The sequence below is a fragment of the Syngnathus typhle genome, unplaced genomic scaffold (assembly GCF_033458585.1).
Source record: "Syngnathus typhle isolate RoL2023-S1 ecotype Sweden unplaced genomic scaffold, RoL_Styp_1.0 HiC_scaffold_47, whole genome shotgun sequence".
Taxonomy (NCBI): domain Eukaryota; kingdom Metazoa; phylum Chordata; class Actinopteri; order Syngnathiformes; family Syngnathidae; genus Syngnathus; species Syngnathus typhle.
The window spans coordinates 354574-642931 of NW_026871953.1; the positions used below are offsets into that span (position 1 = coordinate 354574).

The window sequence follows — 288358 nt, forward strand, 5'->3', positions numbered from 1 at the left end:
TTATAAGCATTTTTAATTTTATTGCTTAAATCGCATTTTCTCGGCGAGCTGAGCACTTTTTCTGAATTGTGCCGCTCCCGTCACTCTGGTTAGGTTGGCATCGAAAAAAACGCTCTCGGGTGCTTTAGAGTGCCGAGTTTATTACTGCGCATTAAGAAATGACCACCTGCAACGTTTGGTTTATGTTTTATAAGCATTTTTAATTTTATTGCTTAAATCGCATTTTCTCGGCGAGCTGAGCACTTTTTCTGAATTGTGCCGCTCCCGTCACTCTGGTTAGGTTGGCATCGAAAAAAACGCTCACGGGTGCTTTAGAGTGCCGAGTTTATCACTGCGCATGAAGAAATGACCACCTCCAACGTTTGGTTTATGTTTAATAAGCATTTTTAATTTTATTGCTTAAATCGCATTTTCTCGGCGAGCTGAGCACTTTTTCTGAATTGTGCCGCTCCCGTCACTCTGGTTAGGTTGGCATCGAAAAAAACGCTCTCGGGTGCTTTAGAGTGCCGACTTTATCACTGCGCATGAAGAAAAGACCACCTCCAACGTTTGGTTTATGTTTTATAAGCATTTTTAATTTTATTGCTTAAATCGCATTTTCTCGGCGAGCTGAGCACTTTTTCTGAATTGTGCCGCTCCCGTCACTCTGGTTAGGTTGGCATCGAAAAAAACGCTCACGGGTGCTTTAGAGTGCCGAGTTTATTACTGCGCATTAAGAAATGACCACCTCCAACGTTTGGTTTATGTTTTATAAGCATTTTTAATTTTATTGCTTAAATCGCATTTTCTCGGCGAGCTGAGCACTTTTTCTGAATTGTGCCGCTCCCGTCACTCTGGTTAGGTTGGCATCGAAAAAAACGCTCTCGGGTGCTTTAGAGTGCCGAGTTATTCACTGCGCATGAAGAAATGACCACCTCCAACGTTTGGTTTATGTTTTATAAGCATTTTTAATTTTATTGCTTAAATCGCATTTTCTCGGCGAGCTGAGCGCTTTTTCTGAATTGTGCCGCTCCCGTAACTCTGGTTAGGTTGGCATCGAAAAAAACGCTCTCGGGTGCTTTAGAGTGCCGAGTTTATTACTGCGCATTAAGAAATGACCACCTCCAACGTTTGGTTTATGTTTTATAAGCATTTTTAATTTTATTGCTTAAATCGCATTTTCTCGGCGAGCTGAGCACTTTTTCTGAATTGTGCCGCTCCCGTCACTCTGGTTAGGTTGGCATCGAAAAAAACGCTCTCGGGTGCTTTAGAGTGCCGAGTTTATTACTGCGCATTAAGAAATGACCACCTCCAACGTTTGGTTTATGTTTTATAAGCATTTTTAATTTTATTGCTTAAATCGCATTTTCTCGGCGAGCTGAGCACTTTTTCTGAATTGTGCCGCTCCCGTCACTCTGGTTAGGTTGGCATCGAAAAAAACGCTCACGGGTGCTTTAGAGTGCCGAGTTTATTACTGCGCATTAAGAAATGACCACCTCCAACGTTTGGTTTATGTTTTATAAGCATTTTTAATTTTATTGCTTAAATCGCATTTTCTCGGCGAGCTGAGCACTTTTTCTGAATTGTGCCGCTCCCGTCACTCTGGTTAGGTTGGCATCGAAAAAAACGCTCTCGGGTGCTTTAGAGTGCCGAGTTATTCACTGCGCATGGAGAAATGACCACCTCCAACGTTTGGTTTATGTTTTATAAGCATTTTTAATTTTATTGCTTAAATCGCATTTTCTCGGCGAGCTGAGCACTTTTTCTGAATTGTGCCGCTCCCGTCACTCTGGTTAGGTTGGCATCGAAAAAAACGCTCTCGGGTGCTTTAGAGTGCCGAGTTTATCACTGCGCATGAAGAAATGACCACCTCCAACGTTTGGTTTATGTTTTATAAGCATTTTTAATTTTATTGCTTAAATCGCATTTTCTCGGCGAGCTGAGCGCTTTTTCTGAATTGTGCCGCTCCCGTCACTCTGGTTAGGTTGGCATCGAAAAAAACGCTCTCGGGTGCTTTAGAGTGCCGAGTTTATCACTGCGCATGAAGAAATGACCACCTCCAACGTTTGGTTTATGTTTTATAAGCATTTTTAATTTTATTGCTTAAATCGCATTTTCTCGGCGAGCTGAGCGCTTTTTCTGAATTGTGCCGCTCCCGTAACTCTGGTTAGGTTGGCATCGAAAAAAACGCTCTCGGGTGCTTTAGAGTGCCGAGTTTATCACTGCGCATGAAGAAATGACCACTTCCAACGTTTGGTTTATGTTTTATAAGCATTTTTAATTTTATTGCTTAAATCGCATTTTCTCGGCGAGCTGAGCACTTTTTCTGAATTGTGCCGCTCCCGTCACTCTGGTTAGGTTGGCATCGAAAAAAACGCTCTCGGGTGCTCTAGAGTGCCGAGTTTATTACTGCGCATTAAGAAATGACCACCTCCAACGTTTGGTTTATGTTTTATAAGCATTTTTAATTTTATTGCTTAAATCGCATTTTCTCGGCGAGCTGAGCACTTTTTCTGAATTGTGCCGCTCCCGTCACTCTGGTTAGGTTGGCATCGAAAAAAACGCTCTCGGGTGCTTTAGAGTGCCGAGTTTATTACTGCGCATTAAGAAATGACCACCTGCAACGTTTGGTTTATGTTTTATAAGCATTTTTAATTTTATTGCTTAAATCGCATTTTCTCGGCGAGCTGAGCACTTTTTCTGAATTGTGCCGCTCCCGTCACTCTGGTTAGGTTGGCATCGAAAAAAACGCTCACGGGTGCTTTAGAGTGCCGAGTTTATTACTGCGCATTAAGAAATGACCACCTCCAACGTTTGGTTTATGTTTTATAAGCATTTTTAATTTTATTGCTTAAATCGCATTTTCTCGGCGAGCTGAGCACTTTTTCTGAATTGTGCCGCTCCCGTCACTCTGGTTAGGTTGGCATCGAAAAAAACGCTCTCGGGTGCTTTAGAGTGCCGAGTTTATCACTGCGCATGAAGAAATGACCACCTCCAACGTTTGGTTTATGTTTTATAAGCATTTTTAATTTTATTGCTTAAATCGCATTTTCTCGGCGAGCTGAGCGCTTTTTCTGAATTGTGCCGCTCCCGTCACTCTGGTTAGGTTGGCATCGAAAAAAACGCTCTCGGGTGCTTTAGAGTGCCGAGTTATTCACTGCGCATGAAGAAATGACCACCTCCAATGTTTGGTTTATGTTTAATAAGCATTTTTAATTTTATTGCTTAAATCGCATTTTCTCGGCGAGCTGAGCGCTTTTTCTGAATTGTGCCGCTCCCGTCACTCTGGTTAGGTTGGCATCGAAAAAAAACGCTCTCGGGTGCTTTAGAGTGCCGAGTTATTCACTGCGCATGAAGAAATGACCACCTCCAACGTTTGGTTTATGTTTAATAAGCATTTTTAATTTTATTGCTTAAATCGCATTTTCTCGGCGAGCTGAGCACTTTTTCTGAATTGTGCCGCTCCCGTCACTCTGGTTAGGTTGGCATCGAAAAAAACGCTCTCGGGTGCTTTAGAGTGCCGAGTTTATCACTGCGCATGAAGAAATGACCACCTCCAACGTTTGGTTTATGTTTTATAAGCATTTTTAATTTTATTGCTTAAATCGCATTTTCTCGGCGAGCTGAGCGCTTTTTCTGAATTGTGCCGCTCCCGTCACTCTGGTTAGGTTGGCATCGAAAAAAACGCTCTCGGGTGCTTTAGAGTGCCGAGTTTATCACTGCGCATGAAGAAATGACCACCTCCAACGTTTGGTTTATGTTTTATAAGCATTTTTAATTTTATTGCTTAAATCGCATTTTCTCGGCGAGCTGAGCGCTTTTTCTGAATTGTGCCGCTCCCGTAACTCTGGTTAGGTTGGCATCGAAAAAAACGCTCTCGGGTGCTTTAGAGTGCCGAGTTTATCACTGCGCATGAAGAAATGACCACTTCCAACGTTTGGTTTATGTTTTATAAGCATTTTTAATTTTATTGCTTAAATCGCATTTTCTCGGCGAGCTGAGCACTTTTTCTGAATTGTGCCGCTCCCGTCACTCTGGTTAGGTTGGCATCGAAAAAAACGCTCTCGGGTGCTCTAGAGTGCCGAGTTTATTACTGCGCATTAAGAAATGACCACCTCCAACGTTTGGTTTATGTTTTATAAGCATTTTTAATTTTATTGCTTAAATCGCATTTTCTCGGCGAGCTGAGCACTTTTTCTGAATTGTGCCGCTCCCGTCACTCTGGTTAGGTTGGCATCGAAAAAAACGCTCTCGGGTGCTTTAGAGTGCCGAGTTTATTACTGCGCATTAAGAAATGACCACCTGCAACGTTTGGTTTATGTTTTATAAGCATTTTTAATTTTATTGCTTAAATCGCATTTTCTCGGCGAGCTGAGCACTTTTTCTGAATTGTGCCGCTCCCGTCACTCTGGTTAGGTTGGCATCGAAAAAAACGCTCACGGGTGCTTTAGAGTGCCGAGTTTATTACTGCGCATTAAGAAATGACCACCTCCAACGTTTGGTTTATGTTTTATAAGCATTTTTAATTTTATTGCTTAAATCGCATTTTCTCGGCGAGCTGAGCACTTTTTCTGAATTGTGCCGCTCCCGTCACTCTGGTTAGGTTGGCATCGAAAAAAACGCTCTCGGGTGCTTTAGAGTGCCGAGTTTATCACTGCGCATGAAGAAATGACCACCTCCAACGTTTGGTTTATGTTTTATAAGCATTTTTAATTTTATTGCTTAAATCGCATTTTCTCGGCGAGCTGAGCGCTTTTTCTGAATTGTGCCGCTCCCGTCACTCTGGTTAGGTTGGCATCGAAAAAAACGCTCTCGGGTGCTTTAGAGTGCCGAGTTATTCACTGCGCATGAAGAAATGACCACCTCCAATGTTTGGTTTATGTTTAATAAGCATTTTTAATTTTATTGCTTAAATCGCATTTTCTCGGCGAGCTGAGCGCTTTTTCTGAATTGTGCCGCTCCCGTCACTCTGGTTAGGTTGGCATCGAAAAAAAACGCTCTCGGGTGCTTTAGAGTGCCGAGTTATTCACTGCGCATGAAGAAATGACCACCTCCAACGTTTGGTTTATGTTTAATAAGCATTTTTAATTTTATTGCTTAAATCGCATTTTCTCGGCGAGCTGAGCACTTTTTCTGAATTGTGCCGCTCCCGTCACTCTGGTTAGGTTGGCATCGAAAAAAACGCTCTCGGGTGCTTTAGAGTGCCGAGTTTATTACTGCGCATTGAGAAATGACCATCTCCAACGTTTGGTTTATGTTTTATAAGCATTTTTAATTTTATTGCTTAAATCGCATTTTCTCGGCGAGCTGAGCACTTTTTCTGAATTGTGCCGCTCCCGTCACTCTGGTTAGGTTGGCATCGAAAAAAACGCTCTCGGGTGCTTTAGAGTGCCGAGTTTATTACTGCGCATTAAGAAATGACCACCTCCAACGTTTGGTTTATGTTTTATAAGCATTTTTAATTTTATTGCTTAACTCGCATTTTCTCGGCGAGCTGAGCGCTTTTTCTGAATTGTGCCGCTCCCGTCACTCTGGTTAGGTTGGCATCGAAAAAAACGCTCTCGGGTGCTTTAGAGTGCCGAGTTTATCACTGCGCATGAAGAAATGACCACCTCCAACGTTTGGTTTATGTTTTATAAGCATTTTTAATTTTATTGCTTAAATCGCATTTTCTCGGCGAGCTGAGCGCTTTTTCTGAATTGTGCCGCTCCCGTAACTCTGGTTAGGTTGGCATCGAAAAAAACGCTCTCGGGTGCTTTAGAGTGCCGAGTTTATCACTGCGCATGAAGAAATGACCACTTCCAACGTTTGGTTTATGTTTTATAAGCATTTTTAATTTTATTGCTTAAATCGCATTTTCTCGGCGAGCTGAGCACTTTTTCTGAATTGTGCCGCTCCCGTCACTCTGGTTAGGTTGGCATCGAAAAAAACGCTCTCGGGTGCTCTAGAGTGCCGAGTTTATTACTGCGCATTAAGAAATGACCACCTCCAACGTTTGGTTTATGTTTTATAAGCATTTTTAATTTTATTGCTTAAATCGCATTTTCTCGGCGAGCTGAGCACTTTTTCTGAATTGCGCCGCTCCCGTCACTCTGGTTAGGTTGGCATCGAAAAAAACGCTCTCGGGTGCTTTAGAGTGCCGAGTTTATTACTGCGCATTAAGAAATGACCACCTCCAACGTTTGGTTTATGTTTTATAAGCATTTTTAATTTTATTGCTTAAATCGCATTTTCTCGGCGAGCTGAGCACTTTTTCTGAATTGTGCCGCTCCCGTCACTCTGGTTAGGTTGGCATCGAAAAAAACGCTCTCGGGTGCTTTAGAGTGCCGAGTTATTCACTGCGCATGAAGAAATGACCACCTCCAACGTTTGGTTTATGTTTTATAAGCATTTTTAATTTTATTGCTTAAATCGCATTTTCTCGGCGAGCTGAGCACTTTTTCTGAATTGTGCCGCTCCCGTCACTCTGGTTAGGTTGGCATCGAAAAAAACGCTCTCGGGTGCTTTAGAGTGCCGAGTTTATCACTGCGCATGAAGAAATGACCACCTCCAACGTTTGGTTTATGTTTTATAAGCATTTTTAATTTTATTGCTTAAATCGCATTTTCTCGGCGAGCTGAGCGCTTTTTCTGAATTGTGCCGCTCCCGTCACTCTGGTTAGGTTGGCATCGAAAAAAACGCTCTCGGGTGCTTTAGAGTGCCGAGTTTATCACTGCGCATGAAGAAATGACCACCTCCAACGTTTGGTTTATGTTTTATAAGCATTTTTAATTTTATTGCTTAAATCGCATTTTCTCGGCGAGCTGAGCGCTTTTTCTGAATTGTGCCGCTCCCGTCACTCTGGTTAGGTTGGCATCGAAAAAAACGCTCTCGGGTGCTTTAGAGTGCCGAGTTTATTACTGCGCATTAAGAAATGACCACCTCCAACGTTTGGTTTATGTTTTATAAGCATTTTTAATTGTATTGCTTAAATCGCATTTTCTCGGCGAGCTGAGCACTTTTTCTGAATTGTGCCGCTCCCGTCACTCTGGTTAGGTTGGCATCGAAAAAAACGCTCTCGGGTGCTTTAGAGTGCCGAGTTTATTACTGCGCATTAAGAAATGACCACCTCCAACGTTTGGTTTATGTTTTATAAGCATTTTTAATTTTATTGCTTAAATCGCATTTTCTCGGCGAGCTGAGCACTTTTTCTGAATTGTGCCGCTCCCGTCACTCTGGTTAGGTTGGCATCGAAAAAAACGCTCACGGGTGCTTTAGAGTGCCGAGTTTATTACTGCGCATTAAGAAATGACCACCTCCAACGTTTGGTTTATGTTTTATAAGCATTTTTAATTTTATTGCTTAAATCGCATTTTCTCGGCGAGCTGAGCACTTTTTCTGAATTGTGCCGCTCCCGTCACTCTGGTTAGGTTGGCATCGAAAAAAACGCTCTCGGGTGCTTTAGAGTGCCGAGTTATTCACTGCGCATGGAGAAATGACCACCTCCAACGTTTGGTTTATGTTTTATAAGCATTTTTAATTTTATTGCTTAAATCGCATTTTCTCGGCGAGCTGAGCACTTTTTCTGAATTGTGCCGCTCCCGTCACTCTGGTTAGGTTGGCATCGAAAAAAACGCTCTCGGGTGCTTTAGAGTGCCGAGTTTATCACTGCGCATGAAGAAATGACCACCTCCAACGTTTGGTTTATGTTTTATAAGCATTTTTAATTTTATTGCTTAAATCGCATTTTCTCGGCGAGCTGAGCGCTTTTTCTGAATTGTGCCGCTCCCGTCACTCTGGTTAGGTTGGCATCGAAAAAAACGCTCTCGGGTGCTTTAGAGTGCCGAGTTTATCACTGCGCATGAAGAAATGACCACCTCCAACGTTTGGTTTATGTTTTATAAGCATTTTTAATTTTATTGCTTAAATCGCATTTTCTCGGCGAGCTGAGCGCTTTTTCTGAATTGTGCCGCTCCCGTAACTCTGGTTAGGTTGGCATCGAAAAAAACGCTCTCGGGTGCTTTAGAGTGCCGAGTTTATCACTGCGCATGAAGAAATGACCACTTCCAACGTTTGGTTTATGTTTTATAAGCATTTTTAATTTTATTGCTTAAATCGCATTTTCTCGGCGAGCTGAGCACTTTTTCTGAATTGTGCCGCTCCCGTCACTCTGGTTAGGTTGGCATCGAAAAAAACGCTCTCGGGTGCTCTAGAGTGCCGAGTTTATTACTGCGCATTAAGAAATGACCACCTCCAACGTTTGGTTTATGTTTTATAAGCATTTTTAATTTTATTGCTTAAATCGCATTTTCTCGGCGAGCTGAGCACTTTTTCTGAATTGTGCCGCTCCCGTCACTCTGGTTAGGTTGGCATCGAAAAAAACGCTCTCGGGTGCTTTAGAGTGCCGAGTTTATTACTGCGCATTAAGAAATGACCACCTGCAACGTTTGGTTTATGTTTTATAAGCATTTTTAATTTTATTGCTTAAATCGCATTTTCTCGGCGAGCTGAGCACTTTTTCTGAATTGTGCCGCTCCCGTCACTCTGGTTAGGTTGGCATCGAAAAAAACGCTCACGGGTGCTTTAGAGTGCCGAGTTTATTACTGCGCATTAAGAAATGACCACCTCCAACGTTTGGTTTATGTTTTATAAGCATTTTTAATTTTATTGCTTAAATCGCATTTTCTCGGCGAGCTGAGCACTTTTTCTGAATTGTGCCGCTCCCGTCACTCTGGTTAGGTTGGCATCGAAAAAAACGCTCTCGGGTGCTTTAGAGTGCCGAGTTTATCACTGCGCATGAAGAAATGACCACCTCCAACGTTTGGTTTATGTTTTATAAGCATTTTTAATTTTATTGCTTAAATCGCATTTTCTCGGCGAGCTGAGCGCTTTTTCTGAATTGTGCCGCTCCCGTCACTCTGGTTAGGTTGGCATCGAAAAAAACGCTCTCGGGTGCTTTAGAGTGCCGAGTTATTCACTGCGCATGAAGAAATGACCACCTCCAATGTTTGGTTTATGTTTAATAAGCATTTTTAATTTTATTGCTTAAATCGCATTTTCTCGGCGAGCTGAGCGCTTTTTCTGAATCGTGCCGCTCCCGTCACTCTGGTTAGGTTGGCATCGAAAAAAAACGCTCTCGGGTGCTTTAGAGTGCCGAGTTATTCACTGCGCATGAAGAAATGACCACCTCCAACGTTTGGTTTATGTTTAATAAGCATTTTTAATTTTATTGCTTAAATCGCATTTTCTCGGCGAGCTGAGCACTTTTTCTGAATTGTGCCGCTCCCGTCACTCTGGTTAGGTTGGCATCGAAAAAAACGCTCTCGGGTGCTTTAGAGTGCCGAGTTTATCACTGCGCATGAAGAAATGACCACCTCCAACGTTTGGTTTATGTTTTATAAGCATTTTTAATTTTATTGCTTAAATCGCATTTTCTCGGCGAGCTGAGCGCTTTTTCTGAATTGTGCCGCTCCCGTCACTCTGGTTAGGTTGGCATCGAAAAAAACGCTCACGGGTGCTTTAGAGTGCCGAGTTTATTACTGCGCATTAAGAAATGACCACCTCCAACGTTTGGTTTATGTTTTATAAGCATTTTTAATTTTATTGCTTAAATCGCATTTTCTCGGCGAGCTGAGCACTTTTTCTGAATTGTGCCGCTCCCGTCACTCTGGTTAGGTTGGCATCGAAAAAAACGCTCTCGGGTGCTTTAGAGTGCCGAGTTATTCACTGCGCATGAAGAAATGACCACCTCCAATGTTTGGTTTATGTTTAATAAGCATTTTTAATTTTATTGCTTAAATCGCATTTTCTCGGCGAGCTGAGCGCTTTTTCTGAATTGTGCCGCTCCCGTCACTCTGGTTAGGTTGGCATCGAAAAAAACGCTCTCGGGTGCTTTATAGTGCCGAGTTTATTACTGCGCATTAAGAAATGACCACCTCCAACGTTTGGTTTATGTTTTATAAGCATTTTTAATTTTATTGCTTAAATCGCATTTTCTCGGCGAGCTGAGCACTTTTTCTGAATTGTGCCGCTCCCGTCACTCTGGTTAGGTTGGCATCGAAAAAAACGCTCTCGGGTGCTTTAGAGTGCCGAGTTTATTACTGCGCATTGAGAAATGACCACCTCCAACGTTTGGTTTATGTTTTATAAGCATTTTTAATTTTATTGCTTAAATCGCATTTTCTCGGCGAGCTGAGCGCTTTTTCTGAATTGTGCCGCTCCCGTCACTCTGGTTAGGTTGGCATCGAAAAAAACGCTCTCGGGTGCTTTAGAGTGCCGAGTTTATCACTGCGCATGAAGAAATGACCACCTCCAACGTTTGGTTTATGTTTTATAAGCATTTTTAATTTTATTGCTTAAATCGCATTTTCTCGGCGAGCTGAGCGCTTTTTCTGAATTGTGCCGCTCCCGTAACTCTGGTTAGGTTGGCATCGAAAAAAACGCTCTCGGGTGCTTTAGAGTGCCGAGTTTATCACTGCGCATGAAGAAATGACCACTTCCAACGTTTGGTTTATGTTTTATAAGCATTTTTAATTTTATTGCTTAAATCGCATTTTCTCGGCGAGCTGAGCACTTTTTCTGAATTGTGCCGCTCCCGTCACTCTGGTTAGGTTGGCATCGAAAAAAACGCTCTCGGGTGCTCTAGAGTGCCGAGTTTATTACTGCGCATTAAGAAATGACCACCTCCAACGTTTGGTTTATGTTTTATAAGCATTTTTAATTTTATTGCTTAAATCGCATTTTCTCGGCGAGCTGAGCACTTTTTCTGAATTGTGCCGCTCCCGTCACTCTGGTTAGGTTGGCATCGAAAAAAACGCTCTCGGGTGCTTTAGAGTGCCGAGTTTATTACTGCGCATTAAGAAATGACCACCTCCAACGTTTGGTTTATGTTTTATAAGCATTTTTAATTTTATTGCTTAAATCGCATTTTCTCGGCGAGCTGAGCACTTTTTCTGAATTGTGCCGCTCCCGTCACTCTGGTTAGGTTGGCATCGAAAAAAACGCTCTCGGGTGCTTTAGAGTGCCGAGTTATTCACTGCGCATGAAGAAATGACCACCTCCAACGTTTGGTTTATGTTTTATAAGCATTTTTAATTTTATTGCTTAAATCGCATTTTCTCGGCGAGCTGAGCACTTTTTCTGAATTGTGCCGCTCCCGTCACTCTGGTTAGGTTGGCATCGAAAAAAACGCTCTCGGGTGCTTTAGAGTGCCGAGTTTATCACTGCGCATGAAGAAATGACCACCTCCAACGTTTGGTTTATGTTTTATAAGCATTTTTAATTTTATTGCTTAAATCGCATTTTCTCGGCGAGCTGAGCGCTTTTTCTGAATTGTGCCGCTCCCGTCACTCTGGTTAGGTTGGCATCGAAAAAAACGCTCTCGGGTGCTTTAGAGTGCCGAGTTATTCACTGCGCATGAAGAAATGACCACCTCCAATGTTTGGTTTATGTTTAATAAGCATTTTTAATTTTATTGCTTGAATCGCATTTTCTCGGCGAGCTGAGCACTTTTTCTGAATTGTGCCGCTCCCGTCACTCTGGTTAGGTTGGCATCGAAAAAAACGCTCTCGGGTGCTTTAGAGTGCCGAGTTTATCACTGCGCATGAAGAAATGACCACCTCCAACGTTTGGTTTATGTTTTATAAGCATTTTTAATTTTATTGCTTAAATCGCATTTTCTCGGCGAGCTGAGCACTTTTTCTGAATTGTGCCGCTCCCGTCACTCTGGTTAGGTTGGCATCGAAAAAAACGCTCTCGGGTGCTTTAGAGTGCCGAGTTTATCACTGCGCATGAAGAAATGACCACCTCCATTGTTTGGTTTATGTTTTATAAGCATTTTTAATTTTATTGCTTAAATCGCATTTTCTCGGCGAGCTGAGCGCTTTTTCTGAATTGTGCCGCTCCCGTCACTCTGGTTAGGTTGGCATCGAAAAAAACGCTCTCGGGTGCTTTAGAGTGCCGAGTTTATTACTGCGCATTAAGAAATGACCACCTCCAACGTTTGGTTTATGTTTTATAAGCATTTTTAATTTTATTGCTTGAATCGCATTTTCTCGGCGAGCTGAGCACTTTTTCTGAATTGTGCCGCTCCCGTCACTCTGGTTAGGTTGGCATCGAAAAAAACGCTCTCGGGTGCTTTAGAGTGCCGAGTTTATTACTGCGCATTAAGAAATGACCACCTCCAACGTTTGGTTTATGTTTTATAAGCATTTTTAATTTTATTGCTTAAATCGCATTTTCTCGGCGAGCTGAGCGCTTTTTCTGAATTGTGCCGCTCCCGTCACTCTGGTTAGGTTGGCATCGAAAAAAACGCTCTCGGGTGCTTTAGAGTGCCGAGTTATTCACTGCGCATGAAGAAATGACCACCTCCAACGTTTGGTTTATGTTTTATAAGCATTTTTAATTTTATTGCTTAAATCGCATTTTCTCGGCGAGCTGAGCACTTTTTCTGAATTGTGCCGCTCCCGTCACTCTGGTTAGGTTGGCATCGAAAAAAACGCTCTCGGGTGCTTTAGAGTGCCGAGTTTATTACTGCGCATTAAGAAATGACCACCTCCAACGTTTGGTTTATGTTTTATAAGCATTTTTAATTTTATTGCTTAAATCGCATTTTCTCGGCGAGCTGAGCGCTTTTTCTGAATTGTGCCGCTCCCGTCACTCTGGTTAGGTTGGCATCGAAAAAAACGCTTTCGGGTGCTTTAGAGTGCCGAGTTATTCACTGCGCATGAAGAAATGACCACCTCCAACGTTTGGTTTATGTTTAATAAGCATTTTTAATTTTATTGCTTAAATCGCATTTTCTCGGCGAGCTGAGCACTTTTTCTGAATTGTGCCGCTCCCGTCACTCTGGTTAGGTTGGCATCGAAAAAAACGCTCTCGGGTGCTTTAGAGTGCCGAGTTTATTACTGCGCATTAAGAAATGACCACCTCCAACGTTTGGTTTATGTTTTATAAGCATTTTTAATTTTATTGCTTAAATCGCATTTTCTCGGCGAGCTGAGCACTTTTTCTGAATTGTGCCGCTCCCGTCACTCTGGTTAGGTTGGCATCTAAAAAAACGCTCTCGGGTGCTTTAGAGTGCCGAGTTTATCACTGCGCATGAAGAAATGACCACCTCCAACGTTTGGTTTATGTTTAATAAGCATTTTTAATTTTATTGCTTAAATCGCATTTTCTCGGCGAGCTGAGCACTTTTTCTGAATTGTGCCGCTCCCGTCACTCTGGTTAGGTTGGCATCGAAAAAAACGCTCTCGGGTGCTTTAGAGTGCCGAGTTATTCACTGCGCATGAAGAAATGACCACCTCCAACGTTTGGTTTATGTTTTATAAGCATTTTTAATTTTATTGCTTAAATCGCATTTTCTCGGCGAGCTGAGCACTTTTTCTGAATTGTGCCGCTCCCGTCACTCTGGTTAGGTTGGCATCGAAAAAAACGCTCTCGGGTGCTTTAGAGTGCCGAGTTTATCACTGCGCATGAAGAAATGACCACCTCCAACGTTTGGTTTATGTTTTATAAGCATTTTTAATTTTATTGCTTAAATCGCATTTTCTCGGCGAGCTGAGCGCTTTTTCTGAATTGTGCCGCTCCCGTCACTCTGGTTAGGTTGGCATCGAAAAAAACGCTCTCGGGTGCTTTAGAGTGCCGAGTTTATCACTGCGCATGAAGAAATGACCACCTCCAACGTTTGGTTTATGTTTTATAAGCATTTTTAATTTTATTGCTTAAATCGCATTTTCTCGGCGAGCTGAGCGCTTTTTCTGAATTGTGCCGCTCCCGTAACTCTGGTTAGGTTGGCATCGAAAAAAACGCTCTCGGGAGCTTTAGAGTGCCGAGTTTATCACTGCGCATGAAGAAATGACCACTTCCAACGTTTGGTTTATGTTTTATAAGCATTTTTAATTTTATTGCTTAAATCGCATTTTGTCGGCGAGCTGAGCACTTTTTCTGAATTGTGCCGCTCCCGTCACTCTGGTTAGGTTGGCATCGAAAAAAACGCTCTCGGGTGCTCTAGAGTGCCGAGTTTATTACTGCGCATTAAGAAATGACCACCTCCAACGTTTGGTTTATGTTTTATAAGCATTTTTAATTTTATTGCTTAAATCGCATTTTCTCGGCGAGCTGAGCGCTTTTTCTGAATTGTGCCGCTCCCGTAACTCTGGTTAGGTTGGCATCGAAAAAAACGCTCTCGGGAGCTTTAGAGTGCCGAGTTTATCACTGCGCATGAAGAAATGACCACTTCCAACGTTTGGTTTATGTTTTATAAGCATTTTTAATTTTATTGCTTAAATCGCATTTTCTCGGCGAGCTGAGCACTTTTTCTGAATTGTGCCGCTCCCGTCACTCTGGTTAGGTTGGCATCGAAAAAAACGCTCTCGGGTGCTCTAGAGTGCCGAGTTTATTACTGCGCATTAAGAAATGACCACCTCCAACGTTTGGTTTATGTTTTATAAGCATTTTTAATTTTATTGCTTAAATCGCATTTTCTCGGCGAGCTGAGCACTTTTTCTGAATTGTGCCGCTCCCGTCACTCTGGTTAGGTTGGCATCGAAAAAAACGCTCTCGGGTGCTTTAGAGTGCCGAGTTTATTACTGCGCATTAAGAAATGACCACCTCCAACGTTTGGTTTATGTTTTATAAGCATTTTTAATTTTATTGCTTAAATCGCATTTTCTCGGCGAGCTGAGCACTTTTTCTGAATTGTGCCGCTCCCGTCACTCTGGTTAGGTTGGCATCGAAAAAAACGCTCTCGGGTGCTTTAGAGTGCCGAGTTTATTACTGCGCATTGAGAAATGACCACCTCCAACGTTTGGTTTATGTTTTATAAGCATTTTTAATTTTATTGCTTAAATCGCATTTTCTCGGCGAGCTGAGCACTTTTTCTGAATTGTGCCGCTCCCGTCACTCTGGTTAGGTTGGCATCGAAAGAAAACGCTCTCGGGTGCTTTAGAGTGCCGACTTTATTACTGCGCATTAAGAAATGACCACCTCCAACGTTTGGTTTATGTTTTATAAGCATTTTTAATTTTATTGCTTAAATCGCATTTTCTCGGCGAGCTGAGCGCTTTTTCTGAATTGTGCCGCTCCCGTCACTCTGGTTAGGTTGGCATCGAAAAAAACGCTCTCGGGTGCTTTAGAGTGCCGAGTTTATCACTGCGCATGAAGAAATGACCACCTCCAACGTTTGGTTTATGTTTTATAAGCATTTTTAATTTTATTGCTTAAATCGCATTTTCTCGGCGAGCTGAGCACTTTTTCTGAATTGTGCCGCTCCCGTCACTCTGGTTAGGTTGGCATCGAAAAAAACGCTCTCGGGTGCTCTAGAGTGCCGAGTTTATTACTGCGCATTAAGAAATGACCACCTCCAACGTTTGGTTTATGTTTTATAAGGATTTTTAATTTTATTGCTTAAATCGCATTTTCTCGGCGAGCTGAGCACTTTTTCTGAATTGTGCCGCTCCCGTCACTCTGGTTAGGTTGGCATCGAAAAAAACGCTCTCGGGTGCTTTAGAGTGCCGAGTTTATTACTGCGCATTAAGAAATGACCACCTCCAACGTTTGGTTTATGTTTAATAAGCATTTTTAATTTTATTGCTTAAATCGCATTTTCTCGGCGAGCTGAGCACTTTTTCTGAATTGTGCCGCTCCCGTCACTCTGGTTAGGTTGGCATCGAAAAAAACGCTCTCGGGTGCTTTAGAGTGCCGAGTTTATTACTGCGCATTAAGAAATGACCACCTCCAACGTTTGGTTTATGTTTTATAAGCATTTTTAATTTTATTGCTTAAATCGCATTTTCTCGGCGAGCTGAGCGCTTTTTCTGAATTGTGCCGCTCCCGTCACTCTGGTTAGGTTGGCATCGAAAAAAACGCTCTCGGGTGCTTTAGAGTGCCGAGTTTATTACTGCGCATTAAGAAATGACCACCTCCAACGTTTGGTTTATGTTTTATAAGCATTTTTAATTTTATTGCTTAAATCGCATTTTCTCGGCGAGCTGAGCACTTTTTCTGAATTGTGCCGTCCCGTCACTCTGGTTAGGTTGGCATCGAAAAAAACGCTCACGGGTGCTTTAGAGTGCCGAGTTTATTACTGCGCATTAAGAAATGACCACCTCCAACGTTTGGTTTATGTTTTATAAGCATTTTTAATTTTATTGCTTAAATCGCATTTTCTCGGCGAGCTGAGCACTTTTTCTGAATTGTGCCGCTCCCGTCACTCTGGTTAGGTTGGCATCGAAAAAAACGCTCTCGGGTGCTTTAGAGTGCCGAGTTATTCACTGCGCATGGAGAAATGACCACCTCCAACGTTTGGTTTATGTTTTATAAGCATTTTTAATTTTATTGCTTAAATCGCATTTTCTCGGCGAGCTGAGCACTTTTTCTGAATTGTGCCGCTCCCGTCACTCTGGTTAGGTTGGCATCGAAAAAAACGCTCTCGGGTGCTTTAGAGTGCCGAGTTTATCACTGCGCATGAAGAAATGACCACCTCCAACGTTTGGTTTATGTTTTATAAGCATTTTTAATTTTATTGCTTAAATCGCATTTTCTCGGCGAGCTGAGCGCTTTTTCTGAATTGTGCCGCTCCCGTCACTCTGGTTAGGTTGGCATCGAAAAAAACGCTCTCGGGTGCTTTAGAGTGCCGAGTTTATCACTGCGCATGAAGAAATGACCACCTCCAACTTTTGGTTTATGTTTTATAAGCATTTTTAATTTTATTGCTTAAATCGCATTTTCTCGGCGAGCTGAGCGCTTTTTCTGAATTGTGCCGCTCCCGTAACTCTGGTTAGGTTGGCATCGAAAAAAACGCTCTCGGGTGCTTTAGAGTGCCGAGTTTATCACTGCGCATGAAGAAATGACCACTTCCAACGTTTGGTTTATGTTTTATAAGCATTTTTAATTTTATTGCTTAAATCGCATTTTCTCGGCGAGCTGAGCGCTTTTTCTGAATTGTGCCGCTCCCGTAACTCTGGTTAGGTTGGCATCGAAAAAAACGCTCTCGGGTGCTTTAGAGTGCCGAGTTTATCACTGCGCATGAAGAAATGACCACTTCCAACGTTTGGTTTATGTTTTATAAGCATTTTTAATTTTATTGCTTAAATCGCATTTTCTCGGCGAGCTGAGCACTTTTTCTGAATTGTGCCGCTCCCGTCACTCTGGTTAGGTTGGCATCGAAAAAAACGCTCTCGGGTGCTCTAGAGTGCCGAGTTTATTACTGCGCATGAAGAAATGACCACCTCCAACGTTTGGTTTATGTTTTATAAGCATTTTTAATTTTATTGCTTAAATCGCATTTTCTCTGCGAGCTGAGCACTTTTTCTGAATTGTGCCGCTCCCGTCACTCTGGTTAGGTTGGCATCGAAAAAAACGCTCTCGGGTGCTTTAGAGTGCCGAGTTTATCACTGCGCATGAAGAAATGACCACCTCCAACGTTTGGTTTATGTTTTATAAGCATTTTTAATTTTATTGCTTAAATCGCATTTTCTCGGCGAGCTGAGCGCTTTTTCTGAATTGTGCCGCTCCCGTCACTCTGGTTAGGTTGGCATCGAAAAAAACGCTCTCGGGTGCTTTAGAGTGCCGAGTTTATCACTGCGCATGAAGAAATGACCACCTCCAACGTTTGGTTTATGTTTTATAAGCATTTTTAATTTTATTGCTTAAATCGCATTTTCTCGGCGAGCTGAGCGCTTTTTCTGAATTGTGCCGCTCCCGTAACTCTGGTTAGGTTGGCATCGAAAAAAACGCTCTCGGGTGCTTTAGAGTGCCGAGTTTATCACTGCGCATGAAGAAATGACCACTTCCAACGTTTGGTTTATGTTTTATAAGCATTTTTAATTTTATTGCTTAAATCGCATTTTCTCGGCGAGCTGAGCGCTTTTTCTGAATTGTGCCGCTCCCGTAACTCTGGTTAGGTTGGCATCGAAAAAAACGCTCTCGGGTGCTTTAGAGTGCCGAGTTTATCACTGCGCATGAAGAAATGACCACTTCCAACGTTTGGTTTATGTTTTATAAGCATTTTTAATTTTATTGCTTAAATCGCATTTTCTCGGCGAGCTGAGCACTTTTTCTGAATTGTGCCGCTCCCGTCACTCTGGTTAGGTTGGCATCGAAAAAAACGCTCTCGGGTGCTCTAGAGTGCCGAGTTTATTACTGCGCATTAAGAAATGACCACCTCCAACGTTTGGTTTATGTTTTATAAGCATTTTTAATTTTATTGCTTAAATCGCATTTTCTCGGCGAGCTGAGCACTTTTTCTGAATTGTGCCGCTCCCGTCACTCTGGTTAGGTTGGCATCGAAAAAAACGCTCTCGGGTGCTTTAGAGTGCCGAGTTATTCACTGCGCATGAAGAAATGACCACCTCCAACGTTTGGTTTATGTTTTATAAGCATTTTTAATTTTATTGCTTAAATCGCATTTTCTCGGCGAGCTGAGCACTTTTTCTGAATTGTGCCGCTCCCGTCACTCTGGTTAGGTTGGCATCGAAAAAAACGCTCTCGGGTGCTTTAGAGTGCCGAGTTTATCACTGCGCATGAAGAAATGACCACCTCCAACGTTTGGTTTATGTTTTATAAGCATTTTTAATTTTATTGCTTAAATCGCATTTTCTCGGCGAGCTGAGCGCTTTTTCTGAATTGTGCCGCTCCCGTAACTCTGGTTAGGTTGGCATCGAAAAAAACGCTCTCGGGTGCTTTAGAGTGCCGAGTTTATTACTGCGCATTAAGAAATGACCACCTCCAACGTTTGGTTTATGTTTTATAAGCATTTTTAATTTTATTGCTTAAATCGCATTTTCTCGGCGAGCTGAGCGCTTTTTCTGAATTGTGCCGCTCCCGTAACTCTGGTTAGGTTGGCATCGAAAAAAACGCTCTCGGGTGCTTTAGAGTGCCGAGTTTATCACTGCGCATGAAGAAATGACCACTTCCAACGTTTGGTTTATGTTTTATAAGCATTTTTAATTTTATTGCTTAAATCGTGCATTTTCTCGGCGAGCTGAGCACTTTTTCTGAATTGTGCCGCTCCCGTCACTCTGGTTAGGTTGGCATCGAAAAAAACGCTCTCGGGTGCTCTAGAGTGCCGAGTTTATTACTGCGCATGAAGAAATGACCACCTCCAACGTTTGGTTTATGTTTTATAAGCATTTTTAATTTTATTGCTTAAATCGCATTTTCTCGGCGAGCTGAGCACTTTTTCTGAATTGTGCCGCTCCCGTCACTCTGGTTAGGTTGGCATCGAAAAAAACGCTCTCGGGTGCTTTAGAGTGCCGAGTTTATCACTGCGCATGAAGAAATGACCACCTCCAACGTTTGGTTTATGTTTTATAAGCATTTTTAATTTTATTGCTTAAATCGCATTTTCTCGGCGAGCTGAGCGCTTTTTCTGAATTGTGCCGCTCCCGTCACTCTGGTTAGGTTGGCATCGAAAAAAACGCTCTCGGGTGCTTTAGAGTGCCGAGTTTATCACTGCGCATGAAGAAATGACCACCTCCAACGTTTGGTTTATGTTTTATAAGCATTTTTAATTTTATTGCTTAAATCGCATTTTCTCGGCGAGCTGAGCGCTTTTTCTGAATTGTGCCGCTCCCGTAACTCTGGTTAGGTTGGCATCGAAAAAAACGCTCTCGGGTGCTTTAGAGTGCCGAGTTTATCACTGCGCATGAAGAAATGACCACTTCCAACGTTTGGTTTATGTTTTATAAGCATTTTTAATTTTATTGCTTAAATCGCATTTTCTCGGCGAGCTGAGCGCTTTTTCTGAATTGTGCCGCTCCCGTAACTCTGGTTAGGTTGGCATCGAAAAAAACGCTCTCGGGTGCTTTAGAGTGCCGAGTTTATCACTGCGCATGAAGAAATGACCACTTCCAACGTTTGGTTTATGTTTTATAAGCATTTTTAATTTTATTGCTTAAATCGCATTTTCTCGGCGAGCTGAGCACTTTTTCTGAATTGTGCCGCTCCCGTCACTCTGGTTAGGTTGGCATCGAAAAAAACGCTCTCGGGTGCTCTAGAGTGCCGAGTTTATTACTGCGCATTAAGAAATGACCACCTGCAACGTTTGGTTTATGTTTTATAAGCATTTTTAATTTTATTGCTTAAATCGCATTTTCTCGGCGAGCTGAGCACTTTTTCTGAATTGTGCCGCTCCCGTCACTCTGGTTAGGTTGGCATCGAAAAAAACGCTCTCGGGTGCTTTAGAGTGCCGAGTTATTCACTGCGCATGAAGAAATGACCACCTCCAACGTTTGGTTTATGTTTTATAAGCATTTTTAATTTTATTGCTTAAATCGCATTTTCTCGGCGAGCTGAGCACTTTTTCTGAATTGTGCCGCTCCCGTCACTCTGGTTAGGTTGGCATCGAAAAAAACGCTCTCGGGTGCTTTAGAGTGCCGAGTTTATCACTGCGCATGAAGAAATGACCACCTCCAACGTTTGGTTTATGTTTTATAAGCATTTTTAATTTTATTGCTTAAATCGCATTTTCTCGGCGAGCTGAGCGCTTTTTCTGAATTGTGCCGCTCCCGTCACTCTGGTTAGGTTGGCATCGAAAAAAACGCTCTCGGGTGCTTTAGAGTGCCGAGTTATTCACTGCACATGAAGAAATGACCACCTCCAACGTTTGGTTTATGTTTAATAAGCATTTTTAATTTTATTGCTTAAATCGCATTTTCTCGGCGAGCTGAGCGCTTTTTCTGAATTGTGCCGCTCCCGTAACTCTGGTTAGGTTGGCATCGAAAAAAACGCTCTCGGGTGCTTTAGAGTGCCGAGTTTATCACTGCGCATGAAGAAATGACCACTTCCAACGTTTGGTTTATGTTTTATAAGCATTTTTAAATTTATTGCTTAAATCGCATTTTCTCGGCGAGCTGAGCGCTTTTTCTGAATTGTGCCGCTCCCGTCACTCTGGTTAGGTTGGCATCGAAAAAAACGCTCTCGGGTGCTTTAGAGTGCTGAGTTTATTACTGCGCATTAAGAAATGACCACCTCCAACGTTTGGTTTATGTTTTATAAGCATTTTTAATTTTATTGCTTACATCGCATTTTCTCGGCGAGCTGAGCACTTTTTCTGAATTGTGCCGCTCCCGTCACTTGGCATCGAAAAAAACGCTCTCGGGTGCTTTAGAGTGCCGAGTTATTCACTGCGCATGAAGAAATGACCACCTCCAACGTTTGGTTTATGTTTTATAAGCATTTTTAATTTTATTGCTTAAATCGCATTTTCTCGGCGAGCTGAGCGCTTTTTCTGAATTGTGCCGCTCCCGTCACTCTGGTTAGGTTGGCATCGAAAAAAACGCTCTCGGGTGCTTTAGAGTGCCGAGTTTATTACTGCGCATTAAGAAATGACCACCTCCAACGTTTGGTTTATGTTTTATAAGCATTTTTAATTTTATTGCCTAAATCGCATTTTCTCGGCGAGCTGAGCACTTTTTCTGAAATGTGCCGCTCCCGTCACTCTGGTTAGGTTGGCATCGAAAAAAACGCTCTCGGGTGCTTTAGAGTGCCGAGTTTATTACTGCGCATTAAGAAATGACCACCTCCAACGTTTGGTTTATGTTTTATAAGCATTTTTAATTTTATTGCTTAAATCGCATTTTCTCGGCGAGCTGAGCACTTTTTCTGAATTGTGCCGCTCCCGTCACTCTGGTTAGGTTGGCATCGAAAAAAACGCTCTCGGGTGCTTTAGAGTGCCGAGTTATTCACTGCGCACGAAGAAATGACCACCTCCAACGTTTGGTTTATGTTTTATAAGCATTTTTAATTTTATTGCTTAAATCGCATTTTCTCGGCGAGCTGAGCGCTTTTTCTGAATTGTGCCACTCCCGTCACTCTGGTTAGGTTGGCATCGAAAAAAACGCTCTCGGGTGCTTTAGAGAGCCGAGTTTATTACTGCGCATTAAGAAATGACCACCTCCAACGTTTGGTTTATGTTTTATAAGCATTTTTAATTTTATTGCTTAAATCGCATTTTCTCGGCGAGCTGAGCACTTTTTCTGAATTGTGCCGCTCCCGTCACTCTGGTTAGGTTGGCATCGAAAAAAACGCTCTCGGGTGCTTTAGAGTGCCGAGTTTATTACTGCGCATTAAGAAATGACCACCTCCAACGTTTGGTTTATGTTTTATAAGCATTTTTAATTTTATTGCTTAAATCGCATTTTCTCGGCGAGCTGAGCACTTTTTCTGAATTGTGCCGCTCCCGTCACTCTGGTTAGGTTGGCATCGAAAAAAACGCTATCGGGTGCTTTAGAGTGCCGAGTTATTCACTGCGCATGAAGAAATGACCACCTCCAACGTTTGGTTTATGTTTAATAAGCATTTTTAATTTTATTGCTTAAATCGCATTTTCTCGGCGAGCTGAGCACTCTTTCTGAATTGTGCCGCTCCCGTCACTCTGGTTAGGTTGGCATCGAAAAAAACGCTCTCGGGTGCTTTAGAGTGCCGAGTTTATTACTGCGCATTAAGAAATGACCACCTCCAACGTTTGGTTTATGTTTTATAAGCATTTTTAATTTTATTGCTTAAATCGCATTTTCTCGGCGAGCTGAGCACTTTTTCTGAATTGTGCCGCTCCCGTCACTCTGGTTAGGTTGGCATCGAAAAAAACGCTCTCGGGTGCTTTAGAGTGCCGAGTTTATTACTGCGCATTAAGAAATGACCACCTCCAACGTTTGGTTTATGTTTTATAAGCATTTTTAATTTTATTGCTTAAATCGCATTTTCTCGGCGAGCTGAGCGCTTTTTCTGAATTGTGCCGCTCCCGTCACTCTGGTTAGGTTGGCATCGAAAAAAACGCTCTCGGGTGCTTTAGAGTGCCGAGTTGTTCACTGCGCATGAAGAAATGACCACCTCCAACGTTTGGTTTATGTTTAATAAGCATTTTTAATTTTATTGCTTAAATCGCATTTTCTCGGCGAGCTGAGCGCTTTTTCTGAATTGTGCCGCTCCCGTCACTCTGGTTAGGTTGGCATCGAAAAAAACGCTCTCGGGTGCTTTAGAGTGCCGAGTTATTCACTGCACATGAAGAAATGACCACCTCCAACGTTTGGTTTATGTTTTATAAGCATTTTTAATTTTATTGCTTAAATCGCATTTTCTCGGCGAGCTGAGCACTTTTTCTGAATTGTGCCGCTCCCGTCACTCTGGTTAGGTTGGCATCGAAAAAAACGCTCTCGGGTGCTTTAGAGTGCCGAGTTTATTACTGCGCATTAAGAAATAACCACCTCCAACGTTTGGTTTATGTTTTATAAGCATTTTTAATTTTATTGCTTAAATCGCATTTTCTCGGCGAGCTGAGCACTTTTTCTGAATTGTGCCGCTCCCGTCACTCTGGTTAGGTTGGCATCGAAAAAAACGCTCTCGGGTGCTTTAGAGTGCCGAGTTTATCACTGCGCATGAAGAAATGACCACCTCCAACGTTTGGTTTATGTTCTATAAGCATTTTTAATTTTATTGCTTAAATCGCATTTTCTCGGCGAGCTGAGCACTTTTTCTGAATTGTGCCGCTCCCGTCACTCTGGTTAGGTTGGCATCGAAAAAAACGCTCTCGGGTGCTTTAGAGTGCCGAGTTTATCACTGCGCATGAAGAAATGATCACCTCCAACGTTTGGTTTATGTTTTATAAGCATTTTTAAATTTATTGCTTAAATCGCATTTTCTCGGCGAGCTGAGCGCTTTTTCTGAATTGTGCCGCTCCCGTCACTCTGGTTAGGTTGGCATCGAAAAAAACGCTCTCGGGTGCTTTAGAGTGCCGAGTTATTCACTGCGCATGAAGAAATGACCACCTCCAACGTTTGGTTTATGTTTTATAAGCATTTTTAGTTTTATTGCTTAAATCGCATTTTCTCGGCGAGCTGAGCACTTTTTCTGAATTGTGCCGCTCCCGTCACTCTGGTTAGGTTGGCATCGAAAAAAACGCTCTCGTGTGCTTTAGAGTGCCGAGTTTATCACTGCGCATGAAGAAATGACCACCTCCAACGTTTGGTTTATGTTTAATAAGCATTTTTAATTTTATTGCTTAAATCGCATTTTCTCGGCCAGCTGAGCACTTTTTCTGAATTGTGCCGCTCCCGTCACTCTGGTTAGGTTGGCATCGAAAAAAACGCTCTCGGGTGCTTTAGAGTGCCGACTTTATCACTGCGCATGAAGAAATGACCACCTCCAACGTTTGGTTTATGTTTTATAAGCATTTTTAATTTTATTGCTTAAATCGCATTTTCTCGGCGAGCTGAGCGCTTTTTCTGAATTGTGCCGCTCCCGTCACTCTGGTTAGGTTGGCATCGAAAAAAACGCTCTCGGGTGCTTTAGAGTGCCGAGTTTATTACTGCGCATTAAGAAATGACCACCTCCAACGTTTGGTTTATGTTTTATAAGCATTTTTAATTTTATTGCTTAAATCGCATTTTCTCGGCGAGCTGAGCACTTTTTCTGAATTGTGCCGCTCCCGTCACTCTGGTTAGGTTGGCATCGAAAAAAACGCTCTCGGGTGCTTTAGAGTGCCGAGTTTATTACTGCGCATTAAGAAATGACCACCTCCAACGTTTGGTTTATGTTTTATAAGCATTTTTAATTTTATTGCTTAAATCGCATTTTCTCGGCGAGCTGAGCACTTTTTCTGAATTGTGCCGCTCCCGTCACTCTGGTTAGGTTGGCATCGAAAAAAACGCTATCGGGTGCTTTAGAGTCCCGAGTTATTCACTGCGCATGAAGAAATGACCACCTCCAACGTTTGGTTTATGTTTAATAAGCATTTTTAATTTTATTGCTTAAATCGCATTTTCTCGGCGAGCTGAGCGCTTTTTCTGAATTGTGCCGCTCCCGTCACTCTGGTTAGGTTGGCATCGAAAAAAACGCTCTCGGGTGCTTTAGAGTGCCGAGTTTATCACTGCGCATGAAGAAATGACCACCTCCAACGTTTGGTTTATGTTTTATAAGCATTTTTAATTTTATTGCTTAAATCGCATTTTCTCGGCGAGCTGAGCGCTTTTTCTGAATTGTGCCGCTCCCGTCACTCTGGTTAGGTTGGCATCGAAAAAAACGCTCTCGGGTGCTTTAGACTGCCGAGTTATTCACTGCGCATGAAGAAATGACCACCTCCAACGTTTGGTTTATGTTTAATAAGCATTTTTAATTTTATTGCTTAAATCGCATTTTCTCGGCGAGCTGAGCGCTTTTTCTGAATTGTGCCGCTCCCGTCACTCTGGTTAGGTTGGCATCGAAAAAAACGCTCTCGGGTGCTTTAGAGTGCCGAGTTATTCACTGCGCATGAAGAAATGACCACCTCCAACGTTTGGTTTATGTTTAATAAGCATTTTTAATTTTATTGCTTAAATCGCATTTTCTCGGCGAGCTGAGCGCTTTTTCTGAATTGTGCCGCTCCCGTCACTCTGGTTAGGTTGGCATCGAAAAAAACGCTCTCGGGTGCTTTAGAGTGCCGAGTTTATTACTGCGCATTAAGAAATGACCACCTCCAACGTTTGGTTTATGTTTTATAAGCATTTTTAATTTTATTGCTTAAATCGCATTTTCTCGGCGAGCTGAGCACTTTTTCTGAATTGTGCCGCTCCCGTCACTCTGGTTAGGTTGGCATCGAAAAAAACGGGTGCTTTAGAGTGCCGAGTTTATCACTGCGCATGAAGAAATGACCACCTCCAACGTTTGGTTTATGTCTAATAAGCATTTTTAATTTTATTGCTTAAATCGCATTTTCTCGGCCAGCTGAGCACTTTTTCTGAATTGTGCCGCTCCCGTCACTCTGGTTAGGTTGGCATCGAAAAAAACGCTCTCGGGTGCTTTAGAGTGCCGACTTTATCACTGCGCATGAAGAAATGACCACCTCCAACGTTTGGTTTATGTTTTATAAGCATTTTTAATTTTATTGCTTAAATCGCATTTTCTCGGCGAGCTGAGCGCTTTTTCTGAATTGTGCCGCTCCCGTCACTCTGGTTAGGTTGGCATCGAAAAAAACGCTCTCGGGTGCTTTAGAGTGCCGAGTTTATTACTGCGCATTAAGAAATGACCACCTCCAACGTTTGGTTTATGTTTTATAAGCATTTTTAATTTTATTGCTTAAATCGCATTTTCTCGGCGAGCTGAGCACTTTTTCTGAATTGTGCCGCTCCCGTCACTCTGGTTAGGTTGGCATCGAAAAAAAACGCTCTCGGGTGCTTTAGAGTGCCGAGTTTATTACTGCGCATTAAGAAATGACCACCTCCAACGTTTGGTTTATGTTTTATAAGCATTTTTAATTTTATTGCTTAACTCGCATTTTCTCGGCGAGCTGAGCACTTTTTCTGAATTGTGCCGCTCCCGTCACTCTGGTTAGGTGTGCATCGAAAAAAACGCTCTCGGGTGCTTTAGAGTGCCGAGTTATTCACTGCGCACGAAGAAATGACCACCTCCAACGTTTGGTTTATGTTTTATAAGCATTTTTAATTTTATTGCTTAAATCGCATTTTCTCGGCGAGCTGAGCGCTTTTTCTGAATTGTGCCGCTCCCGTCACTCTGGTTAGGTTGGCATCGAAAAAAACGCTCTCGGGTGCTTTAGAGTGCCGAGTTTATCACTGCGCATGAAGAAATGACCACTTCCAACGTTTGGTTTATGTTTTATAAGCATTTTTAATTTTATTGCTTAAATCGCATTTTCTCGGCGAGCTGAGCACTTTTTCTGAATTGTGCCGCTCCCGTCACTCTGGTTAGGTTGGCATCGAAGAAAACGCTCTCGGGTGCTTTAGAGTGCCGAGTTTATTACTGCGCATTAAGAAATGACCACCTCCAACGTTTGGTTTATGTTTTATAAGCATTTTTAATTTTATTGCTTAAATCGCATTTTCTCGGCGAGCTGAGCACTTTTTCTGAATTGTGCCGCTCCCGTCACTCTGGTTGGGTTGGCATCGAAAAAAACGCTCTCGGGTGCTTTAGAGTGCCGAGTTATTCACTGCGCATGAAGAAATGACCACCTCCAACGTTTGGTTTATGTTTTATAAGCATTTTTAATTTTATTGCTTAAATCGCATTTTCTCGGCGAGCTGAGCACTTTTTCTGAATTGTGCCGCTCCCGTCACTCTGGTTAGGTTGGCATCGAAAAAAACGCTCTCGGGTGCTTTAGAGTGCCGAGTTTATCACTGCGCATGAAGAAATGACCACCTCCAACGTTTGGTTTATGTTTTATAAGCATTTTTAATTTTATTGCTTAAATCGCATTTTCTCGGCGAGCTGAGCGCTTTTTCTGAATTGTGCCGCTCCCGTCACTCTGGTTAGGTTGGCATCGAAAAAAACGCTCTCGGCTGCTTTAGAGTGCCGAGTTTATTACTGCGCATTAAGAAATGACCACCTCCAACGTTTGGTTTATGTTTTATAAGCATTTTTAATTTTATTGCTTAAATCGCATTTTCTCGGCGAGCTGAGCGCTTTTTCTGAATTGTGCCGCTCCCGTCACTCTGGTTAGGTTGGCATCGAAAAAAACGCTCTCGGGTGCTTTAGAGTGCCGAGTTATTCACTGCGCATGAAGAAATGACCACCTCCAACGTTTGGTTTATGTTTAATAAGCATTTTTAATTTTATTGCTTAAATCGCATTTTCTCGGCGAGCTGAGCACTTTTTCTGAATTGTGCCGCTCCCGTCACTCTGGTTAGGTTGGCATCGAAAAAAACGCTCTCGGGTGCTTTAGAGTGCCGAGTTTATTACTGCGCATTAAGAAATGACCACCTCCAACGTTTGGTTTATGTTTTATAAGCATTTTTAATTTTATTGCTTAAATCGCATTTTCTCGGCGAGCTGAGCACTTTTTCTGAATTGTGCCGCTCCCGTCACTCTGGTTAGGTTGGCATCGAAAAAAACGCTCTCGGGTGCTTTAGAGTGCCGACTTTATCACTGCGCATGAAGAAATGACCACCTCCAACGTTTGGTTTATGTTTAATAAGCATTTTTAATTTTATTGCTTAAATCGCATTTTCTCGGCGAGCTGAGCACTTTTTCTGAATTGTGCCGCTCCCGTCACTCTGGTTAGGTTGGCATCGAAAAAAACGCTCACGGGTGCTTTAGAGTGCCGAGTTTATTACTGCGCATTAAGAAATGACCACCTCCAACGTTTGGTTTATGTTTTATAAGCATTTTTAATTTTATTGCTTAAATCGCATTTTCTCGGCGAGCTGAGCACTTTTTCTGAATTGTGCCGCTCCCGTCACTCTGGTTAGGTTGGCATCGAAAAAAACGCTCTCGGGTGCTTTAGAGTGCCGAGTTATTCACTGCGCATGAAGAAATGACCACCTCCAACGTTTGGTTTATGTTTTATAAGCATTTTTAATTTTATTGCTTAAATCGCATTTTCTCGGCGAGCTGAGCACTTTTTCTGAATTGTGCCGCTCCCGTCACTCTGGTTAGGTTGGCATCGAAAAAAACGCTCTCGGGTGCTTTAGAGTGCCGAGTTTATCACTGCGCATGAAGAAATGACCACCTCCAACGTTTGGTTTATGTTTTATAAGCATTTTTAATTTTATTGCTTAAATCGCATTTTCTCGGCGAGCTGAGCGCTTTTTTCCTGAATTGTGCCGCTCCCGTCACTCTGGTTAGGTTGGCATCGAAAAAAACGCTCTCGGGTGCTTTAGAGTGCCGAGTTATTCACTGCGCATGAAGAAATGACCACCTCCAACGTTTGGTTTATGTTTAATAAGCATTTTTAATTTTATTGCTTAAATCGCATTTTCTCGGCGAGCTGAGCGCTTTTTCTGAATTGTGCCGCTCCTGTCACTCTGGTTAGGTTGGCATCGAAAAAAACGCTCTCGGGTGCTTTAGAGTGCCGAGTTATTCACTGCGCATGAAGAAATGACCACCTCCAACGTTTGGTTTATGTTTAATAAGCATTTTTAATTTTATTGCTTAAATCGCATTTTCTCGGCGAGCTGAGCACTTTTTCTGAATTGGACCGCTCCCGTCACTCTGGTTAGGTTGGCATCGAAAAAAACGCTCTCGGGTGCTTTAGAGTGCCGAGTTTATTACTGCGCATTAAGAAATGACCACCTCCAACGTTTGGTTTATGTTTTATAAGCATTTTTAATTTTATTGCTTAAATCACATTTTCTCGGCGAGCTGAGCACTTTTTCTGAATTGTGCCGCTCCCGTCACTCTGGTTAGGTTGGCATCGAAAAAAACGCTCTCGGGTGCTTTAGAGTGCCGAGTTATTCACTGCGCACGAAGAAATGACCACCTCCAACGTTTGGTTTATGTTTTATAAGCATTTTTAATTTTATTGCTTAAATCGCATTTTCTCGGCGAGCTGAGCGCTTTTTCTGAATTGTGCCGCTCCCGTCACTCTGGTTAGGTTGGCATCGAAAAAAACGCTCTCGGGTGCTTTAGAGTGCCGAGTTTATTACTGCGCATTAAGAAATGACCACCTCCAACGTTTGGTTTATGTTTTATAAGCATTTTTAATTTTATTGCTTAAATCGCATTTTCTCGGCGAGCTGAGCACTTTTTCTGAATTGTGCCGCTCCCGTCACTCTGGTTAGGTTGGCATCGAAAAAAACGCTCTCGGGTGCTTTAGAGTGCCGAGTTTATTACTGCGCATTAAGAAATGACCACCTCCAACGTTTGGTTTATGTTTTATAAGCATTTTTAATTTTATTGCTTAAATCGCATTTTCTCGGCGAGCTGAGCACTTTTTCTGAATTGTGCCGCTCCCGTCACTCTGGTTAGGTTGGCATCGAAAAAAACGCTCTCGGGTGCTTTAGAGTGCCGAGTTATTCACTGCGCATGAAGAAATGACCACCTCCAACGTTTGGTTTATGTTTTATAAGCATTTTTAATTTTATTGCTTAAATCGAATTTTCTCAGCGAGCTGAGCACTTTTTCTGAATTGTGCCGCTCCCGTCACTCTGGTTAGGTTGGCATCGAAAAAAACGCTCTCGGGTGCTTTAGAGTGCCGAGTTTATCACTGCGCATGAAGAAATGACCACCTCCAACGTTTGGTTTATGTTTTATAAGCATTTTTAATTTTATTGCTTAAATCGCATTTTCTCGGCGAGCTGAGCGCTTTTTTCTGAATTGTGCCGCTCCCGTCACTCTGGTTAGGTTGGCATCGAAAAAAACGCTCTCGGGTGCTTTAGAGTGCCGAGTTATTCACTGCGCATGAAGAAATGACCACCTCCAACGTTTGGTTTATGTTTAATAAGCATTTTTAATTTTATTGCTTAAATCGCATTTTCTCGGCGAGCTGAGCGCTTTTTCTGAATTGTGCCGCTCCTGTCACTCTGGTTAGGTTGGCATCGAAAAAAACGCTCTCGGGTGCTTTAGAGTGCCGAGTTATTCACTGCGCATGAAGAAATGACCACCTCCAACGTTTGGTTTATGTTTAATAAGCATTTTTAATTTTATTGCTTAAATCGCATTTTCTCGGCGAGCTGAGCACTTTTTCTGAATTGTGCCGCTCCCGTCACTCTGGTTAGGTTGGCATCGAAAAAAACGCTCTCGGGTGCTTTAGAGTGCCGAGTTTATTACTGCGCATTAAGAAATGACCACCTCCAACGTTTGGTTTATCTTTTATAAGCATTTTTAATTTTATTGCTTAAATCACATTTTCTCGGCGAGCTGAGCACTTTTTCTGAATTGTGCCGCTCCCGTCACTCTGGTTAGGTTGGCATCGAAAAAAACGCTCTCGGGTGCTTTAGAGTGCCGAGTTATTCACTGCGCACGAAGAAATGACCACCTCCAACGTTTGGTTTATGTTTTATAAGCATTTTTAATTTTATTGCTTAAATCGCATTTTCTCGGCGAGCTGAGCGCTTTTTCTGAATTGTGCCGCTCCCGTCACTCTGGTTAGGTTGGCATCGAAAAAAACGCTCTCGGGTGCTTTAGAGTGCCAAGTTTATTACTGCGCATTAAGAAATGACCACCTCCAACGTTTGGTTTATGTTTTATAAGCATTTTTAATTTTATTGCTTAAATCGCATTTTCTCGGCGAGCTGAGCACTTTTTCTGAATTGTGCCGCTCCCGTCACTCTGGTTAGGTTGGCATCGAAAAAAACGCTATCGGGTGCTTTAGAGTGCCGAGTTATTCACTGCGCATTAAGAAATGACCACCTCCAACGTTTGGTTTATGTTTAATAAGCATTTTTAATTTTATTGCTTAAATCGCATTTTCTCGGCGAGCTGAGCACTTTTTCTGAATTGTGCCGCTCCCGTCACTCTGGTTAGGTTGGCATCGAAAAAAACGCTCTCGGGTGCTTTAGAGTGCCGAGTTTATTACTGCGCATTAAGAAATGACCACCTCCAACGTTTGGTTTATGTTTTATAAGCATTTTTAATTTTATTGCTTAAATCGCATTTTCTCGGCGAGCTGAGCACTTTTTCTGAATTGTGCCGCTCCCGTCACTCTGGTTAGGTTGGCATCGAAAAAAACGCTCTCGGGTGCTTTAGAGTGCCGAGTTTATTACTGCGCATTAAGAAATGACCACCTCCAACGTTTGGTTTATGTTTTATAAGCATTTTTAATTTTATTGCTTAAATCGCATTTTCTCGGCGAGCTGAGCACTTTTTCTGAATTGTGCCGCTCCCGTCACTCTGGTTAGGTTGGCATCGAAAAAAACGCTCTCGGGTGCTTTAGAGTGCCGAGTTTATTACTGCGCATTAAGAAATGACCACCTCCAACGTTTGGTTTATGTTTTATAAGCATTTTTAATTTTATTGCTTAAATCGCATTTTCTCGGCGAGCTGAGCACTTTTTCTGAATTGTGCCGCTCCCGTCACTCTGGTTAGGTTGGCATCGAAAAAAACGCTCTCGGGTGCTTTAGAGTGCCGAGTTATTCACTGCGCATGAAGAAATGACCACCTCCAACGTTTGGTTTATGTTTTATAAGCATTTTTAATTTTATTGCTTAAATCGCATTTTCTCGGCGAGCTGAGCACTTTTTCTGAATTGTGCCGCTCCCGTCACTCTGGTTAGGTTGGCATCGAAAAAAACGCTCTCGGGTGCTTTAGAGTGCCGAGTTTATCACTGCGCATGAAGAAATGACCACCTCCAACGTTTGGTTTATGTTTTATAAGCATTTTTAATTTTATTGCTTAAATCGCATTTTCTCGGCGAGCTGAGCGCTTTTTCTGAATTGTGCCGCTCCCGTCACTCTGGTTAGGTTGGCATCGAAAAAAACGCTCTCGGGTGCTTTAGAGTGCCGAGTTTATCACTGCGCATGAAGAAATGACCACCTCCAACGTTTGGTTTATGTTTTATAAGCATTTTTAATTTTATTGCTTAAATCGCTCTCGGCGAGCTGAGCGCTTTTTCTGAATTGTGCCGCTCCCGTAACTCTGGTTAGGTTGGCATCGAAAAAAACGCTCTCGGGTGCTTTAGAGTGCCGAGTTTATCACTGCGCATGAAGAAATGACCACTTCCAACGTTTGGTTTATGTTTTATAAGCATTTTTAATTTTATTGCTTAAATCGCATTTTCTCGGCGAGCTGAGCGCTTTTTCTGAATTGTGCCGCTCCCGTCACTCTGGTTAGGTTGGCATCGAAAAAAACGCTCTCGGGTGCTTTAGAGTGCCGAGTTTATTACTGCGCATTAAGAAATGACCACCTCCAACGTTTGGTTTATGTTTTATAAGCATTTTTAATTTTATTGCTTAAATCGCATTTCCTCGGCGAGATGAGCGCTTTTTCTGAATTGTGCCGCTCCCGTCACTCTGGTTAGGTTGGCATCGAAAAAAACGCTCTCGGGTGCTTTAGAGTGCCGAGTTTATCACTGCGCATGAAGAAATGACCACCTCCAACGTTTGGTTTATGTTTTATAAGCATTTTTAATTTTATTGCTTAAATCGCTCTCGGCGAGCTGAGCGCTTTTTCTGAATTGTGCCGCTCCCGTAACTCTGGTTAGGTTGGCATCGAAAAAAACGCTCTCGGGTGCTTTAGAGTGCCGAGTTTATCACTGCGCATGAAGAAATGACCACTTCCAACGTTTGGTTTATGTTTTATAAGCATTTTTAATTTTATTGCTTAAATCGCATTTTCTCGGCGAGCTGAGCACTTTTTCTGAATTGTGCCGCTCCCGTCACTCTGGTTAGGTTGGCATCGAAAAAAACGCTCTCGGGTGCTCTAGAGTGCCGAGTTTATTACTGCGCATTAAGAAATGACCACCTCCAACGTTTGGTTTATGTTTTATAAGCATTTTTAATTTTATTGCTTAAATCGCATTTTCTCGGCGAGCTGAGCACTTTTTCTGAATTGTGCCGCTCCCGTCACTCTGGTTAGGTTGGCATCGAAAAAAACGCTCTCGGGTGCTTTAGAGTGCCGAGTTTATTACTGCGCATTAAGAAATGACCACCTCCAACGTTTGGTTTATGTTTTATAAGCATTTTTAATTTTATTGCTTAAATCGCATTTTCTCGGCGAGCTGAGCACTTTTTCTGAATTGTGCCGCTCCCGTCACTCTGGTTAGGTTGGCATCGAAAAAAACGCTCTCGGGTGCTTTAGAGTGCCGAGTTATTCACTGCGCATGAAGAAATGACCACCTCCAACGTTTGGTTTATGTTTTATAAGCATTTTTAATTTTATTGCTTAAATCGCATTTTCTCGGCGAGCTGAGCACTTTTTCTGAATTGTGCCGCTCCCGTCACTCTGGTTAGGTTGGCATCGAAAAAAACGCTCTCGGGTGCTTTAGAGTGCCGAGTTTATCACTGCGCATGAAGAAATGACCACCTCCAACGTTTGGTTTATGTTTTATAAGCATTTTTAATTTTATTGCTTAAATCGCATTTTCTCGGCGAGCTGAGCGCTTTTTCTGAATTGTGCCGCTCCCGTCACTCTGGTTAGGTTGGCATCGAAAAAAACGCTCTCGGGTGCTTTAGAGTGCCGAGTTTATCACTGCGCATGAAGAAATGACCACCTCCAACGTTTGGTTTATGTTTTATAAGCATTTTTAATTTTATTGCTTAAATCGCTCTCGGCGAGCTGAGCGCTTTTTCTGAATTGTGCCGCTCCCGTAACTCTGGTTAGGTTGGCATCGAAAAAAACGCTCTCGGGTGCTTTAGAGTGCCGAGTTTATCACTGCGCATGAAGAAATGACCACTTCCAACGTTTGGTTTATGTTTTATAAGCATTTTTAATTTTATTGCTTAAATCGCATTTTCTCGGCGAGCTGAGCACTTTTTCTGAATTGTGCCGCTCCCGTCACTCTGGTTAGGTTGGCATCGAAAAAAACGCTCTCGGGTGCTCTAGAGTGCCGACTTTATTACTGCGCATTAAGAAATGACCACCTCCAACGTTTGGTTTATGTTTTATAAGCATTTTTTATTTTATTGCTTAAATCGCATTTTCTCGGCGAGCTGAGCACTTTTTCTGAATTGTGCCGCTCCCGTCACTCTGGTTAGGTTGGCATCGAAAAAAACGCTCTCGGGTGCTTTAGAGTGCCGAGTTTATTACTGCGCATTAAGAAATGACCACCTCCAACGTTTGGTTTATGTTTTATAAGCATTTTTAATTTTATTGCTTAAATCGCATTTTCTCGGCGAGCTGAGCACTTTTTCTGAATTGTGCCGCTCCCGTCACTCTGGTTAGGTTGGCATCGAAAAAAACGCTCTCGGGTGCTTTAGAGTGCCGAGTTATTCACTGCGCATGAAGAAATGACCACCTCCAACGTTTGGTTTATGTTTTATAAGCATTTTTAATTTTATTGCTTAAATCGCATTTTCTCGGCGAGCTGAGCACTTTTTCTGAATTGTGCCGCTCCCGTCACTCTGGTTAGGTTGGCATCGAAAAAAACGCTCTCGGGTGCTCTAGAGTGCCGAGTTTATTACTGCGCATTAAGAAATGACCACCTCCAACGTTTGGTTTATGTTTTATAAGCATTTTTAATTTTATTGCTTAAATCGCATTTTCTCGGCGAGCTGAGCACTTTTTCTGAATTGTGCCGCTCCCGTCACTCTGGTTAGGTTGGCATCGAAAAAAACGCTCTCGGGTGCTTTAGAGTGCCGAGTTTATTACTGCGCATTAGGAAATGACCACCTCCAACGTTTGGTTTATGTTTTATAAGCATTTTTAATTTTATTGCTTAAATCGCATTTTCTCGGCGAGCTGAGCGCTTTTTCTGAATTGTGCCGCTCCCGTCACTCTGGTTAGGTTGGCATCGAAAAAAACGCTCTCGGGTGCTTTAGAGTGCCGAGTTTATTACTGCGCATTAAGAAATGACCACCTCCAACGTTTGGTTTATGTTTTATAAGCATTTTTAATTTTATTGCTTAAATCGCATTTTCTCGGCGAGCTGAGCACTTTTTCTGAATTGTGCCGCTCCCGTCACTCTGGTTAGGTTGGCATCGAAAAAAACGCTCTCGGGTGCTTTAGAGTGCCGAGTTATTCACTGCGCATGAAGAAATGACCACCTCCAACGTTTGGTTTATGTTTTATAAGCATTTTTAATTTTATTGCTTAAATCGCATTTTCTCGGCGAGCTGAGCACTTTTTCTGAATTGTGCCGCTCCCGTCACTCTGGTTAGGTTGGCATCGAAAAAAACGCTCTCGGGTGCTTTAGAGTGCCGAGTTTATCACTGCGCATGAAGAAATGACCACCTCCAACGTTTGGTTTATGTTTTATAAGCATTTTTAATTTTATTGCTTAAATCGCATTTTCTCGGCGAGCTGAGCGCTTTTTCTGAATTGTGCCGCTCCCGTCACTCTGGTTAGGTTGGCATCGAAAAAAACGCTCTCGGGTGCTTTAGAGTGCCGAGTTTATCACTGCGCATGAAGAAATGACCACCTCCAACGTTTGGTTTATGTTTTATAAGCATTTTTAATTTTATTGCTTAAATCGCTCTCGGCGAGCTGAGCGCTTTTTCTGAATTGTGCCGCTCCCGTAACTCTGGTTAGGTTGGCATCGAAAAAAACGCTCTCGGGTGCTTTATAGTGCCGAGTTTATCACTGCGCATGAAGAAATGACCACTTCCAACGTTTGGTTTATGTTTTATAAGCATTTTTAATTTTATTGCTTAAATCGCATTTTCTCGGCGAGCTGAGCACTTTTTCTGAATTGTGCCGCTCCCGTCACTCTGGTTAGGTTGGCATCGAAAAAAACGCTCTCGGGTGCTCTAGAGTGCCGACTTTATTACTGCGCATTAAGAAATGACCACCTCCAACGTTTGGTTTATGTTTTATAAGCATTTTTTATTTTATTGCTTAAATCGCATTTTCTCGGCGAGCTGAGCACTTTTTCTGAATTGTGCCGCTCCCGTCACTCTGGTTAGGTTGGCATCGAAAAAAACGCTCTCGGGTGCTTTAGAGTGCCGAGTTTATTACTGCGCATTAAGAAATGACCACCTCCAACGTTTGGTTTATGTTTTATAAGCATTTTTAATTTTATTGCTTAAATCGCATTTTCTCGGCGAGCTGAGCACTTTTTCTGAATTGTGCCGCTCCCGTCACTCTGGTTAGGTTGGCATCGAAAAAAACGCTCTCGGGTGCTTTAGAGTGCCGAGTTATTCACTGCGCATGAAGAAATGACCACCTCCAACGTTTGGTTTATGTTTTATAAGCATTTTTAATTTTATTGCTTAAATCGCATTTTCTCGGCGAGCTGAGCACTTTTTCTGAATTGTGCCGCTCCCGTCACTCTGGTTAGGTTGGCATCGAAAAAAACGCTCTCGGGTGCTTTAGAGTGCCGAGTTTATCACTGCGCATGAAGAAATGACCACCTCCAACGTTTGGTTTATGTTTTATAAGCATTTTTAATTTTATTGCTTAAATCGCATTTTCTCGGCGAGCTGAGCGCTTTTTCTGAATTGTGCCGCTCCCGTCACTCTGGTTAGGTTGGCATCGAAAAAAACGCTCTCGGGTGCTTTAGAGTGCCGAGTTATTCACTGCGCATGAAGAAATGACCACCTCCAATGTTTGGTTTATGTTTAATAAGCATTTTTAATTTTATTGCTTAAATCGCATTTTCTCGGCGAGCTGAGCGCTTTTTCTGAATTGTGCCGCTCCCGTCACTCTGGTTAGGTTGGCATCGAAAAAAACGCTCTCGGGTGCTTTAGAGTGCCGAGTTATTCACTGCGCATGAAGAAATGACCACCTCCAACGTTTGGTTTATGTTTAATAAGCATTTTTAATTTTATTGCTTAAATCGCATTTTCTCGGCGAGCTGAGATCTTTTTCTGAATTGTGCCGCTCCCGTCACTCTGGTTAGGTTGGCATCGAAAAAAACGCTCTCGGGTGCTTTAGAGTGCCGAGTTTATTACTGCGCATTAGGAAATGACCACCTCCAACGTTTGGTTTATGTTTTATAAGCATTTTTAATTTTATTGCTTAAATCGCATTTTCTCGGCGAGCTGAGCGCTTTTTCTGAATTGTGCCGCTCCCGTCACTCTGGATGGGTTGGCATCGAAAAAAACGCTCTCGGGTGCTTTAGAGTGCCGAGTTTATTACTGCGCATTAAGAAATGACCACCTCCAACGTTTGGTTTATGTTTTATAAGCATTTTTAATTTTATTGCTTAAATCGCATTTTCTCGGCGAGCTGAGCACTTTTTCTGAATTGTGCCGCTCCGGTCACTCTGGTTAGGTTGGCATCGAAAAAAACGCTCTCGCGTGCTTTAGAGTGCCGAGTTTATTACTGCGCATTAAGAAATGACCACCTCCAACGTTTGGTTTATGTTTTATAAGCATTTTTAATTTTATTGCTTAAATCGCATTTTCTCGGCGAGCTGAGCACCTTTTCTGAATTGTGCCGCTCCCGTCACTCTGGTTAGGTTGGCATCGAAAAAAACGCTCTCGGGTGCTTTAGAGTGCCGAGTTTATCACTGCGCACACTGTAAGAAAAGATCGTAAAATTGACAGTAAAGTGCTGTAAAATCGTGACAGCAAAAACATGTAAACAGGAAAACAACGAAACAATGTTCAATTGACTGAAATACTTTGTTAAATACAGAACTAAACATAACTGTTAATTTTAAAGTAAAAATATGTTCACATAATCACATTTCTTTGTAGAATCTACATATTGTTGTAACTTTAACTAAGAAAACCTGTAATACAAAAAAACAATACAGTACAGTTAAAACTACGGAATGTCACTGTTAAAATAATGGTCATTTTTTGTCAAGTTATTTAACAATACAGTACAGTTAAAACTACGTAATGTCAGTGTTAAAATAATGGTCATTTTTTGTCAAGTTAATTGATTTTTACAGAAAGAAACCATATAGCCTTATCATTTGTATAACGCACATTGCAAACTAATTTAAGAGAAAATAAATAGGTTACAACTGTAAAATTGAAGGATTACAAATGGAGATTGTCCAAACTTTTCACCAGGCCAAAACTTAAAAAGTAATTGGGGGCCATGGGTCAGTGTTGTGTTGCATTGTTTGTATGCAAAATGATAGCTACCAATTCCCTTTCACTTTTCCTTTTGCAAAGAACAACAACAAACAGCATACACCATGATTTCTTATTTTCATTACCTGATTTATTTATTTGGAAAACAGAACCTCATGGCAGGCCAGCTTTGACCATTCGTGATTCATAACTCTTAATATGTTTCATGAAATATGTTTCAGGAAATAAATTAAGAGGCTTGTAGTTTGTATATTTGAAAAACTAAACAATTCTATCCTTTAGTGACAAAAGATCTTATGTGTTTCAAACATCACCACAGTGTTAAACTAAAATATTACTGAAAAAAATGTAAAAGACTGTATTTAAATTAAGTGTAATGTTTTCATTAATGTTGTTTTCTCGAGGTAAGTGCACCATGGACGGTTATGTAATTATGGCTAATAACACTGTCATTGAATAACACCCACTGTGGAAAATCATTTATTTCATTGCACCACTGAACCATCGCGAGAGGTTTCAGTCCGCGCTTTTCAAAGTTTAACGGCTCGTGCGTGCCCAGCCCGCCATTTCAGGCAAGTGCAAGTCTACTACACTGACGCCCTCGGTTCGTGCTGCTACAACTTGGAGCTGCTAAAGAAAACACAACTTGGAGCTGCGATTACATGGTAAGGCAGAGGACCGTGACATGTAATACTGGTAAGCTTAAAATTGACGTTGTTTGAAATTGTTCTGCTCAACCACTGAAGTCACCTAAGATTAAAATATATATATATACACTAGCTCTGTTTATGACCGTTGTTATAACGCTGACTAGCGGGGCTAACTCGACTTTTGGCAGTTTTGGGGTATACTTAGCTTAGCTAATTAAAATATATTTATATACACTAGCTCTGTTTATGACCGCTGTTATATCGCTGACTAGCGTGGCTAACTCGACTTTTAGCAGTTTTGGGGTATACTTAGCTTAGCTAATTGTTTATCACCAAAACGCACGCACACGCACACACACACGCATACGTGCATGCGCCCGCACATACGTGTAAATTGGAGCTGACTCTTAGCTAGCATTTTCTTATTCAGCTTGTTTATTGCTAAAACAAACGTACCACTGAAATCTTTCTATGGTCAAAATCCTTATGTTCGGATTTTTCATTGGACTTTGCGATTGTGCAAAAGGCGTTTTTGTGTATGTACAGCCAAGCTAGCTAAAGACGTCGACGTTTTTTTTTTTCCCAAGTGTATTTCGCGCTTACAACAAGCGGGCATTTTGTGAGTTTTCATCGCGAACTTAACTATGCTTTTGTCCATTTTTTTTTCTCCATCTAAAATTAAAAAGGGAGGGAAAATGTGGCCTTTTCTCCAACATTAGTCCATGTTATTTGTCAGCTTAGTTTGCTCAAAATGATTACTTGCGGGTTTTGCAGCAAAGCAATAGAGACAACGAGGGGCTACGTGCTGCATTGTAGAGTTCATAGAAATGAACCCCACTGTTTTTTCAAATGCGTTGGTAGTGACTGCAAGCGGACATTTTGTACCTATGCAGCTTTTAAAGCTCATTTTTATCGGGTTCACAACGTGCCGCGTCCCTCTGTTACCAATAGTGCAGTTGTTACAGATCTCAAATGTGCCGTTTCTATGTGTGACCGCAACTTTCACACGGTGAATGAACTTGTCACCCACTTAAAGGAGCATATAGTGGAGGGGCGACCTGTGACATGTCCAGTAACTGGTTGTAAAAATACATTTACTGTGAAATCATCATTCACTGCTCATATGTCCAGGAAACATAGAGCATGCTCCATTGAAAGCATAAGTGGCATATTCAGAAAAAAACATTTCTCAGTATTCTTCTGATCGTTTTGATTCAAAATGATGCAGCTGTGTATTTTGTAGTGGATATACATAGGGCTGACTATCATTCTGAATATCATCTGTACTCGGTGACAAAACACAGTACAAGGTTGCAGTGTGTTAACATTGACAACTTAGCTGATTTTTATCCGTTGCCATCATACATTATTAACGGGCACCAAGTCATTCCACTAAAACATAGTGTGTTGTCAAAATAAGCATTGTCTTGACTTGTTTGGTGGGGAAACCACAATAAAATGCACATGTATGTTGAGATAAAATAACAATGGCTGGGGGGGAAAAAGTTAGCAGTTTGCTCGTTCTAAGAAGTTACTTTTTTGTATAGGTTATGTGTTACTTGACTCAATGATTAATTAATAGTCTTCTTTTACTTGCCATCTTGCAATGTGAAATAATTCTTTCTTGCCTGCAGAAATGATGGACTTGGAGCAAACCTTTATACGCAGCGCTATCAATGAGGTCTTACCTGACCTTCCAGAGATGACAAAAGACATTCTAGAGGAAACCTTACAATCCCTTGGTGTAGAGACTTATGATAATTTTCAGTTCATTGAGGAGGCAGATTTACTGTCTGCATTGAGGCCGATACAAGCCAGAAAAGTCCTTGCAACTTGGAAGCTGAGATGTAAGTCAAGTTTTGCACTACAGGAAGAAGCCCTTTCTAAAGTAGCCCACTTGAAACATAAACATTTGTATTGTGTAACAAATAACACTTTGTGTGTGGTTTTACAGGCCAGACTCCTGAAACAAGCAGCTCATCGGTTTGTGCCTCTCCGGGACCTCCCACATCTTTGCCTTCGGGTTCACCCCTAAGTTCAACCTCAACCTCTCCAAACAGCTGTCCAAGCCCCGACATAGACTGGGTAAATTACTTCATCATACCATGGGACAGGTTCTCAGAGGAACTGATGCAGTCACTAGAAAGAGGAAAACGACCAAGTCCACGACTAAGGAGGGAGATGGTCAGAATTGTGGTCCGTGAGATGATGCAAAAAAAGTCTTGCATAAGTAATAAGCACACTACTGCTCAAAGTTGCTCTCCTCCTTCAGTCTCTCACAAAGTTAAAAATGATGAGGGGAGAGCTAAATGGTTGCTCTGAAGATGTTAAGGAGATGGTGCTGCTTCTCCTGTCCTACTTTGATGAGAAGGAAGATGCAATGTTCTATCATGTGGAGGACACATGCCTGGCTGTGGAAGTACAGATGGATCAGATTCCCTTGACACCCACCATTGTTGTGTGTGGTAAGTTCACATTTCTTTCTTATAATTATCTCTTACATTTAATATTACACTTTTTATCTTTCTCTTTTGCTTAATCTATTTGAAGATAAATCAATTTTACACAGTGTTGTTGGTTGTGTAAGAATATTAGTCAAGTGGCCTTAAATTTTGTCTACTTACAGTAAGAAAATTAACCGTGACGGTTGAGAAGCATATATGTTCAATGTTTTCTTAAAGTGTTCAGTAATGCCAGCCTGGCTACATTTTGTTTGAACCTTTCTTTTTTTCCCCCTTTTTTTTCCTTCTTTTTTTTTGTATTTAGGACGATCCTGCTTTACTTCAAGACGGTTCATGTTGAGTGTGGATCAAAACATCGTATGTGACAACATCCCCTTCTTCATCTCTGCCCTGTGCATGCTGTTTGGAAGCTATTATTGCTTTAACATCCATTACCCTACAGCGCTGGCATCAACCCTGGAGTTTCTGCAGAGGTATGTCCTTTTTGATTGATGGATTTTACCAATGTGAACTGATATGAATCTTAGGGCGTTTTCACAAGGGACTCAAATCCGTATTTGGGTATGATATTTGCTCAAAATCCACTTGTTTCGTACCATGTGAACACAATCTGGACCGTGCCAGGATAGGGCCAGAGAAACCTTCCTTGGAGGTCGTATCGGAGTCCGGGTACGAGTGGATACGGATCATGTGAACACAAACCGGACTCTGGCCGTACTCCAGACCAGACGCAGGCTCCAGGCGGCGGTGACGTCACCGTCGCCACGCGACCATAAACAGACCAAAACAACGCAGCATCCTTGCTCTACGGGCTCAAATTTGTGACCGGATAACTCGCTGGATGAACAAGGCATCGTTTTCAACATCTTAATTCGAACGGGCCATCATGTTTAGTAACAACACTCTTCTTGCCTCTTGTTGCTAACAAGTTCTTCGTTTGTTGTCATTCTAGGCCGTCACTCGTTTTATTACGTCTGTACTTCTCACTCTCTTGTTTGTTGGATTGCTACAGAATGTTTGTATACCGCTGCCTGCTGTTTTGGTCCAGTCAGTCACTCAGGTCCAGTACGGACCTGGTAAGGACTAAGACACCATGTGAACAGAAAAAAAAATCATTTTTCTCTGGCTGGTTTCGGGCACGGCCACGCATGTGAAAACGCCCTTAAATTACTGCAAGCATGACTCAGGTTTAGATGACTTGTCAATTACTGTTTTGAGAGTAGCCAATCATTTTCTATTTGTCAGTGAAGCTATTTTATGAATACAATTGTCTGTTTTTCTCATATTTCCATAGATGTTTTTTCTCCATCAACCCAGAGAAGGGCACTAAAGTGGATAAGACAAGCACATCCCGTCTTCATGTGAACCCTCGAGTCATCACCTTGATTCAGGAGTTTTCGGATCATGAGTGGCGTGATGTCTGAACATGGACTTAAAAGAGGGAGATTTGTGGCACGTCATGTGCCCCCTAGTCATTTTAAAGGTTTGCCTCGGCTCTTTCTTGTTATCGAGTTTGTAGACTGTATTTGTAGACCAGTATTTTTTTTGTTTGTGTCATTTACAAGTATTTTGTTACTCGATGTGAGGGAACTAATACTCTATTTAAATGTCTTAGAGTTCATATTAAATAGCCTAAGGATTATTTGATCTGTTTTGACTGTAAAGAAACAGTTTAAGCTGAGCAATAATGGTAGCATGCATATTTATGTATGGCATTTCTGTTTATATTTGAGATGTTTCAGTCCTAAAACAAGATTTTATGCTTTATATTGGCTACAATTAAATTTACAAATATATATTTAAGAGTAAAAAAATGTCTCCATTATCCGTAAAACAATTGAGAAGGGTTCACTTAATTGTCATACTCTGTTCTAATGTTTATACGATGATACGAATGTGTCTTGAGTGAGGACAGATTATTTTCTTCACTTCTTTGAGTTTAATAAACTTCTGTAGACACCCGTAATTTTTGTTGTTGTTTTTTTTATCTCAGCAAGGTAACTCAGGGTATAACTTGTGGCTTTTCACTAAATTACATGTTATTGGTTAAACACTTACACATATGTTGAGGGCAGTGCATTTAAAATTAAATTTGACTTTTCAGTTTTAGATTGATATAAGATACACTTAACAGAACAGGATTTTATGCTTATTAAAATGTAATTGAGTAAATTCAGTGAGCCTATAAAGCTGTTGCTTTGACTGTAAAATATAGTTGTTAATACTAAAAAAATAATTATATTTGAATCAATATTTGAGTTAAACATGCAGAAAAATTCAGTCAAACTGCATTTTTAATCTACAATTATTACTGCAAATTTATGTTATGTACTTGGGGTTTTTCAGTAAAGTTGAATGAGATTGGATGTAGAATTGACATCAATTCATTGCAAACTTTACTAAAATTATTAGTTTTATAGCTGCATATTCATGCTTATTCAGCAGAACATAGCTGTTAAATCTACCAATGTAGATTGTACTTTTTGTACAGTTTAAAGCTGTATGATTTACAGGTTGCTCTGTAAAATCGTTTACATTTTGACTGTATTTTTTACAGAATTATTCTGGCAACCCCAGCTGCCAGATTTATTCTGTAAAAACAACGGAATTTTTTTTACAGTGCATGAAGAAATGACCACCTCCAACGTTTGGTTTATGTTTTATAAGCATTTTTAATTTTATTGCTTAAATCGCATTTTCTCGGCGAGCTGAGCACTTTTTCTGAATTGTGCCGCTCCCGTCACTCTGGTTAGGTTGGCATCGAAAAAAACGCTCTCGGGTGCTTTAGAGTGCCGAGTTTATTACTGCGCATTAAGAAATGACCACCTCCAACGTTTGGTTTATGTTTTATAAGCATTTTTAATTTTATTGCTTAAATCGCATTTTCTCGGCGAGCTGAGCACTTTTTCTGAATTGTGCCGCTCCCGTCACTTGGCATCGAAAAAAACGCTCTCGGGTGCTTTAGAGTGCCGAGTTATTCACTGCGCATGAAGAAATGACCACCTCCAACGTTTGGTTTATGTTTTATAAGCATTTTTAATTTTATTGCTTAAATCGCATTTTCTCGGCGAGCTGAGCGCTTTTTCTGAATTGTGCCGCTCCCGTCACTCTGGTTAGGTTGGCATCGAAAAAAACGCTCTCGGGTGCTTTAGAGTGCCGAGTTTATTACTGCGCATTAAGAAATGACCACCTCCAACGTTTGGTTTATGTTTTATAAGCATTTTTAATTTTATTGCCTAAATCGCATTTTCTCGGCGAGCTGAGCACTTTTTCTGAATTGTGCCGCTCCCGTCACTCTGGTTAGGTTGGCATCGAAAAAAACGCTCTCGGGTGCTTTAGAGTGCCGAGTTTATTACTGCGCATTAAGAAATGACCACCTCCAACGTTTGGTTTATGTTTTATAAGCATTTTTAATTTTATTGCTTAAATCGCATTTTCTCGGCGAGCTGAGCACTTTTTCTGAATTGTGCCGCTCCCGTCACTCTGGTTAGGTTGGCATCGAAAAAAACGCTCTCGGGTGCTTTAGAGTGCCGAGTTATTCACTGCGCACGAAGAAATGACCACCTCCAACGTTTGGTTTATGTTTTATAAGCATTTTTAATTTTATTGCTTAAATCGCATTTTCTCGGCGAGCTGAGCGCTTTTTCTGAATTGTGCCGCTCCCGTCACTCTGGTTAGGTTGGCATCGAAAAAAACGCTCTCGGGTGCTTTAGAGTGCCGAGTTTATTACTGCGCATTAAGAAATGACCACCTCCAACGTTTGGTTTATGTTTTATAAGCATTTTTAATTTTATTGCTTAAATCGCATTTTCTCGGCGAGCTGAGCACTTTTTCTGAATTGTGCCGCTCCCGTCACTCTGGTTAGGTTGGCATCGAAAAAAACGCTCTCGGGTGCTTTAGAGTGCCGAGTTTATCACTGCGCATGAAGAAATGACCACCTCCAACGTTTGGTTTATGTTTTATAAGCATTTTTAATTTTATTGCTTAAATCGCATTTTCTCGGCGAGCTGAGCACTTTTTATGAATTGTGCCGCTCCCGTCACTCTGGTTAGGTTGGCATCGAAAAAAACGCTTTTGGGTGCTTTAGAGTGCCGAGTTATTCACTGCGCATGAAGAAATGACCACCTCCAACGTTTGGTTTATGTTTAATAAGCATTTTTAATTTTATTGCTTAAATCGCATTTTCTCGGCGAGCTGAGCACTTTTTCTGAATTGTGCCGCTCCCGTCACTCTGGTTAGGTTGGCATCGAAAAAAACGCTCTCGGGTGCTTTAGAGTGCCGAGTTTATTACTGCGCATTAAGAAATGACCACCTCCAACGTTTGGTTTATGTTTTATAAGCATTTTTAATTGTATTGCTTAAATCGCATTTTCTCGGCGAGCTGAGCACTTTTTATGAATTGTGCCGCTCCCGTCACTCTGGTTAGGTTGGCATCGAAAAAAACGCTTTTGGGTGCTTTAGAGTGCCGAGTTATTCACTGCGCATGAAGAAATGACCACCTCCAACGTTTGGTTTATGTTTAATAAGCATTTTTAATTTTATTGCTTAAATCGCATTTTCTCGGCGAGCTGAGCACTTTTTCTGAATTGTGCCGCTCCCGTCACTCTGGTTAGGTTGGCATCGAAAAAAACGCTCTCGGGTGCTTTAGAGTGCCGAGTTTATTACTGCGCATTAAGAAATGACCACCTCCAACGTTTGGTTTATGTTTTATAAGCATTTTTAATTTTATTGCTTAAATCGCATTTTCTCGGCGAGCTGAGCACTTTTTCTGAATTGTGCCGCTCCCGTCACTCTGGTTAGGTTGGCATCGAAAAAAACGCTCTCGGGTGCTTTAGAGTGCCGAGTTTATTACTGCGCATTAAGAAATGACCACCTCCAACGTTTGGTTTATGTTTTATAAGCATTTTTAATTTTATTGCTTAAATCGCATTTTCTCGGCGAGCTGAGCGCTTTTTCTGAATTGTGCCGCTCCCGTCACTCTGGTTAGGTTGGCATCGAAAAAAACGCTCTCGGGTGCTTTAGAGTGCCGAGTTATTCACTGCGCATGAAGAAATGACCACCTCCAACGTTTGGTTTATGTTTAATAAGCATTTTTAATTTTATTGCTTAAATCGCATTTTCTCGGCGAGCCGAGCACTTTTTCTGAATTGTGCCGCTCCCGTCACTCTGGTTAGGTTGGCATCGAAAAAAACGCTCTCGGGTGCTTTAGAGTGCCGAGTTTATTACTGCGCATTAAGAAATGACCACCTCCAACGTTTGGTTTATGTTTTATAAGCATTTTTAATTTTATTGCTTAAATCGCATTTTCTCGGCGAGCTGAGCGCTTTTTCTGAATTGTGCCGCTCCCGTCACTCTGGTTAGGTTGGCATCGAAAAAAACGCTCTCGGGTGCTTTAGAGTGCCGAGTTATTCACTGCGCATTAAGAAATGACCACCTCCAACGTTTGGTTTATGTTTTATAAGCATTTTTAATTTTATTGCTTAAATCGCATTTTCTCGGCGAGCTGAGCACTTTTTCTGAATTGTGCCGCTCCCGTCACTCTGGTTAGGTTGGCATCGAAAAAAACGCTCTCGGGTGCTTTAGAGTGCCGAGTTTATCACTGCGCATGAAGAAATGACCACCTCCAACGTTTGGTTTATGTTTAATAAGCATTTTTAATTTTATTGCTTAAATCGCATTTTCTCGGCGAGCTGAGCACTTTTTCTGAATTGTGCCGCTCCCGTCACTCTGGTTAGGTTGGCATCGAAAAAAACGCTCTCGGGTGCTTTAGAGTGCCGACTTTATCACTGCGCATGAAGAAATGACCACCTCCAACGTTTGGTTTATGTTTTATAAGCATTTTTAATTTTATTGCTTAAATCGCATTTTCTCGGCGAGCTGAGCACTTTTTCTGAATTGTGCCGCTCCCGTCACTCTGGTTAGGTTGGCATCGAAAAAAACGCTCTCGGGTGCTTTAGAGTGCCGAGTTATTCACTGCGCATGAAGAAATGACCACCTCCAACGTTTGGTTTATGTTTTATAAGCATTTTTAATTTTATTGCTTAAATCGCATTTTCTCGGCGAGCTGAGCGCTTTTTCTGAATTGTGCCGCTCCCGTAACTCTGGTTAGGTTGGCATCGAAAAAAACGCTCTTGGGTGCTTTAGAGTGCCGAGTTTATTACTGCGCATTAAGAAATGACCACCTCCAACGTTTGGTTTATGTTTTATAAGCATTTTTAATTTTATTGCTTAAATCGCATTTTCTCGGCGAGCTGAGCACTTTTTCTGAATTGTGCCGCTCCCGTCACTCTGGTTAGGTTGGCATCGAAAAAAACGCTCTCGGGTGCTTTAGAGTGCCGAGTTTATTACTGCGCATTAAGAAATGACCACTTCCAACGATTGGTTTATGTTTTATAAGCATTTTTAATTTTATTGCTTAAATCGCATTTTCTCGGCGAGCTGAGCGCTTTTTCTGAATTGTGCCTCTCCCGTCACTCTGGTTAGGTTGGCATCGAAAAAAACGCTCTCGGGTGCTTTAGAGTGCCGAGTTTATTACTGCGCATTAAGAAATGACCACCTCCAACGTTTGGTTTATGTTTTATAAGCATTTTTAATTTTATTGCTTAAATCGCATTTTCTCGGCGAGCTGAGCACTTTTTCTGAATTGTGCCGCTCCCGTCACTCTGGTTAGGTTGGCATCGAAAAAAACGCTCTCGGGTGCTTTAGAGTGCCGAGTTTATTACTGCGCATTGAGAAATGACCACCTCCAACGTTTGGTTTATGTTTTATAAGCATTTTTAATTTTATTGCTTAAATCGCATTTTCTCGGCGAGCTGAGCACTTTTTCTGAATTGTGCCGCTCCCGTCACTCTGGTTAGGTTGGCATCGAAAAAAACGCTCTCGGGTGCTTTAGAGTGCCGAGTTTATTACTGCGCATTAAGAAATGACCACCTCCAACGTTTGGTTTATGTTTTATAAGCATTTTTAATTTTATTGCTTAAATCGCATTTTCTCGGCGAGCTGAGCGCTTTTTCTGAATTGTGCCGCTCCCGTCACTCTGGTTAGGTTGGCATCGAAAAAAACGCTCTCGGGTGCTTTAGAGTGCCGAGTTTATCACTGCGCATGAAGAAATGACCACCTCCAACGTTTGGTTTATGTTTTATAAGCATTTTTAATTTTATTGCTTAAATCGCATTTTCTCGGCGAGCTGAGCGCTTTTTCTGAATTGTGCCGCTCCCGTAACTCTGGTTAGGTTGGCATCGAAAAAAACGCTCTCGGGTGCTTTAGAGTGCCGAGTTTATCACTGCGCATGAAGAAATGACCACTTCCAACGTTTGGTTTATGTTTTATAAGCATTTTTAATTTTATTGCTTAAATCGCATTTTCTCGGCGAGCTGAGCACTTTTTCTGAATTGTGCCGCTCCCGTCACTCTGGTTAGGTTGGCATCGAAAAAAACGCTCTCGGGTGCTCTAGAGTGCCGAGTTTATTACTGCGCATTAAGAAATGACCACCTCCAACGTTTGGTTTATGTTTTATAAGCATTTTTAATTTTATTGCTTAAATCGCATTTTCTCGGCGAGCTGAGCACTTTTTCTGAATTGTGCCGCTCTCTGGTTAGGTTGGCATCGAAAAAAACGCTCTCGGGTGCTTTAGAGTGCCGAGTTTATTACTGCGCATTAAGAAATGACCACCTCCAACGTTTGGTTTATGTTTTATAAGCATTTTTAATTTTATTGCTTAAATCGCATTTTCTCGGCGAGCTGAGCACTTTTTCTGAATTGTGCCGCTCCCGTCACTCTGGTTAGGTTGGCATCGAAAAAAACGCTCTCGGGTGCTTTAGAGTGCCGAGTTATTCACTGCGCATGAAGAAATGACCACCTCCAACGTTTGGTTTATGTTTTATAAGCATTTTTAATTTTATTGCTTAAATCGCATTTTCTCGGCGAGCTGAGCACTTTTTCTGAATTGTGCCGATCCCGTCACTCTGGTTAGGTTGGCATCGAAAAAAACGCTCTCGGGTGCTTTAGAGTGCCGAGTTTATCAATGCGCATGAAGAAATGACCACCTCCAACGTTTGGTTTATGTTTTATAAGCATTTTTAATTTTATTGCTTAAATCGCATTTTCTCGGCGAGCTGAGCGCTTTTTCTGAATTGTGCCGCTCCCGTCACTCTGGTTAGGTTGGCATCGAAAAAAACGCTCTCGGGTGCTTTAGAGTGCCGAGTTATTCACTGCGCATGAAGAAATGACCACCTCCAATGTTTGGCATTTTTAATTTTATTGCTTAAATCGCATTTTCTCGGCGAGCTGAGCGCTTTTTCTGAATTGTGCCGCTCCCGTCACTCTGGTTAGGTTGGCATCGAAAAAAACGCTCTCGGGTGCTTTAGAGTGCCGAGTTATTCACTGCGCATGAAGAAATGACCACCTCCAACGTTTGGTTTATGTTTAATAAGCATTTTTAATTTTATTGCTTAAATCGCATTTTCTCGGCGAGCTGAGCACTTTTTCTGAATTGTGCCGCTCCCGTCACTCTGGTTAGGTTGGCATCGAAAAAAACGCTCTCGGGTGCTTTAGAGTGCCGAGTTTATTACTGCGCATTAAGAAATGACCACCTCCAACGTTTGGTTTATGTTTTATAAGCATTTTTAATTTTATTGCTTAAATCGCATTTTCTCGGCGAGCTGAGCACTTTTTCTGAATTGTGCCGCTCCCGTCACTCTGGTTAGGTTGGCATCGAAAAAAACGCTCTCGGGTGCTTTAGAGTGCCGAGTTTATTACTGCGCATTAAGAAATGACCACCTCCAACGTTTGGTTTATGTTTTATAGGCATTTTTAATTTTATTGCTTAAATCGCATTTTCTCGGCGAGCTGAGCACTTTTTCCGAATTGTGCCGCTCCCGTCACTCTGGTTAGGTTGGCATCGAAAAAAACGCTCTCGGGTGCTTTAGAGTGCCGAGTTTATTACTGCGCATTAAGAAATGACCACCTCCAACGTTTGGTTTATGTTTTATAAGCATTTTTAATTTTATTGCTTAAATCGCATTTTCTCGGCGAGCTGAGCACTTTTTCTGAATTGTGCCGCTCCCGTCACTTGGTATCGAAAAAAACGCTCTCGGGTGCTTTAGAGTGCCGAGTTATTCACTGCGCATGAAGAAATGACCACCTCCAACGTTTGGTTTATGTTTTATAAGCATTTTTAATTTTATTGCTTAAATCGCATTTTCTCGGCGAGCTGAGCGCTTTTTCTGAATTGTGCCGCTCCCGTCACTCTGGTTAGGTTGGCATCGAAAGAAACGCTCTCGGGTGCTTTAGAGTGCCGAGTTATTCACTGCGCATGAAGAAATGACCACCTCCAACGTTTGGTTTATGTTTAATAAGCATTTTTAATTTTATTGCTTAAATCGCATTTTCTCGGCGAGCTGAGCACTTTTTCTGAATTGTGCCGCTCCCGTCACTCTGGTTAGGTTGGCATCGAAAAAAACGCTCTCGGGTGCTTTAGAGTGCCGAGTTTATTACTGCGCATTAAGAAATGACCACCTCCAATGTTTGGTTTATGTTTTATAAGCATTTTTAATTTTATTGCTTAAATCGCATTTTCTCGGCGAGCTGAGCGCTTTTTCTGAATTGTGCCGCTCCCGTCACTCTGGTTAGGTTGGCATCGAAAAAAACGCTCTCGGGTGCTTTAGAGTGCCGAGTTATTCACTGCGCATGAAGAAATGACCACCTCCAACGTTTGGTTTATGTTTAATAAGCATTTTTAATTTTATTGCTTAAATCGCATTTTCTCGGCGAGCTGAGCACTTTTTCTGAATTGTGCCGCTCCCGTCACTCTGGTTAGGTTGGCATCGAAAAAAACGCTCTCGGGTGCTTTAGAGTGCCGAGTTTATTACTGCGCATTAAGAAATGACCACCTCCAACGTTTGGTTTATGTTTTATAAGCATTTTTAATTTTATTGCTTAAATCGCATTTTCTCGGCGAGCTGAGCACTTTTTCTGAATTGTGCCGCTCCCGTCACTCTGGTTAGGTTGGCATCGAAAAAAACGCTCTCGGGTGCTTTAGAGTGCCGAGTTTATCACTGCGCATGAAGAAATGACCACCTCCAACGTTTGGTTTATGTTTAATAAGCATTTTTAATTTTATTGCTTAAATCGCATTTTCTCGGCGAGCTGAGCACTTTTTCTGAATTGTGCCGCTCCCGTCACTCTGGTTAGGTTGGCATCGAAAAAAACGCTCTCGGGTGCTTTAGAGTGCCGACTTTATCACTGCGCATGAAGAAATGACCACCTCCAACGTTTGGTTTATGTTTTATAAGCATTTTTAATTTTATTGCTTAAATCGCATTTTCTCGGCGAGCTGAGCACTTTTTCTGAATTGTGCCGCTCCCGTCACTCTGGTTAGGTTGGCACCGAAAAAAACGCTCACGGGTGCTTTAGAGTGCCGAGTTTATTACTGCGCATTAAGAAATGACCACCTCCAACGTTTGGTTTATGTTTTATAAGCATTTTTAATTTTATTGCTTAAATCGCATTTTCTCGGCGAGCTGAGCACTTTTTCTGAATTGTGCCGCTCCCGTCACTCTGGTTAGGTTGGCATCGAAAAAAACGCTCTCGGGTGCTTTAGAGTGCCGAGTTATTCACTGCGCATGGAGAAATGACCACCTCCAACGTTTGGTTTATGTTTTATAAGCATTTTCAATTTTATTGCTTAAATCGCATTTTCTCGGCGAGCTGAGCACTTTTTCTGAATTGTGCCGCTCCCGTCACTCTGGTTAGGTTGGCATCGAAAAAAACGCTCTCGGGTGCTTTAGAGTGCCGAGTTTATCACTGCGCATGAAGAAATGACCACCTCCAACGTTTGGTTTATGTTTTATAAGCATTTTTAATTTTATTGTTTAAATCGCATTTTCTCGGCGAGCTGAGCGCTTTTTCTGAATTGTGCCGCTCCCGTCACTCTGGTTAGGTTGGCATCGAAAAAAACGCTCTCGGGTGCTTTAGAGTGCCGAGTTTATCACTGCGCATGAAGAAATGACCACCTCCAACGTTTGGTTTATGTTTTATAAGCATTTTTAATTTTATTGCTTAAATCGCATTTTCTCGGCGAGCTGAGCGCTTTTTCTGAATTGTGCCGCTCCCGTAACTCTGGTTAGGTTGGCATCGAAAAAAACGCTCTCGGGTGCTTTAGAGTGCCGAGTTTATCACTGCGCATGAAGAAATGACCACTTCCAACGTTTGGTTTATGTTTTATAAGCATTTTTAATTTTATTGCTTAAATCGCATTTTCTCGGCGAGCTGAGCACTTTTTCTGAATTGTGCCGCTCCCGTCACTCTGGTTAGGTTGGCATCGAAAAAAACGCTCTCGGGTGCTCTAGAGTGCCGAGTTTATTACTGCGCATTAAGAAATGACCACCTCCAACGTTTGGTTTATGTTTTATAAGCATTTTTAATTTTATTGCTTAAATCGCATTTTCTCGGCGAGCTGAGCACTTTTTCTGAATTGTGCCGCTCCCGTCACTCTGGTTAGGTTGGCATCGAAAAAAACGCTCTCGGGTGCTTTAGAGTGCCGAGTTTATTACTGCGCATTAAGAAATGACCACCTCCAACGTTTGGTTTATGTTTTATAAGCATTTTTAATTTTATTGCTTAAATCGCATTTTCTCGGCGAGCTGAGCACTTTTTCTGAATTGTGCCGCTCCCGTCACTCTGGTAGGTTGGCATCGAAAAAAACGCTCTCGGGTGCTTTAGAGTGCCGAATTATTCACTGCGCATGAAGAAATGACCACCTCCAACGTTTGGTTTATGTTTTATAAGCATTTTTAATTTTATTGCTTAAATCGCATTTTCTCGGCGAGCTGAGCGCTTTTTCTGAATTGTGCCGCTCCCGTCACTCTGGTTAGGTTGGCATCGAAAAAAACGCTCTTGGGTGCTTTAGAGTGCCGAGTTATTCACTGCGCATGAAGAAATGACCACCTCCAATGTTTGGTTTATGTTTAATAAGCATTTTTAATTTTATTGCTTAAATCGCATTTTCTCGGCGAGCTGAGCGCTTTTTCTGAATTGTGCCGCTCCCGTCACTCTGGTTAGGTTGGCATCGAAAAAAACGCTCTCGGGTGCTTTAGAGTGCCGAGTTATTCACTGCGCATGAAGAAATGACCACCTCCAACGTTTGGTTTATGTTTAATAAGCATTTTTAATTTTATTGCTTAAATCGCATTTTCTCGGCGAGCTGAGCACTTTTTCTGAATTGTGCCGCTCCCGTCACTCTGGTTAGGTTGGCATAGAAAAAAACGCTCTCGGGTGCTTTAGAGTGCCGAGTTTATTACTGCGCATTAGGAAATGACCACCTCCAACGTTTGGTTTATGTTTTATAAGCATTTTTAATTTTATTGCTTAAATCGCATTTTCTCGGCGAGCTGAGCGCTTTTTCTGAATTGTGCCGCTCCCGTCACTCTGGTTAGGTTGGCATCGAAAAAAACGCTCTCGGGTGCTTTAGAGTGCCGAGTTTATTACTGCGCATTAAGAAATGACCACCTCCAACGTTTGGTTTATGTTTTATAAGCATTTTTAATTTTATTGCTTAAATCGCATTTTCTCGGCGAGCTGAGCACTTTTTCTGAATTGTGCCGCTCCCGTCACTCTGGTTAGGTTGGCATCGAAAAAAACGCTCTCGGGTGCTTTAGAGTGCCGAGTTTATTACTGCGCATTGAGAAATGACCACCTCCAACGTTTGGTTTATGTTTTATAAGCATTTTTAATTTTATTGCTTAAATCGCATTTTCTCGGCGAGCTGAGCACTTTTTCTGAATTGTGCCGCTCCCGTCACTCTGGTTAGGTTGGCATCGAAAAAAACGCTCTCGGGTGCTTTAGAGTGCCGAGTTTATTAATGCGCATTAAGAAATGACCACCTCCAACGTTTGGTTTATGTTTTATAAGCATTTTTAATTTTATTGCTTAAATCGCATTTTCTCGGCGAGCTGAGCGCTTTTTCTGAATTGTGCCGCTCCCGTCACTCTGGTTAGGTTGGCATCGAAAAAAACGCTCTCGGGTGCTTTAGAGTGCCGAGTTTATCACTGCGCATGAAGAAATGACCACCTCCAACGTTTGGTTTATGTTTTATAAGCATTTTTAATTTTATTGCTTAAATCGCATTTTCTCGGCGAGCTGAGCGCTTTTTCTGAATTGTGCCGCTCCCGTCACTCTGGTTAGGTTGGCATCGAAAAAAACGCTCTCGGGTGCTTTAGAGTGCCGAGTTATTCACTGCGCATGAAGAAATGACCACTTCCAACGTTTGGTTTATGTTTTATAAGCATTTTTAATTTTATTGCTTAAATCGCATTTTCTCGGCGAGCTGAGCACTTTTTCTGAATTGTGCCGCTCCCGTCACTCTGGTTAGGTTGGCATCGAAAAAAACGCTCTCGGGTGCTTTAGAGTGCCGAGTTATTCACTGCGCATGAAGAAATGACCACCTCCAACGTTTGGTTTATGTTTAATAAGCATTTTTAATTTTATTGCTTAAATCGCATTTTCTCGGCGAGCTGAGCACTTTTTCTGAATTGTGCCGCTCCCGTCACTCTGGTTAGGTTGGCATCGAAAAAAACGCTCTCGGGTGCTTTAGAGTGCCGAGTTTATTACTGCGCATTAAGAAATGACCACCTCCAACGTTTGGTTTATGTTTTATAAGCATTTTTAATTTTATTGCTTAAATCGCATTTTCTCGGCGAGCTGAGCACTTTTTCTGAATTGTGCCGCTCCCGTCACTCTGGTTAGGTTGGCATCGAAAAAAACGCTCTCGGGTGCTTTAGAGTGCCGAGTTTATTACTGCGCATTAAGAAATGACCACCTCCAACGTTTGGTTTATGTTTTATAAGCATTTTTAATTTTATTGCTTAAATCGCATTTTCTCGGCGAGCTGAGCACTTTTTCTGAATTGTGCCGCTCCCGTCACTCTGGTTAGGTTGGCATCGAAAAAAACGCTCTCGGGTGCTTTAGAGTGCCGAGTTTATTACTGCGCATTAAGAAATGACCACCTCCAACGTTTGGTTTATGTTTTATAAGCATTTTTAATTTTATTGCTTAAATCGCATTTTCTCGGCGAGCTGAGCACTTTTTCTGAATTGTGCCGCTCCCGTCACTCTGGTTAGGTTGGCATCGAAAAAAACGCTCTCGGGTGCTTTAGAGTGCCGAGTTATTCACTGCGCATGAAGAAATGACCACCTCCAACGTTTGGTTTATGTTTAATAAGCATTTTTAATTTTATTGCTTGAATCGCATTTTCTCGGCGAGCTGAGCACTTTTTCTGAATTGTGCCGCTCCCGTCACTCTGGTTAGGTTGGCATCGAAAAAAACGCTCTCGGGTGCTTTAGAGTGCCGAGTTTATCACTGCGCATGAAGAAATGACCACCTCCAACGTTTGGTTTATGTTTTATAAGCATTTTTAATTTTATTGCTTAAATCGCATTTTCTCGGCGAGCTGAGCACTTTTTCTGAATTGTGCCGCTCCCGTCACTCTGGTTAGGTTGGCATCGAAAAAAACGCTCTCGGGTGCTTTAGAGTGCCGAGTTTATCACTGCGCATGAAGAAATGACCACCTCCAACGTTTGGTTTATGTTTTATAAGCATTTTTAATTTTATTGCTTAAATCGCATTTTCTCGGCGAGCTGAGCGCTTTTTCTGAATTGTGCCGCTCCCGTCACTCTGGTTAGGTTGGCATCGAAAAAAACGCTCTCGGGTGCTTTAGAGTGCCGAGTTTATTACTGCGCATTAAGAAATGACCACCTCCAACGTTTGGTTTATGTTTTATAAGCATTTTTAATTTTATTGCTTAAATCGCATTTTCTCGGCGAGCTGAGCACTTTTTCTGAATTGTGCCGCTCCCGTCACTCTGGTTAGGTTGGCATCGAAAAAAACGCTCTCGGGTGCTTTAGAGTGCCGAGTTTATTACTGCGCATTAAGAAATGACCACCTCCAACGTTTGGTTTATGTTTTATAAGCATTTTTAATTTTATTGCTTAAATCGCATTTTCTCGGCGAGCTGAGCACTTTTTCTGTATTGTGCCGCTCCCGTCACTCTGGTTAGGTTGGCATCGAAAAAAACGCTATCGGGTGCTTTAGAGTGCCGAGTTATTCACTGCGCATGAAGAAATGACCACCTCCAACGTTTGGTTTATGTTTAATAAGCATTTTTAATTTTATTGCTTAAATCGCATTTTCTCGGCGAGCTGAGCACTTTTTCTGAATTGTGCCGCTCCCGTCACTCTGGTTAGGTTGGCATCGAAAAAAACGCTCTCGGGTGCTTTAGAGTGCCGAGTTTATTACTGCGCATTAAGAAATGACCACCTCCAACGTTTGGTTTATGTTTTATAAGCATTTTTAATTTTATTGCTTAAATCGCATTTTCTCGGCGAGCTGAGCACTTTTTCTGAATTGTGCCGCTCCCGTCACTCTGGTTAGGTTGGCATCGAAAAAAACGCTCTCGGGTACTTTAGAGTGCCGAGTTTATTACTGCGCATTAAGAAATGACCACCTCCAACGTTTGGTTTATGTTTTATAAGCATTTTTAATTTTATTGCTTAAATCGCATTTTCTCGGCGAGCTGAGCGCTTTTTCTGAATTGTGCCGCTCCCGTCACTCTGGTTAGGTTGGCATCGAAAAAAACGCTCTCGGGTGCTTTAGAGTGCCGAGTTATTCACTGCGCATGAAGAAATGACCACCTCCAACGTTTGGTTTATGTTTAATAAGCATTTTTAATTTTATTGCTTAAATCGCATTTTCTCGGCGAGCTGAGCACTTTTTCTGAATTGTGCCGCTCCCGTCACTCTGGTTAGGTTGGCATCGAAAAAAACGCTCTCGGGTGCTTTAGAGTGCCGAGTTTATCACTGCGCATGAAGAAATGACCACCTCCAACGTTTGGTTTATGTTTTATAAGCATTTTTAATTTTATTGCTTAAATCGCATTTTCTCGGCGAGCTGAGCGCTTTTTCTGAATTGTGCCGCTCCCGTAACTCTGGTTAGGTTGGCATCGAAAAAAACGCTCTCGGGAGCTTTAGAGTGCCGAGTTTATCACTGCGCATGAAGAAATGACCACTTCCAACGTTTGGTTTATGTTTTATAAGCATTTTTAATTTTATTGCTTAAATCGCATTTTCTCGGCGAGCTGAGCACTTTTTCTAAATTGTGCCGCTCCCGTCACTCTGGTTAGGTTGGCATCGAAAAAAACGCTCTCGGGTGCTCTAGAGTGCCGAGTTTATTACTGCGCATTAAGAAATGACCACCTCCAACGTTTGGTTTATGTTTTATAAGCATTTTTAATTTTATTGCTTAAATCGCATTTTCTCGGCGAGCTGAGCACTTTTTCTGAATTGTGCCGCTCCCGTCACTCTGGTTAGGTTGGCATCGAAAAAAACGCTCTCGGGTGCTTTAGAGTGCTGAGTTTATTACTGCGCATGAAGAAATGACCACCTCCAATGTTTGGTTTATGTTTAATAAGCATTTTTAATTTTATTGCTTAAATCGCATTTTCTCGGCGAGCTGAGCGCTTTTTCTGAATTGTGCCGCTCCCGTCACTCTGGTTAGGTTGGCATCGAAAAAAACGCTCTCGGGTGCTTTAGAGTGCCGAGTTATTCACTGCGCATGAATAAATGACCACCTCCAACGTTTGGTTTATGTTTAATAAGCATTTTTAATTTTATTGCTTAAATCGCATTTTCTCGGCGAGCTGAGCACTTTTTCTGAATTGTGCCGCTCCCGTCACTCTGGTTAGGTTGGCATCGAAAAAAACGCTCTCGGGTGCTTTAGAGTGCCGAGTTTATTACTGCGCATTAGGAAATGACCACCTCCAACGTTTGGTTTATGTTTTATAAGCATTTTTAATTTTATTGCTTAAATCGCATTTTCTCGGCGAGCTGAGCGCTTTTTCTGAATTGTGCCGCTCCCGTCACTCTGGTTAGGTTGGCATCGAAAAAAACGCTCTCGGGTGCTTTAGAGTGCCGAGTTTATTACTGCGCATTAAGAAATGACCACCTCCAACGTTTGGTTTATGTTTTATAAGCATTTTTAATTTTATTGCTTAAATCGCATTTTCTCGGCGAGCTGAGCGCTTTTTCTGAATTGTGCCGCTCCCGTCACTCTGGTTAGGTTGGCATCGAAAAAAACGCTCTCCGGTGCTTTAGAGTGCCGAGTTTATCACTGCGCATGAAGAAATGACCACCTCCAACGTTTGGTTTATGTTTTATAAGCATTTTTAATTTTATTGCTTAAATCGCATTTTCTCGGCGAGCTGAGCGCTGTTTCTGAATTGTGCCGCTCCCGTAACTCTGGTTAGGTTGGCATCGAAAAAAACGCTCTCGGGTGCTTTAGAGTGCCGAGTTTATCACTGCGCATGAAGAAATGACCACTTCCAACGTTTGGTTTATGTTTTATAAGCATTTTTAATTTTATTGCTTAAATCGCATTTTCTCGGCGAGCTGAGCACTTTTTCTGAATTGTGCCGCTCCCGTCACTCTGGTTAGGTTGGCATCGAAAAAAACGCTCTCGGGTGCTCTAGAGTGCCGAGTTTATTACTGCGCATTAAGAAATGACCACCTCCAACGTTTGGTTTATGTTTTATAAGCATTTTTAATTTTATTGCTTAAATCGCATTTTCTCGGCGAGCTGAGCACTTTTTCTGAATTGTGCCGCTCCCGTCACTCTGGTTAGGTTGGCATCGAAAAATACGCTCTCGGGTGCTTTAGAGTGCCGAGTTTATTACTGCGCATTAAGAAATGACCACCTCCAACGTTTGGTTTATGTTTTATAAGCATTTTTAATTTTATTGCTTAAATCGCATTTTCTCGGCGAGCTGAGCACTTTTTCTGAATTGTGCCGCTCCCGTCACTCTGGTTAGGTTGGCATCGAAAAAAACGCTCTCGGGTGCTTTAGAGTGCCGAGTTATTCACTGCGCATGAAGAAATGACCACCTCCAACGTTTGGTTTATGTTTTATAAGCATTTTTAATTTTATTGCTTAAATCGCATTTTCTCGGCGAGCTGAGCACTTTTTCTGAATTGTGCCGCTCCCGTCACTCTGGTTAGGTTGGCATCGAAAAAAACGCTCTCGGGTGCTTTAGAGTGCCGAGTTTATCACTGCGCATGAAGAAATGACCACCTCCAACGTTTGGTTTATGTTTTATAAGCATTTTTAATTTTATTGCTTAAATCGCATTTTCTCGGCGAGCTGAGCGCTTTTTCTGAATTGTGCCGCTCCCGTCACTCTGGTTAGGTTGGCATCGAAAAAAACGCTCTCGGGTGCTTTAGAGTGCCGAGTTATTCACTGCGCATGAAGAAATGACCACCTCCAATGTTTGGTTTATCTTTAATAAGCATTTTTAATTGTATTGCTTAAATCGCATTTTCTCGGCGAGCTGAGCGCTTTTTCTGAATTGTGCCGCTCCCGTCACTCTGGTTAGGTTGGCATCGAAAAAAACGCTCTCGGGTGCTTTAGAGTGCCGAGTTATTCACTGCGCATGAAGTAATGACCACCTCCAACGTTTGGTTTATGTTTAATAAGCATTTTTAATTTTATTGCTTAAATCGCATTTTCTCGGCGAGCTGAGCACTTTTTCTGAATTGTGCCGCTCCCGTCACTCTGGTTAGGTTGGCATCGAAAAAAACGCTCTCGGGTGCTTTAGAGTGCCGAGTTTATTACTGCGCATTAGGAAATGACCACCTCCAACGTTTGGTTTATGTTTTATAAGCATTTTTAATTTTATTGCTTAAATCGCATTTTCTCGGCGAGCTGAGCGCTTTTTCTGAATTGTGCCGCTCCCGTCACTCTGGTTAGGTTGGCATCGAAAAAAACGCTCTCGGGTGCTTTAGAGTGCCGAGTTTATTACTGCGCATTAAGAAATGACCACCTCCAACGTTTGGTCTATGTTTTATAAGCATTTTTAATTTTATTGCTTAAATCGCATTTTCTCGGCGAGCTGAGCACTTTTTCTGAATTGTGCCGCTCCCGTCACTCTGGTTAGGTTGGCATCGAAAAAAACGCTCTCGGGTGCTTTAGAGTGTCGATTTTATTACTGCGCATTAAGAAATGACCACCTCCAACGTTTGGTTTATGTTTTATAAGCATTTTTAATTTTATTGCTTAAATCGCATTTTCTCGGCGAGCTGAGCACTTTTTCTGAATTGTGCCGCTCCCGTCACTCTGGTTAGGTTGGCATCGAAAAAAACGCTCTCGGGTGCTTTAGAGTGCCGAGTTTATTACTGCGCATTAAGAAATGACCACCTCCAACGTTAGGTTTATGTTTTATAAGCATTTTTAATTTTATTGCTTAAATCGCATTTTCTCGGCGAGCTGAGCACTTTTTCTGAATTGTGCCGCTCCCGTCACTCTGGTTAGGTTGGCATCGAAAAAAACGCTCTCGGGTGCTTTAGAGTGCCGAGTTATTCACTGCGCATGAAGAAATGACCACCTCCAACGTTTGGTTTATGTTTAATAAGCATTTTTAATTTTATTGCTTGAATCGCATTTTCTCGGCGAGCTGAGCACTTTTTCTGAATTGTGCCGCTCCCGTCACTCTGGTTAGGTTGGCATCGAAAAAAACGCTCTCGGGTGCTTTAGAGTGCCGAGTTTATCACTGCGCATGAAGAAATGACCACCTCCAACGTTTGGTTTATGTTTTATAAGCATTTTTAATTTTATTGCTTAAATCGCATTTTCTCGGCGAGCTGAGCGCTTTTTCTGAATTGTGCCGCTCCCGTCACTCTGGTTAGGTTGGCATCGAAAAAAACGCTCTCGGGTGCTTTAGAGTGCCGAGTTTATTACTGCGCATTAAGAAATGACCACCTCCAACGTTTGGTTTATGTTTTATAAGCATTTTTAATTTTATTGCTTAAATCGCATTTTCTCGGCGAGCTGAGCACTTTTTCTGAATTGTGCCGCTCCCGTCACTCTGGTTAGGTTGGCATCGAAAAAAACGCTCTCGGGTGCTTTAGAGTGCCGAGTTTATTACTGCGCATTAAGAAATGACCACCTCCAACGTTTGGTTTATGTTTTATAAGCATTTTTAATTTTATTGCTTAAATCGCATTTTCTCGGCGAGCTGAGCACTTTTTCTGTATTGTGCCGCTCCCGTCACTCTGGTTAGGTTGGCATCGAAAAAAACGCTATCGGGTGCTTTAGAGTGCCGAGTTATTCACTGCGCATGAAGAAATGACCACCTCCAACGTTTGGTTTATGTTTAATAAGCATTTTTAATTTTATTGCTCAAATCGCATTTTCTCGGCGAGCTGAGCACTTTTTCTGAATTGTGCCGCTCCCGTCACTCTGGTTAGGTTGGCATCGAAAAAAACGCTCTCGGGTGCTTTAGAGTGCCGAGTTTATTACTGCGCATTAAGAAATGACCACCTCCAACGTTTGGTTTATGTTTTATAAGCATTTTTAATTTTATTGCTTAAATCGCATTTTCTCGGCGAGCTGAGCACTTTTTCTGAATTGTGCCGCTCCCGTCACTCTGGTTAGGTTGGAATCGAAAAAAACGCTCTCGGGTGCTTTAGAGTGCCGAGTTTATTACTGCGCATTAAGAAATGACCACCTCCAACGTTTGGTTTATGTTTTATAAGCATTTTTAATTTTATTGCTTAAATCGCATTTTCTCGGCGAGCTGAGCGCTTTTTCTGAATTGTGCCGCTCCCGTCACTCTGGTTAGGTTGGCATCGAAAAAAACGCTCTCGGGTGCTTTAGAGTGCCGAGTTATTCACTGCGCATGAAGAAATGACCACCTCCAACGTTTGGTTTATGTTTAATAAGCATTTTTAATTTTATTGCTTAAATCGCATTTTCTCGGCGAGCTGAGCACTTTTTCTGAATTGTGCCGCTCCCGTCACTCTGGTTAGGTTGGCATCGAAAAAAACGCTCTCGGGTGCTTTAGAGTGCCGAGTTTATTACTGCGCATTAAGAAATGACCACCTCCAACGTTTGGTTTATGTTTTATAAGCATTTTTAATTTTATTGCTTAAATCGCATTTTCTCGGCGAGCTGAGCGCTTTTTCTGAATTGTGCCGCTCCCGTCACTCTGGTTAGGTTGGCATCAAAAAAAACGCTTTCGGGTGCTTTAGAGTGCCGAGTTATTCACTGCGCATGAAGAAATGACCACCTCCAACGTTTGGTTTATGTTTAATAAGCATTTTTAATTTTATTGCTTAAATCGCATTTTCACGGCGAGCTGAGCACTTTTTCTGAATTGTGCCGCTCCCGTCACTCTGGTTAGGTTGGCATCGAAAAAAACGCTCTCGGGTGCTTTAGAGTGCCGAGTTTATTACTGCGCATTAAGAAATGACCACCTCCAACGTTTGGTTTATGTTTTATAAGCATTTTTAATTTTATTGCTTAAATCGCATTTTCTCGGCGAGCTGAGCACTTTTTCTGAATTGTGCCGCTCCCGTCACTCTGGTTAGGTTGGCATCGAAAAAAACGCTCTCGGGTGCTTTAGAGTGCCGAGTTTATCACTGCGCATGAAGAAATGACCACCTCCAACGTTTGGTTTATGTTTAATAAGCATTTTTAATTTTATTGCTTAAATCGCATTTTCTCGGCGAGCTGAGCACTTTTTCTGAATTGTGCCGCTCCCGTCACTCTGGTTAGGTTGGCATCGAAAAAAACGCTCTCGGGTGCTTTAGAGTGCCGACTTTATCACTGCGCATGAAGAAATGACCACCTCCAACGTTTGGTTTATGTTTTATAAGCATTTTTAATTTTATTGCTTAAATCGCATTTTCTCGGCGAGCTGAGCACTTTTTCTGAATTGTGCCGCTCCCGTCACTCTGGTTAGGTTGGCATCGAAAAAAACGCTCACGGGTGCTTTAGAGTGCCGAGTTTATTACTGCGCATTAAGAAATGACCACCTCCAACGTTTGGTTTATGTTTTATAAGCATTTTTAATTTTATTGCTTAAATCGCATTTTCTCGGCGAGCTGAGCACTTTTTCTGAATTGTGCCGCTCCCGTCACTCTGGTTAGGTTGGCATCGAAAAAAACGCTCTCGGGTGCTTTAGAGTGCCGAGTTATTCACTGCGCATGAAGAAATGACCACCTCCAACGTTTGGTTTATGTTTTATAAGCATTTTTAATTTTATTGCTTAAATCGCATTTTCTCGGCGAGCTGAGCACTTTTTCTGAATTGTGCCGCTCCCGTCACTCTGGTTAGGTTGGCATCGAAAAAAACGCTCTCGGGTGCTTTAGAGTGCCGAGTTTATCACTGCGCATGAAGAAATGACCACCTCCAACGTTTGGTTTATGTTTTATAAGCATTTTTAATTTTATTGCTTAAATCGCATTTTCTCGGCGAGCTGAGCGCTTTTTCTGAATTGTGCCGCTCCCGTCACTCTGGTTAGGTTGGCATCGAAAAAAACGCTCTCGGGTGCTTTAGAGTGCCGAGTTTATCACTGCGCATGAAGAAATGACCACCTCCAACGTTTGGTTTATGTTTTATAAGCATTTTTAATTTTATTGCTTAAATCGCATTTTCTCGGCGAGCTGAGCGCTTTTTCTGAATTGTGCCGCTCCCGTAACTCTGGTTAGGTTGGCATCGAAAAAAACGCTCTCGGGAGCTTTAGAGTGCCGAGTTTATCACTGCGCATGAAGAAATGACCACTTCCAACGTTTGGTTTATGTTTTATAAGCATTTTTAATTTTATTGCTTAAATCGCATTTTCTCGGCGAGCTGAGCACTTTTTCTGAATTGTGCCCCTCCCGTCACTCTGGTTAGGTTGGCATCGAAAAAAACGCTCTCGGGTGCTCTAGAGTGCCGAGTTTATTACTGCGCATTAAGAAATGACCACCTCCAACGTTTGGTTTATGTTTTATAAGCATTTTTAATTTTATTGCTTAAATCGCATTTTCTCGGCGAGCTGAGCACTTTTTCTGAATTGTGCCGCTCCCGTCACTCTGGTTAGGTTGGCATCGAAAAAAACGCTCTCGGGTGCTTTAGAGTGCCGAGTTTATTACTGCGCATGAAGAAATGACCACCTCCAATGTTTGGTTTATGTTTAATAAGCATTTTTAATTTTATTGCTTAAATCGCATTTTCTCGGCGAGCTGAGCGCTTTTTCTGAATTGTGCCGCTCCCGTCACTCTGGTTAGGTTGGCATCGAAAAAAACGCTCTCGGGTGCTTTAGAGTGCCGAGTTATTCACTGCGCATGAAGAAATGACCACCTCCAACGTTTGGTTTATGTTTAATAAGCATTTTTAATTTTATTGCTTAAATCGCATTTTCTCGGCGAGCTGAGCACTTTTTCTGAATTGTGCCGCTCCCGTCACTCTGGTTAGGTTGGCATCGAAAAAAACGCTCTCGGGTGCTTTAGAGTGCCGAGTTTATTACTGCGCATTAGGAAATGACCACCTCCAACGTTTGGTTTATGTTTTATAAGCATTTTTAATTTTATTGCTTAAATCGCATTTTCTCGGCGAGCGGAGCGCTTTTTCTGAATTGTGCCGCTCCCGTCACTCTGGTTAGGTTGGCATCGAAAAAAACGCTCTCGGGTGCTTTAGAGTGCCGAGTTTATCACTGCGCATTAAGAAATGACCACCTCCAACGTTTGGTTTATGTTTTATAAGCATTTTTAATTTTATTGCTTTAATCGCATTTTCTCGGCGAGCTGAGCACTTTTTCTGAATTGTGCCGCTCCCGTCACTCTGGTTAGGTTGGCATCGAAAAAAAACGCTCTCGGGTGCTTTAGAGTGCCGAGTTTATTACTGCGCATTGAGAAATGACCACCTCCAACGTTTGGTTTATGTTTTATAAGCATTTTTAATTTTATTGCTTAAATCGCATTTTCTCGGCGAGGTGAGCACTTTTTCTGAATTGTGCCGCTCCCGTCACTCTGGTTAGGTTGGCATCGAAAAAAACGCTCTCGGGTGCTTTAGAGTGCCGAGTTTATTACTGCGCATTAAGAAATGACCACCTCCAACGTTTGGTTTATGTTTTATAAGCATTTTTAATTTTATTGCTTAAATCGCATTTTCTCGGCGAGCTGAGCGCTTTTTCTGAATTGTGCCGCTCCCGTCACTCTGGTTAGGTTGGCATCGAAAAAAACGCTCTCGGGTGCTTTAGAGTGCCGAGTTTATCACTGCGCATGAAGAAATGACCACCTCCAACGTTTGGTTTATGTTTTATAAGCATTTTTAATTTTATTGCTTAAATCGCATTTTCTCGGCGAGCTGAGCGCTTTTTCTGAATTGTGCCGCTCCCGTAACTCTGGTTAGGTTGGCATCGAAAAAAACGCTCTCGGGTGCTTTAGAGTGCCGAGTTTATCACTGCGCATGAAGAAATGACCACTTCCAACGTTTGGTTTATGTTTTATAAGCATTTTTAATTTTATTGCTTAAATCGCATTTTCTCGGCGAGCTGAGCACTTTTTCTGAATTGTGCCGCTCCCGTCACTCTGGTTAGGTTGGCATCGAAAAAAACGCTCTTGGGTGCTCTAGAGTGCCGAGTTTATTACTGCGCATTAAGAAATGACCACCTCCAACGTTTGGTTTATGTTTTATAAGCATTTTTAATTTTATTGCTTAAATCGCATTTTCTCGGCGAGCTGAGCACTTTTTCTGAATTGTGCCGCTCCCGTCACTCTGGTTAGGTTGGCATCGAAAAAAACGCTCTCGGGTGCTTTAGAGTGCCGAGTTTATTACTGCGCATGAAGAAATGACCACCTCCAATGTTTGGTTTATGTTTAATAAGCATTTTTAATTTTATTGCTTAAATCGCATTTTCTCGGCGAGCTGAGCGCTTTTTCTGAATTGTGCCGCTCCCGTCACTCTGGTTAGGTTGGCATCGAAAAAAACGCTCTCGGGTGCTTTAGAGTGCCGAGTTATTCACTGCGCATGAAGAAATGACCACCTCCAACGTTTGGTTTATGTTTAATAAGCATTTTTAATTTTATTGCTTAAATCGCATTTTCTCGGCGAGCTGAGCACTTTTTCTGAATTGTGCCGCTCCCGTCACTCTGGTTAGGTTGGCATCGAAAAAAACGCTCTCGGGTGCTTTAGAGTGCCGAGTTTATTACTGCGCATTAGGAAATGACCACCTCCAACGTTTGGTTTATGTTTTATAAGCATTTTTAATTTTATTGCTTAAATCGCATTTTCTCGGCGAGCGGAGCGCTTTTTCTGAATTGTGCCGCTCCCGTCACTCTGGTTAGGTTGGCATCGAAAAAAACGCTCTCGGGTGCTTTAGAGTGCCGAGTTTATCACTGCGCATGAAGAAATGACCACCTCCAACGTTTGGTTTATGTTTTATAAGCATTTTTAATTTTATTGCTTTAATCGCATTTTCTCGGCGAGCTGAGCACTTTTTCTGAATTGTGCCGCTCCCGTCACTCTGGTTAGGTTGGCATCGAAAAAAAACGCTCTCGGGTGCTTTAGAGTGCCGAGTTTATTACTGCGCATTGAGAAATGACCACCTCCAACGTTTGGTTTATGTTTTATAAGCATTTTTAATTTTATTGCTTAAATCGCATTTTCTCGGCGAGGTGAGCACTTTTTCTGAATTGTGCCGCTCCCGTCACTCTGGTTAGGTTGGCATCGAAAAAAACGCTCTCGGGTGCTTTAGAGTGCCGAGTTTATTACTGCGCATTAAGAAATGACCACCTCCAACGTTTGGTTTATGTTTTATAAGCATTTTTAATTTTATTGCTTAAATCGCATTTTCTCGGCGAGCTGAGCGCTTTTTCTGAATTGTGCCGCTCCCGTCACTCTGGTTAGGTTGGCATCGAAAAAAACGCTCTCGGGTGCTTTAGAGTGCCGAGTTTATCACTGCGCATGAAGAAATGACCACCTCCAACGTTTGGTTTATGTTTTATAAGCATTTTTAATTTTATTGCTTAAATCGCATTTTCTCGGCGAGCTGAGCGCTTTTTCTGAATTGTGCCGCTCCCGTAACTCTGGTTAGGTTGGCATCGAAAAAAACGCTCTCGGGTGCTTTAGAGTGCCGAGTTTATCACTGCGCATGAAGAAATGACCACTTCCAACGTTTGGTTTATGTTTTATAAGCATTTTTAATTTTATTGCTTAAATCGCATTTTCTCGGCGAGCTGAGCACTTTTTCTGAATTGTGCCGCTCCCGTCACTCTGGTTAGGTTGGCATCGAAAAAAACGCTCTCGGGTGCTCTAGAGTGCCGAGTTTATTACTGCGCATTAAGAAATGACCACCTCCAACGTTTGGTTTATGTTTTATAAGCATTTTTAATTTTATTGCTTAAATCGCATTTTCTCGGCGAGCTGAGCACTTTTTCTGAATTGTGCCGCTCCCGTCACTCTGGTTAGGTTGGCATCGAAAAAAACGCTCTCGGGTGCTTTAGAGTGCCGAGTTTATTACTGCGCATTAAGAAATGACCACCTCCAACGTTTGGTTTATGTTTTATAAGCATTTTTAATTTTATTGCTTAAATCGCATTTTCTCGGCGAGCTGAGCACTTTTTCTGAATTGTGCCGGTCCCGTCACTCTGGTTAGGTTGGCATCGAAAAAAACGCTCTCGGGTGCTTTAGAGTGCCGAGTTATTCACTGCGCATGAAGAAATGACCACCTCCAACGTTTGGTTTATGTTTTATAAGCATTTTTAATTTTATTGCTTAAATCGCATTTTCTCGGCGAGCTGAGCGCTTTTTCTGAATTGTGCCGCTCCCGTCACTCTGGTTAGGTTGGCATCGAAAAAAACGCTCTCGGGTGCTTTAGAGTGCCGAGTTATTCACTGCGCATGAAGAAATGACCACCTCCAATGTTTGGTTTATGTTTAATAAGCATTTTTAATTTTATTGCTTAAATCGCATTTTCTCGGCGAGCTGAGCGCTTTTTCTGAATTGTGCCGCTCCCGTCACTCTGGTTAGGTTGGCATCGAAAAAAACGCTCTCGGGTGCTTTAGAGTGCCGAGTTATTCACTGCGCATGAAGAAATGACCACCTCCAACGTTTGGTTTATGTTTAATAAGCATTTTTAATTTTATTGCTTAAATCGCATTTTCTCGGCGAGCTGAGCACTTTTTCTGAATTGTGCCGCTCCCGTCACTCTGGTTAGGTTGGCATCGAAAAAAACGCTCTCGGGTGCTTTAGAGTGCCGAGTTTATTACTGCGCATTAGGAAATGACCACCTCCAACGTTTGGTTTATGTTTTATAAGCATTTTTAATTTTATTGCTTAAATCGCATTTTCTCGGCGAGCTGAGCGCTTTTTCTGAATTGTGCCGCTCCCGTCACTCTGGTTAGGTTGGCATCGAAAAAAACGCTCTCGGGTGCTTTAGAGTGCCGAGTTTATTACTGCGCATTAAGAAATGACCACCTCCAACGTTTGGTTTATGTTTTATAAGCATTTTTAATTTTATTGCTTAAATCGCTTTTTCTCGGCGAGCTGAGCACTTTTTCTGAATTGTGCCGCTCCCGTCACTCTGGTTAGGTTGGCATCGAAAAAAACGCTCTCGGGTGCTTTAGAGTGCCGAGTTTATTACTGCGCATTGAGAAATGACCACCTCCAACGTTTGGTTTATGTTTTATAAGCATTTTTAATTTTATTGCTTAAATCGCATTTTCTCGGCGAGCTGAGCACTTTTTCTGAATTGTGCCGCTCCCGTCACTCTGGTTAGGTTGGCATCGAAAAAAAACGCTCTCGGGTGCTTTAGAGTGCCGAGTTTATTACTGCGCATTAAGAAATGACCACCTCCAACGTTTGGTTTATGTTTTATAAGCATTTTTAATTTTATTGCTTAAATCGCATTTTCTCGGCGAGCTGAGCGCTTTTTCTGAATTGTGCCGCTCCCGTCACTCTGGTTAGGTTGGCATCGAAAAAAACGCTCTCGGGTGCTTTAGAGTGCCGAGTTTATCACTGCGCATGAAGAAATGACCACCTCCAACGTTTGGTTTATGTTTTATAAGCATTTTTAATTTTATTGCTTAAATCGCATTTTCTCGGCGAGCTGAGCGCTTTTTCTGAATTGTGTCGCTCCCGTCACTCTGGTTAGGTTGGCATCGAAAAAAAAGCTCTCGGGTGCTTTAGAGTGCCGAGTTATTCACTGCGCATGAAGAAATGACCACTTCCAACGTTTGGTTTATGTTTTATAAGCATTTTTAATTTTATTGCTTAAATCGCATTTTCTCGGCGAGCTGAGCACTTTTTCTGAATTGTGCCGCTCCCGTCACTCTGGTTAGGTTGGCATCGAAAAAAACGCTCTCGGGTGCTTTAGAGTGCCGAGTTATTCACTGCGCATGAAGAAATGACCACCTCCAACGTTTGGTTTATGTTTAATAAGCATTTTTAATTTTATTGCTTAAATCGCATTTTCTCGGCGAGCTGAGCACTTTTTCTGAATTGTGCCGCTCCCGTCACTCTGGTTAGGTTGGCATCGAAAAAAACGCTCTCGGGTGCTTTAGAGTGCCGAGTTTATTACTGCGCATTAAGAAATGACCACCTCCAACGTTTGGTTTATGTTTTATAAGCATTTTTAATTTTATTGCTTAAATCGCATTTTCTCGGCGAGCTGAGCACTTTTTCTGAATTGTGCCGCTCCCGTCACTCTGGTTAGGTTGGCATCGAAAAAAACGCTCTCGGGTGCTTTAGAGTGCCGAGTTTATTACTGCGCATGAAGAAATGACCACCTCCAACGTTTGGTTTATGTTTTATAAGCATTTTTAATTTTATTGCTTAAATCGCATTTTCTCGGCGAGCTGAGCACTTTTTCTGAATTGTGCCGCTCCCGTCACTCTGGTTAGGTTGGCATCGAAAAAAACGCTCTCGGGTGCTTTAGAGTGCCGAGTTTATCACTGCGCATGAAGAAATGACCACCTCCAACGTTTGGTTTATGTTTTATAAGCATTTTTAATTTTATTGCTTAAATCGCATTTTCTCGGCGAGCTGAGCGCTTTTTCTGAATTGTGCCGCTCCCGTCACTCTGGTTAGGTTGGCATCGAAAAAAACGCTCTCGGGTGCTTTAGAGTGCCGAGTTTATTACTGCGCATTAAGAAATGACCACCTCCAACGTTTGGTTTATGTTTTATAAGCATTTTTAATTTTATTGCTTAAATCGCATTTTCTCGGCGAGCTGAGCACTTTTTCTGAATTGTGCCGCTCCCGTCACTCTGGTTAGGTTGGCATCGAAAAAAACGCTCTCGGGTGCTTTAGAGTGCCGAGTTTATTACTGCGCATTAAGAAATGACCACCTCCAACGTTTGGTTTATGTTTTATAAGCATTTTTAATTTTATTGCTTAAATCGCATTTTCTCGGCGAGCTGAGCACTTTTTCTGAATTGTGCCGCTCCCGTCACTCTGGTTAGGTTGGCATCGAAAAAAACGCTATCGGGTGCTTTAGAGTGCCGAGTTATTCACTGCGCATGAAGAAATGACCACCTCCAACGTTTGGTTTATGTTTAATAAGCATTTTTAATTTTATTGCTTAAATCGCATTTTCTCGGCGAGCTGAGCACTTTTTCTGAATTGTGCCGCTCCCGTCACTCTGGTTAGGTTGGCATCGAAAAAAACGCTCTCGGGTGCTTTAGAGTGCCGAGTTTATTACTGCGCATTAAGAAATGACCACCTCCAACGTTTGGTTTATGTTTTATAAGCATTTTTAATTTTATTGCTTAAATCGCATTTTCTCGGCGAGCTGAGCACTTTTTCTGAATTGTGCCGCTCCCGTCACTCTGGTTAGGTTGGCATCGAAAAAAACGCTCTCGGGTGCTTTAGAGTGCCGAGTTTATTACTGCGCATTAAGAAATGACCACCTCCAACGTTTGGTTTATATAAGCATTTTTAATTTTATTGCTTAAATCGCATTTTCTCGGCGAGCTGAGCGCTTTTTCTGAATTGTGCCGCTCCCGTCACTCTGGTTAGGTTGGCATCGAAAAAAACGCTCTCGGGTGCTTTAGAGTGCCGAGTTATTCACTGCGCATGAAGAAATGACCACCTCCAACGTTTGGTTTATGTTTAATAAGCATTTTTAATTTTATTGCTTAAATCGCATTTTCTCGGCGAGCTGAGCACTTTTTCTGAATTGTGCCGCTCCCGTCACTCTGGTTAGGTTGGCATCGAAAAAAACGCTCTCGGGTGCTTTAGAGTGCCGAGTTTATTACTGCGCATTAAGAAATGACCACCTCCAACGTTTGGTTTATGTTTTATAAGCATTTTTAATTTTATTGCTTAAATCGCATTTTCTCGGCGAGCTGAGCGCTTTTTCTGAATTGTGCCGCTCCCGTCACTCTGGTTAGGTTGGCATCGAAAAAAACGCTTTCGGGTGCTTTAGAGTGCCGAGTTATTCACTGCGCATGAAGAAATGACCACCTCCAACGTTTGGTTTATGTTTAATAAGCATTTTTAATTTTATTGCTTAAATCGCATTTTCTCGGCGAGCTGAGCACTTTTTCTGAATTGTGCCGCTCCCGTCACTCTGGTTAGGTTGGCATCGAAAAAAACGCTCTCGGGTGCTTTAGAGTGCCGAGTTTATTACTGCGCATTAAGAAATGACCACCTCCAACGTCTGGTTTATGTTTTATAAGCATTTTTAATTTTATTGCTTAAATCGCATTTTCTCGGCGAGCTGAGCACTTTTTCTGAATTGTGCCGCTCCCGTCACTCTGGTTAGGTTGGCATCGAAAAAAACGCTCTCGGGTGCTTTAGAGTGCCGAGTTTATCACTGCGCATGAAGAAATGACCACCTCCAACGTTTGGTTTATGTTTAATAAGCATTTTTAATTTTATTGCTTAAATCGCATTTTCTCGGCGAGCTGAGCACTTTTTCTGAATTGTGCCGCTCCCGTCACTCTGGTTAGGTTGGCATCGAAAAAAACGCTCTCGGGTGCTTTAGAGTGCCGACTTTATCACTGCGCATGAAGAAATGACCACCTCCAACGTTTGGTTTATGTTTTATAAGCATTTTTAATTTTATTGCTTAAATCGCATTTTCTCGGCGAGCTGAGCGCTTTTTCTGAATTGTGCCGCTCCCGTCACTCTGGTTAGGTTGGCATCGAAAAAAACGCTCTCGGGTGCTTTAGAGTGCCGAGTTATTCACTGCGCATGAAGAAATGACCACCTCCAACGTTTGGTTTATGTTTTATAAGCATTTTTAATTTTATTGCTTAAATCGCATTTTCTCGGCGAGCTGAGCGCTTTTTCTGAATTGTGCCGCTCCCGTCACTCTGGTTAGGTTGGCATCGAAAAAAACGCTCTCGGGTGCTTTAGAGTGCAGAGTTTATCACTGCGCATGAAGAAATGACCACCTCCAACGTTTGGTTTATGTTTTATAAGCATTTTTAATTTTATTGCTTAAATCGCATTTTCTCGGCGAGCTGAGCGCTTTTTCTGAATTGTGCCGCTCCCGTAACTCTGGTTAGGTTGGCATCGAAAAAAACGCTCTCGGGAGCTTTAGAGTGCCGAGTTTATCACTGCGCATGAAGAAATGACCACTTCCAACGTTTGGTTTATGTTTTATAAGCATTTTTAATTTTATTGCTTAAATCGCATTTTCTCGGCGAGCTGAGCACTTTTTCTGAATTGTGCCGCTCCCGTCACTCTGGTTAGGTTGGCATCGAAAAAAACGCTCTCGGGTGCTCTAGAGTGCCGAGTTTATTACTGCGCATTAAGAAATGACCACCTCCAACGTTTGGTTTATGTTTTATAAGCATTTTTAATTTTATTGCTTAAATCGCATTTTCTCGGCGAGCTGAGCACTTTTTCTGAATTGTGCCGCTCCCGTCACTCTGGTTAGGTTGGCATCGAAAAAAACGCTCTCGGGTGCTTTAGAGTGCTGAGTTTATTACTGCGCATGAAGAAATGACCACCTCCAATGTTTGGTTTATGTTTAATAAGCATTTTTAATTTTATTGCTTAAATCGCATTTTCTCGGCGAGCTGAGCGCTTTTTCTGAATTGTGCCGCTCCCGTCACTCTGGTTAGGTTGGCATCGAAAAAAACGCTCTCGGGTGCTTTAGAGTGCCGAGTTATTCACTGCGCATGAAGAAATGACCACCTCCAACGTTTGGTTTATGTTTAATAAGCATTTTTAATTTTATTGCTTAAATCGCATTTTCTCGGCGAGCTGAGCACTTTTTCTGAATTGTGCCGCTCCCGTCACTCTGGTTAGGTTGGCATCGAAAAAAACGCTCTCGGGTGCTTTAGAGTGCCGAGTTTATTACTGCGCATTAGGAAATGACCACCTCCAACGTTTGGTTTATGTTTTATAAGCATTTTTAATTTTATTGCTTAAATCACATTTTCTCGGCGAGCTGAGCGCTTTTTCTGAATTGTGCCGCTCCCGTCACTCTGGTTAGGTTGGCATCGAAAAAAACGCTCTCGGGTGCTTTAGAGTGCCGAGTTTATTACTGCGCATTAAGAAATGACCACCTCCAACGTTTGGTTTATGTTTTATAAGCATTTTTAATTTTATTGCTTAAATCGCATTTTCTCGGCGAGCTGAGCACTTTTTCTGAATTGTGCCGCTCCCGTCACTCTGGTTAGGTTGGCATCGAAAAAAACGCTCTCGGGTGCTTTAGAGTGCCGAGTTTATTACTGCGCATGAAGAAATGACCACCTCCAACGTTTGGTTTATGTTTTATAAGCATTTATAATTTTATTGCTTAAATCGCATTTTCTCGGCGAGGTGAGCACTTTTTCTGAATTGTGCCGCTCCCGTCACTCTGGTTAGGTTGGCATCGAAAAAAACGCTCTCGGGTGCTTTAGAGTGCCGAGTTTATTACTGCGCATTAAGAAATGACCACCTCCAACGTTTGGTTTATGTTTTATAAGCATTTTTAATTTTATTGCTTAAATCGCATTTTCTCGGCGAGCTGAGCGCTTTTTCTGAATTGTGCCGCTCCCGTCACTCTGGTTAGGTTGGCATCGAAAAAAACGCTCTCCGGTGCTTTAGAGTGCCGAGTTTATCACTGCGCATGAAGAAATGACCACCTCCAACGTTTGGTTTATGTTTTATAAGCATTTTTAATTTTATTGCTTAAATCGCATTTTCTCGGCGAGCTGAGCGCTTTTTCTGAATTGTGCCGCTCCCGTCACTCTGGTTAGGTTGGCATCGAAAAAAACGCTCTCGGGTGCTTTAGAGTGCCGAGTTTATCACTGCGCATGAAGAAATGACCACCTCCAACGTTTGGTTTATGTTTTATAAGCATTTTTAATTTTATTGCTTAAATCGCATTTTCTCGGCGAGCTGAGCGCTTTTTCTGAATTGTGCCGCTCCCGTAACTCTGGTTAGGTTGGCATCGAAAAAAACGCTCTCGGGAGCTTTAGAGTGCCGAGTTTATCACTGCGCATGAAGAAATGACCACTTCCAACGTTTGGTTTATGTTTTATAAGCATTTTTAATTTTATTGCTTAAATCGCATTTTCTCGGCGAGCTGAATTGTGCCGCTCCCGTCACTCTGGTTAGGTTGGCATCGAAAAAAACGCTCTCGGGTGCTCTAGAGTGCCGAGTTTATTACTGCGCATTAAGAAATGACCACCTCCAACGTTTGGTTTATGTTTTATAAGCATTTTTAATTTTATTGCTTAAATCGCATTTTCTCGGCGAGCTGAGCACTTTTTCTGAATTGTGCCGCTCCCGTCACTCTGGTTAGGTTGGCATCGAAAAAAACGCTCTCGGGTGCTTTAGAGTGCTGAGTTTATTACTGCGCATGAAGAAATGACCACCTCCAATGTTTGGTTTATGTTTAATAAGCATTTTTAATTTTATTGCTTAAATCGCATTTTCTCGGCGAGCTGAGCGCTTTTTCTGAATTGTGCCGCTCCCGTCACTCTGGTTAGGTTGGCATCGAAAAAAACGCTCTCGGGTGCTTTAGAGTGCCGAGTTATTCACTGCGCATGAAGAAATGACCACCTCCAACGTTTGGTTTATGTTTAATAAGCATTTTTAATTTTATTGCTTAAATCGCATTTTCTCGGCGAGCTGAGCACTTTTTCTGAATTGTGCCGCTCCCGTCACTCTGGTTAGGTTGGCATCGAAAAAAACGCTCTCGGGTGCTTTAGAGTGCCGAGTTTATTACTGCGCATTAGGAAATGACCACCTCCAACGTTTGGTTTATGTTTTATAAGCATTTTTAATTTTATTGCTTAAATCGCATTTTCTCGGCGAGCTGAGCGCTTTTTCTGAATTGTGCCGCTCCCGTCACTCTGGTTAGGTTGGCATCGAAAAAAACGCTCTCGGGTGCTTTAGAGTGCCGAGTTTATTACTGCGCATTAAGAAATGACCACCTCCAACGTTTGGTTTATGTTTTATAAGCATTTTTAATTTTATTGCTTAAATCGCATTTTCTCGGCGAGCTGAGCGCTTTTTCTGAATTGTGCCGCTCCCGTCACTCTGGTTAGGTTGGCATCGAAAAAAACGCTCTCCGGTGCTTTAGAGTGCCGAGTTTATCACTGCGCATGAAGAAATGACCACCTCCAACGTTTGGTTTATGTTTTATAAGCATTTTTAATTTTATTGCTTAAATCGCATTTTCTCGGCGAGCTGAGCGCTGTTTCTGAATTGTGCCGCTCCCGTAACTCTGGTTAGGTTTGTAAAGTTCTTATGCTCCTTAAATAAGGTATCAGTTGAACTTTATACTAGCTTCAGCTAGTTGTTTATTTTAATCACTCCCGTAGTCTCCCGCTAACATTCTTCTTCTACTCCCTGTACATACATTACGTCATACAGAGTTCCCTTGAGGCTATACAGCCCTCTGTGGGTGATCGTCTGCAATCACATATCATTACATCCCCCTTCCAAACAGGCAAACACAACATGAACATATCGTGCAACACAAAATGTCGTCTAACCCACATACTAGATATGATGACAACATACCATTAACTTTTCTGGATCAAATCCAATGAATATCAAACACTGAATTGTTCTTCACATTTACACAACTGTAAAAGTCAATAACACATTTAACATACCAAACACAGTTATACCAAATTGTTCTTCACATTTACACAACTGTAAAAGTCAATAACACATTTAACATACCAAATACAGCATAAGTATGAACCTTTTTTTTTTTTTTTTCTTAATGTAACAGTGCCTAGTGCCAACAACTTTCTTTCACTTTATATTAGTTGAACAGTTCACTCTTGTTCTATGAGCCTCCCAGGGGGCTTTCTAGGTCTAGTAGACCTTCTGAGTGTCACAGTCATTGAGGGAGGTGAAGGAGGATCACTGTGGTGCACATCTGGAGTAGCACCTTCTGGCTGTTCAGCTCCAACCTCCTCAGCTTGATTCTCAATGTCCCGAGTCTTTAACAGACTCCTCCTGTTTCTCCTTAATACCTGTCCATTCTCTGTCTCGACCACAAAAGACCTGGGACCTACTTCACTGAGGACTCTGGCTTTTCTGTCCCAGGACTCAGGACCCTCAATCCTCACAACATCCCTTTCCCGAAGAGGTTCCAGTTGTGTTGCGGTTTTATCATAGTTCATTTTCTGTCTGTACTTGAGTCTCATTCGTTTGTCAGTCAGTCCATCTGTGTTTTTGTTATCATTGTGTCTTGAAATGTGTGGAAGTGTTGTGCGCAGCTTGCGATGCATGAGTAGCTCAGCAGGTGATGCACCACACTCCAGAGCTGCAGACCTGTAGCTTAGCAAAGCCAGGTAAGGGTCAGCTTTACAGTCTTTTGCTTTTTTCAACAGTCTCTTTACAATCTGCACCCCTTTTTCAGCTTGTCCATTAGCCTGTGGATACAACGGGCTAGAGGTGACATGTTGAAATCCATATACCTGTGCAAACTCACTGAATTCCCCACAGTCATATTGTGGACCATTGTCACTGACAACACATCGCGGGATTCCATGTCTGGCAAAAAACCCTTTCATGTGTGTGATGACAGACTGTGCTGATGTACTGGATAATTGTGCAACTTCTGGATAGTTAGAATAATAGTCTATCACTAGAAGATAGTCCTTGCCATGCAGATGAAACAAATCTGTTCCCACTTTTTGCCATGGTGCAGTGGGTGGGTCTACGATTAGCATCGGCTCTTTTGTTTGTTTGTAATGATGTTTGAGACACGTTTCACACTGCTGTATCATCTCCTCAATGTCTTTGTTGATGCCCGGCCAATAAACTGCTCCTCTTGCTCTCCTTTTGCATTTCTCCACGCCCAGATGTCCCTCATGTATACGCCGAAGCATGTCCTGGCGCATGGATTGTGGGATGACAATCCTGTCTTGTCGCAGTAGCAGCCCATCCGCCACACACAAGTCCGCTCGCACAGGGTAAAACCCTGAGCAGACTCCTCTTGACCATCCATTCTGTAGATGGTGTGAAACTTTCTGCAGCAGAGGATCTTTCGCCGTCTCCTGGACAATTTTCTGTAGCATACCATCTGATGCTGGGAGAGAAGCAGTCACCATGTTTATGTGTGTTTCAGACTCATCAGTCACCGGGGTGACCAGCATGTCACTGTTTGGTGCTGGTGCACGAGATAAAGCATCTGCCAGTACAATATATTTTCCAGGTGTGTAAATAAGTTCAAAGTCGTAGCGCTGCAATGCCATCATCATGCGCTGAATTCTGGGTGACATGTCGTTAAGGTTCTTTTTCCTGATTGTGATGAGTGGTTTGTGGTCGGTCTCTGCTGTAAAGGTTGGCAGTCCATACACATAACTGTGAAACTTTCCACATCCAAACACTAACCCCAAAGTCTCTTTTTCTATTTGAGCATAGCGCTGCTCGGTCTCTGTCATTGACCTAGACGCATATGCTACAGGTTGCCATTTGTCCTCATTCATCTGTAGCAGTGCTGCTCCCAAACCATCTTTTGAGGCATCAGTGGAGATCTTTGTGGGTTTAGATGGGTCAAAGAATGTGAGGACTGGCTCCGTAGTTACAGTTTCCTTTAATTTTTTCCACTCCCTCTCATGTCGACAAGTCCATTCAAATACTGTGTTGTGCTGTAGTAACTCCCTGAGGCATGCCGTCTTAGAGGTAAGATTAGGGATGAACTTTCCCAGGAAGTTGATCATCCCCATGGCTCTCAGGACACCTTTTTTGTCAGTGGGGGCAGGCATATCCAATATGGCTTGCACTTTTGACTGGTCAGGTTCCACACCTTCACTTGTGACTTTGTCTCCCAAGAAAATCATCTCCTTGACACCAAAGAGACACTTGTCTCTGTTCAGTTTTAGTCCATGTTTTTTGACTCTCTGAAAGAGTTTCTCCAGTCTTTCATCATGTTGTTGTTGTGTTTTTCCCCAGACGACCAAGTCATCTATGTAGACTCTGGTGCCGTCCAGACCCTCTATCATGGACTCCATTGCTCTGTGGAAGATCTCTGGCGCTGATTTAATGCCAAATGGGAGTCTTAAGAAACAGTAACGTCCAAATGGTGTGTTAAAGGTGGTGTACTTGCTGCTTTCCGGGTCAAGCCTCAGTTGCCAGAATCCGTGAGAGGCATCTAGTTTACTAAAAAACTTAGCACCAGTCATTTCACTAATGATCTCTTCCCGTTTTGGGATTTGATAATGCTCTCTCTTTATGTTATCGTTCAAATCTTTGGGATCAAGGCAAACTCTTAAGGCACCTGTGTTCTTCTTTTGGACACACGTGATTGAGTTGACCCAATCTGTGGGTTCTTCCACTCGCTCAATGACCGCCATTTGAGTCATTCTTTCAAGTTCTTTTTTCAAGCCAGCTCTGAGCGGTGCTGGCACTCTCCTTGGGGCATGCACAACAGGCTTGGCATCATCTTTGAGTTGTATTTTGTAAGTGTAAGGTAAAGTCCCATGTCCTTTGAAGACAGAAGAAAACTTCTCCACTATGTTTGCACTTCCCTCACACTGTTTTTGTTCCTGTCCTTTGTCTTGCATGACTACTTTAATGTTGTCAGTATTAATCTGATAGATCCTCTTTACTAGACCTAGATCCTCAGAGGCTTTGTCTCCTAAAAGAGACTCGTGTCCATTTGGCACAATGGTGAATAACAGGTTATGCTGTTTGCCTTTTGCCATTATTTTAAGTCTGCATCCACCTTTTGTCTGTATTGGCTGATTATTATAAGCCTTCAGGGGTGTGACTCTTTCTGTGAATTTTTTAGGCTTCTCAGTCAGTGCATTTAAATCTTTCTCACTGATCAAATTAGCTCTAGCCCCAGTGTCAATTCTAAATGTTACAATTGTCCCATTAACTAACAGTGGAGCAGTCCATTTGTCATCTGTTACTGTATTTACAGCCTGATCTGAACCATTAATTCTGGAAGACACTGTCTTAACATCTTCATCGTGTGACACCATCTTTATGAAAAATGTGTCACTCAGATCATCACTGTCATCTGATTCTTCCTGCACTGTGTGCACACCCCGTCCCTTCTTAGAGAGACACATTCTGGCAAAATGGTTTTGTCCTTTGCACTTTACACATGTTTTTCCAAAGGCAGGACATTGTCTTGGTCTGTGTCGCTCACCACATCTCTTGCAAGTGAACATCTCCTTGTCCTTGTTTTTATTCCTGGTGTCACTGTTCTTAAATTTGCTCTGTGGCTTTCCTTTCACAAACACAGCGTTCACATCCTCGTTATCTTGGTGCGCAGCTCCGTGAGCAGGCTCCCTGAAAGTCAGTACTTGTTGTCGAGCAAGCTCACTGGCTTGACATATTTTTATGGCACCGCTAAATGTGAGGTCTGTCTCCCTCAACATTTTCTCCCGGAGCTTCTTTTCATTTGTTCCAAAAACTATTTGATCTCTTATCATAGAGTCTCTGAGTTCTCCAAAATTACAGGACTGAGCTTTGATCTTCAGGTCGGTGAGAAAATTATCAAATGACTCACCCTGGCGCTGCACACGTGAGCGGAATACGTATCTCTCGTACGTTTCATTCTTCTTTGACATGCAATGCTCGTCAAATTTCTTTAAGACCTCTTCAAAGTTCTCTCCGTCTTCGGGTTGAGCAAACACAAAGGTGTTGAAGACTTCAATTGCCTCTGGGCCGGCGATGGTGAGCAGCATTGCTATTTTTCTTCCCTCCGCTCTTCGATCCACTCCGACCGCGGCGATGTACAGCAGGAACTGCTGCTTGAATGTCCTCCAACTTGCATCTACGTTTCCAGTTAGTTTTAACTGACCTGGCGGTTTTACTGCATCCATTGTGTTGCTTCTTTTAACCCCACTCCTGGTACCATGTAAGGTTCTTATGCTCCTTAAATAAGGTATCAGTTGAACTTTATACTAGCTTCAGCTAGTTGTTTATTTTAATCACTCCCGTAGTCTCCCGCTAACATTCTTCTTCTACTCCCTGTACATACATTACGTCATACAGAGTTCCCTTGAGGCTATACAGCCCTCTGTGGGTGATCGTCTGCAATCACATATCATTACAAGGTTGGCATCGAAAAAAACGCTCTCGGGTGCTTTAGAGTGCCGAGTTTATCACTGCGCATGAAGAAATGACCACTTCCAACGTTTGGTTTATGTTTTATAAGCATTTTTAATTTTATTGCTTAAATCGCATTTTCTCGGCGAGCTGAGCACTTTTTCTGAATTGTGCCGCTCCCGTCACTCTGGTTAGGTTGGCATCGAAAAAAACGCTCTCGGGTGCTCTAGAGTGCCGAGTTTATTACTGCGCATTAAGAAATGACCACCTCCAACGTTTGGTTTATGTTTTATAAGCATTTTTAATTTTATTGCTTAAATCGCATTTTCTCGGCGAGCTGAGCACTTTTTCTGAATTGTGCCGCTCCCGTCACTCTGGTTAGGTTGGCATCGAAAAAAACGCTCTCGGGTGCTTTAGAGTGCCGAGTTTATTACTGCGCATTAAGAAATGACCACCTCCAACGTTTGGTTTATGTTTTATAAGCATTTTTAATTTTATTGCTTAAATCGCATTTTCTCGGCGAGCTGAGCACTTTTTCTGAATTGTGCCGCTCCCGTCACTCTGGTTAGGTTGGCATCGAAAAAAACGCTCTCGGGTGCTTTAGAGTGCCGAGTTATTCACTGCGCATGAAGAAATGACCACCTCCAACGTTTGGTTTATGTTTTATAATCATTTTTAATTTTATTGCTTAAATCGCATTTTCTCGGCGAGCTGAGCACTTTTTCTGAATTGTGCCGCTCCCGTCACTCTGGTTAGGTTGGCATCGAAAAAAACGCTCTCGGGTGCTTTAGAGTGCCGAGTTTATCACTGCGCATGAAGAAATGACCACCTCCAACGTTTGGTTTATGTTTTATAAGCATTTTTAATTTTATTGCTTAAATCGCATTTTCTCGGCGAGCTGAGCGCTTTTTCTGAATTGTGCCGCTCCCGTCACTCTGGTTAGGTTGGCATCGAAAAAAACGCTCTCGGGTGCTTTAGAGTGCCGAGTTATTCACTGCGCATGAAGAAATGACCACCTCCAATGTTTGGTTTATGTTTAATAAGCATTTTTAATTGTATTGCTTAAATCGCATTTTCTCGGCGAGCTGAGCGCTTTTTCTGAATTGTGCCGCTCCCGTCACTCTGGTTAGGTTGGCATCGAAAAAAACGCTCTCGGGTGCTTTAGAGTGCCGAGTTATTCACTGCGCATGAAGTAATGACCACCTCCAACGTTTGGTTTATGTTTAATAAGCATTTTTAATTTTATTGCTTAAATCGCATTTTCTCGGCGAGCTGAGCACTTTTTCTGAATTGTGCCGCTCCCGTCACTCTGGTTAGGTTGGCATCGAAAAAAAACGCTCTCGGGTGCTTTAGAGTGCCGAGTTTATTACTGCGCATTAGGAAATGACCACCTCCAACGTTTGGTTTATGTTTTATAAGCATTTTTAATTTTATTGCTTAAATCGCATTTTCTCGGCGAGCTGAGCGCTTTTTCTGAATTGTGCCGCTCCCGTCACTCTGGTTAGGTTGGCATCGAAAAAAACGCTCTCGGGTGCTTTAGAGTGCCGAGTTTATTACTGCGCATTAAGAAATGACCACCTCCAACGTTTGGTCTATGTTTTATAAGCATTTTTAATTTTATTGCTTAAATCGCATTTTCTCGGCGAGCTGAGCACTTTTTCTGAATTGTGCCGCTCCCGTCACTCTGGTTAGGTTGGCATCGAAAAAAACGCTCTCGGGTGCTTTAGAGTGCCGAGTTTATCACTGCGCATGAAGAAATGACCACCTCCAACGTTTGGTTTATGTTTTATAAGCATTTTTAATTTTATTGCTTAAATCGCATTTTCTCGGCGAGCTGAGCGCTTTTTCTGAATTGTGCCGCTCCCGTCACTCTGGTTAGGTTGGCATCGAAAAAAACGCTCTCGGGTGCTTTAGAGTGCCGAGTTTATCACTGCGCATGAAGAAATGACCACCTCCAACGTTTGGTTTATGTTTTATAAGCATTTTTAATTTTATTGCTTAAATCGCATTTTCTCGGCGAGCTGAGCACTTTTTCTGAATTGTGCCGCTCCCGTCACTCTGGTTAGGTTGGCATCGAAAAAAACGCTCTCGGGTGCTTTAGAGTGCCGAGTTTATCACTGCGCATGAAGAAATGACCACCTCCAACGTTTGGTTTATGTTTTATAAGCATTTTTAATTTTATTGCTTAAATCGCATTTTCTCGGCGAGCTGAGCGCTTTTTCTGAATTGTGCCTGTCCCGTCACTCTGGTTAGGTTGGCATCGAAAAAAACGCTCTCGGGTGCTTTAGAGTGCCGAGTTATTCACTGCGCATGAAGAAATGACCACCTCCAACGTTTGGTTTATGTTTAATAAGCATTTTTAATTTTATTGCTTTAATCGCATTTTCTCGGCGAGCTGAGCGCTTTTTCTGAATTGTGCCGCTCCCGTCACTCTGTTTAGGTTGGCATCGAAAAAAACGCTCTCGGGTGCTTTAGAGTGCCGAGTTATTCACTGCGCATGAAGAAATGACAACCTCCAACGTTTGGTTTATGTTTAATAAGCATTTTTAATTTTATTGCTTAAATCGCATTTTCTCGGCGAGCTGAGCACTTTTTCTGAATTGTGCCGCTCCCGTCACTCTGGTTAGGTTGGCATCGAAAAAAACGCTCTCGGGTGCTTTAGAGTGCCGAGTTTATTACTGCGCATTAAGAAATGACCACCTCCAACGTTTGGTTTATGTTTTATAAGCATTTTTAATTTTATTGCTTAAATCGCATTTTCTCGGCGAGCTGAGCGCTTTTTCTGAATTGTGCCGCTCCCGTCACTCTGGTTAGGTTGGCATCGAAAAAAACGCTCTCGGGTGCTTTAGAGTGCCGAGTTTATTACTGCGCATTAAGAAATGACCACCTCCAACGTTTGGTTTATGTTTTATAACCATTTTTAATTTTATTGCTTAAATCGCATTTTCTCGGCGAGCTGAGCACTTTTTCTGAATTGTGCCGTCCCGTCACTCTGGTTAGGTTGGCATCGAAAAAAACGCTCTCGGGTGCTTTAGAGTGCCGAGTTTATCACTGCGCATGAAGAAATGACCACCTCCAACGTTTGGTTTATGTTTTATAAGCATTTTTAATTTTATTGCTTAAATCGCATTTTCTCGGCGAGCTGAGCACTTTTTCTGAATTGTGCCGCTCCCGTCACTCTGGTTAGGTTGGCATCGAAAAAAACGCTCTCGGGTGCTTTAGAGTGCCGAGTTTATCACTGCGCATGAAGAAATGACCACCTCCAACGTTTGGTTTATGTTTTATAAGCATTTTTAATTTTATTGCTTAAATCGCATTTTCTCGGCGAGCTGAGCGCTTTTTCTGAATTGTGCCTGTCCCGTCACTCTGGTTAGGTTGGCATCGAAAAAAACGCTCTCGGGTGCTTTAGAGTGCCGAGTTATTCACTGCGCATGAAGAAATGACCACCTCCAACGTTTGGTTTATGTTTAATAAGCATTTTTAATTTTATTGCTTAAATCGCATTTTCTCGGCGAGCTGAGCGCTTTATCTGAATTGTGCCGCTCCCGTCACTCTGGTTAGGTTGGCATCGAAAAAAACGCTCTCGGGTGCTTTAGAGTGCCGAGTTATTCACTGCGCATGAAGAAATGACAACCTCCAACGTTTGGTTTATGTTTAATAAGCATTTTTAATTTTATTGCTTAAATCGCATTTTCTCGGCGAGCTGAGCACTTTTTCTGAATTGTGCCGCTCCCGTCACTCTGGTTAGGTTGGCATCGAAAAAAACGCTCTCGGGTGCTTTAGAGTGCCGAGTTTATTACTGCGCATTAAGAAATGACCACCTCCAACGTTTGGTTTATGTTTTATAAGCATTTTTAATTTTATTGCTTAAATCGCATTTTCTCGGCGAGCTGAGCGCTTTTTCTGAATTGTGCCGCTCCCGTCACTCTGGTTAGGTTGGCATCGAAAAAAACGCTCTCGGGTGCTTTAGAGTGCCGAGTTTATTACTGCGCATTAAGAAATGACCACCTCCAACGTTTGGTTTATGTTTTATAAGCATTTTTAATTTTATTGCTTAAATCGCATTTTCTCGGCGAGCTGAGCACTTTTTCTGAATTGTGCCGTCCCGTCACTCTGGTTAGGTTGGCATCGAAAAAAACGCTCACGGGTGCTTTAGAGTGCCGAGTTTATTACTGCGCATTAAGAAATGACCACCTCCAACGTTTGGTTTATGTTTTATAAGCATTTTTAATTTTATTGCTTAAATCGCATTTTCTCGGCGAGCTGAGCACTTTTTCTGAATTGTGCCGCTCCCGTCACTCTGGTTAGGTTGGCATCGAAAAAAACGCTCTCGGGTGCTTTAGAGTGCCGAGTTATTCACTGCGCATGGAGAAATGACCACCTCCAACGTTTGGTTTATGTTTTATAAGCATTTTTAATTTTATTGCTTAAATCGCATTTTCTCGGCGAGCTGAGCACTTTTTCTGAATTGTGCCGCTCCCGTCACTCTGGTTAGGTTGGCATCGAAAAAAACGCTCTCGGGTGCTTTAGAGTGCCGAGTTTATCACTGCGCATGAAGAAATGACCACCTCCAACGTTTGGTTTATGTTTTATAAGCATTTTTAATTTTATTGCTTAAATCGCATTTTCTCGGCGAGCTGAGCGCTTTTTCTGAATTGTGCCGCTCCCGTAACTCTGGTTAGGTTGGCATCGAAAAAAACGCTCTCGGGTGCTTTAGAGTGCCGAATTTATTACTGCGCATTAGGAAATGACCACCTCCAACGTTTGGTTTATGTTTTATAAGCATTTTTAATTTTATTGCTTAAATCGCATTTTCTCGGCGAGCTGAGCGCTTTTTCTGAATTGTGCCGCTCCCGTCACTCTGGTTAGGTTGGCATCGAAAAAAACGCTCTCGGGTGCTTTAGAGTGCCGAGTTTATCACTGCGCATGAAGAAATGACCACCTCCAACGTTTGGTTTATGTTTTATAAGCATTTTTAATTTTATTTCTTAAATCGCATTTTCTCGGCGAGCTGAGCACTTTTTCTGAATTGTGCCGCTCCCGTCACTCTGGTTAGGTTGGCATCGAAAAAAACGCTCTCGGGTGCTTTAGAGTGCCGAGTTTATCACTGCGCATGAAGAAATGACCACCTCCAACGTTTGGTTTATGTTTTATAAGCATTTTTAATTTTATTGCTTAAATCGCATTTTCTCGGCGAGCTGAGCGCTTTTTCTGAATTGTGCCTGTCCCGTCACTCTGGTTAGGTTGGCATCGAAAAAAACGCTCTCGGGTGCTTTAGAGTGCCGAGTTATTCACTGCGCATGAAGAAATGACCACCTCCAACGTTTGGTTTATGTTTAATAAGCATTTTTAATTTTATTGCTTAAATCGCATTTTCTCGGCGAGCTGAGCGCTTTTTCTGAATTGTGCCGCTCCCGTCACTCTGGTTAGGTTGGCATCGAAAAAAACGCTCTCGGGTGCTTTAGAGTGCCGAGTTTATCACTGCGCATGAAGAAATGACCACTTCCAACGTTTGGTTTATGTTTTATAAGCATTTTTAATTTTATTGCTTAAATCGCTTTTTCTCGGCGAGCTGAGCGCTTTTTCTGAATTGTGCCGCTCCCGTAACTCTGGTTAGGTTGGCATCGAAAAAAACGCTCTCGGGTGCTTTAGAGTGCCGAGTTTATCACTGCGCATGAAGAAATGACCACTTCCAACGTTTGGTTTATGTTTTATAAGCATTTTTAATTTTATTGCTTAAATCGCATTTTCTCGGCGAGCTGAGCACTTTTTCTGAATTGTGCCGCTCCCGTCACTCTGGTTAGGTTGGCATCGAAAAAAACGCTCTCGGGTGCTCTAGAGTGCCGAGTTTATTACTGCGCATTAAGAAATGACCACCTCCAACGTTTGGTTTATGTTTTATAAGCATTTTTAATTTTATTGCTTAAATCGCATTTTCTCGGCGAGCTGAGCACTTTTTCTGAATTGTGCCGCTCCCGTCACTCTGGTTAGGTTGGCATCGAAAAAAATGCTCTCGGGTGCTTTAGAGTGCCGAGTTATTCACTGCGCATGAAGAAATGACCACCTCCAACGTTTGGTTTATGTTTTATAAGCATTTTTAATTTTATTGCTTAAATCGCATTTTCTCGGCGAGCTGAGCACTTTTTCTGAATTGTGCCGCTCCCGTCACTCTGGTTAGGTTGGCATCGAAAAAAACGCTCTCGGGTGCTTTAGAGTGCCGAGTTTATCACTGCGCATGAAGAAATGACCACCTCCAACGTTTGGTTTATGTTTTATAAGCATTTTTAATTTTATTGCTTAAATCGCATTTTCTCGGCGAGCTGAGCGCTTTTTCTGAATTGTGCCGCTCCCGTCACTCTGGTTAGGTTGGCATCGAAAAAAACGCTCTCGGGTGCTTTAGAGTGCCGAGTTATTCACTGCGCATGAAGAAATGACCACCTCCAACGTTTGGTTTATGTTTAATAATCATTTTTAATTTTATTGCTTAAATCGCATTTTCTCGGCGAGCTGAGCGCGTTTTCTGAATTGTGCCGCTCCCGTAACTCTGGTTAGGTTGGCATCGAAAAAAACGCTCTCGGGTGCTTTAGAGTGCCGAGTTTATCACTGCGCATGAAGAAATGACCACTTCCAACGTTTGGTTTATGTTTTATAAGCATTTTTAATTTTATTGCTTAAATCGCATTTTCTCGGCGAGCTGAGCGCTTTTTCTGAATTGTGCCGCTCCCGTAACTCTGGTTAGGTTGGCATCGAAAAAAACGCTCTCGGGTGCTTTAGAGTGCCGAGTTTATCACTGCGCATGAAGAAATGACCACTTCCAACGTTTGGTTTATGTTTTATAAGCATTTTTAATTTTATTGCTTAAATCGCATTTTCTCGGCGAGCTGAGCACTTTTTCTGAATTGTGCCGCTCCCGTCACTCTGGTTAGGTTGGCATCGAAAAAAACGCTCTCGGGTGCTCTAGAGTGCCGAGTTTATTACTGCGCATTAAGAAATGACCACCTCCAACGTTTGGTTTATGTTTTATAAGCATTTTTAATTTTATTGCTTAAATCGCATTTTCTCGGCGAGCTGAGCACTTTTTCTGAATTGTGCCGCTCCCGTCACTCTGGTTAGGTTGGCATCGAAAAAAACGCTCTCGGGTGCTTTAGAGTGCCGAGTTATTCACTGCGCATGAAGAAATGACCACCTCCAACGTTTGGTTTATGTTTTATAAGCATTTTTAATTTTATTGCTTAAATCGCATTTTCTCGGCGAGCTGAGCACTATTTCTGAATTGTGCCGCTCCCGTCACTCTGGTTAGGTTGGCATCGAAAAAAACGCTCTCGGGTGCTTTAGAGTGCCGAGTTTATCACTGCGCATGAAGAAATGACCACCTCCAACGTTTGGTTTATGTTTTATAAGCATTTTTAATTTTATTGCTTAAATCGCATTTTCTCGGCGAGCTGAGCGCTTTTTCTGAATTGTGCCGCTCCCGTCACTCTGGTTAGGTTGGCATCGAAAAAAACGCTCTCGGGTGCTTTAGAGTGCCGAGTTATTCACTGCGCATGAAGAAATGACCACCTCCAACGTTTGGTTTATGTTTTATAAGCATTTTTAATTTTATTGCTTAAATCGCATTTTCTCGGCGAGCTGAGCGCTTTTTCTGAATTGTGCCGCTCCCGTCACTCTGGTTAGGTTGGCATCGAAAAAAACGCTCTCGGGTGCTTTAGAGTGCCGAGTTATTCACTGCGCATGAAGAAATGACCACCTCCACCGTTTGGTTTATGTTTAATAAGCATTTTTAATTTTATTGCTTAAATCGCATTTTCTCGGCGAGCTGAGCACTTTTTCTGAATTGTGCCGCTCCCGTCACTCTGGTTAGGTTGGCATCGAAAAAAACGCTCTCGGGTGCTTTAGAGTGCCGAGTTTATTACTGCGCATTAAGAAATGACCACCTCCAACGTTTGGTTTATGTTTTATAAGCATTTTTAATTTTATTGCTTAAATCGCATTTTCTCGGCGAGCTGAGCACTTTTTCTGAATTGTGCCGCTCCCGTCACTCTGGTTAGGTTGGCATCGAAAAAAACGCTCTCGGGTGCTTTAGAGTGCCGAGTTATTCACTGCGCACGAAGAAATGACCACCTCCAACGTTTGGTTTATGTTTTATAAGCATTTTTAATTTTATTGCTTAAATCGCATTTTCTCGGCGAGCTGAGCGCTTTTTCTGAATTGTGCCGCTCCCGTCACTCTGGTTAGGTTGGCATCGAAAAAAACGCTCTCGGGTGCTTTAGAGTGCCGAGTTTATTACTGCGCATTAAGAAATGACCACCTCCAACGTTTGGTTTATGTTTTATAAGCATTTTTAATTTTATTGCTTAAATCGCATTTTCTCGGCGAGCTGAGCACTTTTCCTGATTTGTGCCGCTCCCGTCACTCTGGTTAGGTTGGCATCGAAAAAAACGCTCTCGGGTGCTTTAGAGTGCCGAGTTTATTACTGCGCATTAAGAAATGACCACCTCCAACGTTTGGTTTATGTTTTATAAGCATTTTTAATTTTATTGCTTAAATCGCATTTTCTCGGCGAGCTGAGCACTTTTTCTGAATTGTGCCGTCCCGTCACTCTGGTTAGGTTGGCATCGAAAAAAACGCTCTCGGGTGCTTTAGAGTGCCGAGTTTATCACTGCGCATGAAGAAATGACCACCTCCAACGTTTGGTTTATGTTTTATAAGCATTTTTAATTTTATTGCTTAAATCGCATTTTCTCGGCGAGCTGAGCGCTTTTTCTGAATTGTGCCTGTCCCGTCACTCTGGTTAGGTTGGCATCGAAAAAAACGCTCTCGGGTGCTTTAGAGTGCCGAGTTATTCACTGCGCATGAAGAAATGACCACCTCCAACGTTTGGTTTATGTTTAATAAGCATTTTTAATTTTATTGCTTAAATCGCATTTTCTCGGCGAGCTGAGCGCTTTTTCTGAATTGTGCCGCTCCCGTCACTCTGGTTAGGTTGGCATCGAAAAAAACGCTCTCGGGTGCTTTAGAGTGCCGAGTTATTCACTGCGCATGAAGAAATGACAACCTCCAACGTTTGGTTTATGTTTAATAAGCATTTTTAATTTTATTGCTTAAATCGCATTTTCTCGGCGAGCTGAGCACTTTTTCTGAATTGTGCCGCTCCCGTCACTCTGGTTAGGTTGGCATCGAAAAAAACGCTCTCGGGTGCTTTAGAGTGCCGAGTTTATTACTGCGCATTAAGAAATGACCACCTCCAACGTTTGGTTTATGTTTTATAAGCATTTTTAATTTTATTGCTTAAATCGCATTTTCTCGGCGAGCTGAGCGCTTTTTCTGAATTGTGCCGCTCCCGTCACTCTGGTTAGGTTGGCATCGAAAAAAACGCTCTCGGGTGCTTTAGAGTGCCGAGTTTATTACTGCGCATTAAGAAATGACCACCTCCAACGTTTGGTTTATGTTTTATAAGCATTTTTAATTTTATTGCTTAAATCGCATTTTCTCGGCGAGCTGAGCACTTTTTCTGAATTGTGCCGTCCCGTCACTCTGGTTAGGTTGGCATCGAAAAAAACGCTCACGGGTGCTTTAGAGTGCCGAGTTTATTACTGCGCATTAAGAAATGACCACCTCCAACGTTTGGTTTATGTTTTATAAGCATTTTTAATTTTATTGCTTAAATCGCATTTTCTCGGCGAGCTGAGCACTTTTTCTGAATTGTGCCGCTCCCGTCACTCTGGTTAGGTTGGCATCGAAAAAAACGCTCTCGGGTGCTTTAGAGTGCCGAGTTATTCACTGCGCATGGAGAAATGACCACCTCCAACGTTTGGTTTATGTTTTATAAGCATTTTTAATTTTATTGCTTAAATCGCATTTTCTCGGCGAGCTGAGCACTTTTTCTGAATTGTGCCGCTCCCGTCACTCTGGTTAGGTTGGCATCGAAAAAAACGCTCTCGGGTGCTTTAGAGTGCCGAGTTTATCACTGCGCATGAAGAAATGACCACCTCCAACGTTTGGTTTATGTTTTATAAGCATTTTTAATTTTATTGCTTAAATCGCATTTTCTCGGCGAGCTGAGCGCTTTTTCTGAATTGTGCCGCTCCCGTAACTCTGGTTAGGTTGGCATCGAAAAAAACGCTCTCGGGTGCTTTAGAGTGCCGAGTTTATTACTGCGCATTAGGAAATGACCACCTCCAACGTTTGGTTTATGTTTTATAAGCATTTTTAATTTTATTGCTTAAATCGCATTTTCTCGGCGAGCTGAGCGCTTTTTCTGAATTGTGCCGCTCCCGTCACTCTGGTTAGGTTGGCATCGAAAAAAACGCTCTCGGGTGCTTTAGAGTGCCGAGTTTATCACTGCGCATGAAGAAATGACCACCTCCAACGTTTGGTTTATGTTTTATAAGCATTTTTAATTTTATTTAAATCGCATTTTCTCGGCGAGCTGAGCACTTTTTCTGAATTGTGCCGCTCCCGTCACTCTGGTTAGGTTGGCATCGAAAAAAACGCTCTCGGGTGCTTTAGAGTGCCGAGTTTATCACTGCGCATGAAGAAATGACCACCTCCAACGTTTGGTTTATGTTTTATAAGCATTTTTAATTTTATTGCTTAAATCGCATTTTCTCGGCGAGCTGAGCGCTTTTTCTGAATTGTGCCTGTCCCGTCACTCTGGTTAGGTTGGCATCGAAAAAAACGCTCTCGGGTGCTTTAGAGTGCCGAGTTATTCACTGCGCATGAAGAAATGACCACCTCCAACGTTTGGTTTATGTTTAATAAGCATTTTTAATTTTATTGCTTAAATCGCATTTTCTCGGCGAGCTGAGCGCTTTTTCTGAATTGTGCCGCTCCCGTCACTCTGGTTAGGTTGGCATCGAAAAAAACGCTCTCGGGTGCTTTAGAGTGCCGAGTTTATCACTGCGCATGAAGAAATGACCACTTCCAACGTTTGGTTTATGTTTTATAAGCATTTTTAATTTTATTGCTTAAATCGCATTTTCTCGGCGGGCTGAGCGCTTTTTCTGAATTGTGCCGCTCCCGTAACTCTGGTTAGGTTGGCATCGAAAAAAACGCTCTCGGGTGCTTTAGAGTGCCGAGTTTATCACTGCGCATGAAGAAATGACCACTTCCAACGTTTGGTTTATGTTTTATAAGCATTTTTAATTTTATTGCTTAAATCGCATTTTCTCGGCGAGCTGAGCACTTTTTCTGAATTGTGCCGCTCCCGTCACTCTGGTTAGGTTGGCATCGAAAAAAACGCTCTCGGGTGCTCTAGAGTGCCGAGTTTATTACTGCGCATTAAGAAATGACCACCTCCAACGTTTGGTTTATGTTTTATAAGCATTTTTAATTTTATTGTTTAAATCGCATTTTCTCGGCGAGCTGAGCACTTTTTCTGAATTGTGCCGCTCCCGTCACTCTGGTTAGGTTGGCATCGAAAAAAACGCTCTCGGGTGCTTTAGAGTGCCGAGTTATTCACTGCGCATGAAGAAATGACCACCTCCAACGTTTGGTTTATGTTTTATAAGCATTTTTAATTTTATTGCTTAAATCGCATTTTCTCGACGAGCTGAGCACTTTTTCTGAATTGTGCCGCTCCCGTCACTCTGGTTAGGTTGGCATCGAAAAAAACGCTCTCGGGTGCTTTAGAGTGCCGAGTTTATCACTGCGCATGAAGAAATGACCACCTCCAACGTTTGGTTTATGTTTTATAAGCATTTTTAATTTTATTGCTTAAATCGCATTTTCTCGGCGAGCTGAGCGCTTTTTCTGAATTGTGCCGCTCCCGTCACTCTGGTTAGGTTGGCATCGAAAAAAACGCTCTCGGGTGCTTTAGAGTGCCGAGTTATTCACTGCGCATGAAGAAATGACCACCTCCAACGTTTGGTTTATGTTTAATAAGCATTTTTAATTTTATTGCTTAAATCGCATTTTCTCGGCGAGCTGAGCGCTTTTTCTGAATTGTGCCGCTCCCGTAACTCTGGTTAGGTTGGCATCGAAAAAAACGCTCTCGGGTGCTTTAGAGTGCCGAGTTTATCACTGCGCATGAAGAAATGACCACTTCCAACGTTTGGTTTATGTTTTATAAGCATTTTTAATTTTATTGCTTAAATCGCATTTTCTCGGCGAGCTGAGCGCTTTTTCTGAATTGTGCCGCTCCCGTAACTCTGGTTAGGTTGGCATCGAAAAAAACGCTCTCGGGTGCTTTAGAGTGCCGAGTTTATCACTGCGCATGAAGAAATGACCACTTCCAACGTTTGGTTTATGTTTTATAAGCATTTTTAATTTTATTGCTTAAATCGCATTTTCTCGGCGAGCTGAGCACTTTTTCTGAATTGTGCCGCTCCCGTCACTCTGGTTAGGTTGGCATCGAAAAAAACGCTCTCGGGTGCTCTAGAGTGCCGAGTATATTACTGCGCATTAAGAAATGACCACCTCCAACGTTTGGTTTATGTTTTATAAGCATTTTTAATTTTATTGCTTAAATCGCATTTTCTCGGCGAGCTGAGCACTTTTTCTGAATTGTGCCGCTCCCGTCACTCTGGTTAGGTTGGCATCGAAAAAAACGCTCTCGGGTGCTTTAGAGTGCCGAGTTATTCACTGCGCATGAAGAAATGACCACCTCCAACGTTTGGTTTATGTTTTATAAGCATTTTTAATTTTATTGCTTAAATCGCATTTTCTCGGCGAGCTGAGCACTATTTCTGAATTGTGCCGCTCCCGTCACTCTGGTTAGGTTGGCATCGAAAAAAACGCTCTCGGGTGCTTTAGAGTGCCGAGTTTATCACTGCGCATGAAGAAATGACCACCTCCAACGTTTGGTTTATGTTTTATAAGCATTTTTAATTTTATTGCTTAAATCGCATTTTCTCGGCGAGCTGAGCGCTTTTTCTGAATTGTGCCGCTCCCGTCACTCTGGTTAGGTTGGCATCGAAAAAAACGCTCTCGGGTGCTTTAGAGTGCCGAGTTATTCACTGCGCATGAAGAAATGACCACCTCCAACGTTTGGTTTATGTTTAATAAGCATTTTTAATTTTATTGCTTAAATCGCATTTTCTCGGCGAGCTGAGCGCTTTTTCTGAATTGTGCCGCTCCCGTCACTCTGGTTGGCATCGAAAAAAACGCTCTCGGGTGCTTTAGAGTGCCGAGTTATTCACTGCGCATGAAGAAATGACCACCTCCACCGTTTGGTTTATGTTTAATAAGCATTTTTAATTTTATTGCTTAAATCGCATTTTCTCGGCGAGCTGAGCACTTTTTCTGAATTGTGCCGCTCCCGTCACTCTGGTTAGGTTGGCATCGAAAAAAACGCTCTCGGGTGCTTTAGAGTGCCGAGTTTATTACTGCGCATTAAGAAATGACCACCTCCAACGTTTGGTTTATGTTTTATAAGCATTTTTAATTTTATTGCTTAAATCGCATTTTCTCGGCGAGCTGAGCACTTTTTCTGAATTGTGCCGCTCCCGTCACTCTGGTTAGGTTGGCATCGAAAAAAACGCTCTCGGGTGCTTTAGAGTGCCGAGTTATTCACTGCGCACGAAGAAATGACCACCTCCAACGTTTGGTTTATGTTTTATAAGCATTTTTAATTTTATTGCTTAAATCGCATTTTCTCGGCGAGCTGAGCGCTTTTTCTGAATTGTGCCGCTCCCGTCACTCTGGTTAGGTTGGCATCGAAAAAAAACGCTCTCGGGTGCTTTAGAGTGCCGAGTTTATTACTGCGCATTAAGAAATGACCACCTCCAACGTTTGGTTTATGTTTTATAAGCATTTTTAATTTTATTGCTTAAATCGCATTTTCTCGGCGAGCTGAGCACTTTTTCTGAATTGTGCCGCTCCCGTCACTCTGGTTAGGTTGGCATCGAAAAAAACGCTCTCGGGTGCTTTAGAGTGCCGAGTTTATTACTGCGCATTAAGAAATGACCACCTCCAACGTTTGGTTTATGTTTTATAAGCATTTTTAATTTTATTGCTTAAATCGCATTTTCTCGGCGAGCTGAGCACTTTTTCTGAATTGTGCCGCTCCCGTCACTCTGGTTAGGTTGGCATCGAAAAAAACGCTATCGGGTGCTTTAGAGTGCCGAGTTATTCACTGCGCATGAAGAAATGACCACCTCCAACGTTTGGTTTATGTTTAATAAGCATTTTTAATTTCATTGCTTAAATCGCATTTTCTCGGCGAGCTGAGCACTTGTGCCGCTCCCGTCACTCTGGTTAGGTTGGCATCGAATAAAACGCTCTCGGGTGCTTTAGAGTGCCGAGTTTATTACTGCGCATTAAGAAATGACCACCTCCAACGTTTGGTTTATGTTTTATAAGCATTTTTAATTTTATTGCTTAAATCGCATTTTCTCGGCGAGCTGAGCACTTTTTCTGAATTGTGCCGCTCCCGTCACTCTGGTTAGGTTGGCATCGAAAAAAACGCTCACGGGTGCTTTAGAGTGCCGAGTTTATTACTGCGCATTAAGAAATGACCACCTCCAAAGTTTGGTTTATGTTTTATAAGCATTTTTAATTTTATTGCTTAAATCGCATTTTCTCGGCGAGCTGAGCACTTTTTCTGAATTGTGCCGCTCCCGTCACTCTGGTTAGGTTGGCATCGAAAAAAACGCTCTCGGGTGCTTTAGAGTGCCGAGTTATTCACTGCGCATGAAGAAATGACCACCTCCAACGTTTGGTTTATGTTTTATAAGCATTTTTAATTTTATTGCTTAAATCGCATTTTCTCGGCGAGCTGAGCGCTTTTTCTGAATTGTGCCGCTCCCGTCACTCTGGTTAGGTTGGCATCGAAAAAAACGCTCTCGGGTGCTTTAGAGTGCCGAGTTTATTACTGCGCATTAAGAAATGACCACCTCCAACGTTTGGTTTATGTTTTATAAGCATTTTTAATTTTATTGCCTAAATCGCATTTTCTCGGCGAGCTGAGCACTTTTTCTGAATTGTGCCGCTCCCGTCACTCTGGTTAGGTTGGCATCGAAAAAAACGCTCTCGGGTGCTTTAGAGTGCCGAGTTTATTACTGCGCATTAAGAAATGACCACCTCCAACGTTTGGTTTATGTTTTATAAGCATTTTTAATTTTATTGCTTAAATCGCATTTTCTCGGCGAGCTGAGCACTTTTTCTGAATTGTGCCGCTCCCGTCACTCTGGTTAGGTTGGCATCGAAAAAAACGCTCTCGGGTGCTTTAGAGTGCCGAGTTTATTACTGCGCATTAAGAAATGACCACCTCCAACGTTTGGTTTATGTTTTATAAGCATTTTTAATTTTATTGCTTAAATCGCATTTTCTCGGCGAGCTGAGCACTTTTTCTGAATTGTGCCGCTCCCGTCACTCTGGTTAGGTTGGCATCGAAAAAAACGCTCTCGGGTGCTTTAGAGTGCCGAGTTTATTACTGCGCATTAAGAAATGACCACCTCCAACGTTTGGTTTATGTTTTATAAGCATTTTTAATTTTATTGCTTAAATCGCATTTTCTCGGCGAGCTGAGCACTTTTTCTGAATTGTGCCGCTCCCGTCACTCTGGTTAGGTTGGCATCGAAAAAAACGCTATCGGGTGCTTTAGAGTGCCGAGTTATTCACTGCGCATGAAGAAATGACCACCTCCAACGTTTGGTTTATGTTTAATAAGCATTTTTAATTTTATTGCTTAAATCGCATTTTCTCGGCGAGCTGAGCACTTTTTCTGAATTGTGCCGCTCCCGTCACTCTGGTTAGGTTGGCATCGAAAAAAACGCTCTCGGGTGCTTTAGAGTGCCGAGTTTATTACTGCGCATTAAGAAATGACCACCTCCAACGTTTGGTTTATGTTTTATAAGCATTTTTAATTTTATTGCTTAAATCGCATTTTCTCGGCGAGCTGAGCGCTTTTTCTGAATTGTGCCGCTCCCGTCACTCTGGTTAGGTTGGCATCGAAAAAAACGCTCTCGGGTGCTTTAGAGTGCCGAGTTATTCACTGCGCATGAAGAAATGACCACCTCCAACGTTTGGTTTATGTTTTATAAGCATTTTTAATTTTATTGCTTAAATCGCATTTTCTCGGCGAGCTGAGCGCTTTTTCTGAATTGTGCCGCTCCCGTCACTCTGGTTAGGTTGGCATCGAAAAAAACGCTCACGGGTGCTTTAGAGTGCCGAGTTTATTACTGCGCATTAAGAAATGACCACCTCCAACGTTTGGTTTATGTTTTATAAGCATTTTTAATTTTATTGCTTAAATCGCATTTTCTCGGCGAGCTGAGCACTTTTTCTGAATTGTGCCGCTCCCGTCACTCTGGTTAGGTTGGCATCGAAAAAAACGCTCTCGGGTGCTTTAGAGTGCCGAGGTATTCACTGCGCATGAAGAAATGACCACCTCCAACGTTTGGTTTATGTTTTATAAGCATTTTTAATTTTATTGCTTAAATCGCATTTTCTCGGCGAGCTGAGCGCTTTTTCTGAATTGTGCCGCTCCCGTCACTCTGGTTAGGTTGGCATCGAAAAAAACGCTCTCGGGTGCTTTAGAGTGCCGAGTTTATTACTGCGCATTAAGAAATGACCACCTCCAACGTTTGGTTTATGTTTTATAAGCATTTTTAATTTTATTGCCTAAATCGCATTTTCTCGGCGAGCTGAGCACTTTTTCTGAATTGTGCCGCTCCCGTCACTCTGGTTAGGTTGGCATCGAAAAAAACGCTCTCGGGTGCTTTAGAGTGCCGAGTTTATTACTGCGCATTAAGAAATGACCACCTCCAACGTTTGGTTTATGTTTTATAAGCATTTTTAATTTTATTGCTTAAATCGCATTTTCTCGGCGAGCTGAGCACTTTTTCTGAATTGTGCCGCTCCCGTCACTCTGGTTAGGTTGGCATCGAAAAAAACGCTCTCGGGTGCTTTAGAGTGCCGAGTTTATTACTGCGCATTAAGAAATGACCACCTCCAACGTTTGGTTTATGTTTTATAAGCATTTTTAATTTTATTGCTTAAATCGCATTTTCTCGGCGAGCTGAGCACTTTTTCTGAATTGTGCCGCTCCCGTCACTCTGGTTAGGTTGGCATCGAAAAAAACGCTCTCGGGTGCTTTAGAGTGCCGAGTTTATTACTGCGCATTAAGAAATGACCACCTCCAACGTTTGGTTTATGTTTTATAAGCATTTTTAATTTTATTGCTTAAATCGCATTTTCTCGGCGAGCTGAGCACTTTTTCTGAATTGTGCCGCTCCCGTCACTCTGGTTAGGTTGGCATCGAAAAAAACGCTATCGGGTGCTTTAGAGTGCCGAGTTATTCACTGCGCATGAAGAAATGACCACCTCCAACGTTTGGTTTATGTTTAATAAGCATTTTTAATTTTATTGCTTAAATCGCATTTTCTCGGCGAGCTGAGCACTTTTTCTGAATTGTGCCGCTCCCGTCACTCTGGTTAGGTTGGCATCGAAAAAAACGCTCTCGGGTGCTTTAGAGTGCCGAGTTTATTACTGCGCATTAAGAAATGACCACCTCCAACGTTTGGTTTATGTTTTATAAGCATTTTTAATTTTATTGCTTAAATCGCATTTTCTCGGCGAGCTGAGCGCTTTTTCTGAATTGTGCCGCTCCCGTCACTCTGGTTAGGTTGGCATCGAAAAAAACGCTCTCGGGTGCTTTAGAGTGCCGAGTTATTCACTGCGCATGAAGAAATGACCACCTCCAACGTTTGGTTTATGTTTTATAAGCATTTTTAATTTTATTGCTTAAATCGCATTTTCTCGGCGAGCTGAGCACTTTTTCTGAATTGTGCCGCTCCCGTCACTCTGGTTAGGTTGGCATCGAAAAAAACGCTCTCGGGTGCTTTAGAGTGCCGAGTTTATTACTGCGCATGAAGAAATGACCACCTCCAACGTTTGGTTTATGTTTTATAAGCATTTTTAATTTTATTGCTTAAATCGCATTTTCTCGGCGAGCTGAGCGCTTTTTCTGAATTGTGCCGCTCCCGTAACTCTGGTTAGGTTGGCATCGAAAAAAACGCTCTCGGGTGCTTTAGAGTGCCGAATTTATTACTGCGCATTAGGAAATGACCACCTCCAACGTTTGGTTTATGTTTTATAAGCATTTTTAATTTTATTGCTTAAATCGCATTTTCTCGGCGAGCTGAGCGCTTTTTCTGAATTGTGCCGCTCCCGTCACTCTGGTTAGGTTGGCATCGAAAAAAACGCTCTCGGGTGCTTTAGAGTGCCGAGTTTATCACTGCGCATGAAGAAATGACCACCTCCAACGTTTGGTTTATGTTTTATAAGCATTTTTAATTTTATTTCTTAAATCGCATTTTCTCGGCGAGCTGAGCACTTTTTCTGAATTGTGCCGCTCCCGTCACTCTGGTTAGGTTGGCATCGAAAAAAACGCTCTCGGGTGCTTTAGAGTGCCGAGTTTATCACTGCGCATGAAGAAATGACCACCTCCAACGTTTGGTTTATGTTTTATAAGCATTTTTAATTTTATTGCTTAAATCGCATTTTCTCGGCGAGCTGAGCGCTTTTTCTGAATTGTGCCTGTCCCGTCACTCTGGTTAGGTTGGCATCGAAAAAAACGCTCTCGGGTGCTTTAGAGTGCCGAGTTATTCACTGCGCATGAAGAAATGACCACCTCCAACGTTTGGTTTATGTTTAATAAGCATTTTTAATTTTATTGCTTAAATCGCATTTTCTCGGCGAGCTGAGCGCTTTTTCTGAATTGTGCCGCTCCCGTCACTCTGGTTAGGTTGGCATCGAAAAAAACGCTCTCGGGTGCTTTAGAGTGCCGAGTTTATCACTGCGCATGAAGAAATGACCACTTCCAACGTTTGGTTTATGTTTTATAAGCATTTTTAATTTTATTGCTTAAATCGCATTTTCTCGGCGAGCTGAGCGCTTTTTCTGAATTGTGCCGCTCCCGTAACTCTGGTTAGGTTGGCATCGAAAAAAACGCTCTCGGGTGCTTTAGAGTGCCGAGTTTATCACTGCGCATGAAGAAATGACCACTTCCAACGTTTGGTTTATGTTTTATAAGCATTTTTAATTTTATTGCTTAAATCGCATTTTCTCGGCGAGCTGAGCACTTTTTCTGAATTGTGCCGCTCCCGTCACTCTGGTTAGGTTGGCATCGAAAAAAACGCTCTCGGGTGCTCTAGAGTGCCGAGTTTATTACTGCGCATTAAGAAAAGACCACCTCCAATGTTTGGTTTATGTTTAATAAGCATTTTTAATTTTATTGCTTAAATCGCATTTTCTCGGCGAGCTGAGCACTTTTTCTGAATTGTGCCGCTCCCGTCACTCTGGTTAGGTTGGCATCGAAAAAAACGCTCTCGGGATGCTTTAGAGTGCCGAGTTATTCACTGCGCATGAAGAAATGACCACCTCCAACGTTTGGTTTATGTTTTATAAGCATTTTTAATTTTATTGCTTAAATCGCATTTTCTCGGCGAGCTGAGCACTTTTTCTGAATTGTGCCGCTCCCGTCACTCTGGTTAGGTTGGCATCGAAAAAAACGCTCTCGGGTGCTTTAGAGTGCCGAGTTTATCACTGCGCATGAAGAAATGACCACCTCCAACGTTTGGTTTATGTTTTATAAGCATTTTTAATTTTATTGCTTAAATCGCATTTTCTCGGCGAGCTGAGCGCTTTTTCTGAATTGTGCCGCTCCCGTCACTCTGGTTAGGTTGGCATCGAAAAAAACGCTCTCGGGTGCTTTAGAGTGCCGAGTTATTCACTGCGCATGAAGAAATGACCACCTCCAACGTTTGGTTTATGTTTAATAATCATTTTTAATTTTATTGCTTAAATCGCATTTTCTCGGCGAGCTGAGCGCGTTTTCTGAATTGTGCCGCTCCCGTAACTCTGGTTAGGTTGGCATCGAAAAAAACGCTCTCGGGTGCTTTAGAGTGCCGAGTTTATCACTGCGCATGAAGAAATGACCACTTCCAACGTTTGGTTTATGTTTTATAAGCATTTTTAATTTTATTGCTTAAATCGCATTTTCTCGGCGAGCTGAGCGCTTTTTCTGAATTGTGCCGCTCCCGTAACTCTGGTTAGGTTGGCATCGAAAAAAACGCTCTCGGGTGCTTTAGAGTGCCGAGTTTATCACTGCGCATGAAGAAATGACCACTTCCAACGTTTGGTTTATGTTTTATAAGCATTTTTAATTTTATTGCTTAAATCGCATTTTCTCGGCGAGCTGAGCACTTTTTCTGAATTGTGCCGCTCCCGTCACTCTGGTTAGGTTGGCATCGAAAAAAACGCTCTCGGGTGCTCTAGAGTGCCGAGTTTATTACTGCGCATTAAGAAATGACCACCTCCAACGTTTGGTTTATGTTTTATAAGCATTTTTAATTTTATTGCTTAAATCGCATTTTCTCGGCGAGCTGAGCAGTTTTTCTGAATTGTGCCGCTCCCGTCACTCTGGTTAGGTTGGCATCGAAAAAAACGCTCTCGGGTGCTTTAGAGTGCCGAGTTATTCACTGCGCATGAAGAAATGACCACCTCCAACGTTTGGTTTATGTTTTATAAGCATTTTTAATTTTATTGCTTAAATCGCATTTTCTCGGCGAGCTGAGCACTATTTCTGAATTGTGCCGCTCCCGTCACTCTGGTTAGGTTGGCATCGAAAAAAACGCTCTCGGGTGCTTTAGAGTGCCGAGTTTATCACTGCGCATGAAGAAATGACCACCTCCAACGTTTGGTTTATGTTTTATAAGCATTTTTAATTTTATTGCTTAAATCGTATTTTCTCGGCGAGCTGAGCACTTTTTCTGAATTGTGCCGCTCCCGTCACTCTGGTTAGGTTGGCATCGAAAAAAACGCTCTCGGGTGCTTTAGAGTGCCGAGTTTATTACTGCGCATTAAGAAATGACCACCTCCAACGTTTGGTTTATGTTTTATAAGCATTTTTAATTTTATTGCTTAAATCGCATTTTCTCGGCGAGCTGAGCACTTTTTCTGAATTGTGCCGCTCCCGTCACTCTGGTTAGGTTGGCATCGAAAAAAACGCTATCGGGTGCTTTATAGTGCCGAGTTATTCACTGCGCATGAAGAAATGACCACCTCCAACGTTTGGTTTATGTTTAATAAGCATTTTTAATTTTATTGCTTAAATCGCATTTTCTCGGCGAGCTGAGCACTTTTTCTGAATTGTGCCGCTCCCGTCACTCTGGTTAGGTTGGCATCGAATAAAACGCTCTCGGGTGCTTTAGAGTGCCGAGTTTATTACTGCGCATTAAGAAATGACCACCTCCAACGTTTGGTTTATGTTTTATAAGCATTTTTAATTTTATTGCTTAAATCGCATTTTCTCGGCGAGCTGAGCACTTTTTCTGAATTGTGCCGCTCCCGTCACTCTGGTTAGGTTGGCATCGAAAAAAACGCTCTCGGGTGCTTTAGAGTGCCGAGTTTATTACTGCGCATTAAGAAATGACCACCTCCAACGTTTGGTTTATGTTTTATAAGCATTTTTAATTTTATTGCTTAAATCGCATTTTCTCGGCGAGCTGAGCGCTTTTTCTGAATTGTGCCGCTCCCGTCACTCTGGTTAGGTTGGCATCGAAAAAAACGCTCTCGGGTGCTTTAGAGTGCCGAGTTATTCACTGCGCATGAAGAAATGACCACCTCCAACGTTTGGTTTATGTTTAATAAGCATTTTTAATTTTATTGCTTAAATCGCATTTTCTCGGCGAGCTGAGCACTTTTTCTGAATTGTGCCGCTCCCGTCACTCTGGTTAGGTTGGCATCGAAAAAAACGCTCTCGGGTGCTTTAGAGTGCCGAGTTTATTACTGCGCATTAAGAAATGACCACCTCCAACGTTTGGTTTATGTTTTATAAGCATTTTTAATTTTATTGCTTAAATCGCATTTTCTCGGCGAGCTGAGCGCTTTTTCTGAATTGTGCCGCTCCCGTCACTCTGGTTAGGCTGGCATCGAAAAAAACGCTCTCGGGTGCTTTAGAGTGCCGAGTTATTCACTGCGCATGAAGAAATGACCACCTCCAACGTTTGGTTTATGTTTAATAAGCATTTTTAATTTTATTGCTTAAATCGCATTTTCTCGGCGAGCTGAGCACTTTTTCTGAATTGTGCCGCTCCCGTCACTCTGGTTAGGTTGGCATCGAAAAAAACGCTCTCGGGTGCTTTAGAGTGCCGAGTTTATTACTGCGCATTAAGAAATGACCACCTCCAACGTTTGGTTTATGTTTTATAAGCATTTTTAATTTTATTGCTTAAATCGCATTTTCTCGGCGAGCTGAGCACTTTTTCTGAATTGTGCCGCTCCCGTCACTCTGGTTAGGTTGGCATCGAAAAAAACGCTCTCGGGTGCTTTAGAGTGCCGAGTTTATCACTGCGCATGAAGAAATGACCACCTCCAACGTTTGGTTTATGTTTAATAAGCATTTTTAATTTTATTGCTTAAATCGCATTTTCTCGGCGAGCTGAGCACTTTTTCTGAATTGTGCCGCTCCCGTCACTCTGGTTAGGTTGGCATCGAAAAAAACGCTCTCGGGTGCTTTAGAGTGCCGACTTTATCACTGCGCATGAAGAAATGACCACCTCCAACGTTTGGTTTATGTTTTATAAGCATTTTTAATTTTATTGCTTAAATCGCATTTTCTCGGCGAGCTGAGCACTTTTTCTGAATTGTGGCGCTCCCGTCACTCTGGTTAGGTTGGCATCGAAAAAAACGCTCACGGGTGCTTTAGAGTGCCGAGTTTATTACTGCGCATTAAGAAATGACCACCTCCAACGTTTGGTTTATGTTTTATAAGCATTTTTAATTTTATTGCTTAAATCGCATTTTCTCGGCGAGCTGAGCACTTTTTCTGAATTGTGCCGATCCCGTCACTCTGGTTAGGTTGGCATCGAAAAAAACGCTCTCGGGTGCTTTAGAGTGCCGAGTTTATCAATGCGCATGAAGAAATGACCACCTCCAACGTTTGGTTTATGTTTTATAAGCATTTTTAATTTTATTGCTTAAATCGCATTTTCTCGGCGAGCTGAGCGCTTTTTCTGAATTGTGCCGCTCCCGTCACTCTGGTTAGGTTGGCATCGAAAAAAACGCTCTCGGGTGCTTTAGAGTGCCGAGTTATTCACTGCGCATGAAGAAATGACCACCTCCAATGTTTGGTTTATGTTTAATAAGCATTTTTAATTTTATTGCTTAAATCGCATTTTCTCGGCGAGCTGAGCGCTTTTTCTGAATTGTGCCGCTCCCGTCACTCTGGTTAGGTTGGCATCGAAAAAAACGCTCTCGTGTGCTTTAGAGTGCCGAGTTATTCACTGCGCATGAAGAAATGACCACCTCCAACGTTTGGTTTATGTTTAATAAGCATTTTTAATTTTATTGCTTAAATCGCATTTTCTCGGCGAGCTGAGCGCTTTTTCTGAATTGTGCCGCTCCCGTCACTCTGGTTAGGTTGGCATCGAAAAAAACGCTCTCGGGTGCTTTAGAGTGCCGAGTTATTCACTGCGCATGAAGAAATGACCACCTCCAACGTTTGGTTTATGTTTAATAAGCATTTTTAATTTTATTGCTTAAATCGCATTTTCTCGGCGAGCTGAGCACTTTTTCTGAATTGTGCCGCTCCCGTCACTCTGGTTAGGTTGGCATCGAAAAAAACGCTCTCGGGTGCTTTAGAGTGCCGAGTTTAAATGACCACCTCCAACGTTTGGTTTATGTTTTATAAGCATTTTTAATTTTATTGCTTAAATCGCATTTTCTCGGCGAGCTGAGCGCTTTTTCTGAATTGTGCCGCTCCCGTCACTCTGGTTAGGTTGGCATCGAAAAAAACGCTCTTGGGTGCTTTAGAATGCCGAGTTATTCACTGCGCATGAAGAAATGACCACCTCCAACGTTTGGTTTATGTTTAATAAGCATTTTTAATTTTATTGCTTAAATCGCATTTTCTCGGCGAGCTGAGCACTTTTTCTGAATTGTGCCGCTCCCGTCACTCTGGTTATAGTTGGCATCGAAAAAAACGCTCTCGGGTGCTTTAGAGTGCCGAGTTTATTACTGCGCATTAAGAAATGACCACCTCCAACGTTTGGTTTATGTTTTATAAGCATTTTTAATTTTATTGCTTAAATCGCATTTTCTCGGCGAGCTGAGCACTTTTTCTGAATTGTGCCGCTCCCGTCACTCTGGTTAGGTTGGCATCGAAAAAAACGCTCTCGGGTGCTTTAGAGTGCCGAGTTTATCACTGCGCATGAAGAAATGACCACCTCCAACGTTTGGTTTATGTTTTATAAGCATTTTTAATTTTATTGCTTAAATCGCATTTTCTCGGCGAGCTGAGCACTTTTTCTGAATTGTGCCGCTCCCGTCACTCTGGTTAGGTTGGCATCGAAAAAAACGCTCTCGGGTGCTTTAGAGTGCCGAGTTTATCACTGCGCATGAAGAAATGATCACCTCCAACGTTTGGTTTATGTTTTATAAGCATTTTTAAATTTATTGCTTAAATCGCATTTTCTCGGCGAGCTGAGCGCTTTTTCTGAATTGTGCCGCTCCCGTCACTCTGGTTAGGTTGGCATCGAAAAAAACGCTCTCGGGTGCTTTAGAGTGCCGAGTTATTCACTGCGCATGAAGAAATGACCACCTCCAACGTTTGGTTTATGTTTTATAAGCATTTTTAGTTTTATTGCTTAAATCGCATTTTCTCGGCGAGCTGAGCACTTTTTCTGAATTGTGCCGCTCCCGTCACTCTGGTTAGGTTGGCATCGAAAAAAACGCTCTCGGGTGCTTTAGAGTGCCGAGTTTATCACTGCGCATGAAGAAATGACCACCTCCAACGTTTGGTTTATGTTTAATAAGCATTTTTAATTTTATTGCTTAAATCGCATTTTCTCGGCCAGCTGAGCACTTTTTCTGAATTGTGCCGCTCCCGTCACTCTGGTTAGGTTGGCATCGAAAAAAACGCTCTCGGGTGCTTTAGAGTGCCGACTTTATCACTGCGCATGACCTCCAACGTTTGGTTTATGTTTTATAAGCATTTTTAATTTTATTGCTTAAATCGCATTTTCTCGGCGAGCTGAGCGCTTTTTCTGAATTGTGCCGCTCCCGTCACTCTGGTTAGGTTGGCATCGAAAAAAACGCTCTCGGGTGCTTTAGAGTGCCGAGTTTATTACTGCGCATTAAGAAATGACCACCTCCAACGTTTGGTTTATGTTTTATAAGCATTTTTAATTGTATTGCTTAAATCGCATTTTCTCGGCGAGCTGAGCACTTTTTCTGAATTGTGCCGCTCCCGTCACTCTGGTTAGGTTGGCATCGAAAAAAACGCTCTCGGGTGCTTTAGAGTGCCGAGTTTATTACTGCGCATTAAGAAATGACCACCTCCAACGTTTGGTTTATGTTTTATAAGCATTTTTAATTTTATTGCTTAAATCGCATTTTCTCGGCGAGCTGAGCACTTTTTCTGAATTGTGCCGCTCCCGTCACTAGGTTGGCATCGAAAAAAACGCTATCGGGTGCTTTAGAGTGCCGAGTTATTCACTGCGCATGAAGAAATGACCACCTCCAACGTTTGGTTTATGTTTAATAAGCATTTTTAATTTTATTGCTTAAATCGCATTTTCTCGGCGAGCTGAGCACTTTTTCTGAATTGTGCCGCTCCCGTCACTCTGGTTAGGTTGGCATCGAAAAAAACGCTCTCGGGTGCTTTAGAGTGCCGAGTTTATTACTGCGCATTAAGAAATGACCACCTCCAACGTTTGGTTTATGTTTTATAAGCATTTTTAATTTTATTGCTTAAATCGCATTTTCTCGGCGAGCTGAGCGCTTTTTCTGAATTGTGCCGCTCCCGTCACTCTGGTTAGGTTGGCATCGAAAAAAACGCTCTCGGGTGCTTTAGAGTGCCGAGTTTATCACTGCGCATGAAGAAATGACCACCTCCAACGTTTGGTTTATGTTTTATAAGCATTTTTAATTTTATTGCTTAAATCGCATTTTCTCGGCGAGCTGAGCGCTTTTTCTGAATTGTTTCGCTCCCGTAACTCTGGTTAGGTTGGCATCGAAAAAAACGCTCTCGGGTGCTTTAGAGTGCCGAGTTTATCACTGCGCATGAAGAAATGACCACTTCCAACGTTTGGTTTATGTTTTATAAGCATTTTTAATTTTATTGCTTAAATCGCATTTTCTCGGCGAGCTGAGCACTTTTTCTGAATTGTGCCGCTCCCGTCACTCTGGTTAGGTTGGCATCGAAAAAAACGCTCTCGGGTGCTTTAGAGTGCCGAGTTTATTACTGCGCATTAAGAAATGACCACCTCCAACGTTTGGTTTATGTTTTATAAGCATTTTTAATTTTATTGCTTAAATCGCATTTTCTCGGCGAGCTGAGCACTTTTTCTGAATTGTGCCGCTCCCGTCACTCTGGTTAGGTTGGCATCGAAAAAAACGCTCTCGGGTGCTTTAGAGTGCCGAGTTATTCACTGCGCATGAAGAAATGACCACCTCCAACGTTTGGTTTATGTTTTATAAGCATTTTTAATTGTATTGCTTAAATCGCATTTTCTCGGCGAGCTGAGCACTTTTTCTGAATTGTGCCGCTCCCGTCACTCTGGTTAGGTTGGCATCGAAAAAAACGCTCTCGGGTGCTTTAGAGTGCCGAGTTTATCACTGCGCATGAAGAAATGACCACCTCCAACGTTTGGTTTATGTTTTATAAGCATTTTTAATTTTAATGCTTAAATCGCATTTTCTCGGCGAGCTGAGCGCTTTTTCTGAATTGTGCCGCTCCCGTCACTCTGGTTAGGTTGGCATCGAAAAAAACGCTCTCGTGTGCTTTAGAGTGCCGAGTTATTCACTGCGCATGAAGAAATGACCACCTCCAACGTTTGGTTTATGTTTAATAAGCATTTTTAATTTTATTGCTTAAATCGCATTTTCTCGGCGAGCTGAGCGCTTTTTCTGAATTGTGCCGCTCCCGTCACTCTGGTTAGGTTGGCATCGAAAAAAACGCTCTCGGGTGCTTTAGAGTGCCGAGTTATTCACTGCGCATGAAGAAATGACCACCTCCAACGTTTGGTTTATGTTTAATAAGCATTTTTAATTTTATTGCTTAAATCGCATTTTCTCGGCGAGCTGAGCACTTTTTCTGAATTGTGCCGCTCCCGTCACTCTGGTTAGGTTGGCATCGAAAAAAAACGCTCTCGGGTGCTTTAGAGTGCCGAGTTTAAATGACCACCTCCAACGTTTGGTTTATGTTTTATAAGCATTTTTAATTTTATTGCTTAAATCGCATTTTCTCGGCGAGCTGAGCACTTTTTCTGAATTGTGCCGCTCCCGTCACTCTGGTTAGGTTGGCATCGAAAAAAACGCTCTCGGGTGCTTTAGAGTGCCGAGTTATTCACTGCGCATGAAGAAATGACCACCTCCAACGTTTGGTTTATGTTTTATAAGCATTTTTAATTTTATTGCTTAAATCGCATTTTCTCGGCGAGCTGAGCACTTTTTCTGAATTGTGCCGCTCCCGTCACTCTGGTTAGGTTGGCATCGAAAAAAACGCTCTCGGGTGCTTTAGAGTGCCGAGTTTATCACTGCGCATGAAGAAATGACCACCTCCAACGTTTGGTTTATGTTTTATAAGCATTTTAAATTTTATTGCTTAAATCGCATTTTCTCGGCGAGCTGAGCGCTTTTTCTGAATTGTGCCGCTCCCGTCACTCTGGTTAGGTTGGCATCGAAAAAAACGCTCTCGGGTGCTTTAGAGTGCCGAGTTATTCACTGCGCATGAAGAAATGACCACCTCCAATGTTTGGTTTATGTTTAATAAGCATTTTTAATTTTATTGCTTAAATCGCATTTTCTCGGCGAGCTGAGCGCTTTTTCTGAATTGTGCCGCTCCCGTCACTCTGGTTAGGTTGGCATCGAAAAAACGCTCTCGGGTGCTTTAGAGTGCCGAGTTATTCACTGCGCATGAAGAAATGACCACCTCCAACGTTTGGTTTATGTTTAATAAGCATTTTTAATTTTATTGCTTAAATCGCATTTTCTCGGCGAGCTGAGCACTTTTTCTGAATTGTGCCGCTCCCGTCACTCTGGTTAGGTTGGCATCGAAAAAAACGCTCTCGGGTGCTTTAGAGTGCCGAGTTTATTACTGCGCATTAGGAAATGACCACCTCCAACGTTTGGTTTATGTTTTATAAGCATTTTTAATTGTATTGCTTAAATCGCATTTTCTCGGCGAGCTGAGCGCTTTTTCTGAATTGTGCCGTCCCGTCACTCTGGTTAGGTTGGCATCGAAAAAAACGCTCTCGGGTGCTTTAGAGTGCCGACCAGAGTGACGGGAGCGGCACAATTCAGAAAAAGCGCTCAGCTCGCCGAGAAAATGCGATTTAAGCAATAAAATTAAAAATGCTTATTAAACATAAACCAAACGTTGGAGGTGGTCATTTCTTCATGCGCAGTGAATAACTCGGCACTCTAAAGCACCCGAGAGCGTTTTTTTTCGATGCCAACCTAACCAGAGTGACGGGAGCGGCACAATTCAGAAAAAGTGCTCAGCTCGCCGAGAAAATGCGATTCAAGCAATTAAATTAAAAATGCTTATTAAACATAAACCAAACGTTGGAGGTGGTCATTTCTTCATGCGCAGTGATAAACTCGGCACTCTAAAGCACCCGAGAGCGTTTTTTTCGATGCCAACCTAACCAGAGTGACGGGAGCGGCACAATTCAGAAAAAGTGCTCAGCTCGCCGAGAAAATGCGATTTAAGCAATAAAACTAAAAATGCTTATAAAACATAAACCAAACCTTGGAGGTGGTCATTTCTTCATGCGCAGTGAATAACTCGGCACTCTAAAGCACCCGAGAGCGTTTTTTTCGATGCCAACCTAACCAGAGTGACGGGAGCGGCACAATTCAGAAAAAGCGCTCAGCTCGCCGAGAAAATGCGATTTAAGCAATAAATTTAAAAATGCTTATAAAACATAAACCAAACGTTGGAGGTGGTCATTTCTTAATGCGCAGTAATAAACTCGGCACTCTAAAGCACCCGAGAGCGTTTTTTTCGATGCCAACCTAACCAGAGTGACGGAGCGGCACAATTCAGAAAAAGTGCTCAGCTCGCCGAGAAAATGCGATTTAAGCAATAAAATTAAAAATGCTTATTAAACATAAACCAAACGTTGGAGGTGGTCATTTCTTCATGCGCAGTGAATAACTCGGCACTCTAAAGCACCCGATAGCGTTTTTTTCGATGCCAACCTAACCAGAGTGACGGGAGCGGCACAATTCAGAAAAAGTGCTCAGCTCGCCGAGAAAATGCGATTTAAGCAATAAAATTAAAAATGCTTATAAAACATAAACCAAACGTTGGAGGTGGTCATTTCTTAATGCGCAGTAATAAACTCGGCACTCTAAAGCACCCGAGAGCGTTTTTTTCGATGCCAACCTAACCAGAGTGACGGGAGCGGCACAATTCAGAAAAAGCGCTCAGCTCGCCGAGAAAATGCGATTTAAGCAATAAAATTAAAAATGCTTATAAAACATAAACCAAACGTTGGAGGTGGTCATTTCTTCATGCGCAGTGAATAACTCGGCACTCTAAAGCACCCGAGAGCGTTTTTTTCGATGCCAACCTAACCAGAGTGACGGGAGCGGCACAATTCAGAAAAAGTGCTCAGCTCGCCGAGAAAATGCGATTTAAGCAATAAAATTAAAAATGCTTATAAAACATAAACCAAACGTTGGAGGTGGTCATTTCTTCATGCGCAGTAATAAACTCGGCACTCTAAAGCACCCGTGAGCGTTTTTTTCGATGCCAACCTAACCAGAGTGACGGGAGCGGCACAATTCAGAAAAAGTGCTCAGCTCGCCGAGAAAATGCGATTTAAGCAATAAAATTAAAAATGCTTATAAAACATAAACCAAACGTTGGAGGTGGTCATTTCTTCATGCGCAGTGATAAAGTCGGCACTCTAAAGCACCCGAGAGCGTTTTTTTCGATGCCAACCTAACCAGAGTGACGGGAGCGGCACAATTCAGAAAAAGTGCTCAGCTCGCCGAGAAAATGCGATTTAAGCAATAAAATTAAAAATGCTTATAAAACATAAACCAAACGTTGGAGGTGGTCATTTCTTAATGCGCAGTAATAAACTCGGCACTCTAAAGCACCCGAGAGCGTTTTTTTCGATGCCAACCTAACCAGAGTGACGGGAGCGGCACAATTCAGAAAAAGTGCTCAGCTCGCCGAGAAAATGCGATTTAGGCAATAAAAGTAAAAATGCTTATAAAACATAAACCAAACGTTGGAGGTGGTCATTTCTTCATGCGCAGTGAATAACTCGGCACTCTAAAGCACCCGAGAGCGTTTTTTTTTTCGATGCCAACCTAACCAGAGTGACGGGAGCGGCACAATTCAGAAAAAGCGCTCAGCTCGCCGAGAAAATGCGATTTAAGCAATAAATTTAAAAATGCTTATAAAACATAAACCAAACGTTGGAGGTGGTCATTTCTTCATGCGCAGTGATAAACTCGGCACTCTAAAGCACCCGAGAGCGTTTTTTTCGATGCCAACCTAACCAGAGTGACGGGAGCGGCACAATTCAGAAAAAGTGCTCAGCTCGCCGAGAAAATGCGATTTAAGCAATAAAATTAAAAATGCTTATAAAACATAAACCAAACGTTGGAGGTGGTCATTTCTTAATGCGCAGTAATAAACTCGGCACTCTAAAGCACCCGAGAGCGTTTTTTTCGATGCCAACCTAACCAGAGTGACGGGAGCGGCACAATTCAGAAAAAGTGCTCAGCTCGCCGAGAAAATGCGATTTAAGCAATAAAATTAAAAATGCTTATAAAACATAAACCAAACGTTGGAGGTGGTCATTTCTTAATGCGCAGTAATAAACTCGGCACTCGAAAGCACCCGAGAGCGTTTTTTTCGATGCCAACCTAACCAGAGTGACGGAGCGGCACAATTCAGAAAAAGTGCTCAGCTCGCCGAGAAAATGCGATTTAAGCAATAAAATTAAAAATGCTTATTAAACATAAACCAAACGTTGGAGGTGGTCATTTCTTCATGCGCAGTGAATAACTCGGCACTCTAAAGCACCCGATAGCGTTTTTTTCGATGCCAACCTAACCAGAGTGACGGGAGCGGCACAATTCAGAAAAAGTGCTCAGCTCGCCGAGAAAATGCGATTTAAGCAATAAAATTAAAAATGCTTATAAAACATAAACCAAACGTTGGAGGTGGTCATTTCTTAATGCGCAGTAATAAACTCGGCACTCTAAAGCACCCGAGAGCGTTTTTTTCGATGCCAACCTAACCAGAGTGACGGGAGCGGCACAATTCAGAAAAAGTGCTCAGCTCGCCGAGAAAATGCGATTTAGGCAATAAAATTAAAAATGCTTATAAAACATAAACCAAACGTTGGAGGTGGTCATTTCTTAATGCGCAGTAATAAACTCGGCACTCTAAAGCACCCGAGAGCGTTTTTTTTCGATGCCAACCTAACCAGAGTGACGGGAGCGGCACAATTCAGAAAAAGCGCTCAGCTCGCCGAGAAAATGCGATTTAAGCAATAAAATTAAAAATGCTTATAAAACATAAACCAAACGTTGGAGGTGGTCATTTCTTCATGCGCAGTGAATAACTCGGCACTCTAAAGCACCCGAGAGCGTTTTTTTCGATGCCAACCTAACCAGAGTGACGGGAGCGGCACAATTCAGAAAAAGTGCTCAGCTCGCCGAGAAAATGCGATTTAAGCAATAAAATTAAAAATGCTTATAAAACATAAACCAAACGTTGGAGGTGGTCATTTCTTCATGCGCAGTGAATAACTCGGCACTCTAAAGCACCCGAGAGCGTTTTTTTCGATGCCAACCTAACCAGAGTGACGGGAGCGGCACAATTCAGAAAAAGTGCTCAGCTCGCCGAGAAAATGCGATTTAAGCAATAAAATTAAAAATGCTTATAAAACATAAACCAAACGTTGGAGGTGGTCATTTCTTAATGCGCAGTAATAAACTCGGCACTCTAAAGCACCCGAGAGCGTTTTTTTCGATGCCAACCTAACCAGAGTGACGGGAGTGGCACAATTCAGAAAAAGTGCTCAGCTCGCCGAGAAAATGCGATTTAAGCAATAAAACTAAAAATGCTTATAAAACATAAACCAAACGTTGGAGGTGGTCATTTCTTCATGCGCAGTGAATAACTCGGCACTCTAAAGCACCCGAGAGCGTTTTTTTCGATGCCAACCTAACCAGAGTGACGGGAGCGGCACAATTCAGAAAAAGCGTTCAGCTCGCCGAGAAAATGCGATTTAACCAATAAATTTAAAAATGCTTATAAAACATAAACCAAACGTTGGAGGTGGTCATTTCTTCGTGCGCAGTGAATAACTCGGCACTCTAAAGCACCCGAGAGCCTTTTTTTCGATGCCAACCTAACCAGAGTGACGGGAGCGGCACAATTCAGAAAAAGTGCTCAGCTCGCCGAGAAAATGCGATTTAAGCAATAAAATTAAAAATGCTTATAAAACATAAACCAAACGTTGGAGGTGGTCATTTCTTCATGCGCAGTGATAAACTCGGCACTCTAAAGCACCCGAGAGCGTTTTTTTCGATGCCAACCTAACCAGAGTGACGGGAGCGGCACAATTCAGAAAAAGCGCTCAGCTCGCCGAGAAAATGCGATTTAAGCAATAAAATTAAAAATGCTTATAAAACATAAACCAAACGTTGGAGGTGGTCATCTCTTCATGCGCAGTGATAAACTCGGCACTCTAAAGCACCCGAGAGCGTTTTTTTCGATGCCAACCTAACCAGAGTGACGGGAGCGGCACAATTCAGAAAAAGTGCTCAGCTCGCCGAGAAAATGCGATTTAAGCAATAAAATTAAAAATGCTTATAAAACATAAACCAAACGTTGGAGGTGGTCATTTCTTCATGCGCAGTGAATAACTCGGCACTCTAAAGCACCCGAGAGCGTTTTTTTCGATGCCAACCTAACCAGAGTGACGGGAGCGGCACAATTCAGAAAAAGTGCTCAGCTCGCCGAGAAAATGCGATTTAAGCAATAAAATTAAAAATGCTTATAAAACATAAACCAAACGTTGGAGGTGGTCATTTCTTAATGCGCAGTAATAAACTCGGCACTCTAAAGCACCCGAGAGCGTTTTTTTCGATGCCAACCTAACCAGAGTGACGGGAGTGGCACAATTCAGAAAAAGTGCTCAGCTCGCCGAGAAAATGCGATTTAAGCAATAAAACTAAAAATGCTTATAAAACATAAACCAAACGTTGGAGGTGGTCATTTCTTCATGCGCAGTGAATAACTCGGCACTCTAAAGCACCCGAGAGCGTTTTTTTCGATGCCAACCTAACCAGAGTGACGGGAGCGGCACAATTCAGAAAAAGCGTTCAGCTCGCCGAGAAAATGCGATTTAACCAATAAATTTAAAAATGCTTATAAAACATAAACCAAACGTTGGAGGTGGTCATTTCTTCGTGCGCAGTGAATAACTCGGCACTCTAAAGCACCCGAGAGCCTTTTTTTCGATGCCAACCTAACCAGAGTGACGGGAGCGGCACAATTCAGAAAAAGTGCTCAGCTCGCCGAGAAAATGCGATTTAAGCAATAAAATTAAAAATGCTTATAAAACATAAACCAAACGTTGGAGGTGGTCATTTCTTAATGCGCAGTAATAAACTCGGCACTCTAAAGCACCCGAGAGCGTTTTTTTCGATGCCAACCTAACCAGAGTGACGGGAGCGGCACAATTCAGAAAAAGTGCTCAGCTCGCCGAGAAAATGCGATTTAAGCAATAAAATTAAAAATGCTTATTAAACATAAACCAAACGTTGGAGGTGGTCATTTCTTCATGCGCAGTGAATAACTCGGCACTCTAAAGCACCCGAGAGCGTTTTTTTCGATGCCAACCTAACCAGAGTGACGGGAGCGGCACAATTCAGAAAAAGCGCTCAGCTCGCCGAGAAAATGCGATTTAAGCAATAAAATTAAAAATGCTTATAAAACATAAACCAAACGTTGGAGGTGGTCATTTCTTCATGCGCAGTGATAAACTCGGCACTCTAAAGCACCCGAGAGCGTTTTTTTTTATGCCAACCTAACCAGAGTGACGGGAGCGGCACAATTCAGAAAAAGTGCTCAGCTCGCCGAGAAAATGCGATTTAAGCAATAAAATTAAAAATGCTTATAAAACATAAACCAAACGTTGGAGGTGGTCATTTCTTCATGCGCAGTGAATAACTCGGCACTCTAAAGCACCCGAGAGCGTTTTTTTCTATGCCAACCTAACCAGAGTGACGGGAGCGGCACAATTCAGAAAAAGTGCTCAGCTCGCCGAGAAAATGCGATTTAAGCAATAAAATTAAAAATGCTTATAAAACATAAACCAAACGTTGGAGGTGGTCATTTCTTAATGCGCAGTAATAAACTCGGCACTCTAAAGCACCCGAGAGCGTTTTTTTCGATGCCAACCTAACCAGAGTGACGGGAGCGGCACAATTCAGAAAAAGTGCTCAGCTCGCCGAGAAAATGCGATTTAAGCAATAAAATTAAAAATGCTTATAAAACATAAACCAAACGTTGGAGGTGGTCATTTCTTCATGCGCAGTGATAAACTCGGCACTCTAAAGCACCCGAGAGCGTTTTTTTCGATGCCAACCTAACCAGAGTGACGGGAGCGGCACAATTCAGTAAAAGTGCTCAGCTCGCCGAGAAAATGCGATTTAAGCAATAAAATTAAAAATGCTTATAAAACATAAACCAAACGTTGGAGGTGGTCATTTCTTAATGCGCAGTAATAAACTCGGCACTCTAAAGCACCCGAGAGCGTTTTTTTCGATGCCAACCTAACCAGAGTGACGGGAGCGGCACAATTCAGAAAAAGTGCTCAGCTCGCCGAGAAAATGCGATTTAAGCAATAAAATTAAAAATGCTTATAAAACATAAACCAAACGTTGGAGGTGGTCATTTCTTAATGCGCAGTAATAAACTCGGCACTCTAAAGCACCCGAGAGCGTTTTTTTCGATGCCAACCTAACCAGAGTGACGGGAGCGGCACAATTCAGAAAAAGCGCTCAGCTCGCCGAGAAAATGCGATTTAAGCAATAAAATTAAAAATGCTTATAAAACATAAACCAAACGTTGGAGGTGGTCATTTCTTCGTGCGCAGTGAATAACTCGGCACTCTAAAGCACCCGAGAGCGTTTTTTTCGATGCCAACCTAACCAGAGTGACGGGAGCGGCACAATTCAGAAAAAGTGCTCAGCTCGCCGAGAAAATGCGATTTAAGCAATAAAATTAAAAATGCTTATAAAACATAAACCAAACGTTGGAGGTGGTCATTTCTTAATGCGCAGTAATAAACTCGGCACTCTAAAGCACCCGAGAGCGTTTTTTTCGATGCCAACCTAACCAGAGTGACGGGAGCGGCACAATTCAGAAAAAGTGCTCAGCTCGCCGAGAAAATGCGATTTAAGCAATAAAATTAAAAATGCTTATTAAACATAAACCAAACGTTGGAGGTGGTCATTTCTTCATGCGCAGTGAATAACTCGGCACTCTAAAGCACCCGAGAGCGTTTTTTTCGATGCCAACCTAACCAGAGTTACGGAAGCGGCACAATTCAGAAAAAGCGCTCAGCTCGCCGAGAAAATGCGATTTAAGCAATAAAATTAAAAATGCTTATAAAACATAAACCAAACGTTGGAGGTGGTCATTTCTTAATGCGCAGTAATAAACTCGGCACTCTAAAGCACCCGAGAGCGTTTTTTTCGATGCCAACCTAACCAGAGTGACGGGAGCGGCACAATTCAGAAAAAGTGCTCAGCTCGCCGAGAAAATGCGATTTAAGCAATAAAATTAAAAATGCTTATTAAACATAAACCAAACGTTGGAGGTGGTCATTTCTTCATGCGCAGTGAATAACTCGGCACTCTAAAGCACCCGAGAGCGTTTTTTTCGATGCCAACCTAACCAGAGTGACGGGAGCGGCACAATTCAGAAAAAGCGCTCAGCTCGCCGAGAAAATGCGATTTAAGCAATAAAATTAAAAATGCTTATTAAACATAAACCAAACGTTGGAGGTGGTCATTTCTTCATGCGCAGTGAATAACTCGGCACTCTAAAGCACCCGAGAGCGTTTTTTTTCGATGCCAACCTAACCAGAGTGACGGGAGCGGCACAATTCAGAAAAAGTGCTCAGCTCGCCGAGAAAATGCGATTTAGGCAATAAAATTAAAAATGCTTATAAAACATAAACCAAACGTTGGAGGTGGTCATTTCTTAATGCGCAGTAATAAACTCGGCACTCTAAAGCACCCGAGAGCGTTTTTTTCGATGCCAACCTAACCAGAGTGACGGGAGCGGCACAATTCAGAAAAAGCGCTCAGCTCGCCGAGAAAATGCGATTTAAGCAATAAAATTAAAAATGCTTATAAAACATAAACCAAACGTTGGAGGTGGTCATTTCTTCATGCGCAGTGAATAACTCGGCACTCTAAAGCACCCGAGAGCGTTTTTTTCGATGCCAACCTAACCAGAGTGACGGGAGCGGCACAATTCAGAAAAAGTGCTCAGCTCGCCGAGAAAATGCGATTTAAGCAATAAAATTAAAAATGCTTATAAAACATAAACCAAACGTTGGAGGTGGTCATTTCTTCATGCGCAGTGAATAACTCGGCACTCTAAAGCACCCGAGAGCGTTTTTTTCGATGCCAACCTAACCAGAGTGACGGGAGCGGCACAATTCAGAAAAAGTGCTCAGCTCGCCGAGAAAATGCGATTTAAGCAATAAAATTAAAAATGCTTATAAAACATAAACCAAACGTTGGAGGTGGTCATTTCTTAATGCGCAGTAATAAACTCGGCACTCTAAAGCACCCGAGAGCGTTTTTTTCGATGCCAACCTAACCAGAGTGACGGGAGCGGCACAATTCAGAAAAAGTGCTCAGCTCGCCGAGAAAATGCGATTTAAGAAATAAAACTAAAAATGCTTATAAAACATAAACCAAACGTTGGAGGTGGTCATTTCTTCATGCGCAGTGAATAACTCGGCACTCTAAAGCACCCGAGAGCGTTTTTTTCGATGCCAACCTAACCAGAGTGACGGGAGCGGCACAATTCAGAAAAAGCGCTCAGCTCGCCGAGAAAATGCGATTTAAGCAATAAATTTAAAAATGCTTATAAAACATAAACCAAACGTTGGAGGTGGTCATTTCTTCGTGCGCAGTGAATAACTCGGCACTCTAAAGCACCCGGGAGCCTTTTTTTCGATGCCAACCTAACCAGAGTGACGGGAGCGGCACAATTCAGAAAAAGCGCTCAGCTCGCCGAGAAAATGCGATTTAAGCAATAAAATTAAAAATGCTTATAAAACATAAACCAAACGTTGGAGGTGGTCATTTCTTCATGCGCAGTAATAAACTCGGCACTCTAAAGCACCCGAGAGCGTTTTTTTCGATGCCAACCTAACCAGAGTGACGGGAGCGGCACAATTCAGAAAAAGTGCTCAGCTCGCCGAGAAAATGCAATTTAAGCAATAAAATTAAAAATGCTTATAAAACATAAACCAAACGTTGGAGGTGGTCATTTCTTCATGCGCAGTGATAAAGTCGGCACTCTAAAGCACCCGAGAGCGTTTTTTTCGATGCCAACCTAACCAGAGTGACGGGAGCGGCACAATTCAGAAAAAGTGCTCAGCTCGCCGAGAAAATGCGATTTAAGCAATAAAATTAAAAATGCTTATTAAACATAAACCAAACGTTGGAGGTGGTCATTTCTTCATGCGCAGTGATAAACTCGGCACTCTAAAGCACCCGAGAGCGTTTTTTCCGATGCCAACCTAACCAGAGTGACGGGAGCGGCACAATTCAGAAAAAGTGCTCAGCTCGCCGAGAAAATGCAATTTAAGCAATAAAATTAAAAATGCTTATAAAACATAAACCAAACGTTGGAGGTGGTCATTTCTTCATGCGCAGTGATAAACTCGGCACTCTAAAGCACCCGAGAGCGTTTTTTTCGATGCCAACCTAACCAGAGTGACGTGAGCGGCACAATTCAGAAAAAGTGCTCAGCTCGCCGAGAAAATGCGATTTAAGCAATAAAATTAAAAATGCTTATAAAACATAAACCAAACGTTGGAGGTGGTCATTTCTTAATGCGCAGTAATAAACTCGGCACTCTAAAGCACCCGAGAGCGTTTTTTTCGATGCCAACCTAACCAGAGTGACGGGAGCGGCACAATTCAGAAAAAGTGCTCAGCTCGCCGAGAAAATGCGATTTAAGCAATAAAATTAAAAATGCTTATTAAACATAAACCAAACGTTGGAGGTGGTCATTTCTTCATGCGCAGTGAATAACTCGGCACTCTAAAGCACCCGAGAGCGTTTTTTCCGATGCCAACCTAACCAGAGTGACGGGAGCGGCACAATTCAGAAAAAGCGCTCAGCTCGCCGAGAAAATGCGATTTAAGCAATAAAATTAAAAATGCTTATAAAACATAAACCAAACGTTGGAGGTGGTCATTTCTTAATGCGCAGTAATAAACTCGGCACTCTAAAGCACCCGAGAGCGTTTTTTTCGATGCCAACCTAACCAGAGTGACGGGAGCGGCACAATTCAGAAAAAGTGCTCAGCTCGCCGAGAAAATGCGATTTAAGCAATAAAATTAAAAATGCTTATAAAACATAAACCAAACGTTGGAGGTGGTCATTTCTTAATGCGCAGTAATAAACTCGGCACTCTAAAGCACCCAAGAGCGTTTTTTTCGATGACAACCTAACCAGAGTGACGGGAGCGGCACAATTCAGAAAAAGCGCTCAGCTCGCCGAGAAAATGCGATTTAAGCAATAAAATTAAAAATGCTTATTAAACATAAACCAAACGTTGGAGGTGGTCATTTCTTAATGCGCAGTAATAAACTCGGCACTCTAAAGCACCCGAGAGCGTTTTTTTCGATGCCAACCTAACCAGAGTGACGGGAGCGGCACAATTCAGAAAAAGTGCTCAGCTCGCCGAGAAAATGCGATTTAAGCAATAAAATTAAAAATGCTTATAAAACATAAACCAAACGTTGGAGGTGGTCATTTCTTAATGCGCAGTAATAAACTCGGCACTCTAAAGCACCCGAGAGCGTTTTTTTCGATGCCAACCTAACCAGAGTGACGGGAGCGGCACAATTCAGAAAAAGTGCTCAGCTCGCCGAGAAAATGCGATTTAAGCAATAAAATTAAAAATGCTTATAAAACATAAACCAAACGTTGGAAGTGGTCATTTCTTCATGCGCAGTGATAAACTCGGCACTCTAAAGCACCCGAGAGCGTTTTTTTCGATGCCAACCTAACCAGAGTTACGGGAGCGGCACAATTCAGAAAAAGCGCTCAGCTCGCCGAGAAAATGCGATTTAAGCAATAAAATTAAAAATGCTTATAAAACATAAACCAAACGTTGGAGGTGGTCATTTCTTCATGCGCAGTGATAAACTCGGCACTCTAAAGCACCCGAGAGCGTTTTTTTCGATGCCAACCTAACCAGAGTGACGGGAGCGGCACAATTCAGAAAAAGCGCTCAGCTCGCCGAGAAAATGCGATTTAAGCAATAAAATTAAAAATGCTTATAAAACATAAACCAAACGTTGGAGGTGGTCATTTCTTCATGCGCAGTGATAAACTCGGCACTCTAAAGCACCCGAGAGCGTTTTTTTCGATGCCAACCTAACCAGAGTGACGGGAGCGGCACAATTCAGAAAAAGCGCTCAGCTCGCCGAGAAAATGCGATTTAAGCAATAAAATTAAAAATGCTTATAAAACATAAACCAAACGTTGGAGGTGGTCATTTCTTCATGCGCAGTGATAAACTCGGCACTCTAAAGCACCCGAGAGCGTTTTTTTCGATGCCAACCTAACCAGAGTGACGGGAGCGGCACAATTCAGAAAAAGCGCTCTGCTCGCCGAGAAAATGCGATTTAAGCAATAAAATTAAAAATGCTTATAAAACATAAACCAAACGTTGGAGGTGGTCATTTATTCATGCGCAGTGATAAACTCGGCACTCTAAAGCACCCGAGAGCGTTTTTTTCGATGCCAACCTAACCAGAGTGACGGGAGCGGCACAATTCAGAAAAAGTGCTCAGCTCGCCGAGAAAATGCGATTCAAGCAATAAAATTAAAAATGCTTATTAAACATAAACCAAACGTTGGAGGTGGTCATTTCTTCATGCACAGTGAATAACTCGGCACTCTAAAGCACCCGAGAGCGTTTTTTTCGATGCCAACCTAACCAGAGTGACGGGAGCGGCACAATTCAGAAAAAGCGCTCAGCTCGCCGAGAAAATGCGATTTAAGCAATAAAATTAAAAATGCTTATTAAACATAAACAAAACGTTGGAGGTGGTCATTTCTTCATGCGCAGTGAATAACTCGGCACTCTAAAGCACCCGAGAGCGTTTTTTTCGATGCCAACCTAACCAGAGTGACGGGAGCGGCACAATTCAGAAAAAGCGCTCAGCTCGCCGAGAAAATGCGATTTAAGCAATAAAATTAAAAATGCTTATAAAACATAAACCAAACGTTGGAGGTGGTCATTTCTTCATGCGCAGTGATAAACTCGGCACTCTAAAGCACCCGAGAGCGTTTTTTTCGATGCCAACCTAACCAGAGTGACGGGAGCGGCACAATTCAGAAAAAGTGCTCAGCTCGCCGAGAAAATGCGATTTAAGCAATAAAATTAAAAATGCTTATAAAACATAAACCAAACGTTGGAGGTGGTCATTTCTTCATGCGCAGTGAATAACTCGGAACTCTAAAGCACCCGAGAGCGTTTTTTTTCGATGCCAACCTAACCAGAGTGACGGGAGCGGCACAATTCATAAAAAGTGCTCAGCTCGCCGAGAAAATGCGATTTAAGCAATAAAATTAAAAATGCTTATAAAACATAAACCAAACGTTGGAGGTGGTCATTTCTTAATGCGCAGTAATAAACTCGGCACTCTAAAGCACCCGAGAGCGTTTTTTTCGATGCCAACCTAACCAGAGTGACGGGAGCGGCACAATTCAGAAAAAGTGCTCAGCTCGCCGAGAAAATGCGATTTAAGCAATAAAATTAAAAATGCTTATTAAACATAAACCAAACGTTGGAGGTGGTCATTTCTTCATGCGCAGTGAATAACTCGGCACTCTAAAGCACCCGAGAGCGTTTTTTTCGATGCCAACCTAACCAGAGTGACGGGAGCGGCACAATTCAGAAAAAGCGCTCAGCTCGCCGAGAAAATGCGATTTAAGCAATAAAATTAAAAATGCTTATTAAACATAAACCAAACGTTGGAGGTGGTCATTTCTTCATGCGCAGTGAATAACTCGGCACTCTAAAGCACCCGAGAGCGTTTTTTTCGATGCCAACCTAACCAGAGTGACGGGAGCGGCACAATTCAGAAAAAGTGCTCAGCTCGCCGAGAAAATGCGATTTAAGCAATAAAATTAAAAATGCTTATTAAACATAAACCAAACGTTGGAGGTGGTCATTTCTTCATGCGCAGTGAATAACTCGGCACTCTAAAGCACCCGATAGCGTTTTTTTCGATGCCAACCTAACCAGAGTGACGGGAGCGGCACAATTCAGAAAAAGTGCTCAGCTCGCCGAGAAAATGCGATTTAAGCAATAAAATTAAAAATGCTTATAAAACATAAACCAAACGTTGGAGGTGGTCATTTCTTAATGCGCAGTAATAAACTCGGCACTCTAAAGCACCCGAGAGCGTTTTTTTCAATGCCAACCTAACCAGAGTGACGGGAGCGGCACAATTCAGAAAAAGCGCTCAGCTCGCCGAGAAAATGCGATTTAAGCAATAAAATTAAAAATGCTTATAAAACATAAACCAAACGTTGGAGGTGGTCATTTCTTCGTGCGCAGTGAATAACTCGGCACTCTAAAGCACCCGAGAGCGTTTTTTTCGATGCCAACCTAACCAGAGTGACGGGAGCGGCACAATTCAGAAAAAGTGCTCAGCTCGCCGAGAAAATGCGATTTAAGCAATAAAATTAAAAATGCTTATAAAACATAAACCAAACGTTGGAGGTGGTCATTTCTTAATGCGCAGTAATAAACTCGGCACTCTAAAGCACCCGAGAGCGTTTTTTTCGATGCCAACCTAACCAGAGTGACGGGAGCGGCACAATTCAGAAAAAGTGCTCAGCTCGCCGAGAAAATGCGATTTAAGCAATAAAATTAAAAATGCTTATTAAACATAAACCAAACGTTGGAGGTGGTCATTTCTTCATGCGCAGTGAATAACTCGGCACTCTAAAGCACCCGATAGCGTTTTTTTCGATGCCAACCTAACCAGAGTGACGGGAGCGGCACAATTCAGAAAAAGTGCTCAGCTCGCCGAGAAAATGCGATTTAAGCAATAAAATTAAAAATGCTTATAAAACATAAACCAAACGTTGGAGGTGGTCATTTCTTAATGCGCAGTAATAAACTCGGCACTCTAAAGCACCCGAGAGCGTTTTTTTCGATGCCAACCTAACCAGAGTGACGGGGGCGGCACAATTCAGAAAAAGTGCTCAGCTCGCCGAGAAAATGCGATTTAAGCAATAAAATTAAAAATGCTTATAAAACATAAACCAAACGTTGGAGGTGGTTATTTCTTAATGCGCAGTAATAAACTCGGCACTCTAAAGCACCCGAGAGCGTTTTTTTCAATGCCAACCTAACCAGAGTGACGGGAGCGGCACAATTCAGAAAAAGCGCTCAGCTCGCCGAGAAAATGCGATTTAAGCAATAAAATTAAAAATGCTTATAAAACATAAACCAAACGTTGGAGGTGGTCATTTCTTCGTGCGCAGTGAATAACTCGGCACTCTAAAGCACCCGAGAGCGTTTTTTTCGATGCCAACCTAACCAGAGTGACGGGAGCGGCACAATTCAGAAAAAGTGCTCAGCTCGCCGAGAAAATGCGATTTAAGCAATAAAATTAAAAATGCTTATAAAACATAAACCAAACGTTGGAGGTGGTCATTTCTTAATGCGCAGTAATAAACTCGGCACTCTAAAGCACCCGAGAGCGTTTTTTTCGATGCCAACCTAACCAGAGTGACGGGAGCGGCACAATTCAGAAAAAGTGCTCAGCTCGCCGAGAAAATGCGATTTAAGCAATAAAATTAAAAATGCTTATTAAACATAAACCAAACGTTGGAGGTGGTCATTTCTTCATGCGCAGTGAATAACTCGGCACTCTAAAGCACCCGAGAGCGTTTTTTTCGATGCCAACCTAACCAGAGTGACGGGAGCGGCACAATTCAGAAAAAGCGCTCAGCTCGCCGAGAAAATGCGATTTAAGCAATAAAATTAAAAATGCTTATTAAACATAAACAAAACGTTGGAGGTGGTCATTTCTTCATGCGCAGTGAATAACTCGGCACTCTAAAGCACCCGAGAGCGTTTTTTTCGATGCCAACCTAACCAGAGTGACGGGAGCGGCACAATTCAGAAAAAGCGCTCAGCTCGCCGAGAAAATGCGATTTAAGCAATAAAATTAAAAATGCTTATAAAACATAAACCAAACGTTGGAGGCGGTCATTTCTTCATGCGCAGTGATAAACTCGGCACTCTAAAGCACCCGAGAGCGTTTTTTTCGATGCCAACCTAACCAGAGTGACGGGAGCGGCACAATTCAGAAAAAGTGCTCAGCTCGCCGAGAAAATGCGATTTAAGCAATAAAATTAAAAATGCTTATAAAACATAAACCAAACGTTGGAGGTGGTCATTTCTTAATGCGCAGTAATAAACTCGGCACTCTAAAGCACCCGAGAGCGTTTTTTTCGATGCCAACCTAACCAGAGTGACGGGAGCGGCACAATTCAGAAAAAGTGCTCAGCTCGCCGAGAAAATGCGATTTAAGCAATAAAATTAAAAATGCTTATTAAACATAAACCAAACGTTGGAGGTGGTCATTTCTTCATGCGCAGTGAATAACTCGGCACTCTAAAGCACCCGAGAGCGTTTTTTTCGATGCCAACCTAACCAGAGTGACGGGAGCGGCACAATTCAGAAAAAGCGCTCAGCTCGCCGAGAAAATGCGATTTAAGCAATAAAATTAAAAATGCTTATTAAACATAAACCAAACGTTGGAGGTGGTCATTTCTTCATGCGCAGTGAATAAATCGGCACTCTAGAGCACCCGAGAGCGTTTTTTTCGATGCCAACCTAACCAGAGTGACGGGAGCGGCACAATTCAGAAAAAGCGCTCAGCTCGCCGAGAAAATGCGATTTAAGCAATAAAATTAAAAATGCTTATAAAACATAAACCAAACGTTGGAGGTGGTCATTTCTTCATGCGCAGTGATAAACTCGGCACTCTAAAGCACCCGAGAGCGTTTTTTTCGATGCCAACCTAACCAGAGTGACGGGAGTGGCACAATTCAGAAAAAGTGCTCAGCTCGCCGAGAAAATGCGATTTAAGCAATAAAATTAAAAATGCTTATAAAACATAAACCAAACGTTGGAGGTGGTCATTTCTTCATGCGCAGTGAATAACTCGGCACTCTAAAGCACCCGAGAGCGTTTTTTTCGATGCCAACCTAACCAGAGTGACGGGAGCGGCACAATTCAGAAAAAGTGCTCAGCTCGCCGAGAAAATGCGATTTAAGCAATAAAATTAAAAATGCTTATAAAACATAAACCAAACGTTGGAGGTGGTCATTTCTTAATGCGCAGTAATAAACTCGGCACTCTAAAGCACCCGAGAGCGTTTTTTTCGATGCCAACCTAACCAGATTGACGGGAGCGGCACAATTCAGAAAAAGTGCTCAGCTCGCCGAGAAAATGCGATTTAAGCAATAAAATTAAAAATGCTTATAAAACATAAACCAAACGTTGGAAGTGGTCATTTCTTCATGCGCAGTGATAAACTCGGCACTCTAAAGCACCCGAGAGAGTTTTTTTCGATGCCAACCTAACCAGAGTTACGGGAGCGGCACAATTCAGAAAAAGCGCTCAGCTCGCCGAGAAAATGCGATTTAAGCAATAAAATTAAAAATGCTTATAAAACATAAACCAAACGTTGGAGGTGGTCATTTCTTCATGGGCAGTGATAAACTCGGCACTCTAAAGCACCCGAGAGCGTTTTTTTCGATGCCAACCTAACCAGAGTGACGGGAGCGGCACAATTCAGAAAAAGCGCTCAGCTCGCCGAGAAAATGCGATTTAAGCAATAAAATTAAAAATGCTTATAAAACATAAACCAAACGTTGGAGGTGGTCATTTCTTCATGCGCAGTGAATAACTCGGCACTCTAAAGCACCCGAGAGCGTTTTTTTCGATGCCAACCTAACCAGAGTGACGGGAGCGGCACAATTCAGAAAAAGTGCTCAGCTCGCCGAGAAAATGCGATTTAAGCAATAAAATTAAAAATGCTTATAAAACATAAACCAAACGTTGGAGGTGGTCATTTCTTCATGCGCAGTGATAAACTCGGCACTCTAAAGCACCCGAGAGCGTTTTTTTCGATGCCAACCTAACCAGAGTGACGGGAGCGGCACAATTCAGAAAAAGCGCTCAGCTCGCCGAGAAAATGCGATTTAAGCAATAAAATTAAAAATGCTTATAAAACATAAACCAAACGTTGGAGGTGGTCATTTCTTCATGCGCAGTGATAAACTCGGCACTATAAAGCACCCGAGAGCGTTTTTTTCGATGCCAACCTAACCAGAGTGACGGGAGCGGCACAATTCAGAAAAAGTGCTCAGCTCGCCGAGAAAATGCGATTCAAGCAATAAAATTAAAAATGCTTATTAAACATAAACCAAACGTTGGAGGTGGTCATTTCTTCATGCGCAGTGAATAACTCGGCACTCTAAAGCACCCGAGAGCGTTTTTTTTCGATGCCAACCTAACCAGAGTGACGGGAGCGGCACAATTCAGAAAAAGCGCTCAGCTCGCCGAGAAAATGCGATTTAAGCAATAAAATTAAAAATGCTTATAAAACATAAACCAAACGTTGGAGGTGGTCATTTCTTCATGCGCAGTGATAAACTCGGCACTCTAAAGCACCCGAGAGCGTTTTTTTTCGATGCCAACCTAACCAGAGTGACGGGAGCGGCACAATTCAGAAAAAGTGCTCAGCTCGCCGAGAAAATGCGATTTAAGCAATAAAATTAAAAATGCTTATAAAACATAAACCAAACGTTGGAGGTGGTCATTTCTTCATGCGCAGTGAATAACTCGGAACTCTAAAGCACCCGAGAGCGTTTTTTTCGATGCCAACCTAACCAGAGTGACGGGAGCGGCACAATTCAGAAAAAGTGCTCAGCTCGCCGAGAAAATGCGATTTAAGCAATAAAATTAAAAATGCTTATAAAACATAAACCAAACGTTGGAGGTGGTCATTTCTTAATGCGCAGTAATAAACTCGGCACTCTAAAGCACCCGAGAGCGTTTTTTTCGATGCCAACCTAACCAGAGTGACGGGAGCGGCACAATTCAGAAAAAGTGCTCAGCTCGCCGAGAAAATGCGATTTAAGCAATAACATTAAAAATGCTTATAAAACATAAACCAAACGTTGGAAGTGGTCATTTCTTCATGCGCAGTGATAAACTCGGCACTCTAAAGCACCCGAGAGTGTTTTTTTCGATGCCAACCTAACCAGAGTTACGGGAGCGGCACAATTCAGAAAAAGCGCTCAGCTCGCCGAGAAAATGCGATTTAAGCAATAAAATTAAAAATGCTTATAAAACATAAACCAAACGTTGGAGGTGGTCATTTCTTAATGCGCAGTAATAAACTCGGCACTCTAAAGCACCCGAGAGCGTTTTTTTCGATGCCAACCTAACCAGAGTGACGGGAGCGGCACAATTCAGAAAAAGTGCTCAGCTCGCCGAGAAAATGCGATTTAAGCAATAAAATTAAAAATGCTTATAAAACACAAACCAAACGTTGGAGGTGGTCATTTCTTAATGCGCAGTAATAAACTCGGCACTCTAAAGCACCCGAGAGCGTTTTTTTCGATGCCAACCTAACCAGAGTGACGGGAGCGGCACAATTCAGAAAAAGTGCTCAGCTCGCCGAGAAAATGCGATTTAAGCAATAAAATTAAAAATGCTTATTAAACATAAACCAAACGTTGGAGGTGGTCATTTCTTCATGCGCAGTGAATAACTCGGCACTCTAAAGCACCCGATAGCGTTTTTTTCGATGCCAACCTAACCAGAGTGACGGGAGCGGCACAATTCAGAAAAAGTGCTCAGCTCGCCGAGAAAATGCGATTTAAGCAATAAAATTAAAAATGCTTATAAAACATAAACCAAACGTTGGAGGTGGTCATTTCTTAATGCGCAGTAATAAACTCGGCACTCTAAAGCACCCGAGAGCGTTTTTTTCGATGCCAACCTAACCAGAGTGACGGGGGCGGCACAATTCAGAAAAAGTGCTCAGCTCGCCGAGAAAATGCGATTTAAGCAATACAATTAAAAATGCTTATAAAACATAAACCAAACGTTGGAGGTGGTTATTTCTTAATGCGCAGTAATAAACTCGGCACTCTAAAGCACCCGAGAGCGTTTTTTTCGATGCCAACCTAACCAGAGTGACGGGAGCGGCACAATTCAGAAAAAGCGCTCAGCTCGCCGAGAAAATGCGCTTTAAGCAATAAAATTAAAAATGCTTATAAAACATAAACCAAACGTTGGAGGTGGTCATTTCTTCGTGCGCAGTGAATAACTCGGCACTCTAAAGCACCCGAGAGCGTTTTTTTTCGATGCCAACCTAACCAGAGTGACGGGAGCGGCACAATTCAGAAAAAGTGCTCAGCTCGCCGAGAAAATGCGATTTAAGCAATAAAATTAAAAATGCTTATAAAACATAAACCAAACGTTGGAGGTGGTCATTTCTTAATGCGCAGTAATAAACTCGGCACTCTAAAGCACCCGAGAGCGTTTTTTTCGATGCCAACCTAACCAGAGTGACGGGAGCGGCACAATTCAGAAAAAGTGCTCAGCTCGCCGAGAAAATGCGATTTAAGCAATAAAATTAAAAATGCTTATTAAACATAAACCAAACGTTGGAGGTGGTCATTTCTTCATGCGCAGTGAATAACTCGGCACTCTAAAGCACAAGAGAGCGTTTTTTTCGATGCCAACCTAACCAGAGTGACGGGAGCGGCACAATTCAGAAAAAGCGCTCAGCTCGCCGAGAAAATGCGATTTAAGCAATAAAATTAAAAATGCTTATTAAACATAAACCAAACGTTGGAGGTGGTCATTTCTTCATGCGCAGTGAATAACTCGGCACTCTAAAGCACCCGAGAGCGTTTTTTTCGATGCCAACCTAACCAGAGTGACGGGAGCGGCACAATTCAGAAAAAGCGCTCAGCTCGCCGAGAAAATGCGATTTAAGCAATAAAATTAAAAATGCTTATAAAACATAAACCAAACGTTGGAGGTGGTCATTTCTTCATGCGCAGTGATAAACTCGGCACTCTAAAGCACCCGAGAGCGTTTTTTTCGATGCCAACCTAACCAGAGTGACGGGAGCGGCACAATTCAGAAAAAGTGCTCAGCTCGCCGAGAAAATGCGATTTAAGCAATAAAATTAAAAATGCTTATAAAACATAAACAAAACGTTGGAGGTGGTCATTTCTTAATGCGCAGTAATAAACTCGGCACTCTAAAGCACCCGAGAGCGTTTTTTTCGATGCCAACCTAACCAGAGTGACGGGAGCGGCACAATTCAGAAAAAGTGCTCAGCTCGCCGAGAAAATGCGATTTAAGCAATAAAATTAAAAATGCTTATAAAACATAAACCAAACGTTGGAAGTGGTCATTTCTTCATGCGCAGTGATAAACTCGGCACTCTAAAGCACCCGAGAGCGTTTTTTTCGATGCCAACCTAACCAGAGTTACGGGAGCGGCACAATTCAGAAAAAGCGCTCAGCTCGCCGAGAAATTGCGATTTAAGCAATAAAATTAAAAATGCTTATAAAACATAAACCAAACGTTGGAGGTGGTCATTTCTTCATGCGCAGTGATAAACTCGGCACTCTAAAGCAGCCGAGAGCGTTTTTTTCGATGCCAACCTAACCAGAGTGACGGGAGCGGCACAATTCAGAAAAAGTGCTCAGCTCGCCGAGAAAATGCGATTTAAGCAATAAAATTAAAAATGCTTATAAAACATAAACCAAACGTTGGAGGTGGTCATTTCTTCATGCGCAGTGATAAACTCGGCACTCTAAAGCACCCGAGAGCGTTTTTTTCGATGCCAACCTAACCAGAGTGACGGGAGCGGCACAATTCAGAAAAAGTGCTCAGCTCGCCGAGAAAATGCGATTTAAGCAATAAAATTAAAAATGCTTATAAAACATAAACCAAACGTTGGAGGTGGTCATTTCTTAATGCGCAGTAATAAACTCGGCACTCTAAAGCACCCGAGAGCGTTTTTTTCGATGCCAACCTAACCAGATTGACGGGAGCGGCACAATTCAGAAAAAGTGCTCAGCTCGCCGAGAAAATGCGATTTAAGCAATAAAATTAAAAATGCTTATAAAACATAAACCAAACGTTGGAAGTGGTCATTTCTTCATGCGCAGTGATAAACTCGGCACTCTAAAGCACCCGAGAGAGTTTTTTTCGATGCCAACCTAACCAGAGTTACGGGAGCGGCACAATTCAGAAAAAGCGCTCAGCTCGCCGAGAAAATGCGATTTAAGCAAGAAAATTAAAAATGCTTATAAAACATAAACCAAACGTTGGAGGTGGTCATTTCTTCATGGGCAGTGATAAACTCGGCACTCTAAAGCACCCGAGAGCGTTTTTTTCGATGCCAACCTAACCAGAGTGACGGGAGCGGCACAATTCAGAAAAAGCGCTCAGCTCGCCGAGAAAATGCGATTTAAGCAATAAAATTAAAAATGCTTATAAAACATAAACCAAACGTTGGAGGTGGTCATTTCTTCATGCGCAGTGAATAACTCGGCACTCTAAAGCACCCGAGAGCGTTTTTTTCGATGCCAACCTAACCAGAGTGACGGGAGCGGCACAATTCAGAAAAAGTGCTCAGCTCGCCGAGAAAATGCGATTTAAGCAATAAAATTAAAAATGCTTATAAAACATAAACCAAACGTTGGAGGTGGTCATTTCTTCATGCGCAGTGATAAACTCGGCACTCTAAAGCACCCGAGAGCGTTTTTTTCGATGCCAACCTAACCAGAGTGACGGGAGCGGCACAATTCAGAAAAAGCGCTCAGCTCGCCGAGAAAATGCGATTTAAGCAATAAAATTAAAAATGCTTATAAAACATAAACCAAACGTTGGAGGTGGTCATTTCTTCATGCGCAGTGATAAACTCGGCACTATAAAGCACCCGAGAGCGTTTTTTTCGATGCCAACCTAACCAGAGTGACGGGAGCGGCACAATTCAGAAAAAGTGCTCAGCTCGCCGAGAAAATGCGATTCAAGCAATAAAATTAAAAATGCTTATTAAACATAAACCAAACGTTGGAGGTGGTCATTTCTTCATGCGCAGTGAATAACTCGGCACTCTAAAGCACCCGAGAGCGTTTTTTTTTCGATGCCAACCTAACCAGAGTGACGGGAGCGGCACAATTCAGAAAAAGTGCTCAGCTCGCCGAGAAAATGCGATTTAAGCAATAAAATTAAAAATGCTTATAAAACATAAACCAAACGTTGGAGGTGGTCATTTCTTAATGCGCAGTAATAAACTCGGCACTCTAAAGCACCCGAGAGCGTTTTTTTCGATGCCAACCTAACCAGAGTGACGGGAGCGGCACAATTCAGAAAAAGTGCTCAGCTCGCCGAGAATATGCGATTTAAGCAATAAAATTAAAAATGCTTATAAAACATAAACCAAACGTTGGAGGTGGTCATTTCTTCATGCGCAGTGAATAACTCGGAACTCTAAAGCACCCGAGAGCGTTTTTTTCGATGCCAACCTAACCAGAGTGACGGGAGCGGCACAATTCATAAAAAGTGCTCAGCTCGCCGAGAAAATGCGATTTAAGCAATAAAATTAAAAATGCTTATAAAACATAAACCAAACGTTGGAGGTGGTCATTTCTTAATGCGCAGTAATAAACTCGGCACTCTAAAGCACCCGAGAGCGTTTTTTTCGATGCCAACCTAACCAGAGTGACGGGAGCGGCACAATTCAGAAAAAGTGCTCAGCTCGCCGAGAAAATGCGATTTAAGCAATAAAATTAAAAATGCTTATAAAACATAAACCAAACGTTGGAAGTGGTCATTTCTTCATGCGCAGTGATAAACTCGGCACTCTAAAGCACCCGAGAGCGTTTTTTTCGATGCCAACCTAACCAGAGTTACGGGAGCGGCACAATTCAGAAAAAGCGCTCAGCTCGCCGAGAAAATGCGATTTAAGCAATAAAATTAAAAATGCTTATAAAACATAAACCAAACGTTGGAGGTGGTCATTTCTTCATGCGCAGTGATAAACTCGGCACTCTAAAGCACCCGAGAGCGTTTTTTTCGATGCCAACCTAACCAGAGTGACGGGAGCGGCACAATTCAGAAAAAGCGCTCAGCTCGCCGAGAAAATGCGATTTAAGCAATGAAATTAAAAATGCTTATAAAACATAAACCAAACGTTGGAGGTGGTCATTTCTTCATGCGCAGTGATAAACTCGGCACTCTAAAGCACCCGAGAGCGTTTTTTTCGATGCCAACCTAACCAGAGTGACGGGAGCGGCACAATTCAGAAAAAGTGCTCAGCTCGCCGAGAAAATGCGATTTAAGCAATAAAATTAAAAATGCTTATAAAACATAAACCAAACGTTGGAGGTGGTCATTTCTTAATGCGCAGTAATAAACTCGGCACTCTAAAGCACCCGAGAGCGTTTTTTTCGATGCCAACCTAACCAGAGTGACGGGAGCGGCACAATTCAGAAAAAGTGCTCAGCTCGCCGAGAAAATGCGATTTAAGCAATAAAATTAAAAATGCTTATAAAACATAAACCAAACGTTGGAGGTGGTCATTTCTTAATGCGCAGTAATAAACTCGGCACTCTAAAGCACCCGAGAGCGTTTTTTTCGATGCCAACCTAACCAGAGTGACGGGAGCGGCACAATTCAGAAAAAGTGCTCAGCTCGCCGAGAAAATGCGATTTAAGCAATAAAATTAAAAATGCTTATTAAACATAAACCAAACGTTGGAGGTGGTCATTTCTTCATGCGCAGTGAATAACTCGGCACTCTAAAGCACCCGATAGCGTTTTTTTCGATGCCAACCTAACCAGAGTGACGGGAGCGGCACAATTCAGAAAAAGTGCTCAGCTCGCCGAGAAAATGCGATTTAAGCAATAAAATTAAAAATGCTTATAAAACATAAACCAAACGTTGGAGGTGGTCATTTCTTCATCGCAGTGATAAACTCGGCACTCTAAAGCACCCGAGAGCGTTTTTTTCGATGCCAACCTAACCAGAGTGACGGGAGCGGCACAATTCAGAAAAAGTGCTCAGCTCGCCGAGAAAATGCGATTCAAGCAATAAAATTAAAAATGCTTATTAAACATAAACCAAACGTTGGAGGTGGTCATTTCTTCATGCGCAGTGAATAACTCGGCACTCTAAAGCACCCGAGAGCGTTTTTTTCGATGCCAACCTAACCAGAGTGACGGGAGCGGCACAATTCAGAAAAAGTGCTCAGCTCGCCGAGAAAATGCGATTTAAGCAATAAAATTAAAAATGCTTATAAAACATAAACCAAACGTTGGAGGTGGTCATTTCTTAATGCGCAGTAATAAACTCGGCACTCTAAAGCACCCGAGAGCGTTTTTTTCGATGCCAACCTAACCAGAGTGACGGGAGCGGCACAATTCAGAAAAAGTGCTCAGCTCGCCGAGAAAATGCGATTTAAGCAATAAAATTAAAAATGCTTATAAAACATAAACCAAACGTTGGAGGTGGTCATTTCTTAATGCGCAGTAATAAACTCGGCACTCTAAAGCACCCGAGAGCGTTTTTTTCGATGCCAACCTAACCAGAGTGACGGGAGCGGCACAATTCAGAAAAAGTGCTCAGCTCGCCGAGAAAATGCGATTTAAGCAATAAAATTAAAAATGCTTATTAAACATAAACCAAACGTTGGAGGTGGTCATTTCTTCATGCGCAGTGAATAACTCGGCACTCTAAAGCACCCGATAGCGTTTTTTTCGATGCCAACCTAACCAGAGTGACGGGAGCGGCACAATTCAGAAAAAGTGCTCAGCTCGCCGAGAAAATGCGATTTAAGCAATAAAATTAAAAATGCTTATAAAACATAAACCAAACGTTGGAGGTGGTCATTTCTTAATGCGCAGTAATAAACTCGGCACTCTAAAGCACCCGAGAGCGTTTTTTTCGATGCCAACCTAACCAGAGTGACGGGGGCGGCACAATTCAGAAAAAGTGCTCAGCTCGCCGAGAAAATGCGATTTAAGCAATAAAATTAAAAATGCTTATAAAACATAAACCAAACGTTGGAGGTGGTTATTTCTTAATGCGCAGTAATAAACTCGGCACTCTAAAGCACCCGAGAGCGTTTTTTTCGATGCCAACCTAACCAGAGTGACGGGAGCGGCACAATTCAGAAAAAGCGCTCAGCTCGCCGAGAAAATGCGATTTAAGCAATAAAATTAAAAATGCTTATAAAACATAAACCAAACGTTGGAGGTGGTCATTTCTTCGTGCGCAGTGAATAACTCGGCACTCTAAAGCACCCGAGAGCGTTTTTTTCGATGCCAACCTAACCAGAGTGACGGGAGCGGCACAATTCAGAAAAAGTGCTCAGCTCGCCGAGAAAATGCGATTTAAGCAATAAAATTAAAAATGCTTATAAAACATAAACCAAACGTTGGAGGTGGTCATTTCTTAATGCGCAGTAATAAACTCGGCACTCTAAAGCACCCGAGAGCGTTTTTTTCGATGCCAACCTAACCAGAGTGACGGGAGCGGCACAATTCAGAAAAAGTGCTCAGCTCGCCGAGAAAATGCGATTTAAGCAATAAAATTAAAAATGCTTATTAAACATAAACCAAACGTTGGAGGTGGTCATTTCTTCATGCGCAGTGAATAACTCGGCACTCTAAAGCACCCGAGAGCGTTTTTTTCGATGCCAACCTAACCAGAGTGACGGGAGCGGCACAATTCAGAAAAAGCGCTCAGCTCGCCGAGAAAATGCGATTTAAGCAATAAAATTAAAAATGCTTATTAAACATAAACCAAACGTTGGAGGTGGTCATTTCTTCATGCGCAGTGAATAACTCGGCACTCTAAAGCACCCGAGAGCGTTTTTTTCGATGCCAACCTAACCAGAGTGACGGGAGCGGCACAATTCAGAAAAAGCGCTCAGCTCGCCGAGAAAATGCGATTTAAGCAATAAAATTAAAAATGCTTATAAAACATAAACCAAACGTTGGAGGTGGTCATTTCTTCATGCGCAGTGATAAACTCGGCACTCTAAAGCACCCGAGAGCGTTTTTTTTCGATGCCAACCTAACCAGAGTGACGGGAGCGGCACAATTCAGAAAAAGTGCTCAGCTCGCCGAGAAAATGCGATTTAAGCAATAAAATTAAAAATGCTTATAAAACATAAACCAAACGTTGGAGGTGGTCATTTCTTCATGCGCAGTGAATAACTCGGAACTCTAAAGCACCCGAGAGCGTTTTTTTCGATGCCAACCTAACCAGAGTGACGGGAGCGGCACAATTCAGAAAAAGTGCTCAGCTCGCCGAGAAAATGCGATTTAAGCAATAAAATTAAAAATGCTTATAAAACATAAACCAAACGTTGGAGGTGGTCATTTCTTAATGCGCAGTAATAAACTCGGCACTCTAAAGCACCCGAGAGCGTTTTTTTCGATGCCAACCTAACCAGAGTGACGGGAGCGGCACAATTCAGAAAAAGTGCTCAGCTCGCCGAGAAAATGCGATTTAAGCAATAAAATTAAAAATGCTTATAAAACATAAACCAAACGTTGGAAGTGGTCATTTCTTCATGCGCAGTGATAAACTCGGCACTCTAAAGCACCCGAGAGTGTTTTTTTCGATGCCAACCTAACCAGAGTTACGGGAGCGGCACAATTCAGAAAAAGCGCTCAGCTCGCCGAGAAAATGCGATTTAAGCAATAAAATTAAAAATGCTTATAAAACATAAACCAAACGTTGGAGGTGGTCATTTCTTAATGCGCAGTAATAAACTCGGCACTCTAAAGCACCCGAGAGCGTTTTTTTCGATGCCAACCTAACCAGAGTGACGGGAGCGGCACAATTCAGAAAAAGTGCTCAGCTCGCCGAGAAAATGCGATTTAAGCAATAAAATTAAAAATGCTTATAAAACACAAACCAAACGTTGGAGGTGGTCATTTCTTAATGCGCAGTAATAAACTCGGCACTCTAAAGCACCCGAGAGCGTTTTTTTCGATGCCAACCTAACCAGAGTGACGGGAGCGGCACAATTCAGAAAAAGTGCTCAGCTCGCCGAGAAAATGCGATTTAAGCAATAAAATTAAAAATGCTTATTAAACATAAACCAAACGTTGGAGGTGGTCATTTCTTCATGCGCAGTGAATAACTCGGCACTCTAAAGCACCCGATAGCGTTTTTTTCGATGCCAACCTAACCAGAGTGACGGGAGCGGCACAATTCAGAAAAAGTGCTCAGCTCGCCGAGAAAATGCGATTTAAGCAATAAAATTAAAAATGCTTATAAAACATAAACCAAACGTTGGAGGTGGTCATTTCTTAATGCGCAGTAATAAACTCGGCACTCTAAAGCACCCGAGAGCGTTTTTTTCGATGCCAACCTAACCAGAGTGACGGGGGCGGCACAATTCAGAAAAAGTGCTCAGCTCGCCGAGAAAATGCGATTTAAGCAATAAAATTAAAAATGCTTATAAAACACAAACCAAACGTTGGAGGTGGTCATTTCTTAATGCGCAGTAATAAACTCGGCACTCTAAAGCACCCGAGAGCGTTTTTTTCGATGCCAACCTAACCAGAGTGACGGGAGCGGCACAATTCAGAAAAAGTGCTCAGCTCGCCGAGAAAATGCGATTTAAGCAATAAAATTAAAAATGCTTATTAAACATAAACCAAACGTTGGAGGTGGTCATTTCTTCATGCGCAGTGAATAACTCGGCACTCTAAAGCACCCGATAGCGTTTTTTTCGATGCCAACCTAACCAGAGTGACGGGAGCGGCACAATTCAGAAAAAGTGCTCAGCTCGCCGAGAAAATGCGATTTAAGTAATAAAATTAAAAATGCTTATAAAACATAAACCAAACGTTGGAGGTGGTCATTTCTTAATGCGCAGTAATAAACTCGGCACTCTAAAGCACCCGAGAGCGTTTTTTTCGATGCCAACCTAACCAGAGTGACGGGGGCGGCACAATTCAGAAAAAGTGCTCAGCTCGCCGAGAAAATGCGATTTAAGCAATACAATTAAAAATGCTTATAAAACATAAACCAAACGTTGGAGGTGGTTATTTCTTAATGCGCAGTAATAAACTCGGCACTCTAAAGCACCCGAGAGCGTTTTTTTCGATGCCAACCTAACCAGAGTGACGGGAGCGGCACAATTCAGAAAAAGCGCTCAGCTCGCCGAGAAAATGCGCTTTAAGCAATAAAATTAAAAATGCTTATAAAACATAAACCAAACGTTGGAGGTGGTCATTTCTTCGTGCGCAGTGAATAACTCGGCACTCTAAAGCACCCGAGAGCGTTTTTTTCGATGCCAACCTAACCAGAGTGACGGGAGCGGCACAATTCAGAAAAAGTGCTCAGCTCGCCGAGAAAATGCGATTTAAGCAATAAAATTAAAAATGCTTATAAAACATAAACCAAACGTTGGAGGTGGTCATTTCTTAATGCGCAGTAATAAACTCGGCACTCTAAAGCACCCGAGAGCGTTTTTTTCGATGCCAACCTAACCAGAGTGACGGGAGCGGCACAATTCAGAAAAAGTGCTCAGCTCGCCGAGAAAATGCGATTTAAGCAATAAAATTAAAAATGCTTATTAAACATAAACCAAACGTTGGAGGTGGTCATTTCTTCATGCGCAGTGAATAACTCGGCACTCTAAAGCACAAGAGAGCGTTTTTTTCGATGCCAACCTAACCAGAGTGACGGGAGCGGCACAATTCAGAAAAAGCGCTCAGCTCGCCGAGAAAATGCGATTTAAGCAATAAAATTAAAAATGCTTATTAAACATAAACCAAACGTTGGAGGTGGTCATTTCTTCATGCGCAGTGAATAACTCGGCACTCTAAAGCACCCGAGAGCGTTTTTTTCGATGCCAACCTAACCAGAGTGACGGGAGCGGCACAATTCAGAAAAAGCGCTCAGCTCGCCGAGAAAATGCGATTTAAGCAATAAAATTAAAAATGCTTATAAAACATAAACCAAACGTTGGAGGTGGTCATTTCTTCATGCGCAGTGATAAACTCGGCACTCTAAAGCACCCGAGAGCGTTTTTTTCGATGCCAACCTAACCAGAGTGACGGGAGCGGCACAATTCAGAAAAAGTGCTCAGCTCGCCGAGAAAATGCGATTCAAGCAATAAAATTAAAAATGCTTATAAAACATAAACCAAACGTTGGAGGTGGTCATTTCTTCATGCGCAGTGAATAACTCGGCACTCTAAAGCACCCGAGAGCGTTTTTTTCGATGCCAACCTAACCAGAGTGACGGGAGCGGCACAATTCAGAAAAAGTGCTCAGCTCGCCGAGAAAATGCGATTTAAGCAATAAAATTAAAAATGCTTATAAAACATAAACCAAACGTTGGAAGTGGTCATTTCTTCATGCGCAGTGATAAACTCGGCACTCTAAAGCACCCGAGAGCGTTTTTTTCGATGCCAACCTAACCAGAGTTACGGGAGCGGCACAATTCAGAAAAAGCGCTCAGCTCGCCGAGAAATTGCGATTTAAGCAATAAAATTAAAAATGCTTATAAAACATAAACCAAACGTTGGAGGTGGTCATTTCTTCATGCGCAGTGATAAACTCGGCACTCTAAAGCACCCGAGAGCGTTTTTTTCGATGCCAACCTAACCAGAGTGACGGGAGCGGCACAATTCAGAAAAAGCGCTCAGCTCGCCGAGAAAATGCGATTTAAGCAATAAAATTAAAAATGCTTATAAAACATAAACCAAACGTTGGAGGTGGTCATTTCTTCATGCGCAGTGATAAACTCGGCACTCTAAAGCACCCGAGAGCGTTTTTTTCGATGCCAACCTAACCAGAGTGACGGGAGCGGCACAATTCAGAAAAAGTGCTCAGCTCGCCGAGAAAATGCGATTTAAGCAATAAAATTAAAAATGCTTATAAAACATAAACCAAACGTTGGAGGTGGTCATTTCTTAATGCGCAGTAATAAACTCGGCACTCTAAAGCACCCGAGAGCGTTTTTTTCGATGCCAACCTAACCAGAGTGACGGGAGCGGCACAATTCAGAAAAAGTGCTCAGCTCGCCGAGAAAATGCGATTTAAGCAATAAAATTAAAAATGCTTATTAAACATAAACCAAACGTTGGAGGTGGTCATTTCTTCATGCGCAGTGAATAACTCGGCACTCTAAAGCACAAGAGAGCGTTTTTTTCGATGCCAACCTAACCAGAGTGACGGGAGCGGCACAATTCAGAAAAAGCGCTCAGCTCGCCGAGAAAATGCGATTTAAGCAATAAAATTAAAAATGCTTATTAAACATAAACCAAACGTTGGAGGTGGTCATTTCTTCATGCGCAGTGAATAACTCGGCACTCTAAAGCACCCGAGAGCGTTTTTTTCGATGCCAACCTAACCAGAGTGACGGGAGCGGCACAATTCAGAAAAAGCGCTCAGCTCGCCGAGAAAATGCGATTTAAGCAATAAAATTAAAAATGCTTATAAAACATAAACCAAACGTTGGAGGTGGTCATTTCTTCATGCGCAGTGATAAACTCGGCACTCTAAAGCACCCGAGAGCGTTTTTTTCGATGCCAACCTAACCAGAGTGACGGGAGCGGCACAATTCAGAAAAAGTGCTCAGCTCGCCGAGAAAATGCGATTTAAGCAATAAAATTAAAAATGCTTATAAAACATAAACCAAACGTTGGAGGTGGTCATTTCTTAATGCGCAGTAATAAACTCGGCACTCTAAAGCACCCGAGAGCGTTTTTTTCGATGCCAACCTAACCAGAGTGACGGGAGCGGCACAATTCAGAAAAAGTGCTCAGCTCGCCGAGAAAATGCGATTTAAGCAATAAAATTAAAAATGCTTATAAAACATAAACCAAACGTTGGAAGTGGTCATTTCTTCATCCGCAGTGATAAACTCGGCACTCTAAAGCACCCGAGAGCGTTTTTTTCGATGCCAACCTAACCAGAGTTACGGGAGCGGCACAATTCAGAAAAAGCGCTCAGCTCGCCGAGAAATTGCGATTTAAGCAATAAAATTAAAAATGCTTATAAAACATAAACCAAACGTTGGAGGTGGTCATTTCTTCATGCGCAGTGATAAACTCGGCACTCTAAAGCACCCGAGAGCGTTTTTTTCGATGCCAACCTAACCAGAGTGACGGGAGCGGCACAATTCAGAAAAAGCGCTCAGCTCGCCGAGAAAATGCGATTTAAGCAATAAAATTAAAAATGCTTATAAAACATAAACCAAACGTTGGAGGTGGTCATTTCTTCATGCGCAGTGATAAACTCGGCACTCTAAAGCACCAGAGTGACGGGAGCGGCACAATTCAGAAAAAGCGCTCAGCTCGCCGAGAAAATGCGATTTAAGCAATAAAATTAAAAATGCTTATAAAACATAAACCAAACGTTGGAGGTGGTCATTTCTTCATGCGCAGTGAATAACTCGGCACTCTAAAGCACCCGAGAGCGTTTTTTTCGATGCCAACCTAACCAGAGTGACGGGAGCGGCACAATTCAGAAAAAGTGCTCAGCTCGCCGAGAAAATGCGATTTAAGCAATAAAATTAAAAATGCTTATAAAACATAAACCAAACGTTGGAGGTGGTCATTTCTTAATGCGCAGTAATAAACTCGGCACTCTAAAGCACCCGTGAGCGTTTTTTTCGATGCCAACCTAACCAGAGTGACGGGAGCGGCACAATTCAGAAAAAGTGCTCAGCTCGCCGAGAAAATGCGATTTAAGCAATAAAATTAAAAATGCTTATAAAACATAAACCAAACGTTGGAGGTGGTCATTTCTTCATGCGCAGTGATAAAGTCGGCACTCTAAAGCACCCGAGAGCGTTTTTTTCGATGCCAACCTAACCAGAGTGACGGGAGCGGCACAATTCAGAAAAAGTGCTCAGCTCGCCGAGAAAATGCGATTTAAGCAATAAAATTAAAAATGCTTATTAAACATAAACCAAACGTTGGAGGTGGTCATTTCTTCATGCGCAGTGATAAACTCGGCACTCTAAAGCACCCGAGAGCGTTTTTTTCGATGCCAACCTAACCAAAGTGACGGGAGCGGCACAATTCAGAAAAAGTGCTCAGCTCGCCGAGAAAATGCGATTTAAGCAATAAAACTAAAAATGCTTATAAAACATAAACCAAACGTTGGAGGTGGTCATTTCTTCATGCGCAGTGAATAACTCGGCACTCTAAAGCACCCGAGAGCGTTTTTTTCGATGCCAACCTAACCAGAGTGACGGGAGCGGCACAATTCAGAAACAGCGCTCAGCTCGCCGAGAAAATGCGATTAAGCAATAAATTTAAAAATGCTTATAAAACATAAACCAAACGTTGGAGGTGGTCATTTCTTCATGCGCATAAACTCGGCACTCTAAAGCACCCGAGAGCGTTTTTTTCGATGCCAACCTAACCAGAGTGACGGGAGCGGCACAATTCAGAAAAAGTGCTCAGCTCGCCGAGAAAATGCGATTTAAGCAATAAAATTAAAAATGCTTATAAAACATAAACCAAACGTTGGAGGTGGTCATTTCTTCATGCGCAGTGATAAACTCGGCACTCTAAAGCACCCGAGAGCGTTTTTTTCGATGCCAACCTAACCAGAGTGACGGGAGCGGCACAATTCAGAAAAAGTGCTCAGCTCGCCGAGAAAATGCGATTTAAGCAATAAAATTAAAAATGCTTATAAAACATAAACCAAACGTTGGAGGTGGTCATTTCTTAATGCGCAGTAATAAACTCGGCACTCTAAAGCACCCGAGAGCGTTTTTTTCGATGCCAACCTAACCAGAGTGACGGGAGCGGCACAATTCAGAAAAAGTGCTCAGCTCGCCGAGAAAATGCGATTTAAGCAATAAAATTAAAAATGCTTATTAAACATAAACCAAACGTTGGATGTGGTCATTTCTTCATGCGCAGTGAATAACTCGGCACTCTAAAGCACCCGATAGCGTTTTTTTCGATGTCAACCTAACCAGAGTGACGGGAGCGGCACAATTCAGAAAAAGTGCTCAGCTCGCCGAGAAAATGCGATTTAAGCAATAAAATTAAAAGTGCTTATAAAACATAAACCAAACGTTGGAGGTGGTCATTTCTTAATGCGCAGTAATAAACTCGGCACTCTAAAGCACCCGAGAGCGTTTTTTTCGATGCCAACCTAACCAGAGTGACGGGAGCGGCACAATTCAGAAAAAGTGCTCAGCTCGCCGAGAAAATGCGATTTAAGCAATAAAATTAAAAATGCTTATAAAACATAAACCAAACGTTGGAGGTGGTCATTTCTTAATGCGCAGTAATAAACTCGGCACTCTAAAGCACCCAAGAGCGTTTTTTTCGATGCCAACCTAACCAGAGTGACGGGAGCGGCACAATTCAGAAAAAGCGCTCAGCTCGCCGAGAAAATGCGATTTAAGCAATAAAATTAAAAATGCTTATTAAACATAAACCAAACGTTGGAGGTGGTCATTTCTTCGTGCGCAGTGAATAACTCGGCACTCTAAAGCACCCGATAGCGTTTTTTTCGATGCCAACCTAACCAGAGTGACGGGAGCGGCACAATTCAGAAAAAGTGCTCAGCTCGCCGAGAAAATGCGATTTAAGCAATAAAATTAAAAATGCTTATAAAACATAAACCAAACGTTGGAGGTGGTCATTTCTTAATGCGCAGTAATAAACTCGGCACTCTAAAGCACCCGAGAGCGTTTTTTTCGATGCCAACCTAACCAGAGTGACGGGAGCGGCACAATTCAGAAAAAGCGCTCATCTCGCCGAGAAAATGCGATTTAAGCAATAAAATTAAAAATGCTTATTAAACATAAACCAAACGTTGGAGGTGGTCATTTCTTCATGCGCAGTGAATAACTCGGCACTCTAAAGCACCCGAGAGCGTTTTTTTCGATGCCAACCTAACCAGAGTTACGGGAGCGGCACAATTCAGAAAAAGCGCTTAGCTCGCCGAGAAAATGCGATTTAATTAATACAATTAAAAATGCTTATAAAACATAAACCAAACGTTGGAGGTGGTCATTTCTTCATGCGCAGTGATAAACTCGGCACTCTAAAGCACCCGAGAGCGTTTTTTTCGATGCCAACCTAACCAGAGTGACGGGAGCGGCACAATTCAGAAAAAGCGCTCAGCTCGCCGAGAAAATGCGATTTAAGCAATAAAATTAAAAATGTTTATAAAACATGAACCAAACGTTGGAGGTGGTCATTTCTTCATGCGCAGAGATAAACTCGGCACTTTAAAGCACCCGAGAGCGTTTTTTTCGATGCCAACCTAACCAGAGTGACGGGAGCGGCACAATTCAGAAAAAGTGCTCAGCTCGCCGAGAAAATGCGATTTAAGCAATAAAATTAAAAATGCTTATAAAAAATAAACCAAACGTTGGAGGTGGTCATTTCTTCATGCGCAGTGAATAACTCTGCACTCTAAAGCACCCGAGAGCGTTTTTTTCGATGCCAACCTAACCAGAGTGACGGAAGCGGCACAATTCAGAAAAAGTGCTCAGCTCGCCGAGAAAATGCGATGCTTATAAAACATAAACCAAACGTTGGAGGTGGTCATTTCTTCATGCGCAGTGATAAAGTCGGCACTCTAAAGCACCCGAGAGCGTTTTTTTCGATGCCAACCTAACCAGAGTGACGGGAGCGGCACAATTCAGAAAAAGTGCTCAGCTCGCCGAGAAAATGCGATTTAAGCAATAAAATTAAAAATGCTTATTAAACATAAACCAAACGTTGGAGGTGGTCATTTCTTCATGCGCAGTGATAAACTCGGCACTCTAAAGCACCCGAGAGCGTTTTTTTCGATGCCAACCTAACCAAAGTGACGGGAGCGGCACAATTCAGAAAAAGTGCTCAGCTCGCCGAGAAAATGCGATTTAAGCAATAAAACTAAAAATGCTTATAAAACATAAACCAAACGTTGGAGGTGGTCATTTCTTCATGCGCAGTGAATAACTCGGCACTCTAAAGCACCCGAGAGCGTTTTTTTCGATGCCAACCTAACCAGAGTGACGGGAGCGGCACAATTCAGAAACAGCGCTCAGCTCGCCGAGAAAATGCGATTAAGCAATAAATTTAAAAATGCTTATAAAACATAAACCAAACGTTGGAGGTGGTCATTTCTTCATGCGCATAAACTCGGCACTCTAAAGCACCCGAGAGCGTTTTTTTCGATGCCAACCTAACCAGAGTGACGGGAGCGGCACAATTCAGAAAAAGTGCTCAGCTCGCCGAGAAAATGCGATTTAAGCAATAAAATTAAAAATGCTTATAAAACATAAACCAAACGTTGGAGGTGGTCATTTCTTCATGCGCAGTGATAAACTCGGCACTCTAAAGCACCCGAGAGCGTTTTTTTCGATGCCAACCTAACCAGAGTGACGGGAGCGGCACAATTCAGAAAAAGTGCTCAGCTCGCCGAGAAAATGCGATTTAAGCAATAAAATTAAAAATGCTTATAAAACATAAACCAAACGTTGGAGGTGGTCATTTCTTAATGCGCAGTAATAAACTCGGCACTCTAAAGCACCCGAGAGCGTTTTTTTCGATGCCAACCTAACCAGAGTGACGGGAGCGGCACAATTCAGAAAAAGTGCTCAGCTCGCCGAGAAAATGCGATTTAAGCAATAAAATTAAAAATGCTTATTAAACATAAACCAAACGTTGGATGTGGTCATTTCTTCATGCGCAGTGAATAACTCGGCACTCTAAAGCACCCGATAGCGTTTTTTTCGATGTCAACCTAACCAGAGTGACGGGAGCGGCACAATTCAGAAAAAGTGCTCAGCTCGCCGAGAAAATGCGATTTAAGCAATAAAATTAAAAGTGCTTATAAAACATAAACCAAACGTTGGAGGTGGTCATTTCTTAATGCGCAGTAATAAACTCGGCACTCTAAAGCACCCGAGAGCGTTTTTTTCGATGCCAACCTAACCAGAGTGACGGGAGCGGCACAATTCAGAAAAAGTGCTCAGCTCGCCGAGAAAATGCGATTTAAGCAATAAAATTAAAAATGCTTATAAAACATAAACCAAACGTTGGAGGTGGTCATTTCTTAATGCGCAGTAATAAACTCGGCACTCTAAAGCACCCAAGAGCGTTTTTTTCGATGCCAACCTAACCAGAGTGACGGGAGCGGCACAATTCAGAAAAAGCGCTCAGCTCGCCGAGAAAATGCGATTTAAGCAATAAAATTAAAAATGCTTATTAAACATAAACCAAACGTTGGAGGTGGTCATTTCTTCGTGCGCAGTGAATAACTCGGCACTCTAAAGCACCCGATAGCGTTTTTTTCGATGCCAACCTAACCAGAGTGACGGGAGCGGCACAATTCAGAAAAAGTGCTCAGCTCGCCGAGAAAATGCGATTTAAGCAATAAAATTAAAAATGCTTATAAAACATAAACCAAACGTTGGAGGTGGTCATTTCTTAATGCGCAGTAATAAACTCGGCACTCTAAAGCACCCGAGAGCGTTTTTTTCGATGCCAACCTAACCAGAGTGACGGGAGCGGCACAATTCAGAAAAAGCGCTCATCTCGCCGAGAAAATGCGATTTAAGCAATAAAATTAAAAATGCTTATTAAACATAAACCAAACGTTGGAGGTGGTCATTTCTTCATGCGCAGTGAATAACTCGGCACTCTAAAGCACCCGAGAGCGTTTTTTTCGATGCCAACCTAACCAGAGTTACGGGAGCGGCACAATTCAGAAAAAGCGCTTAGCTCGCCGAGAAAATGCGATTTAATTAATACAATTAAAAATGCTTATAAAACATAAACCAAACGTTGGAGGTGGTCATTTCTTCATGCGCAGTGATAAACTCGGCACTCTAAAGCACCCGAGAGCGTTTTTTTCGATGCCAACCTAACCAGAGTGACGGGAGCGGCACAATTCAGAAAAAGCGCTCAGCTCGCCGAGAAAATGCGATTTAAGCAATAAAATTAAAAATGTTTATAAAACATGAACCAAACGTTGGAGGTGGTCATTTCTTCATGCGCAGAGATAAACTCGGCACTTTAAAGCACCCGAGAGCGTTTTTTTCGATGCCAACCTAACCAGAGTGACGGGAGCGGCACAATTCAGAAAAAGTGCTCAGCTCGCCGAGAAAATGCGATTTAAGCAATAAAATTAAAAATGCTTATAAAAAATAAACCAAACGTTGGAGGTGGTCATTTCTTCATGCGCAGTGAATAACTCTGCACTCTAAAGCACCCGAGAGCGTTTTTTTCGATGCCAACCTAACCAGAGTGACGGAAGCGGCACAATTCAGAAAAAGTGCTCAGCTCGCCGAGAAAATGCGATGCTTATAAAACATAAACCAAACGTTGGAGGTGGTCATTTCTTAATGCGCAGTAATAAACTCGGCACTCTAAAGCACCCGTGAGCGTTTTTTTCGATGCCAACCTAACCAGAGTGACGGGAGCGGCACAATCCAGAAAAAGTGATCAGCTCGCCGAGAAAATTCGATTTAAGCAATAAAATTAAAAATGCTTATAAAACATAAACCAAACGTTGGAGGTGGTCAGTTCTTCATGCGCAGTGATAAAGTCGGCACTCTAAAGCACCCGAGAGCGTTTTTTTCGATGCCAACCTAACCAGAGTGACGGGAGCGGCACAATTCAGAAAAAGTGATCAGCTCGCCGAGAAAATTCGATTTAAGCAATAAAATTAAAAATGCTTATAAAACATAAACCAAACGTTGGAGGTGGTCAGTTCTTCATGCGCAGTGATAAAGTCGGCACTCTAAAGCACCCGAGAGCGTTTTTTTCGATGCCAACCTAACCAGAGTGACGGGAGCGGCGCAATTCAGAAAAAGTGCTCAGCTCGCCGAGAAAATGCGATTTAAGCAATAAAATTAAAAATGCTTATTAAACATAAACCAAACGTTGGAGGTGGTCATTTCTTCATGCGCAGTGATAAACTCGGCACTCTAAAGCACCCGAGAGCGTTTTTTTCGATGCCAACCTAACCAGAGTGACGGGAGCGGCACAATTCAGAAAAAGTGCTCAGCTCGCCGAGAAAATGCGATTTAAGCAATAAAACTAAAAATGCTTATAAAACATAAACCAAACGTTGGAGGTGGTCATTTCTTCATGCGCAGTGAATAACTCGGCACTCTAAAGCACCCGAGAGCGTTTTTTTCGATGCCAACCTAACCAGAGTGACGGGAGCGGCACAATTCAGAAAAAGCGCTCAGCTCGCCGAGAAAATGCGATTTAAGCAATAAATTTAAAAATGCTTATAAAACATAAACCAAACGTTGGAGGTTATCATTTCTTCATGCGCAGTGATAAACTCGGCACTCTAAAGCACCCGAGAGCGTTTTTTTCGATGCCAACCTAACCAGAGTGACGGGAGCGGCACAATTCAGAAAAAGTGCTCAGCTCGCCGAGAAAATGCGATTTAAGCAATAAAATTAAAAATGCTTATAAAACATAAACCAAACGTTGGAGGTGGTCATTTCTTCATGCGCAGTGATAAACTCGGCACTCTAAAGCACCCGAGAGCGTTTTTTTCGATGCCAACCTAACCAGAGTGACGGGAGCGGCACAATTCAGAAAAAGCGCTCAGCTCGCCGAGAAAATGCGATTTAAGCAATAAAATTAAAAATGCTTATAAAACATAAACCAAACGTTGGAGGTGGTCATTTCTTCATGCGCAGTGATAAACTCGGCACTCTAAAGCACCCGAGAGCGTTTTTTTCGATGCCAACCTAACCAGAGTGACGGGAGCGGCACAATTCAGAAAAAGTGCTCATCTCGCCGAGAAAATGCGATTCAAGCAATAAAATTAAAAATGCTTATTAAAAATAAACCAAACGTTGGAGGTGGTCATTTCTTCATGCGCAGTGAATAACTCGGCACTCTAAAGCACCCGAGAGCGTTTTTTTCGATGCCAACCTAACCAGAGTGACGGGAGCGGCACAATTCAGAAAAAGTGCTCAGCTCGCCGAGAAAATGCGATTTAAGCAATAAAATTAAAAATGCTTATAAAACATAAACCAAACGTTGGAGGTGGTCATTTCTTAATGCGCAGTAATAAACTCGGCACTCTAAAGCACCTGAGAGCGTTTTTTTCGATGCCAACCTAACCAGAGTGACGGGAGCGGCACAATTCAGAAAAAGTGCTCAGCTCGCCGAGAAAATGCGATTTAAGCAATAGAATTAAAAATGCTTATAAAACATAAACCAAACGTTGGAGGTGGTCATTTCTTAATGCGCAGTAATAAACTCGGCACTCTAAAGCACCCGAGAGCGTTTTTTTCGATGCCAACCTAACCAGAGTGACGGGAGCGGCACAATTCAGAAAAAGCGCTCAGCTCGCCGAGAAAATGCGATTTAAGCAATAAAATTAAAAATGCTTATTAAACATAAACCAAACGTTGGAGGTGGTCATTTCTTCATGCGCAGTGAATAACTCGGCACTCTAAAGCACCCGAGAGCGTTTTTTTCGATGCCAACCTAACCAGAGTGACGGGAGCGGCACAATTCAGAAAAAGCGCTCAGCTCGCCGAGAAAATGCGATTTAAGCAATAAAATTAAAAATGCTTATAAAACATAAACCAAACGTTGGAGGTGGTCATTTCTTCATGCGCAGTGATAAACTCGGCACTCTAAAGCACCCGAGAGCGTTTTTTTCGATGCCAACCTAACCAGAGTGACGGGAGCGGCACAATTCAGAAAAAGTGCTCAGCTCGCCGAGAAAATGCGATTTAAGCAATAAAATTAAAAATGCTTATAAAACATAAACCAAACGTTGGAGGTGGTCATTTCTTCATGCGCAGTGAATAACTCGGCACTCTAAAGCACCCGAGAGCGTTTTTTTCGATGCCAACCTAACCAGAGTGACGGGAGCCGCACAATTCAGAAAAAGTGCTCAGCCCGCCGAGAAAATGCGATTTAAGCAATAAAATTAAAAATGCTTATAAAACATAAACCAAACGTTGGAGGTGGTCATTTCTTCATGCGCAGTGAATAACTCGGCACTCTAAAGCACCCGAGAGCGTTTTTTTCGATGCCAACCTAACCAGAGTGACGGGAGCGGCACAATTCAGAAAAAGTGCTCAGCTCGCCGAGAAAATGCGATTTAAGCAATAAAATTAAAAATGCTTATAAAACATAAACCAAACGTTGGAGGTGGTCATTTCTTAATGCGCAGTAATAAACTCGGCACTCTAAAGCACCCGAGAGCGTTTTTTTCGATGCCAACCTAACCAGAGTGACGGGAGCGGCACAATTCAGAAAAAGTGCTCAGCTCGCCGAGAAAATGCGATTTAAGCAATAAAATTAAAAATGCTTATTAAACATAAACCAAACGTTGGAGGTGGTCATTTCTTCATGCGCAGTGAATAACTCGGCACTCTAAAGCACAAGAGAGCGTTTTTTTCGATGCCAACCTAACCAGAGTGACGGGAGCGGCACAATTCAGAAAAAGCGCTCAGCTCGCCGAGAAAATGCGATTTAAGCAATAAAATTAAAAATGCTTATTAAACATAAACCAAACGTTGGAGGTGGTCATTTCTTCATGCGCAGTGAATAACTCGGCACTCTAAAGCACCCGAGAGCGTTTTTTTCGATGCCAACCTAACCAGAGTGACGGGAGCGGCACAATTCAGAAAAAGCGCTCAGTTCGCCGAGAAAATGCGATTTAAGCAATAAAATTAAAAATGCTTATAAAACATAAACCAAACGTTTGAGGTGGTCATTTCTTCATGCGCAGTGATAAACTCGGCACTCTAAAGCACCCGAGAGCGTTTTTTTCGATGCCAACCTAACCAGAGTGACGGGAGCGGCACAATTCAGAAAAAGTGCTCAGCTCGCCGAGAAAATGCGATTTAAGCAATAAAATTAAAAATGCTTATAAAACATAAACCAAACGTTGGAGGTGGTCATTTCTTCATGCGCAGTGAATAACTCGGCACTCTAAAGCACCCGAGAGCGTTTTTTTCGATGCCAACCTAACCAGAGTGACGGGAGCGGCACAATTCAGAAAAAGTGCTCAGCTCGCCGAGAAAATGCGATTTAAGCAATAAAATTAAAAATGCTTATAAAACATAAACAAAACGTTGGAGGTGGTCATTTCTTAATGCGCAGTAATAAACTCGGCACTCTAAAGCACCCGAGAGCGTTTTTTTCGATGCCAACCTAACCAGAGTGACGGGAGCGGCACAATTCAGAAAAAGTGCTCAGCTCGCCGAGAAAATGCGATTTAAGCAATAAAATTAAAAATGCTTATAAAACATAAACCAAACGTTGGAAGTGGTCATTTCTTCATGCGCAGTGATAAACTCGGCACTCTAAAGCACCCGAGAGCGTTTTTTTCGATGCCAACCTAACCAGAGTGACGGGAGCGGCACAATTCAGAAAAAGTGCTCAGCTCGCCGAGAAAATGCGATTTAAGCAATAAAATTAAAAATGCTTATTAAACATAAACCAAACGTTGGAGGTGGTCATTTCTTCATGCGCAGTGATAAACTCGGCACTCTAAAGCACCCGAGAGCGTTTTTTTCGATGCCAACCTAACCAGAGTGACGGGAGCGGCACAATTCAGAAAAAGCGCTCAGCTCGCCGAGAAAATGCGATTTAAGCAATAAAATTAAAAATGCTTATAAAACATAAACCAAACGTTGGAGGTGGTCATTTCTTCATGCGCAGTGATAAACTCGGCACTCTAAAGCACCCGAGAGCGTTTTTTTCGATGCCAACCTAACCAGAGTGACGGGAGCGGCACAATTCAGAAAAAGTGCTCAGCTCGCCGAGAAAATGCGATTTAAGCAATAAAATTAAAAATGCTTATAAAACATAAACCAAACGTTGGAGGTGGTCATTTCTTCATGCGCAGTGAATAACTCGGCACTCTAAAGCACCCGAGAGCGTTTTTTTCGATGCCAACCTAACCAGAGTGACGGAAGCGGCACAATTCAGAAAAAGTGCTCAGCTCGCCGAGAAAATGCGATTTAAGCAATAAAATTAAAAATGCTTATAAAACATAAACCAAACGTTGGAGGTGGTCATTTCTTAATGCGCAGTAATAAACTCGGCACTCTAAAGCACCCGTGAGCGTTTTTTTCGATGCCAACCTAACCAGAGTGACGGGAGCGGCACAATTCAGAAAAAGTGCTCAGCTCGCCGAGAAAATGCGATTTAAGCAATAAAATTAAAAATGCTTATAAAACATAAACCAAACGTTGGAGGTGGTCATTTCTTCATGCGCAGTGATAAAGTCGGCACTCTAAAGCACCCGAGAGCGTTTTTTTCGATGCCAACCTAACCAGAGTGACGGGAGCGGCACAATTCAGAAAAAGTGCTCAGCTCGCCGAGAAAATGCGATTTAAGCAATAAAATTAAAAATGCTTATTAAACATAAACCAAACGTTGGAGGTGGTCATTTCTTCATGCGCAGTGATAAACTCGGCACTCTAAAGCACCCGAGAGCGTTTTTTTCGATGCCAACCTAACCAGAGTGACGGGAGCGGCACAATTCAGAAAAAGTGCTCAGCTCGCCGAGAAAATGCGATTTAAGCAATAAAACTAAAAATGCTTATAAAACATAAACCAAACGTTGGAGGTGGTCATTTCTTCATGCGCAGTGAATAACTCGGCACTCTAAAGCACCCGAGAGCGTTTTTTTCGATGCCAACCTAACCAGAGTGACGGGAGCGGCACAATTCAGAAACAGCGCTCAGCTCGCCGAGAAAATGCGATTAAGCAATACATTTAAAAATGCTTATAAAACATAAACCAAACGTTGGAGGTGGTCATTTCTTCATGCGCAGTGATAAACTCGGCACTCTAAAGCACCCGAGAGCGTTTTTTTCGATGCCAACCTAACCAGAGTGACGGGAGCGGCACAATTCAGAAAAAGCGCTCAGCTCGCCGAGAAAATGCGATTTAAGCAATAAAATTAAAAATGCTTATAAAACATAAACCAAACGTTGGAGGTGGTCATTTCTTCATGCGCAGTGATAAACTCGGCACTCTAAAGCACCCGAGAGCGTTTTTTTCGATGCCAACCTAACCAGAGTGACGGGAGCGGCACAATTCAGAAAAAGTGCTCAGCTCGCCGAGAAAATGCGATTTAAGCAATAAAATTAAAAATGCTTATAAAACATAAACCAAACGTTGGAGGTGGTCATTTCTTCATGCGCAGTGAATAACTCGGCACTCTAAAGCACCCGAGAGCGTTTTTTTCGATGCCAACCTAACCAGAGTGACGGGAGCGGCACAATTCAGAAAAAGTGCTCAGCTCGCCGAGAAAATGCGATTTAAGCAATAAAATCAAAAATGCTTATAAAACATAAACCAAACGTTGGAGGTGGTCATTTCTTAATGCGCAGTAATAAACTCGGCACTCTAAAGCACCCGTGAGCGTTTTTTTTCGATGCCAACCTAACCAGAGTGACGGGAGCGGCACAATTCAGAAAAAGTGCTCAGCTCGCCGAGAAAATGCGATTTAAGCAATAAAATTAAAAATGCTTATAAAACATAAACCAAACGTTGGAGGTGGTCATTTCTTCATGCGCAGTGATAAAGTCGGCACTCTAAAGCACCCGAGAGCGTTTTTTTCGATGCCAACCTAACCAGAGTGACGGGAGCGGCACAATTCAGAAAAAGTGCTCAGCTCGCCGAGAAAATGCGATTTAAGCAATAAAATTAAAAATGCTTATTAAACATAAACCAAACGTTGGAGGTGGTCTTTTCTTCATGCGCAGTGATAAACTCGGCACTCTAAAGCACCCGAGAGCGTTTTTTTCGATGCCAACCTAACCAGAGTGACGGGAGCTGCACAATTCAGAAAAAGTGCTCAGCTCGCCGAGAAAATGCGATTTAAGCAATAAAACTAAAAATGCTTATAAAACATAAACCAAACGTTGGAGGTGGTCATTTCTTCATGCGCAGTGAATAACTCGGCACTCTAAAGCACCCGAGAGCGTTTTTTTCGATGCCAACCTAACCAGAGTGACGGGAGCGGCACAATTCAGAAAAAGCGCTCAGCTCGCCGAGAAAATGCGATTAAGCAATAAATTTAAAAATGCTTATAAAACATAAACCAAACGTTGGAGGTGGTCATTTCTTCATGCGCAGTGATAAACTCGGCACTCTAAAGCACCCGAGAGCGTTTTTTTCGATGCCAACCTAACCAGAGTGACGGGAGCGGCACAATTCAGAAAAAGCGCTCAGCTCGCCGAGAAAATGCGATTTAAGCAATAAAATTAAAAATGCTTATAAAACATAAACCAAACGTTGGAGGTGGTCATTTCTTCATGCGCAGTGATAAACTCGGCACTCTAAAGCACCCGAGAGCGTTTTTTTCGATGCCAACCTAACCAGAGTGACGGGAGCGGCACAATTCAGAAAAAGTGCTCAGCTCGCCGAGAAAATGCGATTTAAGCAATAAAATTAAAAATGCTTTAAAACATAAACCAAACGTTGGAGGTGGTCATTTCTTAACGCGCAGTAATAAACTCGGCACTCTAAAGCACCCGAGAGCGTTTTTTTCGATGCCAACCTAACCAGAGTGACGGGAGCGGCACAATTCAGAAAAAGTGCTCAGCTCGCCGAGAAAATGCGATTTAAGCAATAAAATTAAAAATGCTTATTAAACATAAACCAAACGTTGGAGGTGGTCATTTCTTCATGCGCAGTGAATAACTCGGCACTCTAAAGCACCCGATAGCGTTTTTTTCGATGCCAACCTAACCAGAGTGACGGGAGCGGCACAATTCAGAAAAAGTTCTCAGCTCGCCGAGAAAATGCGATGTAAGCAATAAAATTAAAAATGCTTATAAAACATAAACCAAACGTTGGAGGTGGTCATTTCTTAATGCGCAGTAATAAACTCGGCACTCTAAAGCACCCGAGAGCGTTTTTTTCGATGCCAACCTAACCAGAGTGACGGGAGCGGCACAATTCAGAAAAAGTGCTCAGCTCGCCGAGAAAATGCGATTTAAGCAATACAATTAAAAATGCTTATAAAACATAAACCAAACGTTGGAGGTGGTCATTTCTTAATGCGCAGTAATAAACTCGGCACTCTAAAGCACCCAAGAGCGTTTTTTTCGATGCCAACCTAACCAGAGTGACGGGAGCGGCACAATTCAGAAAAAGCGCTCAGCTCGCCGAGAAAAAGCGATTTAAGCAATAAAATTAAAAATGCTTATTAAACATAAACCAAACGTTGGAGGTGGTCATTTCTTCGTGCGCAGGGAATAACTCGGCACTCTAAAGCACCCGATAGCGTTTTTTTCGATGCCAACCTAACCAGAGTGACGGGAGCGGCACAATTCAGAAAAAGTGCTCAGCTCGCCGAGAAAATGCGATTTAAGCAATAAAATTAAAAATGCTTATAAAACATAAACCAAACGTTGGAGGTGGTCATTTCTTAATGCGCAGTAATAAACTCGGCACTCTAAAGCACCCGAGAGCGTTTTTTTCGATGCCAACCTAACCAGAGTGAAGGGAGCGGCACAATTCAGAAAAAGCGCTCAGCTCGCCGAGAAAATGCGATTTAAGCAATAAAATTAAAAATGCTTATTAAACATAAACCAAATGTTGGAGGTGGTCATTTCTTCATGCGCAGTGAATAACTCGGCACTCTAAAGCACCCGAGAGCGTTTTTTTCGATGCCAACCTAACCAGAGTTACGGGAGCGGCACAATTCAGAAAAAGTGCTCAGCTCGCCGAGAAAATGCGATTTAAGCAATAAAATTAAAAATGCTTATAAAACATAAACCAAACGTTGGAGGTGGTCATTTCTTAATGCGCAGTAATAAACTCGGCACTCTAAAGCACCCGAGAGCGTTTTTTTCGATGCCAACCTAACCAGAGTGACGGGAGCGGCACAATTCAGAAAAAGTGCTCAGCTCGCCGAGAAAATGCGATTTAAGCAATAAAATTAAAAATGCTTATTAAACATAAACCAAACGTTGGAGGTGGTCATTTCTTCATGCGCAGTGAATAACTCGGCACTCTAAAGCACCCGAGAGCGTTTTTTTCGATGCCAACCTAACCAGAGTGACGGGAGCGGCACAATTCAGAAAAAGTGCTCAGCTCGCCGAGAAAATGCGATTTAAGCAATAAAATTAAAAATGCTTATAAAACATAAACCAAACGTTGGAGGTGGTCATTTCTTAATGCGCAGTAATAAACTCGGCACTCTAAAGCACCCGAGAGCGTTTTTTTCGATGCCAACCTAACCAGAGTGACGGGAGCGGCACAATTCAGAAAAAGTGCTCAGCTCGCTGAGAAAATGCGATTTAAGCAATAAAATTAAAAATGCTTATAAAACATAAACCAAACGTTGGAGGTGGTCATTTCTTAATGCGCAGTAATAAACTCGGCACTCTAAAGCACCCGAGAGCGTTTTTTTCGATGCCAACCTAACCAGAGTGACGGGAGCGGCACAATTCAGAAAAAGTGCTCAGCTCGCCGAGAAAATGCGATTTAAGCAATAAAATTAAAAATGCTTATTAAACATAAACCAAACGTTGGAGGTGGTCATTTCTTCATGCGCAGTGAATAACTCGGCACTCTAAAGCACCCGAGAGCGTTTTTTTCGATGCCAACCTAACCAGAGTGACGGGAGCGGCACAATTCAGAAAAAGCGCTCAGCTCGCCGAGAAAATGCGATTTAAGCAATAAAATTAAAAATGCTTATAAAACATAAACCAAACGTTGGAGGTGGTCATTTCTTAATGCGCAGTAATAAACTCGGCACTCTAAAGCACCCGAGAGCGTTTTTTTCGATGCCAACCTAACCAGAGTGACGGGAGCGGCACAATTCAGAAAAAGTGCTCAGCTCGCCGAGAAAATGCGATTTAAGCAATAAAATTAAAAATGCTTATAAAACATAAACCAAACGTTGGAAGTGGTCACTTCTTCATGCGCAGTGATAAACTCGGCACTCTAAAAGCACCCGAGAGCGTTTTTTTCGATGCCAACCTAACCAGAGTGACGGGAGCGGCACAATTCAGAAAAAGTGCTCAGCTCGCCGAGAAAATGCGATTTAAGCAATAAAATTAAAAATGCTTATTAAACATAAACCAAACGTTGGAGGTGGTCATTTCTTCATGCGCAGTGAATAACTCGGCACTCTAAAGCACCCGAGAGCGTTTTTTTCGATGCCAACCTAACCAGAGTGACGGGAGCGGCACAATTCAGAAAAAGCGCTCAGCTCGCCGAGAAAATGCGATTTAAGCAATAAAATTAAAAATGCTTATTAAACATAAACCAAACGTTGGAGGTGGTCATTTCTTCATGCGCAGTGAATAACTCGGCACTCTAAAGCACCCGAGAGCGTTTTTTTCGATGCCAACCTAACCAGAGTGACGGGAGCGGCACAATTCAGAAAAAGCGCTCAGCTCGCCGAGAAAATGCGATTTAAGCAATAAAATTAAAAATGCTTATAAAACATAAACCAAACGTTGGAGGTGGTCATTTCTTCATGCGCAGTGATAAACTCGGCACTCTAAAGCACCCGAGAGCGTTTTTTTCGATGCCAACCTAACCAGAGTGACGGGAGCGGCACAATTCAGAAAAAGCGCTCAGCTCGCCGAGAAAATGCGATTTAAGCAATAAAATTAAAAATGCTTATAAAACATAAACCAAACGTTGGAGGTGGTCATTTCTTCATGCGCAGTGATAAACTCGGCACTCTAAAGCACCCGAGAGCGTTTTTTTCGATGCCAACCTAACCAGAGTGACGGGAGCGGCACAATTCAGAAAAAGTGCTCAGCTCGCCGAGAAAATGCGATTTAAGCAATAAAATTAAAAATGCTTATTAAACATAAACCAAACGTTGGAGGTGGTCATTTCTTCATGCGCAGTGAATAACTCGGCACTCTAAAGCACCCGAGAGCGTTTTTTTCGATGCCAACCTAACCAGAGTGACGGGAGCGGCACAATTCAGAAAAAGTGCTCAGCTCGCCGAGAAAATGCGATTTAAGCAATAAAATTAAAAATGCTTATAAAACATAAACCAAACGTTGGAGGTGGTCATTTCTTATTGCACAGTAATAAACTCGGCACTCTAAAGCACCCGAGAGCGTTTTTTTCGATGCCAACCTAACCAGAGTGACGGGAGCGGCACAATTCAGAAAAAGTGCTCAGCTCGCCGAGAAAATGCGATTTAAGCAATAAAATTAAAAATGCTTATAAAACATAAACCAAACGTTGGAGGTGGTCATTTCTTCATGCGCAGTGATAAACTCGGCACTCTAAAGCACCCGAGAGCGTTTCTTTCGATGCCAACCTAACCAGAGTGACGGGAGCGGCACAATTCAGAAAAAGCGCTCAGCTCGCCGAGAAAATGCGATTTAAGCAATAAAATTAAAAATGCTTATAAAACATAAACCAAACGTTGGAGGTGGTCATTTCTTCATGCGCAGTGATAAACTCGGCACTCTAAAGCACCCGAGAGAGTTTTTTTCGATGCCAACCTAACCAGAGTGACGGGAGCGGCACAATTCAGAAAAAGTGCTCAGCTCACCGAGAAAATGCGATTCAAGCAATAAAATTAAAAATGCTTATAAAACATAAACCAAACGTTGGAGGTGGTCATTTCTTCATGCGCAGTGAATAACTCGGCACTCTAAAGCACCCGAGAGCGTTTTTTTCGATGCCAACCAAACCAGAGTGACGGGAGCGGCACAATTCAGAAAAAGTGCTCAGCTCGCCGAGAAAATGCGATTTAAGCAATAAAATTAAAAATGCTTATAAAACATAAACCAAACGTTGGAGGTGGTCATTTCTTAATGCGCAGTAATAAACTCGGCACTCTAAAGCACCCGTGAGCGTTTTTTTCGATGCCAACCTAACCAGAGTGACGGGAGCGGCACAATTCAGAAAAAGTGCTCAGCTCGCCGAGAAAATGCGATTTAAGCAATAAAATTAAAAATGCTTATAAAACATAAACCAAACGTTGGAAGTGGTCATTTCTTCATGCGCAGTGATAAACTCGGCACTCTAAAGCACCCGAGAGCGTTTTTTTCGATGCCAACCTAACCAGAGTTACGGGAGCGGCACAATTCAGAAAAAGCGCTCAGCTCGCCGAGAAAATGCGATTTAAGCAATAAAATTAAAAATGCTTATAAAACATAAACCAAACGTTGGAGGTGGTCATTTCTTCATGCGCAGTGATAAACTCGGCACTCTAAAGCACCCGAGAGCGTTTTTTTCGATGCCAACCTAACCAGAGTGACGGGAGCGGCACAATTCAGAAAAAGCGCTCAGCTCGCCGAGGAAATGCGATTTAAGCAATAAAATTAAAAATGCTTATAAAACATAAACCAAACGTTGGAGGTGGTCATTTCTTCATGCGCAGTGATAAACTCGGCACTCTAAAGCACCCGAGAGCGTTTTTTTCGATGCCAACCTAACCAGAGTGACGGGAGCGGCACAATTCAGAAAAAGTGCTCAGCTCGCCGAGAAAATGCGATTTAAGCAATAAAATTAAAAATGCTTATAAAACATAAACCAAACGTTGGAGGTGGTCATTTCTTCATGCGCAGTGATAAACTCGGCACTCTAAAGCACCCGAGAGCGTTTCTTTCGATGCCAACCTAACCAGAGTGACGGGAGCGGCACAATTCAGAAAAAGCGCTCAGCTCGCCGAGAAAATGCGATTTAAGCAATAAAATTAAAAATGCTTATAAAACATAAACCAAACATTGGAGGTGGTCATTTCTTCATGCGCAGTGATAAACTCGGCACTCTAAAGCACCCGAGAGAGTTTTTTTCGATGCCAACCTAACCAGAGTGACGGGAGCGGCACAATTCAGAAAAAGTGCTCAGCTCACCGAGAAAATGCGATTTAAGCAATAAAATTAAAAATGCTTATAAAACATAAACCAAACGTTGGAGGTGGTCATTTCTTAATGCGCAGTAATAAACTCGGCACTCTAAAGCACCCGTGAGCGTTTTTTTCGATGCCAACCTAACCAGAGTGACGGGAGCGGCACAATTCAGAAAAAGTGCTCAGCTCGCCGAGAAAATGCGATTTAAGCAATAAAATTAAAAATGCTTATAAAACATAAACCAAACGTTGGAGGTGGTCATTTCTTAATGCGCAGTAATAAACTCGGCACTCTAAAGCACCCGAGAGCGTTTTTTTCGATGCCAACCTAACCAGAGTGACGGGAGCGGCACAATTCAGAAAAAGTGCTCAGCTCGCCGAGAAAATGCGATTTAAGCAATAAAATTAAAAATGCTTATAAAACATAAACCAAACGTTGGAGGTGGTCATTTCTTAATGCGCAGTAATAAACTCGGCACTCTAAAGCACCCGAGAGCGTTTTTTTTCGATGCCAACCTAACCAGAGTGACGGGAGCGGCACAATTCAGAAAAAGCGCTCAGCTCGCCGAGAAAATGCGATTTAAGCAATAAAATTAAAAATGCTTATAAAACATAAACCAAACGTTGGAGGTGGTCATTTCTTCGTGCGCAGTGAATAACTCGGCACTCTAAAGCACCCGAGAGCGTTTTTTTCGATGCCAACCTAACCAGAGTGACGGGAGCGGCACAATTCAGAAAAAGTGCTCAGCTCGCCGAGAAAATGCGATTTAAGCAATAAAATTAAAAATGCTTATAAAACATAAACCAAACGTTGGAGGTGGTCATTTCTTAATGCGCAGTAATAAACTCGGCACTCTAAAGCACCCGAGAGCGTTTTTTTCGATGCCAACCTAACCAGAGTGACGGGAGCGGCACAATTCAGAAAAAGTGCTCAGCTCGCCGAGAAAATGCGATTTAAGCAATAAAATTAAAAATGCTTATTAAACATAAACCAAACGTTGGAGGTGGTCATTTCTTCATGCGCAGTGAATAACTCGGCACTCTAAAGCACCCGAGAGCGTTTTTTTCGATGCCAACCTAACCAGAGTGACGGGAGCGGCACAATTCAGAAAAAGCGCTCAGCTCGCCGAGAAAATGCGATTTAAGCAATAAAATTAAAAATGCTTATTAAACATAAACCAAACGTTGGAGGTGGTCATTTCTTCATGCGCAGTGAATAACTCGGCACTCTAAAGCACCCGAGAGCGTTTTTTTCGATGCCAACCTAACCAGAGTGACGGGAGCGGCACAATTCAGAAAAAGCGCTCAGCTCGCCGAGAAAATGCGATTTAAGCAATAAAATTAAAAATGCTTATAAAACATAAACCAAACGTTGGAGGTGGTCATTTCTTCATGCGCAGTGATAAACTCGGCACTCTAAAGCACCCGAGAGCGTTTTTTTCGATGCCAACCTAACCAGAGTGACGGGAGCGGCACAATTCAGAAAAAGCGCTCAGCTCGCCGAGAAAATGCGATTTAAGCAATAAAATTAAAAATGCTTATAAAACATAAACCAAACGTTGGAGGTGGTCATTTCTTCATGCGCAGTGAATAACTCGGCACTCTAAAGCACCCGAGAGCGTTTTTTTCGATGCCAACCTAACCAGAGTGACGGGAGCGGCACAATTCAGAAAAAGTGCTCAGCTCGCCGAGAAAATGCGATTTAAGCAATAAAATTAAAAATGCTTATAAAACATAAACCAAACGTTGGAGGTGGTCATTTCTTAATGCGCAGTAATAAACTCGGCACTCTAAAGCACCCGTGAGCGTTTTTTTGGATGCCAACCTAACCAGCGTGACGGGAGCGGCACAATTCAGAAAAAGCGCTCAGCTCGCCGAGAAAATGCGATTTAAGCAATAAAATTAAAAATGCTTATTAAACATAAACCAAACGTTGGAGGTGGTCATTTCTTCATGCGCAGTGAATAACTCGGCACTCTAAAGCACCCGAGAGCGTTTTTTTCGATGCCAACCTAACCAGAGTGACGGGAGCGGCACAATTCAGAAAAAGCGCTCAGCTCGCCGAGAAAATGCGATTTAAGCAATAAAATTAAAAATGCTTATAAAACATAAACCAAACGTTGGAGGTGGTCATTTCTTCATGCGCAGTGATAAATTCGGCACTCTAAAGCACCCGAGAGCGTTTTATTCGATGCCAACCTAACCAGAGTGACGGGAGCGGCACAATTCAGAAAAAGCGCTCAGCTCGCCGAGAAAATGCGATTTAAGCAATAAAATTAAAAATGCTTATAAAACATAAACCAAACGTTGGAGGTGGTCATTTCTTCATGCGCAGTGATAAACTCGGCACTCTAAAGCACCCGAGAGCGTTTTTTTCGATGCCAACCTAACCAGAGTGACGGGAGCGGCACAATTCAGAAAAAGTGCTCAGCTCGCCGAGAAAATGCGATTTAAGCAATAAAATTAAAAATGCTTATTAAACATAAACCAAACGTTGGAGGTGGTCATTTCTTCATGCGCAGTGAATAACTCGGCACTCTAAAGCACCCGAGAGCGTTTTTTTCGATGCCAACCTAACCAGAGTGACGGGAGCGGCACAATTCAGAAAAAGTGCTCAGCTCGCCGAGAAAATGCGATTTAAGCAATAAAATTAAAAATGCTTATAAAACATAAACCAAACGTTGGAGGTGGTCTTTTCTTAATGCGCAGTAATAAACTCGGCACTCTAAAGCACCCGAGAGCGTTTTTTTCGATGCCAACCTAACCAGAGTGACGGGAGCGGCACAATTCAGAAAAAGTGCTCAGCTCGCCGAGAAAATGCGATTTAAGCAATAAAATTAAAAATGCTTATAAAACATAAACCAAACGTTGGAGGTGGTCATTTCTTAATGCGCAGTAATAAACTCGGCACTCTAAAGCACCCGTGAGCGTTTTTTTCGATGCCAACCTAACCAGAGTGACGGGAGCGGCACAATTCAGAAAAAGTGCTCAGCTCGCCGAGAAAATGCGATTTAAGCAATAAAATTAAAAATGCTTATAAAACATAAACCAAACGTTGGAGGTGGTCATTTCTTAATGCGCAGTAATAAACTCGGCACTCTAAAGCACCCGAGAGCGTTTTTTTCGATGCCAACCTAACCAGAGTGACGGGAGCGGCACAATTCAGAAAAAGTGCTCAGCTCGCCGAGAAAATGCGATTTAAGCAATAAAATTAAAAATGCTTATAAAACATAAACCAAACGTTGGAGGTGGTCATTTCTTAATGCGCAGTAATAAACTCGGCACTCTAAAGCACCCGAGAGCGTTTTTTTCGATGCCAACCTAACCAGAGTGACGGGAGCGGCACAATTCAGAAAAAGCGCTCAGCTCGCCGAGAAAATGCGATTTAAGCAATAAAATTAAAAATGCTTATAAAACATAAACCAAACGTTGGAGGTGGTCATTTCTTCGTGCGCAGTGAATAACTCGGCACTCTAAAGCACCCGAGAGCGTTTTTTTCGATGCCAACCTAACCAGAGTGACGGGAGCGGCACAATTCAGAAAAAGTGCTCAGCTCGCCGAGAAAATGCGATTTAAGCAATAAAATTAAAAATGCTTATAAAACATAAACCAAACGTTGGAGGTGGTCATTTCTTAATGCGCAGTAATAAACTCGGCACTCTAAAGCACCCGAGAGCGTTTTTTTCGATGCCAACCTAACCAGAGTGACGGGAGCGGCACAATTCAGAAAAAGTGCTCAGCTCGCCGAGAAAATGCGATTTAAGCAATAAAATTAAAAATGCTTATTAAACATAAACCAAACGTTGGAGGTGGTCATTTCTTCATGCGCAGTGAATAACTCGGCACTCTAAAGCACCCGAGAGCGTTTTTTTCGATGCCAACCTAACCAGAGTGACGGGAGCGGCACAATTCAGAAAAAGCGCTCAGCTCGCCGAGAAAATGCGATTTAAGCAATAAAATTAAAAATGCTTATTAAACATAAACCAAACGTTGGAGGTGGTCATTTCTTCATGCGCAGTGAATAACTCGGCACTCTAAAGCACCCGAGAGCGTTTTTTTCGATGCCAACCTAACCAGAGTGACGGGAGCGGCACAATTCAGAAAAAGCGCTCAGCTCGCCGAGAAAATGCGATTTAAGCAATAAAATTAAAAATGCTTATAAAACATAAACCAAACGTTGGAGGTGGTCATTTCTTCATGCGCAGTGATAAACTCGGCACTCTAAAGCACCCGAGAGCGTTTTTTTCGATGCCAACCTAACCAGAGTGACGGGAGCGGCACAATTCAGAAAAAGCGCTCAGCTCGCCGAGAAAATGCGATTTAAGCAATAAAATTAAAAATGCTTATAAAACATAAACCAAACGTTGGAGGTGGTCATTTCTTCATGCGCAGTGATAAACTCGGCACTCTAAAGCACCCGAGAGCGTTTTTTTCGATGCCAACCTAACCAGAGTGACGGGAGCGGCACAATTCAGAAAAAGTGCTCAGCTCGCCGAGAAAATGCGATTTAAGCAATAAAATTAAAAATGCTTATTAAACATAAACCAAACGTTGGAGGTGGTCATTTCTTCATGCGCAGTGAATAACTCGGCACTCTAAAGCACCCGAGAGCGTTTTTTTCGATGCCAACCTAACCAGAGTGACGGGAGCGGCACAATTCAGAAAAAGTGCTCAGCTCGCCGAGAAAATGCGATTTAAGCAATAAAATTAAAAATGCTTATAAAACATAAACCAAACGTTGGAGGTGGTCATTTCTTATTGCACAGTAATAAACTCGGCACTCTAAAGCACCCGAGAGCGTTTTTTTCGATGCCAACCTAACCAGAGTGACGGGAGCGGCACAATTCAGAAAAAGTGCTCAGCTCGCCGAGAAAATGCGATTTAAGCAATAAAATTAAAAATGCTTATAAAACATAAACCAAACGTTGGAGGTGGTCATTTCTTCATGCGCAGTGATAAACTCGGCACTCTAAAGCACCCGAGAGCGTTTCTTTCGATGCCAACCTAACCAGAGTGACGGGAGCGGCACAATTCAGAAAAAGCGCTCAGCTCGCCGAGAAAATGCGATTTAAGCAATAAAATTAAAAATGCTTATAAAACATAAACCAAACGTTGGAGGTGGTCATTTCTTCATGCGCAGTGATAAACTCGGCACTCTAAAGCACCCGAGAGAGTTTTTTTCGATGCCAACCTAACCAGAGTGACGGGAGCGGCACAATTCAGAAAAAGTGCTCAGCTCACCGAGAAAATGCGATTCAAGCAATAAAATTAAAAATGCTTATAAAACATAAACCAAACGTTGGAGGTGGTCATTTCTTCATGCGCAGTGAATAACTCGGCACTCTAAAGCACCCGAGAGCGTTTTTTTCGATGCCAACCAAACCAGAGTGACGGGAGCGGCACAATTCAGAAAAAGTGCTCAGCTCGCCGAGAAAATGCGATTTAAGCAATAAAATTAAAAATGCTTATAAAACATAAACCAAACGTTGGAGGTGGTCATTTCTTAATGCGCAGTAATAAACTCGGCACTCTAAAGCACCCGTGAGCGTTTTTTTCGATGCCAACCTAACCAGAGTGACGGGAGCGGCACAATTCAGAAAAAGTGCTCAGCTCGCCGAGAAAATGCGATTTAAGCAATAAAATTAAAAATGCTTATAAAACATAAACCAAACGTTGGAAGTGGTCATTTCTTCATGCGCAGTGATAAACTCGGCACTCTAAAGCACCCGAGAGCGTTTTTTTCGATGCCAACCTAACCAGAGTTACGGGAGCGGCACAATTCAGAAAAAGCGCTCAGCTCGCCGAGAAAATGCGATTTAAGCAATAAAATTAAAAATGCTTATAAAACATAAACCAAACGTTGGAGGTGGTCATTTCTTCATGCGCAGTGATAAACTCGGCACTCTAAAGCACCCGAGAGCGTTTTTTTCGATGCCAACCTAACCAGAGTGACGGGAGCGGCACAATTCAGAAAAAGCGCTCAGCTCGCCGAGGAAATGCGATTTAAGCAATAAAATTAAAAATGCTTATAAAACATAAACCAAACGTTGGAGGTGGTCATTTCTTCATGCGCAGTGATAAACTCGGCACTCTAAAGCACCCGAGAGCGTTTTTTTCGATGCCAACCTAACCAGAGTGACGGGAGCGGCACAATTCAGAAAAAGTGCTCAGCTCGCCGAGAAAATGCGATTTAAGCAATAAAATTAAAAATGCTTATAAAACATAAACCAAACGTTGGAGGTGGTCATTTCTTCATGCGCAGTGATAAACTCGGCACTCTAAAGCACCCGAGAGCGTTTCTTTCGATGCCAACCTAACCAGAGTGACGGGAGCGGCACAATTCAGAAAAAGCGCTCAGCTCGCCGAGAAAATGCGATTTAAGCAATAAAATTAAAAATGCTTATAAAACATAAACCAAACGTTGGAGGTGGTCATTTCTTCATGCGCAGTGATAAACTCGGCACTCTAAAGCACCCGAGAGAGTTTTTTTCGATGCCAACCTAACCAGAGTGACGGGAGCGGCACAATTCAGAAAAAGTGCTCAGCTCACCGAGAAAATGCGATTTAAGCAATAAAATTAAAAATGCTTATAAAACATAAACCAAACGTTGGAGGTGGTCATTTCTTAATGCGCAGTAATAAACTCGGCACTCTAAAGCACCCGTGAGCGTTTTTTTCGATGCCAACCTAACCAGAGTGACGGGAGCGGCACAATTCAGAAAAAGTGCTCAGCTCGCCGAGAAAATGCGATTTAAGCAATAAAATTAAAAATGCTTATAAAACATAAACCAAACGTTGGAGGTGGTCATTTCTTAATGCGCAGTAATAAACTCGGCACTCTAAAGCACCCGAGAGCGTTTTTTTCGATGCCAACCTAACCAGAGTGACGGGAGCGGCACAATTCAGAAAAAGTGCTCAGCTCGCCGAGAAAATGCGATTTAAGCAATAAAATTAAAAATGCTTATAAAACATAAACCAAACGTTGGAGGTGGTCATTTCTTAATGCGCAGTAATAAACTCGGCACTCTAAAGCACCCGAGAGCGTTTTTTTCGATGCCAACCTAACCAGAGTGACGGGAGCGGCACAATTCAGAAAAAGCGCTCAGCTCGCCGAGAAAATGCGATTTAAGCAATAAAATTAAAAATGCTTATAAAACATAAACCAAACGTTGGAGGTGGTCATTTCTTCGTGCGCAGTGAATAACTCGGCACTCTAAAGCACCCGAGAGCGTTTTTTTCGATGCCAACCTAACCAGAGTGACGGGAGCGGCACAATTCAGAAAAAGTGCTCAGCTCGCCGAGAAAATGCGATTTAAGCAATAAAATTAAAAATGCTTATAAAACATAAACCAAACGTTGGAGGTGGTCATTTCTTAATGCGCAGTAATAAACTCGGCACTCTAAAGCACCCGAGAGCGTTTTTTTCGATGCCAACCTAACCAGAGTGACGGGAGCGGCACAATTCAGAAAAAGTGCTCAGCTCGCCGAGAAAATGCGATTTAAGCAATAAAATTAAAAATGCTTATTAAACATAAACCAAACGTTGGAGGTGGTCATTTCTTCATGCGCAGTGAATAACTCGGCACTCTAAAGCACCCGAGAGCGTTTTTTTCGATGCCAACCTAACCAGAGTGACGGGAGCGGCACAATTCAGAAAAAGCGCTCAGCTCGCCGAGAAAATGCGATTTAAGCAATAAAATTAAAAATGCTTATTAAACATAAACCAAACGTTGGAGGTGGTCATTTCTTCATGCGCAGTGAATAACTCGGCACTCTAAAGCACCCGAGAGCGTTTTTTTCGATGCCAACCTAACCAGAGTGACGGGAGCGGCACAATTCAGAAAAAGCGCTCAGCTCGCCGAGAAAATGCGATTTAAGCAATAAAATTAAAAATGCTTATAAAACATAAACCAAACGTTGGAGGTGGTCATTTCTTCATGCGCAGTGATAAACTCGGCACTCTAAAGCACCCGAGAGCGTTTTTTTCGATGCCAACCTAACCAGAGTGACGGGAGCGGCACAATTCAGAAAAAGCGCTCAGCTCGCCGAGAAAATGCGATTTAAGCAATAAAATTAAAAATGCTTATAAAACATAAACCAAACGTTGGAGGTGGTCATTTCTTCATGCGCAGTGATAAACTCGGCACTCTAAAGCACCCGAGAGCGTTTTTTTTCGATGCCAACCTAACCAGAGTGACGGGAGCGGCACAATTCAGAAAAAGTGCTCAGCTCGCCGAGAAAATGCGATTTAAGCAATAAAATTAAAAATGCTTATTAAACATAAACCAAACGTTGGAGGTGGTCATTTCTTCATGCGCAGTGAATAACTCGGCACTCTAAAGCACCCGAGAGCGTTTTTTTCGATGCCAACCTAACCAGAGTGACGGGAGCGGCACAATTCAGAAAAAGTGCTCAGCTCGCCGAGAAAATGCGATTTAAGCAATAAAATTAAAAATGCTTATAAAACATAAACCAAACGTTGGAGGTGGTCATTTCTTATTGCACAGTAATAAACTCGGCACTCTAAAGCACCCGAGAGCGTTTTTTTCGATGCCAACCTAACCAGAGTGACGGGAGCGGCACAATTCAGAAAAAGTGCTCAGCTCGCCGAGAAAATGCGATTTAAGCAATACAATTAAAAATGCTTATAAAACATAAACCAAACGTTGGAGGTGGTCATTTCTTCATGCGCAGTGATAAACTCGGCACTCTAAAGCACCCGAGAGCGTTTCTTTCGATGCCAACCTAACCAGAGTGACGGGAGCGGCACAATTCAGAAAAAGCGCTCAGCTCGCCGAGAAAATGCGATTTAAGCAATAAAATTAAAAATGCTTATAAAACATAAACCAAACGTTGGAGGTGGTCATTTCTTCATGCGCAGTGATAAACTCGGCACTCTAAAGCACCCGAGAGAGTTTTTTTCGATGCCAACCTAACCAGAGTGACGGGAGCGGCACAATTCAGAAAAAGTGCTCAGCTCACCGAGAAAATGCGATTCAAGCAATAAAATTAAAAATGCTTATAAAACATAAACCAAACGTTGGAGGTGGTCATTTCTTCATGCGCAGTGAATAACTCGGCACTCTAAAGCACCCGAGAGCGTTTTTTTCGATGCCAACCAAACCAGAGTGACGGGAGCGGCACAATTCAGAAAAAGTGCTCAGCTCGCCGAGAAAATGCGATTTAAGCAATAAAATTAAAAATGCTTATAAAACATAAACCAAACGTTGGAGGTGGTCATTTCTTAATGCGCAGTAATAAACTCGGCACTCTAAAGCACCCGTGAGCGTTTTTTTCGATGCCAACCTAACCAGAGTGACGGGAGCGGCACAATTCAGAAAAAGTGCTCAGCTCGCCGAGAAAATGCGATTTAAGCAATAAAATTAAAAATGCTTATAAAACATAAACCAAACGTTGGAAGTGGTCATTTCTTCATGCGCAGTGATAAACTCGGCACTCTAAAGCACCCGAGAGCGTTTTTTTCGATGCCAACCTAACCAGAGTTACGGGAGCGGCACAATTCAGAAAAAGCGCTCAGCTCGCCGAGAAAATGCGATTTAAGCAATAAAATTAAAAATGCTTATAAAACATAAACCAAACGTTGGAGGTGGTCATTTCTTCATGCGCAGTGATAAACTCGGCACTCTAAAGCACCCGAGAGCGTTTTTTTCGATGCCAACCTAACCAGAGTGACGGGAGCGGCACAATTCAGAAAAAGCGCTCAGCTCGCCAAGGAAATGCGATTTAAGCAATAAAATTAAAAATGCTTATAAAACATAAACCAAACGTTGGAGGTGGTCATTTCTTCATGCGCAGTGATAAACTCGGCACTCTAAAGCACCCGAGAGCGTTTTTTTCGATGCCAACCTAACCAGAGTGACGGGAGCGGCACAATTCAGAAAAAGTGCTCAGCTCGCCGAGAAAATGCGATTTAAGCAATAAAATTAAAAATGCTTATAAAACATAAACCAAACGTTGGAGGTGGTCATTTCTTCATGCGCAGTGATAAACTCGGCACTCTAAAGCACCCGAGAGCGTTTCTTTCGATGCCAACCTAACCAGAGTGACGGGAGCGGCACAATTCAGAAAAAGCGCTCAGCTCGCCGAGAAAATGCGATTTAAGCAATAAAATTAAAAATGCTTATAAAACATAAACCAAACGTTGGAGGTGGTCATTTCTTCATGCGCAGTGATAAACTCGGCACTCTAAAGCACCCGAGAGAGTTTTTTTCGATGCCAACCTAACCAGAGTGACGGGAGCGGCACAATTCAGAAAAAGTGCTCAGCTCACCGAGAAAATGCGATTTAAGCAATAAAATTAAAAATGCTTATAAAACATAAACCAAACGTTGGAGGTGGTCATTTCTTCATGCGCAGTGAATAACTCGGCACTCTAAAGCACCCGAGAGCGTTTTTTTCGATGCCAACCAAACCAGAGTGACGGGAGCGGCACAATTCAGAAAAAGTGCTCAGCTCGCCGAGAAAATGCGATTTAAGCAATAAAATTAAAAATGCTTATAAAACATAAACCAAACGTTGGAGGTGGTCATTTCTTAATGCGCAGTAATAAACTCGGCACTCTAAAGCACCCGTGAGCGTTTTTTTCGATGCCAACCTAACCAGAGTGACGGGAGCGGCACAATTCAGAAAAAGTGCTCAGCTCGCCGAGAAAATGCGATTTAAGCAATAAAATTAAAAATGCTTATAAAACATAAACCAAACGTTGGAAGTGGTCATTTCTTCATGCGCAGTGATAAACTCGGCACTCTAAAGCACCCGAGAGCGTTTTTTTCGATGCCAACCTAACCAGAGTTACGGGAGCGGCACAATTCAGAAAAAGCGCTCAGCTCGCCGAGAAAATGCGATTTAAGCAATAAAATTAAAAATGCTTATAAAACATAAACCAAACGTTGGAGGTGGTCATTTCTTCATGCGCAGTGATAAACTCGGCACTCTAAAGCACCCGAGAGCGTTTTTTTCGATGCCAACCTAACCAGAGTGACGGGAGCGGCACAATTCAGAAAAAGCGCTCAGCTCGCCGAGGAAATGCGATTTAAGCAATAAAATTAAAAATGCTTATAAAACATAAACCAAACGTTGGAGGTGGTCATTTCTTCATGCGCAGTGATAAACTCGGCACTCTAAAGCACCCGAGAGCGTTTTTTTCGATGCCAACCTAACCAGAGTGACGGGAGCGGCACAATTCAGAAAAAGTGCTCAGCTCGCCGAGAAAATGCGATTTAAGCAATAAAATTAAAAATGCTTATAAAACATAAACCAAACGTTGGAGGTGGTCATTTCTTCATGCGCAGTGAATAACTCGGCACTCTAAAGCACCCGAGAGCGTTTTTTTCGATGCCAACCTAACCAGAGTGACGGGAGCGGCACAATTCAGAAAAAGTGCTCAGCTCGCCGAGAAAATGCGATTTAAGCAATAAAATTAAAAATGCTTATAAAACATAAACCAAACGTTGGAGGTGGTCATTTCTTAATGCGCAGTAATAAACTCGGCACTCTAAAGCACCCGTGAGCGTTTTTTTCGATGCCAACCTAACCAGAGTGACGGGAGCGGCACAATTCAGAAAAAGTGCTCAGCTCGCCGAGAATATGCGATTTAAGCAATAAAATTAAAAATGCTTATAAAACATAAACCAAACGTTGGAGTTGGTCATTTCTTAATGCGCAGTAATAAACTCGGCACTCTAAAGCACCCGAGAGCGTTTTTTTCGATGCCAACCTAACCAGAGTGACGGGAGCGGCACAATTCAGAAAAAGCGCTCAGCTCGCCGAGAAAATGCGATTTAAGCAATAAAATTAAAAATGCTTATAAAACATAAACCAAACGTTGGAGGTGGTCATTTCTTAATGCGCAGTAATAAACTCGGCACTCTAAAGCACCCGAGAGCGTTTTTTTCGATGCCAACCTAACCAGAGTGACGGGAGCGGCAGAATTCAGAAAAAGTGCTCAGCTCGCCGAGAAAATGCGATTTAAGCAATAAAATTAAAAATGCTTATTAAACATAAACCAAACGTTGGAGGTGGTCATTTCTTCATGCGCAGTGATAAACTCGGCACTCTAAAGCACCCGAGAGCGTTTTTTTCGATGCCAACCTAACCAGAGTGACGGGAGCGGCACAATTCAGAAAAAGTGCTCAGCTCGCCGAGAAAATGCGATTTAAGCAATAAAATTAAAAATGCTTATAAAACATAAACCAAACGTTGGAGGTGGTCATTTCTTCATGCGCAGTGATAAACTCGGCACTCTAAAGCACCCGAGAGCGTTTTTTTCGATGCCAACCTAACCAGAGTGACGGGAGCGGCACAATTCAGAAAAAGCGCTCAGCTCGCCGAGAAAATGCGATTTAAGCAATAAAATTAAAAATGCTTATAAAACATAAACCAAACGTTGGAGGTGGTCATTTCTTCATGCGCAGTGATAAACTCGGCACTCTAAAGCACCCGAGAGCGTTTTTTTCGATGCCAACCTAACCAGAGTGACGGGAGCGGCACAATTCAGTAAAAGTGCTCAGCTCGCCGAGAAAATGCGATTTAAGCAATAAAATTAAAAATGCTTATAAAACATAAACCAAACGTTGGAGGTGGTCATTTCTTAATGCGCAGTAATAAACTCGGCACTCTAAAGCACCCGAGAGCGTTTTTTTCGATGCCAACCTAACCAGAGTGACGGGAGCGGCACAATTCAGAAAAAGTGCTCAGCTCGCCGAGAAAATGCGATTTAAGCAATAAAATTAAAAATGCTTATAAAACATAAACCAAACGTTGGAGGTGGTCATTTCTTAATGCGCAGTAATAAACTCGGCACTCTAAAGCACCCGAGAGCGTTTTTTTCGATGCCAACCTAACCAGAGTGACGGGAGCGGCACAATTCAGAAAAAGCGCTCAGCTCGCCGAGAAAATGCGATTTAAGCAATAAAATTAAAAATGCTTATAAAACATAAACCAAACGTTGGAGGTGGTCATTTCTTCGTGCGCAGTGAATAACTCGGCACTCTAAAGCACCCGAGAACGTTTTTTTCGATGCCAACCTAACCAGAGTGACGGGAGCGGCACAATTCAGAAAAAGTGCTCAGCTCGCCGAGAAAATGCGATTTAAGCAATAAAATTAGAAATGCTTATTAAACATAAACCAAACGTTGGAGGTGGTCATTTCTTCATGCGCAGTGAATAACTTGGCACTCTAAAGCACCCGAGAGCGTTTTTTTCGATGCCAACCTAACCAGAGTGACGGGAGCGGCACAATTCAGAAAAAGCGCTCAGCTCGCCGAGAAAATGCGATTTAAGCAATAAAATTAAAAATGCTTATAAAACATAAACCAAACGTTGGAGGTGGTCATTTCTTCATGCGCAGTGATAAACTCGGCACTCTAAAGCACCCGAGAGCGTTTTTTTCGATGCCAACCTAACCAGAGTGACGGGAGCGGCACAATTCAGAAAAAGCGCTCAGCTCGCCGAGAAAATGCGATTTAAGCAATAAAATTAAAAATGCTTATATAAAACATAAACCAAACGTTGGAGGTGGTCATTTCTTCATGCGCAGTGATAAACTCGGCACTCTAAAGCACCCGAGAGCGTTTTTTTCGATGCCAACCTAACCAGAGTGACGGGAGCGGCACAATTCAGAAAAAGTGCTCAGCTCGCCGAGAAAATGCGATTTAAGCAATAAAATTAAAAATGCTTATAAAACATAAACCAAACGTTGGAGGTGGTCATTTCTTAATGCGCAGTAATAAACTCGGCACTCTAAAGCACCCGAGAGCGTTTTTTTCGATGCCAACCTAACCAGAGTGACGGGAGCGGCACAATTCAGAAAAAGTGCTCAGCTCGCCGAGAAAATGCGATTTAAGCAATAAAATTAAAAATGCTTATAAAACATAAACCAAACGTTGGAGGTGGTCATTTCTTAATGCGCAGTAATAAACTCGGCACTCTAAAGCACCCGAGAGCGTTTTTTTCGATGCCAGAGTGACGGGAGCGGCACAATTCAGAAAAAGCGCTCAGCTCGCCGAGAAAATGCGATTTAAGCAATAAATATAAAAATGCTTATAAAACATAAACCAAACGTTGGAGGTGGTCATTTCTTCGTGCGCAGTGAATAACTCGGCACTCTAAAGCACCCGAGAGCGTTTTTTTCGATGCCAACCTAACCAGAGTGACGGGAGCGGCACAATTCAGAAAAAGTGCTCAGCTCGCCGAGAAAATGCGATTTAAGCAATAAAATTAAAAATGCTTATAAAACATAAACCAAACGTTGGAGGTGGTCATTTCTTAATGCGCAGTAATAAACTCGGCACTCTAAAGCACCCGAGAGCGTTTTTTTCGATGCCAACCTAACCAGAGTGACGGGAGCGGCACAATTCAGAAAAAGTGCTCAGCTCGCCGAGAAAATGCGATTTAAGCAATAAAATTAAAAATGCTTATTAAACATAAACCAAACGTTGGAGGTGGTCATTTCTTCATGCGCAGTGAATAACTCGGCACTCTAAAGCACCCGAGAGCGTTTTTTTCGATGCCAACCTAACCAGAGTGACGGGAGCGGCACAATTCAGAAAAAGCGCTCAGCTCGCCGAGAAAATGCGATTTAAGCAATAAAATTAAAAATGCTTATTAAACATAAACCAAACGTTGGAGGTGGTCATTTCTTCATGCGCAGTGAATAACTCGGCACTCTAAAGCACCCGAGAGCGTTTTTTTCGATGCCAACCTAACCAGAGTGACGGGAGCGGCACAATTCAGAAAAAGCGCTCAGCTCGCCGAGAAAATGCGATTTAAGCAATAAAATTAAAAATGCTTATAAAACATAAACCAAACGTTGGAGGTGGTCATTTCTTCATGCGCAGTGATAAACTCGGCACTCTAAAGCACCCGAGAGCGTTTTTTTCGATGCCAACCTAACCAGAGTGACGGGAGCGGCACAATTCAGAAAAAGCGCTCAGCTCGCCGAGAAAATGCGATTTAAGCAATAAAATTAAAAATGCTTATAAAACATAAACCAAACGTTGGAGGTGGTCATTTCTTCATGCGCAGTGATAAACTCGGCACTCTAAAGCACACGAGAGCGTTTTTTTCGATGCCAACCTAACCAGAGTGACGGGAGCGGCACAATTCAGAAAAAGTGCTCAGCTCGCCGAGAAAATGCGATTTAAGCAATAATATTAAAAATGCTTATTAAACATAAACCAAACGTTGGAGGTGGTCATTTCTTCATGCGCAGTGAATAACTCGGCACTCTAAAGCACCCGAGAGCGTTTTTTTCGATGCCAACCTAACCAGAGTGACGGGAGCGGCACAATTCAGAAAAAGTGCTCAGCTCGCCGAGAAAATGCGATTTAAGCAATAAAATTAAAAATGCTTATAAAACATAAACCAAACGTTGGAGGTGGTCATTTCTTATTGCACAGTAATAAACTCGGCACTCTAAAGCACCCGAGAGCGTTTTTTTCGATGCCAACCTAACCAGAGTGACGGGAGCGGCACAATTCAGAAAAAGTGCTCAGCTCGCCGAGAAAATGCGATTTAAGCAATAAAATTAAAAATGCTTATAAAACATAAACCAAACGTTGGAGGTGGTCATTTCTTCATGCGCAGTGATAAACTCGGCACTCTAAAGCACCCGAGAGCGTTTCTTTCGATGCCAACCTAACCAGAGTGACGGGAGCGGCACAATTCAGAAAAAGCGCTCAGCTCGCCGAGAAAATGCGATTTAAGCAATAAAATTAAAAATGCTTATAAAACATAAACCAAACGTTGGAGGTGGTCATTTCTTCATGCGCAGTGATAAACTCGGCACTCTAAAGCACCCGAGAGAGTTTTTTTCGATGCCAACCTAACCAGAGTGACGGGAGCGGCACAATTCAGAAAAAGTGCTCAGCTCACCGAGAAAATGCGATTCAAGCAATAAAATTAAAAATGCTTATAAAACATAAACCAAACGTTGGAGGTGGTCATTTCTTCATGCGCAGTGAATAACTCGGCACTCTAAAGCACCCGAGAGCGTTTTTTTCGATGCCAACCAAACCAGAGTGACGGGAGCGGCACAATTCAGAAAAAGTGCTCAGCTCGCCGAGAAAATGCGATTTAAGCAATAAAATTAAAAATGCTTATAAAACATAAACCAAACGTTGGAGGTGGTCATTTCTTAATGCGCAGTAATAAACTCGGCACTCTAAAGCACCCGTGAGCGTTTTTTTCGATGCCAACCTAACCAGAGTGACGGGAGCGGCACAATTCAGAAAAAGTGCTCAGCTCGCCGAGAAAATGCGATTTAAGCAATAAAATTAAAAATGCTTATAAAACATAAACCAAACGTTGGAAGTGGTCATTTCTTCATGCGCAGTGATAAACTCGGCACTCTAAAGCACCCGAGAGCGTTTTTTTCGATGCCAACCTAACCAGAGTTACGGGAGCGGCACAATTCAGAAAAAGCGCTCAGCTCGCCGAGAAAATGCGATTTAAGCAATAAAATTAAAAATGCTTATAAAACATAAACCAAACGTTGGAGGTGGTCATTTCTTCATGCGCAGTGATAAACTCGGCACTCTAAAGCACCCGAGAGGGTTTTTTTCGATGCCAACCTAACCAGAGTGACGGGAGCGGCACAATTCAGAAAAAGCGCTCAGCTCGCCGAGGAAATGCGATTTAAGCAATAAAATTAAAAATGCTTATAAAACATAAACCAAACGTTGGAGGTGGTCATTTCTTCATGCGCAGTGATAAACTCGGCACTCTAAAGCACCCGAGAGCGTTTTTTTCGATGCCAACCTAACCAGAGTGACGGGAGCGGCACAATTCAGAAAAAGTGCTCAGCTCGCCGAGAAAATGCGATTTAAGCAATAAAATTAAAAATGCGTATAAAACATAAACCAAACGTTGGAGGTGGTCATTTCTTCATGCGCAGTGAATAACTCGGCACTCTAAAGCACCCGAGAGCGTTTTTTTCGATGCCAACCTTACGGGAGCGGCACAATTCAGAAAAAGCGCTCAGCTCGCCGAGAAAATGCGATTTAAGCAATAAAATTAAAAATGCTTATAAAACATAAACCAAACGTTGGAGGTGGTCATTTCTTCATGCGCAGTGATAAACTCGGCACTCTAAAGCACCCGAGAGCGTTTTTTTCGATGCCAACCTAACCAGAGTGACGGGAGCGGCACAATTCAGAAAAAGCGCTCAGCTCGCCGAGAAAATGCGATTTAAGCAATAAAATTAAAAATGCTTATAAAACATAAACCAAACGTTGGAGGTGGTCATTTCTTAATGCGCAGTAATAAACTCGGCACTCTAAAGCACCCGAGAGCGTTTTTTTCGATGCCAACCTAACCAGAGTGACGGGAGCGGCAGAATTCAGAAAAAGTGCTCAGCTCGCCGAGAAAATGCGATTTAAGCAATAAAATTAAAAATGCTTATTAAACATAAACCAAACGTTGGAGGTGGTCATTTCTTCATGCGCAGTGATAAACTCGGCACTCTAAAGCACCCGAGAGCGTTTTTTTCGATGCCAACCTAACCAGAGTGACGGGAGCGGCACAATTCAGAAAAAGTGCTCAGCTCGCCGAGAAAATGCGATTTAAGCAATAAAATTAAAAATGCTTATAAAACATAAACCAAACGTTGGAGGTGGTCATTTCTTCATGCGCAGTGATAAACTCGGCACTCTAAAGCACCCGAGAGCGTTTTTTTCGATGCCAACCTAACCAGAGTGACGGGAGCGGCACAATTCAGAAAAAGCGCTCAGCTCGCCGAGAAAATGCGATTTAAGCAATAAAATTAAAAATGCTTATAAAACATAAACCAAACGTTGGAGGTGGTCATTTCTTCATGCGCAGTGATAAACTCGGCACTCTAAAGCACCCGAGAGCGTTTTTTTCGATGCCAACCTAACCAGAGTGACGGGAGCGGCACAATTCAGTAAAAGTGCTCAGCTCGCCGAGAAAATGCGATTTAAGCAATAAAATTAAAAATGCTTATAAAACATAAACCAAACGTTGGAGGTGGTCATTTCTTAATGCGCAGTAATAAACTCGGCACTCTAAAGCACCCGAGAGCGTTTTTTTCGATGCCAACCTAACCAGAGTGACGGGAGCGGCACAATTCAGAAAAAGTGCTCAGCTCGCCGAGAAAATGCGATTTAAGCAATAAAATTAAAAATGCTTATAAAACATAAACCAAACGTTGGAGGTGGTCATTTCTTAATGCGCAGTAATAAACTCGGCACTCTAAAGCACCCGAGAGCGTTTTTTTCGATGCCAACCTAACCAGAGTGACGGGAGCGGCACAATTCAGAAAAAGCGCTCAGCTCGCCGAGAAAATGCGATTTAAGCAATAAAATTAAAAATGCTTATAAAACATAAACCAAACGTTGGAGGTGGTCATTTCTTCGTGCGCAGTGAATAACTCGGCACTCTAAAGCACCCGAGAACGTTTTTTTCGATGCCAACCAAACCAGAGTGACGGGAGCGGCACAATTCAGAAAAAGTGCTCAGCTCGCCGAGAAAATGCGATTTAAGCAATAAAATTAAAAATGCTTATAAAACATAAACCAAACGTTGGAGGTGGTCATTTCTTAATGCGCAGTAATAAACTCGGCACTCTAAAGCACCCGTGAGCGTTTTTTTCGATGCCAACCTAACCAGAGTGACGGGAGCGGCACAATTCAGAAAAAGTGCTCAGCTCGCCGAGAAAATGCGATTTAAGCAATAAAATTAAAAATGCTTATAAAACATAAACCAAACGTTGGAGGTGGTCATTTCTTCATGCGCAGTGATAAACTCGGCACTCTAAAGCACCCGAGAGGGTTTTTTTCGATGCCAACCTAACCAGAGTGACGGGAGCGGCACAATTCAGAAAAAGCGCTCAGCTCGCCGAGGAAATGCGATTTAAGCAATAAAATTAAAAATGCTTATAAAACATAAACCAAACGTTGGAGGTGGTCATTTCTTCATGCGCAGTGATAAACTCGGCACTCTAAAGCACCCGAGAGCGTTTTTTTCGATGCCAACCTAACCAGAGTGACGGGAGCGGCACAATTCAGAAAAAGTGCTCAGCTCGCCGAGAAAATGCGATTTAAGCAATAAAATTAAAAATGCGTATAAAACATAAACCAAACGTTGGAGGTGGTCATTTCTTCATGCGCAGTGAATAACTCGGCACTCTAAAGCACCCGAGAGCGTTTTTTTCGATGCCAACCTTACGGGAGCGGCACAATTCAGAAAAAGCGCTCAGCTCGCCGAGAAAATGCGATTTAAGCAATAAAATTAAAAATGCTTATAAAACATAAACCAAACGTTGGAGGTGGTCATTTCTTCATGCGCAGTGATAAACTCGGCACTCTAAAGCACCCGAGAGCGTTTTTTTCGATGCCAACCTAACCAGAGTGACGGGAGCGGCACAATTCAGAAAAAGCGCTCAGCTCGCCGAGAAAATGCGATTTAAGCAATAAAATTAAAAATGCTTATAAAACATAAACCAAACGTTGGAGGTGGTCATTTCTTAATGCGCAGTAATAAACTCGGCACTCTAAAGCACCCGAGAGCGTTTTTTTCGATGCCAACCTAACCAGAGTGACGGGAGCGGCAGAATTCAGAAAAAGTGCTCAGCTCGCCGAGAAAATGCGATTTAAGCAATAAAATTAAAAATGCTTATTAAACATAAACCAAACGTTGGAGGTGGTCATTTCTTCATGCGCAGTGATAAACTCGGCACTCTAAAGCACCCGAGAGCGTTTTTTTCGATGCCAACCTAACCAGAGTGACGGGAGCGGCACAATTCAGAAAAAGTGCTCAGCTCGCCGAGAAAATGCGATTTAAGCAATAAAATTAAAAATGCTTATAAAACATAAACCAAACGTTGGAGGTGGTCATTTCTTCATGCGCAGTGATAAACTCGGCACTCTAAAGCACCCGAGAGCGTTTTTTTCGATGCCAACCTAACCAGAGTGACGGGAGCGGCACAATTCAGAAAAAGCGCTCAGCTCGCCGAGAAAATGCGATTTAAGCAATAAAATTAAAAATGCTTATAAAACATAAACCAAACGTTGGAGGTGGTCATTTCTTCATGCGCAGTGATAAACTCGGCACTCTAAAGCACCCGAGAGCGTTTTTTTCGATGCCAACCTAACCAGAGTGACGGGAGCGGCACAATTCAGTAAAAGTGCTCAGCTCGCCGAGAAAATGCGATTTAAGCAATAAAATTAAAAATGCTTATAAAACATAAACCAAACGTTGGAGGTGGTCATTTCTTAATGCGCAGTAATAAACTCGGCACTCTAAAGCACCCGAGAGCGTTTTTTTCGATGCCAACCTAACCAGAGTGACGGGAGCGGCACAATTCAGAAAAAGTGCTCAGCTCGCCGAGAAAATGCGATTTAAGCAATAAAATTAAAAATGCTTATAAAACATAAACCAAACGTTGGAGGTGGTCATTTCTTAATGCGCAGTAATAAACTCGGCACTCTAAAGCACCCGAGAGCGTTTTTTTCGATGCCAACCTAACCAGAGTGACGGGAGCGGCACAATTCAGAAAAAGCGCTCAGCTCGCCGAGAAAATGCGATTTAAGCAATAAAATTAAAAATGCTTATAAAACATAAACCAAACGTTGGAGGTGGTCATTTCTTCGTGCGCAGTGAATAACTCGGCACTCTAAAGCACCCGAGAACGTTTTTTTCGATGCCAACCTAACCAGAGTGACGGGAGCGGCACAATTCAGAAAAAGTGCTCAGCTCGCCGAGAAAATGCGATTTAAGCAATAAAATTAGAAATGCTTATTAAACATAAACCAAACGTTGGAGGTGGTCATTTCTTCATGCGCAGTGAATAACTTGGCACTCTAAAGCACCCGAGAGCGTTTTTTTCGATGCCAACCTAACCAGAGTGACGGGAGCGGCACAATTCAGAAAAAGCGCTCAGCTCGCCGAGAAAATGCGATTTAAGCAATAAAATTAAAAATGCTTATAAAACATAAACCAAACGTTGGAGGTGGTCATTTCTTCATGCGCAGTGATAAACTCGGCACTCTAAAGCACCCGAGAGCGTTTTTTTCGATGCCAACCTAACCAGAGTGACGGGAGCGGCACAATTCAGAAAAAGCGCTCAGCTCGCCGAGAAAATGCGATTTAAGCAATAAAATTAAAAATGCTTATATAAAACATAAACCAAACGTTGGAGGTGGTCATTTCTTCATGCGCAGTGATAAACTCGGCACTCTAAAGCACCCGAGAGCGTTTTTTTCGATGCCAACCTAACCAGAGTGACGGGAGCGGCACAATTCAGAAAAAGTGCTCAGCTCGCCGAGAAAATGCGATTTAAGCAATAAAATTAAAAATGCTTATAAAACATAAACCAAACGTTGGAGGTGGTCATTTCTTAATGCGCAGTAATAAACTCGGCACTCTAAAGCACCCGAGAGCGTTTTTTTCGATGCCAACCTAACCAGAGTGACGGGAGCGGCACAATTCAGAAAAAGTGCTCAGCTCGCCGAGAAAATGCGATTTAAGCAATAAAATTAAAAATGCTTATAAAACATAAACCAAACGTTGGAGGTGGTCATTTCTTAATGCGCAGTAATAAACTCGGCACTCTAAAGCACCCGAGAGCGTTTTTTTCGATGCCAGAGTGACGGGAGCGGCACAATTCAGAAAAAGCGCTCAGCTCGCCGAGAAAATGCGATTTAAGCAATAAAATTAAAAATGCTTATAAAACATAAACCAAACGTTGGAGGTGGTCATTTCTTCGTGCGCAGTGAATAACTCGGCACTCTAAAGCACCCGAGAGCGTTTTTTTCGATGCCAACCTAACCAGAGTGACGGGAGCGGCACAATTCAGAAAAAGTGCTCAGCTCGCCGAGAAAATGCGATTTAAGCAATAAAATTAAAAATGCTTATAAAACATAAACCAAACGTTGGAGGTGGTCATTTCTTAATGCGCAGTAATAAACTCGGCACTCTAAACCACCCGAGAGCGTTTTTTTCGATGCCAACCTAACCAGAGTGACGGGAGCGGCACAATTCAGAAAAAGTGCTCAGCTCGCCGAGAAAATGCGATTTAAGCAATAAAATTAAAAATGCTTATTAAACATAAACCAAACGTTGGAGGTGGTCATTTCTTCATGCGCAGTGAATAACTCGGCACTCTAAAGCAACCGAGAGCGTTTTTTTCGATGCCAACCTAACCAGAGTGACGGGAGCGGCACAATTCAGAAAAAGCGCTCAGCTCGCCGAGAAAATGCGATTTAAGCAATAAAATTAAAAATGCTTATAAAACATAAACCAAACGTTGGAGGTGGTCATTTCTTAATGCGCAGTAATAAACTCGGCACTCTAAAGCACCCGAGAGCGTTTTTTTCGATGCCAACCTAACCAGAGTGACGGGAGCGGCACAATTCAGAAAAAGTGCTCAGCTCGCCGAGAAAATGCGATTTAAGCAATAAAATTAAAAATGCTTATTAAACATAAACCAAACGTTGGAGGTGGTCATTTCTTCATGCGCAGTGAATAACTCGGCACTCTAAAGCACCCGAGAGCGTTTTTTTCGATGCCAACCTAACCAGAGTGACGGGAGCGGCACAATTCAGAAAAAGCGCTCAGCTCGCCGAGAAAATGCGATTTAAGCAATAAAATTAAAAATGCGTATTAAACATAAACCAAACGTTGGAGGTGGTCATTTCTTCATGCGCAGTGAATAACTCGGCACTCTAAAGCACCCGAGAGCGTTTTTTTCGATGCCAACCTAACCAGAGTGACGGGAGCGGCACAATTCAGAAAAAGCGCTCAGCTCGCCGAGAAAATGCGATTTAAGCAATAAAATTAAAAATGCTTATAAAACATAAACCAAACGTTGGAGGTGGTCATTTCTTCATGCGCAGTGATAAACTCGGCACTCTAAAGCACCCGAGAGCGTTTTTTTCGAAGCCAACCTAACCAGAGTGACGGGAGCGGCACAATTCAGAAAAAGTGCTCAGCTCGCCGAGAAAATGCGATTTAAGCAATAAAATTAAAAATGCTTATAAAACATAAACCAAACGTTGGAGGTGGTCATTTCTTCATGCGCAGTGAATAACTCGGCACTCTAAAGCACCCGAGAGCGTTTTTTTCGATGCCAACCTAACCAGAGTGACGGGAGCGGCACAATTCAGAAAAAGTGCTCAGCTCGCCGAGAAAATGCGATTTAAGCAATAAAATTAAAAATGCTTATAAAACATAAACCAAACGTTGGAGGTGGTCATTTCTTAATGCGCAGTAATAAACTCGGCACTCTAAAGCACCCGAGAGCGTTTTTTTCGATGCCAACCTAACCAGAGTGACGGGAGCGGCACAATTCAGAAAAAGTGCTCAGCTCGCCGAGAAAATGCGATTTAAGCAATAAAATTAAAAATGCTTATAAAACATAAACCAAACGTTGGAAGTGGTCATTTCTTCATGCGCAGTGATAAACTCGGCACTCTAAAGCACCCGAGAGCGTTTTTTTCGATGCCAACCTAACCAGAGTTACGGGAGCGGCACAATTCAGAAAAAGCGCTCAGCTCGCCGAGAAAATGCGATTTAAGCAATAAAATTAAAAATGCTTATAAAACATAAACCAAACGTTGGAGGTGGTCATTTCTTCATGCGCAGTGATAAACTCGGCACTCTAAAGCACCCGAGAGCGTTTTTTTCGATGCCAACCTAACCAGAGTGACGGGAGCGGCACAATTCAGAAAAAGCGCTCAGCTCGCCGAGAAAATGCGATTTAAGCAATAAAATTAAAAATGCTTATAAAACATAAACCAAACGTTGGAGGTGGTCATTTCTTCATGCGCAGTGATAAACTCGGCACTCTAAAGCACCCGAGAGCGTTTTTTTCGATGCCAACCTAACCAGAGTGACGGGAGCGGCACAATTCAGAAAAAGTGCTCAGCTCGCCGAGAAAATGCGATTTAAGCAATAAAATTAAAAATGCTTATATAACATAAACCAAACGTTGGAGGTGGTCATTTCTTCATGCGCAGTGAATAACTCGGCACTCTAAAGCACCCGAGAGCGTTTTTTTCGATGCCAACCTAACCAGAGTGACGGGAGCGGCACAATTCAGAAAAAGTGCTCAGCTCGCCGAGAAAATGCGATTTAAGCAATACAATTAAAAATGCTTATAAAACATAAACCAAACGTTGGAGGTGGTCATTTCTTATTGCGCAGTGATAAAGTCGGCACTCTAAAGCACCCGAGAGCGTTTTTTTCGATGCCAACCTAACCAGAGTGACGGGAGCGGCACAATTCAGAAAAAGTGCTCAGCTCGCCGAGAAAATGCGATTCAAGCAATTAAATTAAAAATGCTTATTAAACATAAACCAAACGTTGGAGGTGGTCATTTCTTCATGCGCAGTGATAAACTCGGCACTCTAAAGCACCCAAGAGCGTTTTTTTCGATGCCAACCTAACCAGAGTGACGGGAGCGGCACAATTCAGAAAAAGCGCTCAGCTCGCCGAGAAAATGCGATTTAAGCAATAAAATTAAAAATGCTTATTAAACATAAACCAAACGTTGGAGGTGGTCATTTCTTCGTGCGCAGGGAATAACTCGGCACTCTAAAGCACCCGATAGCGTTTTTTTCGATGCCAACCTAACCAGAGTGACGGGAGCGGCACAATTCAGAAAAAGTGCTCAGCTCGCCGAGAAAATGCGATTTAAGCAATAAAATTAAAAATGCTTATAAAACATAAACCAAACGTTGGAGGTGGTCATTTCTTAATGCACAGTAATAAACTCGGCACTCTAAAGCACCCGAGAGCGTTTTTTTCGATGCCAACCTAACCAGAGTGACGGGAGCGGCACAATTCAGAAAAAGCGCTCAGCTCGCCGAGAAAATGCGATTTAAGCAATAAAATTAAAAATGCTTATTAAACATGAACCAAATGTTGGAGGTGGTCATTTCTTCATGCGCAGTGAATAACTCGGCACTCTAAAGCACCCGAGAGCGTTTTTTTCGATGCCAACCTAACCAGAGTTACGGGAGCGGCACAATTCAGAAAAAGTGCTCAGCTCGCCGAGAAAATGCGATTTAAGCAATAAAATTAAAAATGCTTATAAAACATAAACCAAACGTTGGAGGTGGTCATTTCTTAATGCGCAGTAATAAACTCGGCACTCTAAAGCACCCGAGAGCGTTTTTTTCGATGCCAACCTAACCAGAGTGACGGGAGCGGCACAATTCAGAAAAAGTGCTCAGCTCGCCGAGAAAATGCGATTTAAGCAATAAAATTAAAAATGCTTATTAAACATCAACCAAACGTTGGAGGTGGTCATTTCTTCATGCGCAGTGAATAACTCGGCACTCTAAAGCACCCGAGAGCGTTTTTTTCGATGCCAACCTAACCAGAGTGACGGGAGCGGCACAATTCAGAAAAAGCGCTCAGCTCGCCGAAAAAATGCGATTTAAGCAATAAAATTAAAAATGCTTATAAAACATAAACCAAACGTTGGAGGTGGTCATTTCTTCATGCGCAGTGAATAACTCGGCACTCTAAAGCACCCGAGAGCGTTTTTTTCGATGCCAACCTAACCAGAGTGACGGGAGCGGCACAATTCAGAAAAAGTGCTCAGCTCGCCGAGAAAATGCGATTTAAGCAATAAAATTAAAAATGCTTATAAAACATAAACCAAACGTTGGAGGTGGTCATTTCTTAATGCGCAGTAATAAACTCGGCACTCTAAAGCACCCGAGAGCGTTTTTTTCGATGCCAACCTAACCAGAGTGACGGGAGCGGCACAATTCAGAAAAAGTGCTCAGCTCGCCGAGAAAATGCGATTTAAGCAATAAAATTAAAAATGCTTATAAAACATAAACCAAACGTTGGAGGTGGTCATTTGTTAATGCGCAGTAATAAACTCGGCACTCTAAAGCACCCGAGAGCGTTTTTTTCGATGCCAACCTAACCAGAGTGACGGGAGCGGCACAATTCAGAAAAAGTGCTCAGCTCGCCGAGAAAATGCGATTTAAGCAATAAAATTAAAAATGCTTATTAAACATAAACCAAACGTTGGAGGTGGTCATTTCTTCATGCGCAGTGAATAACTCGGCACTCTAAAGCACCCGAGAGCGTTTTTTTCGATGCCAACCTAACCAGAGTGACGGGAGCGGCACAATTCAGAAAAAGCGCTCAGCTCGCCGAGAAAATGCGATTTAAGCAATAAAATTAAAAATGCTTATTAAACATAAACCAAACGTTGGAGGTGGTCATTTCTTCATGCGCAGTGAATAACTCGGCACTCTAAAGCACCCGAGAGCGTTTTTTTCGATGCCAACCTAACCAGAGTGACGGGAGCGGCACAATTCAGAAAAAGCGCTCAGCTCGCCGAGAAAATGCGATTTAAGCAATAAAATTAAAAATGCTTATAAAACATAAACCAAACGTTGGAGGTGGTCATTTCTTCATGCGCAGTGAATAACTCGGCACTCTAAAGCACCCGAGAGCGTTTTTTTCGATGCCAACCTAACCAGAGTGACGGGAGCGGCACAATTCAGAAAAAGTGCTCAGCTCGCCGAGAAAATGCGATTTAAGCAATAAAATTAAAAATGCTTATAAAACATAAACCAAACGTTGGAGGTGGTCATTTCTTAATGCGCAGTAATAAACTCGGCACTCTAAAGCACCCGTGAGCGTTTTTTTCGATGCCAACCTAACCAGAGTGACGGGAGCGGCACAATTCAGAAAAAGTGCTCAGCTCGCCGAGAAAATGCGATTTAAGCAATAAAATTAAAAATGCTTATAAAACATAAACCAAACGTTGGAAGTGGTCATTTCTTCATGCGCAGTGATAAACTCGGCACTCTAAAGCACCCGAGAGCGTTTTTTTCGATGCCAACCTAACCAGAGTTACGGGAGCGGCACAATTCAGAAAAAGCGCTCAGCTCGCCGAGAAAATGCGATTTAAGCAATAAAATTAAAAATGCTTATAAAACATAAACCAAACGTTGGAGGTGGTCATTTCTTCATGCGCAGTGATAAACTCGGCACTCTAAAGCACCCGAGAGCGTTTTTTTCGATGCCAACCTAACCAGAGTGACGGGAGCGGCACAATTCAGAAAAAGCGCTCAGCTCGCCGAGAAAATGCGATTTAAGCAATAAAATTAAAAATGCTTATAAAACATAAACCAAACGTTGGAGGTGGTCATTTCTTCATGCGCAGTGATAAACTCGGCACTCTAAAGCACCCGAGAGCGTTTTTTTCGATGCCAACCTAACCAGAGTGACGGGAGCGGCACAATTCAGAAAAAGTGCTCAGCTCGCCGAGAAAATGCGATTTAAGCAATAAAATTAAAAATGCGTATAAAACATAAACCAAACGTTGGAGGTGGTCATTTCTTCATGCGCAGTGAATAACTCGGCACTCTAAAGCACCCGAGAGCGTTTTTTTCGATGCCAACCTAACCAGAGTTACGGGAGCGGCACAATTCAGAAAAAGCGCTCAGCTCGCCGAGAAAATGCGATTTAAGCAATAAAATTAAAAATGCTTATAAAACATAAACCAAACGTTGGAGGTGGTCATTTCTTCATGCGCAGTGATAAACTCGGCACTCTAAAGCACCCGAGAGCGTTTTTTTCGATGCCAACCTAACCAGAGTGACGGGAGCGGCACAATTCAGAAAAAGCGCTCAGCTCGCCGAGAAAATGCGATTTAAGCAATAAAATTAAAAATGCTTATAAAATATAAACCAAACGTTGGAGGTGGTCATTTCTTCATGCGCAGTGATAAACTCGGCACTCTAAAGCACCCGAGAGCGTTTTTTTCGATGCCAACCTAACCAGAGTGACGGGAGCGGCACAATTCAGAAAAAGTGCTCAGCTCGCCGAGAAAATGCGATTTAAGCAATAAAATTAAAAATGCTTATAAAACATAAACCAAACGTTGGAGGTGGTCATTTCTTCATGCGCAGTGAATAACTCGGCACTCTAAAGCACCCGAGAGCGTTTTTTTCGATGCCAACCTAACCAGAGTGACGGGAGCGGCACAATTCAGAAAAAGTGCTCAGCTCGCCGAGAAAATGCGATTTAAGCAATAAAATTAAAAATGCTTATAAAACATAAACCAAACGTTGGAGGTGGTCATTTCTTAATGCGCAGTATTAACTCGGCACTCTAAAGCACCCGTGAGCGTTTTTTTCGATGCCAACCTAACCAGAGTGACGGGAGCGGCACAATTCAGAAAAAGTGCTCAGCTTGCCGAGAAAATGCGATTTAAGCAATAAAATTAAAAATGCTTATAAAACATAAACCAAACGTTGGAGGTGGTCATTTCTTAATGCGCAGTATTAAACTCGGCACTCTAAAGCACCCGAGAGCGTTTTTTTCGATGCCAACCTAACCAGAGTGACGGGAGCGGCACAATTCAGATAAAGCGCGCGGCTCGCCGAGAAAATGCGATTTAAGCAATAAAATTAAAAATGCTTATAAAACATAAACCAAACGTTGGAGGTGGTCATTTCTTAATGCGCAGTAATAAACTCGGCACTCTAAAGCACCCGAGAGCGTTTTTTTCGATGCCAACCTAACCAGAGTGACGGGAGCGGCAGAATTCAGAAAAAGTGCTCAGCTCGCCGAGAAAATGCGATTTAAGCAATAAAATTAAAAATGCTTATTAAACATAAACCAAACGTTGGAGGTGGTCATTTCTTCATGCGCAGTGATAAACTCGGCACTCTAAAGCACCCGAGAGCGTTTTTTTCGATGCCAACCTAACCAGAGTGACGGGAGCGGCACAATTCAGAAAAAGTGCTCAGCTCGCCGAGAAAATGCGATTTAAGCAATAAAATTAAAAATGCTTATAAAACATAAACCAAACGTTGGAGGTGGTCATTTCTTCATGCGCAGTGATAAACTCGGCACTCTAAAGCACCCGAGAGCGTTTTTTTCGATGCCAACCTAACCAGAGTGACGGGAGCGGCACAATTCAGAAAAAGCGCTCAGCTCGCCGAGAAAATGCGATTTAAGCAATAAAATTAAAAATGCTTATAAAACATAAACCAAACGTTGGAGGTGGTCATTTCTTCATGCGCAGTGATAAACTCGGCACTCTAAAGCACCCGAGACCGTTTTTTTCGATGCCAACCTAACCAGAGTGACGGGAGCGGCACAATTCAGTAAAAGTGCTCAGCTCGCCGAGAAAATGCGATTTAAGCAATAAAATTAAAAATGCTTATAAAACATAAACCAAACGTTGGAGGTGGTCATTTCTTAATGCGCAGTAATAAACTCGGCACTCTAAAGCACCCGAGAGCGTTTTTTTCGATGCCAACCTAACCAGAGTGACGGGAGCGGCACAATTCAGAAAAAGTGCTCAGCTCGCCGAGAAAATGCGATTTAAGCAATAAAATTAAAAATGCTTATAAAACATAAACCAAACGTTGGAGGTGGTCATTTCTTAATGCGCAGTAATAAACTCGGCACTCTAAAGCACCCGAGAGCGTTTTTTTCGATGCCAACCTAACCAGAGTGACGGGAGCGGCACAATTCAGAAAAAGCGCTCAGCTCGCCGAGAAAATGCGATTTAAGCAATAAAATTAAAAATGCTTATAAAACATAAACCAAACGTTGGAGGTGGTCATTTCTTCGTGCGCAGTGAATAACTCGGCACTCTAAAGCACCCGAGAACGTTTTTTTCGATGCCAACCTAACCAGAGTGACGGGAGCGGCACAATTCAGAAAAAGTGCTCAGCTCGCCGAGAAAATGCGATTTAAGCAATAAAATTAGAAATGCTTATTAAACATAAACCAAACGTTGGAGGTGGTCATTTCTTCATGCGCAGTGAATAACTCGGCACTCTAAAGCACCCGAGAGCGTTTTTTTCGATGCCAACCTAACCAGAGTGACGGGAGCGGCACAATTCAGAAAAAGCGCTCAGCTCGCCGAGAAAATGCGATTTAAGCAATAAAATTAAAAATGCTTATAAAACATAAACCAAACGTTGGAGGTGGTCATTTCTTCGTGCGCAGTGAATAACTCGGCACTCTAAAGCACCCGAGAGCGTTTTTTTCGATGCCAACCTAACCAGAGTGACGGGAGCGGCACAATTCAGAAAAAGTGCTCAGCTCGCCGAGAAAATGCGATTTAAGCAATAAAATTAAAAATGCTTATAAAACATAAACCAAACGTTGGAGGTGGTCATTTCTTAATGCGCAGTAATAAACTCGGCACTCTAAAGCACCCGAGAGCGTTTTTTTCGATGCCAACCTAACCAGAGTGACGGGAGCGGCACAATTCAGAAAAAGTGCTCAGCTCGCCGAGAAAATGCGATTTAAGCAATAAAATTAAAAATGCTTATTAAACATAAACCAAACGTTGGAGGTGGTCATTTCTTCATGCGCAGTGAATAACTCGGCACTCTAAAGCACCCGAGAGCGTTTTTTTCGATGCCAACCTAACCAGAGTGACGGGAGCGGCACAATTCAGAAAAAGCGCTCAGCTCGCCGAGAAAATGCGATTTAAGCAATACAATTAAAAATGCTTATAAAACATAAACCAAACGTTGGAGGTGGTCATTTCTTAATGCGCAGTAATAAACTCGGCACTCTAAAGCACCCGTGAGCGTTTTTTTCGATGCCAACCTAACCAGAGTGACGGGAGCGGCACAATTCAGAAAAAGTGCTCAGCTCGCCGAGAAAATGCGATTTAAGCAATAAAATTAAAAATGCTTATAAAACATAAACCAAACGTTGGAGGTGGTCATTTCTTCATGCGCAGTGATAAAGTCGGCACTCTAAAGCACCCGAGAGCGTTTTTTTCGATGCCAACCTAACCAGAGTGACGGAGCGGCACAATTCAGAAAAAGTGCTCAGCTCGCCGAGAAAATGCGATTTAAGCAATAAAATTAAAAATGCTTATTAAACATAAACCAAACGTTGGAGGTGGTCATTTCTTCATGCGCAGTGAATAACTCGGCACTATAAAGCACCCGATAGCGTTTTTTTCGATGCCAACCTAACCAGAGTGACGGGAGCGGCACAATTAAGAAAAAGTGCTCAGCTCGCCGAGAAAATGCGATTTAAGCAATAAAATTAAAAATGCTTATAAAACATAAACCAAACGTTGGAGGTGGTCATTTCTTAATGCGCAGTAATAAACTCGGCACTCTAAAGCACCCGAGAGCGTTTTTTTCGATGCCAACCTAACCAGAGTGACGGGAGCGGCACAATTCAGAAAAAGCGCTCAGCTCGCCGAGAAAATGCGATTTAAGCAATAAAATTAAAAATGCTTATAAAACATAAACCAAACGTTGGAGGTGGTCATTTCTTCATGCGCAGTGAATAACTCGGCACTCTAAAGCACCCGAGAGCGTTTTTTTCGATGCCAACCTAACCAGAGTGACGGGAGCGGCACAATTCAGAAAAAGTGCTCAGCTCGCCGAGAAAATGCGATTTAAGCAATAAAATTAAAAATGCTTATAAAACATAAACCAAACGTTGGAGGTGGTCATTTCTTCATGCGCAGTAATAAACTCGGCACTCTAAAGCACCCGTGAGCGTTTTTTTCGATGCCAACCTAACCAGAGTGACGGGAGCGGCACAATTCAGAAAAAGTGCTCAGCTCGCCGAGAAAATGCGATTTAAGCAATAAAATTAAAAATGCTTATAAAACATAAACCAAACGTTGGAGGTGGTCATTTCTTCATGCGCAGTGATAAAGTCGGCACTCTAAAGCACCCGAGAGCGTTTTTTTCGATGCCAACCTAACCAGAGTGACGGGAGCGGCACAATTCAGAAAAAGTGCTCAGCTCGCCGAGAAAATGCGATTTAAGCAATAAAATTAAAAATGCTTATAAAACATAAACCAAACGTTGGAGGTGGTCATTTCTTAATGCGCAGTAATAAACTCGGCACTCTAAAGCACCCGAGAGCGTTTTTTTCGATGCCAACCTAACCAGAGTGACGGGAGCGGCACAATTCAGAAAAAGTGCTCAGCTCGCCGAGAAAATGCGATTTAGGCAATAAAATTAAAAATGCTTATAAAACATAAACCAAACGTTGGAGGTGGTCATTTCTTCATGCGCAGTGAATAACTCGGCACTCTAAAGCACCCGAGAGCGTTTTTTTTTTCGATGCCAACCTAACCAGAGTGACGGGAGCGGCACAATTCAGAAAAAGCGCTCAGCTCGCCGAGAAAATGCGATTTAAGCAATAAATTTAAAAATGCTTATAAAACATAAACCAAACGTTGGAGGTGGTCATTTCTTCATGCGCAGTGATAAACTCGGCACTCTAAAGCACCCGAGAGCGTTTTTTTCGATGCCAACCTAACCAGAGTGACGGGAGCGGCACAATTCAGAAAAAGTGCTCAGCTCGCCGAGAAAATGCGATTTAAGCAATAAAATTAAAAATGCTTATAAAACATAAACCAAACGTTGGAGGTGGTCATTTCTTAATGCGCAGTAATAAACTCGGCACTCTAAAGCACCCGAGAGCGTTTTTTTCGATGCCAACCTAACCAGAGTGACGGGAGCGGCACAATTCAGAAAAAGTGCTCAGCTCGCCGAGAAAATGCGATTTAAGCAATAAAATTAAAAATGCTTATAAAACATAAACCAAACGTTGGAGGTGGTCATTTCTTAATGCGCAGTAATAAACTCGGCACTCGAAAGCACCCGAGAGCGTTTTTTTCGATGCCAACCTAACCAGAGTGACGGAGCGGCACAATTCAGAAAAAGTGCTCAGCTCGCCGAGAAAATGCGATTTAAGCAATAAAATTAAAAATGCTTATTAAACATAAACCAAACGTTGGAGGTGGTCATTTCTTCATGCGCAGTGAATAACTCGGCACTCTAAAGCACCCGATAGCGTTTTTTTCGATGCCAACCTAACCAGAGTGACGGGAGCGGCACAATTCAGAAAAAGTGCTCAGCTCGCCGAGAAAATGCGATTTAAGCAATAAAATTAAAAATGCTTATAAAACATAAACCAAACGTTGGAGGTGGTCATTTCTTAATGCGCAGTAATAAACTCGGCACTTTAAAGCACCCGAGAGCGTTTTTTTCGATGCCAACCTAACCAGAGTGACGGGAGCGGCACAATTCAGAAAAAGTGCTCAGCTCGCCGAGAAAATGCGATTTAGGCAATAAAATTAAAAATGCTTATAAAACATAAACCAAACGTTGGAGGTGGTCATTTCTTAATGCGCAGTAATAAACTCGGCACTCTAAAGCACCCGAGAGCGTTTTTTTTCGATGCCAACCTAACCAGAGTGACGGGAGCGGCACAATTCAGAAAAAGCGCTCAGCTCGCCGAGAAAATGCGATTTAAGCAATAAAATTAAAAATGCTTATAAAACATAAACCAAACGTCGGAGGTGGTCATTTCTTCATGCGCAGTGAATAACTCGGCACTCTAAAGCACCCGAGAGCGTTTTTTTCGATGCCAACCTAACCAGAGTGACGGGAGCGGCACAATTCAGAAAAAGTGCTCAGCTCGCCGAGAAAATGCGATTTAAGCAATAAAATTAAAAATGCTTATAAAACATAAACCAAACGTTGGAGGTGGTCATTTCTTCATGCGCAGTGAATAACTCGGCACTCTAAAGCACCCGAGAGCGTTTTTTTCGATGCCAACCTAACCAGAGTGACGGGAGCGGCACAATTCAGAAAAAGTGCTCAGCTCGCCGAGAAAATGCGATTTAAGCAATAAAATTAAAAATGCTTATAAAACATAAACCAAACGTTGGAGGTGGTCATTTCTTAATGCGCAGTAATAAACTCGGCACTCTAAAGCACCCGAGAGCGTTTTTTTCGATGCCAACCTAACCAGAGTGACGGGAGCGGCACAATTCAGAAAAAGCGCTCAGCTCGCCGAGAAAATGCGATTTAAGCAATAAAATTAAAAATGCTTATAAAACATAAACCAAACGTTGGAGGTGGTCATTTCTTCATGCGCAGTGAATAACTCGGCACTCTAAAGCACCCGAGAGCGTTTTTTTCGATGCCAACCTAACCAGAGTGACGGGAGCGGCACAATTCAGAAAAAGTGCTCAGCTCGCCGAGAAAATGCGATTTAAGCAATAAAATTAAAAATGCTTATAAAACATAAACCAAACGTTGGAGGTGGTCATTTCTTCATGCGCAGTGAATAACTCGGCACTCTAAAGCACCCGAGAGCGTTTTTTTCGATGCCAACTTAACCAGAGTGACGGGAGCGGCACAATTCAGAAAAAGTGCTCAGCTCGCCGAGAAAATGCGATTTAAGCAATAAAATTAAAAATGCTTATAAAACATAAACCAAACGTTGGAGGTGGTCATTTCTTAATGCGCAGTAATAAACTCGGCACTCTAAAGCACCCGAGAGCGTTTTTTTCGATGCCAACCTAACCAGAGTGACGGGAGTGGCACAATTCAGAAAAAGTGCTCAGCTCGCCGAGAAAATGCGATTTAAGCAATAAAATTAAAAATGCTTATTAAACATAAACCAAACGTTGGAGGTGGTCATTTCTTCATGCGCAGTGAATAACTCGGCGCTCTAAAGCACCCGAGAGCGTTTTTTTCGATGCCAACCTAACCAGAGTGACGGGAGCGGCACAATTCAGAAAAAGTGCTCAGCTCGCCGAGAAAATGCGATTTAAGCAATAAAATTAAAAATGCTTATAAAACATAAACCAAACGTTGGAGGTGGTCATTTCTTAATGCGCAGTAATAAACTCGGCACTCTAAAGCACCCGAGAGCGTTTTTTTTTATGCCAACCTAACCAGAGTGACGGGAGCGGCACAATTCAGAAAAAGTGCTCAGCTCGCCGAGAAAATGCGATTTAAGCAATAAAATTAAAAATGCTTATTAAACATAAACCAAACGTTGGAGGTGGTCATTTCTTCATGCGCAGTGAATAACTCGGCACTCTAAAGCACCCGAGAGCGTTTTTTTCGATGCCAACCTAACCAGAGTGACGGGAGCGGCACAATTCAGAAAAAGTGCTCAGCTCGCCGAGAAAATGCGATTTAAGCAATAAAATTAAAAATGCTTATAAAACATAAACCAAACGTTGGAGGTGGTCATTTCTTAATGCGCAGTAATAAACTCGGCACTCTAAAGCACCCGAGAGCGTTTTTTTCGATGCCAACCTAACCAGAGTGACGGGAGCGGCACAATTCAGAAAAAGTGCTCAGCTCGCCGAGAAAATGCGATTTAAGCAATAAAATTAAAAATGCTTATAAAACATAAACCAAACGTTGGAGGTGGTCATTTCTTAATGCGCAGTAATAAACTCGGCACTCTAAAGCACCCAAGAGCGTTTTTTTCGATGACAACCTAACCAGAGTGACGGGAGCGGCACAATTCAGAAAAAGCGCTCAGCTCGCCGAGAAAATGCGATTTAAGCAATAAAATTAAAAATGCTTATTAAACATAAACCAAACGTTGGAGTTGGTCATTTCTTAATGCGCAGTAATAAACTCGGCACTCTAAAGCACCCGAGAGCGTTTTTTTCGATGCCAACCTAACCAGAGTGACGGGAGCGGCACAATTCAGAAAAAGTGCTCAGCTCGCCGAGAAAATGCGATTTAAGCAATAAAATTAAAAATGCTTATAAAACATAAACCAAACGTTGGAGGTGGTCATTTCTTAATGCGCAGTAATAAACTCGGCACTCTAAAGCACCCGAGAGCGTTTTTTTCGATGCCAACCTAACCAGAGTGACGGGAGCGGCACAATTCAGAAAAAGTGCTCAGCTCGCCGAGAAAATGCGATTTAAGCAATAAAATTAAAAATGCTTATAAAACATAAACCAAACGTTGGAAGTGGTCATTTCTTCATGCGCAGTGATAAACTCGGCACTCTAAAGCACCCGAGAGCGTTTTTTTCGATGCCAACCTAACCAGAGTTACGGGAGCGGCACAATTCAGAAAAAGCGCTCAGCTCGCCGAGAAAATGCGATTTAAGCAATAAAATTAAAAATGCTTATAAAACATAAACCAAACGTTGGAGGTGGTCATTTCTTCATGCGCAGTGATAAACTCGGCACTCTAAAGCACCCGAGAGCGTTTTTTTCGATGCCAACCTAACCAGAGTGACGGGAGCGGCACAATTAAGAAAAAGCGCTCAGCTCGCCGAGAAAATGCGATTTAAGCAATAAAATTAAAAATGCTTATAAAACATAAACCAAACGTTGGAGGTGGTCATTTCTTCATGCGCAGTGATAAACTCGGCACTCTAAAGCACCCGAGAGCGTTTTTTCGATGCCAACTAACCAGAGTGACGGGAGCGGCACAATTCAGAAAAAGTGCTCAGCTCGCCGAGAAAATGCGATTTAAGCAATAAAATTAAAAATGCTTATAAAACATAAACCAAACGTTGGAGGTGGTCATTTCTTCATGCGCAGTGAATAACTCGGCACTCTAAAGCACCCGAGAGCGTTTTTTTCGATGCCAACCTAACCAGAGTGACGGGAGCGGCACAATTCAGAAAAAGTGCTCAGCTCGCCGAGAAAATGCGATTTAAGCAATAAAATTAAAAATGCTTATAAAACATAAACCAAACGTTGGAGGTGGTCATTTCTTAATGCGCAGTAATAAACTCGGCACTCTAAAGCACCCGTGAGCGTTTTTTTCGATGCCAACCTAACCAGAGTGACGGGAGCGGCACAATTCAGAAAAAGTGCTCAGCTCGCCGAGAAAATGCGATTTAAGCAATAAAATTAAAAATGCTTATAAAACATAAACCAAACGTTGGAGGTGGTCATTTCTTCATGCGCAGTGATAAAGTCGGCACTCTAAAGCACCCGAGAGCGTTTTTTTCGATGCCAACCTAACCAGAGTGACGGGAGCGGCACAATTCAGAAAAAGTGCTCAGCTCGCCGAGAAAATGCGATTTAAGCAATAAAATTAAAAATGCTTATTAAACATAAACCAAACGTTGGAGGTGGTCATTTCTTCATGCGCAGTGATAAACTCGGCACTCTAAAGCACCCGAGAGCGTTTTTTTCGATGCCAACCTAACCAGAGTGACGGGAGCGGCACAATTCAGAAAAAGTGCTCAGCTCGCCGAGAAAATGCGATTTAAGCAATAAAACTAAAAATGCTTATAAAACATAAACCAAACGTTGGAGGTGGTCATTTCTTCATGCGCAGTGAATAACTCGGCACTCTAAAGCACCCGAGAGCGTTTTTTTAGATGCCAACCTAACCAGAGTGACGGGAGCGGCACAATTCAGAAAAAGCGCTCAGCTCGCCGAGAAAATGCGATTTAAGCAATAAATTTAAAAATGCTTATAAAACATAAACCAAACGTTGGAGGTGGTCATTTCTTCATGCGCAGTGATAAACTCGGCACTCTAAAGCACCCGAGAGCGTTTTTTTCGATGCCAACCTAACCAGAGTGACGGGAGCGGCACAATTCAGAAAAAGTGCTCAGCTCGCCGAGAAAATGCGATTTAAGCAATAAAATTAAAAATGCTTATAAAACATAAACCAAACGTTGGAGGTGGTCATTTCTTCATGCGCAGTGATAAACTCGGCACTCTAAAGCACCCGAGAGCGTTTTTTTCGATGCCAACCTAACCAGAGTGACGGGAGCGGCACAATTCAGAAAAAGCGCTCTGCTCGCCGAGAAAATGCGATTTAAGCAATAAAATTAAAAATGCTTATAAAACATAAACCAAACGTTGGAGGTGGTCATTTATTCATGCGCAGTGATAAACTCGGCACTCTAAAGCACCCGAGAGCGTTTTTTTCGATGCCAACCTAACCAGAGTCACGGGAGCGGCACAATTCAGAAAAAGTGCTCAGCTCGCCGAGAAAATGCGATTCAAGCAATAAAATTAAAAATGCTTATTAAACATAAACCAAACGTTGGAGGTGGTCATTTCTTCATGCACAGTGAATAACTCGGCACTCTAAAGCACCCGAGAGCGTTTTTTTCGATGCCAACCTAACCAGAGTGACGGGAGCGGCACAATTCAGAAAAAGTGCTCAGCTCGCCGAGAAAATGCGATTTAAGCAATAAAATTAAAAATGCTTATAAAACATAAACCAAACGTTGGAGGTGGTCATTTCTTAATGCGCAGTAATAAACTCGGCACTCTAAAGCACCCGAGAGCGTTTGTTTCGATGCCAACCTAACCAGAGTGACGGGAGCGGCACAATTCAGAAAAAGTGCTCAGCTCGCCGAGAAAATGCGATTTAAGCAATACAATTAAAAATGCTTATAAAACATAAACCAAACGTTGGAGGTGGTCATTTCTTAATGCGCAGTAATAAACTCGGCACTCTAAAGCACCCGAGAGCGTTTTTTTCGATGCCAACCTAACCAGAGTGACGGGAGCGGCACAATTCAGAAAAAGTGCTCAGCTCGCCGAGAAAATGCGATTTAAGCAATAAAATTAAAAATGCTTATTAAACATAAACCAAACGTTGGAGGTGGTCATTTCTTCATGCGCAGTGAATAACTCGGCACTCTAAAGCACCCGATAGCGTTTTTTTCGATGCCAACCTAACCAGAGTGACGGGAGCGGCACAATTCAGAAAAAGTGCTCAGCTCGCCGAGAAAATGCGATTTAAGCAATAAAATTAAAAATGCTTATAAAACATAAACCAAACGTTGGAGGTGGTCATTTCTTAATGCGCAGTAATAAACTCGGCACTCTAAAGCACCCGAGAGCGTTTTTTTCGATGCCAACCTAACCAGAGTGACGGGGGCGGCACAATTCAGAAAAAGTGCTCAGCTCGCCGAGAAAATGCGATTTAAGCAATAAAATTAAAAATGCTTATAAAACATAAACCAAACGTTGGAGGTGGTTATTTCTTAATGCGCAGTAATAAACTCGGCACTCTAAAGCACCCGAGAGCGTTTTTTTCAATGCCAACCTAACCAGAGTGACGGGAGCGGCACAATTCAGAAAAAGCGCTCAGCTCGCCGAGAAAATGCGATTTAAGCAATAAAATTAAAAATGCTTATAAAACATAAACCAAACGTTGGAGGTGGTCATTTCTTCGTGCGCAGTGAATAACTCGGCACTCTAAAGCACCCGAGAGCGTTTTTTTCGATGCCAACCTAACCAGAGTGACGGGAGCGGCACAATTCAGAAAAAGTGCTCAGCTCGCCGAGAAAATGCGATTTAAGCAATAAAATTAAAAATGCTTATAAAACATAAACCAAACGTTGGAGGTGGTCATTTCTTAATGCGCAGTAATAAACTCGGCACTCTAAAGCACCCGAGAGCGTTTTTTTCGATGCCAACCTAACCAGAGTGACGGGAGCGGCACAATTCAGAAAAAGTGCTCAGCTCGCCGAGAAAATGCGATTTAAGCAATAAAATTAAAAATGCTTATTAAACATAAACCAAACGTTGGAGGTGGTCATTTCTTCATGCGCAGTGAATAACTCGGCACTCTAAAGCACCCGAGAGCGTTTTTTTCGATGCCAACCTAACCAGAGTGACGGGAGCGGCACAATTCAGAAAAAGCGCTCAGCTCGCCGAGAAAATGCGATTTAAGCAATAAAATTAAAAATGCTTATTAAACATAAACCAAACGTTGGAGGTGGTCATTTCTTCATGCGCAGTGAATAACTCGGCACTCTAAAGCACCCGAGAGCGTTTTTTTCGATGCCAACCTAACCAGAGTGACGGGAGCGGCACAATTCAGAAAAAGTGCTCAGCTCGCCGAGAAAATGCGATTTAAGCAATAAAATTAAAAATGCTTATTAAACATAAACCAAACGTTGGAGGTGGTCATTTCTTCATGCGCAGTGAATAACTCGGCACTCTAAAGCACCCGATAGCGTTTTTTTCGATGCCAACCTAACCAGAGTGACGGGAGCGGCACAATTCAGAAAAAGTGCTCAGCTCGCCGAGAAAATGCGGTTTAAGCAATAAAATTAAAAATGCTTATAAAACATAAACCAAACGTTGGAGGTGGTCATTTCTTAATGCGCAGTAATAAACTCGGCACTCTAAAGCACCCGAGAGCGTTTTTTTCGATGCCAACCTAACCAGAGTGACGGGGGCGGCACAATTCAGAAAAAGTGCTCAGCTCGCCGAGAAAATGCGATTTAAGCAATAAAATTAAAAATGCTTATAAAACATAAACCAAACGTTGGAGGTGGTTATTTCTTAATGCGCAGTAATAAACTCGGCACTCTAAAGCACCCGAGAGCGTTTTTTTCAATGCCAACCTAACCAGAGTGACGGGAGCGGCACAATTCAGAAAAAGCGCTCAGCTCGCCGAGAAAATGCGATTTAAGCAATAAAATTAAAAATGCTTATAAAACATAAACCAAACGTTGGAGGTGGTCATTTCTTCGTGCGCAGTGAATAACTCGGCACTCTAAAGCACCCGAGAGCGTTTTTTTCGATGCCAACCTAACCAGAGTGACGGGAGCGGCACAATTCAGAAAAAGTGCTCAGCTCGCCGAGAAAATGCGATTTAAGCAATAAAATTAAAAATGCTTATAAAACATAAACCAAACGTTGGAGGTGGTCATTTCTTAATGCGCAGTAATAAACTCGGCACTCTAAAGCACCCGAGAGCGTTTTTTTCGATGCCAACCTAACCAGAGTGACGGGAGCGGCACAATTCAGAAAAAGTGCTCAGCTCGCCGAGAAAATGCGATTTAAGCAATAAAATTAAAAATGCTTATAAAACATAAACCAAACGTTGGAGGTGGTCATTTCTTCATGCGCAGTGAATAACTCGGCACTCTAAAGCACCCGAGAGCGTTTTTTTCGATGCCAACCTAACCAGAGTGACGGGAGCGGCACAATTCAGAAAAAGTGCTCAGCTCGCCGAGAAAATGCGATTTAAGCAATAAAATTAAAAATGCTTATAAAACATAAACCAAACGTTGGAGGTGGTCATTTCTTAATGCGCAGTAATAAACTCGGCACTCTAAAGCACCCGAGAGCGTTTTTTTCGATGCCAACCTAACCAGAGTGACGGGAGCGGCACAATTCAGAAAAAGTGCTCAGCTCGCCGAGAAAATGCGATTTAAGCAATAAAATTAAAAATGCTTATTAAACATAAACCAAACGTTGGAGGTGGTCATTTCTTCATGCGCAGTGAATAACTCGGCACTCTAAAGCACCCGAGAGCGTTTTTTTCGATGCCAACCTAACCAGAGTGACGGGAGCGGCACAATTCAGAAAAAGTGCTCAGCTCGCCGAGAAAATGCGATTTAAGCAATAAAATTAAAAATGCTTATAAAACATAAACCAAACGTTGGAGGTGGTCATTTCTTAATGCGCAGTAATAAACTCGGCACTCTAAAGCACCCGAGAGCGTTTTTTTCGATGCCAACCTAACCAGAGTGACGGGAGCGGCACAATTCAGAAAAAGTGCTCAGCTCGCCGAGAAAATGCGATTTAAGCAATAAAATTAAAAATGCTTATTAAACATAAACCAAACGTTGGAGGTGGTCATTTCTTCATGCGCAGTGAATAACTCGGCACTCTAAAGCACCCGAGAGCGTTTTTTTCGATGCCAACCTAACCAGAGTGACGGGAGCGGCACAATTCAGAAAAAGTGCTCAGCTCGCCGAGAAAATGCGATTTAAGCAATAAAATTAAAAATGCTTATAAAACATAAACCAAACGTTGGAGGTGGTCATTTCTTAATGCGCAGTAATAAACTCGGCACTCTAAAGCACCCGAGAGCGTTTTTTTCGATGCCAACCTAACCAGAGTGACGGGAGCGGCACAATTCAGAAAAAGTGCTCAGCTCGCCGAGAAAATGCGATTTAAGCAATAAAATTAAAAATGCTTATAAAACATAAACCAAACGTTGGAGGTGGTCATTTCTTAATGCGCAGTAATAAACTCGGCACTCTAAAGCACCCAAGAGCGTTTTTTTCGATGACAACCTAACCAGAGTGACGGGAGCGGCACAATTCAGAAAAAGCGCTCAGCTCGCCGAGAAAATGCGATTTAAGCAATAAAATTAAAAATGCTTATTAAACATAAACCAAACGTTGGAGTTGGTCATTTCTTAATGCGCAGTAATAAACTCGGCACTCTAAAGCACCCGAGAGCGTTTTTTTCGATGCCAACCTAACCAGAGTGACGGGAGCGGCACAATTCAGAAAAAGTGCTCAGCTCGCCGAGAAAATGCGATTTAAGCAATAAAATTAAAAATGCTTATAAAACATAAACCAAACGTTGGAGGTGGTCATTTCTTAATGCGCAGTAATAAACTCGGCACTCTAAAGCACCCGAGAGCGTTTTTTTCGATGCCAACCTAACCAGAGTGACGGGAGCGGCACAATTCAGAAAAAGTGCTCAGCTCGCCGAGAAAATGCGATTTAAGCAATAAAATTAAAAATGCTTATAAAACATAAACCAAACGTTGGAAGTGGTCATTTCTTCATGCGCAGTGATAAACTCGGCACTCTAAAGCACCCGAGAGCGTTTTTTTCGATGCCAACCTAACCAGAGTTACGGGAGCGGCACAATTCAGAAAAAGCGCTCAGCTCGCCGAGAAAATGCGATTTAAGCAATAAAATTAAAAATGCTTATAAAACATAAACCAAACGTTGGAGGTGGTCATTTCTTCATGCGCAGTGATAAACTCGGCACTCTAAAGCACCCGAGAGCGTTTTTTTCGATGCCAACCTAACCAGAGTGACGGGAGCGGCACAATTAAGAAAAAGCGCTCAGCTCGCCGAGAAAATGCGATTTAAGCAATAAAATTAAAAATGCTTATAAAACATAAACCAAACGTTGGAGGTGGTCATTTCTTCATGCGCAGTGATAAACTCGGCACTCTAAAGCACCCGAGAGCGTTTTTTCGATGCCAACTAACCAGAGTGACGGGAGCGGCACAATTCAGAAAAAGTGCTCAGCTCGCCGAGAAAATGCGATTTAAGCAATAAAATTAAAAATGCTTATAAAACATAAACCAAACGTTGGAGGTGGTCATTTCTTCATGCGCAGTGAATAACTCGGCACTCTAAAGCACCCGAGAGCGTTTTTTTCGATGCCAACCTAACCAGAGTGACGGGAGCGGCACAATTCAGAAAAAGTGCTCAGCTCGCCGAGAAAATGCGATTTAAGCAATAAAATTAAAAATGCTTATAAAACATAAACCAAACGTTGGAGGTGGTCATTTCTTAATGCACAGTAATAAACTCGGCACTCTAAAGCACCCGTGAGCGTTTTTTTCGATGCCAACCTAACCAGAGTGACGGGAGCGGCACAATTCAGAAAAAGTGCTCAGCTCGCCGAGAAAATGCGATTTAAGCAATAAAATTAAAAATGCTTATAAAACATAAACCAAACGTTGGAGGTGGTCATTTCTTCATGCGCAGTGATAAAGTCGGCACTCTAAAGCACCCGAGAGCGTTTTTTTCGATGCCAACCTAACCAGAGTGACGGGAGCGGCACAATTCAGAAAAAGTGCTCAGCTCGCCGAGAAAATGCGATTTAAGCAATAAAATTAAAAATGCTTATTAAACATAAACCAAACGTTGGAGGTGGTCATTTCTTCATGCGCAGTGATAAACTCGGCACTCTAAAGCACCCGAGAGCGTTTTTTTCGATGCCAACCTAACCAGAGTGACGGGAGCGGCACAATTCAGAAAAAGTGCTCAGCTCGCCGAGAAAATGCGATTTAAGCAATAAAACTAAAAATGCTTATAAAACATAAACCAAACGTTGGAGGTGGTCATTTCTTCATGCGCAGTGAATAACTCGGCACTCTAAAGCACCCGAGAGCGTTTTTTTAGATGCCAACCTAACCAGAGTGACGGGAGCGGCACAATTCAGAAAAAGCGCTCAGCTCGCCGAGAAAATGCGATTTAAGCAATAAATTTAAAAATGCTTATAAAACATAAACCAAACGTTGGAGGTGGTCATTTCTTCATGCGCAGTGATAAACTCGGCACTCTAAAGCACCCGAGAGCGTTTTTTTCGATGCCAACCTAACCAGAGTGACGGGAGCGGCACAATTCAGAAAAAGTGCTCAGCTCGCCGAGAAAATGCGATTTAAGCAATAAAATTAAAAATGCTTATAAAACATAAACCAAACGTTGGAGGTGGTCATTTCTTCATGCGCAGTGATAAACTCGGCACTCTAAAGCACCCGAGAGCGTTTTTTTCGATGCCAACCTAACCAGAGTGACGGGAGCGGCACAATTCAGAAAAAGCGCTCTGCTCGCCGAGAAAATGCGATTTAAGCAATAAAATTAAAAATGCTTATAAAACATAAACCAAACGTTGGAGGTGGTCATTTATTCATGCGCAGTGATAAACTCGGCACTCTAAAGCACCCGAGAGCGTTTTTTTCGATGCCAACCTAACCAGAGTCACGGGAGCGGCACAATTCAGAAAAAGTGCTCAGCTCGCCGAGAAAATGCGATTCAAGCAATAAAATTAAAAATGCTTATTAAACATAAACCAAACGTTGGAGGTGGTCATTTCTTCATGCACAGTGAATAACTCGGCACTCTAAAGCACCCGAGAGCGTTTTTTTCGATGCCAACCTAACCAGAGTGACGGGAGCGGCACAATTCAGAAAAAGTGCTCAGCTCGCCGAGAAAATGCGATTTAAGCAATAAAATTAAAAATGCTTAGAAAACATAAACCAAACGTTGGAGGTGGTCATTTCTTAATGCGCAGTAATAAACTCGGCACTCTAAAGCACCCGAGAGCGTTTGTTTCGATGCACCTAACCAGAGTGACGGGAGCGGCACAATTCAGAAAAAGTGCTCAGCTCGCCGAGAAAATGCGATTTAAGCAATACAATTAAAAATGCTTATAAAACATAAACCAAACGTTGGAGGTGGTCATTTCTTAATGCGCAGTAATAAACTCGGCACTCTAAAGCACCCGAGAGCGTTTTTTTTCGATGCCAACCTAACCAGAGTGACGGAGCGGCACAATTCAGAAAAAGTGCTCAGCTCGCCGAGAAAATGCGATTTAAGCAATAAAATTAAAAATGCTTATTAAACATAAACCAAACGTTGGAGGTGGTCATTTCTTCATGCGCAGTGAATAACTCGGCACTCTAAAGCACCCGATAGCGTTTTTTTCGATGCCAACCTAACCAGAGTGACGGGAGCGGCACAATTCAGAAAAAGTGCTCAGCTCGCCGAGAAAATGCGATTTAAGCAATAAAATTAAAAATGCTTATAAAACATAAACCAAACGTTGGAGGTGGTCATTTCTTAATGCGCAGTAATAAACTCGGCACTCTAAAGCACCCGAGAGCGTTTTTTTCGATGCCAACCTAACCAGAGTGACGGGAGCGGCACAAAGAAAAAGTGCTCAGCTCGCCGAGAAAATGCGATTTAAGCAATAAAATTAAAAATGCTTATTAAACATAAACCAAACGTTGGAGGTGGTCATTTCTTCATGCGCAGTGAATAACTCGGCACTCTAAAGCACCCGATAGCGTTTTTTTCGATGCCAACCTAACCAGAGTGACGGGAGCGGCACAATTCAGAAAAAGTGCTCAGCTCGCCGAGAAAATGCGATTTAAGCAATAAAATTAAAAATGCTTATAAAACATAAACCAAACGTTGGAGGTGGTCATTTCTTCATGCGCAGTGATAAACTCGGCACTCTAAAGCACCCGAGAGCGTTTTTTTCGATGCCAACCTAACCAGAGTGACGGGAGCGGCACAATTCAGAAAAAGTGCTCAGCTCGCCGAGAAAATGCGATTCAAGCAATAAAATTAAAAATGCTTATAAAACATAAACCAAACGTTGGAGGTGGTCATTTCTTAATGCGCAGTAATAAACTCGGCACTCTAAAGCACCCGAGAGCGTTTTTTTCGATGCCAACCTAACCAGAGTGACGGGAGCGGCACAATTCAGAAAAAGTGCTCAGCTCGCCGAGAAAATGCGATTTAAGCAATAAAATTAAAAATGCTTATAAAACATAAACCAAACGTTGGAGGTGGTCATTTCTTAATGCGCAGTAATAAACTCGGCACTCTAAAGCACCCGAGAGCGTTTTTTTCGATGCCAACCTAACCAGAGTGACGGGAGCGGCACAATTCAGAAAAAGTGCTCAGCTCGCCGAGAAAATGCGATTTAAGCAATAAAATTAAAAATGCTTATTAAACATAAACCAAACGTTGGAGGTGGTCATTTCTTCATGCGCAGTGAATAACTCGGCATCTAAAGCACCCGATAGCGTTTTTTTCGATGCCAACCTAACCAGAGTGACGGGAGCGGCACAATTCAGAAAAAGTGCTCAGCTCGCCGAGAAAATGCGATTTAAGCAATAAAATTAAAAATGCTTATAAAACATAAACCAAACGTTGGAGGTGGTCATTTCTTAATGCGCAGTAATAAACTCGGCACTCTAAAGCACCCGAGAGCGTTTTTTTCGATGCCAACCTAACCAGAGTGACGGGGGCGGCACAATTCAGAAAAAGTGCTCAGCTCGCCGAGAAAATGCGATTTAAGCAATAAAATTAAAAATGCTTATAAAACATAAACCAAACGTTGGAGGTGGTTATTTCTTAATGCGCAGTAATAAACTCGGCACTCTAAAGCACCCGAGAGCGTTTTTTTCAATGCCAACCTAACCAGAGTGACGGGAGCGGCACAATTCAGAAAAAGCGCTCAGCTCGCCGAGAAAATGCGATTTAAGCAATAAAATTAAAAATGCTTATAAAACATAAACCAAACGTTGGAGGTGGTCATTTCTTCGTGCGCAGTGAATAACTCGGCACTCTAAAGCACCCGAGAGCGTTTTTTTCGATGCCAACCTAACCAGAGTGACGGGAGCGGCACAATTCAGAAAAAGTGCTCAGCTCGCCGAGAAAATGCGATTTAAGCAATAAAATTAAAAATGCTTATAAAACATAAACCAAACGTTGGAGGTGGTCATTTCTTAATGCGCAGTAATAAACTCGGCACTCTAAAGCACCCGAGAGCGTTTTTTTCGATGCCAACCTAACCAGAGTGACGGGAGCGGCACAATTCAGAAAAAGTGCTCAGCTCGCCGAGAAAATGCGATTTAAGCAATAAAATTAAAAATGCTTATTAAACATAAACCAAACGTTGGAGGTGGTCATTTCTTCATGCGCAGTGAATAACTCGGCACTCTAAAGCACCCGAGAGCGTTTTTTTCGATGCCAACCTAACCAGAGTGACGGGAGCGGCACAATTCAGAAAAAGCGCTCAGCTCGCCGAGAAAATGCGATTTAAGCAATAAAATTAAAAATGCTTATTAAACATAAACCAAACGTTGGAGGTGGTCATTTCTTCATGCGCAGTGAATAACTCGGCACTCTAAAGCACCCGAGAGCGTTTTTTTCGATGCCAACCTAACCAGAGTGACGGGAGCGGCACAATTCAGAAAAAGTGCTCAGCTCGCCGAGAAAATGCGATTTAAGCAATAAAATTAAAAATGCTTATTAAACATAAACCAAACGTTGGAGGTGGTCATTTCTTCATGCGCAGTGAATAACTCGGCACTCTAAAGCACCCGATAGCGTTTTTTTCGATGCCAACCTAACCAGAGTGACGGGAGCGGCACAATTCAGAAAAAGTGCTCAGCTCGCCGAGAAAATGCGATTTAAGCAATAAAATTAAAAATGCTTATAAAACATAAACCAAACGTTGGAGGTGGTCATTTCTTAATGCGCAGTAATAAACTCGGCACTCTAAAGCACCCGAGAGCGTTTTTTTCGATGCCAACCTAACCAGAGTGACGGGGGCGGCACAATTCAGAAAAAGTGCTCAGCTCGCCGAGAAAATGCGATTTAAGCAATAAAATTAAAAATGCTTATAAAACATAAACCAAACGTTGGAGGTGGTTATTTCTTAATGCGCAGTAATAAACTCGGCACTCTAAAGCACCCGAGAGCGTTTTTTTCAATGCCAACCTAACCAGAGTGACGGGAGCGGCACAATTCAGAAAAAGCGCTCAGCTCGCCGAGAAAATGCGATTTAAGCAATAAAATTAAAAATGCTTATAAAACATAAACCAAACGTTGGAGGTGGTCATTTCTTCGTGCGCAGTGAATAACTCGGCACTCTAAAGCACCCGAGAGCGTTTTTTTCGATGCCAACCTAACCAGAGTGACGGGAGCGGCACAATTCAGAAAAAGTGCTCAGCTCGCCGAGAAAATGCGATTTAAGCAATAAAATTAAAAATGCTTATAAAACATAAACCAAACGTTGGAGGTGGTCATTTCTTAATGCGCAGTAATAAACTCGGCACTCTAAAGCACCCGAGAGCGTTTTTTTCGATGCCAACCTAACCAGAGTGACGGGAGCGGCACAATTCAGAAAAAGTGCTCAGCTCGCCGAGAAAATGCGATTTAAGCAATAAAATTAAAAATGCTTATTAAACATAAACCAAACGTTGGAGGTGGTCATTTCTTCATGCGCAGTGAATAACTCGGCACTCTAAAGCACCCGAGAGCGTTTTTTTCGATGCCAACCTAACCAGAGTTACGGGAGCGGCACAATTCAGAAAAAGCGCTCAGCTCGCCGAGAAAATGCGATTTAAGCAATAAAATTAAAAATGCTTATAAAACATAAACCAAACGTTGGAGGTGGTCATTTCTTCATGCGCAGTGATAAACTCGGCACTCTAAAGCACCCGAGAGCGTTTTTTTCGATGCCAACCTAACCAGAGTGACGGGAGCGGCACAATTCAGAAAAAGCGCTCAGCTCGCCGAGAAAATGCGATTTAAGCAATAAAATTAAAAATGCTTATAAAACATAAACCAAACGTTGGAGGTGGTCATTTCTTCATGCGCAGTGATAAACTCGGCACTCTAAAGCACCCGAGAGCGTTTTTTTCGATGCCAACCTAACCAGAGTGACGGGAGCGGCACAATTCAGAAAAAGTGCTCAGCTCGCCGAGAAAATGCGATTTAAGCAATAAAATTAAAAATGCTTATTAAACATAAACCAAACGTTGGAGGTGGTCATTTCTTCATGCGCAGTGAATAACTCGGCACTCTAAAGCACCCGAGAGCGTTTTTTTCGATGCCAACCTAACCAGAGTGACGGGAGCGGCACAATTCAGAAAAAGTGCTCAGCTCGCCGAGAAAATGCGATTTAAGCAATAAAATTAAAAATGCTTATAAAACATAAACCAAACGTTGGAGGTGGTCATTTCTTAATGCGCAGTAATAAACTCGGCACTCTAAAGCACCCGAGAGCGTTTTTTTCGATGCCAACCTAACCAGAGTGACGGGAGCGGCACAATTCAGAAAAAGTGCTCAGCTCGCCGAGAAAATGCGATTTAAGCAATACAATTAAAAATGCTTATAAAACATAAACCAAACGTTGGAGGTGGTCATTTCTTAATGCGCAGTAATAAACTCGGCACTCTAAAGCACCCGAGAGCGTTTTTTTCGATGCCAACCTAACCAGAGTGACGGGAGCGGCACAATTCAGAAAAAGTGCTCAGCTCGCCGAGAAAATGCAATTTAAGCAATAAAATTAAAAATGCTTATTAAACATAAACCAAACGTTGGAGGTGGTCTTTTCTTCATGCGCAGTAAATAACTCGGCACTCTAAAGCACCCGATAGCGTTTTTTTCGATGCCAACCTAACCAGAGTGACGGGAGCGGCACAATTCAGAAAAAGTGCTCAGCTCGCCGAAAAATGCGATTTAAGCAATAAAATTAAAAATGCTTATAAAACATAAACCAAACGTTGGAGGTGGTCATTTCTTAATGCGCAGTAATAAACTCGGCACTCTAAAGCACCCGAGAGCGTTTTTTTCGATGCCAACCTAACCAGAGTGACGGGGGCGGCACAATTCAGAAAAAGTGCTCAGCTCGCCGAGAAAATGCGATTTAAGCAATAAAATTAAAAATGCTTATAAAACATAAACCAAACGTTGGAGGTGGTTATTTCTTAATGCGCAGTAATAAACTCGGCACTCTAAAGCACCCGAGAGCGTTTTTTTCGATGCCAACCTAACCAGAGTGACGGGAGCGGCACAATTCAGAAAAAGCGCTCAGCTCGCCGAGAAAATGCGATTTAAGCACTAAAATTAAAAATGCTTATAAAACATAAACCAAACGTTGGAGGTGGTCATTTCTTCGTGCGCAGTGAATAACTCGGCACTCTAAAGCACCCGAGAGCGTTTTTTTCGATGCCAACCTAACCAGAGTGACGGGAGCGGCACAATTCAGAAAAAGTGCTCAGCTCGCCGAGAAAATGCGATTTAAGCAATAAAATTAAAAATGCTTATAAAACATAAACCAAACGTTGGAGGTGGTCATTTCTTAATGCGCAGTAATAAACTCGGCACTCTAAAGCACCCGAGAGCGTTTTTTTTTATGCCAACCTAACCAGAGTGACGGGAGCGGCACAATTCAGAAAAAGTGCTCAGCTCGCCGAGAAAATGCGATTTAAGCAATAAAATTAAAAATGCTTATTAAACATAAACCAAACGTTGGAGGTGGTCATTTCTTCATGCGCAGTGAATAACTCGGCACTCTAAAGCACCCGATAGCGTTTTTTTCGATGCCAACCTAACCAGAGTGACGGGAGCGGCACAATTCAGAAAAAGTGCTCAGCTCGCCGAGAAAATGCGATTTAAGCAATAAAATTAAAAATGCTTATAAAACATAAACCAAACGTTGGAGGTGGTCATTTCTTAATGCGCAGTAATAAACTCGGCACTCTAAAGCACCCGTGAGCGTTTTTTTCGATGCCAACCTAACCAGAGTGACGGGAGCGGCACAATTCAGAAAAAGTGCTCAGCTCGCCGAGAAAATGCGATTTAAGCAATAAAATTAAAAATGCTTATAAAACATAAACCAAACGTTGGAGGTGGTCATTTCTTCATGCGCAGTGATAAAGTCGGCACTCTAAAGCACCCGAGAGCGTTTTTTTCGATGCCAACCTAACCAGAGTGACGGGAGCGGCACAATTCAGAAAAAGTGCTCAGCTCGCCGAGAAAATGCGATTTAAGCAATAAAATTAAAAATGCTTATTAAACATAAACCAAACGTTGGAGGTGGTCATTTCTTCATGCGCAGTGATAAACTCGGCACTCTAAAGCACCGGAGAGCGTTTTTTTCGATGCCAACCTAACCAGAGTGACGGGAGCGGCACAATTCAGAAAAAGTGCTCAGCTCGCCGAGAAAATGCGATTTAAGCAATAAAACTAAAAATGCTTATAAAACATAAACCAAACGTTGGAGGTGGTCATTTCTTCATGCGCAGTGAATAACTCGGCACTCTAAAGCACCCGAGAGCGTTTTTTTCGATGCCAACCTAACCAGAGTGACGGGAGCGGCACAATTCAGAAAAAGCGCTCATCTCGCCGAGAAAATGCGATTAAGCAATAAATTTAAAAATGCTTATAAAACATAAACCAAACGTTGGAGGTGGTCATTTCTTCATGCGCAGTGATAAACTCGGCACTCTAAAGCACCCGAGAGCGTTTTTTTCGATGCCAACCTAACCAGAGTGACGGGAGCGGCACAATTCAGAAAAAGTGCTCAGCTCGCCGAGAAAATGCGATTTAAGCAATAAAATTAAAAATGCTTATAAAACATAAACCAAACGTTGGAGGTGGTCATTTCTTCATGCGCAGTGAATAACTCGGCACTCTAAAGCACCCGATAGCGTTTTTTTCGATGCCAACCTAACCAGAGTGACGGGAGCGGCACAATTCAGAAAAAGTGCTCAGCTCGCCGAGAAAATGCGATTTAAGCAATAAAATTAAAAATGCTTATAAAACATAAACCAAACGTTGGAGGTGGTCATTTCTTAATGCGCAGTAATAAACTCGGCACTCTAAAGCACCCGAGAGCGTTTTTTTCGATGCCAACCTAACCAGAGTGACGGGAGCGGCACAATTCAGAAAAAGTGCTCAGCTCGCCGAGAAAATGCGATTTAAGCAATAAAATTAAAAATGCTTATAAAACATAAACCAAACGTTGGAGGTGGTCATTTCTTAATGCGCAGTAATAAACTCGGCACTCTAAAGCACCCGAGAGCGTTTTTTTCGATGCCAACCTAACCAGAGTGACGGGAGCGGCACAATTCAGAAAAAGCGCTCAGCTCGCCGAGAAAATGCGATTTAAGCAATAGAATTAAAAATGCTTATTAAACATAAACCAAATGTTGGAGGTGGTCATTTCTTCATGCGCAGTGAATAACTCGGCACTCTAAAGCACCCGAGAGCGTTTTTTTCGATGCCAACCTAACCAGAGTTACGGGAGCGGCACAATTCAGAAAAAGTGCTCAGCTCGCCGAGAAAATGCGATTTAAGCAATAAAATTAAAAATGCTTATAAAACATAAACCAAACGTTGGAGGTGGTCATTTCTTAATGCGCAGTAATAAACTCGGCACTCTAAAGCACCCGAGAGCGTTTTTTTCGATGCCAACCTAACCAGAGTGACGGGAGCGGCACAATTCAGAAAAAGTGCTCAGCTCGCCGAGAAAATGCGATTTAAGCAATAAAATTAAAAATGCTTATTAAACATAAACCAAACGTTGGAGGTGGTCATTTCTTCATGCGCAGTGAATAACTCGGCACTCTAAAGCACCCGAGAGCGTTTTTTTCGATGCCAACCTAACCAGAGTGACGGGAGCGGCACAATTCAGAAAAAGCGCTCAGCTCGCCGAGAAAATGCGATTTAAGCAATACAATTAAAAATGCTTATTAAACATAAACCAAACGTTGGAGGTGGTCATTTCTTCATGCGCAGTGAATAAATCGGCACTCTAAAGCACCCGAGAGCGTTTTTTTCGATGCCAACCTAACCAGAGTGACGGGAGCGGCACAATTCAGAAAAAGCGCTCAGCTCGCCGAGAAAATGCGATTTAAGCAATAAAATTAAAAATGCTTATAAAACATAAACCAAACGTTGGAGGTGGTCATTTCTTCATGCGCAGTGATAAACTCGGCACTCTAAAGCACCCGAGAGCGTTTTTTTCGATGCCAACCTAACCAGAGTGACGGGAGTGGCACAATTCAGAAAAAGTGCTCAGCTCGCCGAGAAAATGCGATTTAAGCAATAAAATTAAAAATGCTTATAAAACATAAACCAAACGTTGGAGGTGGTCATTTCTTCATGCGCAGTGAATAACTCGGCACTCTAAAGCACCCGAGAGCGTTTTTTTCGATGCCAACGTAACCAGAGTGACGGGAGCGGCACAATTCAGAAAAAGTGCTCAGCTCGCCGAGAAAATGCGATTTAAGCAATAAAATTAAAAATGCTTATAAAACATAAACCAAACGTTGGAGGTGGTCATTTCTTAATGCGCAGTAATAAACTCGGCACTCTAAAGCACCCGAGAGCGTTTTTTTCGATGCCAACCTAACCAGATTGACGGGAGCGGCACAATTCAGAAAAAGTGCTCAGCTCGCCGAGAAAATGCGATTTAAGCAATAAAATTAAAAATGCTTATAAAACATAAACCAAACGTTGGAAGTGGTCATTTCTTCATGCGCAGTGATAAACTCGGCACTCTAAAGCACCCGAGAGCGTTTTTTTCGATGCCAACCTAACCAGAGTTACGGGAGCGGCACAATTCAGAAAAAGCGCTCAGCTCGCCGAGAAAATGCGATTTAAGCAATAAAATTAAAAATGCTTATAAAACATAAACCAAACGTTGGAGGTGGTCATTTCTTCATGCGCAGTGATAAACTCGGCACTCTAAAGCACCCGAGAGCGTTTTTTTCGATGCCAACCTAACCAGAGTGACGGGAGCGGCACAATTCAGAAAAAGCGCTCAGCTCGCCGAGAAAATGCGATTTAAGCAATAAAATTAAAAATGCTTATAAAACATAAACCAAACGTTGGAGGTGGTCATTTCTTCATGCGCAGTGAATAACTCGGCACTCTAAAGCACCCGAGAGCGTTTTTTTCGATGCCAACCAGAGTGACGGGAGCGGCACAATTCAGAAAAAGTGCTCAGCTCGCCGAGAAAATGCGATTTAAGCAATAAAATTAAAAATGCTTATAAAACATAAACCAAACGTTGGAGGTGGTCATTTCTTCATGCGCAGTGATAAACTCGGCACTCTAAAGCACCCGAGAGCGTTTTTTTCGATGCCAACCTAACCAGAGTGACGGGAGCGGCACAATTCAGAAAAAGCGCTCAGCTCGCCGAGAAAATGCGATTTAAGCAATAAAATTAAAAATGCTTATAAAACATAAACCAAACGTTGGAGGTGGTCATTTCTTCATGCGCAGTGATAAACTCGGCACTATAAAGCACCCGAGAGCGTTTTTTTCGATGCCAACCTAACCAGAGTGACGGGAGCGGCACAATTCAGAAAAAGTGCTCAGCTCGCCGAGAAAATGCGATTCAAGCAATAAAATTAAAAATGCTTATTAAACATAAACTAAACGTTGGAGGTGGTCATTTCTTCATGCGCAGTGAATAACTCGGCACTCTAAAGCACCCGAGAGCGTTTTTTTCGATGCCAACCTAACCAGAGTGACGGGAGCGGCACAATTCAGAAAAAGTGCTCAGCTCGCCGAGAAAATGCGATTTAAGCAATAAAATTAAAAATGCTTATAAAACATAAACCAAACGTTGGAGGTGGTCATTTCTTAATGCGCAGTAATAAACTCGGCACTCTAAAGCACCCGAGAGCGTTTTTTTCGATGCCAACCTAACCAGAGTGACGGGAGCGGCACAATTCAGAAAAAGTGCTCAGCTCGCCGAGAAAATGCGATTTAAGCAATAAAATTAAAAATGCTTATAAAACATAAACCAAACGTTGGAGGTGGTCATTTCTTAATGCGCAGTAATAAACTCGGCACTCTAAAGCACCCGAGAGCGTTTTTTTCGATGCCAACCTAACCAGAGTGACGGGAGCGGCACAATTCAGAAAAAGTGCTCAGCTCGCCGAGAAAATGCGATTTAAGCAATAAAATTAAAAATGCTTATTAAACATAAACCAAACGTTGGAGGTGGTCATTTCTTCATGCGCAGTGAATAACTCGGCACTCTAAAGCACCCGAGAGCGTTTTTTTCGATGCCAACCTAACCAGAGTGACGGGAGCGGCACAATTCAGAAAAAGCGCTCAGCTCGCCGAGAAAATGCGATTTAAGCAATAAAATAAAAAATGCTTATTAAACATAAACCAAACGTTGGAGGTGGTCATTTTTTCATGCGCAGTGAATAACTCGGCACTCTAAAGCACCCGAGAGCGTTTTTTTTCGATGCCAACCTAACCAGAGTGACGGGAGCGGCACAATTCAGAAAAAGCGCTCAGCTCGCCGAGAAAATGCGATTTAAGCAATAAAATTAAAAATGCTTATAAAACATAAACCAAACGTTGGAGGTGGTCATTTCTTCATGCGCAGTGATAAACTCGGCACTCTAAAGCACCCGAGAGCGTTTTTTTCGATGCCAACCTAACCAGAGTGACGGGAGCGGCACAATTCAGAAAAAGTGCTCAGCTCGCCGAGAAAATGCGATTTAAGCAATAAAATTAAAAATGCTTATAAAACATAAACCAAACGTTGGAGGTGGTCATTTCTTCATGCGCAGTGAATAACTCGGCACTCTAAAGCACCCGAGAGCGTTTTTTTCGATGCCAACCTAACCAGAGTGACGGGAGCGGCACAATTCAGAAAAAGTGCTCAGCTCGCCGAGAAAATGCGATTTAAGCAATAAAATTAAAAATGCTTATAAAACATAAACCAAACGTTGGAGGTGGTCATTTCTTAATGCGCAGTAATAAACTCGGCACTCTAAAGCACCCGAGAGCGTTTTTTTCGATGCCAACCTAACGAGTGACGGGAGCGGCACAATTCAGAAAAAGTGCTCAGCTCGCCGAGAAAATGCGATTTAAGCAATAAAACTAAAAATGCTTATAAAACATAAACCAAACGTTGGAGGTGGTCATTTCTTCATGCGCAGTGAATAACTCGGCACTCTAAAGCACCCGAGAGCGTTTTTTTCGATGCCAACCTAACCAGAGTGACGGGAGCGGCACAATTCAGAAAAAGCGCTCAGCTCGCCGAGAAAATGCGATTTAAGCAATAAATTTAAAAATGCTTATAAAACATAAACCAAACGTTGGAGGTGGTCATTTCTTCGTGCGCAGTGAATAACTCGGCACTCTAAAGCACCCGAGAGCCTTTTTTTCGATGCCAACCTAACCAGAGTGACGGGAGCGGCACAATTCAGAAAAAGTGCTCAGCTCGCCGAGAAAATGCGATTTAAGCAATAAAATTAAAAATGCTTATGAAACATAAACCAAACGTTGGAGGTGGTCATTTCTTAATGCGCAGTAATAAACTCGGCACTCTAAAGCACCCGAGAGCGTTTTTTTCGATGCCAACCTAACCAGAGTGACGGGAGCGGCACAATTCAGAAAAAGTGCTCAGCTCGCCGAGAAAATGCGATTTAAGCAATAAAATTAAAAATGCTTATTAAACATAAACCAAACGTTGGAGGTGGTCATTTCTTCATGCGCAGTGAATAACTCGGCACTCTAAAGCACCCGAGAGCGTTTTTTTCGATGCCAACCTAACCAGAGTGACGGGAGCGGCACAATTCAGAAAAAGCGCTCAGCTCGCCGAGAAAATGCGATTTAAGCAATAAAATTAAAAATGCTTATTAAACATAAACCAAACGTTGGAGGTGGTCATTTCTTCATGCGCAGTGAATAACTCGGCACTCTAAAGCACCCGAGAGCGTTTTTTTCGATGCCAACCTAACCAGAGTGACGGGAGCGGCACAATTCAGAAAAAGCGCTCAGCTCGCCGAGAAAATGCGATTTAAGCAATAAAATTAAAAATGCTTATAAAACATAAACCAAACGTTGGAGGTGGTCATTTCTTCATGCGCAGTGATAAACTCGGCACTCTAAAGCACCTGAGAGCGTTTTTTTCGATGCCAACCTAACCAGAGTGACGGGAGCGGCACAATTCAGAAAAAGTGCTCAGCTCGCCGAGAAAATGCGATTTAAGCAATAAAATTAAAAATGCTTATAAAACATAAACCAAACGTTGGAGGTGGTCATTTCTTCATGCGCAGTGAATAACTCGGCACTCTAAAGCACCCGAGAGCGTTTTTTTCGATGCCAACCTAACCAGAGTGACGGGAGCGGCACAATTCAGAAAAAGTGCTCAGCTCGCCGAGAAAATGCGATTTAAGCAATAAAATTAAAAATGCTTATAAAACATAAACCAAACGTTGGAGGTGGTCATTTCTTCATGCGCAGTGATAAACTCGGCACTCTAAAGCACCCGAGAGCGTTTTTTTCGATGCCAACCTAACCAGAGTGACGGGAGCGGCACAATTCAGAAAAAGCGCTCTGCTCGCCGAGAAAATGCGATTTAAGCAATAAAATTAAAAATGCTTATAAAACATAAACCAAACGTTGGAGGTGGTCATTTATTCATGCGCAGTGATAAACTCGGCACTCTAAAGCACCCGAGAGCGTTTTTTTCGATGCCAACCTAACCAGAGTGACGGAGCGGCACAATTCAGAAAAAGTGGTCAGCTCGCCGAGAAAATGCGATTTAAGCAATAAAATTAAAAATGCTTATTAAACATAAACCAAACGTTGGAGGTGGTCATTTCTTCATGCGCAGTGAATAACTCGGCACTCTAAAGCACCCGATAGCGTTTTTTTCGATGCCAACCTAACCAGAGTGACGGGAGCGGCACAATTCAGAAAAAGTGCTCAGCTCGCCGAGAAAATGCGATTTAAGCAATAAAATTAAAAATGCTTATAAAACATAAACCAAACGTTGGAGGTGGTCATTTCTTAATGCGCAGTAATAAACTCGGCACTCTAAAGCACCCGAGAGCGTTTTTTTCGATGCCAACCTAACCAGAGTGACGGGAGCGGCACAATTCAGAAAAAGTGCTCAGCTCGCCGAGAAAATGCGATTTAAGCAATAAAATTAAAAATGCTTATTAAACATAAACCAAACGTTGGAGGTGGTCATTTCTTCATGCGCAGTGAATAACTCGGCACTCTAAAGCACCCGATAGCGTTTTTTTCGATGCCAACCTAACCAGAGTGACGGGAGCGGCACAATTCAGAAAAAGTGCTCAGCTCGCCGAGAAAATGCGATTTAAGCAATAAAATTAAAAATGCTTATAAAACATAAACCAAACGTTGGAGGTGGTCATTTCTTCATGCGCAGTGATAAACTCGGCACTCTAAAGCACCCGAGAGCGTTTTTTTCGATGCCAACCTAACCAGAGTGACGGGAGCGGCACAATTCAGAAAAAGTGCTCAGCTCGCCGAGAAAATGCGATTCAAGCAATAAAATTAAAAATGCTTATTAAACATAAACCAAACGTTGGAGGTGGTCATTTCTTCATGCGCAGTGAATAACTCGGCACTCTAAAGCACCCGAGAGCGTTTTTTTCGATGCCAACCTAACCAGAGTGACGGGAGCGGCACAATTCAGAAAAAGTGCTCAGCTCGCCGAGAAAATGCGATTTAAGCAATAAAATTAAAAATGCTTATAAAACATAAACCAAACGTTGGAGGTGGTCATTTCTTAATGCGCAGTAATAAACTCGGCACTCTAAAGCACCCGAGAGCGTTTTTTTCGATGCCAACCTAACCAGAGTGACGGGGGCGGCACAATTCAGAAAAAGTGCTCAGCTCGCCGAGAAAATGCGATTTAAGCAATAAAATTAAAAATGCTTATAAAACATAAACCAAACGTTGGAGGTGGTTATTGCAGTAATAAACTCGGCACTCTAAAGCACCCGAGAGCGTTTTTTTCAATGCCAACCTAACCAGAGTGACGGGAGCGGCACAATTCAGAAAAAGCGCTCAGCTCGCCGAGAAAATGCGATTTAAGCAATAAAATTAAAAATGCTTATAAAACATAAACCAAACGTTGGAGGTGGTCATTTCTTCGTGCGCAGTGAATAACTCGGCACTCTAAAGCACCCGAGAGCGTTTTTTTCGATGCCAACCTAACCAGAGTGACGGGAGCGGCACAATTCAGAAAAAGTGCTCAGCTCGCCGAGAAAATGCGATTTAAGCAATAAAATTAAAAATGCTTATAAAACATAAACCAAACGTTGGAGGTGGTCATTTCTTAATGCGCAGTAATAAACTCGGCACTCTAAAGCACCCGAGAGCGTTTTTTTCGATGCCAACCTAACCAGAGTGACGGGAGCGGCACAATTCAGAAAAAGTGCTCAGCTCGCCGAGAAAATGCGATTTAAGCAATAAAATTAAAAATGCTTATTAAACATAAACCAAACGTTGGAGGTGGTCATTTCTTCATGCGCAGTGAATAACTCGGCACTCTAAAGCACCCGAGAGCGTTTTTTTCGATGCCAACCTAACCAGAGTGACGGGAGCGGCACAATTCAGAAAAAGCGCTCAGCTCGCCGAGAAAATGCGATTTAAGCAATAAAATTAAAAATGCTTATTAAACATAAACCAAACGTTGGAGGTGGTCATTTCTTCATGCGCAGTGAATAACTCGGCACTCTAAAGCACCCGAGAGCGTTTTTTTCGATGCCAACCTAACCAGAGTGACGGGAGCGGCACAATTCAGAAAAAGCGCTCAGCTCGCCGAGAAAATGCGATTTAAGCAATAAAATTAAAAATGCTTATAAAACATAAACCAAACGTTGGAGGTGGTCATTTCTTCATGCGCAGTGATAAACTCGGCACTCTAAAGCACCTGAGAGCGTTTTTTTCGATGCCAACCTAACCAGAGTGACGGGAGCGGCACAATTCAGAAAAAGTGCTCAGCTCGCCGAGAAAATGCGATTTAAGCAATAAAATTAAAAATGCTTATAAAACATAAAGCAAACGTTGGAGGTGGTCATTTCTTCATGCGCAGTGAATAACTCGGCACTCTAAAGCACCCGAGAGCGTTTTTTTCGATGCCAACCTAACCAGAGTGACGGGAGCGGCACAATTCAGAAAAAGTGCTCAGCTCGCCGAGAAAATGCGATTTAAGCAATAAAATTAAAAATGCTTATAAAACATAAACCAAACGTTGGAGGTGGTCATTTCTTCATGCGCAGTGATAAACTCGGCACTCTAAAGCACCCGAGAGCGTTTTTTTCGATGCCAACCTAACCAGAGTGACGGGAGCGGCACAATTCAGAAAAAGCGCTCTGCTCGCCGAGAAAATGCGATTTAAGCAATAAAATTAAAAATGCTTATAAAACATAAACCAAACGTTGGAGGTGGTCATTTATTCATGCGCAGTGATAAACTCGGCACTCTAAAGCACCCGAGAGCGTTTTTTTCGATGCCAACCTAACCAGAGTGACGGAGCGGCACAATTCAGAAAAAGTGGTCAGCTCGCCGAGAAAATGCGATTTAAGCAATAAAATTAAAAATGCTTATTAAACATAAACCAAACGTTGGAGGTGGTCATTTCTTCATGCGCAGTGAATAACTCGGCACTCTAAAGCACCCGATAGCGTTTTTTTCGATGCCAACCTAACCAGAGTGACGGGAGCGGCACAATTCAGAAAAAGTGCTCAGCTCGCCGAGAAAATGCGATTTAAGCAATAAAATTAAAAATGCTTATAAAACATAAACCAAACGTTGGAGGTGGTCATTTCTTAATGCGCAGTAATAAACTCGGCACTCTAAAGCACCCGAGAGCGTTTTTTTCGATGCCAACCTAACCAGAGTGACGGGAGCGGCACAATTCAGAAAAAGTGCTCAGCTCGCCGAGAAAATGCGATTTAAGCAATAAAATTAAAAATGCTTATTAAACATAAACCAAACGTTGGAGGTGGTCATTTCTTCATGCGCAGTGAATAACTCGGCACTCTAAAGCACCCGATAGCGTTTTTTTCGATGCCAACCTAACCAGAGTGACGGGAGCGGCACAATTCAGAAAAAGTGCTCAGCTCGCCGAGAAAATGCGATTTAAGCAATAAAATTAAAAATGCTTATAAAACATAAACCAAACGTTGGAGGTGGTCATTTCTTCATGCGCAGTGATAAACTCGGCACTCTAAAGCACCCGAGAGCGTTTTTTTCGATGCCAACCTAACCAGAGTGACGGGAGCGGCACAATTCAGAAAAAGTGCTCAGCTCGCCGAGAAAATGCGATTCAAGCAATAAAATTAAAAATGCTTATTAAACATAAACCAAACGTTGGAGGTGGTCATTTCTTCATGCGCAGTGAATAACTCGGCACTCTAAAGCACCCGAGAGCGTTTTTTTCGATGCCAACCTAACCAGAGTGACGGGAGCGGCACAATTCAGAAAAAGTGCTCAGCTCGCCGAGAAAATGCGATTTAAGCAATAAAATTAAAAATGCTTATAAAACATAAACCAAACGTTGGAGGTGGTCATTTCTTAATGCGCAGTAATAAACTCGGCACTCTAAAGCACCCGAGAGCGTTTTTTTCGATGCCAACCTAACCAGAGTGACGGGGGCGGCACAATTCAGAAAAAGTGCTCAGCTCGCCGAGAAAATGCGATTTAAGCAATAAAATTAAAAATGCTTATAAAACATAAACCAAACGTTGGAGGTGGTTATTGCAGTAATAAACTCGGCACTCTAAAGCACCCGAGAGCGTTTTTTTCAATGCCAACCTAACCAGAGTGACGGGAGCGGCACAATTCAGAAAAAGCGCTCAGCTCGCCGAGAAAATGCGATTTAAGCAATAAAATTAAAAATGCTTATAAAACATAAACCAAACGTTGGAGGTGGTCATTTCTTCGTGCGCAGTGAATAACTCGGCACTCTAAAGCACCCGAGAGCGTTTTTTTCGATGCCAACCTAACCAGAGTGACGGGAGCGGCACAATTCAGAAAAAGTGCTCAGCTCGCCGAGAAAATGCGATTTAAGCAATAAAATTAAAAATGCTTATAAAACATAAACCAAACGTTGGAGGTGGTCATTTCTTAATGCGCAGTAATAAACTCGGCACTCTAAAGCACCCGAGAGCGTTTTTTTCGATGCCAACCTAACCAGAGTGACGGGAGCGGCACAATTCAGAAAAAGTGCTCAGCTCGCCGAGAAAATGCGATTTAAGCAATAAAATTAAAAATGCTTATTAAACATAAACCAAACGTTGGAGGTGGTCATTTCTTCATGCGCAGTGAATAACTCGGCACTCTAAAGCACCCGAGAGCGTTTTTTTCGATGCCAACCTAACCAGAGTGACGGGAGCGGCACGATTCAGAAAAAGCGCTCAGCTCGCCGAGAAAATGCGATTTAAGCAATAAAATTAAAAATGCTTATTAAACATAAACCAAACGTTGGAGGTGGTCATTTCTTCATGCGCAGTGAATAACTCGGCACTCTAAAGCACCCGAGAGCGTTTTTTTCGATGCCAACCTAACCAGAGTGACGGGAGCGGCACAATTCAGAAAAAGCGCTCAGCTCGCCGAGAAAATGCGATTTAAGCAATAAAATTAAAAATGCTTATAAAACATAAACCAAACGTTGGAGGTGGTCATTTCTTCATGCGCAGTGATAAACTCGGCACTCTAAAGCACCCGAGAGCGTTTTTTTCGATGCCAACCTAACCAGAGTGACGGGAGCGGCACAATTCAGAAAAAGTGCTCAGCTCGCCGAGAAAATGCGATTTAAGCAATAAAATTAAAAATGCTTATAAAACATAAACCAAACGTTGGAGGTGGTCATTTCTTCATGCGCAGTGAATAACTCGGAACTCTAAAGCACCCGAGAGCGTTTTTTTCGATGCCAACCTAACCAGAGTGACGGGAGCGGCACAATTCAGAAAAAGTGCTCAGCTCGCAGAGAAAATGCGATTTAAGCAATAAAATTAAAAATGCTTATAAAACATAAACCAAACGTTGGAGGTGGTCATTTCTTAATGCGCAGTAATAAACTCGGCACTCTAAAGCACCCGAGAGCGTTTTTTTCGATGCCAACCTAACCAGAGTGACGGGAGCGGCACAATTCAGAAAAAGTGCTCAGCTCGCCGAGAAAATGCGATTTAAGCAATAAAATTAAAAATGCTTATAAAACATAAACCAAACGTTGGAAGTGGTCATTTCTTCATGCGCAGTGATAAACTCGGCACTCTAAAGCACCCGAGAGCGTTTTTTTCGATGCCAACCTAACCTGAGTTACGGGAGCGGCACAATTCAGAAAAAGCGCTCAGCTCGCCGAGAAAATGCGATTTAAGCAATAAAATTAAAAATGCTTATAAAACATAAACCAAACGTTGGAGGTGGTCATTTCTTCATGCGCAGTGATAAACTCGGCACTCTAAAGCACCCGAGAGCGTTTTTTTCGATGCCAACCTAACCAGAGTGACGGGAGCGGCACAATTCAGAAAAAGCGCTCAGCTCGCCGAGAAAATGCGATTTAAGCAATAAAATTAAAAATGCTTATAAAACATAAACCAAACGTTGGAGGTGGTCATTTCTTCATGCGCAGTGATAAACTCGGCACTCTAAAGCACCCGAGAGCGTTTTTTTCGATGCCAACCTAACCAGAGTGACGGGAGCGGCACAATTCAGAAAAAGTGCTCAGCTCGCCGAGAAAATGCGATTTAAGCAATAAAATTAAAAATGCTTATTAAACATAAACCAAACGTTGGAGGTGGTCATTTTTTCATGCGCAGTGAATAACTCGGCACTCTAAAGCACCCGAGAGCGTTTTTTTCGATGCCAACCTAACCAGAGTGACGGGAGCGGCACAATTCAGAAAAAGTGCTCAGCTCGCCGAGAAAATGCGATTTAAGCAATAAAATTAAAAATGCTTATAAAACATAAACCAAACGTTGGAGGTGGTCATTTCTTAATGCGCAGTAATAAACTCGGCACTCTAAAGCACCCGAGAGCGTTTTTTTCGATGCCAAACTAACCAGAGTGACGGGAGCGGCACAATTCAGAAAAAGTGCTCAGCTCGCCGAGAAAATGCGATTTAAGCAATAAAATTAAAAATGCTTATAAAACATAAACCAAACGTTGGAGGTGGTCATTTCTTAATGCGCAGTAATAAACTTGGCACTCTAAAGCACCCGAGAGCGTTTTTTTCGATGCCAACCTAACCAGAGTGACGGGAGCGGCACAATTCAGAAAAAGTGCTCAGCTCGCCGAGAAAATGCGATTTAAGCAATAAAATTAAAAATGCTTATAAAACATAAACCAAACGTTGGAGGTGGTCATTTCTTAATGCGCAGTAATAAACTCGGCACTCTAAAGCACCCGAGAGCGTTTTTTTCGATGCCAACCTAACCAGAGTGACGGGAGTTGCACAATTCAGAAAAAGTGCTCAGCTCGCCGAGAAAATGCGATTTAAGCAATAAAATTAAAAATGCTTATTAAACATAAACCAAACGTTGGAGGTGGTCATTTCTTCATGCGCAGTGAATAACTCGGCACTCTAAAGCACCCGAGAGCGTTTTTTTCGATGCCAACCTAACCAGAGTGACGGGAGCGGCACAATTCAGAAAAAGCGCTCAGCTCGCCGAGAAAATGCGATTTAAGCAATAAAATTAAAAATGCTTATTAAACATAAACCAAACGTTGGAGGTGGTCATTTCTTCATGCGCAGTGAATAACTCGGCACTCTAAAGCACCCGAGAGCGTTTTTTTCGATGCCAACCTAACCAGAGTGACGGGAGCGGCACAATTCAGAAAAAGCGCTCAGCTCGCCGAGAAAATGCGATTTAAGCAATAAAATTAAAAATGCTTATAAAACATAAACCAAACGTTGGAGGTGGTCATTTCTTCATGCGCAGTGATAAACTCGGCACTCTAAAGCACCCGAGAGCGTTTTTTTCGATGCCAACCTAACCAGAGTGACGGGAGCGGCACAATTCAGAAAAAGTGCTCAGCTCGCCGAGAAAATGCGATTTAAGCAATAAAATTAAAAATGCTTATAAAACATAAACCAAACGTTGGAGGTGGTCATTTCTTCATGCGCAGTGAATAACTCGGAACTCTAAAGCACCCGAGAGCGTTTTTTTCGATGCCAACCTAACCAGAGTGACGGGAGCGGCACAATTCAGAAAAAGTGCTCAGCTCGCAGAGAAAATGCGATTTAAGCAATAAAATTAAAAATGCTTATAAAACATAAACCAAACGTTGGAGGTGGTCATTTCTTAATGCGCAGTAATAAACTCGGCACTCTAAAGCACCCGAGAGCGTTTTTTTCGATGCCAACCTAACCAGAGTGACGGGAGCGGCACAATTCAGAAAAAGTGCTCAGCTCGCCGAGAAAATGCGATTTAAGCAATAAAATTAAAAATGCTTATAAAACATAAACCAAACGTTGGAAGTGGTCATTTCTTCATGCGCAGTGATAAACTCGGCACTCTAAAGCACCCGAGAGCGTTTTTTTCGATGCCAACCTAACCTGAGTTACGGGAGCGGCACAATTCAGAAAAAGCGCTCAGCTCGCCGAGAAAATGCGATTTAAGCAATAAAATTAAAAATGCTTATAAAACATAAACCAAACGTTGGAGGTGGTCATTTCTTCATGCGCAGTGATAAACTCGGCACTCTAAAGCACCCGAGAGCGTTTTTTTCGATGCCAACCTAACCAGAGTGACGGGAGCGGCACAATTCAGAAAAAGCGCTCAGCTCGCCGAGAAAATGCGATTTAAGCAATAAAATTAAAAATGCTTATAAAACATAAACCAAACGTTGGAGGTGGTCATTTCTTCATGCGCAGTGATAAACTCGGCACTCTAAAGCACCCGAGAGCGTTTTTTTCGATGCCAACCTAACCAGAGTGACGGGAGCGGCACAATTCAGAAAAAGTGCTCAGCTCGCCGAGAAAATGCGATTTAAGCAATAAAATTAAAAATGCTTATTAAACATAAACCAAACGTTGGAGGTGGTCATTTTTTCATGCGCAGTGAATAACTCGGCACTCTAAAGCACCCGAGAGCGTTTTTTTCGATGCCAACCTAACCAGAGTGACGGGAGCGGCACAATTCAGAAAAAGTGCTCAGCTCGCCGAGAAAATGCGATTTAAGCAATAAAATTAAAAATGCTTATAAAACATAAACCAAACGTTGGAGGTGGTCATTTCTTAATGCGCAGTAATAAACTCGGCACTCTAAAGCACCCGAGAGCGTTTTTTTCGATGCCAAACTAACCAGAGTGACGGGAGCGGCACAATTCAGAAAAAGTGCTCAGCTCGCCGAGAAAATGCGATTTAAGCAATAAAATTAAAAATGCTTATAAAACATAAACCAAACGTTGGAGGTGGTCATTTCTTAATGCGCAGTAATAAACTTGGCACTCTAAAGCACCCGAGAGCGTTTTTTTTGATGCCAACCTAACCAGAGTGACGGGAGCGGCACAATTCAGAAAAAGTGCTCAGCTCGCCGAGAAAATGCGATTTAAGCAATAAAATTAAAAATGCTTATTAAACATAAACCAAACGTTGGAGGTGGTCATTTCTTCATGCGCAGTGAATAACTCGGCACTCTAAAGCACCCGATAGCGTTTTTTTCGATGCCAACCTAACCAGAGTGACGGGAGCGGCACAATTCAGAAAAAGTGCTCAGCTCGCCGAGAAAATGCGATTTAAGCAATAAAATTAAAAATGCTTATAAAACATAAACCAAACGTTGGAGGTGGTCATTTCTTAATGCGCAGTAATAAACTCGGCACTCTAAAGCACCCGTGAGCGTTTTTTTCGATGCCAACCTAACCAGAGTGACGGGAGCGGCACAATTCAGAAAAAGTGCTCAGCTCGCCGAGAAAATGCGATTTAAGCAATAAAATTAAAAATGCTTATAAAACATAAACCAAACGTTGGAGGTGGTCATTTCTTCATGCGCAGTGATAAAGTCGGCACTCTAAAGCACCCGAGAGCGTTTTTTTCGATGCCAACCTAACCAGATTGACGGGAGCGGCACAATTCAGAAAAAGTGCTCAGCTCGCCGAGAAAATGCGATTTAAGCAATAAAATTAAAAATGCTTATTAAACATAAACCAAACGTTGGAGGTGGTAATTTCTTCATGCGCAGTGATAAACTCGGCACTCTAAAGCACCGGAGAGCGTTTTTTTCGATGCCAACCTAACCAGAGTGACGGGAGCGGCACAATTCAGAAAAAGTGCTCAGCTCGCCGAGAAAATGCGATTTAAGCAATAAAACTAAAAATGCTTATAAAACATAAACCAAACGTTGGAGGTGGTCATTTCTTCATGCGCAGTGAATAACTCGGCACTCTAAAGCACCCGAGAGCGTTTTTTTCGATGCCAACCTAACCAGAGTGACGGGAGCGGCACAATTCAGAAAAAGCGCTCAGCTCGCCGAGAAAATGCGATTAAGCAATAAATTTAAAAATGCTTATAAAACATAAACCAAACGTTGGAGGTGGTCATTTCTTCATGCGCAGTGATAAACTCGGCACTCTAAAGCACCCGAGAGCGTTTTTTTCGATGCCAACCTAACCAGAGTGACGGGAGCGGCACAATTCAGAAAAAGTGCTCAGCTCGCCGAGAAAATGCGATTTAAGCAATAAAATTAAAAATGCTTATAAAACATAAACCAAACGTTGGAGGTGGTCATTTCTTCATGCGCAGTGATAAACTCGGCACTCTAAAGCACCCGAGAGCGTTTTTTTCGATGCCAACCTAACCAGAGTGACGGGAGCGGCACAATTCAGAAAAAGTGCTCAGCTCGCCGAGAAAATGCGATTTAAGCAATAAAATTAAAAATGCTTATAAAACATAAACCAAACGTTGGAGGTGGTCATTTCTTAATGCGCAGCAATAAACTCGGCACTCTAAAGCACCCGAGAGCGTTTTTTTCGATGCCAACCTAACCAGAGTGACGGAAGCGGCACAATTCAGAAAAAGTGCTCAGCTCGCCGAGAAAATGCGATTTAAGCAATACAATTAAAAATGCTTATTAAACATAAACCAAACGTTGGAGGTGGTCATTTCTTCATGCGCAGTGAATAACTCGGCACTCTAAAGCACCCGATAGCGTTTTTTTCGATGCCAACCTAACCAGAGTGACGGGAGCGGCACAATTCAGAAAAAGTGCTCAGCTCGCCGAGAAAATGCGATTTAAGCAATAAAATTAAAAATGCTTATAAAACATAAACCAAACGTTGGAGGTGGTCATTTCTTAATGCGCAGTAATAAACTCGGCACTCTAAAGCACCCGAGAGCGTTTTTTTCGATGCCAACCTAACCAGAGTGACGGGAGCGGCACAATTCAGAAAAAGTGCTCAGCTCGCCGAGAAAATGCGATTTAAGCAATAAAATTAAAAATGCTTATAAAACATAAACCAAACGTTGGAGGTGGTCATTTCTTAATGCGCAGTAATAAACTCGGCACTCTAAAGCACCCGAGAGCGTTTTTTTCGATGCCAACCTAACCAGAGTGACGGGAGCGGCACAATTCAGAAAAAGCGCTCAGCTCGCCGAGAAAATGCGATTTAAGCAATAAAATTAAAAATGCTTATTAAACATAAACCAAACGTTGGAGGTGGTCATTTCTTCATGCGCAGTGAATAACTCGGCACTCTAAAGCACCCGAGAGCGTTTTTTTCGATGCCAACCTAACCAGAGTTACGGGAGCGGCACAATTCAGAAAAAGTGCTCAGCTCGCCGAGAAAATGCGATTTAAGCAATAAAATTAAAAATGCTTATAAAACATAAACCAAACGTTGGAGGTGGTCATTTCTTAATGCGCAGTAATAAACTCGGCACTCTAAAGCACCCGAGAGCGTTTTTTTCGATGCCAACCTAACCAGAGTGACGGGAGCGGCACAATTCAGAAAAAGTGCTCAGCTCGCCGAGAAAATGCGATTTAAGCAATAAAATTAAAAATGCTTATTAAACATAAACCAAACGTTGGAGGTGGTCATTTCTTCATGCGCAGTGAATAACTCGGCACTCTAAAGCACCCGAGAGCGTTTTTTTCGATGCCAACCTAACCAGAGTGACGGGAGCGGCACAATTCAGAAAAAGCGCTCAGCTCGCCGAGAAAATGCGATTTAAGCAATAAAATTAAAAATGCTTATTAAACATAAACCAAACGTTGGAGGTGGTCATTTCTTCATGCGCAGTGAATAACTCGGCACTCTAAAGCACCCGAGAGCGTTTTTTTCGATGCCAACCTAACCAGAGTGACGGGAGCGGCGCAATTCAGAAAAAGCGCTCAGCTCGCCGAGAAAATGCGATTTAAGCAATAAAATTAAAAATGCTTATAAAACATAAACCAAACGTTGGAGGTGGTCATTTCTTCATGCGCAGTGATAAACTCGGCACTCTAAAGCACCCGAGAGCGTTTTTTTCGATGCCAACCTAACCAGAGTGACGGGAGTGGCACAATTCAGAAAAAGTGCTCAGCTCGCCGAGAAAATGCGATTTAAGCAATAAAATTAAAAATGCTTATAAAACATAAACCAAACGTTGGAGGTGGTCATTTCTTCATGCGCAGTGAATAACTCGGCACTCTAAAGCACCCGAGAGCGTTTTTTTCGATGCCAACCTAACCAGAGTGACGGGAGCGGCACAATTCAGAAAAAGTGCTCAGCTCGCCGAGAAAATGCGATTTAAGCAATAAAATTAAAAATGCTTATAAAACATAAACCAAACGTTGGAGGTGGTCATTTCTTAATGCGCAGTAATAAACTCGGCACTCTAAAGCACCCGAGAGCGTTTTTTTCGATGCCAAACTAACCAGAGTGACGGGAGCGGCACAATTCAGAAAAAGTGCTCAGCTCGCCGAGAAAATGCGATTTAAGCAATAAAATTAAAAATGCTTATAAAACATAAACCAAACGTTGGAGGTGGTCATTTCTTAATGCGCAGTAATAAACTCGGCACTCTAAAGCACCCGAGAGCGTTTTTTTTGATGCCAACCTAACCAGAGTGACGGGAGCGGCACAATTCAGAAAAAGTGCTCAGCTCGCCGAGAAAATGCGATTTAAGCAATAAAATTAAAAATGCTTATTAAACATAAACCAAACGTTGGAGGTGGTCATTTCTTCATGCGCAGTGAATAACTCGGCACTCTAAAGCACCCGATAGCGTTTTTTTCGATGCCAACCTAACCAGAGTGACGGGAGCGGCACAATTCAGAAAAAGTGCTCAGCTCGCCGAGAAAATGCGATTTACGCAATAAAATTAAAAATGCTTATAAAACATAAACCAAACGTTGGAGGTGGTCATTTCTTAATGCGCAGTAATAAACTCGGCACTCTAAAGCACCCGTGAGCGTTTTTTTCGATGCCAACCTAACCAGAGTGACGGGAGCGGCACAATTCAGAAAAAGTGCTCAGCTCGCCGAGAAAATGCGATTTAAGCAATAAAATTAAAAATGCTTATAAAACATAAACCAAACGTTGGAGGTGGTCATTTCTTCATGCGCAGTGATAAAGTCGGCACTCTAAAGCACCCGAGAGCGTTTTTTTCGATGCCAACCTAACCAGAGTGACGGGAGCGGCACAATTCAGAAAAAGTGCTCAGCTCGCCGAGAAAATGCGATTTAAGCAATAAAATTAAAAATGCTTATTAAACATAAACCAAACGTTGGAGGTGGTCATTTCTTCATGCGCAGTGATAAACTCGGCACTCTAAAGCACCGGAGAGCGTTTTTTTCGATGCCAACCTAACCAGAGTGACGGGAGCGGCACAATTCAGAAAAAGTGCTCAGCTCGCCGAGAAAATGCGATTTAAGCAATAAAACTAAAAATGCTTATAAAACATAAACCAAACGTTGGAGGTGGTCATTTCTTCATGCGCAGTGAATAACTCGGCACTCTAAAGCACCCGAGAGCGTTTTTTTCGATGCCAACCTAACCAGAGTGACGGGAGCGGCACAATTCAGAAAAAGCGCTCAGCTCGCCGAGAAAATGCGATTAAGCAATAAATTTAAAAATGCTTATAAAACATAAACCAAACGTTGGAGGTGGTCATTTCTTCATGCGCAGTGATAAACTCGGCACTCTAAAGCACCCGAGAGCGTTTTTTTCGATGCCAACCTAACCAGAGTGACGGGAGCGGCACAATTCAGAAAAAGTGCTCAGCTCGCCGAGAAAATGCGATTTAAGCAATAAAATTAAAAATGCTTATAAAACATAAACCAAACGTTGGAGGTGGTCATTTCTTCATGCGCAGTGAATAACTCGGCACTCTAAAGCACCCGAGAGCGTTTTTTTCGATGCCAACCTAACCAGAGTGACGGGAGCGGCACAATTCAGAAAAAGTGCTCAGCTCGCCGAGAAATTGCGATTTAAGCAATAAAATTAAAAATGCTTATAAAACATAAACCAAACGTTGGAGGTGGTCATTTCTTCATGCGCAGTGATAAAGTCGGCACTCTAAAGCACCCGAGAGCGTTTTTTTCGATGCCAACCTAACCAGAGTGACGGGAGCGGCACAATTCAGAAAAAGTGCTCAGCTCGCCGAGAAAATGCGATTTAAGCAATAAAATTAAAAATGCTTATTAAACATAAACCAAACGTTGGAGGTGGTCATTTCTTCATGCGCAGTGATAAACTCGGCACTCTAAAGCACCGGAGAGCGTTTTTTTCGATGCCAACCTAACCAGAGTGACGGGAGCGGCACAATTCAGAAAAAGTGCTCAGCTCGCCGAGAAAATGCGATTTAAGCAATAAAACTAAAAATGCTTATAAAACATAAACCAAACGTTGGAGGTGGTCATTTCTTCATGCGCAGTGAATAACTCGGCACTCTAAAGCACCCGAGAGCGTTTTTTTCGATGCCAACCTAACCAGAGTGACGGGAGCGGCACAATTCAGAAAAAGCGCTCAGCTCGCCGAGAAAATGCGATTAAGCAATAAATTTAAAAATGCTTATAAAACATAAACCAAACGTTGGAGGTGGTCATTTCTTCATGCGCAGTGATAAACTCGGCACTCTAAAGCACCCGAGAGCGTTTTTTTCGATGCCAACCTAACCAGAGTGACGGGAGCGGCACAATTCAGAAAAAGTGCTCAGCTCGCCGAGAAAATGCGATTTAAGCAATAAAATTAAAAATGCTTATAAAACATAAACCAAACGTTGGAGGTGGTCATTTCTTCATGCGCAGTGAATAACTCGGCACTCTAAAGCACCCGAGAGCGTTTTTTTCGATGCCAACCTAACCAGAGTGACGGGAGCGGCACAATTCAGAAAAAGTGCTCAGCTCGCCGAGAAAATGCGATTTAAGCAATAAAATTAAAAATGCTTATAAAACATAAACCAAACGTTGGAGGTGGTCATTTCTTAATGCGCAGTAATAAACTCGGCACTCTAAAGCACCCGAGAGCGTTTTTTTCGATGCCAACCTAACCAGATTGACGGGAGCGGCACAATTCAGAAAAAGTGCTCAGCTCGCCGAGAAAATGCGATTTAAGCAATAAAATTAAAAATGCTTATAAAACATAAACCAAACGTTGGAGGTGGTCATTTCTTCATGCGCAGTGATAAACTCGGCACTCTAAAGCACCCGAGAGCGTTTTTTTCGATGCCAACCTAACCAGAGTGACGGGAGTGGCACAATTCAGAAAAAGTGCTCAGCTCGCCGAGAAAATGCGATTTAAGCAATAAAATTAAAAATGCTTATAAAACATAAACCAAACGTTGGAGGTGGTCATTTCTTCATGCGCAGTGAATAACTCGGCACTCTAAAGCACCCGAGAGCGTTTTTTTCGATGCCAACCTAACCAGAGTGACGGGAGCGGCACAATTCAGAAAAAGTGCTCAGCTCGCCGAGAAAATGCGATTTAAGCAATAAAATTAAAAATGCTTATAAAACATAAACCAAACGTTGGAGGTGGTCATTTCTTAATGCGCAGTAATAAACTCGGCACTCTAAAGCACCCGAGAGCGTTTTTTTCGATGCCAACCTAACCAGATTGACGGGAGCGGCACAATTCAGAAAAAGTGCTCAGCTCGCCGAGAAAATGCGATTTAAGCAATAAAATTAAAAATGCTTATAAAACATAAACCAAACGTTGGAAGTGGTCATTTCTTCATGCGCAGTGATAAACTCGGCACTCTAAAGCACCCGAGAGCGTTTTTTTCGATGCCAACCTAACCAGAGTGACGGAGCGGCACAATTCAGAAAAAGTGCTCAGCTCGCCGAGAAAATGCGATTTAAGCAATAAAATTAAAAATGCTTATTAAACATAAACCAAACGTTGGAGGTGGTCATTTCTTCATGCGCAGTGAATAACTCGGCACTCTAAAGCACCCGATAGCGTTTTTTTCGATGCCAACCTAACCAGAGTGACGGGAGCGGCACAATTCAGAAAAAGTGCTCAGCTCGCCGAGAAAATGCGATTTAAGCAATAAAATTAAAAATGCTTATAAAACATAAACCAAACGTTGGAGGTGGTCATTTCTTAATGCGCAGTAATAAACTCGGCACTCTAAAGCACCCGAGAGCGTTTTTTTCGATGCCAACCTAACCAGAGTGACGGGAGCGGCACAATTCAGAAAAAGTGCTCAGCTCGCCGAGAAAATGCGATTTAAGCAATAAAATTAAAAATGCTTATTAAACATAAACCAAACGTTGGAGGTGGTCATTTCTTCATGCGCAGTGAATAACTCGGCACTCTAAAGCACCCGATAGCGTTTTTTTCGATGCCAACCTAACCAGAGTGACGGGAGCGGCACAATTCAGAAAAAGTGCTCAGCTCGCCGAGAAAATGCGATTTAAGCAATAAAATTAAAAATGCTTATAAAACATAAACCAAACGTTGGAGGTGGTAATTTCTTCATGCGCAGTGATAAACTCGGCACTCTAAAGCACCCGAGAGCGTTTTTTTCGATGCCAACCTAACCAGAGTGACGGGAGCGGCACAATTCAGAAAAAGTGCTCAGCTCGCCGAGAAAATGCGATTTAAGCAATAAAATTAAAAATGCTTATAAAACATAAACCAAACGTTGGAGGTGGTCATTTCTTCATGAGCAGTGAATAACTCGGAACTCTAAAGCACCCGAGAGCGTTTTTTTCGATGCCAACCTAACCAGAGTGACGGGAGCGGCACAATTCAGAAAAAGTGCTCAGCTCGCCGAGAAAATGCGATTTAAGCAATAAAATTAAAAATGCTTATAAAACATAAACCAAACGTTGGAGGTGGTCATTTCTTAATGCGCAGTAACAAACTCGGCACTCTAAAGCACCCGAGAGCGTTTTTTTCGATGCCAACCTAACCAGAGTGACGGGAGCGGCACAATTCAGAAAAAGTGCTCAGCTCGCCGAGAAAATGCGATTTAAGCAATAAAATTAAAAATGCTTATAAAACATAAACCAAACGTTGGAGGTGGTCATTTCTTAATGCGCAGTAATAAACTCGGCACTCTAAAGCACCCGAGAGCGTTTTTTTCGATGCCAACCTAACCAGAGTGACGGGAGCGGCACAATTCAGAAAAAGCGCTCAGCTCGCCGAGAAAATGCAATTTAAGCAATAAAATTAAAAATGCTTATAAAACATAAACCAAACGTTGGAGGTGGTCATTTCTTCGTGCGCAGTGAATAACTCGGCACTCTAAAGCACCCGAGAGCGTTTTTTTCGATGCCAACCTAACCAGAGTGACGGGAGCGGCACAATTCAGAAAAAGTGCTCAGCTCGCCGAGAAAATGCGATTTAAGCAATAAAATTAAAAATGCTTATAAAACATAAACCAAACGTTGGAGGTGGTCATTTCTTAATGCGCAGTAATAAACTCGGCACTCTAAAGCACCCGAGAGCGTTTTTTTCGATGCCAACCTAACCAGAGTTATGTTTATGTTTAATAAGCATTTTTAATTTTATTGCTTAAATCGCATTTTCTCGGCGAGCTGAGCACTTTTTCTGAATTGTGCCGCTCCCGTCACTCTGGTTAGGTTGGCATCGAAAAAAACGCTCTCGGGTGCTTTAGAGTGCCGAGTTTATTACTGCGCATTAAGAAATGACCACCTCCAACGTTTGGTTTATGTTTTATAAGCATTTTTAATTGTATTGCTTAAATCGCTTTTTCTCGGCGAGCTGAGCACTTTTTCTGAATTGTGCCGCTCCCGTCACTCTGGTTAGGTTGGCATCGAAAAAAACGCTCTCGGGTGCTTTAGAGTGCCGAGTTATTCACTGCGCATGAAGAAATGACCACCTCCAACGTTTGGTTTATGTTTTATAAGCATTTTTAATTTTATTGCTTAAATCGCATTTTCTCGGCGAGCTGAGCGCTTTTTCTGAATTGTGCCGCTCCCGTCACTCTGGTTAGGTTGGCATCGAAAAAAACGCTCTCGGGTGCTTTAGAGTGCCGAGTTTATCACTGCGCATGAAGAAATGACCACCTCCAACGTTTGGTTTATGTTTTATAAGCATTTTTAATTTTATTGCTTAAATCGCATTTTCTCGGCGAGCTGAGCGCTTTTTCTGAATTGTGCCGCTCCCGTCACTCTGGTTAGGTTGGCATCGAAAAAAACGCTCTCGGGTGCTTTAGAGTGCCGAGTTATTCACTGCGCATGAAGAAATGACCACCTCCAACGTTTGGTTTATGTTTTATAAGCATTTTTAATTTTATTGCTTAAATCGCATTTTCTCGCCGAGCTGAGCACTTTTTCTGAATTGTGCCGCTCCCGTCACTCTGGTTAGGTTGGCATCGAAAAAAACGCTCTTGGGTGCTTTAGAGTGCCGAGTTTATCACTGCGCATGAAGAAATGACCACCTCCAACGTTTGGTTTATGTTTTATAAGCATTTTTAATTTTATTGCTTAAATCGCATTTTCTCGGCGAGCTGAGCGCTTTTTCTGAATTGTGCCGCTCCCGTCACTCTGGTTAGGTTGGCATCGAAAAAAACGCTCTCGGGTGCTTTAGAGTGCCGAGTTTATCACTGCGCATGAAGAAATGACCACCTCCAACGTTTGGTTTATGTTTTATAAGCATTTTTAATTTTATTGCTTAAATCGCATTTTCTCGGCGAGCTGAGCGCTTTTTCTGAATTGTGCCGCTCCCGTCACTCTGGTTAGGTTGGCATCGAAAAAAACGCTCTCGGTATAGAGTGCCGAGTTATTCACTGCGCATGAAGAAATGACCACCTCCAACGTTTGGTTTATGTTTAATAAGCATTTTTAATTTTATTGCTTAAATCGCATTTTCTCGGCGAGCTGAGCACTTTTTCTGAATTGTGCCGCTCCCGTCACTCTGGTTAGGTTGGCATCGAAAAAAACGCTCTCGGGTGCTTTAGAGTGCCGAGTTTATTACTGCGCATTAAGAAATGACCACCTCCAACGTTTGGTTTATGTTTTATAAGCATTTTTAATTTTATTGCTTAAATCGCATTTTCTCGGCGAGCTGAGCGCTTTTTCTGAATTGTGCCGCTCCCGTAACTCTGGTTAGGTTGGCATCGAAAAAAATGCTCTCGGGTAATTTAGAGTGCCGAGTTTATTACTGCGCATGAAGAAATGACCACCTCCAACGTTTGGTTTATGTTTTATAAGCATTTTTAATTTTATTGCTTAAATTGCATTTTCTCGGCGAGCTGAGCACTTTTTCTGAATTGTGCCGCTCCCGTCACTCTGGTTAGGTTGGCATCGAAAAAAACGCTCTCGGGTGCTTTAGAGTGCCGAGTTATTCACTGCGCATGAAGAAATGACCACCTCCAACGTTTGGTTTATGTTTTATAAGCATTTTTAATTTTATTGCTTAAATCGCATTTTCTCGGCGAGCTGAGCGCTTTTTCTGAATTGTGCCGCTCCCGTCACTCTGGTTAGGTTGGCATCGAAAAAAACGCTCTCGGGTGCTTTAGAGTGCCGAGTTTATCACTGCGCATGAAGAAATGACCACCTCCAACGTTTGGTTTATGTTTTATAAGCATTTTTAATTTTATTGCTTAAATCGCATATTCTCGGCGAGCTGAGCGCTTTTTCTGAATTGTGCCGCTCCCATAACTCTGGTTAGGTTGGCATCGAAAAAAACGCTCTCGGGTGCTTTAGAGTGCCGAGTTTATCACTGCGCATGAAGAAATGACCACCTCCAACGTTTGGTTTATGTGTTATAAGCATGTTTAATTTTAATGCTTAAACCGTTTTTTTCGGCGAGCTGAGCACTTTTTGTGAATTGTGCCGCTCCCGTCACTCTGGTTAGGTTGGCATCGAAAAAAACGCTCTCGGGTGCTTTAGAGTGCCGAGTTTATTACTGCGCATTAAGAAATGACCACCTCCAACGTTTGGTTTATGTTTTATAAGCATTTTTAATTTTATTGCTTAAATCGCATTTTCTCGGCGAGCTGAGCACTTTTTCTGAATTGTGCCGCTCCCGTCACTCTGGTTAGGTTGGCATCGAAAAAAACGCTCTCGGGTGCTTTAGAGTGCCGAGTTATTCACTGCGCATGAGGAAATGACCACCTCCAACGTTTGGTTTATGTTTTATAAGCATTTTTAATTTTATTGCTTAAATCGCATTTTCTCGGCGAGCTGAGCACTTTTTCTGAATTGTGCCGCTCCCTTCACTCTGGTTAGGTTGGCATCGAAAAAAACGCTCTCGGGTGCTTTAGAGTGCCGAGTTAATCACTGCGCATGAAGAAATGACCACCTCCAACGTTTGGTTTATGTTTTATAAGCATTTTTAATTTTATTGCTTAAATCGCATTTTCTCGGCGAGCTGAGCGCTTTTTCTGAATTGTGCCGCTCCCGTGACTCTGGTTAGGTTGGCATCGAAAAAAACGCTCTCGGGTGCTTTAGAGTGCCGAGTTTATCACTGCGCATGAAGAAATGACCACCTCCAACGTTTGGTTTATGTTTTATAAGCATTTTTAATTTTATTGCTTAAATCGCATTTTCTCGGCGAGCTGAGCGCTTTTTCTGAATTGTGCCGCTCCCGTCACTCTAGTTAGGTTGGCATCGAAAAAAACGCTCTCGGGTGCTTTAGAGTGCCGAGTTTATCACTGCGCATGAAGAAATGACCACCTCCAACGTTTGGTTTATGTTTTATAAGCATTTTTAATTTTATTGCTTAAATCGCATTTTCTCGGCGAGCTGAGCACTTTTTCTGAATTGTGCCGCTCCCGTCACTCTGGTTAGGTTGGCATCGAAAAAAACGCTCTCGGGTGCTTTAGAGTGCTGAGTTATTCACTGCGCATGAAGAAATGACCACCTCCAACGTTTGATTTATGTTTTATAATTATTTTTAGTTTTATTGCTTAAATCGCATTTTCTCGGCGAGCTGAGCACTTTTTCTGAATTGTGCCGCTCCCGTCACTCTGGTTAGGTTGGCATCGAAAAAAACGCTCTCGGGTGCTTTAGAGTGCCGAGTTTATCACTGCGCATGAAGAAATGACCACCTCCAACGTTTGGTTTATGTTTTATAAGCATTTTTAATTTTATTGCTTAAATCACATTTTCTCGGCGAGCTGAGCACTTTTTCTGAATTGTGCCGCTCCCGTCACTCTGGTTAGGTTGGCATCGAAAAAAACGCTCACGGGTGCTTTAGAGTGCCGAGTTTATTACTGCGCATTAAGAAATGACCACCTCCAACGTTTGGTTTATGTTTTATAAGCATTTTTAATTTTATTGCTTAAATCGCATTTTCTCGGCAAGCTGAGCACACAGCAAAAACTGGAGTGTTGAAATTTCAGGGTTAAACATGTCAGAGTTGATTTCAACTCTCAAAGTGTCATTTTAACACATTCTGATTAAAATGGTGTTCAGTGTTGGAGTTATTTAACAGAGTTATTCCAACCTAAGCAAATCAACTCTGTAGAGATGTAAAGTGCATCTCGGCCGAGTTAACTTGCTTGATAGGCCCCTGGGCTTCAGTCCAGGTAACCCCATGTGTTATGCCCCTGGGCTTTCAGCAGGGTGAACCCGTGCATCAATCAATAGTCTCCTGTGCGTGGCGTGGTCAACCGTCGTTTATTTCGCTGCTGGAATCAGGAATGGATGCGGAGTTGGACTTTTACACGAGAGGTAAGCTACAAAATCAAACTTGTAGGAACAATAACATTGAATTAAACATCTGCTGAGAATATTTATGTAACTTTGCTAAGCATTTTTTGTGGTTTGCACTGGACAGCGAACGTTTGGATTTTTTTTTTAATGCAATGTTAACTTCACCACTAACGTTACCACTTGCTAAAAAATAAACATTAATAAAAAAACGGTTTCCTATGTTATCCTTTGCATTTTACCAAGTCTCACGCGTGCTTGAGAGGTTGTATAAACAAGGCTTCATATTTAACTGTCGAATATAGTTTGGGGCTAACGTTAGCACATGTTAACAAGCTAACTTGAAGTTCATGGCGGGTGCATGGCATCAGTCCGACTGCCCAATACTCCCTCTTCCCATTTCTCCGACCATACACTTGTTAATTTCTGCGTCCATTAATCTAACCTTAACCCTAATCCTAACCATAACCCTCTAGAATAAGTAAGGGATAAACAGTTCAGAGGTTGTTATGGAGAAATAAGCCCCGACAGGATGAACTTTGGCTCCAACACGAAGTGAGGAGTTAATTCATGCAATAAACCCCGCACTTTGCGTAGGAGCCACGGCTAGAGTGAAATAATTAGCCTAAACAATTGCAGTTGGGTGCCTGTGTGGCAGACTCCCTGTGCCACTGCACCGAGACGAGTGTCCGAGGCTCTGATCATACAGGTGTGGTTAATAACTCTGATTAATGGGTAATGTAGGTAATGTAGTGGGCAGTCAGACTAAAAAGGGTCAACTTTACTGGTGTTGTGTTTGTTTGGTCGCTGAAAACCAGCTTTTAACAGAGGGGAATGTTTTAATAAATCAGTTTTGCCTCAAATGTAAATGTTAATTACGGTAGCATGTGCTGCAGTCACTACAGCTAGTCGCTGCCACGTTCATCAATGAGAGCGTTTCCACTGGGCCTGCTGTGGCATGTTTTAACAGCCTCCCAGCAGCTGCTGAATGTGTTTAATCTTAGACATGCAGTGAAATTAATAATGAAACAATTTCTTGCATGATACACAACGTTTATGTGAGTGTTAAATAATTATTTCTTGCATGTTAAGTGTTTACTGACATTTGTTTGTTGTTGCATGTCTCAGAAAAATGTTGATCCAGGTTCGGTATTGCCAACAGCAGAAGTATGTGAAGTTGGATGAGGTTGATGGATGTTTTGATTTTGTGCAGTTCCATGACAAAGGTTTGTTTTTGTTTTACTTATGCTTGGTTTGATATAAAGGGCAGAACAACGCCCCTTTCTTTTAAGATTTGGACTGAAAAGGGAATGTATTTTATGCAGGGGATTATCTCTGAATTTGTTTACAGTGGTGGATTAAATTATTGAATGTGAAATGAGGCAAGATCAGTGCTATCTTAAAGGTCCACTCAGATGTATCTTGTCTTTTCCAGTCATCGAGAGATTTTGCCTGCCACCTGACGCAAAATTAGTGTACAAAGATGCAACAGGGACAGAAGTTGATGAGGACATTTTCAGTGACCTTGTCAGCCAAGGCAATGTGACTCTATCAGTTTTCTCAAATGACGGTGAGAAATGTAAAGGGGTAAATTACATAATGCAATGTGTAAAACACTAATGCAAATTTATAAGTACAGAAATACAGTAAACAATTTCAATTTAATGTTTTCAGAATTAAGTCATTTAATACACTTAAAGGTGGATCAAATATTCAATATCATTCTTTGTGGTTACACAACAGGGACATTCAGCCTGACTTTTATTAAATGGTTTAAATGTCATTTTAACTGACATAAATCCAATATGAATACCAAATGTATTTTTGATTAATCTAATTCATGCCTTTAAAACAATTTCTGAAAATATTTCTGAATTGCCTATCAAGACTGAGAATCAATTGATTAAATGAGTTGAGTCTATGGTGTGCCGTTGGCTTGGTTAGATCAAAAATCTTCTATGACTTTTTGTATACTGCAAATAAACACCCCACCCCCCTTCTTTTTTTTTTTTTTTTTTTTTTAGAATTTTCCGATTGCTCCTTGTCCTCTCCATCCGATTATTCTGATTCAAGCTTCAGTTCATGTGCAAGTACATCAACTATACTCCTAGATGAGGTTCCTAGGAAGAAACCAAGACTTGAGGGCCCACTTACTGCAGCATCTGCTAGAAAGGTTGTGCTAAGTACTCACAGGTTTCTTAAAATCAACATTTGTCATCCTTAAACTCTAGAAAGGCAGTTTATCACATTTGTTTTTTTGCTTCTTTTTCAAAGTTGATTGAAGATGTCCTTGGTACCAGCTCAGGTGGTGAAGAGGTCCTCCAAGAGTATCACACAACAAAAACTCTAACAGATGCTACCAGAAGAAAGTTGGTCAATATAATAGTGGCACACATGATTGATAAACACGGGTTATCACTGCGCATGAAGAAATGACCACCTCCAACGTTTGGTTTATGTTTTATAAGCATTTTTAATTTTATTGCTTAAATCGCATTTTCTCGGCGAGCTGAGCACTTTTTCTGAATTGTGCCGCTCCCGTCACTCTGGTTAGGTTGGCATCGAAAAAAACGCTCTCGGGTGCTTTAGAGTGCCGAGTTATTCACTGCGCATGAAGAAATGACCACCTCCAACGTTTGGTTTATGTTTTATAAGCATTTTTAGTTTTATTGCTTAAATCGCATTTTCTCGGCGAGCTGAGCACTTTTTCTGAATTGTGCCGCTCCCGTCACTCTGGTTAGGTTGGCATCGAAAAAAACGCTCTCGGGTGCTTTATAGTGCCGAGTTTATCACTGCGCATGAAGAAATGACCACCTCCAACGTTTGGTTTATGTTTAATAAGCATTTTTAATTTTATTGCTTAAATCGCATTTTCTCGGCGAGCTGAGCACTTTTTCTGAATTGTGCCGCTCCCGTCACGCTGGTTAGGTTGGCATCGAAAAAAACGCTCTCTGGTGCTTTAGAGTGCCGAGTTATTCACTGCGCATGAAGAAATGACCACCTCCAACGTTTGGTTTATGTTTTATAAGCATTTTTAATTTTATTGCTTAAATCGCATTTTCTCGGCGAGCTGAGCGCTTTTTCTGAATTGTGCCGCTCCCGTCACTCTGGTTAGGTTGGCATCGAAAAAAACGCTCTCGGGTGCTTTAGAGTTCCGAGTTTATCACTGCGCATGAAGAAATGACCACCTCCAACGTTTGGTTTATGTTTTATAAGCATTTTTAATTTTATTGCTTAAATCGCATTTTCTCGGCGAGCTGAGCGCTTTTTCTGAATTGTGCCGCTCCCGTCACTCTGGTTAGGTTGGCATCGAAAAAAACGCTCTCGGGTGCTTTAGAGTTCCGAGTTTATCACTGCGCATGAAGAAATGACCACCTCCAACGTTTGGTTTATGTTTTATAAGCATTTTTAATTTTATTGCTTAAATCGCATTTTCTCGGCGAGCTGAGCGCTTTTTCTAAATTGTGCCGCTCCCGTCACTCTGGTTAGGTTGGCATCGAAAAAAACGCTCTCGGGTGCTTTAGAGTGCCGAGTTTATCACTGCGCATGAAAAAATGACCACCTCCAACGTTTGGTTTATGTTTTATAAGCATTTTTAATTTTATTGCTTAAATCGCATTTTCTCGGCGAGCTGAGCACTTTTTCTGAATTGTGCCGCTCCCGTCACTCTGGTTAGGTTGGCATCGAAAAAAACGCTCTCGGGTGCTTTAGAGTGCCGAGTTATTCACTGCGCATGAAGAAATGACCACCTCCAACGTTTGGTTTATGTTTTATAAGCATTTTTAGTTTTATTGCTTAAATCGCATTTTCTCGGCGAGCTGAGCACTTTTTCTGAATTGTGCCGCTCCCGTCACTCTGGTTAGATTGGCATCGAAAAAAACGCTCTCGGGTGCTTTAGAGTGCCGAGTTTATCACTGCGCATGAAGAAATGACCACCTCCAACGTTTGGTTTATGTTTAATAAGCATTTTTAATTTTATTGCTTAAATCGCATTTTCTCGGCAAGCTGAGCACTTTTTCTGAATTGTGCCGCTCCGGTCACTCTGGTTAGGTTGGCATCGAAAAAAACGCTCTCGGGTGCTTTAGAGTGCCGAGTTTATCACTGCGCATGAAGAAATGACCACCTCCAACGTTTGGTTTATGTTTTATAAGCATTTTTAATTTTATTGCTTAAATCGCATTTTCTCGGCGAGCTGAGCGCTTTTTCTGAATTGTGCCGCTCCCGTCACTCTGGTTAGGTTGGCATCGAAAAAAAACGCTCTCGGGTGCTTTAGAGTGCCGAGTTTATCACTGCGCATGAAGAAATGATCACCTCCATCGTTTGGTTAATGTTTTATAAGCATTTTTAATTTTATTGCTTAAATCGCATTTTCTCGGCGAGCTGAGCGCTTTTTCTGAATTGTGCCGCTCCCGTCACTCTGGTTAGGTTGGCATCGAAAAAAACGCTCTCGGGTGCTTTAGAGTGCCGAGTTATTCACTGCGCATGAAGAAATGACCACCTCCAACGTTTGGTTTATGTTTAATAAGCATTTTTAATTTTATTGCTTAAATCGCATTTTCTTGGCGAGCTGAGCACTTTTTCTGAATTGTGCCGCTCCCGTCACTCTGGTTAGGTTGGCATCGAAAAAAACGCTCTCGGGTGCTTTAGAGTGCCGAGTTATTCACTGCGCATGAAGAAATGACCACCTCCAACGTTTGGTTTATGTTTAATAAGCATTTTTAATTTTATTGCTTAAATCGCATTTTCTCGGTGAGCTGAGCACTTTTTCTGAATTGTGCCGCTCCCGTCACTCTGGTTAGGTTGGCATCGAAAAAACGCTCTCGGGTGCTTTAGAGTGCCGAGTTTATTACTGCGCATTAAGAAATGACCACCTCCAACGTTTGGTTTATGTTTTATAAGCATTTTTAATTTTATTGCTTAAATCGCATTTTCTCGGCGAGCTGAGCACTTTTTCTGAATTGTGCCGCTCCCGTCACTCTGGTTAGGTTGGCATCGAAAAAAACGCTCTCGGGTGCTTTAGAGTGCCGAGTTATTCACTGCGAACGAAGAAATGACCACCTCCAACGTTTGGTTTATGTTTTATAAGCATTTTTAATTTTATTGCTTAAATCGCATTTTCTCGGCGAGCTGAGCGCTTTTTCTGAATTGTGCCGCTCCCGTCACTCTGGTTAGGTTGGCATCGAAAAAAACGCTCTCGGGTGCTTTAGAGTGCCGAGTTTATCACTGCGCATGAAGAAATGACCACCTCAAACGTTTGGTTTATGTTTTATAAGCATTTTTAATTTTATTGCTTAAATCGCATTTTCTCGGCGAGCTGAGCACTTTTTCTGAATTGTGCCGCTCCCGTCACTCTGGTTAGGTTGGCATCGAAAAAAACGCTCTCGGGTGCTTTAGAGTGCCGAGTTTATCACTGCGCATGAAGAAATGACCACCTCCAACGTTTGGTTTATGTTTTATAAGCATTTTTAATTTTATTGCTTAAATCGCATTTTCTCGGCGAGCTGAGCACTTTTTCTGAATTGTGCCGCTCCCGTCACTCTGGTTAGGTTGGCATCGAAAAAAACGCTCTCGGGTGCTTTAGAGTGCCGAGTTTATTACTGCGCATGAAGAAATGACCACCTCCAACGTTTGGTTTATGTTTTATAAGCATTTTTAATTTTATTGCTTAAATCGCATTTTCTCGGCGTGCTGAGCACTTTTTCTGAATTGTGCCGCTCCCGTCACTCTGGTTAGGTTGGCATCGAAAAAAACGCTCTCGGGTGCTTTAGAGTGCCGAGTTATTCACTGCGCATGAAGAAATGACCACCTCCAACGTTTGGTTTATGTTTTATAAGCATTTTTAATTTTATTGCTTAAATCGCATTTTCTCGGCGAGCTGAGCGCTTTTTCTATTGTGCCGCTCCCGTCACTCTGGTTAGGTTGGCATCGAAAAAAACGCTCTCGGGTGCTTTAGAGTGCCGAGTTTATCACTGCGCATGAAGAAATGACCACCTCCAACGTTTGGTTTATGTTTTATAAGCATTTTTAATTTTATTGCTTAAATCGCATTTTCTCGGCGAGCTGAGCGCTTTTTCTGAATTGTGCCGCTCCCGTCACATTGGCATCGAAAAAAACGCTCTCGGGTGCTTTAGAGTGCCGAGTTATTCACTGCGCATGAAGAAATGACCACCTCCAACGTTTGGTTTATGTTTAATAAGCATTTTTAATTTTATTGCTTAAATCGCATTTTCTCGGCGAGCTGAGCACTTTTTCTGAATTGTGCCGCTCCCGTCACTCTGGTTAGGTTGGCATCGAAAAAAACGCTCTCGGGTGCTTTAGAGTGCCGAGTTATTCACTGCGCATGAAGAAATGACCACCTCCAACGTTTGGTTTATGTTTAATAAGCATTTTTAATTTTATTGCTTAAATCGCATTTTCTCGGTGAGCTGAGCACTTTTTCTGAATTGTGCCGCTCCCGTCACTCTGGTTAGGTTGGCATCGAAAAAAACGCTCTCGGGTGCTTTAGAGTGCCGAGTTTATTACTGTGCATTAAGAAATGACCACCTCCAACGTTTGGTTTATGTTTTATAAGCATTTTTAATTTTATTGCTTAAATCGCATTTTCTCGGCGAGCTGAGCACTTTTTCTGAATTGTGCCGCTCCCGTCACTCTGGTTAGGTTGGCATCGAAAAAAACGCTCTCGGGTGCTTTAGAGTGCCGAGTTATTCACTGCGCATGAAGAAATGACCACCTCCAACGTTTGGTTTATGTTTTATAAGCATTTTTAATTTTATTGCTTAAATCGCATTTTCTCGGCGAGCTGAGCGCTTTTTCTGAATTGTGCCGCTCCCGTCACTCTGGTTAGGTTGGCATCGAAAAAAACGCTCTCGGGTGCTTTAGAGTGCCGAGTTTATCACTGCGCATGAAGAAATGACCACCTCCAACGTTTGGTTTATGTTTTATAAGCATTTTTAATTTTATTGCTTAAATCGCATTTTCTCGGCGAGCTGAGCACTTTTTCTGAATTGTGCCGCTCCCGTCACTCTGGTTAGGTTGGCGTCGAAAAAAACGCTCTCGGGTGCTTTAGAGTGCCGAGTTATTCACTGCGCATGAAGAAATGACCACCTCCAACGTTTGGTTTATGTTTAATAAGCATTTTTAATTTTATTGCTTAAATCGCATTTTCTCGGCGAGCTGAGCACTTTTTCTGAATTGTGCCGCTCCCGTCACTCTGGTTAGGTTGGCATCGAAAAAAACGCTCTCGGGTGCTTTAGAGTGCCGAGTTATTCACTGCGCATGAAGAAATGACCACCTCCAACGTTTGGTTTATGTTTAATAAGCATTTTTAATTTTATTGCTTAAATCGCATTTTCTCGGTGAGCTGAGCACTTTTTCTGAATTGTGCCGCTCCCGTCACTCTGGTTAGGTTGGCATCGAAAAAAACGCTCTCGGGTGCTTTAGAGTGCCGAGTTTATTACTGTGCATTAAGAAATGACCACCTCCAACGTTTGGTTTATGTTTTATAAGCATTTTTAATTTTATTGCTTAAATCGCATTTTCTCGGCGAGCTGAGCACTTTTTCTGAATTGTGCCGCTCCCGTCACTCTGGTTAGGTTGGCATCGAAAAAAACGCTCTCGGGTGCTTTAGAGTGCCGAGTTATTCACTGCGCACGAAGAAATGACCACCTCCAACGTTTGGTTTATGTTTTATAAGCATTTTTAATTTTATTGCTTAAATCGCATTTTCTCGGCGAGCTGAGCGCTTTTTCTGAATTGTGCCGCTCCCGTCACTCTGGTTAGGTTGGCATCGAAAAAAACGCTCTCGGGTGCTTTACAGTGCCGAGTTTATCACTGCGCATGAAGAAATGACCACCTCCAACGTTTGGTTTATGTTTTATAAGCATTTTTAATTTTATTGCTTAAATCGCATTTTCTCGGCGAGCTGAGCACTTTTTCTGAATTGTGCCGCTCCCGTCACTCTGGTTAGGTTGGCATCGAAAAAAACGCTCTCGGGTGCTTTAGAGTGCCGAGTTTATCACTGCGCATGAAGAAATGACCACCTCCAACGTTTGGTTTATGTTTTATAAGCATTTTTAATTTTATTGCTTAAATCGCATTTTCTCGGCGAGCTGAGCACTTTTTCTGAATTGTGCCGCTCCCGTCACTCTGGTTAGGTTGGCATCGAAAAAAACGCTCTCGGGTGCTTTAGAGTGCCGAGTTTATTACTGCGCATTAAGAAATGACCACCTCCAACGTTTGGTTTATGTTTTATAAGCATTTTTAATTTTATTGCTTAAATCGCATTTTCTCGGCGAGCTGAGCACTTTTTCTGAATTGTGCCGCTCCCGTCACTCTGGTTAGGTTGGCATCGAAAAAAACGCTCTCGGGTGCTTTAGAGTGCCGAGTTATTCACTGCGCATGAAGAAATGACCACCTCCAACGTTTGGTTTATGTTTTATAAGCATTTTTACTTTTTTTGCTTAAATCGCATTTTCTCGGCGAGCTGAGCACTTTTTCTGAATTGTGCCGCTCCCGTCACTCTGGTTAGGTTGGCATCGAAAAAAACGCTCGCGGGTGCTTTAGAGTGCCGAGTTTATTACTGCGCATTAAGAAATGACCACCTCCAACGTTTGGTTTATGTTTTATAAGTTTTTTTAATTTTATTGCTTAAATCGCATTTTCTCGGCGAGCTGAGCACTTTTTCTGAATTGTGCCGCTCCCGTCACGCTGGTTAGGTTGGCATCGAAAAAAACGCTCTCTGGTGCTTTAGAGTGCCGAGTTATTCACTGCGCATGAAGAAATGACCACCTCCAACGTTTGGTTTATGTTTTATAAGCATTTTTAATTTTATTGCTTAAATTGCATTTTCTCGGCGAGCTGAGCACTTTTTCTGAATTGTGCCGCTCCCGTCACTCTGGTTAGGTTGGCATCGAAAAAAACGCTCTCGGGTGCTTTAGAGTGCCGAGTTTATCACTGCGCATGAAGAAATGACCACCTCCAACGTTTGGTTTATGTTTTATAAGCATTTTTAATTTTATTGCTTAAATCGCATTTTCTCGGCGAGCTGAGCACTTTTTCTGAATTGTGCCGCTCCCGTCACTCTGGTTAGGTTGGCATCGAAAAAAACGCTCTCGGGTGCTTTAGAGTGCCGAGTTTATCACTGCGCATGAAGAAATGACCACCTCCAACGTTTGGTTTATGTTTTATAAGCATTTTTAATTTTATTGCTTAAATCGCATTTTCTCGGCGAGCTGAGCGCTTTTTCTGAATTGTGCCGCTCCCGTCACTCTGGTTAGGTTGGCATCGAAAAAAACGCTCTCGGGTGCTTTAGAGTGCCGAGTTTATCACTGCGCATGAAGAAATGACCACCTCCAACGTTTGGTTTATGTTTTATAAGCATTTTTAATTTTATTGCTTAAATCGCATTTTCTCGGCGAGCTGAGCACTTTTTCTGAATTGTGCCGCTCCCGTCACTCTGGTTAGGTTGGCGTCGAAAAAAACGCTCTCGGGTGCTTTAGAGTGCCGAGTTATTCACTGCGCATGAAGAAATGACCACCTCCAACGTTTGGTTTATGTTTTATAAGCATTTTTAATTTTATTGCTTAAATCGCATTTTCTCGGCGAGCTGAGCACTTTTTCTGAATTGTGCCGCTCCCGTCACTCTGGTTAGGTTGGCATCGAAAAAAACGCTCTCGGGTGCTTTAGAGTGCCGAGTTTATCACTGCGCATGAAGAAATGACCACCTCCAACGTTTGGTTTATGTTTTATAAGCATTTTTAATTTTATTGCTTAAATCGCATTTTCTCGGCGAGCTGAGCGCTTTTTCTGAATTGTGCCGCTCCCGTCACTCTGGTTAGGTTGGCATCGAAAAAAACGCTCTCGGGTGCTTTAGAGTGCCGAGTTTATCACTGCGCATGAAGAAATGACCACCTCCAACGTTTGGTTTATGTTTTATAAGCATTTTTAATTTTATTGCTTAAATCGCATTTTCTCGGCGAGCTGAGCACTTTTTCTGAATTGTGCCGCTCCCGTCACTCTGGTTAGGTTGGCATCGAAAAAAAACGCTCTCGGGTGCTTTAGAGTGCCGAGTTATTCACTGTGCATGAAGAAATGACCACCTCCAACGTTTGGTTTATGTTTAATAAGCATTTTTAATTTTATTGCTTAAATCGCATTTTCTCGGCGAGCTGAGCACTTTTTCTGAATTGTGCCGCTCCCGTCACTCTGGTTAGGTTGGCATCGAAAAAAACGCTCGCGGGTGCTTTAGAGTGCCGAGTTTATTACTGCGCATTAAGAAATGACCACCTCCAACGTTTGGTTTATGTTTTATAAGTTTTTTTAATTTTATTGCTTAAATCGCATTTTCTCGGCGAGCTGAGCACTTTTTCTGAATTGTGCCGCTCCCGTCACGCTGGTTAGGTTGGCATCGAAAAAAACGCTCTCTGGTGCTTTAGAGTGCCGAGTTATTCACTGCGCATGAAGAAATGACCACCTCCAACGTTTGGTTTATGTTTTATAAGCATTTTTAATTTTATTGCTTAAATTGCATTTTCTCGGCGAGCTGAGCACTTTTTCTGAATTGTGCCGCTCCCGTCACTCTGGTTAGGTTGGCATCGAAAAAAACGCTCTCGGGTGCTTTAGAGTGCCGAGTTTATCACTGCGCATGAAGAAATGACCACCTCCAACGTTTGGTTTATGTTTTATAAGCATTTTTAATTTTATTGCTTAAATCGCATTTTCTCGGCGAGCTGAGCACTTTTTCTGAATTGTGCCGCTCCCGTCACTCTGGTTAGGTTGGCATCGAAAAAAACGCTCTCGGGTGCTTTAGAGTGCCGAGTTATTCACTGCGCATGAAGAAATGACCACCTCCAACGTTTGGTTTATGTTTTATAAGCATTTTTAGTTTTATTGCTTAAATCGCATTTTCTCGGCGAGCTGAGCACTTTTTCTGAATTGTGCCGCTCCCGTCACTCTGGTTAGGTTGGCATCGAAAAAAACGCTCTCGGGTGCTTTATAGTGCCGAGTTTATCACTGCGCATGAAGAAATGACCACCTCCAACGTTTGGTTTATGTTTAATAAGCATTTTTAATTTTATTGCTTAAATCGCATTTTCTCGGCGAGCTGAGCACTTTTTCTGAATTGTGCCGCTCCCGTCACGCTGGTTAGGTTGGCATCGAAAAAAACGCTCTCTGGTGCTTTAGAGTGCCGAGTTATTCACTGCGCATGAAGAAATGACCACCTCCAACGTTTGGTTTATGTTTTATAAGCATTTTTAATTTTATTGCTTAAATCGCATTTTCTCGGCGAGCTGAGCGCTTTTTCTGAATTGTGCCGCTCCCGTCACTCTGGTTAGGTTGGCATCGAAAAAAACGCTCTCGGGTGCTTTAGAGTTCCGAGTTTATCACTGCGCATGAAGAAATGACCACCTCCAACGTTTGGTTTATGTTTTATAAGCATTTTTAATTTTATTGCTTAAATCGCATTTTCTCGGCGAGCTGAGCGCTTTTTCTGAATTGTGCCGCTCCCGTCACTCTGGTTAGGTTGGCATCGAAAAAAACGCTCTCGGGTGCTTTAGAGTTCCGAGTTTATCACTGCGCATGAAGAAATGACCACCTCCAACGTTTGGTTTATGTTTTATAAGCATTTTTAATTTTATTGCTTAAATCGCATTTTCTCGGCGAGCTGAGCGCTTTTTCTAAATTGTGCCGCTCCCGTCACTCTGGTTAGGTTGGCATCGAAAAAAACGCTCTCGGGTGCTTTAGAGTGCCGAGTTTATCACTGCGCATGAAAAAATGACCACCTCCAACGTTTGGTTTATGTTTTATAAGCATTTTTAATTTTATTGCTTAAATCGCATTTTCTCGGCGAGCTGAGCACTTTTTCTGAATTGTGCCGCTCCCGTCACTCTGGTTAGGTTGGCATCGAAAAAAACGCTCTCGGGTGCTTTAGAGTGCCGAGTTATTCACTGCGCATGAAGAAATGACCACCTCCAACGTTTGGTTTATGTTTTATAAGCATTTTTAGTTTTATTGCTTAAATCGCATTTTCTCGGCGAGCTGAGCACTTTTTCTGAATTGTGCCGCTCCCGTCACTCTGGTTAGATTGGCATCGAAAAAAACGCTCTCGGGTGCTTTAGAGTGCCGAGTTTATCACTGCGCATGAAGAAATGACCACCTCCAACGTTTGGTTTATGTTTAATAAGCATTTTTAATTTTATTGCTTAAATCGCATTTTCTCGGCAAGCTGAGCACTTTTTCTGAATTGTGCCGCTCCGGTCACTCTGGTTAGGTTGGCATCGAAAAAAACGCTCTCGGGTGCTTTAGAGTGCCGAGTTTATCACTGCGCATGAAGAAATGACCACCTCCAACGTTTGGTTTATGTTTTATAAGCATTTTTAATTTTATTGCTTAAATCGCATTTTCTCGGCGAGCTGAGCGCTTTTTCTGAATTGTGCCGCTCCCGTCACTCTGGTTAGGTTGGCATCGAAAAAAAACGCTCTCGGGTGCTTTAGAGTGCCGAGTTTATCACTGCGCATGAAGAAATGATCACCTCCATCGTTTGGTTAATGTTTTATAAGCATTTTTAATTTTATTGCTTAAATCGCATTTTCTCGGCGAGCTGAGCGCTTTTTCTGAATTGTGCCGCTCCCGTCACTCTGGTTAGGTTGGCATCGAAAAAAACGCTCTCGGGTGCTTTAGAGTGCCGAGTTATTCACTGCGCATGAAGAAATGACCACCTCCAACGTTTGGTTTATGTTTAATAAGCATTTTTAATTTTATTGCTTAAATCGCATTTTCTTGGCGAGCTGAGCACTTTTTCTGAATTGTGCCGCTCCCGTCACTCTGGTTAGGTTGGCATCGAAAAAAACGCTCTCGGGTGCTTTAGAGTGCCGAGTTATTCACTGCGCATGAAGAAATGACCACCTCCAACGTTTGGTTTATGTTTAATAAGCATTTTTAATTTTATTGCTTAAATCGCATTTTCTCGGTGAGCTGAGCACTTTTTCTGAATTGTGCCGCTCCCGTCACTCTGGTTAGGTTGGCATCGAAAAAACGCTCTCGGGTGCTTTAGAGTGCCGAGTTTATTACTGCGCATTAAGAAATGACCACCTCCAACGTTTGGTTTATGTTTTATAAGCATTTTTAATTTTATTGCTTAAATCGCATTTTCTCGGCGAGCTGAGCACTTTTTCTGAATTGTGCCGCTCCCGTCACTCTGGTTAGGTTGGCATCGAAAAAAACGCTCTCGGGTGCTTTAGAGTGCCGAGTTATTCACTGCGAACGAAGAAATGACCACCTCCAACGTTTGGTTTATGTTTTATAAGCATTTTTAATTTTATTGCTTAAATCGCATTTTCTCGGCGAGCTGAGCGCTTTTTCTGAATTGTGCCGCTCCCGTCACTCTGGTTAGGTTGGCATCGAAAAAAACGCTCTCGGGTGCTTTAGAGTGCCGAGTTTATCACTGCGCATGAAGAAATGACCACCTCAAACGTTTGGTTTATGTTTTATAAGCATTTTTAATTTTATTGCTTAAATCGCATTTTCTCGGCGAGCTGAGCACTTTTTCTGAATTGTGCCGCTCCCGTCACTCTGGTTAGGTTGGCATCGAAAAAAACGCTCTCGGGTGCTTTAGAGTGCCGAGTTTATCACTGCGCATGAAGAAATGACCACCTCCAACGTTTGGTTTATGTTTTATAAGCATTTTTAATTTTATTGCTTAAATCGCATTTTCTCGGCGAGCTGAGCACTTTTTCTGAATTGTGCCGCTCCCGTCACTCTGGTTAGGTTGGCATCGAAAAAAACGCTCTCGGGTGCTTTAGAGTGCCGAGTTTATTACTGCGCATGAAGAAATGACCACCTCCAACGTTTGGTTTATGTTTTATAAGCATTTTTAATTTTATTGCTTAAATCGCATTTTCTCGGCGTGCTGAGCACTTTTTCTGAATTGTGCCGCTCCCGTCACTCTGGTTAGGTTGGCATCGAAAAAAACGCTCTCGGGTGCTTTAGAGTGCCGAGTTATTCACTGCGCATGAAGAAATGACCACCTCCAACGTTTGGTTTATGTTTTATAAGCATTTTTAATTTTATTGCTTAAATCGCATTTTCTCGGCGAGCTGAGCGCTTTTTCTATTGTGCCGCTCCCGTCACTCTGGTTAGGTTGGCATCGAAAAAAACGCTCTCGGGTGCTTTAGAGTGCCGAGTTTATCACTGCGCATGAAGAAATGACCACCTCCAACGTTTGGTTTATGTTTTATAAGCATTTTTAATTTTATTGCTTAAATCGCATTTTCTCGGCGAGCTGAGCGCTTTTTCTGAATTGTGCCGCTCCCGTCACATTGGCATCGAAAAAAACGCTCTCGGGTGCTTTAGAGTGCCGAGTTTATCACTGCGCATGAAGAAATGACCACCTCCAACGTTTGGTTTATGTTTTATAAGCATTTTTAATTTTATTGCTTAAATCGCATTTTCTCGGCGAGCTGAGCACTTTTTCTGAATTGTGCCGCTCCCGTCACTCTGGTTAGGTTGGCATCGAAAAAAACGCTCTCGGGTGCTTTAGAGTGCCGAGTTTATTACTGCGCATTAAGAAATGACCACCTCCAACGTTTGGTTTATGTTTTATAAGCATTTTTAATTTTATTGCTTAAATCGCATTTTCTCGGCGAGCTGAGCACTTTTTCTGAATTGTGCCGCTCCCGTCACTCTGGTTAGGTTGGCATCGAAAAAAACGCTCTCGGGTGCTTTAGAGTGCCGAGTTATTCACTGCGCATGAAGAAATGACCACCTCCAACGTTTGGTTTATGTTTTATAAGCATTTTTACTTTTTTTGCTTAAATCGCATTTTCTCGGCGAGCTGAGCACTTTTTCTGAATTGTGCCGCTCCCGTCACTCTGGTTAGGTTGGCATCGAAAAAAACGCTCGCGGGTGCTTTAGAGAACCGAGTTTATTACTGCGCATTAAGAAATGACCACCTCCAACGTTTGGTTTATGTTTTATAAGTTTTTTTAATTTTATTGCTTTAATCGCATTTTCTCGGCGAGCTGAGCACTTTTTCTGAATTGTGCCGCTCCCGTCACGCTGGTTAGGTTGGCATCGAAAAAAACGCTCTCTGGTGCTTTAGAGTGCCGAGTTATTCACTGCGCATGAAGAAATGACCACCTCCAACGTTTGGTTTATGTTTTATAAGCATTTTTAATTTTATTGCTTAAATTGCATTTTCTCGGCGAGCTGAGCACTTTTTCTGAATTGTGCCGCTCCCGTCACTCTGGTTAGGTTGGCATCGAAAAAAACGCTCTCGGGTGCTTTAGAGTGCCGAGTTTATCACTGCGCATGAAGAAATGACCACCTCCAACGTTTGGTTTATGTTTTATAAGCATTTTTAATTTTATTGCTTAAATCGCATTTTCTCGGCGAGCTGAGCACTTTTTCTGAATTGTGCCGCTCGCGTCACTCTGGTTAGGTTGGCATCGAAAAAAACGCTCTCGGGTGCTTTAGAGTGCCGAGTTTATCACTGCGCATGAAGAAATGACCACCTCCAACGTTTGGTTTATGTTTTATAAGCATTTTTAATTTTATTGCTTAAATCGCATTTTCTCGGCGAGCTGAGCGCTTTTTCTGAATTGTGCCGCTCCCGTCACTCTGGTTAGGTTGGCATCGAAAAAAACGCTCTCGGGTGCTTTAGAGTGCCGAGTTTATCACTGCGCATGAAGAAATGACCACCTCCAACGTTTGGTTTATGTTTTATAAGCATTTTTAATTTTATTGCTTAAATCGCATTTTCTCGGCAAGCTGAGCACTTTTTCTGAATTGTGCCGCTCCCGTCACTCTGGTTAGGTTGGCGTCGAAAAAAACGCTCTCGGGTGCTTTAGAGTGCCGAGTTATTCACTGCGCATGAAGAAATGACCACCTCCAACGTTTGGTTTATGTTTAATAAGCATTTTTAATTTTATTGCTTAAATCGCATTTTCTCGGCGAGCTGAGCACTTTTTCTGAATTGTGCCGCTCCCGTCACTCTGGTTAGGTTGGCATCGAAAAAAACGCTCTCGGGTGCTTTAGAGTGCCGAGTTATTCACTGCGCATGAAGAAATGACCACCTCCAACGTTTGGTTTATGTTTAATAAGCATTTTTAATTTTATTGCTTAAATCGCATTTTCTCGGTGAGCTGAGCACTTTTTCTGAATTGTGCCGCTCCCGTCACTCTGGTTAGGTTGGCATCGAAAAAAACGCTCTCGGGTGCTTTAGAGTGCCGAGTTTATTACTGTGCATTAAGAAATGACCACCTCCAACGTTTGGTTTATGTTTTATAAGCATTTTTAATTTTATTGCTTAAATCGCATTTTCTCGGCGAGCTGAGCACTTTTTCTGAATTGTGCCGCTCCCGTCACTCTGGTTAGGTTGGCATCGAAAAAAACGCTCTCGGGTGCTTTAGAGTGCCGAGTTATTCACTGCGCATGAAGAAATGACCACCTCCAACGTTTGGTTTATGTTTTATAAGCATTTTTAATTTTATTGCTTAAATCGCATTTTCTCGGCGAGCTGAGCGCTTTTTCTGAATTGTGCCGCTCCCGTCACTCTGGTTAGGTTGGCATCGAAAAAAACGCTCTCGGGTGCTTTAGAGTGCCGAGTTTATCACTGCGCATGAAGAAATGACCACCTCCAACGTTTGGTTTATGTTTTATAAGCATTTTTAATTTTATTGCTTAAATCGCATTTTCTCGGCGAGCTGAGCACTTTTTCTGAATTGTGCCGCTCCCGTCACTCTGGTTAGGTTGGCGTCGAAAAAAACGCTCTCGGGTGCTTTAGAGTGCCGAGTTATTCACTGCGCATGAAGAAATGACCACCTCCAACGTTTGGTTTATGTTTAATAAGCATTTTTAATTTTATTGCTTAAATCGCATTTTCTCGGCGAGCTGAGCACTTTTTCTGAATTGTGCCGCTCCCGTCACTCTGGTTAGGTTGGCATCGAAAAAAACGCTCTCGGGTGCTTTAGAGTGCCGAGTTATTCACTGCGCATGAAGAAATGACCACCTCCAACGTTTGGTTTATGTTTAATAAGCATTTTTAATTTTATTGCTTAAATCGCATTTTCTCGGTGAGCTGAGCACTTTTTCTGAATTGTGCCGCTCCCGTCACTCTGGTTAGGTTGGCATCGAAAAAAACGCTCTCGGGTGCTTTAGAGTGCCGAGTTTATTACTGTGCATTAAGAAATGACCACCTCCAACGTTTGGTTTATGTTTTATAAGCATTTTTAATTTTATTGCTTAAATCGCATTTTCTCGGCGAGCTGAGCACTTTTTCTGAATTGTGCCGCTCCCGTCACTCTGGTTAGGTTGGCATCGAAAAAAACGCTCTCGGGTGCTTTAGAGTGCCGAGTTATTCACTGCGCACGAAGAAATGACCACCTCCAACGTTTGGTTTATGTTTTATAAGCATTTTTAATTTTATTGCTTAAATCGCATTTTCTCGGCGAGCTGAGCGCTTTTTCTGAATTGTGCCGCTCCCGTCACTCTGGTTAGGTTGGCATCGAAAAAAACGCTCTCGGGTGCTTTACAGTGCCGAGTTTATCACTGCGCATGAAGAAATGACCACCTCCAACGTTTGGTTTATGTTTTATAAGCATTTTTAATTTTATTGCTTAAATCGCATTTTCTCGGCGAGCTGAGCACTTTTTCTGAATTGTGCCGCTCCCGTCACTCTGGTTAGGTTGGCATCGAAAAAAACGCTCTCGGGTGCTTTAGAGTGCCGAGTTTATCACTGCGCATGAAGAAATGACCACCTCCAACGTTTGGTTTATGTTTTATAAGCATTTTTAATTTTATTGCTTAAATCGCATTTTCTCGGCGAGCTGAGCACTTTTTCTGAATTGTGCCGCTCCCGTCACTCTGGTTAGGTTGGCATCGAAAAAAACGCTCTCGGGTGCTTTAGAGTGCCGAGTTTATTACTGCGCATTAAGAAATGACCACCTCCAACGTTTGGTTTATGTTTTATAAGCATTTTTAATTTTATTGCTTAAATCGCATTTTCTCGGCGAGCTGAGCACTTTTTCTGAATTGTGCCGCTCCCGTCACTCTGGTTAGGTTGGCATCGAAAAAAACGCTCTCGGGTGCTTTAGAGTGCCGAGTTATTCACTGCGCATGAAGAAATGACCACCTCCAACGTTTGGTTTATGTTTTATAAGCATTTTTACTTTTTTTGCTTAAATCGCATTTTCTCGGCGAGCTGAGCACTTTTTCTGAATTGTGCCGCTCCCGTCACTCTGGTTAGGTTGGCATCGAAAAAAACGCTCGCGGGTGCTTTAGAGTGCCGAGTTTATTACTGCGCATTAAGAAATGACCACCTCCAACGTTTGGTTTATGTTTTATAAGTTTTTTTAATTTTATTGCTTAAATCGCATTTTCTCGGCGAGCTGAGCACTTTTTCTGAATTGTGCCGCTCCCGTCACGCTGGTTAGGTTGGCATCGAAAAAAACGCTCTCTGGTGCTTTAGAGTGCCGAGTTATTCACTGCGCATGAAGAAATGACCACCTCCAACGTTTGGTTTATGTTTTATAAGCATTTTTAATTTTATTGCTTAAATTGCATTTTCTCGGCGAGCTGAGCACTTTTTCTGAATTGTGCCGCTCCCGTCACTCTGGTTAGGTTGGCATCGAAAAAAACGCTCTCGGGTGCTTTAGAGTGCCGAGTTTATCACTGCGCATGAAGAAATGACCACCTCCAACGTTTGGTTTATGTTTTATAAGCATTTTTAATTTTATTGCTTAAATCGCATTTTCTCGGCGAGCTGAGCACTTTTTCTGAATTGTGCCGCTCCCGTCACTCTGGTTAGGTTGGCATCGAAAAAAACGCTCTCGGGTGCTTTAGAGTGCCGAGTTTATCACTGCGCATGAAGAAATGACCACCTCCAACGTTTGGTTTATGTTTTATAAGCATTTTTAATTTTATTGCTTAAATCGCATTTTCTCGGCGAGCTGAGCGCTTTTTCTGAATTGTGCCGCTCCCGTCACTCTGGTTAGGTTGGCATCGAAAAAAACGCTCTCGGGTGCTTTAGAGTGCCGAGTTTATCACTGCGCATGAAGAAATGACCACCTCCAACGTTTGGTTTATGTTTTATAAGCATTTTTAATTTTATTGCTTAAATCGCATTTTCTCGGCGAGCTGAGCACTTTTTCTGAATTGTGCCGCTCCCGTCACTCTGGTTAGGTTGGCGTCGAAAAAAACGCTCTCGGGTGCTTTAGAGTGCCGAGTTATTCACTGCGCATGAAGAAATGACCACCTCCAACGTTTGGTTTATGTTTTATAAGCATTTTTAATTTTATTGCTTAAATCGCATTTTCTCGGCGAGCTGAGCACTTTTTCTGAATTGTGCCGCTCCCGTCACTCTGGTTAGGTTGGCATCGAAAAAAACGCTCTCGGGTGCTTTAGAGTGCCGAGTTTATCACTGCGCATGAAGAAATGACCACCTCCAACGTTTGGTTTATGTTTTATAAGCATTTTTAATTTTATTGCTTAAATCGCATTTTCTCGGCGAGCTGAGCGCTTTTTCTGAATTGTGCCGCTCCCGTCACTCTGGTTAGGTTGGCATCGAAAAAAACGCTCTCGGGTGCTTTAGAGTGCCGAGTTTATCACTGCGCATGAAGAAATGACCACCTCCAACGTTTGGTTTATGTTTTATAAGCATTTTTAATTTTATTGCTTAAATCGCATTTTCTCGGCGAGCTGAGCACTTTTTCTGAATTGTGCCGCTCCCGTCACTCTGGTTAGGTTGGCATCGAAAAAAAACGCTCTCGGGTGCTTTAGAGTGCCGAGTTATTCACTGTGCATGAAGAAATGACCACCTCCAACGTTTGGTTTATGTTTAATAAGCATTTTTAATTTTATTGCTTAAATCGCATTTTCTCGGCGAGCTGAGCACTTTTTCTGAATTGTGCCGCTCCCGTCACTCTGGTTAGGTTGGCATCGAAAAAAACGCTCGCGGGTGCTTTAGAGTGCCGAGTTTATTACTGCGCATTAAGAAATGACCACCTCCAACGTTTGGTTTATGTTTTATAAGTTTTTTTAATTTTATTGCTTAAATCGCATTTTCTCGGCGAGCTGAGCACTTTTTCTGAATTGTGCCGCTCCCGTCACGCTGGTTAGGTTGGCATCGAAAAAAACGCTCTCTGGTGCTTTAGAGTGCCGAGTTATTCACTGCGCATGAAGAAATGACCACCTCCAACGTTTGGTTTATGTTTTATAAGCATTTTTAATTTTATTGCTTAAATTGCATTTTCTCGGCGAGCTGAGCACTTTTTCTGAATTGTGCCGCTCCCGTCACTCTGGTTAGGTTGGCATCGAAAAAAACGCTCTCGGGTGCTTTAGAGTGCCGAGTTTATCACTGCGCATGAAGAAATGACCACCTCCAACGTTTGGTTTATGTTTTATAAGCATTTTTAATTTTATTGCTTAAATCGCATTTTCTCGGCGAGCTGAGCGCTTTTTCTGAATTGTGCCGCTCCCGTCACTCTGGTTAGGTTGGCATCGAAAAAAACGCTCTCGGGTGCTTTAGAGTGCCGAGTTTATCACTGCGCATGAAGAAATGACCACCTCCAACGTTTGGTTTATGTTTTATAAGCATTTTGAATTTTATTGCTTAAATCGCATTTTCTCGGCGAGCTGAGCGCTTTTTCTGAATTGTGCCGCTCCCGTCACTCTGGTTAGGTTGGCATCGAAAAAAACGCTCTCGGGTGCTTTAGAGTGCCGAGTTTATCACTGTGCATGAAGAAATGACCACCTCCAACGTTTGGTTTATGTTTTATAAGCATTTTTAATTTTATTGCTTAAATCGCATTTTCTTGGCGAGCTGAGCACTTTTTCTGAATTGTGCCGCTCCCGTCACTCTGGTTAGGTTGGCATCGAAAAAAAACGCTCTCGGGTGCTTTAGAGTGCCGAGTTTATTACTGCGCATTAAGAAATGACCACCTCCAACGTTTGGTTTATGTTTTATAAGCATTTTTAATTTTATTGCTTAAATCGCATTTTCTCGGCGAGCTGAGCACTTTTTCTGAATTGTGCCGCTCCCGTCACTCTGGTTAGGTTGGCATCGAAAAAAACGCTCTCGGGTGCTTTAGAGTGCCGAGTTAATCACTGCGCATGAAGAAATGACCACCTCCAACGTTTGGTTTATGTTTTATAAGCATTTTTAATTTTATTGCTTAAATCGCATTTTCTCGGCGAGCTGAGCGCTTTTTCTGAATTGTGCCGCTCCCGTCACTCTGGTTAGGTTGGCATCGAAAAAAACGCTCTCGGGTGCTTTAGAGTGCCGAGTTTATCACTGCGCATGAAGAAATGACCACCTCCAACGTTTGGTTTATGTTTTATAAGCATTTTTAATTTTATTGCTTAAATCGCATTTTCTCGGCGAGCTGAGCGCCTTTTCTGAATTGTGCCGCTCCCGTCACTCTGGTTAGGTTGGCATCGAAAAAAACGCTCTCGGGTGCTTTAGAGTGCCGAGTTTATCACTGCGCATGAAGAAATGACCACCTCCAACGTTTGGTTTATGTTTTATAAGCATTTTTAATTTTATTGCTTAAATCGCATTTTCTCGGCGAGCTGAGCACTTTTTCTGAATTGTGCCGCTCCCGTCACTCTGGTTAGGTTGGCATCGAAAAAAACGCTCTCGGGTGCTTTAGAGTGCCGAGTTATTCACTGCGCATGAAGAAATGACCACCTCCAACGTTTGGTTTATGTTTTATAAGCATTTTTAGTTTTATTGCTTAAATCGCATTTTCTCGGCGAGCTGAGCACTTTTTCTGAATTGTGGCGCTCCCGTCACTCTGGTTAGGTTGGCATCGAAAAAAACGCTCTCGGGTGCTTTATAGTGCCGAGTTTATCACTGCGCATGAAGAAATGACCACCTCCAACGTTTGGTTTATGTTTAATAAGCATTTTTAATTTTATTGCTTAAATCGCATTTTCTCGGCGAGCTGAGCACTTTTTCTGAATTGTGCCGCTCCCGTCACGCTGGTTAGGTTAGCATCGAAAAAAACGCTCTCGGGTGCTTTAGAGTGCCGAGTTTATTACTGCGCATTAAGAAATGACCACCTCCAACGTTTGGTTTATGTTTTATAAGCATTTTTAATTTTATTGCTTAAATCGCATTTTCTCGGCGAGCTGAGCACTTTTTCTGAATTGTGCCGCTCCCGTCACTCTGGTTAGGTTGGCATCGAAAAAAACGCTCTCGGGTGCTTTAGAGTGCCGAGTTATTCACTGCGCATGAAGAAATGACCACCTCCAACGTTTGGTTTATGTTTTATAAGCATTTTTACTTTTTTTGCTTAAATCGCATTTTCTCGGCGAGCTGAGCACTTTTTCTGAATTGTGCCGCTCCCATCACTCTGCTTAGGTTGGCATCGAAAAAAACGCTCTTGGGTGCTTTAGAGTGCCGAGTTTATCACTGCGCATGAAGAAATGACCACCTCCAACGTTTGGTTTATGTTTTATAAGCATTTTTAATTTTATTGCTTAAATCGCATTTTCTCGGCGAGCTGAGCGCTTTTTCTGAATTGTGCCGCTCCCGTCACTCTGGTTAGGTTGGCGTCGAAAAAAACGCTCTCGGGTGCTTTAGAGTGCCGAGTTTATCACTGCGCATGAAGAAATGACCACCTCCAACGTTTGGTTTATGTTTTATAAGCATTTTTAATTTTATTGCTTAAATCGCATTTTCTCGGCGAGCTGAGCGCTTTTTCTGAATTGTGCCGCTCCCGTCACTCTGGTTAGGTTGGCATCGAAAAAAACGCTCTCGGGTGCTTTAGAGTGCCGAGTTATTCACTGCGCATGAAGAAATGACCACCTCCAACGTTTGGTTTATGTTTAATAAGCATTTTTAATTTTATTGCTTAAATCGCATTTTCTCGGCGAGCTGAGCACTTTTTCTGAATTGTGCCGCTCCCGTCACTCTGGTTAGGTTGGCATCGAAAAAAACGCTCTCGGGTGCTTTAGAGTGCCGAGTTTATTACTGCGCATTAAGAAATGACCACCTCCAACGTTTGGTTTATGTTTTATAAGCATTTTTTATTTTATTGCTTAAATCGCATTTTCTCGGCGAGCTGAGCACTTTTTCTGAATTGTGCCGCTCCCGTCACTCTGGTTAGGTTGGCATCGAAAAAAATGCTCTCGGGTGCTTTAGAGTGCCGAGTTATTCACTGCGCATGAAGAAATGACCACCTCCAACGTTTGGTTTATGTTTAATAAGCATTTTTAATTTTATTGCTTAAATCGCATTTTCTCGGCGAGCTGAGCACTTTTTCTGAATTGTGCCGCTCCCGTCACTCTGGTTAGGTTGGCATCGAAAAAAACGCTCTCGGGTGCTTTAGAGTGCCGAGTTTATCACTGCGCATGAAGAAATGACCACCTCCAACGTTTGGTTTATGTTTTATAAGCATTTTTAATTGTATTGCTTAAATCGCATTTTCTCGGCGAGCTGAGCGCTTTTTCTGAATTGTGCCGCTCCCGTCACTCTGGTTAGGTTGGCATCGAAAAAAACGCTCTCGGGTGCTTTAGAGTGCCGAGTTTATCACTGCGCATGAAGAAATGACCACCTCCAACGTTTGGTTTATGTTTTATAAGCATTTTTAATTTTATTGCTTAAATCGCATTTTCTCGGCGAGCTGAGCACTTTTTCTGAATTGTGCCGCTCCCGTCACTCTGGTTAGGTTGGCGTCGAAAAAAACGCTCTCGGGTGCTTTAGAGTGCCGAGTTATTCACTGCGCATGAAGAAATGACCACCTCCAACGTTTGGTTTATGTTTTATAAGCATTTTTAATTTTATTGCTTAAATCGCATTTTCTCGGCGAGCTGAGCACTTTTTCTGAATTGTGCCGCTCCCGTCACTCTGGTTAGGTTGGCATCGAAAAACCGCTCTCGGGTGCTTTAGAGTGCCGAGTTTATCACTGCGCATGAAGAAATGACCACCTCCAACGTTTGGTTTATGTTTTATAAGCATTTTTAATTTTATTGCTTAAATCGCATTTTCTCGGAGAGCTGAGCACTTTTTCTGAATTGTGCCGCTCCCGTCACTCTGGTTAGGTTGGCATCGAAAAAAACGCTCACGGGTGCTTTAGAGTGCCGAGTTTATTACTGCGCATTAAGGAATGACCACCTCCAACGTTTGGTTTATGTTTTATAAGCATATTTAATTTTATTGCTTAAATCGCATTTTCTCGGCGAGCTGAGCACTTTTTCTGAATTGTGCCGCTCCCGTCACTCTGGTTAGGTTGGCATCGAAAAAAACGCTCTCGGGTGCTTTAGAGTGCCGAGTTTATTACTGCGCATTAAGAAATGACCACCTCCAACGTTTGGTTTATGTTTTATAAGCATTTTTAATTTTATTGCTTAAATCGCATTTTCTCGGCGAGCTGAGCACTTTTTCTGAATTGTGCCGCTCCCGTCACTCTGGTTAGGTTGGCATCGAAAAAAACGCTCTCGGGTGCTTTAGAGTGCCGACTTTATCACTGCGCATGAAGAAATGACCACCTCCAACGTTTGGTTTATGTTTTATAAGCATTTTTAATTTTATTGCTTAAATCGCATTTTCTCGGCGAGCTGAGCACTTTTTCTGAATTGTGCCGCTCCCGTCACTCTGGTTAGGTTGGCATGGAAAAAAACGCTCACGGGTGCTTTAGAGTGCCGAGTTTATTACTGCGCATTAAGAAATGACCACCTCGAACGTTTGGTTTATGTTTTATAAGCATTTTTAATTTTATTGCTTAAATCGCATTTTCTCGGCGAGCTGAGCACTTTTTCTGAATTGTGCCGCTCCCGTCACTCTGGTTAGGTTGGCATCGAAAAAAACGCTCTCGGGTGCTTTAGAGTGCCGAGTTATTCACTGCGCATGAAGAAATGACCACCTCCAACGTTTGGTTTATGTTTTATAAGCATTTTTAATTTTATTGCTTAAATCGCATTTTCTCGGCGAGCTGAGCACTTTTTCTGAATTGTGCCGCTCCCGTCACTCTGGTTAGGTTGGCATCGAAAAAAACGCTCTCGGGTGCTTTAGAGTGCCGAGTTATTCACTGCGCATGAAGAAATGACCACCTCCAACGTTTGGTTTATGTTTTATAAGCATTTTTAATTTTATTGCTTAAATCGCATTTTCTCGGCGAGCTGAGCGCTTTTTCTGAATTGTGCCGCTCCCGTCACTCTGGTTAGGTTGGCATCGAAAAAAACGCTCTCGGGTGCTTTAGAGTGCCGAGTTATTCACTGCGCATGAAGAAATGACCACCTCCAACGTTTGGTTTATGTTTAATAAGCATTTTTAATTTTATTGCTTAAATCGCATTGTGCCGCTCCCGTCACTCTGGTTAGGTTGGCATCGAAAAAAACGCTCTCGGGTGCTTTAGAGTGCCGAGTTATTCACTGCGCATGAAGAAATGACCACCTCCAACGTTTGGTTTATGTTTAATAAGCATTTTTAATTTTATTGCTTAAATCGCATTTTCTCGGCGAGCTGAGCACTTTTTCTGAATTGTGCCGCTCCCGTCACTCTGGTTAGGTTGGCATCGAAAAAAACGCTCTCGGGTGCTTTAGAGTGCCGAGTTATTCACTGCGCATGAAGAAATGACCACTTCCAACGTTTGGTTTATGTTTTATAAGCATTTTTAATTTTATTGCTTAAATCGCATTTTCTCGGCGAGCTGAGCACTTTTTCTGAATTGTGCCGCTCCCGTCACTCTGGTTAGGTTGGCATCGAAAAAAACGCTCTCGGGTGCTTTAGAGTGCCGAGTTTATTACTGCGCATTAAGAAATGACCACCTCCAACGTTTGGTTTATGTTTTATAAGCATTTTTAATTTTATTGCTTAAATCGCATTTTCTCGGCGAGCTGAGCACTTTTTCTGAATTGTGCCGCTCCCGTCACTCTGGTTAGGTTGGCATCGAAAAAAACGCACTCGGGTGCTTTAGATTGCCGAGTTATTCACTGCGCATGAAGAAATGACCACCTCCAACGTTTGGTTTATGTTTTATAAGCATTTTTAATTTTATTGCTTAAATCGCATTTTCTCGGCGAGCTGAGCACTTTTTCTGAATTGTGCCGCTCCCGTCACTCTGGTTAGGTTGGCATCGAAAAAAACGCTCTCGGGTGCTTTAGAGTGCCGAGTTTATCACTGCGCATGAAGAAATGACCACCTCCAACGTTTGGTTTATGTTTTATAAGCATTTTTAATTTTATTGCTTAAATCGCATTTTCTCGGCGAGCTGAGCGCTTTTTCTGAATTGTGCCGCTCCCGTCACTCTGGTTAGGTTGGCATCGAAAAAAACGCTCTCGGGTGCTTTAGAGTGCCGAGTTTATTACTGCGCATTAAGAAATGACCACCTCCAACGTTTGGTTTATGTTTTATAAGTATTTTTAATTTTATTGCTTAAATCGCATTTTCTCGGCGAGCTGAGCACTTTTTCTGAATTGTGCCGCTCCCGTCACTCTGGTTAGGTTGGCATCGAAAAAAACGCTCTCGGGTGCTTTAGAGTGCCGAGTTTATCACTGCGCATGAAGAAATGACCACCTCCAACGTTTGGTTTATGTTTTATAAGCATTTTTAAATTTATTGCTTGAATCGCATTTTCTCGGCGAGCTGAGCGCTTTTTCTGAATTGTGCCGCTCCCGTCACTCTGGTTAGGTTGGCATCGAAAAAAACGCTCTCGGGTGCTTTAGAGTGCCGAGTTATTCACTGCGCATGAAGAAATGACCACCAACGTTTGGTTTATGTTTTATAAGCATTTTTAGTTTTATTGCTTAAATCGCATTTTCTCGGCGAGCTGAGCACTTTTTCTGAATTGTGCCGCTCCCGTCACTCTGGTTAGGTTGGCATCGAAAAAAACGCTCTCGGGTGCTTTAGAGTGCCGAGTTTATCACTGCGCATGAAGAAATGACCACCTCCAACGTTTGGTTTATGTTTAATAAGCATTTTTAATTTTATTGCTTCAATCGCATTTTCTCGGCGAGCTGAGCACTTTTTCTGAATTGTGCCGCTCCCGTCACTCTGGTTAGGTTGGCATCGAAAAAAACGCTCTCGGGTGCTTTAGAGTGCCGACTTTATCACTGCGCATGAAGAAATGACCACCTCCAACGTTTGGTTTATGTTTTATAAGCATTTTTAATTTTATTGCTTAAATCGCATTTTCTCGGCGAGCTGAGCACTTTTTCTGAATTGTGCCGCTCCCGTCACTCTGGTTAGGTTGGCATGGAAAAAAACGCTCACGGGTGCTTTAGAGTGCCGAGTTTATTACTGCGCATTAAGAAATGACCACCTCGAACGTTTGGTTTATGTTTTATAAGCATTTTTAATTTTATTGCTTAAATCGCATTTTCTCGGAGAGCTGAGCACTCTTTCTGAATTGTGCCGCTCCCGTCACTCTGGTTAGGTTGGCATCGAAAAAAACGCTCTCGGGTGCTTTAGAGTGCCGAGTTATTCACTGCGCATGAAGAAATGACCACCTCCAACGTTTGGTTTATGTTTTATAAGCATTTTTAATTTTATTGCTTAAATCGCATTTTCTCGGCGAGCTGAGCACTTTTTCTGAATTGTTCCGCTCCCGTCACTCTGGTTAGGTTGGCATCGAAAAAAACGCTCTCGGGTGCTTTAGAGTGCCGAGTTTATCACTGCGCATGAAGAAATGACCACCTCCAACGTTTGGTTTATGTTTTATAAGCATTTTTAATTTTATTGCTTAAATCGCATTTTCTCGGCGAGCTGAGCGCTTTTTCTGAATTGTGCCGCTCCCGTCACTCTGGTTAGGTTGGCATCGAAAAAAACGCTCTCGGGTGCTTTAGAGTGCCGAGTTATTCACTGCGCATGAAGAAATGACCACCTCCAACGTTTGGTTTATGTTTAATAAGCATTTTTAATTTTATTGCTTAAATCGCATTTTCTCGGCGAGCTGAGCGCTTTTTCTGAATTGTGCCGCTCCCGTCACTCTGGTTAGGTTGGCATCGAAAAAAACGCTCTCGGGTGCTTTAGAGTGCCGAGTTATTCACTGCGCATGAAGAAATGACCACCTCCAACGTTTGGTTTATGTTTAATAAGCATTTTTAATTTTATTGCTTAAATCGCATTTTCTCGGCGAGCTGAGCGCTTTTTCTGAATTGTGCCGCTCCCGTAACTCTGGTTAGGTTGGCATCGAAAAAAACGCTCTCGGGTGCTTTAGAGTGCCGAGTGTATCACTGCGCATGAAGAAATGACCACTTCCAACGTTTGGTTTATGTTTTATAAGCATTTTTAATTTTATTGCTTAAATCGCATTTTCTCGGCGAGCTGAGCACTTTTTCTGAATTGTGCCGCTCCCGTCACTCTGGTTAGGTTGGCATCGAAAAAAACGCTCTCGGGTGCTTTAGAGTGCCGAGTTTATTACTGCGCATTAAGAAATGACCACCTCCAACGTTTGGTTTATGTTTTATAAGCATTTTTAATTTTATTGCTTAAATCGCATTTTCTCGGCGAGCTGAGCACTTTTTCTGAATTGTGCCGCTCCCGTCACTCTGGTTAGGTTGGCATCGAAAAAAACGCACTCGGGTGCTTTAGAGTGCCGAGTTATTCACTGCGCATGAAGAAATGACCACCTCCAACGTTTGGTTTATGTTTTATAAGCATTTTTAATTTTATTGCTTAAATCGCATTTTCTCGGCGAGCTGAGCACTTTTTCTGAATTGTGCCGCTCCCGTCACTCTGGTTAGGTTGGCATCGAAAAAAACGCTCTCGGGTGCTTTAGAGTGCCGAGTTTATCACTGCGCATGAAGAAATGACCACCTCCAACGTTTGGTTTATGTTTTATAAGCATTTTTAATTTTATTGCTTAAATCGCATTTTCTCGGCGAGCTGAGCGCTTTTTCTGAATTGTGCCGCTCCCGTCACTCTGGTTAGGTTGGCATCGAAAAAAACGCTCTCGGGTGCTTTAGAGTGCCGAGTTTATTACTGCGCATTAAGAAATGACCACCTCCAACGTTTGGTTTATGTTTTATAAGTATTTTTAATTTTATTGCTTAAATCGCATTTTCTCGGCGAGCTGAGCACTTTTTCTGAATTGTGCCGCTCCCGTCACTCTGGTTAGGTTGGCATCGAAAAAAACGCTCTCGGGTGCTTTAGAGTGCCGAGTTTATCACTGCGCATGAAGAAATGACCACCTCCAACGTTTGGTTTATGTTTTATAAGCGTTTTTAAATGTATTGCTTGAATCGCATTTTCTCGGCGAGCTGAGCGCTTTTTCTGAATTGTGCCGCTCCCGTCACTCTGGTTAGGTTGGCATCGAAAAAAACGCTCTCGGGTGCTTTAGAGTGCCGAGTTATTCACTGCGCATGAAGAAATGACCACCTCCAACGTTTGGTTTATGTTTTATAAGCATTTTTAGTTTTATTGCTTAAATCGCATTTTCTCGGCGAGCTGAGCACTTTTTCTGAATTGTGCCACTCCCGTCACTCTGGTTAGGTTGGCATCGAAAAAAACGCTCTCGGGTGCTTTAGAGTGCCGAGTTTATCACTGCGCATGAAGAAATGACCACCTCCAACGTTTGGTTTATGTTTAATAAGCATTTTTAATTTTATTGCTTCAATCGCATTTTCTCGGCGAGCTGAGCACTTTTTCTGAATTGTGCCGCTCCCGTCACTCTGGTTAGGTTGGCATCGAAAAAAACGCTCTCGGGTGCTTTAGAGTGCCGACTTTATCACTGCGCATGAAGAAATGACCACCTCCAACGTTTGGTTTATGTTTTATAAGCATTTTTAATTTTATTGCTTAAATCGCATTTTCTCGGCGAGCTGAGCACTTTTTCTGAATTGTGCCGCTCCCGTCACTCTGGTTAGGTTGGCATGGAAAAAAACGCTCACGGGTGCTTTAGAGTGCCGAGTTTATTACTGCGCATTAAGAAATGACCACCTCGAACGTTTGGTTTATGTTTTATAAGCATTTTTAATTTTATTGCTTAAATCGCATTTTCTCGGCGAGCTGAGCACTTTTTCTGAATTGTGCCGCTCCCGTCACTCTGGTTAGGTTGGCATCGAAAAAAACGCTCTCGGGTGCTTTAGAGTGCCGAGTTATTCACTGCGCATGAAGAAATGACCACCTCCAACGTTTGGTTTATGTTTTATAAGCATTTTTAATTTTATTGCTTAAATCGCATTTTCTCGGCGAGCTGAGCACTTTTTCTGAATTGTTCCGCTCCCGTCACTCTGGTTAGGTTGGCATCGAAAAAAACGCTCTCGGGTGCTTTAGAGTGCCGAGTTTATCACTGCGCATGAAGAAATGACCACCTCCAACGTTTGGTTTATGTTTTATAAGCATTTTTAATTTTATTGCTTAAATCGCATTTTCTCGGCGAGCTGAGCGCTTTTTCTGAATTGTGCCGCTCCCGTCACTCTGGTTAGGTTGGCATCGAAAAAAACGCTCTCGGGTGCTTTAGAGTGCCGAGTTATTCACTGCGCATGAAGAAATGACCACCTCCAACGTTTGGTTTATGTTTAATAAGCATTTTTAATTTTATTGCTTAAATCGCATTTTCTCGGCGAGCTGAGCACTTTTTCTGAATTGTGCCGCTCCCGTCACTCTGGTTAGGTTGGCATCGAAAAAAACGCTCTCGGGTGCTTTAGAGTGCCGAGTTATTCACTGCGCATGAAGAAATGACCACTTCCAACGTTTGGTTTATGTTTTATAAGCATTTTTAATTTTATTGCTTAAATCGCATTTTCTCGGCGAGCTGAGCACTTTTTCTGAATTGTGCCGCTCCCGTCACTCTGGTTAGGTTGGCATCGAAAAAAACGCTCTCGGGTGCTTTAGAGTGCCGAGTTTATTACTGCGCATTAAGAAATGACCACCTCCAACGTTTGGTTTATGTTTTATAAGCATTTTTAATTTTATTGCTTAAATCGCATTTTCTCGGCGAGCTGAGCACTTTTTCTGAATTGTGCCGCTCCCGTCACTCTGGTTAGGTTGGCATCGAAAAAAACGCACTCGGGTGCTTTAGATTGCCGAGTTATTCACTGCGCATGAAGAAATGACCACCTCCAACGTTTGGTTTATGTTTTATAAGCATTTTTAATTTTATTGCTTAAATCGCATTTTCTCGGCGAGCTGAGCACTTTTTCTGAATTGTGCCGCTCCCGTCACTCTGGTTAGGTTGGCATCGAAAAAAACGCTCTCGGGTGCTTTAGAGTGCCGAGTTTATCACTGCGCATGAAGAAATGACCACCTCCAACGTTTGGTTTATGTTTTATAAGCATTTTTAATTTTATTGCTTAAATCGCATTTTCTCGGCGAGCTGAGCGCTTTTTCTGAATTGTGCCGCTCCCGTCACTCTGGTTAGGTTGGCATCGAAAAAAACGCTCTCGGGTGCTTTAGAGTGCCGAGTTTATTACTGCGCATTAAGAAATGACCACCTCCAACGTTTGGTTTATGTTTTATAAGTATTTTTAATTTTATTGCTTAAATCGCATTTTCTCGGCGAGCTGAGCACTTTTTCTGAATTGTGCCGCTCCCGTCACTCTGGTTAGGTTGGCATCGAAAAAAACGCTCTCGGGTGCTTTAGAGTGCCGAGTTTATCACTGCGCATGAAGAAATGACCACCTCCAACGTTTGGTTTATGTTTTATAAGCATTTTTAAATTTATTGCTTGAATCGCATTTTCTCGGCGAGCTGAGCGCTTTTTCTGAATTGTGCCGCTCCCGTCACTCTGGTTAGGTTGGCATCGAAAAAAACGCTCTCGGGTGCTTTAGAGTGCCGAGTTATTCACTGCGCATGAAGAAATGACCACCAACGTTTGGTTTATGTTTTATAAGCATTTTTAGTTTTATTGCTTAAATCGCATTTTCTCGGCGAGCTGAGCACTTTTTCTGAATTGTGCCGCTCCCGTCACTCTGGTTAGGTTGGCATCGAAAAAAACGCTCTCGGGTGCTTTAGAGTGCCGAGTTTATCACTGCGCATGAAGAAATGACCACCTCCAACGTTTGGTTTATGTTTAATAAGCATTTTTAATTTTATTGCTTCAATCGCATTTTCTCGGCGAGCTGAGCACTTTTTCTGAATTGTGCCGCTCCCGTCACTCTGGTTAGGTTGGCATCGAAAAAAACGCTCTCGGGTGCTTTAGAGTGCCGACTTTATCACTGCGCATGAAGAAATGACCACCTCCAACGTTTGGTTTATGTTTTATAAGCATTTTTAATTTTATTGCTTAAATCGCATTTTCTCGGCGAGCTGAGCACTTTTTCTGAATTGTGCCGCTCCCGTCACTCTGGTTAGGTTGGCATGGAAAAAAACGCTCACGGGTGCTTTAGAGTGCCGAGTTTATTACTGCGCATTAAGAAATGACCACCTCGAACGTTTGGTTTATGTTTTATAAGCATTTTTAATTTTATTGCTTAAATCGCATTTTCTCGGAGAGCTGAGCACTCTTTCTGAATTGTGCCGCTCCCGTCACTCTGGTTAGGTTGGCATCGAAAAAAACGCTCTCGGGTGCTTTAGAGTGCCGAGTTATTCACTGCGCATGAAGAAATGACCACCTCCAACGTTTGGTTTATGTTTTATAAGCATTTTTAATTTTATTGCTTAAATCGCATTTTCTCGGCGAGCTGAGCACTTTTTCTGAATTGTTCCGCTCCCGTCACTCTGGTTAGGTTGGCATCGAAAAAAACGCTCTCGGGTGCTTTAGAGTGCCGAGTTTATCACTGCGCATGAAGAAATGACCACCTCCAACGTTTGGTTTATGTTTTATAAGCATTTTTAATTTTATTGCTTAAATCGCATTTTCTCGGCGAGCTGAGCGCTTTTTCTGAATTGTGCCGCTCCCGTCACTCTGGTTAGGTTGGCATCGAAAAAAACGCTCTCGGGTGCTTTAGAGTGCCGAGTTATTCACTGCGCATGAAGAAATGACCACCTCCAACGTTTGGTTTATGTTTAATAAGCATTTTTAATTTTATTGCTTAAATCGCATTTTCTCGGCGAGCTGAGCGCTTTTTCTGAATTGTGCCGCTCCCGTCACTCTGGTTAGGTTGGCATCGAAAAAAACGCTCTCGGGTGCTTTAGAGTGCCGAGTTATTCACTGCGCATGAAGAAATGACCACCTCCAACGTTTGGTTTATGTTTAATAAGCATTTTTAATTTTATTGCTTAAATCGCATTTTCTCGGCGAGCTGAGCGCTTTTTCTGAATTGTGCCGCTCCCGTAACTCTGGTTAGGTTGGCATCGAAAAAAACGCTCTCGGGTGCTTTAGAGTGCCGAGTGTATCACTGCGCATGAAGAAATGACCACTTCCAACGTTTGGTTTATGTTTTATAAGCATTTTTAATTTTATTGCTTAAATCGCATTTTCTCGGCGAGCTGAGCACTTTTTCTGAATTGTGCCGCTCCCGTCACTCTGGTTAGGTTGGCATCGAAAAAAACGCTCTCGGGTGCTTTAGAGTGCCGAGTTTATTACTGCGCATTAAGAAATGACCACCTCCAACGTTTGGTTTATGTTTTATAAGCATTTTTAATTTTATTGCTTAAATCGCATTTTCTCGGCGAGCTGAGCACTTTTTCTGAATTGTGCCGCTCCCGTCACTCTGGTTAGGTTGGCATCGAAAAAAACGCACTCGGGTGCTTTAGAGTGCCGAGTTATTCACTGCGCATGAAGAAATGACCACCTCCAACGTTTGGTTTATGTTTTATAAGCATTTTTAATTTTATTGCTTAAATCGCATTTTCTCGGCGAGCTGAGCACTTTTTCTGAATTGTGCCGCTCCCGTCACTCTGGTTAGGTTGGCATCGAAAAAAACGCTCTCGGGTGCTTTAGAGTGCCGAGTTTATCACTGCGCATGAAGAAATGACCACCTCCAACGTTTGGTTTATGTTTTATAAGCATTTTTAATTTTATTGCTTAAATCGCATTTTCTCGGCGAGCTGAGCGCTTTTTCTGAATTGTGCCGCTCCCGTCACTCTGGTTAGGTTGGCATCGAAAAAAACGCTCTCGGGTGCTTTAGAGTGCCGAGTTTATTACTGCGCATTAAGAAATGACCACCTCCAACGTTTGGTTTATGTTTTATAAGTATTTTTAATTTTATTGCTTAAATCGCATTTTCTCGGCGAGCTGAGCACTTTTTCTGAATTGTGCCGCTCCCGTCACTCTGGTTAGGTTGGCATCGAAAAAAACGCTCTCGGGTGCTTTAGAGTGCCGAGTTTATCACTGCGCATGAAGAAATGACCACCTCCAACGTTTGGTTTATGTTTTATAAGCGTTTTTAAATGTATTGCTTGAATCGCATTTTCTCGGCGAGCTGAGCGCTTTTTCTGAATTGTGCCGCTCCCGTCACTCTGGTTAGGTTGGCATCGAAAAAAACGCTCTCGGGTGCTTTAGAGTGCCGAGTTATTCACTGCGCATGAAGAAATGACCACCTCCAACGTTTGGTTTATGTTTTATAAGCATTTTTAGTTTTATTGCTTAAATCGCATTTTCTCGGCGAGCTGAGCACTTTTTCTGAATTGTGCCACTCCCGTCACTCTGGTTAGGTTGGCATCGAAAAAAACGCTCTCGGGTGCTTTAGAGTGCCGAGTTTATCACTGCGCATGAAGAAATGACCACCTCCAACGTTTGGTTTATGTTTAATAAGCATTTTTAATTTTATTGCTTCAATCGCATTTTCTCGGCGAGCTGAGCACTTTTTCTGAATTGTGCCGCTCCCGTCACTCTGGTTAGGTTGGCATCGAAAAAAACGCTCTCGGGTGCTTTAGAGTGCCGACTTTATCACTGCGCATGAAGAAATGACCACCTCCAACGTTTGGTTTATGTTTTATAAGCATTTTTAATTTTATTGCTTAAATCGCATTTTCTCGGCGAGCTGAGCACTTTTTCTGAATTGTGCCGCTCCCGTCACTCTGGTTAGGTTGGCATGGAAAAAAACGCTCACGGGTGCTTTAGAGTGCCGAGTTTATTACTGCGCATTAAGAAATGACCACCTCGAACGTTTGGTTTATGTTTTATAAGCATTTTTAATTTTATTGCTTAAATCGCATTTTCTCGGCGAGCTGAGCACTTTTTCTGAATTGTGCCGCTCCCGTCACTCTGGTTAGGTTGGCATCGAAAAAAACGCTCTCGGGTGCTTTAGAGTGCCGAGTTATTCACTGCGCATGAAGAAATGACCACCTCCAACGTTTGGTTTATGTTTTATAAGCATTTTTAATTTTATTGCTTAAATCGCATTTTCTCGGCGAGCTGAGCACTTTTTCTGAATTGTTCCGCTCCCGTCACTCTGGTTAGGTTGGCATCGAAAAAAACGCTCTCGGGTGCTTTAGAGTGCCGAGTTTATCACTGCGCATGAAGAAATGACCACCTCCAACGTTTGGTTTATGTTTTATAAGCATTTTTAATTTTATTGCTTAAATCGCATTTTCTCGGCGAGCTGAGCGCTTTTTCTGAATTGTGCCGCTCCCGTCACTCTGGTTAGGTTGGCATCGAAAAAAACGCTCTCGGGTGCTTTAGAGTGCCGAGTTATTCACTGCGCATGAAGAAATGACCACCTCCAACGTTTGGTTTATGTTTAATAAGCATTTTTAATTTTATTGCTTAAATCGCATTTTCTCGGCGAGCTGAGCGCTTTTTCTGAATTGTGCCGCTCCCGTCACTCTGGTTAGGTTGGCATCGAAAAAAACGCTCTCGGGTGCTTTAGAGTGCCGAGTTATTCACTGCGCATGAAGAAATGACCACCTCCAACGTTTGGTTTATGTTTAATAAGCATTTTTAATTTTATTGCTTAAATCGCATTTTCTCGGCGAGCTGAGCACTTTTTCTGAATTGTGCCGCTCCCGTCACTCTGGTTAGGTTGGCATCGAAAAAAACGCTCTCGGGTGCTTTAGAGTGCCGAGTTTATTACTGCGCATTAAGAAATGACCACCTCCAACGTTTGGTTTATGTTTTATAAGCATTTTTAATTTTATTGCTTAAATCGCATTTTCTCGGCGAGCTGAGCACTTTTTCTGAATTGTGCCGCTCCCGTCACTCTGCTTAGGTTGGCATCGAAAAAAACGCTCTCGGGTGCTTTAGAGTGCCGAGTTATTCACTGCGCACGAAGAAATGACCACCTCCAACGTTTGGTTTATGTTTTATAAGCATTTTTAATTTTATTGCTTAAATCGCATTTTCTCGGCGAGCTGAGCGCTTTTTCTGAATTGTGCCGCTCCCGTCACTCTGGTTAGGTTGGCATCGAAAAAAACGCTCTCGGGTGCTTTAGAGTGCCGAGTTTATTACTGCGCATTAAGAAATGACCACCTCCAACGTTTGGTTTATGTTTTATAAGCATTTTTAATTTTATTGCTTAAATCGCATTTTCTCGGCGAGCTGAGCACTTTTTCTGAATTGTGCCGCTCCCGTCACTCTGGTTAGGTTGGCATCGAAAAAAACGCTCACGGGTGCTTTAGAGTGCCGAGTTTATTATTGCGCATTAAGAAATGACCACCTCCAACGTTTGGTTTATGTTTTATAAGCATTTTTAATTTTATTGCTTAAATCGCATTTTCTCGGCGAGCTGAGCACTTTTTCTGAATTGTGCCGCTCCCGTCACTCTGGTTAGGTTGGCATCGAAAAAAACGCTCTCGGGTGCTTTAGAGTGTCGAGTTATTCACTGCGCATGAAGAAATGACCACCTCCAACGTTTGGTTTATGTTTTATAAGCATTTTTAATTTTATTGCTTAAATCGCATTTTCTCGGCGAGCTGAGCACTTTTTCTGAATTGTGCCGCTCCCGTCACTCTGGTTAGGTTGGCATCGAAAAAAACGCTCTCGGGTGCTTTAGAGTGCCGAGTTTATCACTGCGCATGAAGAAATGACCACCTCCAACGTTTGGTTTATGTTTTATAAGCATTTTTAATTTTATTGCTTAAATCGCATTTTCTCGGCGAGCTGAGCGCTTTTTCTGAATTGTGCCGCTCCCGTCACTCTGGTTAGGTTGGCATCGAAAAAAACGCTCTCGGGTGCTTTAGAGTGCCGAGTTTATCACTGCGCATGAAGAAATGACCACCTCCAACGTTTGGTTTATGTTTTATAAGCATTTTTAATTTTATTGCTTAAATCGCATTTTCTCGGCGAGCTGAGCGCTTTTTCTGAATTGTGCCGCTCCCGTAACTCTGGTTAGGTTGGCATCGAAAAAAACGCTCTCGGGTGCTTTAGAGTGCCGAGTTTATCACTGCGCATGAAGAAATGACCACTTCCAACGTTTGGTTTATGTTTTATAAGCATTTTTAATTTTATTGCTTAAATCGCATTTTCTCGGCGAGCTGAGCACTTTTTCTGAATTGTGCCGCTCCCGTCACTCTGGTTAGGTTGGCATCGAAAAAAACACTCTCGGGTGCTTTAGAGTGCCGAGTTATTCACTGCGCATGAAGAAATGACCACCTCCAACGTTTGGTTTATGTTTTATAAGCATTTTTAATTTTATTGCTTAAATCGCATTTTCTCGGCGAGCTGAGCACTTTTTCTGAATTGTGCCGCTCCCGTCACTCTGGTTAGGTTGGCATCGAAAAAAACGCTCTCGGGTGCTTTAGAGTGCCGAGTTTATCACTGCGCATGAAGAAATGACCACCTCCAACGTTTGGTTTATGTTTTATAAGCATTTTTAATTTTATTGCTTAAATCGCATTTTCTCGGCGAGCTGAGCGCTTTTTCTGAATTGTGCCGCTCCCGTCACTCTGGTTAGGTTGGCATCGAAAAAAACACTCTCGGGTGCTTTAGAGTGCCGAGTTATTCACTGCGCATGAAGAAATGACCACCTCCAACGTTTGGTTTATGTTTAATAAGCATTTTTAATTTTATTGCTTAAATCGCATTGTGCCGCTCCCGTCACTCTGGTTAGGTTGGCATCGAAAAAAACGCTCTCGGGTGCTTTAGAGTGCCGAGTTATTCACTGCGCATGAAGAAATGACCACCTCCAACGTTTGGTTTATGTTTAATAAGCATTTTTAATTTTATTGCTTAAATCGCATTTTCTCGGCGAGCTGAGCACTTTTTCTGAATTGTGCCGCTCCCGTCACTCTGGTTAGGTTGGCATCGAAAAAAACGCTCTCGGGTGCTTTAGAGTGCCGAGTTTATTACTGCGCATTAAGAAATGACCACCTCCAACGTTTGGTTTATGTTTTATAAGCATTTTTAATTTTATTGCTTAAATCGCATTTTCTCGGCGAGCTGAGCACTTTTTCTGAATTGTGCCGCTCCCGTCACTCTGGTTAGGTTGGCATCGAAAAAAACGCTCTCGGGTGCTTTAGAGTGCCGAGTTATTCACTGCGCACGAAGAAATGACCACCTCCAACGTTTGGTTTATGTTTTATAAGCATTTTTAATTTTATTGCTTAAATCGCATTTTCTCGGCGAGCTGAGCGCTTTTTCTGAATTGTGCCGCTCCCGTCACTCTGGTTAGGTTGGCATCGAAAAAAACGCTCTCGGGTGCTTTAGAGTGCCGAGTTTATTACTGCGCATTAAGAAATGACCACCTCCAACGTTTGGTTTATGTTTTATAAGCATTTTTAATTTTATTGCTTAAATCGCATTTTCTCGGCGAGCTGAGCACTTTTTCTGAATTGTGCCGCTCCCGTCACTCTGGTTAGGTTGGCATCGAAAAAAACGCTCTCGGGTGCTTTAGAGTGCCGAGTTTATTACTGCGCATTAAGAAATGACCACCTCCAACGTTTGGTTTATGTTTTATAAGCATTTTTAATTTTATTGCTTAAATCGCATTTTCTCGGCGAGCTGAGCACTTTTTCTGAATTGTGCCGCTCCCGTCACTCTGGTTAGGTTGGCATCGAAAAAAACGCTCTCGGGTGCTTTAGAGTGCCGAGTTATTCACTGCGCACGAAGAAATGACCACCTCCAACGTTTGGTTTATGTTTTATAAGCATTTTTAATTTTATTGCTTAAATCGCATTTTCTCGGCGAGCTGAGCGCTTTTTCTGAATTGTGCCGCTCCCGTCACTCTGGTTAGGTTGGCATCGAAAAAAACGCTCTCGGGTGCTTTAGAGTGCCGAGTTTATTACTGCGCATTAAGAAATGACCACCTCCAACGTTTGGTTTATGTTTTATAAGCATTTTTAATTTTATTGCTTAAATCGCATTTTCTCGGCGAGCTGAGCACTTTTTCTGAATTGTGCCGCTCCCGTCACTCTGGTTAGGTTGGCATCGAAAAAAACGCTCTCGGGTGCTTTAGAGTGCCGAGTTATTCACTGCGCATGAAGAAATGTCCACCTCCAACGTTTGGTTTATGTTTTATAAGCATTTTTAGTTTTATTGCTTAAATCGCATTTTCTCGGCGAGCTGAGCACTTTTTCTGAATTGTGCCGCTCCCGTCACTCTGGTTAGGTTGGAATCGAAAAAAACGCTCTCGGGTGCTTTAGAGTGCCGAGTTTATCACTGCGCATGAAGAAATGACCACCTCCAACGTTTGGTTTATGTTTAATAAGCATTTTTAATTTTATTGCTTAAATCGCATTTTCTCGGCGAGCTGAGCACTTTTTCTGAATTGTGCCGCTCCCGTCACTCTGGTTAGGTTGGCATCGAAAAAAACGCTCTCGGGTGCTTTAGAGTGCCGACTTTATCACTGCGCATGAAGAAATGACCACCTCCAACGTTTGGTTTATGTTTTATAAGCATTTTTAATTTTATTGCTTTTCTCGGCGAGCTGAGCGCTTTTTCTGAATTGTGCCGCTCCCGTCACTCTGGTTAGGTTGGCATCGAAAAAAACGCTCTCGGGTGCTTTAGAGTGCCGAGTTTATCACTGCGCATGAAGAAATGACCACCTCCAACGTTTGGTTTATGTTTTATAAGCATTTTTAATTTTATTGCTTAAATCGCATTTTCTCGGCGAGCTGAGCGCTTTTTCTGAATTGTGCCGCTCCCGTAACTCTGGTTAGGTTGGCATCGAAAAAAACACTCTCGGGTGCTTTAGAGTGCCGAGTTTATCACTGCGCATGAAGAAATGACCACTTCCAACGTTTGGTTTATGTTTTATAAGCATTTTTAATTTTATTGCTTAAATCGCATTTTCTCGGCGAGCTGAGCACTTTTTCTGAATTGTGCCGCTCCCGTCACTCTGGTTAGGTTGGCATCGAAAAAAACGCTCTCGGGTGCTTTAGAGTGCCGAGTTTATTACTGCGCATTAAGAAATGACCACCTCCAACGTTTGGTTTATGTTTTATAAGCATTTTTTATTTTATTGCTTAAATCGCATTTTCTCGGCGAGCTGAGCACTTTTTCTGAATTGTGCCGCTCCCGTCACTCTGGTTAGGTTGGCATCGAAAAAAACGCTCTCGGGTGCTTTAGAGTGCTGAGTTATTCACTGCGCATGAAGAAATGACCACCTCCAACGTTTGGTTTATGTTTTATAAGCATTTTTAATTTTATTGCTTAAATCGCATTTTCTCGGCGAGCTGAGCACTTTTTCTGAATTGTGCCGCTCCCGTCACTCTGGTTAGGTTGGCATCGAAAAAAACGCTCTCGGGTGCTTTAGAGTGCCGAGTTTATCACTGCGCATGAAGAAATGACCACCTCCAACGTTTGGTTTATGTTTTATAAGCATTTTTAATTTTATTGCTTAAATCGCATTTTCTCGGCGAGCTGAGCGCTTTTTCTGAATTGTGCCGCTCCCGTCACTCTGGTTAGGTTGGCATCGAAAAAAACGCTCTCGGGTGCTTTAGAGTGCCGAGTTATTCACTGCGCATGAAGAAATGACCACCTCCAACGTTTGGTTTATGTTTAATAAGCATTTTTAATTGTATTGCTTAAATCGCATTTTCTCGGCGAGCTGAGCGCTTTTTCTGAATTGTGCCGCTCCCGTCACTCTGGTTAGGTTGGCATCGAAATAAACGCTCTCGGGTGCTTTAGAGTGCCGAGTAATTCACTGCGCATGAAGAAATGACCACCTCCAACGTTTGGTTTATGTTTAATAAGCATTTTTAATTTTATTGCTTAAATCGCATTTTCTCGGCGAGCTGAGCACTTTTTCTGAATTGTGCCGCTCCCGTCACTCTGGTTAGGTTGGCATCGAAAAAAACGCTCTCGGGTGCTTTAGAGTGCCGAGTTCATTACTGCGCATTAAGAAATGACCACCTCCAACGTTTGGTTTATGTTTTATAAGCATTTTTAATTTTATTGCTTAAATCGCATTTTCTCGGCGAGCTGAGCACTTTTTCTGAATTGTGCCGCTCCCGTCACTCTGGTTAGGTTGGCATCGAAAAAAACGCTCTCGGGTGCTTTAGAGTGCCGAGTTATTCACTGCGCACGAAGAAATGACCACCTCCAACGTTTGGTTTATGTTTTATAAGCATTTTTAATTTTATTGCTTAAATCGCATTTTCTCGGATAGCTGAGCGCTTTTTCTGAATTGTGCCGCTCCCGTCACTCTGGTTAGGTTGGCATCGAAAAAAACGCTCTCGGGTGCTTTAGAGTGCCGAGTTTATTACTGCGCATTAAGAAATGACCACCTCCAACGTTTGGTTTATGTTTTATAAGCATTTTTAATTTTATTGCTTAAATCGCATTTTCTCGGCGAGCTGAGCACTTTTTCTGAATTGTGCCGCTCCCGTCACTCTGGTTAGGTTGGCATCGAAAAAAACGCTCTGGGTGCTTTAGAGTGCCGAGTTATTCACTGCGCATGAAGAAATGACCACCTCCAACGTTTGGTTTATGTTTAATAAGCATTTTTAATTTTATTGCTTGAATCGCATTTTCTCGGCGAGCTGAGCACTTTTTCTGAATTGTGCCGCTCCCGTCACTCTGGTTAGGTTGGCATCGAAAAAAACGCTCTCGGGTGCTTTAGAGTGCCGAGTTTATCACTGCGCATGAAGAAATGACCACCTCCAACGTTTGGTTTATGTTTTATAAGCATTTTTAATTTTATTGCTTAAATCGCATTTTCTCGGCGAGCTGAGCGCTTTTTCTGAATTGTGCCGCTCCCGTCACTCTGGTTAGGTTGGCATCGAAAAAAACGCTCTCGGGTGCTTTAGAGTGCCGAGTTTATCACTGCGCATGAAGAAATGACCACCTCCAACGTTTGGTTTATGTTTTATAAGCATTTTTAATTTTATTGCTTAAATCGCATTTTCTCGGCGAGCTGAGCACTTTTTCTGAATTGTGCCGCTCCCGTCACTCTGGTTAGGTTGGCATCGAAAAAAACGCTCTCGGGTGCTTTAGAGTGCCGAGTTTATCACTGCGCATGAAGAAATGACCACCTCCAACGTTTGGTTTATGTTTAATAAGCATTTTTAATTTTATTGCTTAAATCGCATTTTCTCGGCGAGCTGAGCGCTTTTTCTGAATTGTGCCGCTCCCGTCACTCTGGTTAGGTTGGCATCGAAAAAAACGCTCTCGGGTGCTTTAGAGTGCCGAGTTTATCACTGCGCATGAAGAAATGACCACTTCCAACGTTTGGTTTATGTTTTATAAGCATTTTTAATTTTATTGCTTAAATCGCATTTTCTCGGCGAGCTGAGCACTTTTTCTGAATTGTGCCGCTCCCGTCACTCTGGTTAGGTTGGCATCGAAAAAAACGCTCTCGGGTGCTTTAGAGTGCCGAGTTTATTACTGCGCATTAAGAAATGACCACCTCCAACGTTTGGTTTATATTTTATAAGCATTTTTAATTTTATTGCTTAAATCGCATTTTCTCGGCGAGCTGAGCACTTTTTCTGAATTGTGCCGCTCCCGTCACTCTGGTTAGGTTGGCATCGAAAAAAACGCTCTCGGGTGCTTTAGAGTGCCGAGTTATTCACTGCGCATGAAGAAATGACCACCTCCAACGTTTGATTTATGTTTTATAAGCATTTTTAATTTTATTGCTTAAATCGCATTTTCTCGGCGAGCTGAGCACTTTTTCTGAATTGTGCCGCTCCAGTCACTCTGGTTAGGTTGGCATCGAAAAAAACGCTCTCGGGTGCTTTAGAGTGCCGAGTTTATCACTGCGCATGAAGAAATGACCACCTCCAACGTTTGGTTTATGTTTTATAAGCATTTTTAATTTCATTGCTTAAATCGCATTTTCTCGGCGAGCTGAGCGCTTTTTCTGAATTGTGCCGCTCCCGTCACTCTGGTTAGGTTGGCATCGAAAAAAACGCTCTCGGGTGCTTTAGAGTGCCGAGTTATTCACTGCGCATGAAGAAATGACCACCTCCAACGTTTGGTTTATGTTTAATAAGCATTTTTAATTTTATTGCTTAAATCGCATTTTCTCGGCGAGCTGAGCGCTTTTTCTGAATTGTGCCGCTCCCGTCACTCTGGTTAGGTTGGCATCGAAAAAAACGCTCTCGGGTGCTTTAGAGTGCCGAGTTATTCACTGCGCATGAAGAAATGACCACCTCCAACGTTTGGTTTATGTTTAATAAGCATTTTTAATTTTATTGCTTAAATCGCATTTTCTCGGCGAGCTGAGCACTTTTTCTGGATTGTGCCGCTCCCGTCACTCTGGTTAGGTTGGCATCGAAAAAAACGCTCTCGTGTGCTTTAGAGTGCCGAGTTTATTACTGCGCATTAAGAAATGACCACCTCCAACGTTTGGTTTATGTTTTAGACGCATTTTTAATTTTATTGCTTAAATCGCATTTTCTCGGCGAGCTGAGCACTTTTTCTGAATTGTGCCGCTCCCGTCACTCTGGTTAGGTTGGCATCGAAAAAAACGCTCTCGGGTGCTTTAGAGTGCCGAGTTATTCACTGCGCACGAAGAAATGACCACCTCCAACGTTTGGTTTATGTTTTATAAGCATTTTTAATTTTATTGCTTAAATCGCATTTTCTCGGCGAGCTGAGTATTTTTTCTGAATTGTGCCGCTCCCGTCACTCTGGTTAGGTTGGCATCGAAAAAAACGCTCTTGGGTGCTTTAGAGTGCCGAGTTTATTACTGCGCATTAAGAAATTACCACCTCCAACGTTTGGTTTATGTTTTATAAGCATTTTTAATTTTATTGCTTAAATCGCATTTTCTCGGCGAGCTGAGCACTTTTTCTGAATTGTGCCGCTCCCGTCACTCTGGTTAGGTTGGCATCGAAAAAAACGCTCTCGGGTGCTTTAGAGTGACGAGTTTATTACTGCGCATTAAGAAATGACCACCTCCAACGTTTGGTTTATGTTTTATAAGCATTTTTAATTTTATTGCTTAAATCGCATTTTCTCGGCGAGCTGAGCACTTTTTCTGAATTGTGCCGCTCCCGTCACTCTGGTTAGGTTGGCATCGAAAAAAACGCTATCGGGTGCTTTAGAGTGCCGAGTTATTCACTGCGCATGAAGAAATGACCACCTCCAACGTTTGGTTTATGTTTAATAAGCATTTTTAATTTTATTGCTTAAATCGCATTTTCTCGGCGAGCTGAGCACTTTTTCTGAATTGTGCCGCTCCCGTCACTCTGGTTAGGTTGGCATCGAAAAAAACGCTCTCGGGTGCTTTAGAGTGCCGAGTTTATTACTGCGCATTAAGAAATGACCACCTCCAACGTTTGGTTTATGTTTTATAAGCATTTTTAATTTTATTGCTTAAATCGCATTTTCTCGGCGAGCTGAGCACTTTTTCTGAATTGTGCCGCTCCCGTCACTCTGGTTAGGTTGGCATCGAAAAAAACGCTATCGGGTGCTTTAGAGTGCCGAGTTATTCACTGCGCATGAAGAAATGACCACCTCCAACGTTTGGTTTATGTTTAATAAGAATTTTTAATTTTATTGCTTAAATCGCATTTTCTCGGCGAGCTGAGCACTTTTTCTGAATTGTGCCGCTCCCGTCACTCTGGTTAGGTTGGCATCGAAAAAAACGCTCTCGGGTGCTTTAGAGTGCCGAGTTTATTACTGCGCATTAAGAAATGACCACCTCCAACGTTTGGTTTATGTTTTATAAGCATTTTTAATTTTATTGCTTAAATCGAATTTTCTCGGCGAGCTGAGCGCTTTTTCTGAATTGTGCCGCTCCCGTCACTCGGTTGGCATCGAAAAAAACGCTCTCGGGTGCTTTAGAGTGCCGACTTTATCACTGCGCATGAAGAAATGACCACTTCCAACGTTTGGTTTATGTTTTATAAGCATTTTTAATTTTATTGCTTAAATCGCATTTTCTCGGCGAGCTGAGCACTTTTTCTGAATTGTGCCGCTCCCGTCACTCTGGTTAGGTTGGCATCGAAAAAAACGCTCTCGGGTGCTTTAGAGTGCCGAGTTATTCACTGCGCATGAAGAAATGACCACCTCCAACGTTTGGTTTATGTTTTATAAGCATTTTTAATTTTATTGCTTAAATCGCATTTTCTCGGCGAGCTGAGCACTTTTTCTGAATTGTGCCGCACCCGTCACTCTGGTTAGGTTGGCATCGAAAAAAACTCTCTCGGGTGCTTTAGAGTGGCGAGTTTATCACTGCGCATGAAGAAATGACCACCTCCAACGTTTGGTTTATGTTTTATAAGCATTTTTAAATTTATTGCTTAAATCGCATTTTCTCGGCGAGCTGAGCGCTTTTTCTGAATTGTGCCGCTCCCGTCACTCTGGTTAGGTTGGCATCGAAAAAAACGCTCTCGGGTGCTTTAGAGTGCCGAGTTTATCACTGCGCATGAAGAAATGACCACCTCCAACGTTTGGTTTATGTTTAATAAGCATTTTTAATTTTATTGCTTAAATCGCATTTTCTCGGCGAGCTGAGCACTTTTTCTGAATTGTGCCGCTCCCGTCACTCTGGTTAGGTTGGCATCGAAAAAAACGCTCTCGGGTGCTTTAGAGTGCCGAGTTTATTACTGCGCATTAAGAAATGACCACCTCCAACGTTTGGTTTATGTTTTATAAGCATTTTTAATTTTATTGCTTAAATCGCATTTTCTCGGCGAGCTGAGCACTTTTTCTGAATTGTGCCGCTCCCGTCACTCTGGTTAGGTTGGCATCGAAAAAAACGCTCTCGGGTGCTTTAGAGTGCCGAGTTTATTACTGCGCATTAAGAAATGACCACCTCCAACGTTTGGTTTATGTTTTATAAGCATTTTTAATTTTATTGCTTAAATCGCATTTTCTCGGCGAGCTGAGCGCTTTTTCTGAATTGTGCCGCTCCCGTCACTCTGGTTAGGTTGGCATCGAAAAAAACGCTCTCGGGTGCTTTAGAGTGCCGAGTTTATTACTGCGCATTAAGAAATGACCACCTCCAACGTTTGGTTTATGTTTTATAAGCATTTTTAATTTTATTGCTTAAATCGCATTTTCTCGGCGAGCTGAGCACTTTTTCTGAATTGTGCCGCTCCCGTCACTCTGGTTAGGTTGGCATCGAAAAAAACGCTCTCGGGTGCTTTAGAGTGCCGAGTTTATTACTGCGCATTAAGAAATGACCACCTCCAACGTTTGGTTTATGTTTTATAAGCATTTTTAATTTTATTGCTTAAATCGCATTTTCTCGGCGAGCTGAGCGCTTTTTCTGAATTGTGCCGCTCCCGTCACTCTGGTTAGGTTGGCATCGAAAAAAACGCTCTCGGGTGCTTTAGAGTGCCGAGTTATTCACTGCGCATGAAGAAATGACCACCTCCAACGTTTGGTTTATGTTTAATAAGCATTTTTAATTTTATTGCTTAAATCGCATTTTCTCGGCGAGCTGAGCACTTTTTCTGAATTGTGCCGCTCCCGTCACTCTGGTTAGGTTGGCATCGAAAAAAACGCTCTCGGGTGCTTTAGAGTGCCGAGTTTATTACTGCGCATTAAGAAATGACCACCTCCAACGTTTGGTTTATGTTTTATAAGCATTTTTAATTTTATTGCTTAAATCGCATTTTCTCGGCGAGCTGAGCACTTTTTCTGAATTGTGCCGCTCCCGTCACTCTGGTTAGGTTGGCATCGAAAAAAACGCTCTCGGGTGCTTTAGAGTGCCGAGTTTATTACTGCGCATTAAGAAATGACCACCTCCAACGTTTGGTTTATGTTTTATAAGCATTTTTAATTTTATTGCTTAAATCGCATTTTCTCGGCGAGCTGAGCGCTTTTTCTGAATTGTGCCGCTCCCGTCACTCTGGTTAGGTTGGCATCGAAAAAAACGCTCTCGGGTGCTTTAGAGTGCCGAGTTATTCACTGCGCATGAAGAAATGACCACCTCCAACGTTTGGTTTATGTTTAATAAGCATTTTTAATTTTATTGCTTGAATCGCATTTTCTCGGCGAGCTGAGCACTTTTTCTGAATTGTGCCGCTCCCGTCACTCTGGTTAGGTTGGCATCGAAAAAAACGCTCTCGGGTGCTTTAGAGTGCCGAGTTTATGAAGAAATGACCACCTCCAACGTTTGGTTTATGTTTTATAAGCATTTTTAATTTTATTGCTTAAATCGCATTTTCTCGGCGAGCTGAGCACTTTTTCTGAATTGTGCCGCTCCCGTCACTCTGGTTAGGTTGGCATCGAAAAAAACGCTATCGGGTGCTTTAGAGTGCCGAGTTATTCACTGCGCATGAAGAAATGACCACCTCCAACGTTTGGTTTATGTTTAATAAGCATTTTTAATTTCATTGCTTAAATCGCATTTTCTCGGCGAGCTGAGCACTTTTCCTGAATTGTGCCGCCCCCGTCACTCTGGTTAGGTTGGCATCGAAAAAAACGCTCTCGGGTGCTTTAGAGTGCCGAGTTTATTACTGCGCATTAAGAAATGACCACCTCCAACGTTTGGTTTATGTTTTATAAGCATTTTTAATTTTATTGCTTAAATCGCATTTTCTCGGCGAGCTGAGCACTTTTTCTGAATTGTGCCGCTCCCGTCACTCTGGTTAGGTTGGCATCGAAAAAAACGCTATCGGGTGCTTTAGAGTGCCGAGTTATTCACTGCGCATGAAGAAATGACCACCTCCAACGTTTGGTTTATGTTTAATAAGCATTTTTAATTTTATTGCTTAAATCGCATTTTCTCGGCGAGCTGAGCACTTTTTCTGAATTGTGCCGCTCCCGTCACTCTGGTTAGGTTGGCATCGAAAAAAACGCTCTCGGGTGCTTTAGAGTGCCGAGTTTATTACTGCGCATTAAGAAATGACCACCTCCAACGTTTGGTTTATGTTTTATAAGCATTTTTAATTTTATTGCTTAAATCGCATTTTCTCGGCGAGCTGAGCACTTTTTCTGAATTGTGCCGCTCCCGTCACTCTGGTTAGGTTGGCATCGAAAAAAACGCTCTCGGGTGCTTTAGAGTGCCGAGTTTATTACTGCGCATTAAGAAATGACCACCTCCAACGTTTGGTTTATGTTTTATAAGCATTTTTAATTTTATTGCTTAAATCGCATTTTCTCGGCGAGCTGAGCACTTTTTCTGAATTGTGCCGCTCCCGTCACTCTGGTTAGGTTGGCATCGAAAAAAACGCTCTCGGGTGCTTTAGAGTGCCGAGTTATTCACTGCGCACGAAGAAATGACCACCTCCAACGTTTGGTTTATGTTTTATAAGCATTTTTAATTTTATTGCTTAAATCGCATTTTCTCGGCGAGCTGAGCGCTTTTTCTGAATTGTGCCGCTCCCGTCACTCTGGTTAGGTTGGCATCGAAAAAAACGCTCTCGGGTGCTTTAGAGTGCCGAGTTTATTACTGCGCATTAAGAAATGACCACCTCCAACGTTTGGTTTATGTTTTATAAGCATTTTTAATTTTATTGCTTAAATCGCATTTTCTCGGCGAGCTGAGCACTTTTTCTGAATTGTGCCGCTCCCGTCACTCTGGTTAGGTTGGCATCGAAAAAAACGCTCTCGGGTGCTTTAGAGTGCCGAGTTTATTACTGCGCATTAAGAAATGACCACCTCCAACGTTTGGTTTATGTTTTATAAGCATTTTTAATTTTATTGCTTAAATCGCATTTTCTCGGCGAGCTGAGCACTTTTTCTGAATTGTGCCGCTCCCGTCACTCTGGTTAGGTTGGCATCGAAAAAAACGCTCTCGGGTGCTTTAGAGTGCCGAGTTATTCACTGCGCATGAAGAAATGACCACCTCCAACGTTTGGTTTATGTTTTATAAGCATTTTTAATTTTATTGCTTAAATCGCATTTTCTCGGCGAGCTGAGCACTTTTTCTGAATTGTGCCGCTCCCGTCACTCTGGTTAGGTTGGCATCGAAAAAAACGCTCTCGGGTGCTTTAGAGTGCCGAGTTATTCACTGCGCATGAAGAAATGACCACCTCCAACGTTTGGTTTATGTTTAATAAGCATTTTTAATTTTATTGCTTGAATCGCATTTTCTCGGCGAGCTGAGCACTTTTTCTGAATTGTGCCGCTCCCGTCACTCTGGTTAGGTTGGCATCGAAAAAAACGCTCTCGGGTGCTTTAGAGTGCCGAGTTTATCACTGCGCATGAAGAAATGACCACCTCCAACGTTTGGTTTATGTTTTATAAGCATTTTTAATTTTATTGCTTAAATCGCATTTTCTCGGCGAGCTGAGCGCTTTTTCTGAATTGTGCCGCTCCCGTCACTCTGGTTAGGTTGGCATCGAAAAAAACGCTCTCGGGTGCTTTAGAGTGCCGAGTTTATCACTGCGCATGAAGAAATGACCACCTCCAACGTTTGGTTTATGTTTTATAAGCATTTTTAATTTTATTGCTTAAATCGCATTTTCTCGGCGAGCTGAGCGCTTTTTCTGAATTGTGCCGCTCCCGTCACTCTGGTTAGGTTGGCATCGAAAAAAACGCTCTCGGGTGCTTTAGAGTGCCGAGTTATTCACTGCGCATGAAGAAATGACCACCTCCAACGTTTGGTTTATGTTTAATAAGCATTTTTAATTTTATTGCTTAAATCGCATTTTCTCGGCGAGCTGAGCACTTTTTCTGAATTGTGCCGCTCCCGTCACTCTGGTTAGGTTGGCATCGAAAAAAACGCTCTCGGGTGCTTTAGAGTGCCGAGTTTATTACTGCGCATTAAGAAATGACCACCTCCAACGTTTGGTTTATGTTTTATAAGCATTTTTAATTTTATTGCTTAAATCGCATTTTCTCGGCGAGCTGAGCGCTTTTTCTGAATTGTGCCGCTCCCGTCACTCTGGTTAGGTTGGCATCGAAAAAAACGCTTTCGGGTGCTTTAGAGTGCCGAGTTATTCACTGCGCATGAAGAAATGACCACCTCCAACGTTTGGTTTATGTTTAATAAGCATTTTTAATTTTATTGCTTAAATCGCATTTTCTCGGCGAGCTGAGCACTTTTTCTGAATTGTGCCGCTCCCGTCACTCTGGTTAGGTTGGCATCGAAAAAAACGCTCTCGGGTGCTTTAGAGTGCCGAGTTTATTACTGCGCATTAAGAAATGACCACCTCCAACGTTTGGTTTATGTTTTATAAGCATTTTTAATTTTATTGCTTAAATCGCATTTTCTCGGCGAGCTGAGCACTTTTTCTGAATTGTGCCGCTCCCGTCACTCTGGTTAGGTTGGCATCGAAAAAAACGCTCTCGGGTGCTTTAGAGTGCCGAGTTTATCACTGCGCATGAAGAAATGACCACCTCCAACGTTTGGTTTATGTTTAATAAGCATTTTTAATTTTATTGCTTAAATCGCATTTTCTCGGCGAGCTGAGCACTTTTTCTGAATTGTGCCGCTCCCGTCACTCTGGTTAGGTTGGCATCGAAAAAAACGCTCTCGGGTGCTTTAGAGTGCCGACTTTATCACTGCGCAAGAAGAAATGACCACCTCCAACGTTTGGTTTATGTTTTATAAGCATTTTTAATTTTAATGCTTAAATCGCATTTTCTCGGCGAGCTGAGCACTTTTTCTGAATTGTGCCGCTCCCGTTGTTGTGGCTTTATGCTCTGATACACTGTTGTAGTGTTGTCACTAACCGTGGGTTGCTTACTGGTTGTTTCACCAATAATACACGGAGGCAAGGATGCAGTACAAGTCGATCTTTTACTGCCCGCTCAGTCAACATCTCCCCAACTCTCAATACAGACAGACCACACAGTCGAGCACCGAGTGCTCCATTCCAATCTACCACATCCACTGTTGCAGTAGCCTGAGTATGTTGAAACTCAGAGTCCAAATGTTCATCAGGGTGAGAGTCTTTGAACAGGCTTGGG

At 42.4% G+C, this 288358-nt stretch overlaps 1 protein-coding gene across 1 annotated transcript; it reads right to left on the reverse strand.

Annotated features, from left to right (window-relative positions):
* Positions 1–75881: 75881 nt before the first annotated feature.
* On the reverse strand, positions 75882–80448 carry LOC133148303 (uncharacterized protein K02A2.6-like). The gene has a single exon (XM_061271396.1). It carries the CDS (start codon positions 80406–80408, stop codon positions 76398–76400), a length of 4011 nt encoding a protein of 1336 aa, XP_061127380.1. The 5' UTR covers positions 80409–80448; the 3' UTR covers positions 75882–76397.
* Between the last annotated feature and the right edge of the window lie 207910 nt (positions 80449–288358).

What these genes read in the sequence shown, in the direction of transcription:
- LOC133148303 (XM_061271396.1), bottom strand. Translation starts at nt 80,408, where the DNA reads ATGGATGCAGTAAAACCGCCAGGTCAGTTAAAACTAACTGGAAACGTA.